At 37.4% G+C, this 288358-nt stretch overlaps 1 protein-coding gene across 9 annotated transcripts; it reads right to left on the reverse strand.

Annotated features, from left to right (window-relative positions):
• Positions 1 to 94327: 94327 nt before the first annotated feature.
• STXBP6 (syntaxin binding protein 6) lies at positions 94328 to 204874 on the reverse strand. 9 transcript variants are annotated; one of them, XM_054068703.1, is made up of 6 exons: positions 204231 to 204368; positions 165218 to 165403; positions 119695 to 119825; positions 117802 to 117967; positions 102011 to 102168; positions 94328 to 97102 (listed from the first exon to the last, which is right to left on the reverse strand). In XM_054068703.1, exons 2-6 carry the CDS (start codon positions 165369 to 165371, stop codon positions 97079 to 97081), a joined length of 633 nt encoding a protein of 210 aa, XP_053924678.1. In that variant the 5' UTR covers positions 165372 to 165403; positions 204231 to 204368; the 3' UTR covers positions 94328 to 97078. The 9 variants fall into 9 exon arrangements, with proteins under 9 accessions (XP_053924678.1, XP_053924680.1, XP_053924676.1 ...); XM_054068705.1 differs by lacking the exon at positions 204231 to 204368 and adding an exon at positions 183030 to 183157; XM_054068701.1 differs by lacking the exon at positions 204231 to 204368 and adding an exon at positions 177055 to 177334.
• Positions 204875 to 288358: the final 83484 nt, after the last annotated feature.

Consider the following 288358-nt stretch of genomic DNA (forward strand, 5'->3'; position numbering starts at 1 on the left):
AAGGTCACTAAAAAATACTATGCAGGAATGCTCCAAAGCACCAGCTGCCAGGACTGTCAAGTCTTGCTAATGAACTCTGGAATCTGTAGAATATAATACTGATGCTAATTGAAACCTGAATAGCTGGAAAGCTTAATATGTGGCAGCTGTTTATTTATTCCTATGATAATATCAACTATGCAGTATAGGACAAAGCCTGTCTACCTATAGGAGTAGTTAATCCATCGCTGATGCTATTCATACAAACATCTAGCAGGTTTGAAGTCCTCGTTTGGAGATATACTTTGCAGATAATGGATCTCTTTCTGCTTTTCTAATAAATTCTGAACAGTGGTTTAGCTTCAAAGAAAGCATAGGAAGTGCCCTGAGTCCAAGAAAAGCTTACAGTTTGCTAGTTAGGGCTTCTTCTGGGGGTTGGTATGGGTCTGAATAATCTCAAGACCAAATTAATCTCTTACACAACCTAAGCGTGTGCTTCAGTGGATGAGAGGGGGGTCTTCCTATGAAAAAAAAATGCTTGCTGCTGATGTATTTTATAAGGAGCTTAACATCAGTTGTGTCTTAGGTATGTGAAAGGAAGCTGGCAGAATTAAGTTCCCCCTGAAGACGAGGGAGAAATGTATAAATTCTGGACTTTTAGGGGATCTAGTGTTGAGATAAGTAATAAGCTTCCTGTCTGTATAAAAACTGCGGATTTTTAGTGCAGAAGTTGAATTCAGAGCACAGGCTGAATTGAACATTGGAAAATACGTTGTCTATGAGACATATCAGCACCTCAAAAAACTGTGTGGCAGTCGAACTGCAGGCTTGGAGAAAAACAGTTTCAAGCTTCAGAGCTAAATTTCTCTTAAGTGGTTATTATGCGCCCACAGTCGTTTCTACAAATGTGTAGGAGAACAACTCGGAACTCAGCCTAGCTCTGGATCCAGACATGGTATTGTAGTTGGAGGTAAATTAGAGTCAGTTTTGTGACTAAGTCAGTTGCTGTAAGTAACTTCATGTTTCTGAAAGCTAACTGCATGTTTTTGGGAGAGTGGTCTTCTCTAAAGTGATAACACAGGGCATCGGTATGCAGGAAGGCCAACGCTTGTACTTAACCAAGGCCATCCTCAAGCGGGCAGAAAAGGGTCTGCACTGTGAGGAGTGGCAAACAGGACAGGTGACCCTAAACTGAGCAATAGAATATTCCATCCGATATGTGTCATACTTGGTATAAACTTGAGAGATCATGAGTGTCTTTACCCTCTTCTGCAATGGCTCATGTCCAGCAAGGATCTTGTCTGTCTGGTTGTTCCTGATCCCAGATCTCTGTGTTCCTGAATCCAGCTCCTGAGTCCAGCTCCCTCCTAGCTGTGGACCCAATCCCTCATGTCCTGCAGTATTTGTGATGACAAGTTGTGTTCTTCCTTTAATTGAGGTTTTTTTCACTTTATTTCAGAAATTAGTTAAATAGGAGTCGCAACTTATGAACAGCATTTGTGAGATCTACAGAAAAGCACTCTGAGTTTTAGAAATATGGGTCTATCTGTACCACTCAAATGGTACAGATCCTAGTGTCACTTTATTATTGCAAATTAAACACTTCTCATGTCAGACGGACTTCCCTCTGCTACTTGTCTCTGCTTGGACTGTACCTACACAGCAAATAAATCCATTTAGTAACAAGTTAGCATTCTCCAGATTTATGCTGTGTTGGAATATTCTCCATGGTGTCTGTTCATGAATATTTTGCAATTTAGCCTTCTAAGTAAAACTCTGGGTTTTGAATTGCAATTAAATTCAGCTAGAAAGCAATTACAATATACAAAATACTGCTTGGTGAGTGTCCTGGCTGCATTTATGGCCTTAAGGTTTAATCTCACATTGTGAACACTGTAAGATTTGTTCGCCAACCAAATCTTGAAGTTGAGAGAAGAGTTGTTTTATATATATATGAGATACGCAGTACATGCTTCCTCTGTGTCAGGGCAAAACTTTGTTAATGTGTGAATAATAAGCTTATTAAAGTTTTTATAGACTCTGATAGTAGTTATCATGAGCAGTTATATCTTAGTGACATATGCCTGATCCTGAGCAAAATAAAAATTAGCAAGAAATAGTTCAAGTTTCAAGGAACTTGAGATTTAAATAGGGCAGCTCAGAATGCACTGGGTGATCCAGGTGTGACTAGTGTACGATCTTGTAGCCTTCCATATTCACAACTGTATTTTCAAGCAAACATGAAGAAAGTTACCATTCTTTAATACAAATGAGACGATGAAAACTATTTTCCCCTGAACGATATTGAAGCTTTTAGTATCTCTTTTATACTACCCGCAAAGCTTTACATTTTTACAACACGTGGCTACAAAGAATACAATGAAAGTCAGTTTTAGTTCATTTAACTTTTTAAAATTAGCTCAAAGACTCCAGTGACCATCTGAACTTTTAATGTTTAATTTACTTTATTTGCTAAGGAACCATCTTCCTTTCAGCCAACAAAAATCCTAAGGTAGACATTAGAACTGATTTCACTTCTAATGTTCAGCCACTATTATTGTGTATTCTCTCAAAAGCATGTAATTCATGGCAAGCAGGTGGTAACGTTGTTAAGAGAGTTGCTCTGAAGTCTCGCTTTCTGGTCTAATAAGAATGCTGCAGAAGTTGGAAATCTGTATGGCTGAGGAATCTGGAATATATAGGTTAAAAATAGCTGATGCATCAAATGGGCCACATTTCGTGTTGGACTTTAATGCTTATGAGACCGAATCTGTAAGTGACTGTTGAAGCGTATACTCCTACAAAATTAAGCATTTGGAATCTTGGCCTCAATCATCTCCATCCTTATTGCAGAGGTGGAACATATGCAGAAACTACTAACCAGTGAACCAGGAATGATCACAAGTTGCTTTATTCTTTTAAAAATGATTAAGTAATTACAAACTTTAATTCAAAATACCTTTAGGTGTGTAATGAAGTGTCAGGTACTATATGCACTACAGGCATTATATAAAGTGCAGGTCTCAAAACCGTTTGAAAGTAAGTGGTAGCCCACAATAATTATAAACATGGACTTAAGAAAACAATCATGCTCATAGAAGAGTAATTTTAGCATGAATAATTTCTTCATGATGCTATACAGCCTTGGCTATCTTTACTGCTTTCAATGATTTGATAGAACACATATATGGTATAAATGTAGTGCTCATATGCTGATTTTGCTTCTTTTTCTATTTAAAAATTAAAAAAAAATCATCAAGCCATTTAGAGATAATATGACCTGTAAATACAGTGATATTTATTCCCACTTCAGAGGTTTAAAAATTTGATATAAAATAGGACATGCTTAAAAAAATAATAAAATATTTTTCGTTCTTAATAATGCTCATTATATGTGCATGAATAATAACAAAAAACTTAAGAACGGTAGAGCAACCGTTATTTCATTTTTCTTGAGGTGAAATAAATATGGTTGAAGTAAGTGAAGGAAAATAAAGATGAGATATCAAGTCTGTTTAGCTGTACATCTCCATTTGGCTGATCCTGTGTTCTGACAATAGCTTAAAAAGATCATTAAAATACAGCCTTACCTTACAGTAAATGCTTAATTTAGGTGGATTTTAAGCTAAAAGGACTTAAAAGCCCTTCATTGAATATGAATATGATAACTCATGCTCAAAATCAAGTGTTTAATCAGGATGAATTAGTAAGTATTTATGAGGGCAGCAGTTACAAGTACATCACCCTATGTGCCAGCTGTGACTAAAATTTCTGTATTTGCTGTAGTGCGTTCCGTAAAACCAAATTGGTTTAGGAATATAGTCTCAATTAAACCTACACAAAAGGAAAATTACTTGTTCTTTCAGATGTTAAGATCCTTAAAAACTATTTGGCCATGTCTGAACAGGAAGAAATTTTGTTAAACTGCTTAAGCAAAATCCTAAATTACTCCCATGTGACCTCCTTTTCTCTCTATTTTAAATAAATTTACCGACTCATTAGATAGCACAGTGGCAGTCCTCTCCTGCTTCTTGCAGAGATAAAGCACTACAAACATGAGATGATTATATTGTCATTAGGATTCCTTCTGCCTTAATAAGCTTACGAGGAACCTGAATTACAATAGAAGAAGAGTTGCAATAGAATACCCTGCTCTGTACCTTGAGTCTAGTTTGGGATCCCTTCCAACTCAGATGATGCAATTTAAAAGACTGTCTTTTGTCATTAAAGCTAATTAGACAAGGTTTTATTTAGGCAAATATGACACTGTTACTAATGAATGAAGTTCACAATATCTGCCATGCAACTGCTGCTAAGAATATCTTATTCAGTCAGTATTTATACTCTCCTTAAGTTGTACTTCTATACAGTGCTATGCATGAGTATATTTTCCAAAAAGTAAGCATTTATAGTGATTGCAGTTATTAGGGAGAAAAAAAGAGTACTCAGAATGCTGATGTGCTTTGCAATGGCTGTAGAAAATAACAACGCAGTTACTCACGTGTAGAGCTCTGCCATCATATTTTGCTTAAGCATTTATTTCAAGAAGGGCATGTGAGCAATAATGAATTTCCACAGTTCCTTCCTGGTGAAAGAAAGTTCAGAACTGATATTCATCCAGCTTGCATGGATGAACAGGGCAGCTTTTTTATGGATAAACAGATGTTCTGTCTTATGTGGGCTTTTAAGTTTGATCATTCTAGGGAAACGGACAAGAAATATTAACTTGTCAGACAAGCAGTTTTCCACCACAGGCAAAAAATACTCATACCAACCCCTGAATCTCTTATTTTCACTCAAACAGAAGAGTTTCAGGAGCTCTAATGCCATTTAGATTATTTTTAAAACAGCTTACCTGAAAAAAACGTGGTGGGTGTGTCACTTCTTGTTTACATTTTTAAATGTGCCAAATCCCATAACTGGACGTCTGAGCTGAAGAGAAAATTCTAAGTTCTTTAACACACCAGAAGATGTATGCTTTCTTTTACAAAATTGTGGCAGAGAGAAAATGACATGCATATGTTTAACAATATGCCACTTGAATATCTGGACAATTAAATACTTAAATAACATTTGATTAGGTTACAAATAGAAGTAAAAATGTTGCCATTTTAACAAATAATGAATTACTAATGCTTTCTTAATGATTTAAAGGTCATGTCACAGTCATTACAGGGCAAATATTTGCTTTGTAAGGCTTTACATATACAATAAGTTAATGAAATATACCTCAAAATTATAGATGGATGGATTGAGGGAGAGGAGAAAGAGGGTAATATTTTGAAAAGGATTGGCCAAATGTGATCTCCTGTATCAATTGTTCCTCTCCTAAACAGAAATGTATTTGATGTTTAGATTTTGTTTTATATTACGAGTTAAATTTCCAAAGTATTCTGCTTGGCTTAAGACCTCATGTTTCATTTTTAGGTACAATTAACTGAGGAGAATATATATTATTCAATTTAAATGAGATTTTAACTTCCAGATAATTTCCCAAATGTATATTACATTTAAAAAAATGCATAAAGTCATTTGGAAGTGTTACCCATAGGGGCAATAATTTGAAAATATCACCCTAAATTGTATTTTCACAACTTTAGCACCTCAATGACAGAACTTATCTATCAGCTGTTTTCATTCTCAGTAGCTTTATATGAAAAACACAGAGGATGAAAATTATTATTACTGTCTTTTATAGGGTAACATATTGTTCTGGTTTGAGGTAAAGAAGAAAATATAAACGCCTCAACTTAGACTGACCATACTGCTTCGACAATAGACACTGCAAAGCAAAAAGCAAGGACAGCTGTCACGGCAGCTAAGAAAACATGCACTGTATCTACTCGTGCTACACAATCTATAGTCGTCACAAGCACTGTGGCCATGCAGACAACTAACATGAATACTCCCGCAGCAGTACCTCCCATCACGTGTACAGTGGCTACGCAGCCGGCAACTATGGACACTCCCTCATTGTCTACCCACTCAATCTGTACCGGTGGTACTCATTGCAGGTATACAGATAGCTGCTCAACCCATATTCATGCTAGTGGCCACAAGCACTGTAGCTACGCCGACAACCAACATGCAATGAGACCCCCAACGTGGGCCGGATCCAGCTTTGGCAAGCACATTGGCAGCTGCTGTGGAAGTTTCAACTCAATTTGATCCAGTTGTGACAAGCACTGTGCCAGTCACCATGGACACCTTTTGTCAATCTGTGTCAGTTGCAAGCACCTAGAGAGCCACCGTGGATGTTTTTACTCGTCTAGTGCCAGATGCTCCAGTTACAAATGGAAGCTACAAAACAAGAGCAGCATCTCATGATGCTAAACCAGCATCACCACAAGCTGAAGACGCAGAGATAACCATCCAATTGCTATCCATGAGTGAGATAAGAATACATGAAAATATTTCAGCCATCATGACAATGAGCCAGTTCTTACCTGGTTTCTGGGATAATGCAGAAATAGTTTTGAATTAGAGGGAAAATAAACCAAACATTTGGGATCTCTGGCTATAGAAGTTTGCATTGATAGAGAAATGGGAAACGGGGATGGAGCCATCAGCTTCTGGAGGCTTCTGGAAAGGTATAACTTCAAAGATGATAGACAAGTCCATCTTATCAAGTGGACCAACACAGAGAAAGATATCAATTACATGAGAGTACTAGCTCTGTGGGATATAATTTCTAGGGATCTGAAATATCTGTGAACACCTGTAGATTCAGATAAGGTGCAATGTCCCCGATCTATGCTGTGAAAGCTTGTGAAGAAGGCACCACCAATGTTAGCCCACTCATTGGCAGTATTGACCATGCTTGGACAGATGGTACTGGTGGCTGACTTTATTAACCACCTGTAGGATTTCAGACACAGTCTTTACTCCTCAGTACAGGCCTGTGGCTCAGCTGTGGAGAAACTGTCCAAAAGATTCAAAAGATCTGAATGCTCATCCAACCAATTGCTTGACACACCATCCCAGATGGACGACAGATCCTACTCCTCACCTTCATATGCCTGCATCTCTGCTATTAAGAAAAAATGTCTTCCTACAAAATCTGCCCAAGAGACACACCCTGTGGTTTTTCCTACGTGATCACGGGGAGGACATGGGTAAGTGGGACAGAAAACCTACCACCATATTAGAGTTGCAAGCTCATGCATTAAAAGGAAAAACACATGGAAGTTTTTAGGAAAAGTATTGCTCCAGTTTCCAAGGGGCAGCTTTTTAAAAGGGTAGGTGGGATTAAAATCCCTATCTACAAAGCGTGGGTAAGCAGAATGTGTTTAAACCTGCTGTGAGCCACACAAGCCCACACATTAAAAATGGATCCTATACCCAGAATTAGAGAGGCCTTACCTGCATCCAGGTGGAGGAGAGGTACAACCAAGTTTATTGGACTGTGTGGGTTCGATGGCCTGGCGTGAGAGAACCACAAAATTATAAAGACCTTGTAGATACCAGTGCACAATGCACCCTATTTACATCAAATCATAAAGAGACAGAATTCATCACTATTTCCAGAGTGATGCAGGGATCTCAAGAACGGACACTAGATGAGTCCAAAGTGGGTCTAACTTGGAATAATTGGGAAAACCCCTCATTGCGACTGCCCCTGATGTTCTGCATATCCTTGGTATAAACTGTCTTGAAAGACCGTACTTTGAAGATCCACAAGGGTATAAGTGGACCTTCGGCACAGTGGCTGTAGAAACTGAGGACATTAAACACCTGTCTACTGTGCCTGGTCTTCAGAGTTAACTTCATTATGTGATGTCCATTAACCACCCTGAAGTTGATATCTCTAACCTTCAACCTGTGGGGATGAATGGCAATGAATTTTCATACCATCATTGTGCTCTAAGAGACTGAAATAATGGATAGAGACACACAACCATGAACTTAATGAACTTTTATGTAGAAAACCAGATCATAAATTAGTGATATATATGTATACATATATTTGAAGATAAAAGTAGTAATGACCGAAGCATGAAGTAATGGCATGGAATAAGGGGTGAAATGTTTTGTTTTGAGGCAAAGCAGAAACAATTATCTAACTTTTCAAGCAAGCTTCTTCTAAGTAATTTCAATTTCTGAAAGTTACCAACACGGTTTTTCAGAGTTTGCTTCTAAAAGCGATAAAGCCTGATGTTTATCACCAAGATAATGGGCCGTTGGTATGCAGAGGCCGCCATTTATACTTATTCCTGTGGAAATAAAGACCATCCTAAAGTTAGTGGAATGCCATAAGTCAAAGGTAAAAAAAAGTTTGCACCTGCAGGGAGGACTGAACAGGCGAGGTGACCTAAAACTGACCAATGAAATATTCTATGCCATATGTCACACTCAGTATAAAGCTGAGGGATCACGAGGGTCTAGCTTTCTTCTTTGATCACTGATGTCCAGCACGGACCTTATTTGTCTGTCTTCTCACAATCCAATCCACGTATTCCTGAATCCATCTCCTGTCTGCCACTGAGTGCAGCCTGGGACTTTCCCCCATGCAGCATCAGTGATGAAATATAGTCATGGAGGGAGTTCAGTTTGGTTTTGTATGTTAGTATACGTTTCCTTATTAACAACACTATCAGTTATTAACTTTTAACTTATTATTTTAACTTTTATTATTATTATTATTTTAACTTTTTAACTTATTATTAACTGTAAAATTCTTATCACCAGTTTGAACAGCAGCAGAATTTTAAATGAGCGCAGCAAATGACTGAATAGGTCTTGCTAACTCATGTTAAAGCCATTAATGGTTAGAATAATAAGGAATGCAACAGTATAGTCATTAGAACCAAAGGGTCCAAACTCCTCAAATTTTAAGTTTATCTGGACAATAGTGAACAGGGAAACATCAAAGATGGAATTAGGCTGGTTGTCACATCAGGCAGAAAGTTGCTAAGCCCATTTTAAAAGTGAAAAAAGCCCCAATCTCTTTTATTACTTAGATTTACTATCCCTTCATTTAATGAATATAGATATTGATGCATTTGGCCTGAATTGGGTGAGTTACAGTTATTAGTTTTGTTGTAGGAGGCAAAAAAGTCTGTCAGCATCATTGGGCATGAAATTTTGATGCAAGATTGGGAATCATTCAGTGTTTTGTCGCTTGACCTTGCTTGCTGCCTGTTTGCATGTCTGAAACCCTGCATTGATCTTAGGGGGTTTATTTTGGCTGCAGTGAGCTTACTGGGCTCCTCATTGAGCTGTTAGGCAAGACAGCTGCATGACATTTGGTTGAATTTGTTGACACTAAAATTCCCCGAGTTTAGTTCTGATGGAGGACAGATCATGTAATGCCTCAGTGGAGGATTTACGCCATTCTCAGTATAGAGGCTTCAGACCATGCCAGAGTGTGCTAGAGCTAAATTGATGAGAAGTCAGAGAGCTTTAGTAGTCCTCATGTTAGTGTAAATCTGAATTTTACCTTGTGACTTAACCCATTTTTACATGCCCTATGAGCAACTGGAAAAAAAGCTTAAGATTTAAGTTTTTATTTCATTATTCGAAACAGAGATTGTAGTAAATTGCACATATGAAAAACAAGTGTTTATCATGTCTGTGTACCCAAAAGGCATTGAACAATCCTTGCATTTATTTTTGCATTGCTAGCAGTTCTAGAAGCAATAAATAAATTAGAGCAGTACTTACTAGACATGAATATAATATTTCTGTGAGCATTTTTTTATATTTATAAAAGAGTAAAGAAAGCTTATGGTTTATGATTTTTTTCATTATTAGAGATTCATAACAATCATACTCTTCTTTCAATTCAAGGATGAATTCTTCAATCTCTGTTAATTTTTGTTGGAAATACATATTTCTTTTAAGGTATGTTGTTAGTTTTTGGTATGCTACTTATATATCAGTTGCATGAAAACATAGAAATGCATTCCAGGTTAAAACCTTCCTACTGTAGAGTGTTGTTCTTCTTTTAACCTCATCTGTATGTGTTTTTACCAAAATTCTAGTGTTTCATATGTAATCTGAGAGTTCCTCTATTTATTATAAATGTTTAAAAAAAGAATGATATTTGCTCTGAACTCTAATACTATGAGATCTGGCCTATACACTCACTGACATATTAATGAACAAGTAATAATTTTATATGATTTCTGAGGAACTTCTGGATCCCATGGAAAAATCTGATAGAATGCCAATGGGTTTTCAAAAACAGGTGAGTGCAACAAACAAGCAGGTTAGAGAAGGGAATAAAGGTGATAAATTTGTAACAAAAGTTATAGAATTGTGAATTGCTGGTCAAGTAAGAGCATTAACAGTAGATATCTGCCTTTCTAGGCTCTGCTGTCTAGTTTGCAATTTTCTGAATATCTTATAGCAAAAGATAATTTGAGGAAGAGCTAAGATGTATAAAAGATAATAGTGTTAGAGAATGGATTTAAAACACACATGCTAGCCTGTGGGCACTTGCTAAGAATGAGAACATCGGTTCATTATTTCACAACCTGTAACAGTTACTTTTTAAAAATATATTGTGTCAAGGGTTTATTTTGTTTTCCACTGCATTATTTCATCAGCTTCTTGCTGGTCCATACTAAAAAAAAATAAATGTGTGTTGTGTGTCCCAGATCCGCCAATCCTCAGGGTGACTGTGCTCTTGGAGCCATGTTTGTGTAGAGAAGAGATCCTTGAAAACCGCCCACCTTCTGTCCGTAGTCTGACAGCCACCTTAATGCAATCAGCCAAGAAGGAGAGCTGCAGGGTCTGCCCCAGTGTTGGCTAAGGCTAGTGGCTTGGAGGCCGACATGCGCCCTTATCTCGGGTGGCCGAGTGAAAGAGAGAAGACTGAAAATACAAAGAAATAGGGTGGAAAAAAAATAAACACCCTCCACGCCCCCTGAAAAGAAAAAAAAAAAGCAAAAAAGGAAAGCAATGATGAAAATTAGTTAAAATAAAGAAAAAGGAAAGACCCAAAGGGAAGAAGCTGCCTGGGAAAATAGGTTTTAGTTTAATTCTGAACGGCTTAGATGTCAAGAGCCTGGAGAAAACACGGTGCAGAAGCCCAATTCCACAATCAGAATTAATTTCAAACTGCAAGTGCTCCTAAATGTTTTCCTGAGGAATCACAGAGTCTGAATTACATCTGCACCAGGCTCCTATGTGTGGTATATTGGATGATTGCCCTTGAAAATCCTGCCTAGTTTGTTAGCTGACTGGGAGATTCTGAGGTTATATATAGACCATCACTGCAACTTTCTAACACAGGATCTGAAAGGAATGAGAAGAATGACGCAGTGCTCAGTGTCCCGTATTTCTTCTGTTAATTTACCCATATATCTTTTTAATCCAGGTAGATAAATCCACTAGGCAACTCAGAGTTACTCATAACTACTAATCTCGTGAAGAAATAGTCTTTGTTGTGAATCTGTCACCTCCTCCTTTCATTTATTTTTCCTTGATTCTTCTAGGGTCTTCTGCTTATCAAAATGGAATCCACTGAACTTGTGGAAATAAATGGCATAATATACATTCTGTGAACCACACCTGCCTTTGCAGTATACAAAATATAAGGAGAAGAACATACGTTATGATAGGGCAGCAGCTGAAGGAGAAACAGGACTGAATGATTTGAGTTGAAACAAAAGAGTTCCCACTAGCACTACTGTGGTAATTTGACAGCTACGATCTGAAAACAAATAACATTTCATGACTTGGATGATGCTCAAAATTGATAAGCGTCATAAAACGCTATTGTTGTCTTTGATCCTAAGATATTACAGAAGCCAGATACCTACTAACACTCTCTGCAGAACATGTTTTCTGTAGTAGTCTCTCACACAGACACTTAAATTAGAAACAGTTTAAGACTGAGAAATGTATTTTGTTCATGAGCAAAGACGAGCTTGCTTGTCACTACCCAGACAGTTGTGTGACACAATGTAGTGGTGGGGAAAAGTGAATTATATTTGTGATCTGAAAGGTGCAGAGAATTTTGGAACTGTGATTTCATTAGGTGTGTGGTTGAAAAGGTTTGTTTTAAAATGTGCTTTACCCATTGTCTTGTCATAGCCTTCCTGTGATCTCCAGGTTTCAAATTATCTCTGTAATTCACTGGGCTTAAATCACACACTTTGACATGAATTACACTGTTCACTGAACTGGAGTAACTTCATAAATAATCCCCATCCCCTGAGGAGTCCAGTCTATTCATCACTCCCTTCGATATTCTCTCCTATGCAAATTAGCACACATGAGGTAAAAAAAGGAGCTGTGACCAACGAACAATGTTACCTCTTTGTAAAAGGTGAAAACAGTTCCATTTCTTATAATATGGACTGGAGAAGCCGAGCTGAATTATACATTACAGACATCTTACCCATTCTGCAGTGTCTGTGTTGAAGGCTGTTATCTTCAGTCCTTTGGGTACAGCAAGGAACTAGAGACATGGAAGCTTAGAAGAAAGAAGAGAAAAGAATTAAACCTTCTTTTGGCTAGAAGCAAATTTTAGTTTATTATTCAGCTTAGCTTTACTGTGTTCCACTTTCAAGGTTTCATTAACTGTTCCACTTAAAAAGCAAGCGATGACATGAAAAAAAAGATTCCTTTAAAGTAGTATTTCATCAGGGGGCAGGTAAGGTCTCCTGACTTTTGACTAATATTAAAGAAGCTGAATTTGCAAAAATAGTTTGGCCAACTTTTGCTTAGCTTTTCTTCTATTTTTGCTCATGAAACAAACTTAGTTCACTACAGTTTATTGCCATTTATGTTGACAAATGCTGGTTATGTCTAAACCAGGAATATATTTATTTTGGACTTATATTTCAACATTAGGAACATACTCCAGATCACTCTCTGTAAGAGCCTACATGTACATTTTTCCCCATACATAGAGAGTTTAGAGACAATAACTTTCTTCCCTGGACACTTAAGGTAGATGTCTTAGCTTTCCCTCCACTTTCCAAAGCACATTCATGATGTGTCATTGACAAGCAGCGCTATCTCCCCATGTTGCATTCTCTAATATGACTTTACCAAGACTTTTAGCAGTCTGCAAGTTCGGCTGATGTACAGCAAACATCGACTTGATGTTGAAATGCCATCTGTGTGTTGGACTCCACTGTGACTCCACACACTTTAACAGGATAAACAGAAAGTAGGAGTTTTCTCTTGTAAGAACTCAAGAAAAGTTTTACAAAGTACCATAGAAGGCTTTTATGTCCATTCATAACACCATTTTTTTTCACTTCCAGAACACAAAATTTCAGAGGACAGCTGTGTCAGGTGAAAAGCATGTACTTTGTTCTTGTGGTGAGAAAAGTCACATATGTGAATATGGTTATTGTAGAATCATGGACTGGTTTGAATTGGAAGGGGTGTTAAAGATCATCTAATTCCAACACCCCTGCCATGGGCAGGGACACCTCCCACTAGATCAGGCTGCCCAAGATAGTGGTTATGACTGACTTTTCTTCAGTGTGCTGTAATTGAAAAGGAAACATTCGGCAAGTAATCTAGACTTCTGGGGTTTTTCTTGGTGTGGACTAGAAAAAGTTTTCATGGTTGTGTAACTTGCTTCTGATCCTTTCACGTCTGTATTTCTCCATGTTCAAAGAATAACTTTTCAAATGAGGAAATTGCTTCCCGCTCAGTACTACTTTTTTGTCCAGTGAATAGTAATAAAATTTCTGGATCTTTCTTCTAAAAACCAAAAAAAGAAAATAAGAAAATCTCTTCTGCACTCATCATCCAATAAATGACATCTTTCCTGCAAACGCAGTCCATCCTTTAGTAAGTAGTTTATGTGTGGGCACTTTTGGAAGAATATCTCAGAATTTAAAATCTGGAGTGTTTCATCAAGCCAGGATTCTTCCACCAATACAGGGTTCTTCATAACCATAGGGAACAAGTTGTATACAGTCTCTGATGTAAATATTAGATATTTTAACTTGTAACTATGCATATAATAGAACAACATCAGTAAAAGCCTAAGCATACTTAACATTTACAACTGAACAGGTTGTATGAGGATAACTTTTGCCACTTCACACTCCAGTGAAATAATATCTTGATAAAATGGTTCACTGGAAACAGATGCTAGCTGTTGGGAAGAAATGCCTGTAGCAAGTTTAAGCGACTTCAAGTCTGTCTTATCTAAGCGTATGCCTGACAGCAGAAGTAGAAAGACCCTCATAGTCTTTCTGTTACTTAGAACAGCACAGGTAACATACGTTTTCTGATTAAATTTTGGTGTGGTAGAAGCTGCTGTGAGCTAAGAACCTGCTATATATTGCAGGCAAGGGAGGGGGCATTTGAGGAAAAAAATCTAGTCAAGTATGGCAAATCTTTTGTCTCCGAAATATATTGTCTCTGTAGGGTATGTCTAAGCAATGAATTGTAGAAAAAAAAAATATTGGCATTTTCATTTCTTAAGACCTATGTTCACATCTTGAATTTTTGTCACAAGGTAAAAGGGTTAAGACAAAAAAAGTGAACTTGGCAACATAGTCTGTGCCTTGCACAGGGAAATACAGGATGAAAATCAGATCTCAGTTACCCTGGAGAATCTAATAATGCTTCTGCCTGACTAAAAACAATATCCTAATTCAACACCCCTGACTGCTCCCTGTCCTTTTTACGGAAAATATATACTTAAGAAAAACAATGGAAAATATATACTTAAGAAAAACAAATGCTTTCTAAAGGAAGAACAGAAAACCACCTCACTAGTGGAAAACAAAGTCTGTCTCCCTTTCATATGCATCCTAACAATTCATGAAAGTTAGAGGAGATTAGTTAAAAAAAAATCATGAACAAATCTGAAACAGTGTCAATCTTTCATCAAGTAGTTATTTCATGTTTCTTACCACTTGTTCAACCTCTTCACTGACGTTCATTTTGTAAAGGAGCTGTAAATAAAATGTGCCCAGCTCAATTGTAGGCTGACTCTTTGGAACATCTTCGAAACACCAGCTATTGTATTTCTTCAAAGGATTAATACCTTTTGAACATGCTAAGCAAGAGATTATTATACAGTAATATATATCTTGCCAGAGTTCTTGAACATAACTCTAGTCTAAGAAGTCATCCTGAAGAACAGATCACTTCTCAGGAGGCCAAACCTTTTACTCAGATACCTCTCACAAGAACCTCACTGAGGAGTGTACCTTTTTAAATGCAGTTGCGGGGAAAGGTTAGGGTATTTTGAACTGACCTAAACCAGTCCAAATGAGGCTGAATAACTAATTTTTAGATAAAACAAGCATCACACCATTAATTTGCCCTCTGTAGGAGTCTAGCAAAACTATGTCTGAGATTGTGTACACAACCTTGGGCATTATCAGGAATATTCCACAATATCCTACAATACACTTAAGGGCAAACTTCCTTTCTTGCAAATTTTATCACCTATTAAATACACCCAGAGTGCACACATCTAGGGAAACTCCTGACCTTTTGAAATTAAATTATCCTCTTCCCAATGTTCCAGATTTAAAATGGTTTTACAAATTGGGATAAGCTCAATTTATCCTAGTTTTTCAGATTAAATATTAAAATCCTTCCTTTTCTGAGTCACCTTTCTGAAGCTTTCCTGCCTCATTGTCCTTGAAAGCATTATTAACATTTGTTTATCTTTTGACGCGAGTAAACATTGAAGAATGACTTCTTCAAAAAGTATGTATTTCTTTTATATTTTTTTAGTGCTATATATTGCATTGATACAACTATGAGTGGATTATTATGGAAAATGTTCTTATCCAGAGATAGCTTTTAGCTATCTTCTGCTTTAAATGGATTTCAATTCACAAATTTACACAAAAGATACTGCTTCTTCTCATTCAAAATAGCATTTCATTTTCAAATAATGTTTAATTTGACGTTATTTTGACTACACTACTTTTTCACTGACATAAAAAAAGAACACAGGACTGCTCTCTACATCCTGTTAGCAAACTATTTTTCCAAGCAGATATCTTGCTATTTCAGGATACTAAATACTAGAATAATAAAACAGTTCGTAAAATCTCAGGACAAAAGTGGAACAACTACACAGGAGCCAATATAGAGAGCTATAGGTGTTGCATACATGTATAGATGCAGCCATCCTTTTCTCTCATTTTTTAAGCTCAGATTTTTTTATAAAAAGAGAAATACTGAGAGTTGCCTAAGAGAACTAACCATCATTCAAAAATCTTAATATAAATAATTCAGACAGTCTAAAAAATTGAAAGTTCATTACAGTAAAAGTTATCTCCTAAACCAAGCATGAACAGAAAAATTTGGGATTCAAATAGAGAGAGTTCGGTTTGTCTGGCTGAGGTTTCTTTTCTTTCTTTGGTTATTTTTTGGTTTTGTTGTTGTATTTTGTTGGTTTTCTTGAGGTTTATTTCTTTGTATGATTTTTTGGTTTTATGTAAAATTCCACATGGATCTTATTGCACCACTGGCAAACATTTTTCTTTCGTAAAGTATGTAGCGCTGATATTTCTTAAAACTTGCTGTATGTTTAATTACTCCAGAAGTGAGGAGCTATTAAAGAAAATCCTCAGTCTGGGTAATATTTTCCCAAAGAAGAGTTGAAAAGAAGTAACATGGAAAAAATCTTATCATTCACGCCTTCTTATACAGAAGGCTTAATTTCCTTCTCTCAGATATATTTTACCTCTGAGGTCAGGTGACAGACCCATAACAGATATGGTACATATATCCTACACGTATTTATGAAAGGAATCTTCTCTTCTTCCTGATATTTGTTTTTCTGTATTTGCTGATGATATAGTATATCATACTTTTTCTTGAATACTCATCAACATATATTAGATAACCTCCTGAACCATAAAAGTATTTCACACTTAATTCCAATTTTTTACATGATCCAAAAGCTCATTTAATGACCTAGAAGTCAAGTCCTTGAAATCACTTTCATCATACCATCACACCATCATAGCTGTCTTTAACTACACTATGTGATATAGAAAAGCTTTTGGAAAAGCTTTGTAATGTGGCATAGATGACAGGCATGCACAGCATTTCAGTAAAATCAAGGTTAAATATTTCTATAAATTAATTATTATATTCAAGCTAACAGCAAGTCGTTTGTTTTCAGTTATGCATAATTCAAAGATTTTGTATGTTTGCAAGCTCAGAAGGTCAAACAAAGAGAGACCCATGTTATTTAAAAAGCTTACTTAAACTGGAAAGAAAAAGGTTAAAAAAAAGTTGACTTCCTAAATTAAACTGTGCTCATGTGTTTTTTTTCTTCTCCACCTCAGAAGATCCTCACTGTTCAGTTGAAACCAAGAGATTTTATATCTTTCACAAAGTAATGTAAGAATAAGTAACAGATAATTGTGGTTGTATATATTTTTTTAACCTGGCTGTATTTATTGTTCTTACTTCTAGACAGCCACTAGTCCTTGAGTCTTTTATTATTATTTATTTAAAAATGAGTACTCTGATGACTTACAAGCATGTATTGAAACATTATCCGTAGTTCAAATTGCAATACAGCTTTTTGTTCTCTGTACTTTATAGTTCTTAAATATTTCTCCTTCCCAGGCTCTCAATATTTTTTTTTCATTTTTAAAAGCCTTCTGTTTATTGCTTCCACTAATCTTTAGATCTCTGCTTAACCTCATTGCCTACTATTGCCCTTTTCTACATTTAGATTTAACCAGCATGTCAGTTGCAGTCTCTCCAGAAGATTTCTTACGCATTTTCCCTTTTTTTTTAATTAAAAAAAGTCCTGAAAGAAAATCAATGTTTTTTGTGGTACTCGTGAAGTATCACAGCTTTCCTCAAGTTTTATGTCCTGAAAAATCCATATTCTTCTTGTTTCTATTGAAAATGTCAATAGAAGTGGAGAATAGATGGGAAATAAAGATTTCTTTGTTTTGGAAAGATGCCCCCCTCCTTAAAAAGAACCTCGCAAAAGTCTTTGCTCACACCTGCTATATCCCTATCGCCTCTGATACAGTTTGGAGAGAAAGGCAGGTCACAAATGGCAAATATGCCAAAGTCTGACACACAAAGACTGAAGTGACTGCAAGTATTCTGAGAAGAGTTCATGATGGTGTAACGGATTCATCTGAGAGAGCAGAAGAAAATAGAAATGAATCCTTAAGTTCTAGACTAGGATTAATTATGCCACTGTTCTGAGTGTTGGTTATTGCTGGAGTTACATTTTTTGATAGTTCTAAAGTGTCACACTCCAGGCAATCTTTAATGTCTTCAGTAAACTCATTTTCTTTGTTGTTATTACCTACGCTTAGGTACAGGTTTTCATCTTTGGCATCAAATAGAAGCAAGCAGAAAGCCATTGTGGGGTTTTTGTTAAATATTTAAACTTGAGTTCACAACAAATATTGAAATCAACATTTGAATGTCTCTTATTTGAATGTTGTTTGTACTAACAGTAATTTGTGTGGGAAATTTTTCTGATGGACCCAAGCCTTTCTGAATTTGTCTTGACATTTTTTTTGAGGTATCGCCGCTATATCATCTAGTGGTGGCTCAACTTTATACACCTTTAATTCTGTAAAACTGAACTTGAAATCCTAGAGTTGTAAACTCTTACTGTCCTGCTTTGATCATATCTGTCACTTGGATCATGCCATATAATCTCAAAATCGTGACTTCTTTTCTTTAGCCATCTCTTTTACCTTGTTAGCCGGCATGACAAACCTACACACTTACAGAACTGTAAATAATTTACTCATTTTTTGTAGCTCAAATATTTCTTATTAATGACAAAAGAGCAATATTTTATAAGCGCAATTACTGTAAGAAGGAATGTGGTTCTCAGCTCTCTCTGTCTATAGAAACATCTCAGACAGACAAATCAGGGAAGCTCAACAGAAAAAAAAAAAAGTGGAGATTTAAATTGGGAACAGGAGGGCATGGGCCAGTTCACTGAGAGCCAGAGCTAGTCCTCTTCCATCATCCAAAATGCAGAAAGAGTATTATGAGCAGATGGTGCTATATCTACATTTGAGTGATAAAATACAGTGTTGCATAACCCATCTTTATTCTTATGCTTTAAACAACCATTTCCACTATCCTTGTGAATCATCCCACCTGAGAGTCTCTTGAGACCCTGTATTTCATCAGTGATTTCCCGGATTGTGTCCCTCAGCCTGCCTCATTTTTTTTTAATTTGCTCAGTACATTTACTTGAGTTCTTTCATTAGACGGTCAAAGGAAAAATCCTTCAGAGGGATTAGTAATAAGTCTTAAGGTTGTGTCAAGCAAGCTTATGGTAAAAGGATTTCTTAAACATACCATGCATTAGTGAAAGCGAGTGGCTAAAAGGGTGTGAACTTTCTACCTGGTCCATGCTTCTCCACTTCCTCCAAATCCTCAGCCAATAAGCAGAGTTGTTTATTTGGCATTTAAAATGTAGGCAGATGAAGTTTTCAGAAGCTCAAATGCTTCATGATAGGTTCTAACACATTGCAGGGTACAAAAATATTAGGAGGAAGAATTTCCCCTCCCCTCCTTCTCTGCCATGGTGTATACTGGTAAAAATGTGAGAGTTGCAGCTAAGGAAGACCGGTGTTATTCTGATACACTCACTTTTGAGCACTTATCTCATTGAAGTACCATAGTCCTGCAGGTTCCGTTATGGCAGTCTTTGTTGATATCACCTGCACACTTGCTTATGTCTAATCCATTGAAGCTAAGTTTATATGCCATGTTAATAATCACACGTTCATCTACAAATCCATAACAATTGCAACTGACTTCCTTGATTTTTTAAAACATTGAATAATTATGAAACACTGTTTTCAATTAAACAATAAAAATTCAAAATTAAGATTCCATTTCTGGTGTGTAATTGGTCATCAAGAACCAACTACTCCACTCTTTGGCTTAAGAGTGCTCACATTTTTAGCACAAAATGCATACAGTGATAAATAACACCATATTCATGGATAATTTCTATATGTGAGCAGGCAGTACCAGGCAGGGTGCCCATACCTGAAGTTTGAAAGGGATGAACGTGTCTTTACAACTGCCAGTCACTCTGATTGAAAGAAGGGACCGACTGAAAGCCAGCAGGGTTGTGATCACTAACAATTTGAATAAACAAACTGATGATTCTCTCTTTCCTTGTCTCTCTTCTTACACTGCTAAGAAGAAACCATGAACATTTTCCAGCTGTGGTACAGTGATAATTTGCTATTTTAAGTCACAATGTCTGTTTGCCTTGCTTCATGCATCCAAGATGAGTTTATGGACAATGAGGAACTAAGAAGTTTTAGAACATCTCACATCCTTAATCAGAAAAATACAAGCAAGTAATAGAGGAGAAAATAGATTTTATTTCTTACACTGTAATGTTGTATTTTGCTTTATTTAAATAACTGTAACTCAATGATCCATCAAACATTTTACCATTAGAAAGATATTATGATTTGGTCAATAATGAAAGTAGAGGCATATCTTCACCAGGTAAGACTGCATTTCAGTTCTGCTTATCACTGTGTTAGCAGGACCTTGAGTTTTCAAGTCCTCCTTAAAATATCTAAAGCAGAACTTCAAAGGAGACCTGGAGCAACAGTCAGCAAGAACTGTGTGAAACTTGTAAGAAACAGAAGTAATTTCTACACATCCCTGAAAAATGATGAAGTTGTGAATAAAGCTTGCCACAAAGATGGGAAGAAGGTGAAAGAGGGAGAAGAAGGGAGCTGAAATTTTGAAACAGAAATCAGGGAGAGAAAAGACTGTAACAAAAGAGTCAGCAAACCTAAGCCAGTCCAGCCAGACCTATTCTGTTTGGAATTAATAACTCAGAATTCTTAAAGGGAAATCAAGAAAAAGAGAAAGATACAACCTCTTGGTTTGTGTATCTGCTGGGGTTGTGGTGGACTAACGTAAATTTCATAGCTCAGATCCTATCACCTTGACTATTAAAGATACTTCTTGGCTGATCATTCTAGATTTGAGAAGGTCCCTGTTAAGTCTTGCAGCTTTCTACAATGTGACAATTATTTCCTATGAAAACGTTTTGTTTCATACATTTCATTACTTGGTGTAGGCAGAAACCTAGATAAAGAGAAGATGTATAGGTAAAACCTGCAGTCCTGGAAAGGGCCCTTACTCAGCTCTGTAATGGGACTGCAACAATCCTAGTATTATTTTTACAGTTGCTAAAAGAATTACTTTGAATGACTGTAGACGAACTATAGCAACAACTGCAGCAGAAACTTTGGCAGTTTACCCTGTTTATTCACAGGTTTGAATTGCATTTAACCAAAATTAACTTTAGTTGTCTGTGAAGGATTTCTTGCTTTCAGAAGAGGAGTTGTGTTGCAGTGAGACAGAATTCAGGAAAAGATGATTGATGTTAGTTGTGTTCATGCTCATGATAGTATAGTAGATTCTAGTAGGGATTCCAGACTAAACCCCCAAATAAATTCAAATTTGGGTCTAGAGCCAGTTTAAAGTCACAGCCTCAGATGCGCCTAGTGATAACAGCTGAACAATAGAGGATGCCGAGTATAGTAAACATTTTTCTCCCTTGTGAGACTATTAATAAAAATTTGAATGTGGCCTTCTGGTCAAATGATCTCCAGTACATATTTAGACAATTGAGAAATGTATTACTGAGAGGTTAAAGGATTTTATGAGGACTGTGAATAGTGAGCATTTTCTATAGGTCCTCAATGTACAGGGTGATGGGGATTTCTCCCTATATAGGAACAGTATCTTTCATTCAAAAAGTAAACGCTGATGCTGTAGTATATCAGATGAAAATATTTCTAGAATGCTGCAGTTCTGGTGAAAAGCCAGGAGTTTCATGGCTTTTTGCTTTGAGTGCAGAAATGCTTCCACAGTTCTGTTATCCTGCAAGAGACTTCTCTTAGAAAAAATAACTGAAAATCTCACTTACAAAACAGACTATCACAGCTGCAGTTGTTTTTTAAAAACATGTCAGTGATGAACAACTTGATCTAATTCAGAAAGAGTCAAAGACTACAGAAACATTTGGCTGCTACTGATTTAAAATAACTCCACCGTAAAATGTCACGTACATTTTAGTCTTCTAGGAATATATTTCTTATTGTTGACTTCATTGCACTGAAAATCAGCTTGAATTTTATCAGTATTTTAATAGATGACATATTCCCTAAGTTACTCTATTTGTTTTTAACTATGCAGTTGTAAATCTTACATATACATATTATATAGAGGTAATGGCTATTACAACTGTTTTGCTGTCTTTGCTTCATAGACTATCACTATGCAGAACTAAGCTACATTGACTCCTATAATACAAAGTAGGTAAAAAGCAGCTAGGAAGTGACTGAGTATCTATCCCTGTATATATCTAATTGTTTACTTACTAGTTTTCCACCACTGTCTCTCTTACACATGGTAAAATGTTGAAGACTATTTATTTGAATCTGTACGATGCTGATCGCTATTTCTGCATGAAATTTCCGTAAGAAACTCATAGTCCCTACACCTGGTGCTACAGTTCTGAGCATTATGATAATAAGAACTGAGTTTAGAGAGAAGGGTGTAGCTGAAGGCAGAAATTATCAGAAATATGGTTCTTTGCGAGTGAGTAAATGGCAAACTGCACAAAGTCTTGCGTTGAGAACTGGGTTATTCAGAGTAACTAAAGAAAAAATAATGGAGTCATCAAAAGCTGGAAAATCAAGTAAAGCAAAGTTGATAAAAACTGCTCCACATATATTCTAGTTTACCCCTAGCAGACCTTTAAAACCCCTTCATGCCTAAAGAGCAGGAACATATAAATCCATGCCAAATAGACAATCCCAGGTGTCAGCACTGATGATCTTCTCTAGTTACTTCAAGGCATCTTAGTTACAGTAACAGAGGCAACAGGAGAGGTCCAAAACGTCTCTGAGTACTGTCATGTCACAACTTCCCCATGAATTTCAGATCTCTCATTACGGTAATGTCATTACTGTGACCTGCTCACAAGCTTGAATGAAATTTTTCTAACAATGCACAGCACTGCAGACAGGATCACGCTATTGAAGCCCATATCAGCATTTTCCACAAAGGTAGATATGAAGAGAAATTTTAGAAGATTGTACCTGAGAAAGGTAGATTTGAAGGCAAACAGAAATCTAAGAGATTGCCTAAAGAAAATGAAAGCTTGCTAACTATTTGCTTTATAATACAAAATTAACTTCATGAGCTAAGGTAAAAAAGATCAGCAACAGAGGCAGCTAAAGGTTCAGCCTATTTCATCATTCACTGCATTCATACTTAAGTGTGTGTACCAGCACTGTGGTTTGTATGCTGGGTTTTGTCATGCATATAGATAACCTCTGGAACTAATATGAGGTTATCCATGTTTTTTCACTTGTTATTGAAGGGCATGAATTCTTCCATAGGACAAAGCTGGTACATTTACCTAGACTCCTACGTAAATAGTCCCAGAATCCTAATTTGATGTACTCCAGTGGAAAGTGATTAGGGTCAGAGGACTTAAGCTGTATTCTAACACATATTAGATTTAAATAATCCTGTCTCATCTCTTCTGGCTCCTATCCAGTTTATTTTAACATGTTTTGCTGAGTGAGTTGGTTAGTAAGGTTTAACCAAGTTTTAACAACATCTAGAGACATTTTACCAGCAAGTTGACAAAACCCACTAATCCAGGCTCTGAAGTGCATCAGTGCTCAATTTCCAATTTCATTGCATTTCATTTCAATTCAAATTGAATTTGCCAGAGGAAAATGAGAGTAGATATCTTTCAAACTATACGTATACCTGGGCCATTATTGCTCCATGTAGAAGCCAGAGATATGCCTTGCCTTTCCTGTGCACCAGCTGCCACTGGCAGCTAGTACCAAGCGAGAATTTTGCAGAAAGCTTACTAAAAAAAAACCAAAAAACCCACCACATGAGCACTGCAGTCCATGCTTTTCTTTGAATATTTAACAGCAAGCTGACATGATGTGTCAGAGCTCCATGTCTAGTCCTTGCAGCCTCTAGAGCAAATATAAAGGGAAGATTTTACTTCTCTTTATCCCCCTCTCCTTCTTGTATCCATACATTGTCCAGCTAGTTGAAAATAATGCATAAATCTAATCTGAGGGAAATGTCTCTAGGTGTTAATTAGATTAGAAGAAAATAAACTAGAAGAATGTATAAACAAACAGACCACATGGACATAATCTCTGCTAAATTATCTACTTAATTAAATAAACATCAGGCAGGCATGAAACTACTATCACTATACATTCAAATTGGACCTCTGGAAATATTTGATTCTATTTTTCCCTTGTATTTTTCACAGTTCCTCATTCTAGTGACGGTAGTTATTCATAAATTTTTTTTTCCCATTTTAGCTTATCCTAGGCTGTTTTACTGTAATGAGCCTGCAAAACACTGAAAAACCTTGCTCTGAACTTAAAGAAATGAAACAGAATCTTGGGCAGCATTTGATAGGGTTGGTCTTTGACAAAGGAGATGGCCTCTGGGTTGGAAGTATATTCTCATCAGCTCTAGGTACTATAAACAGCTTTACTAAATGTCGTTCCAGAGTTCACAGGGAACACCTGCACCCATTCATTTCTTAATATCGTACTACAGAGAAATAATAGTTTTGGAAAGATGAAACGTTCTTTATTCCAGTAGAAAAAGGAATGAATATATACACAATATGACTATATTTTGTATCAGCAGAGGAGCTCCAGACCAGATAACAGCTTGAAGAAGTGATTGAGCACAGACTGGTGAAAGGCAAACTGGACTGGAATAATGCATTTTCGAGGAGCAGAGCTGGCTGCAAAGGTCTTTCGGCATAACTCAGCATTATAAAAAGAGACCAGAAGAAGGCATGTTTTGTTTGCTTAAATACTTACAGACATCTCTACTAGTCATGGAATTAGGTAGAAAACTAGCGCAACTCATGCTCTGTTACTATAAACATTGAAAACTTAAAAAACATGCTGTTCTTCACCCAGACATGCTGAATAACTCTTTATTTGTTCCACACAGCATGCAATAAATCAAGTTTAAAGATACTCGGATCCATGCACATGTTAACCCAAATGACTAGAATTCCAGCCACTTCTTAAGCTAGTAATTTGTCAGAAACATCTAACTTCCCCACTGTTTTCAGTACATCAGCTATTATCTTGACAGATCTGGGTAAGATATACAAGGCTGTTTTCTGGTAATACTAACAAGGCCACTTATATAGGGGGAAAAGGGTGATAACTTTTATTCAGAAGGCAAACCACTGAGTACTGACTTCTTAAGCAATGAGTCAATCCTTTAGACTGGGATATAATATCAAACTGCACTCTGGGACAACAGGGAATTCATGAGGTTATGTTTCTTTGCATCTGTAAATAAACAGATATTTAAAAATATGTTTAAGGTTTGTAAAGTATGATTCAGCAAAGAAAAAGAGCAGCGCAGTGAGATAAAAAGATGATTTATCCCATGGCCAGTGTGCTTCAAATTGACCAAGGAAAGTAATCTAATCAGACTTTATTAAACTGATTCTGCAGTACATCCCCAATGCCTGGAAGCATTGTCTGAGCTGGTCTGCAGTCTAATCCTACTTTAGGAAGCTTGCCAACTATTTAGCCTTTTCAAAGTAGAAACACAGCCACATACAATTTAATTATTGCAGACTTTTTTAATTAGAAAAAAATTGAACTTTTGATGATGACTGACTTTGGAGAGGAGCTGCATTAATGATAGCAGTATTTAAATAATTCTGAACAAGCACATCCATTTTATTCAGAACCGGCTATAGCAGATATTGTAGGCTCATAAACCAGCCTAAAGAGCTGCTGCCAGGTTATATAATCTTTGAGCAGTCATCCAAGGCAGCCCTGAAAGCAAACACAGAGGGGAGAACTGCTAAGGGCTTGGTTTTGCTTCAGACATTTCTCCCATTGCACGACAATCACTGCCTCATACGCTGGCAGTATTGACAGTGGTGGCTTCAGACCCATACTGAAAAGGATATTCCATTTGTATGACAGAGATTTCCCCACAGATTGCCAAAAAAACCACTAAAAAGATGAGGGCAGACTGTTGCCAGTCCTTGATTGCACATGCAGATTCTTTGTTTTCCTTGTAAAGTAGTAGTAAACTCTCACGTCTCATAGCAAAAAAAAAAACACATGGAGAAACCTGTTGTTTTTACAGGGCTGAGGCAGTGCAATGAAAAGAGTTTATCATGTTGAATAAAACCATGAAACCACTACATTTTGTGTGCATGAGTCTGTTACGGGAGGTACTGCATTTCCTCAGTGTACTGATGTTGCTTGGATAGAGCTAATTCTCTTCACAGCAGCTAGTATGGTACTATGTTTTGGATTTGTGACCAAAACACTGCTAATAGTACACCAATATTTTACCAATTGCTGAGCAGTCCTTCCACAGAATCAAGGCTTTCTCTGCTTCTCACGCCACCCCACCAGTGAGCAGACTGAGGGTGCACAAGATGGTGGGAGGGAACAGCTGAACCCGGCTTGCTGATCACAACCTTCAAGAAATTGCTCTCTCTTTTATATTTTCCCTGCAGTAATGCTATTGTGCAATATTACAAATCCCACTTTATTAATAATTTCTATAATCTACCAACAAACATTATTCCTCCAATTGCCTCTCTTAATTGTGTTTTCTCTCACTTTGTACTCTGCAAGACCATCTGCTCCCTCATTTTGTCTTTCCAGCTTGATGAATGCTTCTGCAGAAAGTCTTGGATCTACCTAGGTTTCTTCCTGTCTCTCCTGGTGAAGCGATACTACTTGTGTGCTTCCACTGATGTATGCTCATGGGAATTGCTGACTGTCTTTTATCCTTCTACATCCATCTTCTGTTTGTTCATGGCCTTCTGCCCTTCAAAATACAAGCTGGTCATTCTTTTAGAACTGCTGAAGTCTATTAGGACTCAAATACTGGATTCTCATTGCTTTCCTTTCTTGTCTCAGGCAGTCAGGTAAGACGTGTATTTATAAATATGCAAGTCTTGAGTTTTCAGGGAGTATACGATGTGGAGTTCTATAGAAGGAAGGAGAAGAACAAGCCTCTATTGTCAAATGAATAATGAGATGCTACCAGCTCTTCTTCATGTTGGCTGTGATTTTACCATGGGGTTTCTGACAAGGCTATGCAGCAGCACACAAAGACAGTATATAAATACAGAAATTGACTATATGCAATATAACTGGAGGGATTTGATTCAGCAGTAAAACATGTATTCATTGTTTTCTTGTGCCACATTGACATATTGAGTACCAGAAAATTTTTACCTGATGAGAGGTGAAAAGCAAAGAAAGACACAAAGTAGGATTATCTCTATAGCACCGCTGTCTGCAAGTCAGGTACCTTGAACAATAATAAAGTCTTTCTAAAAATATTTACCTTTCTTGGCTTTTCCTTCCCAATTACACTTCTCACTCTTTCTCTGTGATTTCTCTTCATACCCGTCAGAGAGAATTTCCAGAATATTTGTTTTCCTTTTGTGATAGTGCCTTAAATGCTGGCATTCCCCTTAGGTTGGCCTTCCCAAGACAAATATTGTTCTCTCCATTTCTTGTCATATATACCCAAATCATCCACTTTTCAAGTAGAATAACCATTCCACTTCCCATGGTGTCTTATTCAACTAGCTTGTTGTTGTCCACTGCTCGCCTATCTTTTCATGTTGGAGGCTCCTTCTATAGTCTCATTTTCTTTACAAAGATACTTTTTTATCTGAATGGTTCTTTCTATTGCTCTAGGAATAAAAAAAATCTTACTCTCTCCTAGTACTAGTGAAAAACCTGTCTTTAGTCACAGCAGTATAGCCTGAGGACAAATGAGATTGGGGTACTCTCCCTCAGATGAATCTTGTGAGCCATATGAAAAGAGTATGTGCCTGTGTTCAGAGATGTGATGAGAATGGAAATCCTCCATTGAATCAGTTGGCCTTAATAATTACCATCTATCCTAGTCCTAGAGCTTGCAATGCTTGCAGTGTTCCCAGAACAGTGCAACACTACAGTTCCTCTCAGTCCTCTTGCTGAGGCATGAAACGGGTTGGAAACTACTTTTGCTGGAGTTCAGGCAGTTGCAATGTTCTAGAATAGTCATAGGCAGAAACTAATAGAGGACAGAAACATCAATGCATACTTCCCAGTAAACTTGTGCTTGAAGAAATGCTTGTTTTGGCCTCTAAAACCCTTCTTTGGATCTAATTCTATTAAAAATAATCTGGCCAATAGGCTTCCATCATGCTCAATAATGCCTATCATTTCGTTCATACCTATTGTGTTTTGGAAAGCTTTGTGGAACAGTTTCACTCCATGTGTCTGCAAAACATTTGGATTAGAATAACCTGATCTTGTATAAAGTGTCACTACAGGAGAAAGGAAAATAAGAATTTAAAGGTCCCCAAATTTATAGTAATCATTGACTATATCATATACCTTTAACAAGCAAAGCATTAAAAGATAAATTAAAACATTCTCGGTCATCATTGGAGATTAGCTGTCAGGTTTTGTCTGCTCTCTGACCTTTCAAGCCGTGCAACCCCCATATTTTTAACCTGTTCCTTTAAAATTCCTAGGTTCTGTGTGTGCAATGCTAATCCAACTGCTTTATTTATTCATTTTACTTGTATCGTGGCCCGAGGAATAATGTCTAAAGGAAAAGAGAGAACCTGGACTGCTATAACAATGTCTTGCCTTCTTTTCATAGCATAAGAGATAGGGGCATGATGGCAACAGTCCAGCCTTTTAACGCTGAAGCCGTAGAGTAGTGGAGACCACATCACGACTGCCCGAGTGTAATCTTCTGCAAGATGCGGCTAGTACCGATCTGTGATATTTACAGCATTGTGCACTGTGTTCAGTGACAGATCTGCTAACAACAGCAAATCTATTCCTGGCCTTAGAGAGTGGAATTCTGCCTGCTTGCTCTTTCTTCTCCCTGCCTTGTCTTCCTTTTGTCATGTATGTTACATTTACACTTTTGATGTTAGGTAGAGCCCACATAAAAATGAATTTTGATTCTGAGTGCTTTCATATTTCTGAGTACGGGGTGGATTTGAGTTCCCAGATTAGAAGTAACCCTTCCGATTTTAGTATTGGGTTGTGTCCAGAACCATATGGGACCTAATTTCTAGCTATACTCACATGCAGCCAAGAACTCACAGCCAGTATGAAGAAACCTGGGACAAGCTGACGGAAATCATTTTACAGGCAGAATAATAATACAAGATTATATCAAAGAAGACACAAAACTGGAACTTTGATCACTTTGTTCTTACAAGTATTTGTAAGACTGCAGAAAAACTGAACACTAATTCTGCTCTTTTCTATAGCAAGCGATTTAATTTGCTAAAAATTAAGTGTACTTTTAAAGTAGTCATTCATAGTCCCTCTGATGAAAAGAAACTGGAGGACAATTAATTCAGCAAGTCTTAAATCACTAATCTTTTAAAATGGAATGAATGACTCACTGGAGGTTCCTTTCGCTCTCTGTGAACTGCAGACAATTACATTAGCCTAGGCATATGACCTTTATTTGTCCCAATGTTTTTACACAACTCAGTGTTTTCAGCCTTTGTGCAAGTTTTATATGCAAAAAGCATGAAGCAGGGTACTGTTATGTTTAACCCCAGCTGGCAACTAAGCACCACACAGCTTCTTACCCACTCGCACACCCCCCCCCCCCCCGCCCCCGGGAAGGGCAAGAGAATCAGAAGAGTTAAAGTGAGAAAATGCATGGATTGAAATGAAGACAGTTTAATAAGTAGAGCTAAAGCCACACGTGCAAACAAGTCAAAACAAAGAATTAGTTCTCTACTTCCCATCATCCAGCAGGTATTCAGCCGTTTCCAGGAAAGCAGAGGTCCATCATGTGTAATGATTACTTGGCGAAACAAAAGCCATAACTTTAACATCCTCTCCTTCCTTCTTCTTCCCCTGGCTTTATATGCTGAGAATGACCCCATACAGTATGGACTGTCTGTTTGGTGAATTGGAGTCAGGTGTGTTGTGTTCCCTCCCAACTTCTTGCATACCCACAGCTTACTCACTGGTGGAGTGGTGTGAGAGGCAGAAAGAGCCTTGACTATACTGAAGAACTTGCTCAGCAGTAACTAAAATATCTCTGTGTTATCAACACTGTTTTCAGCACAAATTCATGGCATAGCCCCATACTAGCTGCTGTGAAGAAAATTATCTTTATCCCAGCCAAATCAGCACAGGTACAGTTATAAACCCCACTTTACAACAATCCCAGGTGCCATTTTTTTGGATTGTTTTTCTCTATCTGGAAAAGTTAAAGCAAAGATGAAGTTTAATTTTTTTTTCACCATTGCATTAAAATATAGAGAAAAAAGTGTGCAAAATCTGTGAATAAATGGGGATCAGTTGAACGACACAAATCCATAATGAAAATTACTTAAGCGCTGTTTATATAAAGAACAAAATATCCTCTTTTAAAAGAATTTAAGTCTTGGGATGCATGTAAATGAAAACTATTGCTTTCTTTGTACAAATGGAAGAGAGAAATTTGAACTAATATGAAGAGATAAAAATAGAACTCATTCTTCATAGTCCTATAGTTGGACTTCTATCACATTAACATACTTCTCTTCAAATCACTAAATTGACACTAATCATCCCCAGAGCAGCACTGCCTTTACTGCATATGTAGACTTTACTTAACGTACACCTGAGCCTCTCAATCAAGACGAAAGATTAATTCAATACACTACTTCGAATGTTGGGAAGAGGGCACATAATTTTGAAGGACCTTCATCAAAACACCAGCATAAAAAAGGTCCCTAAAATGTGTGAAGAAATGTCTCTGAGGAATAGCCATGAGGATATTGAAAGCCTATGGCTTAAAGTCAGAGACCGAGGCAACAAAAGGAACCTAGTATTTGGTGTCTACTCCAGGCCACCTGATCAAGAAGAGGCGATTGATGAAGCCTTCTTACTCCAGCTTCAGGAGGCACCCTGCTCACAGGCAGTCATCTTGCTGGGGGACTTCTGCTCTCATTCTGCTGGGCATCACCCAGACATCTAAGTCCACATAGTGAGTTACAGGCAGTCCATGAGACTCCTGGAATGCATTGAAGACAAGGTTTTAAGTCAGGTAACAGACACCCCTACCTACCTGGTGATCATCAACCTGAGAGAACTTATCGGGGACGTCAAGGTTGGAGGTTGCCTCAGATGTAGTGATTATGCAGTGGTTAGAGTTTGTGGTCCTGAGGGATATGGGTCAAGCAAAGAGTAAAGTCAGGACTTGAATATCAGGAAAGAAAAAATCCAGCTCTTCAATGGGTTAGTCAATAGGACCCCTTAGGAAACTGTCCTGAGGGACAAGGGAGTAGAACAGATCTGGCAAATCTTTAAGGATGTTTTTCACAGAGCACAAGAGCTCTCCATCCCCAGGTGCAAGAAGTCTGGCAAGAAAGGCAAGACACTAGAATGGGCGAGTTATGGTCTGTGGCTCAAGCTAAAGGGCAAGAAGGAAATGCACAAGCAGTGGAAGCAGAGTCATGTATCCTGGACAGAGTACAGGGATGCTGCCTGGTTGTCTAGGGATAGGTTCTGTGCCTGGAAAGATCATAGAACAGATCCTCCTGGAAGCTATGCTAAGGTACATGGAAGACAGGGAGGTGATTCAAATCAGCCAGTGCGTCTTCAGCAAGGGCAAGTCCTGCCTAGTGGCCTTCCATGAGGGTGTGACTACATCAGTGGATAATGGAAGACCCACAGATATCAACTATCTGGACTACTCTGAGGCCTTTAATATAGTGACCCACCACATCCTTCACTATAAATTGGAGAGAGCAGGTCCTGTTGGAGCAGGTCCAGAGGAGGGGCACTGAAGTGATCTAAGCCTGGAACGGAACACTTACCCTATGAAGAGAGGTTGGCAGAGTTGGGATTGTTCAGCTTGGAGAAGAGTAGACTCCAAGGAGACCTTCCTGTGACCTTTCAATACTTAAAGGAGGCTTACAAGAAAGAAGAGGGAAAAGTTTTTAGCAGGGCCTGTAGCAATAGGACAAGGAATAGTGATTTTAAACTAAAAAAGGAGAAGTTAGGCTAGATATTAGCAAGATTTTTATTTTCACTGTAGGTGGTGAAGCACTGGAACAGGTTGCCCAGAGAGGTGGTAGATGGCCCAGCCCTGGAAATATTCAAGGTCAGGTTGGACAGGGCTCTGAGCAGCCTGAGCTAGTTGAAGATGTCCCTGCTCAATGCAAGGTAGACTAGATGACTTTCATGGTCACTTCTAATCCAAACTATTCTATGACTCTATGATTCTGCACCTGTAGGAGCAATCAAGAGGACTTCAGTATGTCTGAAAAAAATGAAGTGCATAACCAGTAATTTGCATAGCAGTCAGCTTGTAGCTAAGAGGAGCTTCAGTTACCACATTCCCTGCTTCCATAGGGCATGAGGGTACTACACATTTGTGGCAGAGTAATGGGACCACTCTCTCCCTCTACATCGCATGAGTGTCTGAGCCCATCACCCTCTCCCAGGAGTGTATGTAGCTGGGAAAAACTGAGTCTAGATATTTCAGTCCTTGGAGGCATCATGGGGTGGGAAATTGGTATACCTTTCTTTAGAGGACTGGGAAACTGTTTTTAATTTGTGACATTTAAATCCTAGGATGTGCAGTTGATGAATTGTCATCACAATTGATTATTGACTTGCTAGTCAATATTTGTGTTCACTCTGTGGTGTAGAAATAAGAAGCAAATGTGTACTTGTCAAAATCCTAAAAAGGTCAATAAAATCCATTTAATATTAAACATTTATATAGGTGTTTATGCAGTTGGGCCCAGGGTAAGATGCAGTTTGATTTTGAGTTTCTATTGAACGTATGAAAACCCCAAATCCTCTGGTCTAACATGACAGGTTAGAAATCGTTGCTTCCTTGTTCAGTTTCACTGACCACAGACTGAATTTTAACTTTTTCAAGTGTTATGCTTTGTCTTTTAGTTTATGGTGTCTTAATTTCTGTTTCACATCATTGTGCTTCATTGTCTGGCTACACTGAGAACAGTCCAACTCACCATGTCAGTCTTCAGACAACTGTTATCCTCCATCTAAGAAATGTGCCCCAAAAGGTAGACATCCCTCCTCCTTGATGCACATTTCTCTCAGGATGATATGATTCTTGAATGTTCTGCTCTCCAAAATGTTTGTACCATACATCTCTATAAAGCATTGAACGTAGCAGGCTTGACATGGTGCTCTTCTATAAATTACTAAGTAACAGTGCATTAAATGAAACCCTTTTAAATAACCAGTGAGTGAAGTTTTCCAGGAGCAAATAACTGCACCTTAATGGAGTTCTGATAGTTTTGAAGATACTGGATGCAGAAGTTAAGCTGTATACTTTTAAGAGCAAGTCTGAATCTTGACTAATTGGAGAATCTTTACAAATCAGGGAAAACACCGTGAAAATTGTGTGTTATGTTTCAAGTGTCCATTAGATTTTATCATTATTAAGGAGTATTTATCAGTCATGAACTGCAAACAATGAAGTAGATTCTACTCTGGAGTCCATTTGCCACTTCATATTTGTGTTTCAAAACAGCTGAAATAGATTCCATCTAGACAGAAATTTCTGCCTTGCATATTTTGTATGTGTGCATGCATTGGATATCATCCTTCTTCCTCGTATCAGCAGCTGTTATCATACTTTTTTACAAGCTGTCAGAATAAATATTTTTTTTTAAAGTGATTTAAATACCAGTGATTTAAATATCAGTATCTGAAGATGTTATTTCTTCTCATATCTGGTAAATATGTATCAATTTAGATTTTATTAAGTTATTTCAAAATTTCTATTAGAAATAATTCTGGCAAGGTGAAATAATGAGGCACAAACCCTATGAAAATTATAATTTTCTTATGCAAAAAATTAGTAGGCTTTTGACCAAAAAAGTGCACATGCTGGGTATATGTATACAATGGAGGTACAGAATTGCATGTTTTGTCAACTTTATGACATACCAGAAGGTGTTTGTAATCCAAATCGGTAACATACCCTCTTCTCTGAGTAGTCATGTCAGGTAAGATAATGCACCATTATGTATTTCAGCGCACTGAAATTCCAATGCCACTGTTTGACTTCGTTTACATGGCAAGGTGACTGACTACTTCCACAGCTCTTGTCCCCAGCCATCCATACTGTGGAAAAGGTTGAACTACACTGAAGCTCTTTTCCTCCCTGAACATTCAAATTTAACCTTAAAGGAAAGGAGGATGCGTGAGGACATGGTGAGCATTCGGGTACCATTTTGTTATGAAGCCATTTATCACATACCTGAGATAAAAGCAGTGATTTGGCTGTGAATATACTGAAGAAGACAGCTTATCTTAAGAATGAATTCAGGTCAGACTTTTCTAAACACTCGTAAGTCACTATCAGGCAACTCAGTAGTGTGTGATGGACCTGTCTTCCTGCGTAGACTTGACTGAGAAATGAATGATCCCTTAGATAACAAGAATTTACCTACAGGCTCCATAGGATTCCTATATTTAGCCATAAGCAACAGCAGTAAAAGAACATACTGTATTTCTCTTCCGCTCCAGTTAATGTTAGGTGTTATAAAAATTAACAGATACAAACTGTTACGTTCCTTGCACCAAAATCTTTGTGGAGTGTGACATCACCACCTGCCTTGTAACTGAGGAGACCTTTTTCCCTCCATGTACTTTGTTTCTAAATAAAGTAACAAAAATTTTGCCCCCTCCTTTTTGTCTCTGTTTTCTATTGCTGTGATATTAATAAGGAGTGACATGTTTAAAGCCTTTATTTATACGGGTGAAGAATATTTTTGCAATATTTACAGTGTAGTGCTCTGAGATGAGGACTTTCTATGATGGTTTTCTGGTGTAAGGCAGGAGAAGATTTTCCTCACAAAAAATCATTAGCCAAACCAGTAGATCATTAGAGTTAATTAAGAGAAATTATTTATCTTTGTGAGCTTTTCAGGCACTACAATTCACGCAACAGCCCTCTAGTTAAAGTGCTATGATGAAATCTGCCTGCTCTATGCACTATTTACTTCGTCCAGCCCACGGGATTAGGTTCAGGCTCAAAGTGGGAATAAGAGGGATGGAGATGTTTTCAGTCTGATAGCAACAGCTGTTAAGGCGTAATAAAGAGTTCAGTGCTGCCGATCCACCTTCTTCATCTTGCCCTTCCTCGGGATTCTCTTCAATCCGAAGGTCAGTAAATTCCTTAAGTATTCAGCAAAGATTTCCTGAGGCCTCCCACACGCATTAAGGGCTGCTGCTTGTCACTGGGGGTGGCACGAGGCCATCACGAGTTTCATACCCTTCCTCCACAGTTCTGTGTCTGCTTCCTCTCTATTTAATTTATCCGTAAGACAGGTTACTTTTTAGCACCTCCCTCACTAGCTTTGATGCCAAGTGATTTCCAGCAGCAGTTTCACGGTGTTTCTTTCCTCCAATCTCATCAAGTGAGAAGACGCATAGCGAGTTTGGTGCAAGAAAAGGAACAGTCAAGTCCAGTTACTGGAAAGCAAATCCAGTAACTACCCACAAGTCTGATGAATCTGCTTAGATTTTTGGTTTTCTATGCCAGAAAAAAAAACAACAAAAAAACCCCACAAATATGTTTTGGAGTGAAAAGGGGAGATAAAAATATACCCCTTTCTAAAACTGTTTTAATCTAATAAAATCGTATGGTTTGGGCTGTATACTCATTAATAAACAAATGTCATTGTCCAAAAGAATGGTGAAAGTAAAACAGGCCCCACACATAGGACATCTTCTACTTTGTAGTTTTCAGAGGCATTCCTCAAGGCCACAACTGCACCTTGAATAACCACCGGTTTGATTTAAAAATGAAGGTACATAATCTTCATCTTATTAGTAATCCTAATCTTTTAGATCACATGGAAGAGAAATCAATCATTTTCCACTGCAGAATGGAAAACAACATTACAAATACTGATGCAAGTGGCTTTTGTTCCCGTATTTAATTTTCTTGTATTCTTTTCAGCTTTCTAATACGTTTTTTGTAAAACTGAACTTGTGCTCATTTTTCCAAATAAGCTTGTTAAGAAGATATATCATTAATGGCACAATAGCTTCATGCATTTATCTCTGGGACCTATACTTAGTAATGACCAGAAAGTTCTTTACTAGATCCAGTTTGGAAAATTCATGAGTGTTCTAGTATGTCATATTACACAAAAGTTTACATACTTACTTTTAAGATTAGACATAACATTACGTATGGCTTGTTGCTGACCAGAAACACTTGTGAGTTGCTTACTTGTTATCCTGGATTATTGTTTTTCCTTAAAAACACCTAAGACTGTCAGTGCTATTCAAAAACGTATGGTCTAACAAAGAGGCTAAAGGCCATGGAACAATGGATATCTTTTGCAAAACTGCTGAAAAACTCATTGTGAAAAGTATGTAACGTGCTAATCTGCTTTTCACATTTCCTAGTCTAATTCTGTAGGACAAGTGAGAGTGTCCTACTGCACGATCTCATTCCTGAATTCATTCTTAAGATATCAAATTTTATTTTCTGAAATAATTTTCTTTTGTGAGTTGAAAGTGCAGCATCCATATGAAGTGGGATGTGCTTTCCTACAAGTTTTTTCTTCCCTAGCTGGTGTACTGAAATTACACAGAAAAAATTGACATTAGAGCATATGCAATTATTGGTGTTTTTGTTGTTGTTGTTGCTTGTCTTGAAGAACACTTTTCCTGCCTAATAAACACCTGAATTATAATGTTTATGAGTACACAAGGTATATTTTTTTTTCACATTACACAGAAGAATCACTTGGCAGGTGTTATCTGTTAGATTGGCTTGGAAGAAGTGAGTGACAAGTGATTCCATATATCCTTGTGCTGCAATTGCCACTTTTGTTCAAAATACTCTGTGCAAATATTTCATGGCATATAAAGGACAATGCAACTCTGTTCCTGACAAAAATATTCAGATTTTCACAGAATCACAGTATTGATTTATCAGGGTATTTTTTAGAGTGGAAATCAGACATATAGTTATGACCAAGCAGTCTTGAGCTGATTTTTTCCATCCATTCATTTACTTCAACTATTGTGTATTTTTCTACAGTATCTTATTGACACAGAAGAAAAGGAAATAAATTTTTGAACCTCTTCACTCAAAATAATGGAAAGAATCACGCTTCTTTCCACAAGCTAAATTCATGAAGCTGGCTGTATGACACCTTTTCCAAGATATGAAACACATTTTTTCCAAATTCCCTATAACTAGCACCATCTATCAGTGTTCTAGAAGTCTGTTTCTTCTAGTGTTTTGTAAGCTCTTTTCTTTTGAGGCTATATTATTACAATTCTATTTTAGATATACCCTATAAAGTTTAGAGACAGTTTAAAGACTGTTTCAGCTATATGTAAAAATAATTTCATGAAGAAACACATGTAGAAAAAACTTAATGAACAAACAACTGTTTAGAAGTATCATTCCTATAACACCTGCTCAAGACGTCTAGGCATTGTTTGCAATTGAATTTTTAATAAGTGCTTATGTAAGGAAATTTGATTACTTACAATGATATTGCTCTTCCACTTAGCTGTCTTTTCCTTTTTCCTTTCCTTTCCTTTCCTTTCCTTTCCTTTCCTTTCCTTTCCTTTCCTTTCCTTTCCTTTCCTTTCCTTTCCTTTCCTTTCCTTTCCTTTCCTTTCCTTTCCTTTCCTTTCCTTTCCTTTCCTTTCCTTTCCTTTCCTTTCCTTTCCTTTCCTTTCCTTTCCTTTCCTTTCCTTTCCTTTCCTTTCCTTTCCTTTTCCCTCCCCTTTCCTTCTTTGACTTTCCCTCCATCGTCTTTCCTTTCCCTTCATTGTCCTTCCTTTTCCTTCATTGTCTTTCCTTTCCCTCCATCGTCTTTCCTTTCCCTTCATTGTCTTTCTTTCCTTGATATTAAATGAATCAGTGGTAAATATCAGATATTTAGCTTAGAGAAACACGAACAGCAAGAAGTAATGGTGAAAGAAAATGTTATTTATGCTTTATGCGTAATGTTGCCAAGTCATTTGCTAGTTGCCAATTTAATAAACTCTTTTTATTTCACTTCTGCTAAAAATGTCTCAAAAGCCCATGGTGAAGGCATAATTTAACAAAATTCAATATCCTGTAATAAAAGATGTTTAGAAGTTCTCAACACTGTCCCAGAAAAGCCAAAAGGTCATGAACAATCTACAGTATTTCTGGGAAAAGACCGTGTTGTAATCCTTTGCCGGCCAGAATCAGCAGAGATTTAAAATCTTCTTCAGCAAATATTAACCACACAGCTGAAAAATGTCAGGGGAGAATCTCTGATGCTTTTCACTGACCTTAAGAACAGCTCAAACATTATTTTTCTCTACAAGCAACAAGTATACTAAAAATAAAGTGGCACACTGGAGATTAATTTTATTTGGGGATGGTAGAATCCTTTAGCGGCAGATTGAGTAATGGCAGAATAATGAGTAGAATGTGGTAAGACAGAGGGTAAAGGGTCAAGTCAGGACTCCGTCTTTATTCAAACCTCTTGACCTTACTGCAAAGCTGGAAAACAGTCCAGAATATGGTGCCTGAATTTCATGTACTGGTGCTATGTCAGGCCAAAAAGAATATGCACTTATACTTGTTTGAAAGTATAAAATAAAATAAAAATACTGTAATTCAGCCCTTTATGCATTTGATGACATTTCTGTTTATTCAACTTCAGTATTTTCCCATAAGTTCTTATGAAGAGATTTTTGAAGCAAAATGACAAAGTAAAAGCTGTTTAAACATTTACTGTGGACTATCATTGTTGAAATTTTTTGACAAATTGTAACTCAGAGTTGCAGTGTTTCTGTACGTAATTATCCTTTTCCATAAAGTAAAGACAACATCTATCATGTGAAATGTGATAATTACTACAATCCTGGGTTTTGACAGTTATGTCTCAATGAACTTCAAGACAGCTTTGCCTAAAACAACAGAATAATCAGAAGAGGAATAGTTGTTTCATTTGTTTAATCTCTCAGAACTAGTACTCAAATACCAAATATTTAGTTTTAAGCTAAATGCATGTATTGATATTTTAACACCACAGTCAATTCTTTATACACATGGATATATGTATTAACCTAGACAACTACCTTGTTCAGTTCAGATTGCCAACAATTCAAGTTGCAGATGCACAGACTCCAAGCTAGCAGTGCAGCCTGCTTTGGTCTGGTGAGATTGCTGACAAGAAACACAGTGCAAATGCAGTGATTTTCTTTCAAGATCTTTAGAAGTAGCCGCATTCTTATCACACAGATCTTGAGCTAATAGGTGTGACTGCACACAAGCTTTTTTTTGTGTAGAGGCAGCTGCACAGTGTGTGCACCACAGCACTTTAGGTTTTATTTAAATACTGCACATGAGAAGCAGCACAGAGGATGGCCACATCACTACTAGACTCTTGCTTCCTTGCTTTCCTGTCCTTCTGCAGCCAAGACAACAAACTTTCTTGGAACAGGGAATAATGCATCACTGAACATAGACGCTGAGCTGACGTTTTTGTATACCACACTATGGTAGCTGAGATCCGTTCTTAACTCTTGTTTCATTTTCCTCTTATTCTCTTCCTGCCAAATAACGCACTAACTGCAGAGCTGTCCTGATGTGATGGTGATGCTGCAGACTTGCTACTTTATTCAGGCTGGCAATATGTGGAAGATCCATTCCTTCTTCTTTTCCTCTCTAGTGCCACTAGCAAGCTGAACGTTCTGCCCTTTCCCAAAGGTACAGGCAGAAGATAAATCAGCATGGTGGAAACACGCAGCTGCCCTTCCAGAGATGCTCCCATCTTCTGCTAGATTTTCTTTGATGCTAGTCAGCAGTTTAGCAGCGTTGTCTGCTAAATTCTATCCTTGCTAAATCCAATTTCATCCCATTTTCCGTGCCTGCAGTCTTTCTTTCAAAAATCTGCCCACAACAAAAGTTTTGTACATGATGGAGGCTAAGCCTAAACTGCGCTATGCTCAGCAGCATTTGTCAGTCACTCCTCTCATCCCCTTCCAACCTTGATATTTTTATTATTTTCCTATTTTTTTTAAAAAAATTATGTTATTTTGTGGTAATATTCAGAATGTCAGTACAGACACTTTGTATTTTCAGGTTTCCACATCATACCTGGCCCTGTGGCTGGTATTCACTAATCTGCAAATGCTCTAGTTCCAAAACACATGCCGGATCTTAGGCTCTGGGCTACTGAAGCCTAAACCTGGCATGAACATGACGTATATAGCTACCAGAGGCAGCAGGTTCTGAATATTCAGTAACACTAGAGCAGTATGTTGCACGGGCTCTGTGCTGCGAACATTATTTATAGTTCACTTGTGAGTCAATTGTTTGCAGCATTTGCTGGAGGTGAGTAGGGTTTTCAACCTTTAAAAATAGATGCTAACAATAGGCATGAACATTATCTTACATGCATATATACGTGAGTGCCTGCTACAGAGCTACACTAGCCATCCAAACAGAAGCAAACAACTGCATCAGCACAATTCTGATGAGCTGATTAGGCCTGTGGCAAACGTAGGGCTGTATCAAAGAATGACAGAATGGTTGGAGTTGGAAGGGACCTCTGGAGAGCTAGTCCAACCGCCTTGCTAAAGCAACTTCACCTAGAGCAAGTTGCACAGGAACACTTGGAGGCAGGTTTTGAATATTCCAGAGAAGGAAAATCCACAACCTCACTGGGCAGCCAGTTCCAGTGCTTTGTCACTCTCACAGTAAATAAGTTTTTCCTCATGTTAAGGTGGGTCTTCCTGTGCCCCAGTTTGTGCCTGTTTCCTCTTGCTCTGTCACTGGCCACCATCAAAAAGAGTTTGGCCCCATCCTTCTGGCACTGACGTTGTACATGAATCTTCTTTTCAAAGTTATGCCTTTTTATCACAAAGCAATGAATGCAGATTTTCCAGGCTGTGGTGGACTGGTTTGTGTTTACTTACCTTTATGCACCACTCTCAAGCCATCCAGCCACCTACTGACAACAGCACCCAAGTCAGGTATATCACAGGGATTAAAATACGGTGGAAGAGGAAAGTACATCTTTGTCCATACAGCATTCTGCACCTGCTTTTGAGAAGCCCTGCCATAAGGTGGAAGCAAGACTTTTTTCCTCCTTGTTTCACCTAGGCTTCTGAAATATTTGCAGTAAATACTTTTCATATATAAAGTAATTTCTGTTTGCCACACAGTTTTTTTTGCAGCAAAGGTAAAAATGACAGTACGACAATTTTACCAAAGGTAGTGGAAAAAATATAAAGTTGACAAAGTGATAGGGAAAGAGATTAAAATTTGATTCATAAAGAATAATGCACAAATATATACATGTGTATGTATGTGTATGTGTATGTGTATGTGTATATGTATATGTATATGTATATGTAATATCTGACAATAGAATTGGGTTTAATATTCTTTTAAGCACCTAATTTGAATTTCTTGAAATATTTCCATGCTTTGTACAGATATTCATCTTCAAGGCCTCAGAACAGTTACCAGGGTTTCATTCCCAGCAAGGCCTGCCAGGCGTGAAGGAATTGGAGCACTTTGCCACTTTGTTCTTGTTTTTCAGCTCTGGACAGGTAATGAAAAAAAATTTTTTCATAGTTTGATTTACCAAAAAGCTTAAAAAATATTTTTTAATTGTGTATGAATATTACATCACAAAAAGGCTGTTGCGAGGAAATCCTAAGAGGTTCTAAATGAGGCTTGACCTCTAGGAATACTTGCTAGCTACCTAACTCATCCCAACGTCCTTATCTGTTTCTGTGGGATTGTGCCTGGAGTTATATTAGAATCGGTTTTGTGACTCTAACTCAATCTTGCCTAAGTAACTTCAATTTCTGAAAGATAACTGCATGTTTTTCCGACAGTTTCTAGAAGTGATAACACAGGGCATTGATATGCAGAAAGGCCAATGCTTATACTTATTCCTATAACAACCAAGGCCATACTTGTGCTGGTGGAAAAGGGCCTCACCTGCAAGTAGGGACGGACAAGTGATCCTATACCTACTAACAGAGTATTCCACCCCATATACATCATACTCAGTATAAAATTGAGAGATCACAAGGGTCTCGACCCTCTTCTGCAGTGGCCAACACCCAGTGAAGACCTCATCTGTCTGGTTGCTTCTGACCCTGGATCCATGCATTCCTGAATCCACTTTCTGAACCCAGCTCCCTTCTAGCCCCTGACTCCTTCCCTTGTGTCTGCTCTGCACTGTTTGTGGTAATTTATAGCCATCAAGGTGTGAAGTAGTGTGTGCAATCATGTATATTTGTATATGTTTTATTACATTCTAATTATTTTTATTTTTATTATTATTATTTTTATTTCATGAAAACTGTAGTTTTAATTTCCAACCTGCAACTCTTTTTCCTTTCATTACCCTTTCCCCTTTCCCTGTGACTGGGGGTAAGTAAACTGGGAGCTCAACTTCACAGTTTTAGCTGCCAAAATTAGACAGGTCAGAGCTAAACCATGACAGGGAATTTGCATGTTAGTGAGACATTTTTAAGGCTTATTTCTTCATGAGGACACATTTTTGAATGAAGACAGAAATGTCTAAAATGGGTCTTTTGTCACACTAAGTTATCATCACAAAAGCACTTAAGGGAGAACAGATTCTAAATAACGCAGTCTAGGTTTGAGCTAAAATCATCATACTCCTAATCGAAATCTTCAAAATGAGACTAATTAGACATGAATGGGATCATCCTTCCTTTTAGCAGAACCAAAATCTGACCAAGATTTTTGAAAAAAAACCCCAATAACAGCTGTAGTTTCACCTAACTGGATATTAGGTGGATTAAATGACTGAAAATAATCTGGATTGGGGGGTCTGTGGGGTTGGGAGGGATTTTAATTTTTGCCTTCTAATTGTTGCTACAGAAACTGAAATTTGTTTCAGCAACCATTCTCTCCTCGAGTCCTCTTACTTCAGGAGAGCACTGGAATGCTCTGTCAGTACAGATAACACCTTCACATGTATGCTGCTCACTGACCTCAAACTACATGAATAAAAGGCCAAAAGAAATTGTGGTGGAATAAGATGCAGTGTTTTAGTAAGGAATATGTGTTTTATATTTTTTTGGCATTGTGCCACTGTTCAGAATTAAGAGATGGATTATTGTGGATTTGTTTTCTTTCAGGAATTAGGGCTGGCCCTGGCTTAGCTTCAGTACTGCAGAGGTATTAACTGCAATGCATTTCTGTCTTACAGCTTCATCCCATTTAGCCATTGTGACTTTGGAGTGACTTCCAAAGCAATCCAATCAGAATGAGTTGGCAGATTAATGTTAACTTTCATGTCAGGACTGAAGGCAATGCAAAATGAAAATGCTAAAAGAAGAGTCACTGCACCAGCCACACTGTAGCTAAAAATAAAGCTGAACTGTCTCATGTGAGCTAATGAGCCTCTGTTTAATCTACAAATGGGTAAAGTATCAGTAAACTGCCTTTCTGTATATTAATCACACTTAAAATTTAAATAAAATTAATGCTATAGCCTCTGGCCAGTACACTAGATCATATCCAAGGGCTGCCCTTTATTTATGTAAAATTTTGCATTACCACAAAAGTTTCCACCTTCCTTAGCCTTGACAGCCATGGAGTTTGTGATAAATGTTATACTGCCGTTCCTCAGTAACAGTACTGGAAAGATTAGAAGATTCAGTGTCACCTTTTGTTTGGGATATGATTCAAATTATGCTTTCTTCCTTGCTACAAATCAGTATGGAGCACACTGATACATTGAAGGGATATAAGGCCAAAGGAGAAGTTTGGATCAGTATAAATTACACACAACACCACCCCCTGCCCCCATGCCCATGCAATTAAAGTATTTATTCTTATCCAAACATCAAAGTTCAATGATCAATGAAGCTCTTCAGCAGGACCATGTCACAACTAAGAGTCTGTATTGTTATGTGTGACTTCAATCTCTGCCTAAAAACACACTTTTTTTTCTCATATGCATGGTACTAGGTATGGATACTTCTTGTGCTCATGACATTTGAATGGTGTATATGATTAAAGCTACTTTGGGATTTCAATGCAGTGATGTAACAACATGTGATGCTCCTTCTGGTTGAACATCTTCTACTGATAGTCATGTATCAGTGGCCTAAAAGGTATATGGCAAACAGCAAGACACATGTCTTTCAACTATAGCCTGTGGTTTTGGAGAGCCCTTTCTTCAGCAGAATTTGTTAATGTTAGAAAAAAAAAAGTATTTAATTCTCAGTGATATAGTTGTACTCACAAAATACATTCTATCTACATTAGCTTAACCGGGACGTTCTTAACATCAACATGATTTACGAACATTACCATACTGATCAACATTATCCTAATTTTTAACTTCTTAGATCTATAAGCAAAGTTAGTGAGTTCATGGCCATAATGAAATAAAATTAATTTTATTGTTCTTCTTTCAATCTTAAAGATATTTTTTTTCACCAGGACATTTTTTCTGTTTTAATGTTGCCCATTTTCCTGTATGTAAGAACACAATTAAAAAAATAATTCTTTCTGACTTTTTCTGCATGATTTTAATAACCCCTTGCTTTAATATGTAAATACACTGCTCTCAATACTGTATTTGCGCCAAGATTCAAATATCTTCTGTTATTCACAATAGAATGGATATATAATTTTGTATGCACACTCACTTTACTTCTTAGAAGTTGGGAAGTGCATGACAGAAAAAAAACTAACAATAAAAATAGCAGACAAAGGGACTTTGGAGAAATTATTGCTCTAATAATTTCTCACACTCACGTAAGATGACACAGAGAGTTTATTAAAAATATATGGATACATTAAATAGTCAGTAAATAATTTAATTTTAACATTTCTCTAGGATCTAATAGCCGAGTTATAAGAACAACAACCTTATAATGAGGACACTTGAAAACAGAAAGAGACATCCCCATACTTACCATATGCAATTATTCTAATGAAAACATTACGGGCTAATAATATTGTCAACAAAATGTCATCTGCAAACTTACTGACATTTTCTAGAAGGTCAAAACCTGAAAAAAATTAAATAGTGATGGAACTAAGACCAGCTACATTTTAAGAAAAAAAAGTCACTACATGCAGTTTGTTAAATATAAACTGTCAAACACGTTTGTCTCACTTCCACTCTCGGCATCTTTGATTATTCCTTTTTTTGCAGAGTAAACTATTTACTCTGGAGGTGGATGCTCTTAGCCGTGGATTCACATGAGATGTGAAGGTAGCGGATAGGTCCTCCTGCAGCAGTTCAGCTGATGCCAGCAGAACTCAGACAGGCACAGTGATGCAGTTCTTATATAACACTCCAGAGTTAAAAGCTGGGCTCCTTCCCACTTCCAGCAGCATGCAGCTTGCATTTCTCCTTCTGCAGTGTCATAGACTACTAGATATCAGTCTTGACACTGCTAAAAGTCTGAATAATTGCCACTTACTACTGAGGAACCTCAAACCTACTTAATGTTTAGGAAATATTAACTAGACAAAGCAATCTTTAGATAATATTAACTAGCGATTCTATCTTTGGAAGATTTCTCTGGCATTTTTTTAAGTTACTTTTTATTTTTCTCTCAATTTCGCAAGCTATGTACAGTGGTGAAATTCATATGCAAATTGTCTTCTTCAAATGCTTCATAGCGTATTTTCACAACTCGGATACCAGAATTATTGCCATCATATGCCACTGAAGTTTTACTTGAAAAATGGAAATTTCTTGTCAGAAGATTTTCCTTTCCTCAACTTCAATAGAGAATAATGTACAGGACATTCCCTAAAAGCTTAATATAATTTTTTAATGAGGAGCAGCAAATTTCCTACGGTAACTCACAGTATATTAGTTCCTCGAACATTATGTGTTGTCCCATCAAATAAAAGCACCTTCTGCTTAAAATGATGTTTTTGCTTGACAGATCAGTTTATGTTGTATGGAAATGGCTTGTAGCAGTTTGCTGAAGTTATATAAGGAAAATAGAGAAAATAAAAGTATCATTTAACTAGTGGTAATACTGTATGTCATAGATTTTTCCTGTTACTATAGCTCTCAAGGAAAATTAAAGAGTTTGACTAGATTAACTCCCACAGGCTAACAAAACCTGTTGTCTTCTGACTAGGGCAAAGCAGAGTAATGCGTGGTTTCATTCTGAAGACCTCTGAGATAGCTCCAGACTTGCTGGTATGGTCCTTCAGCACAAAGCATGGCTATAGCTATTACGGAGCTATTAGCTAATATTTGAAAACAACACAGCTGTCCTACTATAGTTTGCATCCAGCCTAATAAGCTGGACTTACAAACCAGCCTGATTAACTCAGCCACATTACTTACCAATCTCTCCCACAACACACTATGAAATATTTAAGTAATTTTGTCTTCTTTAGGATGAAATAAACAAGAAAATGATCTGTCAAACACTATCTGAAACCAAAACTTATGATTTTTTTTCCGCATTAGAGTTAAGAATATTCTCATAAAATCTTTCAATTATTATTTCATAGGTATTGCCTATCTCACTGGGAATGGCAAAGCAATATGATAGCACTAGGTCGGTTTATGTTTATCAAAAGGTTGGTAGACTTACTTTTTAAAAAAGAATCAGAATGCAGTCTAATTTTTTGACTGAAACTAAGCATATACATGCTGAAAAATAATACGTTTAATAAATTACAGATTGATTGAAACATTAAAAGAACAATTAAACATGTCTAAGAGGACATCTTAGAATTTAAATAAAATAAGATATTAGTGTACTTTAAATATTGGAAACTACTAAATCCAAAAGTTCTTATAAAATAATGTTTTCTCCTCCTCTCTCTTCCTTCCCCCATTGTTCAACAAAATTAGCTTGCAATAATTACACTTGAAAATACATTCATCATTTACTGTTATAGGCCAATTTGGCTTTCAGTTGTTCATGCTCCACTTCAAGTTCACCCAACTTAAGTGTACAACTTGACAAGCTGCAACAGGAATTATTATTTTTCTAAACTGTGTATGGAAATAAAACATGTATTTTTTCTCTGAAATTAATTTTAAAATAGAAAATCTGAAGATACTCATAACACCTCTAAGGTTAGTGAACGGAGTTGTCTCAATATCTTTCTTTTTGATTTTCAGATTCTATTGAATATAAAATCCTTCTGTGAAGTAATCTTTATAGATCATTAACAGGTGGAAATCTCAGTTAAAGCTAATCTTTGATTTGATATTTTTATAGAGGCTATATAGTGGAGTCCACTTTAACTGGATGCCAATTGTCCAGACAATCCTGACAAAAGCTGATTTTCCAGGATAAAGCAATTTTCTGTGTGGCATGTTAAGCCCAGTGGGATATTTTTTTAATTCATTATTTATGGTCACCCCTAACAAACTCCTTTCATCCTCTAACAGTTTTCTCCATACTCTTTGACTATAATTTTTTTAAGTGCTGCAGGTGTGCGTGGGGTGTTGAAAGCAAATGAAAGTACTTATCTGAAGGACCTCACAGCTGAGGCCATCGGCTTGCAAATGGCTCTACACCTGCCCAGTTTGCCTTTATAACAATTCCCAAAGAACTCTCATCCTGAACTACATCTGATTCTGTACCATTTAAAGCAGCAAGAATTTGGTATTGAATTCAAACTGCAGAGGAACAAACCTCAGCTGTTTCGGGGACTGGATTTATTGCAGTGAGACAGCGATATAAAACTGAGAGTAGGCACTACTGAACTGAGAGTTCAGTCGTGGGACGTAAAGCAGCAAGAACTTAAATTTCCAAGTGAGATTAGCTTTAGTGATGCTGGTATTGGAAGTTCTGTAGTGAACTTGTCAATCCAGATTTAGGAATTCCTTGCACATGTGAAGCATCAGGGTCATAAGACCCATATCGGACACCAGGAGAGAGAAAAGTCACCCAAGACAGTCTGTAAGAAAGATAACTGAAGAAAAAGCAAAAGCTCCTGAACAGTAGTTTTGCTAAGGTAGCCAGAAGGAAATGACTTTCTGCAGTATGGTGGAATTTGGATTTAAATTATTAAACCTAGCTTCTAATGGCCTAACAGGCAGACATGGTATTTCTCTTCTATATCACATCCCAGTGAAAAGATGCTTACTCCCCTTTTGTGCCTGATTTGGAAAAGGAATTTTAAAGCATATCCCTTCTTCCCAAAAAACGACTGAAGTGAGTTATTCAGAGATAGCCTAACACCCCTTTCTCTGGCAATAGGAAGTCAGAAATCTGATGTCTATGAGATTAGTGCCAAGAGACAAGCCAAGCAGCAGAATGCCTAATTTGAGAATCTGCCATGCTCACATTCGCAGCTGCTCAGCATCTTCAGGATATGCACAGGATATCATTATCCAGCATCAGAAATTTGGGAACCTAGAAGAATTTATTGGTGGAGTATTTCAGTGCTGAGATAATTTCAGTGCCTTTCAGGTTAAGTAGCAGCTAAGCCGGGCTTTCTGAGGGTCTCACAGCTGGGTTTAGAGAACTGAAGTAGCAGTCTAAATTTAGAGAGCTAAAGTGCTATCTAAATTCCTTTGCGAAGCCATGTTGGAGAGGTAGGGAGCTAATCTTGTATTGGGGGAGGAGAGCTATTTCCAAAGGCCTGGACCTAAAGGAAGCATGTGCCAGTGTGACAATGAGATTTCAGTACTTGCTTATGTTTCTAGATTGCTTGGGATTATGCTAAGCAATCTCCGTGAAACTATTAAGTGTCTTGTACAGAAGTACAGGGTATTTCTTGTATAGAAATACAAAGAAGTATTCACCACCAGTTCAATGTCTCTGCTTAGTTCCTCCAAATCTCCTCCATACTTAACGAGGTGCTCAGAACTAAGGTATTTGAACTTAGATACCTTAAGTAGGTGTTGTCTTTGTAGCCTAAAATAGATCACAAATGGGAGATCTGGTTACGGTCAGTTTAGTTTCTGAGTTTCTATGCATCAGTTTCTGCTTACCAGTGTCTCCTCCTTTTCCTTGAAAGGCATGTGGTAAACTAATATGTAATCTGCTACCTATATAGAATATATATAGAACCTATAGAATATGTGTAGAACTTATACATAGAATCTCTCTTTCTGGGCTGCCTCTAATGTATTGCCCATACAAGCATCAAGACAAGAGTTATCTTTAACTCCATACTTATTTGCTAAAATCTGCTTCACAATTATTCTACAAAGTGAACAAGAATGATAAATAATTTTATCCAAAACTATCCCATTTTTTTTCTGTGACTAAAATGCTTTCCTTTAGAGAACCTGTGTATTAAATTTTAATCCTGATAGAACATTCATAAATAAAATTCTGTTAGTTATTAATTTTACAAATTAATTCTAGTAAATATATTCCCCAAACTTAGCTACAATGTAACCTATTAAAAATGTATTAGATAGACAGTAATATATTACTTATAAAGTGTAATATACTTGTGATCAAGATAAGTAGAATACAATAGCTAGTATTTTTGGCCATATATAAACTGATTTGTAGAAACTCATATTATTTATATTATTGCATCTTGCTAGGAACTTGATAATTCATGGTACTATTTCACTGATTTTTATATTAATATTTCTTTTGATATAGCACTGCATTTTCTGCCAACTCTTCGAACATTTTGTTTTGCAAGAGGAGTGATTTTTCTTCTTGTGAAAGGAAATCATAATTCTTTACACCATAGGCATGGATAGCTAGTAGATGACTGTGTTTATATATGTATGATATGTAAAACTCACCTCAAAGGCCCATTCAAACAAGAAGAAACACCTGTGGATTGTCTGCGTACGGACAGAATCACTCGGGAGAGAGAGGTGGAGGCTGATGTACATCTTCCTGGTTTCTATATTTTGTTCCCAGATATAGTAGAAATATGATTGCTTTTTAAGAACGTCTTATGTGTGCTGATATTTACGATACACAGTTGAAAAGCAGCTTTGCAGGAAAGGACCTGGGAGTCCTGGTAGACATCAAGCTGAGCGCGAGCCAGTAGGGACCCCTTGCAGTAAAGAACACAAATGGTATCCTGGGCTACATTATGAGGGGTGTTGCCAACAAGTAGAGGAGGTGATCCCTATTCCGCACTGATGAGGCCACCTCTGGAGTGTTGTGTCCAGGGCTGGGCCCTCGGTACAAGAAGGAGATAGACATTCTGGAGAAATTCCAGTGAAAGGCCACCTGGATGACTAATGGACTGTAGCACCTCTCCGATGAGGAAAGCCTGAGACAGCTGGGACTGTTCGGTTGGAGAACAGAAGGCTCAGGGGGATCTTATCAGTGTATATAAATAACTAAAAGGAGAGTATAAACAAGAAGGAGCCAGACTTTTTTCAGTGGTGCCCAGTGATGGTACAGTAGGCACAAACTGAAACACAGGACCCTGCGACTGAACATCAGAAAACACTGAGCATTGGCACAGGTTTCCCAAAGAAGTTGTGGAGTCTCCAATCTTGGATACATTCAAAAAACATCTGGACATGGACCTTAGCAACTAGCTCTAGATGGCCCTGCTTGAGACACTCTGTAATTTTGTCATTCTGTGATCTTTATGAACTCACAATACATGTGAAAACTTATCTTTCATGAAGTACAATGTATGTTGCATTTGGGTTAATCATAGTACATAGCTCTTATATGTACTTGGTTTAATACACTGAGTTTCTTTATTATAGGATTCTGTATGAACATCTCAAATAGACTACACAGGAACATTTTTATTCAAATTAAAAAGAAATGTGCTTTTAGTGCTTTATCAAGAATTTTAAAAATTTTAAGAATTTTAAAAATTCTTGATAAATTCTATTTTTGTTACAGTTACACTATAATTTAGCCTTCCAAAAACATTTTGACCTTCATATACTTGATATAATCATAACCTACCTGTTTTATTTTGAGATGCACAGCAGAGGTGTTGCTAAATCTGACAACAAAGAATAGTCATTAGTGAGAACTGTGATAATCTTTGAGATTGGAACATTCATCCTTTAGATCTAGTCCAAACCTATTTACAAAATGACTCATAGATTAGAATGAGGATTTGGTTGTTTGGGTTTTTTCAATTTTTCTGTATAAATGGCATTACACTGTACTTCATGATGTAAATATTAGCAATGTATTGTTATTGTATGTATTGTTGGATCAGTACTTCAGGATGAAATGTTAAGAATAGCTGAATCAGTTTGTAATATTGTCTTGAAAATGCATGTCATTTCTACCGTTACTATCCAAATGAAGAATAATTCTTAACAGTGTGATGATTTGTTTGTTGTGAATGGTAAATGTTGAGTGTTCTCTCCCTCTTTTTCTCTTTTCATTTTTCTATATGTCTAAGAAATATGTGTGCTGCAATCCCTTGTAGAAAAATTATAGACACGTCAGAAACAGTATTTCTCCCCTTCACACGTTGTTGCAGTGTCTAATGGTACTGTAGTGGTAATTTACTCAACAGTAGTTCATTACTAGCAGTTAACAATGGCTTCTGGCAATTAACTAATTACCTTGCCTTTGACTGCAGTGAAAGGAAATGGCCATCAAAGGCATCGCTCAATTAACCAAAAGCAATAGACACATGCTTAGTATTAATTATAGAAGGAACTCCCTCCAAAATGTACTCTTCTTACACATTTTTTCACATGAGCTGTGCAGTCTGAAATGACAAAATACATAAAGTCAGAGGAATTAACATACTTCCCTCTTGTCCCCCCGTCCCCCCCAAGAACATTCCTTGTGTAAAATGCAAGTCCTTTGCTCAGCTAAGGTTCATGGTATTCTCAGAGCTCAAATTAATGCAGCCATGATCAACCCTGGCCGGGATGGCCACTAGTGTCCTGTGAGCTGGATGTAGCTCAGGGGATGATTCTTCTTGGCCAGCTGCCTTTTCCTCAGAAGAGCTGTCACGGCTTCCTCCACGTGGGCGTAGAGATGGATGGGGCCATATGCCACCTACAGAGAGCCCAGCAACACCTCCATATGGCCCATGCTGAAAAGATAAGACAAAGCTGGTATCTCTCCTCAGTAAAAAGAATGCACTCTATCTCCTAGTCACAATCCCTTTAGGCTTCAGCTACTCTAATCAGTCTAAGATCTGGAACAAAAAAGCATCAACCCACCAATGTATAAAGAGTTGCTGGGTAAAAGTTCTTCAGTGAAAGATGGCAGGTCGTGAAATAATTCCTGAAGTAAAAGAGATTAATTTTATTAAAAACACTGCTAACATAATCTTAATTTTTCATTTTCTTCAGGGGAAATACTTCTTACAACTCAGTTATCTAAGAGGAACCATGAGTAATACAAACTTAATGACAGTCCTTACCTTTTCCCCCACGTTCTTAATGCTTCTTCGTTCTTTCTGTTGTACCTTGAGGACCTGAGCTGACTTCATATTTGGTCATATGACCAAAATGCCACTGCAAGATGGGATGCTTTTTTTTTTTTTTTTTCTATTTAATTTTCCTAGAGATAATAATAATTGATTCATTTGTAAATGACTCGCAGCTCTCCAAAAACACCCAAACATTATCTCTGGCTTTTCTTTCTTCCCTGTTGATGTGATATTAAACTTAAGGAATGGAAAAAGCAACGCTTCTTTCTTCACTGATCCTTCCTATCCTCAGCTGTGTTTTCTGGCTAGGAAAAAAAACAGGGTTTAGGAACCTGGTGATATGATAACTGCTAATATTTCTCTTCACTTTAGGAACAATAAAAATATAAATATATTAGAAATTCAGAATTTGGGGACCATACACTGTAAGAACAATTGCAAAGTGTCTGAGGGAAAAAAGGCAAGATACATTTTCTTCCTCAGAAAATAACATTTGTGACATTTGTAAAACATTTTATATATATATATATATAAACTCAGTTACACCACTTAACTTCCTTACCACTCATGTAAACAAACCAGCCCAAGAGTCCCCTATCTGTAGTTTCTAAATTCTTCACGATTCATCTTGCTTTCTCTGATCTCTATTAGCCCTACACAAGCCAAATTCACTTCAACTTTGGCAGTGGATAAGGCTCTTTGGAGATCTTGTTGAAATACAAGCAAGACGAAAAATACATGAAGATGGAGATATCTTACATTTTACTAATTTCATCGAAGCCTTAAAGATGTGTCTATGTCTAATTCTCTGATGTCACTTTGATTTTATATAAAGCCTTCAATTAATTTTGATGAGTGATCAAGTCTTAAAGATTTGTAGAAAAATCTCCTTCACAGAACTGCGTATTCTAATGTGCTTAAACCTGTAGTCAACGTTCATGCTGTTGAGTTACTCAATTTTCTTCAATAAATTTCATTTATTAACTGTAAGTATGTGCAGCTGAGATTGTAAAAACATATCATATGAACCTAAATAATTTTTCCACCACCTCTGTAAGGACTGGCAAATACCGTACACTACAAAGATAACCATACATCTTGTTCAATATCCCTGTTCTCTCGTTGCCTTATTTGCATGCTTTGATTTAACACAAAACTATAGTCAATACCCCTACATAGCAACTGATATATTAGAAGCTATTTGCCTACTAGCAGTGGAACTATGAACCTGTCATTGTCCGAATAAATAACAGGAAGTTATGCATGTTTTTATAACCAATCTTCATGAATTGCTGACCTACTAAACACGTTAATGTTGATACAAAGGGCGACTATAAATAACACAGTAAAGAATCAGATAATAATAAAAATGATTCTGTACAATATTTCTGAATCAACAAATCCCGTGTGTGAAAGACCACTCCTGCTCTTTAGTTTAACCCTAGATGATTAAAAGCAGATGGAAATGAATGCCCATATGCCTTGACACCCTGCAGGCTCACCATCCTATGGCTTTTGTTTTCTTTATTCTTTGACAACATCTATCATTTCTTGAAACCATGGAGAATTAAAACAAGTTTAAGTGACCAAAAAGCATCTAGATTCCATGACTTTGTCATTAAATACTATGACCAATGAGTGACAGTTTGGAAAATATTCTGTTCTTTTGCTAGAGTGCCCAAGACTTCTGCAGGCAATGTAAAATGTTAATACGTTACCCAAAGGAACAGACAATTGCCCAGATGATTAGCTACGCAATAATAAAAATCTGCTTTTAAGAATCAGATTACATTTGTGCATAAAACAGAAAACACATGTTTTTAGCAAAATTTACCATCTAGGTGTTGTTGCCCTGTGCTATTTTGAAGACATTTTAAAAAATATCCTTTCATATGTTTAGTTGTTTCAAATGTTTAAGTAAACGTATTGTGATAATGAAATAATGATAAAATAAAGAAGTATACAGTGCTGTGCAGGGTCTATGATGTTACATGAATGAAGACTTCTCAGGACAAATTCAAACATTCTCTTGCAAAATCATCAAACTACATATATAGTTAATAAACTTAGAAATTTTTACTGAAAATTTCTTTATATAGGAACACCAGAAGCTCAAAATAAGTAATTGAGTATGAAAACATTTTAAAATAATTTAGCTAAATGAATATAGTTATAGCGTTAGCTGAAAGCAGAGTGAAGATGTATACCATTTGGATAAAATAAACCCCACTCTGAGAATCTAAACAGCTGTTTATTGGCCAAATTGAACTCTTGTATGATCGGCAACAACAAAGAGAAAAATTCTCTGTCTATAGCCTTCTCTGTAGTGCTGCGTTGTCAGGAAAGACATTTTGTCTGTGCTCTTGCCACGCTCTGAATGGAAGATCACATTCCAGCTTAGTGTAAAGACAGATGCAATAGCACAACACGCCTAAAGTAATATGCCACTTACACAGCAGATGGAGCCCAGTATCTCTGACTAGTTTGGGAAAATGACAGCAAAAAAAAGTATTTTAGCATGAAAGGAGAACAACACAGCACAACAGCAACCATTTTTAGTCTTCCTACTGTATTCTCGGCAAGCTTACTTCTTACTGAATAAAAAAGCCCACTGCAATAATAGTTTCTCTTTGTCCCACTGCAGCGCAGCAGACATATGTTACTTAAAAATGTTCAGTAATATCACTTCAAACATCCTTAGAAAGGAAACACCGGTGATTAATGTTTTAGGAATAGCTTTTTCCTTTCTAAGGCAAATAATTCATACGCTCTTTCATCTGCTGACTGCTATTCTTTTTACCTTTCTTGGAGGTTTTCATGAAACGTGACTGAGATTTTCAAAAGCATTATGTTGGTGGCCTACCTTCCTTTCTGCTGCAGTCATGGGTAAAAGTGCCCTTAATGTTCAGTAGGAGCAAAGAACTGTAACTTCTGCTTATAGTTTCTTCTTATCATAGGCTTCTGTCTTTCTAGTAACATCATAAATGTTTTAATGTTTCTAAAAAACCCCTTTTTTAATAGTCTTTCCACAAATACTAAAAAAAAGGAAAAAAAAATGGAAAAAAGGTTTGTATATCAATATTTTACTGCTATTTCCAAGTCCAGAAACTATAACCTCAGACATAACAGAATGAACTATTAATTTTAAATATTAAAAAAAGATCTGCAACATTAATTACGATAACACCTTCTTTTTGAGTTTCTATGAAACTGGATTGGTAAGGTTGTTAGAATGAACAGAGAAAATGTCTGTGCCATTTTGTAGGATACTTCAGGATGCTAACATCCAGGCTGGACAGAAAATGGCTGATTTCCACTATAAACAAAAAAAAAAAGCATTAGCGTCACATAATAGCTCCAGGGCTGGTTTCAGCTGCATTATGTCACATAGAGATGAATGTGAGAATTGCAAAGTGATATGGGGTGAAAAGCACAGTATGTTTCCTAAACTAGAAACAGATAAAACCAATTGATGAATCCTGATAACGCTTTTGAAAGCATCTGGAAAAGTAACATATCTCCTTAAAAGCCTTCATAAATCTGTAACACCTTGGCAGAAGATTATGTATGTCCTTAGCATAAAAGATTTTTGTGTGCATTAAAAATTACTGGTCAAGACATACATTTTTCAGTCTATATCTGTAGCATCCTTGGTGCTTGCCTCTGTGTGTAGACAAAAGCATCCATTGACACTCAGTGCTCGCGATGTTTGTCAGTTCCATGGCTCTGGCTTGAGGCTCTCAGAGAGTCATGAGACAATCTGAGGGAGTAGCCAGAGGTTTGAAGTTAACAAAAAGTGACTGAGTTTATATCTAGGACTGTGTTAAATAAAGTTAGGTCAGCTGGTTTAAATAACCACACTATTTATAGAGTATGCTGTTTATGAAGTACTTTTCACAGAAAAACTTAGGCCAGTGCCTCTTTGTGTCCCACAATTTGTCCCTTAACCCAAAGAGAAGTTTGCGAGAGGTCATTCAGAGTTGTTATTACTGGAATAATTTTTGAGCAAATTGTACCAGTGAGCATTAGATTGTGAAAAAGGCAGGGCTTTCATTCTAGCAATATAGTATTACATTACAATAGCTTTTGCAAGAAAATATCATATTCTTTTATAATCAAGCTACTAGCAAAGATCTGTCTTCTTAGAGGCAGATAATACCAACTCTACGGTAGACTGGGATATTATCTGTGACAGAGGACTTTGAATGATAGGTGCTCTATACTGAACGGAAGGCAGGAAAAGACAGAACAGAGGTGGTGATGAAAGCATAGATGGGTTCCAGGTACAAGTATCTAAGAACCAATTCTGTGTGTTTTCTGCTTGGGCTTCTTTGGATGAATCTCAAGAAAGTATTTAGTGTGAATATTTTTTTATGCGGTATTGCAGTATAAATATTTCACATGCAAAAATCCATACCAAGATCCTCCTCAAGAAATATCAGCTGTAAGTACACATTTCTGTAGCAGGTGATCCTGACAGAAGCCTCCCAGTCTTCATGCAACTACAACAAAGACCATTACAAAGGCAGGAGAAAACCTCGGTGCAAGTTTTCAGGCAAGCACAACAGGCTCCTGTACCACGTGGCCAGTCATGTGATAAATGGGGAACTCAAGGACAACACTTTTGTGCCATTTATAGTTCTATGAATTCATAGGATGGGTGTTCATCTTGAGCTAGTTTATCAGTAGGACCTCTTAGTTTTACCACACAATTAACACAAAGGACGTATCCTACATAGGATCCTTTTGATATTTTTAAATTTGCTTAATTTTTTTTCTTTTTACTTTCCCTTTTGCTTGAGATCATTTTTACGTCGATCATTCATACACTCATTACATTAATAAATCAGTGTAGAAAGGAGAAATCCTTCTACATTGTCTAAATCTTTCTTGAAATATTCTATTTTTAACTTCTCTGTACCGAAATGTTTCTGTATTTTTTCTGTACTAAAGTACATTCCAGTGTCTAAAGTTTCCTCTACTTTATGGTCTTCTGCTTCTTGTTTTTTTCTAAAATGGAACAGTGTAAATCATATAGACATAATTTCTGACATAATCAGAATTCTAAATGAGCATAATCTATTTAGCATTTTGCTATGGCACAATATAAGACTCAATTTGTTAGTGTCTGATACTAAAAAAAAAAAAAACATGGCCTAGATAAACCTGTAAGTTAATGGAAAGAAAAAAAATGAGGGGAGAAAAAAAAATTGAGCCTTGTAGTTTAATGCAAAAAAATATGTCTTGGTCCTTTAGGTAGACTAGTCTAAGAACAGTAATTCCTTATGAGGTATGACTGAGATAAGAGAATGCTTAATGCTTAATACTAAAATATCGGAGAAATAAAACTCACATCAGATTAAACTGTCTTTGAGATTTCTTCCCATGAACTTCACATTAAAATGCTAAACATCATATACGACAATTTATTCTCTTGTATATGATTGTAGTTGGTTAATTTGCCATGTGTAAATTAAACAAAGACCTACTATATTCTGGTCTCACCATTGCATTCACTTTCTAGTTCTCTGTATTGGTGCTGGGAGCTAATTTTTTCCCTGCATGGCGCCAGTGCTTCATGCTGACTCCCTGAGGTGCAGCACTGGAGGCAGAGAAAAGGCATAGAGCCCAACGCAGTGTGGGTTTATTCGTGTGGTCTAACTAGTCTCAGTGTTTTTTCTAACACAAGGACTGCAGCTACCCTTGTTGAAGTATGTGTAAAGGAAGGCAAAATACTCAATGAACTGTAAAATTCACTGCATTTTGAGCTACAAATTATGCATAAAATTCTAATTCTTCAATACAGCCGAAGTGTGTCGTAGGTGAAGCATTTACTGGGGCAGTATGTATAACTAAATTTTTTGTTCCTGAATAATTTGCGTTTGTTTTTCTTTTTCAGCAATGTGATGAAGGCCATATGTGAGTATGTTACTGCTTGCAGATTACTTGTAAGATACTACTTTGAATGAGAGCTATTCATAACTCACTCTTTATGACACCTACTGACTCCCTTTCACACCTCCAGCTGAATCCCCAAATTCATCAGTGCTTCTCAGCCTAGTTGTGTGAAGACTTACAGTGAAGATATTTTCAGGGAAGTATGGTAGTGTAAGCATATGCAACTCTCTTTAATCCTGCCATTGTTTTTGTGATTAAAAATGAGATTTTATTTATTTATCTGCTTACTACTAACATGATTCATAAAAAATGCTTACCAACCCTTGAATGCGGTACATATGATGCACTAATCATATTTTTTATTTTTCCTCATTAGTTATTCAACAATAGCAGCTGGTGGCACTACGAAGAATTAGAGTTCCATAAGACTACATACTCTGACTGTCAGTGGCTGTCCAAATACCTTATCTTCAAAACAGGTAATGGATTAGTGCAACTAATTTAACAGAAGCTATATTCAGGATAGTACTCTGAAGTTGTACGTACACGGAGAATTTCTAGTGAAAAATGAGAGGTGAATGAATGAAAATCCTTGCAGAAATTCTTAATGTTTCTGCTGAACAGAAGTACATGCACTGAAAAATGAAACAGCATACAAGTCTTTAAGCAGATGCTATAGTATCTTACCCACAATTCCTCAATAATGACCTGTAAATGACTGTTAAATTTGATGACATAACTGGTAAAGTAAAAAGGATGGGAAATGATAAAAGTCATAGCATCTCATTCATGAAGGAAAGCCATTTACAAGCAGTAGTATTCTATTATAGATTCTAATTGCTTGTCTATTGCTTTTGAAATGTTACTTGTTCTGTACTCATTGATTAAACAGTATAAAGAACAACCCCAACAAAATCCATTAACTCTCTTATACAGAAGGAAAACTATTTTATGGTTATCAATTTTCAATGAAATTATTCTGCATTGAGAGTGCAACAAGGGATGAGTAATGAGACTCTCATTTGTAATGAGAAATCTATATTTGATCAAGTGTTTCTAGATAACATTATGCAAAATGCTATTATAAAATACATAATACTGTAACCAGAATATGGAGCATGTTTCAGCGAATAGAGCACAATGATCAAAGAGAACAATAAAACAAAATGACAGGAATTGTCAAAATGGAAAAAAAAATCAAGTATTTTTGACAGCTTTCCTAAAGAAATAGATGTAACAAGGTCAACCTGAATTTAAATTTACGGTATTTAAACCATGAAGTTGTGAGCAGTTAAGCAGCTGATAGTCTGGAACCCTATTAAAGTATGTATGTATTATCTTATGTCAGAAATTGTATACTACAGCTGCCTAAGAGGAAGGCTTCATAAGAAATACAAACATCTAGAACCTTGGAATGCTGAAATATCACCTTTTACAATGATACACAAAAATATCAGAAAACAAGACTAGAAGGAATATTTTTCATAAAATCTTATATCTAGATTAGACTGATAGGGTAGAGAAATGAAAAGCTAAGGCTGAGATACTGAACAACAGGCCGAAGAGAAACATTCCTTACTGTGGATCTACTTCTGCATCAACTGCTAAATTGGTACCAGATCCCCTATGAAAATGAGCAATTTGTCTTGGTCAAAGACTATGGTGCTTGTGAGACTATCAGAATACTGGGGCTTGCAACATCAAGTGTATAATACGTTACACCTTTCCATAGCTTTCTAAAAGCAGTTAGTCTAAAATAATCAGTAGGACACCCATTATATCATAAATATTTAAGGTAGGTAAAAGGTAGTGGGTATCTCCCACGGACTATAGATCAAGCTAGACAAGAGCCTACTGCATCCTCTGAAAGGTGGATGCAGTTAATTTCCCCCGAGATAGCTTATCCTCCACATGGAAATGGAAATGGCAATGGGAATGGGTCACGAGAATTGCTAAATCCTTATTTATGGCCACCTTATGGCAAACCTGAACACACCAGAGGACCTGAGACAGCAACAAAACCACCCAATGGCACATCAGAATTAGAAAGAGTAACTCTTGAGATGGATAAAAAGTAGCCCAGAAGATAAAGCAATATCAGCTGTGACTGGATGCAATAAATTAACAACATCCATTAATACCTTCTGTGCACTTTTAGAGATTACCCAGCAAGATTTCAGTATAAAGAATTCTGCTTAAAATTTACAAACTTTGCTAAAAAAAAATAATATCCAATTTGTCATTCTGAAAGGCTAATTACTTCTTTGATGAAACAATGGGAAGTCAAGTATTGGGAAAATTTCTTGGTGAGAAGAGAAGGTTTTGCTTTCTATAATCATTTGCTACCAATGCATAACAAATAGCATGAAGATGAAGTTCTGCATGGGGTGGGTCTCACCTAGAACCTGTTGAGTGTCCTCTACAGGTTAGAGGAAATGCTTTGGGAATGATTCTGGGAAGATAGAGGTATGTTTTGATCCCATATATGTTGTTAGTATATCCAAATAGAGCAATGGAATCAAGATGCATCTCTTAATTTTAAGCATTAGATATATTAACACTTCATGGAAACATGGAAAAAGGTGCTGGGAACAATCAGATCAGCCAGTCTCTGCTTCTACCGTAGAACAAATTAACCATGAGCAATTTACCTTTTTGACTGTCAGGCCCTTTTAAAATGCGATCTTCTCAATATACTAAGAGAAAAATCCGTAAGTCTCTCAAGTCACCTGGAAATGCTAGCTTATATCTGCTGTAGTTGCCAGGCAACCATCACAATCTTCCAGTTACTAAAAATTATCTGACTGGAGCTGACCTTACTTTTATGCTATGGTTAACCCTGCAGCCTTCCCCAAAATAACAAAATTCTGTCAATCTGCCAGAAACAAAATTCTGTCATTATACTGAAATTTTGCAGCCCATTAGTCCATAATATGAACTACTGCCTTTAGCTGTCCCAAAGGGAAGAGCTGCTAAAGCAAGTGATTTATTTGTGTTAGAAATGAGCCTTTTGTATTTCCACGCATGTGCATTATGTATTTCTTTTTTTTTTTTTAACAAATGTTTTTATCTATTTTGTGCATGTAAACTTGGGGACTATTCTGCACTGCAGTCTTAGTCCAAATCCAAATTAGACTGGAGAAAAATGCAACCTGTTTTTAGGAATGCAGAATGTGACCTTTGTGGCCTTCCACAAAAAGACGCATATCAGTAATTACCATGTGTCAGTGTCAATACACAGATCAATATCAGCGCAGAATGATAGTCGAGCAATTCCACATCGATTAGATCAGATTTCCTTTTAATTTATTTAGCATTTATTGTTTTTATAGGAAACTGTTTTACAAAAACAGACAGATATCATCCCTGCTTTGCAAACAGGAGAAATAAAAAAATCAATGTTAAGTGTTCCAAATGACAAAGTACTCAGCCTAAATTCCACTCTTGCTTCATATTCCTAATTGAATGACATCTGAAATTCTCAGAGGGATCATCCAGAAAGAAACCGAGTATTGACCAGGGAGCTACTGGGTTGATCTTTAGCTCAGCCAACTTTACCTGGCTTAAATGGAAGTGTCCAGTTCAAGCCACATTCTCTCTACAGACAATGGCAAGAGGTCCCAAGGAAGGTTCATCCCATTTGAATGGTGTATTTGTGTGTGTAACGAGAATAGTTAGATGCAATCCAGATGAGTAACTCAAAACAGACACCTAACTTTTAGACATCTGAGGTTAAATGAGATTAATTACCCAGTTATAGGTAGTCAATGGAAACTACTGTGCAGATGAACTTTAAGCTCATTATTGCTATTATGTGCATCAAAGAACTTTGTCTCAGTTTATCTAGTTCTGTGATTTATCCACTGAGCACTTCCCTTTCTGCAGATTCTTCTAATGTGTTGGAAATTTTTTTTTCCAAGCACTTTAAAAAAGATAATTATCAATTTAAGTGACTCTCTTTCCAGCTAGATCTGTGTTCTGCAAGCTCAGCCTCTTAGGCTGGAAAGCATACGAGTATGTTGTAACAATACGACTCATTCTGAACCTACTTAAAAAATAATTAGCTCAGAGGTTGCCAAGTAAAAGTATAATATAACTGTGCTAAGTATAAAAAGGTTGTAAGGACCTACAACAGAGCACAGTGATTCAGGATCCCCCTTGGCAAAATTCAAGTTTATCTTCCATATCACTCAAAGAGAAACAAGTCTTAAAGGAGATGTAAGCATAATTTTCTTCTATTTTACAGCCTGTTTGGGCTTAATACAAGTAATATTTTACATTGAATGTAATGTAACCTTCCATTTCTTTTTCCAAGATGTTGCTGTTCACACTACTGCCAGTGAAATCAATAACAAAATTAATTCAGTGATGTATAAGCCTAACTTTATTTGCTCACTCACTGCTAAAATGAATGTGAAATGGCATCTTGAAAGAGATTTGTATATGCTTCATAAAAAATTCTTGTTTCATATGTCCTTTTTTTATAGCAAATAGAAGCACTTCCTGTTGAAGTTTTCAGGGAATCAAGGTTAATATAATAGTCTTAGAGACTGTACAGATAAAATGCTGATTGATGTCGTACCTTGGTAAGAAGATATCTAATACTTCAGCTGTATTATTCCTAAACCTTAAGCTGAGGCCACACCGGGCAATGGTGTAGTGCATAACAAGGAGTTTCACTAATGCTTTCAGCCAGCGCAGTTGCCCAAAAAGAGACATTGACTGCTCTTCATAACTGTTTTCATCCTTATGCTGTTTTATTCCTTAATATCAGAATGATTATTTGTGGTCCTGCATATCAAATGTACGGAGCGACTACTGGAACAGACTACAATAACCATTCAACTATATATGTCCTGTGCTGAATTAGTTTTAATCCAGGTCAGTTCTCCCACCCCAATTTTAGAGTCATAATCTTATAAATGTAGTATAGGGCATAAGGGTAGGAGATGGAGATGAGATGGAGAAGCACAGAAAAGGAATAAACAGCAGGGTCCACTCCCCTGTTTGCCTGGGCTGATTTATGCAGATTTAATGTTTGTGAAAAGATCATCTCAGGCAACTGAGCAGTGGAACTGTGAAATGGTTAATATGGGCATGTTTAGTGCTCTTGATTAATTTTACTTCAAGCTAAGTATCTAATAATACTAGATATCTAATAATAAAAGGTTTACAATAATATAGTGAAAGCAGTACGCACAGTCAATGAATAAGCAACCTTATGAATATGTTTAAGATTAGCAGGTTTGTAGGATTTTATAACATCAAATCACATTAGCATTTTGTTTAAAGGGCACCTGTTGTTTTTAATTGCTTTCAATGAAGATGTCAGCAGAGCAAGCAATGATGTATCTAGTGAGACTGCTCTCAAAGATGAATGTATCTGGAAGTAGGACAACAGCAGAATGTAAGCAGATATGCTAGAGGATATAATGTCAGTGGCTGGAAGCTATTTGGATAGCAAATGCTGCAAGTTTTATGAATGGCTGTCATGAGCCAATTGTATAAAATAAACCTTGCATAAGCCACAGTGAAGCTTGGGAACAGACTTGCAAAATACTTTGGGCTGCCTACTTTAGGATCAAATGGCAGATCTGGGTCTGGGTGGGATTGATCGTGGTAGAGTAGTACAGAATCTTCCCGAATTAATTTCTAACCTTAGAAGACCTTATCTTTCAGAGAAAAAAATAAAGACGTTTATTACTACAATTATGCAGAAGCCATTTTGACATAGTTATTCCCATTTCTGAATGTTATTCCCATTTTGAAATACGCAAAAAAACCCAGTGTGAAATTTCAAGCCTCTGGAATTTTCACATGTTTTTAGGCTAGTCTGAGAGCTCGCTGTGATCAAATTGTCCCCTAACTTTCTTGGAGTTCATGTGAACAGATATTTCCTAGAATCTTTTCCTACTATTGATGTTTTTTAGCTCTTTTTTTAATAGTTATGGTAAACGCCAGCTGTAGGCATCAGGGAAGTGGACATGGCAGATATCTGGTGTCAGCAAAATCCCTCAATGATAGACACTTTTGGTGTTAATTTACCTCTGCAGGAAGAAACAGAAAACAAATTAGTCAAATACTGAAAATTTTCCAAGAGTCCAAATCTTCATTTTCCATCTAAAAGTTCTGTCCTAAACACAACAAAAATCTGCCCAGTAGCATCAAGTGGATTCTGTGGTATAGTATATCTATTAAAAGCACAAGATAAGTTTTTAGAAGTTGATTTATTCTTTAAATATTAAAGTCACAATTTCTTATGAGTTTGCAGTAATAATTACATCTAAATCCCAAGATGTCCCAGAGAAAAATGCACAAAGATTGAAAACTCTTTAACCATCTTTTAAATTGCATTTTTTTTCCCTCTGCCATGTTCTTTTCAATAAGTTTAAAGCATACCAGGGCTTTGAACTACTTGATTAGTTGAATCTTATTTTATTTCTGTTTTTCTTTATGTCTAACGTTATTTGGTCAGGTGTGGTTTCATCATTAAGTCCTTAACATCAACAGACCAAATAGATCTGACATTACTTAATGAATAAATGCATACTTGAGGACTTCCCCGTCTTAATTTTATGCAGCTAAAATTGTGGGTTTTATTCAACAGCTGATTCATATGCACTGTTAGTGCCCTCTGCAGTATTATAAAGTAGTTGTGATATACAGTGTGGTAATAAAAGTACAGAAGAACAGAGTGGCAGAACTCCGAATATTAAGAAGCCAAAGTGTGAGTAGCATATGCAATATGGTAATACACTACCCAGAAGTGTCTATTTCATTTCCATCAATTTAAAATCAATAGTGTGGTGCAGTATGATTGCGGTTTGATTTTGAATAAAGATCTTCACTCGTGCAAGCTGCAGCGTGGACATCAGCAGTCAAAATAACTGTAAATTAGAAGATCAGTGCTGCATTACGATGGTGGTATGACATTACTAGGAATTTGTGCACATGACTAAAGTGATTCAGCACCTGGTAATGGCCCACCAAGGCCATTCAAACTATAAACGTTCTTGAGTTTGTGACAGTGCTACTCTTACCCCGTGTTTAGTGCAGTTTGTCATCATCTCAGCTATTGATTTAATCTACTTCACTGTCTTTATCCTGCTTAACCACAGTGAAAACAAACCTGCTTACTCCCACATATCTTTCTCCCATTCCTAATAAAGTTTTCTGAATGCATGTGATAAATATTTGTGCCACGGTTTGTTTTTCACCAAAATCCTAAAACTGCTACTCACACCTTTAGAATATCTGTAGTAGAGAAGCACTTAATGAAAGACCTCATAAATTCTAGACTTATTCCCAAGATACCAGCGTAAGAGCAGCATATCTGCTCTTGTATGAATTCACACAGCTCGGCTGCTGAGCTACTTATATCTGGTGTCAGATTTTGCTTCCTAGATATTCCTGTGTCATCTCCTCTCCAGCAACTTGTCCCAACCAAGGCTTAGAGTGGGAGGATGCATAAAACTATGACATACATACAACTAGCTTAGAGTTTGCAGGTTTTTATGTTTTAAAGCTTTCTCCAAGGACCTATGGCAAATGTTTTGCACATGCTTCTCATTGTTAATAACTCAGGAGAAATTTCTGACACAGAAACATTTTGTTTGGATAATAACATTACAACAGAAAATAAATGTTCAGATTAGAGAAGACTGTGCTGTATTTAACAGCCTGATCCAGTGGGAATTGTCCGTGCCCATGGCAGGGACGTTGGAACTAGATGATCTTTAATGTCCCTTCCAACCCAAACTATTCTGTGATTCTATGATTCTACGATTCTATGATTCTATGATTCAATAACGTGCTAATGGAGGTCGGGGGGGAGCTTATAAAAAGAACTTGCAAGGAACTACACCAGATGCCTCTTACTCCCATGCTCTCTCTTGACCATCACTTTGATTGGAAAAGCCTGAACTATGCAGCCTGGAAAAAGCCACTGCTGTCATGGCCATGTGTTCCTGAGAACCACTGCTGCCATTGATGTGGTGATTTCTTTCCTTCCCCTTCTCTCTCTTCTCTTCTCTTCTCTTCTCTTCTCTTCTCTTCTCTTCTCTTCTCTTCTCTTCTCTTCTCTTCTCTTCTCTTCTCTTCTCTTCTCTTCTCTGTCTGCCTCCCATTCCCTTACGGTGCGCATGTTGGATTGGATCTGAGTGACCCGGGTTGCATTTGTGGATCACATTGTGATCCAGACAAGTTGAGATTTGTTCCTCTAAATTTGGGAAGTGGCACCCCCATGTCCCGGCTGTGCACCTGAGTATTTTAGCCCATTTATGTTTGTCAGAGCCAGAATAAATATTGCTTTTGATTTTTGCCCTGGGAGTGTCCTTGTTGACCTTCGGATCGCCGCATGGATAAACGAAGCCACCCTCCCAGTCAGGCCTGGACGCAAGCTCATGGGTCCGGGGTGTGACAGAAGACGACAGACAGAAATATACATTCCTGACTTTCTAAATTTTCTGTTGAAGCTCAGCAAGACACAATAAATCAAGGGTTTTGAAGGGGCCAAAGGCTGCTTAGGCATTTTTAACCCCTGGGATAAAACAGCCCCCAAAAGAAAGCAACATTTCTAGAACAGATCAGGCTAATCAAAACAATGCATTTGTCCTAGAAAGTGCTCGCATATTATTGCCAGTACAATGAAAATTAGTGAAATATATTTACATTCTCTGCTCAAAAATGGAAAAAAAACCCAACAGATACGACTGGAAGTAAATGTAGAAGAGAAAGTTGGATTTTTTATTTTGGGGTAGGTTTTGTTTGCACAGACCTTTTTCGACACATCACGCATGGCTGAATGTTGATGACCCTACTCAGGCTTAAAATTTTAACCCTCAATCAGAAGTCACCTCCCATGGGACAGTCTCCTGAAGCTACCAGCCAGTGTGTAATAAGAATAGCTTGTAGCAAACCCAAGTTTTTGGAACATTTCAGTAAACTGTGAGTTTGAAGTAGACCTTCATTTTCTGGATTTATAGCTTTTGAATTTAACAGCTATTTTTATCATTGTTATAACCTCTGGCCAAGTGAAAATCTGTTCAGCTTAATTTTCTGTTTAGGTTTGACTTTCTAAAAAGGCAGTGATTTGCAAAGCAACTGCATTTCAAGAGACCACAAATAGAAAGCCCTTAGAAAACAGGAAACATTATGTGTTTTAGCCAAGAGAGCTACCTCAGGCCTTGGTCATAGGATGCTCCTCTTGGACTTTGGCCTAATACCGAGATACTAGTGAATATATTAATCTACACTATATTCTAAGGCTAGCAAGAAAATAAACTAATATAAACTAAATAAACTAAAATCACCCTAACATCACTTTAAGGAAGTTTGAATCCTAAAAAATATTTTTAGTTTGTCAAAATTAAAACATGCCTGCTCCAGGTGATATGTCCCACACACTACTCATGAGGCTTGATTTACACCTCCTGTTTTCTGTGTCTAAATTTTAGTCACTGGCACACAAACATATAACCAGTATCTGTTTTGATGCACAGCTGCATCTGAAACTGTAATGAGGAAAGGTCTGGCCAAAATACAAGCTTTTGCCTAGAAATTTTTCTGTTTATATGAAGTTATAGCTCTGATGAAGCTGAGGGGATCTCAATGGATCATTTTGCCCAATTTTGTTGAACATAAGTCAGCAGTGTACTATTGTGGTGACAAAGCTATCTGAAGTGTGTGCTCTTACACAATGCAGAGAAGGAAGAACAGTACAATTCGAGATAGTAAAAGGAAATGGCAGGATGGAAAGATGGGAATGAACATCTGAAAATATCCCTGATATTTCACGAAGCAGTATTATGTCTTGTTTGTATTATTTGCTTCTTTGTTTTGCTCCAAAATTTTGTTTTCTGAGTCATATAACAATACATGTGGCACCATCTAGTGGCCTATAAAAATTTACCCGGATAATCACATTGGTTCCAGGGACATATAAGGAGTTACTTAGGTATAGAATTCCCGATTAGTGAAACTTTGATTTTTTAGTATAAACTGGCACGAAGGTATTATCACTGATTAAAAGTCAGAACAATGTGTAAGAAACTTCTAAATAAGACTATGATGTAAGAATTGATTATGATTTCAAATTCTGATACTCTAGTCTCTGGATAAAGGCAAGACAGATGCAGTATTCTTCTTTGAAGTAAAATCTCAAGTCCAAATAAGTGGCAAAACCAAAGGAGAAGGCTACTCCTCAGGTTCTCATTTGATGCTGAATTCTTTGATTTCTGCTGCAGTGTACCTTGACTGATTGTCTAACACAGTTTATTAGAGATGATGTCTTATGTGCTATTGGTTTCAGGTTATAGCTCTTCCCTTACTTCTCCTCAGATGATCCACCTTTGGAAACTAGATTAATGATTTAGAGTGGGAAGACAGAGTTTTTCTTAAAAACACAAAGTCGTATTTTCAGGTCTTCCCCAAGCTGAGCTAATTTGCAGATTTGTAGATCTGCTCTCAGTCATTGGTCATTTGCATACATCTAAAAATTATGCAGTTTTAGTGCTCCGTTTCCTATGCCAGCCTTTCCTCAGCCTTACGTCTCTTCTCAGGTGGGAAATTCCGATCTATTCAATAACCCTGTGGTTTACCATCTTTGTGTGAATACTTATAACACGAGCAAGATTACAATTTTTTGTACAAAACGCTGCTCTTTGTTAGGATTGGTAGGATTATTTTTCTGTATAATACAGGACAAGATGCACAAAAGTAAGAAATTTATACTGTAGGTGATGTTACAAGAAAATCTTCAAGCTATATCATGAAGATCTACAACAGATAATTGTCATTGCAAATCTTGCCTTTTTAACTGTTTTCATGAATGAAAATAACTTTCTGCTCTAAGTTTCGTTAAACCTGTGGGCCTTCTCAAAATCTTTAGAAAGCAAAAGTGGCATTCCTCACTTATTTTATCACTCTTCTGGTCCATTTTTAGAATTTAAGAGAAGGTGTGCAAAATAATGAGGTTATATCTAATCCTAAACAATTAGCAAGTCCCCCCATACCTTCAAATCAATGACAAGTCTAGAAACAGATTTTTTTATAAACTGTGTAGTGATAATATAACTCCCAGAAACTCTACTGGAGTGATAAAAAGCAACCTGTATAAAAAAGAATCATAGAATCACCAGGTTGGAAAGGACCCAGTGGATCATCGAGTTCAACCATTCCCAACGCTCCCTTAAACCATGTCCCTAAGCACTTCAATCAACCTGTTCCTTAAACACCTCCAGGGAAGCTGACTCGACCACCTCCCTGGGCATCCTGTTCCTGCACCTGACAACCCTTTCAGTGAAGTAATATTTCCTAATATTTAGGCTAAACCTCCTCTGGAACATCTGGAGCCACTTCCTCTTGTCCTATTTCTGGTTAACTGGGAGGAAAGACCAACACCCACCTCACTACAACCTCCTTTGAGGTAGTTGCAGAGACTGGTAAGGTCATCCCTCTGACTCCTTTTCTCCAGACTAAACAATCCCAGTTCCTTCAGCCACTCCTCATAGGACTTGTTCGCCAGACCTCCCACCAGTTTCTTTGCCTTCCTCTGGATACAGTTCAGCGGCTCAATGTCCTTCTGGTACTGAGGAGCCCAAAACTGAACACAATGTTCAAGGTACAACCTCACCAGCACTAAGTACAGGGAAACTGGTTGGATGTTCACATCCAGAGTGCAGTGATCAACAGCTCGATGTCCAGAAGGAGGTCTGTGGCAAATGATGTCCCTCAGGGGTGTGTACTGGGACCAGTACTGTTTAATATATTTATCAATAACACAGACCATGGGATTGAGGACACCCTCAGAGCATTGAGTACACCCTCAGGGATTGAGTACACCCTCAGGAGTTGAATCACCACTCCTGGAAGTATTTAAAGATGTGTAGATGTGGCAATCAGGGTCATGGTTTAGTGGTGAGCTTGGCTGCATTAGATTTACAGTTGGACTTCATGATCTTGAAGGTTTTTTCCAACCTAAACAATTCTGTGATTCTGTGAACCTTGTTGAACTGAGTACTCGACAAAAAGCTTTTTATTCCTTTAAGTAAGAGCTATTGCTGTTCCACAAATTCAGTATATCTATAACACCTTTCTCTTGTTTGTGTCTCAGGACCATCAAATATAAAAAAAATAGCAGAAAACAAACTACAGTAGGCATCTTTTTCTAGCTCAGAAACTGACATAAGCAAACTGGAATTTCAGGGACCAAAGTATGGAAGAAGCAGACCTATCTAAGCAAAGTCCATATAATCATTTGTATGTATTGCTGCATTTCATTACTATGAGATCTCCTGACTATATACTTGCTAGAAAATATATTCATAATTAACACAGAAACCTGTTGAAGTGATAAGTTGTACATTATCCTTCCATTAGCAGACACTACCATGAATCAGTTTATGCTTTCTTCAGCTCTAGAATTGTGTTCCCATAAAAGCATTCTATCATAAAAAAGAAATTGAGGATTATCAGCCATTCCATATCAAAACAGATGATTTAAGTGGAATATGGACTCCTTGTAAGTCGATTTAAGTGGAATATGGACTCCTTATAAGTCACTGAATAAACAGTAATTTAGATGGCATTGCTGTCCAAATTAAAAGAAGATAAAGCAGCTTACTTTTTTAGTGCTTAGGTGTTAAAAAGTCAGAAAAATACAGTGTAATTTCCTGTTTTGAGCTTCCCTGGAAAGTCAGTTTGCCTTATTTCTTCATTCTGTATTACTGATGGATACAATTTGAATGCAATTGTAACTTTGATTTGATAAAGGCATGGTTCAATTTTGGTCAGAGTAATTTAAGTAACAGAGGGTAAATCAGTGTATTCGTAGATTTTAGAACTGATTATTAACTTGCAAGCAAAGCCATAGAATCATACAGATCTGAGTTTTCTAATAAAATTTCAGTGAGAGTATCCAATCATTAAATGTTAAAATGTTTTCCGAACTGATAAATCTGTAAGCTAATAAAATGGCTTCTAAACCTTTGTGTGTTTTTTTCAGAGAACATATTATGATGATCATTCTTTGTCATAAGAAGGTTCATTGCACTTAAAATTTTCTAGGGAAGATTTATGTTGCATTCACATTGGCAAAGTTCTCTCAGCTACACATTTCTTTATCTTACAAATAGGAAACTTTCTATTTCTTTAAACTGTGCGTACACTACATTTGCTCATGCAGCATGAAATGAAATGCAAAGGTATCTCATGTTTCACCATGGTTCGTGGTATAAGTTGAGCTGTTTTACTCCGTAATACTAAATAAAAATATGATCATAGTGGGTTGTACATCTTTTATATCCAGGAATTCATCATGCATATTAGCTCTCTGATCTTCACTGCTGCTTCTTTTTGTATATCTGGACCAAACAACAGATCATGAAGTTAGTTTCACGATGTGTAAATACTCAATGTAATTTGGCAGCTAGACTAGGTTTTAATGAGTACTACTTTTTTGGACTCTAGCACAACCAAGATGCGCACCTACCACAAAATTACTGATATTAAGAATAAATAGCTTAGAAATGATGCAGTAAATAAGCTGTGTAATTGGAAACACCGTATATTCTTCAGGAAGAAAATGTGATTTTAACAATCACTTCAATCTTATTGAATAGATTTCACTTCACGGGCCAGACAATATTTTGCAGAACAAATGTAGTAGTAGATCAGTGACAGTAGAACATGCTGCCAAAACTACTTAGAAAAGATTCAGGACAACGCTAAATTCTGCTGTGTGCTATGGCTCTGATTCTCAAGAACAGTCAGTATGATTATACACACAATACAAGTTTAAACAGTTTTTGCAGAACTGGGCCAAATGCAATCCATAAAATAAGGATAATATTTGCATAATAATATAATTTACTAAAAATAGCTATGATAGTGCCATCTTTGCCTTCACTATTTTAGAGTATAATGGTATAATTGAGCTGCTAATTCAAGTAAATAATATAGGTTTTGAGGTTTTTTTCTTTTATGAGGATACCAGAGCATCTTTTATTATTTGATTTTGTTCAGTATTTCATCCCCAGTGATTTCCAGCTTTATTGGAGATATATCAACTTACAAGTCAGAATTTGACACTGTCTTCAGAGATTTATTTTATTACTCCTGGGCTTACAATCTGTATTTTGTCTCACATTGGCTTTCCCCCAAGCACAGCTTGAAATAGATTAAAATTAAATAGCATTACTTGTGACAAATCCCCTGCTAAACATGCAAATGAGCAATACAGTGGAGATGTCTGAATTTATTTCTAATAAAAAAATTATGGATAAAGTGGCTTCTGAAAATTACAGTCACTGATTTAAAACTTTTGAATAGAATTATATTACTTAATTTACCATCCGTTGCGTTTGCTGAATGCTGATGACATGGCATTGGGATACACCACGGGCCAGGGGGTGGTGCGTGAACTTTCAGTGTTCATTTTGTTAAGACACTGGTAAAGTTCAGCTCATAAAATTTTAGGCACCTAACAAAGATCTTTAAATTAGAAAGCTGTTGTCTCTAGGATTTTTTTAAAGACGGTAGAAAACAAGACTTCTGCTGTGAATATCTTCTGATGGACTAGGAGCCTTTTTGCTACTGTTGCACTGTGGGCCAAGCAGGATTTTATTCCCTTCACTATGCAAAAAAGGGAGATGGCTGGAGCGTAAGTCATAGCTTTCAGGTTCCCTTTCCACAGAGTCCCTACATTGCCCAGTCACATACTTCAACCTGAGCCAGCCAATCCTCTGTATGGTTTCACATAACCTCAGTTATTACATATTCTTTCCATCCCTTTTGGTCTGGGGAATGTTTTACAAGTTGTTATACTCCTGTCGGTATCGGATCTACATTTTGGCAGACTGCAAATGGGTTTCTTGCTCTTAGATGATAAGAAAATTGCTGATGCACAAGAGGGCAGTATTTGACAGGAAAATCTAGCATTGGATTTAAAAAGTATATTGCTGCTGTTCTGGCCTAAAAGTGTTTTGGGGCTGATATATCAGCTCAGTTATTTTAAATCTACTCATTGAGCCAATTTAATAAGCCTAGGGAATGGAGCAAATGAAACATGTTTTCTTCCATCTTTCCAGCTTTTACATCTTTATTGAATATACAGGTTTTGTATATTCTATTTCATACTAATGCATATGGGGAATTCTGCCAAAAGTGACAATATTGCAATATTATTGAAAGATGCAGAAAAAAAATTGGCTCAGCGGCGAGCACTGGCTCTGATACTTCAAGGTCACCTTTCATTAGCAGCTGACAAACTTCCAAAAGCTTGTTTTTTGCCATCCTCAGGATCCTGCAACTGAGTTTTTCCTACTGTGCAGTTACAGGAAAAATAACGACTGGCACAGGTTGCTCAGGGAAGTTCCAGATATGCCATCCCTGGAGGTGTTCAAGGCCAGGTCGGAGCCTTTGGCAGCCTGATCTAGTGGGAATTGTCCCTGTCCATGGCAGGGGGGTTGGAACTAGATGATCTTTATGGTCCCTTCCAACCCAAACCATTCTATGATTTTATGACTCTATGATTCCATGATTCTGTGATTTGTAATGAATATTCAGATAGGGCATTTTAACTTACTTGATCATGAAATAAATTTTCATTGTGTCTTGGATCCAATACGACAAGTTAATTTATGCCTTACTGCATGTTTCATCCTGCTAAGGCACCAAAACATGCAATTATGAGTGTGTAGTCTACTCACTGTTCCATTTTACATATTGTGAACACCTCTGTGGTATGGTAATAACATACTTAATATGTCTACTTTTATAGTACAAAAGAGCTAAGAGTCAAAGGGAATGTATTTGTGCTGTAGGTCTGGATAGCAATATTTGAACACTGTCATAGTTCATTATTTTAAAGCCCGTTGTAAACTCTTTTGACACAGCATAAAATAGCAAAGTACATCAATGTTCCTCATTGTGTCTGGAAGCCTATTCTACTGAGGTCAGTGCCTGCCATATTAAGGGGCAACATACGGGTACGTTAAAACAGCAGTGAGAGAAAAAGTGTACAGTATTTTCCCCAAATGTCTGGCTCACACCAATATTATTCAACTTGCATCTGACTTAAAAATAAATGAATACGTGTACAAAGTGAACAAGCAGCTAGTGATTAATATTAGAAAAGCTTTAAAGGAATCAGTATTACAGAATTGTAGAGCATTTACACACCAAGGGAAAAAAAAGATAAGATGTAGCTTATGAAATAACACTAAAGTACTTCTAAAGCAACTTTTCCCTATACTTGTCCCTTCATTGAATGTGGAATCCTGAGAGAAATAATTCTCCTGCCACTGTGCAAGTCATACATTGTTTTTAACTCATCAGTTCAAACTTTCCCTTAGCAAGAGAATATTGTCCCCAGAGTTTCTGTAGAGAGAAGGGCAAGATTGAGGGAGAAGAAAAAGCAAAGTCCAAATGCATTCTGCTGTGTCAGCCATTTGTATTTATAATAGCACTTCCAAAAACAGGCTGGAGGCAACTTTGTTAATGGTATCGTGTGGAAGACTAATTTGATAATGTGTCTGAAAACATATTTAAAACCTGTTATTCAGCAAGAACAATCAGTCATTGGCATTACCATCTCCCTTTCCATGCAATACTTTGCAGAGTATAAATCCTCCATATTGGTAAAGTTATTTTGCTAGATGTAGTCACTCAAATGAATATTGTTAATTTGATATTATAGCAACTTGCAAAACAGAAAGAATAAAATATCCGGCAAATATATACACTTAGAGTGGCAATGACTTGCATTCATAGGTAGCATTAGGCTGAAAAGCTGTTGTCTTAAACATCCTATTTCATTCCTAGGGGCTGCGAAATTGCAACCTGGGCTGAGAAAATATTTAAGTTATATGAATGGAATCAGTCTCTGAATGCTTTGAAATACAACTCAACTGCCAGTAGAAATACAAGTCATTACCTTCATTAGGGTCGCGCAGGTTCACCTCAACAAGCCTTTGCTTTCCACCTCACTGCCCCCGTCTCCAACAAAGATGTTAATTTCCATGATAGCCAGCAGTCCATGAAAACTGTGAGGTCCATGCATTTTTCAGTGAGGTTTCCACAGGGAAATGGCAATGTCTCTGCCTCTGCACATCATTCTTCAAAGCTGTTTGGATACGGGAGATTGTGAGAAATTTTTTTTCTTTCTCAAAAAGAGGAGTTTAACATAAGCCAACATATAGTGAAGTGTGGAAATTGAGTGAAGGATTAAATTCTGCTATCTTTAAGGTGCTATAATTTTCTCATGTTTCCCTGTGATATTTCAAAGTCCTGGCCCATGCCTCATTTTCTTTTTCTTTGGTATGTTGTGACTATACTTATTTAATGCTGGGTTACAGAGAGCTGGTTGATCCCTGTAGTTTCTCTCACAACTTTGTCATCTTTGGTATTTACTCAGCTCACATCTCACTTTAAGTGAGAATGAAAAATCTAGCGTGAGACTAACTACAGTCAACTGTGACAATGAAATTAAAAATCAGGACAAGTTATACTGAAGTTCACCATGTTATTTTTTATGCTATCTATTCTTCAAATTGTTCTGGCTTTTGTCGTCTGTGTATCTGGATAAAAATGCCTATTGTAGTCAATATATAAAGTGCGGTGTATTAGCACTCATTTTCATAAACATACGTTACTGTCTTTTGCAAAGATCGTGAAGTTACCAAGAAGGATTTTACAATGAGTCAAAAATGAAAAATTCTTATGTCAGTATATGATGAATTCCATCCAGCCCCTAGAGTATCTTCTCTTATCCAGATTGCCCTGCATAGGTGAGTGCAATAATTGCTTTTCTGGCTTTTTTCTACTAATGATGTGAGTGGCATAGAATATGCATAGGATGAAAAGCATTTTGGTGGTGTCCACAAAGTGTCCACCTAAAACTCAGTCCTTTAGTTAGAAGGGTCCAATAAACTATCTTGGTGATTATTGCTGTCCATACAACACTCTCCTGAGTCCAGTGAAATTCCCCAGTGTGAAAACCAGAGGGTGTTTGTCAGGAGAGCTGCTCAAACACTAGAATGGGACTGTAGAAAAAGGTACACCTTTGTTCATCCTCATATGATCAGGTGCAACTACAGTGTCCAGTATATGAGCACAGAAAAATACTTTGGCACTGGAACATATCACAAAGCAGGATAATTTGCTATTAAAAAAGCCCAAACAATAGAAAATCAGGTAACTAAAAGTAGATGAAATGAATGGATATTGCATATGCTCTGTGATTTCAGCTAGAAATGCATTGACTGAAGAAAGTCTGTGTCTAAGGAGGAAGACTATAATGCACATATGCTTGTTTTACCTTCTATATTTTTTTATCTTTGGCTTTATATTTTAAAAGACGCAATAATGTGCTTTCAGAAGAAAAAAAATAAATTAAAGCTTCTGAATATTCTATTGTAGAACAAAATAAAACACTGGCAGAGGATAGCTCATGAATTTCAAAAAGAGCTGATGAATTTGCAAATGTGCCTGCTTAGCACAGATAGCAAAAACACCTCTCAGACATCATGCTCTATAATGCACTTCAACACGGTTACTTAAGAGCTAGTAAATTAACTGCAGTCCTTGTCCAGAATGTTTGATCCAAAGGGAACAGTTGCAATTGTGCCAGGCTCGGTTCACAAAAAAAAAAGGCATGGAGAAAATGAATGCAAGTGTATACAGGCTCTAAAAGGATTCCCTCAGCTTTCTAGAACAGCAGCCTTTGCAGAGGAAATAATCCAGAGGCTGAAAACAAATTTAAGAAAATAGGAAGCATCTGTCGTCCGTACCAGCTGGGCTGCTGTGTGCTGACACAAGAAAATTTTCAATTTGAACAGCTATTAGCAGGTTGACAAAGTAGACTTTATTTCAGAATCTTCAGGCCTTATGACTGTATTTTATAATGAAAAGCAAAGTTAGAATTTGACTCTTTCTTCATACAGAAAAAGATTAATAGCCCTATTCAACGCGCCTTATTCTTTACTCATTAGATTTGGATTAAATATTAAAATACAGAGCAGTAGTTCAAGAGTTTCTGAACTACAGCTCCAAAGCAGAACAGAAAAATCTCAGCTGTTTCTCCCTCCAACTCCAGTGAGAGGAAAATTCTGCCTTTCCTGTTATAATGTAGGACTTTTAAGGTCACTACTTTTTTATTTCTGAGCTCTGGTTCATTTAAAAAAACACGTCTTTCTTTTTAAAACAGATTATCCAGACTGCAAACCAATGTTTTCAGAATATTGAGAGCAAAACAATATACTTACATATAAAACAGTGACATGTACATGTAAATAAAAACAAAACAAATCAAATTACTCTAAATACTCTTTTATTTACATTTGGCCACTGTCAGAACTTCTGGAGATACTTATAAAAGCAAAATAAACACAATACATACTATTTTTAATACTTTTTGTCCCAGACATACCTTAGTTGTTCTGCTAACTAACAGAACAATAAAATATAGATGTTATCCTGTAAAGGAATGCTTTGTAGGTCCTTCAAGCTGATCCACATGAAATTCATGGGAGTTGTATATGTATAACAGGTGTTTTTCAGAATCCAACTGTGCATCACGTCCGAAAGGAATGTGTCAGATGAAACAGGAATAGAGTTCCACTCACATTAGATGAAATAGGGACAGAATCCCACTCCCTAAAGAAACATTTTCCTGCCTGTGCTCTATTGCTGTCGTCTCTCTTGCTCCAGTCAATATATCTAAAAGGGCAAAAAGATTAAAAGCAAGTTCCACAGAATTGTTGTCTGTGCAATACTATCATACCTGGAATTAAGCCAAGGATGTGTGAAGGAAAAAAAAAAGCTGGTGACATGACCGCAAAATACTAAATGATAAAGTAAAAAAGTCAGTTTCAAGTTGATAGTACATAAAGAGATTTGTCCTTCCTAACTCTCAAATGCCCGATCTTGCAAATTTAAATGCACATATACGGACCTGCACAAATAATATGCATTTTATCAACATATTTATATCAAACTTGCATATCCATAGAAGTATCTGAAACTTAAAAATACAGACCCAAAGCTTTCAACGTAATTACCTGTTTTTTACTGGCATAAGCATCTTTTATATACTTTAAGATAGGTGATTAAGAATATCACATCCAATTATAATTGCAAAAATGATTTGATCAGAGAGAATGTGGCTGTGGATTAAGATCAAGCCTGTTGAAGATGACAATCTTAGTATTACAAAAAGCACAGTGGGACCCCAAATGAATGAAAGTGGTCAGAATCTAGCTTGAACATCCTACTAAATGTTGCACATCTCATCTAGGACTATGGTGAAGTAATGGAATGAGAAAGTCCTAAAAAAATGAGAGAGCAAGAAAAAGAAATTGTCATATTTTTTATGCTTAACATTTGAACTATATCTTAAGGGACATATTCTTTCGTTTCTGTCAGAACTTTCTTCTTGGTCTGTAACACATAAATTGCAATTTTTTATAGATACAACTGTAGAGCTTTCTTCTGCACATTCAGCCAGCCAGCTAGGAGAATGAGGTGCAGTCAGTCAAGACATCTCAAGACAAATTGTTCCTTCACATATGTTAGTACAAATACAATCACTGAAGATGATATGGAAGTGATTTTAATGAACATAGTTGATTATAAAGTTCAGTAAATACAAAGGTGATTTACGTCTTCAGATTTGAATTACTACCCTCTCCTTAAATCCAGAGTCTGCTTTCTGAAAAATGCAGGTTTCCATTGACAAGTAAAAATCCAGAATCCATGAACTCAGTAAGCATTATTTGACAAAATTCACCCACCATCAGCTACAGAGCTGTATCAAGTAGAAAAGTAACCTCTTCAGCATATGTCCAAAAATAGGTGTTAAGTGTTATCCTGTTAAATTTGAACACCATTGGTAGCAAGGATGGGGTTTTTTTAACTCCTTTTTCTCTTTCATATTATAAGAGAAAGAGGAAAAATAGATTTCAACAAATGTACCCACTGTTCAAATCACTCGCAAAACATTAGGAGTTATTTTAATGGACAGGATTTAAAACAGACCTTTACCAAGCACGATCTATTAAAAACTGCAAAATATAATGAAGTAATTCTTATGTTAAAATATAGATAAGTAAAATGGAGACAACTAAAGCATAGAGTTCAAATATTTAAACTTCAGAATAATTGTTTAATGCAATATTTTATCAAGCAATTAATCTTCTTTCACTCAAAGTGAATAAAAAAAATCATACTCATTTCTGAACACTAGTTTGCGTAAAATAAAGCTACGAGTAATTGGATGACTGTTTTGAATTTAATCTTTTAATGTTCATTGACAAGTCTATTCCTATTCACAGAGGTTAAAGACATGGTGTATTTGATCCCTGCTTAGAACTACACCTTTCATTGCAGGGTGAATTTGTTTTAAACATAAATACTACTGGAAGTATGTATTGGATCATCAACTTGATACTAAACCTTGTAGGAAAGAAATGCATAAGATGTAGATTGATGGCTGTAGGACTGAATTAAAATAATGAACAAACAAAAACTCAGTAAATTTTTATATATTATTTAAGAGGTCTGAACCTTATTAAAAGAAACAAACAAATAAATAAATAAATAGTCCTAGTATTTATTAGAATGCAAACAACTAAGTTTTAATTACCATTTCATACACATCATAGAAACTGTGGTATAAACAGTCACATGCCTGCAAAATTTGCAGTTTCTGCTGTATATATACTTATAAAAGTGACTAGGACTGCTCTAAGGGTATCACATGTTCATTCTTTGGCTAAGGAGGCGATACACGATAATCAATAGCAATAGAATATTTTTCAATCTTTCCTGTACCTCAGCTCTCGAATGTCTGTCAATGTTATCAAGATCTTTACCTTACTTAAGCTAGTTGAGATACTATGGTCTCATATTGACATGATAAAACATGGATGGAAGTGGAGCGACACCTATATTAGATGCTGAGGCGCAACACCTAGATTAGGTGCTTTACCGTCGCTTCCTTCTGAAAAAGTTGGCATAAGGAATATCCATGGATCAAAATGGGTAGCTCACTACTTTCATCCCACTAGGAGACATCAGACACTGATTTGCACAAATAACAAGTGAAACATCTAATTCAAAGCAGAGTCCTAGAGCCATGGAATATATTCCACTGCACATAAAATTGTTTAGTATAAATGCATAAGACTTACTCTTATTTCTGCCTTTCTTGGTGTTTTGAGATATAACCCAAAATAATATTTTATCAAAACCTTCTACAGGTAGTGTAGAAAAAAACAGTCTTAACAATTCCTTTCTGGAAACTTTTACATTTGAAGTTTTCACATTTGTACTTACCATTAAGTGTGAACAAAATAAGAAAGGAAACCAGAGAAAAAATAACATAATAATTCTGCCATTAATAGAGATATTAATGGCAGAAAGAGATATTAATGGAATTTTTTGTTCCTGTGTAGCTATGCAATGTTATTGGTCTTGTACTTTTGCAAAGTATCTATTCAGTTACCCTCACAAAGATGTAACAAGTCAGTTTTGATTAAAGGCAACTGTGAACTTCAGACCCTGCTTACAATGTTCAGTGACATAGTCCAGGATTATTCAGAAGTGTGGACAAGCCAGTCAATTTTGTATTCCCCTGCCTTTGATCTTCATACTTTTCATTCCTCCCCATTTCCAAGGAGCCATAGCATTTCTCTGCACAGAGAAAGATATCTATTTCAGAGTAACCTCAATAGATTTTTCTACTGTGTCATGTACTGAAGTCATGCTTTAAAGCAGTCCTCAAGGAAAGGTCATTCACAATCTAATTTAATTTGTGATGTAATGAGTACATTTGGGGAGACGGTACAAGGATAATGATGATGTGAAATCCAGTTTGACTGAGTATGTTTAAGTGAACAGCTAATAGAAAAGAGATCAGAAGTCACCGAATCATTAATGATATGGATGAAAAAGATATTGAGGTTGCCTGCTCCAAGAGGAGATGAATAATACCTCCATCATTTCTGTTCTTCAGAACTCTCAGTGTTGCCCACTCAACCATACTTATACCATTAAGAAATATTTTCTATTGTCTATCTTGCCTCTGCTTTCCTGCAATTATAAAACCATTGCTTCTTAAACTATTATGAAACACTTTAATCCTCTTTAATCCTTTGTTCTTCATGTTATCTTTTTATATATGTGAAAGTTGTAATCGCATACTCTTTGTTTTTCATTTCTATACCAAATGACTTGGATGTGCTCAGAATTCCCTCACTGTTTACACTTTGCAGATAATTTTTTTTGCCCTTCTGTTCCAGGTTACCCTCCACTCATGTTAAACCTCTCTCTGTGGAAGAGTAAACAGTAATGTAAGCCAAATTGAAATTCGTTATTTGTCCACAACAGCAGCAGTAAAAAGCTTTTGGAGTTGTGTGGACAATATTTCGTCTGGAAAGGAAAAACAAACAAACAAAAAATCATAGGAACTTTACAGTTTGTTTTGTAGTGAAATGATAAAGACGAGAGTGCCGAGGAGAGAAGGATGTCAAAACTATATTAAGCAAAAAGAGATGAGAACAAGGATAAGGTAGAAGCATACTCTGATGCTGATTGTTTGAAAGTTGTATGTATTTGAGTGTGAGAAACTGTCCCAGAAAAGCTGAATTATGGCCACAGGGAGGAAGTTGGTCAAATAAGAGATCTGAAAAAGGAAAAAGCAAAACAGGTAAAAAATTAGCCAACAGAATCAATGTGAGGGAAGATGATATCTCTCTGAAAAAAATTGTTCCTTTGCACAGAAGAAGCATATTTTTGTTCAAATAAGTGAATGCCCCAAATGGTTTTTATTTTGGACTTCTGTCATGATGAGTCTTTAGCTACAGTGCCTCCCAGACATGTTTTTTTCTGCTAGTCAAATACCTGAGGCAATTTTTTTAAAACACAAAGCTCAGTTTTAGTTCACTTAAAAAAAGCAAACAAACCCAACAACTCCACAACAATAACCTTCATGGAAAGCTCAAGAAAAAATATTTAATTTAGATAGGGTGGCTGTTTGGATGAGTGTTAGAAAGATGTTATTTTGAATATTTTATACACTTCTGATATCTTGAGCAAAATTCCCTGTTCAGTGTTCTAGGACTTTCCATGTGTCTACCATCAATAATGCAAAAGATGAACAACTTGACTAGCTAACCATGTTCTTTTGGCTTACCAGATAACCTACATGAATATGAAGGCTTCTTGGATCAAGACAACAGTTATCAGAACAATATTCCTGCCTCCTCTGTACGTTCAACCAGCTGCTGCTCTTCTTACTGCTGACATAGAATAATAATCCCCAACAGTACAATACCAAAGGGTAAGTGGATTCTAATCATAGAACAAACCACAAAGTTTTCCTGCTGTTTCACCTTGCTTTAACAGGTGAGAGCAGAAAGTCTGTCATCTGATAAATACTATAAAAGGAGTAAGGGATACAAAAAATAATGGAAGTCATAAGGGTATGATTGTCTACACTCTTAACATAGTGCTGGTGTTTCTTCAATCACAGTATGATGACAATTCCAAGGGATAAATATCCCTACAAGTAGCCCATGAGGCATTTTTCCAGTTGCAACTTGGCTACTTTTACTGAGTTGTGTTTTCTGCAGCATACAAGAAATTATATTTATTCCTAAAAGGCCAGCGAAACAACGTGAAGATTTATACATACAGGATTTTAATTCCGGTACACATATTTCTTGGAATCAGAGCTGAAATTCAAAGATCTCCAAACATCAGACGTGTATCAGCTAAAGTAGCAAACACTTCAAGATATCAAAGAAGTAAGGAGACACTTTTTCTTCCTTGTTATGAACAAGGAAGCGGTGTCCAGTCTTAAATTCTCATATCATTACTTGTACTTTTGTTCCAGTTTTATTTTTCCACCTTTAACAATATCCTCCAAGACTCACTTTTGAGCCTGTCTGATGTAGATACCCATCTGAGGATATCTACATCACTCTTGTAGACACCAATGCCAAAGCTATCCAATATTTACTAATCACAACTAGTAATAGGACCAATATGGCCATCAGCGTTTCTTACCTGGCATCAGGAAGAGTTCTCTAATGAATTATTCCAGCTTTAAAATTATGCCAGATGTCCTCAAAGAGGAGAAGAACCAGAATACACTAAATATAACTTTATCCTCTGCAGGACATCTTTCTTTCTATTGTGACTACCGTAGTGATCTAGTGTAGAAAATATTACCTGATTTTTCTTACAATTCTGTATGGACAGCACATGGTAGGAAAAGAAATCAGACAACCTCTTTCTTCCCTTAAAGCAAGTTGTGCAAACATAGCTGAGAATGAGACCTAAGCTGAATTAAGTTTCACTCTAGAGTCAGAGTGTTCTGCTGGATGTTAAACACTGCTCCCTTGCAAACGACCCGGTGAAATGTTATGGTAAGTGCTACTATTTGCATCATAATGCCATTTATTCTGTAGTCAACAATACTGAAAGCAACAATAATTAGCATTGATGTAAACCAACAGCATCTAATATTGCCACTTAAATGAATTCAAGCAACCAGCATGCTTAGGTTGATATAGGACAGGGAGAGCCAGCATAACCCGAGGACACACTAAGCCAATATCCAGGCCTTGCTTGCCAATGTCCTGTCTCAGCAACCACAGAATCAGTATCTGAACCTTCTTTTTTCTATTGTTTGCTATGTTGGAAGTTAAACACTATTACCATGCTTCTCTCTTCACCAAAAAGAAAAAAAACCCAAACCTCTGAACCTCTCTGAACTTCCAATGTCAAAATAGCAATTATGAGCACATCAGTCCTAACATATGGAAATCTTTAGCGGTCTAGGATACATATGGTAAGCAGGAAAATAACTCAAGGATTTGTGGTTAAATTATTTTCTTTGCCCTTCTTTATGGATCTTGCATTTTTTCAACAATAGCAATTCTAGCAAAACATGCAATAGATGGAGAGAAACGGTGCCAATCCTATCATGTCCTAGTTTTGACCAAGGCAGAGATTTTTGTCATTTTTTTTTAATTCTTCTTTTTTAGTTTTCCTTTCTCATATCTCCACGTCAGTGGGACGCTACATTCACATGTTATTCTCCAAGATACAAACCCAGATAATAACATGTCACCATATCTGGGAGAGTCCTCCTCTTTTTCTCTTTTCCCCCATACAGGAGCCTCAGGTTTCCAACCATTTTCATTCTCTGCTACCTTATGATGCATATAACGCAGCATTGATACCGTCATGCTTTCTAAAGGACAGTACAAACAATTTTCTTCCAGATTTTCTTCCTCAGTTCAACATAAAAATAGAAGACAATTCCAAGATTTTTTCAGGATGCTGGTAACTAATCCACTCCCCATCACTTATTTTTGCTCTTTCTCAATGTGCAGGACTTCATGGCATGTAAGGATTGTTTGACAATGGTCAACGTGAGTATCTCTATGTACATCCTCACTTTCTTTTGTGAGATATTAGGATATCATTGAGATCAATAAATACTGCACTTGCTTTGATTGTTTTTTTCTGTTACATTATTCAGCTTCAGCTCCTCATTTATGTCACTTGGAATATGTCATTAATATTATATTTAATTGGCATTTTTTATCCTGTTTCACTTCCAAAACATTCTTATTATCAGTATTCTTTAATCCAGTGTTAATTTGAGATTTTTCATACCGAACATTCCTCCTAGAGACAATGCCAGCTCTATTTTCCTCTTTACCTCTTTGTGTGAGTCAAATGCCTTGCTTGCCATAAGTGTAATACTGTCAAATCAAGTTCATTACAGCTTTCCTGATCCTTTTCATTGTATTCCTGCGTTATTTCTATCAAGTGCATTTTTCAAAGGAAGTTACAAGTTGTTTTTTTCTATTTTATTTTTTTTTTTCTTGTGGTCAGGCATAATTAACACCCCTCTTTGCAACTTTGCTTACCATGTATCCAAAGAAACTTACATAAATACCATGTCTCTCTCTCTTTAAACCTAGAGAGCATATCACTGCAATTACTTCTGTAATTAAAGAACGCACTTTACACAGCAGCATGGACCGGCTTCTTAGTTGAAGGTCAGAGCTATCAGCTCCTCAAAGTGCATTCTGCACCTCCTGATCAATCTGTCAGAACTCCCGTATGCGCCCTTCAGTGCTGAACAGCAGCAGGATTTAACAGAAAGCAGGTAATCAATAGTAGTTATGTACTGTCACAAGCTGAGAAGACACCTTATTCGTGAAGAACGTTTAGGGAAAAATAGTTCATTATCTCCTATACAGCCAGCTACCTCAGTTTAAGGAGCAATTAACACAACATTGCAGATCAGAAATATTTCTGAAAGAGGAAATGAAATTGTTGTGGAGAAACTGCTCTATTTTCCTACCTTATTTATTAACTAGTAATGCATTAACTGCATTCTAGTATTTCATATATTGTACTTAGAGTAAGGCAATATATTGAAAAACATTTAATAATTTTAGAGCCTTTTTTGATTAAACTTTGTATCACTTTAACAGGCAAACAAAAATTACTTAATGGATGAGCACATTAATAGCAGAGCCCACAGCTTGAGAATTAGAATTAGAAAGTCCCCAGTTCCTTGTGTTTCTTGACAAGAGAGCATCCCTTCATGTTTTGCAAGAAATCACTGTATCAGAGAAAAAGAAAAAAACAGTCCTAGTATAATTTGCAAAATATTATCAGAAGAATGGCAGAGAACAATTGCTGTCATATGGAGAACACGGCAGAACATAAGCTAAAACAGAACTAATAATAGAAAGGATTTTATCTGAAGCAGAATAACCATGAAACAAGAGGTGATAGCTACAACAGTAAAGTTAACTGGCAGAGTCATTAATATTGGAACCCTCTTAAACTTTCCTTCTTTTTTTTTCTACTCTTGACTTTCCTCACAGTTTGCACATTAATTATGAGACTCGAGAGAGAAACTTCTTTTTCAGAAATGTTTAGTGGATAATATAATGGTAACACTGTTCTGGTGATTTTTCAAAGGCCAAGACAATTAACACTGTATAGCATAGTGTAGCTGTTTATCAGTTTTAATTGCTTCAAGTGACAACTGTAATGCTTTAAGAACTGTATGTGTAAATTCACGTATATACTGTCATAGGAAAAAATTAAAAGGATACTATAGCGATACTACTTTTGCTTTTTGATTTAGATGATTGATGAGGACATTTCTCTCTTTCAGAGCAAATAGTCATGCTTGAATTCATGACCAAAAAGTGCTATGAAGAAAAATGCCATGAATTGCTTTTTCCTTTTCTGTAAATTCATTATAATTATGATATTACTAAAAACATATTTCAAGGACTGTACTATCATGATCTCTACTCTGCAGCTGCAGATATAATTGGTACTGTGCAGGAACAACAATCACTTGACAAAGAACTATGCTTTTCTTCGAGTCACTATTTCTCAGCCTAATTGTCAACTACTTAATTATTGATATTTAGAACAAAAAGTGACTTCTAGAAGTCTCTTTCCCCTGAAGAACTGAAAAAAAAATCACCATGGCTGAAAAACTATAAAAAGGAAAAAATGCACCCATTCAGTCTGACCTCATCACTTGGTTCTAAGTAAGGAAATCTACATTTTCTAACACCGGCTGTGGTGGAACGTACTTTACATCTTGCTTCAGGAAATAGCAGAATCTGATCTAATGATTCAGCTCATGATAGTCAAGGATTTATTATCAAGTAGACAAATATCTTACTGTTTCAGAAATAAATTCCTAATAAAATCTTTTATTTGTTTGACAGTTAACTAGGTCAGGTGAACTCGTCTTTCATCTTACCGAGATGCAAATAAAAACCTAAGATAAACAATACAAAACGTCTCACTTCTCAGAAAACAGAGGATTTTTAGGTGAAAAATGAGTCACATTGCAGACTTACATTACAAATTAGAAATATGATATATTGGGGGTATGTTGCATGTGCACAAGTAATAGAATACCTTCATATTCATTTTGTGCATCTGTGAATTGTTTTCCTTTCCATACAAAGCCATGAACAAGTACTAGCTGGCTGTGAGACTTGTACAAGTTCACAGATCAATTCCAAACTTCAGGGACAGTGCTTCAGAGAAAAATATTTATATAAAAACCAGTTGCTATTTTCACAGAAACAGTGAATACACAGCCAAGGACATGGGCATAAAATCTTGTCTAGAACAGAAAAAAAAAACCTAAACTAAATCTGAAAAGAGAGAATCCCTCATGGCAGTGTCATTGCAGGACTGTTTTGTTTACAAATCAATAAAGATGTAATTTATTGTAAATTGAAACTGACTCCGGTGACTGCAGAGATTAATGATAGTGACAAATTGACCCAGTGCACGCATTGCCTTGCCTAACTCCATTGTGACCCAAAGTTACCTTGACCAACAAACTGAACTTTTAATTCCCTTGATTTTAAGTTGACATTGGAATTCTAGCTTTAACGATTATTAAAAGTGAGAAAGTACATTTCTCAGATACTCCAGAAAGCCTGGAAGGTCCTTTTTTCTTCTTGTATCAAATACACTGTGGTAAACCTAAACCAGTTAAGACCTATTCTTTTATTCCTTCTTGCATTCCTTGCCTACAGCTGGTAAGCCGCTCTGTGGTGCCCACACAAGTAATATATTTCTCAGGTCCTACTTCTTGTAATTCAAACTCTGAGACATGAAGAATATGAATTTTTCAGCCTTTTTAAAGAAGCTCTAAATGACTCTATTTATCATGTTGGGCAGGAAAGTCTTAATCAATTAAGACTGAACATAAATGTTCTATGCCACACATTCCACCCTCTCTTTCCCCCACTAATTGCAAAAGGGTTTCAAAGTGTGTGGCTCGCTTCCGTCCTACAGGGACAGGTTTTGTTATTTCAGAGAAAAACAAAGGGAAAGCAAAAGAGGAGAAAGGCAGGTTGTTATCTAACACAAGGCATATATCCAAGCTATTGTAGCACTCTGAGAACTGAAATCTCAGATTCAGAGGTGGCCAAGGATGTCCTTGACCATAAAAGTCAGTTTTAACAGCCTGCTAAGAACACCTACAACAGTAATGATTTCATTTTTATTTTCCCTTTAGTTTTTGTAAATAGGCCAATTAACTCAGTAAGTGCCTTTAGGCAGAAGAAATGGTTTCTGCACACCTTATTCTTATTTTTCAGTTCAGCAGACCTGCACAAAATATTGTTCATGTCAGTCTTCAAAACATTTCTGAGAGCGTCTCAAAAAAATCCACAAAAATACCGGGCTTACTTGGAAAAATGAAGGTTGCTGCAACAAAACCAGCTTATTGTTCATTTTAATTACATTTGTGGTACTAATGTTTAGAAAGAATATACACAACAACTCAGGAAATCTGTTATCTGCACTTACAGAGAACAAAACCACTGTATTGAGAAGGGAGACCAAGAATTACAATGCAAACTACTCCAATTGCAGTAACTAAAATGATAAGAATTGTTACTGCTATGTGACTTCTGCCACACCGTGTCAAGCAAGCTTAACTGACTAGTGAAGCAATAAAAACTGGCCACATAGATTCTTTTGGACTTCCTATTTGTGAAATAAACCATGCTTGCCTAACACACAAAAGCTGGGTATCTCCAAAAGTGGTTTAAGCAAATTTCGTTTATTGGCCAAGCCTGAACCCAGGTAACTGTCAGAATGTAATTTAAGGAACTCATTGAACCCTGGTATGTGAATTGCTTCTGATGATGTGCCTATAACATTTTCCTAGGGATCAGCTACAGCTGCCAGGATGAAAACTATTAGTCTTTTGTCTTCTTACTCGAAGATGTTCTCCTGTTTCATTTGAATATATGATTACATTTTATAAGGAGTGGTTATTCGCTGAGTATGTTTGGCAAATATGTATTTTTATAGACTAGTGTGATTTTGCTAATGTGCTCCATCGACTCTACATCTGTCTAAGGAGTCTATGATTATACAAACAGGCTTACATCTTGGCTTACACAAAACAATCCTTACCTATCACCACCTCCTAGGAAGCCTCTGTTCTGTGTTCTCCAGGGATTAATGCCAGAACTTCTTTCTCTTCAAAAGAGAGAATTTGGAGAGATTTCTAGATTCCCCTGACAGAAATAACTTGCAGTCTGATTTGGTGAATCACACTGCCTGTCTGGCAAAATGCTACCCTGTTGCTTCTCAGTCCTTGGAATGTCGAAAGTATCATATACTTGAATACAATTTGTGGCCATTAATCCCACTGTATATGTTTCAGATAGAAACTATGCTGTAAAATAACAAAATTGAGAAAAAGGCTTTGTGTCATTTGAGTAGTGACATTGCTACAAATCTCAAAACTGAAAAAATCCAGATTTGAAGACAGCAGATACTTTCTGGAAGCTTTCACTTAACTCCACCACAGGCCGAGGAATCTTAGCAGAGCTGGTGGAATAAAAAATTACCAACTCTGCAAAGAGATTTTTGTATGGAAGTGTTGGCCAAAGAACAGCTTCTTGCATTTTTTGACCAGCTAGAATGGAAGTTAGGACATCTGTTTACCTTTCATTCGGACTAAACTAAGCCCTCTGACATACATCAGCATTTGACTAGGAACGGAAAAGTTGCCTGCGGCTTAGGGCATGGAATTTGAAAACAGTTGAGTTAAAGCTGTTATGTTAAAAATGTCTGCCTTTATTTCTATTTGTAAATTCTCTGTGTGATCCTATGAAATTTAAGGCTGCCTTGCCTTTTTCTTATATGACAACCACAGATCACATCGTTTTCACAGACTATCACTTCTCCCCTGAAATGCTGAGTTCTGGTGCCTTTTGAGGGCCAAGATGATCCACTGCATCCTCGTTTCTTTACTGTGACCTTCTGGTCTTTCTGTGCTTCCTGTGATCGCTGCACAACTTGAGCAGGAGCTGCAGTTAGGCTGCCTGAAATACCGTTTGCAGTATGCATTTCCAGAGCAAATACTTGCACTCTTGAGATGGTATTTCTCACACTTTAGAAGGGTTTCTTCTGTTCCTTGAATTACTTCTTCCATGCTTTTAAGAGGAAGATTTTGTGTGTTTCAGAAGGGCAGTCTAATGAAAGCTGACACTGACAAGGCGCTCTCTGTGGCTCTGACACAGAGATGCTTTTGTTCCTTACACGAAACCAGAGAATGTCAGAGAGCAGTTTGAGCACAAGGCAACAGACATTTTTCCTTATAGTTGCTGAAGCCTGTGACAAAAGGCATACACACACAGCATTCCCCCACGTACTTTAATCTGTGTTCTTCCAGTGCATTAATACAAATGGATTCAGCCTGAAAGCTGAGAGCTTCTTGCACTGCTTGTAAAATCCAAGCAGAGAAACAATGAGATTTTATTGCCACCTTTGCCCAGTTTTCCTCTGGCGCTTCCCTCTCTCCACAAACACTGTAACAACACACATTGGACTTTGTAGGCGCGTACTGCACACCATAAAAGATGAGATACTGCTAGAGCAGGAAGGAAAAAAAGAAGTCTTGGTCAGAAGCCTACTTTTATTTCTGGTGCTTTTAACAAAACAAGAAAGTAAAAAAGTTTCCATTATAATCCTGACATTTTCTACTAGGAATAAAGAGATCTGGGTTTTGTATTCTCAGATCTCTGTTCTATTACTGCTCATTCATTTACTCAATATTACTTATTTCCATGCCTTAGTTTATACCTGTATGAAAGAAATCTGATATTTCTCTTCGAATTCCTGTCACAGAAGGGTGAAAAATACTACATTCATGATAAATACCTTGATTATTACAGCTTCGGCACGGACTTTGGAGCAAAATCTTTAGCAACATTGCAGAAGAAACACATAGGTAGTGATCTAGAACTATCAATTCCTAACTATTAAATTTGTACTAAACCCTTTCAGTCATGCTGAAACACCTTCACTACAATTTTGACCTTGTGAAGTATCCTTATTTTACATGCAATGAATGTCTACATCTTCATCTACAAACATTAACACACTGCAGTTAATTGATAATACAACAGGAGCTTTTCAAACCCCAAAGGCCGAGGGCTAAGGATTGTACTTCATGTTGGCCTTTAAAATGCTGAGATTTTTAAGCTGTGGAGCACCTCTTGGGATGAGGGTCTTGTAAGTGAGTAATGATAGAAAAACACAGTACTGAATAAGGAAAGACTGGACATAAGGGGTAACTAGGAATGACAGTTAGGATAGTGAGGGAAGCCATAAATAGCCTTACACATTTACTGTGCCAGACAAAGACAGAGAATGGATTCTATCAAACATACCCAGTCAATGAATGTGAGCACATAACCTTTTCCTTCCCACCCGCTTCTCCTTTTTCAGTGCCACTGCAGAGATTGCCTTATAGAATAGAAACTTCAGAAGAAAAGGATTGTAATGTAACACCTACTAAGTTGAGGTAATCAGCAGTAGTCAACAGTTAACGATGCTTTCCTTATGAACAGATGCTAATGGTTACGAAACCTTGCCTGGTAGATAAATAGTACCTTTCTCAGCAATCTGTCTTACAAATGATCCTCTGTGTACAGCCATTACTTCAGCCAGACACTGGCAGCTCTGCAATTGTTCATGGCCAGGTGAAGAATAGTACCTGTCACGCAGTTTGAGCGCTCCACCTTTCAACTGACCTGTTCTCAAGCTTGTTTGAAATACTTAACAATTGCATATGAGGAAGCAACATAAAAGAACAGGTAAGATAAAAACCTAGGGTACTCACGTTTCTCTATACATAGGTTTATCCCACCACCCCATCGCTGCCCAAGGAGCGTCCTGAAGACTTTGCTAGAGCTTGCAGCCGAAACCACTAACAGCAAGCCCCCTCCGCCCCCCACTGCTGCCCTCTTTCCTGGGATCTGCATCATCGCAGGGCTTGCTTAGCACTTCATCACTGTTTCTGACTTGCTCACATGGTGACCCAAGAGACTCCAATCCTTCCCCCATACTCCCCACTTTCACCTCAGAATTTAGCTGCGTTGATTTTGCAGCACCAGCAGTGCTCACACTTCTTTATCTTTTAAGAGCAACACTGGGATGCTTCAGACTGAGCCAAACTCTCTTAAAAGCCTCCAACAAACAAGTGTAGCAATCTATTTAAAAGGCTAAATGCCTTTTATCGGGGTGTCAATCAAAACTACAACATGAAGGATCTCACAACTATCACAAATATTTCCAGATGCTGTATTAATAAAACTAGGAGATGTTTTGGAAAGAAGTCTCATTAACTTCTTAGTATTTCTTACAAGTAAATGCACTTTTTGTAGAAATCTTTATTTTCAGACCATGCTAATCCAAAGAAAGTTTTATTGTAGCTCTTCTTTCCGAAATAGGGAAAAAAATCCCCAACTCACTGCTTTGGCTACACACCAGCCTGTCGATTAATACGTTGAATGATTCCTTTTGGATAGAATACGAAACACTACCCAAGCCTTTTATTTTATTTCTATCACATTTCCTTTCTGTTCTATCCAGAAGAGAACACTTAAGACAGAAGAAAACTCTCTGTCCTCTCATCTTTAGAGGCAACAGAAATTCAACAAAGTAAGGCTTGAACTTAGGATCATAGAATAGTTTGGGTTGGAAGGGACCTTAAAGATCATCTAGTTCCAATCATCCTGCCATGGGCAGGGACATCCCACTGGATCAGGCTGCTCAAGGCCCCATCCAACCTGGCCCTGAACACCTCCAGGGATGGAGCAGCCACAGCTTCCCTGGGCAACCTGTGCAGTGCCTCACCACTCTCATCGTGAAGAAATTCCTCCTTATGACTAGTCTACATCTGCCCCTCTCCAGTTTAGACTCTTTGTCCCTAGTCCTTTCACTACAAGCCTCTGTAAAATGTCCCTCTCCAGCTTTCTTGTAGGCCAACCTCAGGCACCGGAAAGTCGCTATAAGATCTCCTCTGAGCCTTCTCTTCTCCAGAAGATATATATATGATAAGATAATATCATATATTATATAGAGCAGCAGACTAGGCTGATGATTGATGAAAATTATAAGATCAAGAAAAAATGCCAAAATGGTGAAATTGATCTAAAAAAAAGCTCAGAAAAACCCCAAACATTTTATTTTTCTATTTTCAAAGGATAAGTGGGCAATAATGATGGAGAAGAATTGCCAAATTGTAAAGTGTAAATCATAATAAAATGCTCTTCTGATCAAGGTTGCTTAGATTCACTATGTGTTCTATTACAAAAGTTTCATATAGACTGGACATTTATGGAAATCAACATCAGATGGAGGACATGCATTCTAGCAAAATTTACCTATAACAGAAGTAATTTAACCAGTTGCCATTTGACAACAGTACTTTTTTGAGATTAGGATCTTAGGGATCATGTTTAACCCTGAAAAAAAAGAAGTTCATATTTGATATGATTCTTCCTCAAGCAGCCCTGATTTGAATATATGGTTTTGCTTCTCTGTGTGTAGAATTCTACAGTTTTATTCCCACAGGGCAATTAAAATTGCCTTTGCTTTAATAAAAACTATCAATAAAACTAGATGGCCGAAAGAAACAATAACAATTTGGAAATAAGTATGTCATAACAAATTAAAAGCAGATTAACAGTTTTCTTAACCTGCTCAGCCTTTAGGTAGGACGCTAACTTAAATCTGTATTAACTGCTGTCTGGAATCCACTTGGACATGAAATCCTTCAACCTAGATCTCATTGTTACTTTTTTAATTACAGTATTCTTTCTAGAAAGTTTTCAGTATTACAGTGGAAACTAATTTTTATTCAGTTTTGCTAGAGTGAAATAAATAAATACCATTTGCAAATAGTTTATATTTTGAATATAATATACTCAAATAATCCAAGGACAGTGTTTTTCATCACAGTTGAAGTATTTAATGACAAAATCAGATCTTCCAGTTATGTCTCAAGAGAGACAAGGTCCCACTTCCCCGAGTGGCACAAAGTTTTGACATACTTGAGAACTTTCAAGAAACTGGGTTACAATAGATACCAGCAAGTATTACGATTTTGGCATAGCAAAACCTACCTACCTTGAAGATTATTTTTTAGAGAGCACATTTTTGTTAATATTTCACAGAATGCACAACTTTCGGTAGACATAAAATTAGCCTTTTAAGACTTTTAAGAATTTGCAGTACAGTCGTCAAGTCTAACAAGACATTATTTTTATTCTTTGCAGAACTTTAAAAAGATAAAGAAACTATTGATGTTGTTACAATTTACAAATACATTCTTTCATATGAAACATTAACCTGAATTACAGTATATGTACATGGCTATCTAACGACACTAGGTTGTATACACTACAAGCTAAGTTCCAGAAGGAACTGCAATACTATAAGATTTACCTTTGGATAGACATTTATACACCTGATTTTTTTTTCTAAGAACTACCAAATCTTGTAGTTGAATGAACAGCAAGAAGAAAGTAAACACAGACGAACTGCTTTTCCTTCATTCAATAACACTACGTTACTAAGAATTCACACAGTAAATGGCTTTTGATGGTCGGATGAAAGTCCTGAGTTACGATACATAACACGATACACTTTAACTAGAGGATATTAAGAAAAACAATGCTGAAAAACTGTCAGTGGGACAGTGGTTTAGAACAGTTCAGCTCACAAAAGGTCTGGAATTTAGCAGTGCCACTGTGACCTTGTCCTGTCCAGCTGATAATCATGTAAACACCTGAAAACCTATGCCATTTTATCTGAATTTAGACAACTAATTCTTTCCAGATTTATCTGATTGGGGTTTTAGACATTTCTTATAAATTATTGACAAGCTTAGAAGACCAGCTAGATGGCAGCAGTTCAAAACATATTCCTTCTTTCTCTCAAGAGAAAGACTAGTGAGGTAAGTAGCAGAATGTAATTAAAAAAGAAAGAGGAAAAGATGATGATAGAAGATAGTTATGTGGTCAAAAATTAACTCCCTAACTGATTTCTAATGTAGTTATTTTTAAAAAATAGCCTAACATTTTGTCTCTAGCAGAAGTTTAATTTCCAATGAGGGACTGCTTTCCTGGTTAATTTGGAGAAATATCCATAGTCATTACAATAACACTCAGAAAGCTACTGACATTTCCCATTTCCAGGGCAAGCATTAATTGTACATAGCTCAGCAGAGTGTTCAGAACTCACGTCATTAATGAGCCTGTTCTAACAGATGTGGCCAAATTCCTTTTCAGTTGACAGTGCTGCATGTAGTAACTGTTAGAGCTGATGCTAAATAGATCTAAATGATTGTATGGTGTTACACAGCTGACAAATTTACCCCTTCTATCAATTCCCAGTGTGAAATTAAATAAAAAGCTTCATATAAAACAGTTTAAATTACAGGAAAAAAACTCAGATGTAAAGTTTGAATGCAATCAGTTAACTAGTCAGTGTCCCTAGTTCAAATGAGAATGTTTTCCTAAAGCCAAGCATCTTTTTACAAAATGGGCATTTCCAAGAGATTTTCAGTTACTTCAGCTTGCAGTAACTAAAATATTCTAAATTACTACAGAAGCTTTTATCTGTCTTATGAGTGCTTCTCTGAGGCTTTTAGAGTGTACAGTGTCATTAACAATGCAAAAACCTTATTCTACATTCAAAATGAAAACTACAGTACATTCATATAATGCCAGGTTTCTGGCTCTCTGATAACATGAGGACAAAAAATGAAAAGCAGGCAACTTCAGAAGATGAAGGCTGAAACTTCTGCTAGGATTTCTGGTTTTGGCTTAACAGTTTCAAAAAAAAAAGTGCATAATCATTTTTTCTTTTTTTTTTCTTCGTTCTAGAAGCATATTAGAACATCTTCAAAAATGTTAAGAAAACAGCTGTGAAGTAAAAAGAGTACCCTACTTATTTTTGCAAGAGACTACAGTGCATGTATTGCATATAGTGAATACAGAATGAAGCAGGGAGTCACTCTTCCAGTGATAGTGTATATTGAAAACTGAGAACCAAACTAGAAATTATAATTATATTGTACCAAGACATGCTTTTTAAAAGTCTCTATTTCAAAAATCAGACTACTAGCTAACAGAAAAGTAATTCTAATAAGAAAAAATTCTGAAGTGTTCCCAAAAATTCTTACTGTAGAATTTATGAAAAACAGAAGACTTGAAAAATACTGAATTGTCATTTTCCCAGGCCTTCGCATTCTCATTTGCTTTAGCCTTCAGCCACAGAATCACAGGTAAAAAGGAAATGAAATGTTATTTTATACCAGACTGCTAAATTCTAGATTGTGTTTTGAGGCACAGCTATACGTGTATAGGTGTAAAAATTACTTTTCTCCTCAATTTTGAAACCTCAAGCATACATTCTGTAGGTTTCATTACACTAGTCAAATAATCAAACCAGAAGGAAAAATAGGAATATTCAAAATGTATCACTGGTAACCGATTACCCTATGAAATTCAGATATGCACTTCTGAGTACTGGTGATGGCACAAAACTACATTGAATAGCCAAAAGAAGTTTTTCGGTTTCTCAGTACAAAACAGCCTATTTTCCACTGTAGTTACAACCCCAGGTGTTTAATTCCAACATTCACTTTCTGCTGATGTTACATAAAATGAAGAAAAGTATACCCTTTCTTGGGAAGAATATTACTATTTCAATCCTGACCAGGCTGCCATTTGGTCCAGTTCCCCTGTTTGATTTCAATCCTGTAACAACTGAAATGCAGGTAGAAAGTACTGCAGGACTGTGCAGCAATATTACAAAAGAGGGACAAAAGTAAGTCAAAAAGGTAGAAATGCAACACTTTTTCCTGCGCAGAAACTGAAAGAATGCCCCTCCACTGGAAGAAAAAAGACACAGCGGTCTGGATCTCCTGTAAAAGTTGCTGAATGTAGCCTTTTCAGTTTCTCTTGGGAAGATTTCAGCTTTTGGCAGTATCTCAGCATTTGTGCTTCATGGCAAGCTGAAAAGGAAAGAAAAAAATTAATTAAAGACAGATTATAAGTAACAATAGCTATATCAAGCTTATGTGGCTGGCCTGGATCTGGAGAGTTAGTAAACCAAATTCTCCAGAAGATGCCAGAAATCCCTAACTCCTTCGCACACAGATAGACAGCCATTCCCTTTACTGTGACAAATAGGCAAAGTCTCCCTTTGCTATGCTGAGGAAGCAGGATTTATCTGCTTTCATAGCTGTGTTTCCCAATGTTCCACTGTTCTGCTACCTGTGAGGAATGCTACAGCAATACACTAGAAACAAAGACATGCTTAAAAGAACGGTCATTTAGACCTAATGATTTGGATTGTTAAATGCAATCAGAAATTCAAGACAAATAATTTAAAATACCTGTTCAACAGCTCTGCCACTATATAATGATGAAAAATCAAGACCCAATTTCCTTTCTACCTCTGTGATTACTGATTATTTCCATTTCAAACAGCTCTGAAATGTCTTTAAACAGGGATAAGAGGGTGAAAAAAATGCTACAGTGACTTATACCCTGTACAAAGAGTCTATACAAACAGACTTTGCAAACCAAGCAGAGAACTTAGTTTTGGGCTCAGTATAATAATTTTGTATGTGTAAATAATAACACGCTATAACATGCTAAGAAAGCTGAGATGAGTGAACCCTCTAAGAAGTTGTCTAGAAACCAGAACTGTTTGGGGCACTTGAAATTTCCTCACTTGCTACCAATGAAATGTTGATCAATGAATGACTCCATTTTAATTGACATAAGCCTTTGATACTCAAGCTGATGCTCACAAATATGTCATTTTAAAAATTATTTGTGGAGATATACTGGGAAGGCATTTCAGCATGAAAGAGCTCCATCCAACACTTTCCTCTCTCCCCTCAGGCAACTCCAACAACAAGATTTTATTATACAAAATCCATTTCTCTGAGCTCCTGTACAATCAAAAACAAAGGGAAGGAATTCTTTACTGGAAAATGAGGAAGCTAAAAAAGGTATCATAAAGAAGATTGATAGATACGTTGAGCTATGTTGCAGCCTTTACACAAGTACATATAGGTATACGCTTTCCTTCAATAAACCCTGACAGCCGAACCAGAAGCACTCTGAGAGTGCTACTATTTCTGATGCAAACTGGTTTGTTTGTTTTAACAAGTGACTACGGTGTTTTGCAAAGATGCTAGAAAGAATATTTCTGTGCCACACATCTTCTACTGTCTTCATTATGTGTTTCACATCTTAAAATAACCCGATGCATAGCTGAAGTAGAATTATAGAATCATTTAGTTTGCGAAAGACCCTTAAGGTCAGAGAATCCAACTGTTAACTGACTACTGCCAAGTCACCATTAAACCCTGTGTCTAAGCACCACATCTATCCACCTTTTAAATACCTTGAGGGATGGTGACTCAACCACTTCCCCTGGGCACCCTGTTCCAGTGCTTGACAACCCCTTTGGTGAACAAATTTTCCTTAATGTCCAACCTAAACCTCCCTTGGCACAAATTGAGGCCATTGCCCTGTGACTTGTTACTCGGGAGAAGAACAACACCACCCACCTTGCTTACAACCACCTTTCAGGTAGTTGTATATAGTGATAAGGTCTCCCCTTAACGTCCTAGTTAACAATCCTAGTTCTCTTACCTGCTCTTCATAAGTCTCGGTCTCTAGACCCTTCATCAGCTTGTTTGCCCCCTTTTTGGACACACTACAGCATCTCAATGTCCTTCTTACTCTGAGAAGCCCAAAACTGAACACAGTACTCAAAGTGTGGCCCCATTAGCGCCAAGTACAGGGGGACAATCACTTCCCTCCTCCCGGTGGTCATATCATATTCTGATACAGGCCAGGATGCTGTTGGTCTTCTTGGCCACCTTGACACACTGCTAGCTCATATTCAGTTGGCTGTCAACCAGCACCCCCAGCTCCTTTTCCGCTGGGCAGCTTTCCAGCCACTCCTCCCCAAGCCTACAGTGCTGCAGGGGGTTGTTGTGACCACAGTGCAGGGCCTAACACTTAACCTTGTTAAATTTCTTACAGTTGGCCTTGGTCCATCGATCCATCCTGTCCAGTTCTGTCTGTACAGCCTTCCTTCCTTCAAGCAGATCAACACTTTGACACAGCTTGGTGTTGTCTGCAAAATTACCGAGGGAGCACTTGATATCCTCATCCAGATCATTGATAAGGATATTAAACAGAGCTGGCCCTAATACTAACCCTTGGGGAACACCACTTGTGACTGGTGCCAACTGGATCTAACTCCATTCACCACAACTTTTCAGGCCCAGCAATCCAGCCATTTTTTTTACCTATTGAAGACCACATCCATCCAAGCCATGTGCAGCCAACTGCTCCAGGAGAATACTGTGAGAAAGGGGCCAAAGGCTTCACTATAGTCTAAATAAACAACGTCCATGGCCTTTCCCTTGTCCACTAAGTGTGTCACCTGGGCACATAAGGACATTGGGTGAGTGAGACAGGACCTGCCTTTCCTAAATCCATACTGACTGGGCCTGATTGCCTGGTTGTCCTGTACAGGCTGTGTGATGGCATACAAGATGATCCACTCCATAACCTTCCCCAGCATTGACATCAGACTGACAGGCTTGTAGTTTCCTGGATCCTCCTTCTGTCCCTTCTTGTAGATGGACTTCACATTTGCTGACATCCAGTCAACTGGAACTTCCCCTGTGAGCCAGGATTGATAATAAATGATGAGAAGTGGCTTGGTGAGCACTTCTGCCAGCTCTCTCAGTACCCTCAGGTGGTTCCTACCCATCCCCATCAACTTGTGTATGTCTAAGTGGCATAGCAGGTTGCTAACCATTGCCCTTCGGATTATGGGGGCTTCATTCTGCTCGCTGTTCCTATCTGCTGGCTCAATACCAGTTACAACATCCCATGTAGAGGTGTACCCCTTCCTTACACCACTGACTGACTTGGTGGGGGGGCATAGGGGCATAAAAAGCACCTCCCTAAGGGCTTGAGTGCAAGCATCTGCCACCAAAGGATCTTTGTCATGACCATACCATCATCGTCACAGCCATTGTCACAGGATCCTACGGTGGTGATATCTTTATTTCTTTCTCTTTTTCTCTCCCTTTCTGATCCTTCCTATAAATGTTCACATAGAACTCAAGCTGCCTGCCACTATGCTTTGCCAGTTTAAGTTTCTTGCTGCCTCTAAGCTCTCATCTAATCATTTGGTGTTGTCTCACCTTAATTTAGCCTGAGGGGATTAATTTTTCTTACTTGGGTTCTAACAACCGGTAATCTGTAGAACTGGACTGGCAGGAAGGTTTCATAAATCTCAGCCCAGCTCACAGTCCAAATGGAATTTATCCTTTGTTCTATTCTGCATCACTTATATATTTCCTGCAGAATCCTTTCTTACTTACTGCCACACAGGCATGTAAATTCAAATGCCTTTGTACAAAATCCCGATTGAGAATTTTCCCATATTTTGTATTTGGTTATTAAAATAAATACTTGCATTGTGGATGTTTTTGGCTTCTTCACCATTCCTGCTATGTTTCCCTTGAATTTTTGCTTTGAATTATTACATCAGGATTTTTTAAACATATACTTCTAAATATGGCACAGCACAGGCTACCAAAGACAGCATTTTTATTGCAATGCTGCATCATTTAATACTTAGATTTTTTAATTAAGATTTTCCTAATGGAACCTGTTGAAAAGATCTGTTTCTGATCGAAGCACGTCCTCCTCTGTGAAACTGCTTTTCTGCATACGTGGAAGATGAAAGGGCAACACATACTTATGAAACCTATTCAAAACTCAACCAAGACTCATAGTGGCCCAACTATCAGAGGCATTTTTCATTTTTGAACCTCCTACACCAAGCAGCACTGTATGCTTTACTCTAAAGCAGCAAACCTTTTGCCCCACTATCCAAGAAGATTCTGTTTAGGGATGGTTTGGTACGTTGGCATCGATATCATCACTGAGAGGTGGTGGTGTTAAATGGAAGAGTCCAAGAGCAATCTCATACCGTACCCAGGCCACTAATCTGAACAATGCTAATCTAAATGTGCCACAAACAGGATTATTCCAGTAAATATTAAAATAAATTGGTTTGTGACATTTTAAAGAATATGTAAGACAGAGGTTTGTATGGAACTGCATGGTATCAATCCAGGATTTCTAGTGTTAAAGCAGCAGCTATGCTTTTTTTTGGCACAAGCATGATAAAGTCTAGTGTGTGTGCTAAGCAGCAAAACTATTACATCAAACTTTTACCTTTTTTTTTTTTTTTCAGAAAGCGCCATACCTGCTGGGAATGTATTACACAGCCACCAAACCTAATGCTGTGGATGCCAGAATATCTGCCACAGACACGGAAGCTCAGCACCATCAGGCACATGCAGAAGCAACAGGCATAGTACTATCAATGCCTTCCACTAAGAATAGTAAATGTCCATATGTTCTTGAGAAGGAACAATTCCTCAAAACCCCTCAAAAATAACATTTCCAGACATAAAAAGATACGTCTTCAGAAACAATCACACACCTATGACTGCATATCAAAGGGGATTAACCACAATTTCGCAATAGTGCTGCACAAAGGTGAAGTAGTAGGAAGATGGATTTAAATATGCTTCTGGAAGTGAAAATAGGTAGTTTCAGTTCAAGCGGAAACGCAGCAAACCTGAGATCTATGCACAGAAGAAGTTATAAACCAGAAATCTGCCAAGTGAGGAACAGAACAAAGAAAAAAAAGCCAGCTGTTTGTAAACAGTGACTGACTACAATTCTTTCTAGAATGTCTTCCTCTCAAAGTAAAGGAATGTGTGACATTAACTTACTGAGTGAGAAATTGTAGCTGACTCAGCATTAGCTCCTGGGGTAGCAACTTTAACCCACCAAAATCTTACCTTGTGCGCAGTTTCTGCAAACTGCTGTGCACTGTTTTTCAGCTCCTCTGTCTTTTCTTCTGCTCGACCTAGCCTTTCACCACGCTCATTCAAAGCCTGACTTGCCTTCTGTACGGCACTTGTCACACTGTCTGCTGCAGAATGGAGTATGCTGTTTCCTGCAATATTAAAAGAAACTATTAGAACACTCATATAAATCTATGCTTTGTATTAAACACAGCTATTTGCATTTATAGTGTTTTAGAGCTGATGCGTTATCTGCTAGTTTACCATCTAGTTGCATTTTGGACAATGGGATAAGTTATTGTTTTCTCACTCAAACCTATTATTAGCAACTTACAAACAAGTATCACATGGCAACACAATACCTAATATTGCTCATATATCATTTCAGGAAGCTATTCTGTGAAGTCAATAAACATGTTCACAAGTGCACATAGCTTCTTCACAATGCTCCTATTAATATAGATTAACTTTCTTTGTTTCCCTAGAGACTAAGTAACTGACACTGCAGAACACATCTGCATGAATTCATCTTTTTTTTTTCCATGTTATTATTATTAGAACAACATTATAACAATATTTCATTTACAAGTGCACCTAAACACTAATACTACAGTTATGTTACGCTGGTCTGATCTATCTACCTTTGACCCTTCTCCATCAGCCAAATTTATGTGACAACATACTTTATTTAAACCTTAGTAGTTAAAGTTCCAGTAAAGCTCAATATCATCTAAGCCCCTAGCTTTATAGTCCAAATCAAGTTATCATTTTCTGCTTCTCTTGCAGTACACAATGTAGAAGTTTCTTTGAGTTTTCAACAGAACTGCATTTCTCCTCGACACCTACTCCTTTTTAATGCTCAGTCTTTCATTATGGTTTCCCAACAAAGGGGCTTATCCTCTGTCTGGAATGAGCTGCTGATGGATGTTTAAAATATGAACCACAGCATAAACTGAAAACTCTTCAGAGAAAGTTAGAGATTATCAGTGTCAACTGCTGCGTATTAAGATATATGTAGAATAAAAAGTGTTTTGTCCTACCCTTAAACTTTTTCAGCAAAAATTCAGCTTTTCACAATACAGTACATTTCCCACAAGCTTTAAAATTTAATCTGCCTTACAAAGAATTAGTTTTCCAGGGATGTGTTGTCTAGATATATACAAAGGCACCGCTAGAGGCAGAAAACTAATACAGATAGAGCATTAACCACTAGGCACACTGTCAGTTTTCTAAATGGTCCCAAACACTGTAGTCACACAGAGCCTTTTTTCACAGCATTAAAACAAAATATGTAAGACTTCAATGAATTGTGCTGGTCAAGGTACAAAATCAGTTCAACACATGAAGATGAACTGAGCACTAGAGCAAATCTGCTGTTGTAACAAAGTCTGCTGCTCCTATGGACATACAAAGATAGGTGAAAATAAACACAAATTTATTCCTTTTATCATTAATCTGAAGGGCTATTTCATGATTAGTTTCACAGCGAAAAGGAAGACCAAAAGACCCATTCAAACTTATTTTACAGACAATAGTACTTTCCTTAGAACAGCAAACAAATAACGAAAAGTGAAACTGAGGTTTGCTCCCGGTAGTTAGTGAAACAACAGCACCAGCTGCATGTGCAAGTACTCTTGAGATAAAAAAGTTGCCTTAAAAATTTATTAAACTAAAACACAACTGTGGAGGTGGGAAGGGACCCAAGAACCTACACACAATGACTCATATATGATGCGTCAATATGGGAAATATCAAGCAAGGAAGACTCTGGCTTCCTGCATACCAGTATTGTTAATTTTTTCACATCAGTAATTAAAAATAATGGATGCATAGGATCTGGAACTGATACAGGTTTGGTTTTTTTCTGTTGTCGCATGGAATAAAGAATTGGTATTTAGAAAATGAAAACAACCTCCCTAAGCCTCTTTTAAGTCCCCTACAGCACCAGCAGCTCCACTGCAAAACTCTCCCAGTTCAAGGATGAGCACTGGGATCAGCCCCACAGAAAAACCAAATGGTTTCTTGAACATAGCAGAATCCTACAACATCACTTTGGACTCTTAAGACTTAGAACAAGTCAGAGAAAATCTCAATCCTGAGTTACAGTTAGTAGTGTCTGCCAACAGTAACATGTCTTATACCCATGTTATTAATTTTACATTCACTTTAATCAATCTAGCAACAGGTAAGGACTGTATCAAAACTAGCTGTTTGATCTCCTTCAGACAACCATGCTTTTAACCTGTTAATTTAAACCTTACATTTAAGGTGTGTATTCCCTCCTCTCCCTGAAAGCAATTTTCTTCGGCAAATAATAAATTAAGGAGAGCACTGTTATAAAAGACAAAACACTAGTCTAAATAAATCTTAGTCTGATCTGGTTTGTAGGTTCCTTACGTTCCAAGAAAATCCCTGAAGATGTTTTGTGAAATATCTAATCAAATTCTATTCAAAATAAGAATTTCTTTCTGTAAGGAATATTCAGAAAAAGAAAATAGATTTCATATAAGATAAAAAGACAGTCGCTAAACAGAGTTGTATTTAATATGAAAAAAAATTACTCTGAATGAAAGTCTGTGGTGGGCTGATCCTGATTGGAAGTAAAGTGCTGACTCAGCTGCTTGCTAACTCCCACTCAGTGCAGTGAGGAAAGGGCAAAACTGAGAAAACTCAAAGCTAAAAACAGTATAATAAGTGATGGGGAGAAAAACAAACACCACAACAAAACCCCAAGTGATGCAAACCCCATCACTCACTACCAGCAGCACAATGCCCAACCATGGGAAAGCCTCGAGGAGTGGCTACCATGGGAAAACACCCTCCCCCTTCACCAGTTCTTATTGCTGATCATGCTTTTACAAGACACGGAGTATCTTCTTGGTCAGTTTGGATCAGCTTTTCTGATTATGTCCCCTCCCAGCCTACTTGGTAGGGGTAGGCAGAATGAGAACCTGATAAGGTCTTCACACTGTGTAAGCACTCGTCACGTAGAACGCTGCTATGTTATCAACACATTTTTGGTCACAAATCTAAAATACCACACTATACTGGCTGCTATGAAGAAAATGAATTCCATCCCAGCCAAAATAAAGTCTATTCACCTTTTCCCCATCAAGACCATCAACAGGGTTTACAGATCTCCAGATCTGTCTTAACTTTTAATATTCAAAAATAAGGCAAATTAATGAAAAGGAATCATAAAAATATCAGTTATTGCAACTAAATTTTATAGTTTATTTTCAAAATGGCTAGAGTAGCCTGAGAAACAGTTTCTTATTTATCTGCTACTTAGACTGACAGTCTACAACTGCGTATTTCAAATTTACTTCTTCCAGATTAGAAATCTAAACAGTTTAGAAACCTGGGTTAGGAGGAAGTTTTCATGTACGTGTTCATTTGGAGACCAGAAGAAAGATGCCAGACACCCAGAAACTAGCTTTTTCTTCTAAGACAAAGAAGAACAGGGACTGTCATTCTATTCAAATGCAGACACTGGATATATATAATTAAGTTAGGTGGAATGACTGGTAAAATTAGGGGGTGGAAAAAATAGAATTAGAATGAGCTATTTTATCCAATAGCATTGCCAGCAGACTTTTTAAACAGTTATATACACTGAATTGAAATGAAGGAGAGAGAACAACACAGAGGAAATACTGTGCAGCAATAAAATAATTAATAGTATTTCTTTATTGTAGACATAGTTTTGCTGGACACAAAATTAACTACGTGTTAACACATGAAGAAGCAAAGTTAGCTGTTCTATTCCTTTATTCTTCTAACCAGCCTCCCGAATCTGGAAGTTCTACTGACCTGGAAAGGATTATGTTTTATTATCATGTGGAATAAAGGAATGACCTCCCGACATCCCAGCTGGTGAATAACTTATTTTAACTCTCCTTCCCCCCAACTCCCAGAATTTTTTGAGACTTGTAGTTTAACTGGTGTCATTTGACTCACCTTCACATAGATTTAGCATAGACTTTGCCAACACTTAAATACTATTTTCCAATTCATTTTCTGGAAGCCTTGAACCTGAGAAGGTCAGCGAATTTTAAAGAAATTTTGAACTGCAAGAACAGAGGTCAGAGGAAAACAATCCTGATTTTTTTCCCACCACAGTAGCATATTCCGAGTTCAGTGTTTTCAAGTACCAGATTTATAAGAAGGCAAAAACCAAACAATAATCTAACCTTCACCGCAACAACGCCTGCACAAAACACAAACAAATTAAAAGCAACAAAACCCCACAGTCCATATACAGTAGATACTACAGATTAAAATGGAGCTATCAAATTGGGATGGCTTTGAACAGTCAGAAAGAAAAATGAAACATAAGTATATAAGTCTATCCAAACAAGGTGGTCTATGTATTTTTAGGTCAATATGGGAACTGTGAAAAATGAAGATGCTAAAATACTTCATAAGATAAATGACCTATGCTATCAAAGTAGAAAGAGAGCCATTGCTGCGAAAGCACACGGTGGGATATATATACTGAACTATTCCTATCTGTCAACACAAGACGTACAGAAGACTGAAAATGTCAACACTAATAAGTTCCTGCTAGTTACGAAGGACTACACTGAACTAAATTTAGAATGATTTTTGTAATGGAACAAAGTACAAGATAATTTATACCTCCTATTTATTTCATTCAGATGTATAGTAACATCATTGCCTTATGACTTTGAATATTTTACAAAAAATATGGCATATAGGCTTTTTACTCAGAAGATTAAGAACTGCTTCTTGAAACAGATCAAGTCCTGAAAGTGGAAAGAATAAAAATTCACAGTAACAACAAAAGGATACTCTGAAAAAAAAATAAATTCATTAAGCACCAGATGCTTCTAAGCAACACATTTCAAATGAGCTAGAGGCTGTGCTGTTTACAAACAAGATGAGGCCAAATGGTTGGAGCACTGTCATTTTAAGAAAAACTGCTATTTAATGCTTCAGTAGAGTTTTCTTGTCTCAAGCAACCTGACAATTTCTGCAAAATTCATCCTCTAGGATTTAAGAAGCTCACAAATACTATGAAACATATTTGGATTCATACAAAAATATGTCCCATAGAAGTATATTCAGCAGTTTATTTTCAGTTGCTACCATCAATGCATCATCTTCCAGACTGGGAAAAATGGCTGCATTAAATGAAGTAATAGTGACCTAGAGAAGAAACATAAGAAATACTAGTTGCCCAAGGAGAAAAAGAGGATTTTGGTCTTTAAAACAGCTGGGCATTCAGGTTTTATTTCATTTTTCCTTTTAAAGGTTTCATTTGGCTATCATCCAAGGCTGCTTTTTTTTTTTTTTTTAAAAGAATTGGAGAAATAATTTTGTTTTCCATTTCTAGTAGTTCTGAAGTCATTATGAACGTGGACAATCAACTTTCCATGTCAGAGTACAGCTACATAAAATCAAATTTCATTAAGGATGAAGAAACTCTGGCTGGTCTTGCACGGTTACACACAAAGGTGACCAGAAGACAGCTTTCACTAATCAATTAATGCACAGCAGCATCAAAATAGAACTAGCATCCAACTCATTTTAAGCAAATACTGATGAATTCCAAAATGCTACAAGCACTTATACAAAACCAAACACATGGTTAATCTATACACAAATATATCTATATATGTATAAATACAGTAGGTACGTGTAAATTAGACTCGTAGCTTCAAAATTTATTATAAACATTGAAGTAATGAAGCTATGTGAGGTGAAACAGTAAAAGATATCTCATTAAAACAAATCAGGGTCAAACTGGCAGTGAATAGCTTTGCCACTAGTATCACAAATTACATTCAAGATAAATTCCACCCCTGGGGTAGGAAGTATCTTAAGTAGTCCTTGACGTAGGCTTACAGGACTAACAAATTGAATACTTATGGTGTGCTAAGACCAATCAATCAGTAAAAAAAAACCCACTAACTTTGCTTCAGCTTACTTATCAGCATTTAGGGAAGCATAGTAAATACCTGCTACCCCTGGTGAGCATTTAAAAGATGTTGCAAACTTCCTATCAATGTCTTCATTAGTTTAAGAGTCTAGATAGTTGCATTTCTGAAATACAGTAACTTTCTTTATAGGAGGATGTGATCTCTAGTGTTCACTGTAATGTGACATGGGACCCACACAAGGTTTTCACTGTCATAGGTAGCAGTGTGACACTGTGCTTTTCCCTGGAATCAGATCTATGGCATGACTGACGTGCAGAAACTTACTTCTGTATCAAGTTTATTTTTACAGGCTGCTTACTTTCTTCCACAAAAGCACTTTTTTTAAGCAGAACTCTAACACACCGAAACAGACAGTTTAGTAACTTGCAAGACACAATAACCAATACATTCAATTTAAATGCAATTTCCTATGGAAATACTTACCAAGGCACAGACACACAGTGAAACAAAATATACATGACGGTATGACTCAGAGGGGCCGGAATGCACTATAGATACACTAGCAGTTCAGAAGAACCGCATTAGAAACCAATCGTATTTTATTTGTCGAGGAAGGAAGTAAATAGAACTGCCATAGTGGATCAGACTAGTGGTCTGTCCAGCTGTATTCATTACCACGTTCTCAGAGGGATGTAATGCTGCAACAGGCAAACTGGAGTCACTACACAAAGAAGTCATTCCCTAAGCCTCACGAATTACTAGTTTCCTTGATGATAAGAAGAACAAGAAAATGACAGATTACTTCCAGGCTTTGCTTATTAATAAAATTATGATTATATTCACGTCATTAGACAGCCAATCTTTCATATGTTTTTACACAGGCAGCACATTAAAGCAAGGATTTTCATAAGCTAAGTGCTTTTTAAATTTCTTTCTACCTCTGATCTTTTTGTCTCGATCGTATATTAGTGCTAATAAATGATCCATTAAAAAAAGGATAAGACATTATCTATAATCTTTCAAGCCAATTACATTCATATGCTTTGGTTTATTCCAGGGCTCAACATCACCATAGAGTTTAGACATCTCTGCCTCCAAAATATATTACTAAAATTTAAAGTTTAGTCCAAATTACAGAAATTAGAAATTAATAATTAAAGATTGGAGAACATATAGCATAAAGATTAAGAACCTAATTTACAGGTCACAAATGTCTTTCAGGAAAACTTTTCTTCTTTATTTCAAATGTACTTCTGCTGTTGATGTTTCTATAACGGATACTGGCAGTGATTTCAGGACAGGACATCATTACATATTGCGGACTGGATATAAATTAAGGAAATATCTAATTCATATTACCACAATATTTATTCTCTTCCAAACCACAAAATTAATTTCAACTTGAAGACTTTAAATTCTCATTTAATACATTTATAAAAATCTATACTAACCTAAGTCAGTAATATTTTAAATAGTAACTAATATCTATATTTAATGAAAATCTAACCAACCAGGAGCATTCAGAATCAGTAATTACTACAAAATCACAGAACTCCATTCTGCTTCTGTAAACACCAAAATCTGATAATTTGACACAATTTTTTTCCCATTTCTATGACAAAGACTAATATACTGCACCTTGAAAAGAACACTTCTCTTAGAACTTCATTCTTCAGAAAGACAAGAAAATATGTTGCTTAATTCTTTCTATATTATCTCATCTCAGAGTTAATACATATCAAAAAGGAACCAAACTTTATAATGATAAACGTCTCTTCTCATTTTATGTACCCCTACAGATTTTACAAGAACATAATGCACTTTTTTTGCCGAAGTTTCCATTTTAGAATGTTAATTTATATACAATATTTCTACTGAACAAGTAGTCAACTATTCTTATCCATTCTGATCTCAACGCATGGCTATTATGGTTAAGAGAAATAAAACCTGTCCAGTTAAATAAAAAAACAGTAAAGCGTAATTAATCTTGACATGAATATGTAGGACATAAAAGCAACACCTGAAATGGGTTTTGGCAGTGAAAAAACTATTTCTAATATTTCAGTCCCTAGAATGACAATGTAATTTGTTTTCTCTAAAGCAGATAACTGAGTATTTGGTATACTTTGCAAGAAATATCTTAATCAAATGCAGAAAAAAATTGTTGTTTCTGTATGGAAAGATGGCTAAGATTCATCTGATTGATAATTTCAAAACAGCAAAACACTGCCAAAATAGTAGATACCTCATCCTTTTCATTTTTTCTTTTCTTGGTCAAATTCATTTGTATCAGAATTAATTTACAAGTGAAAGCCTGTAGAAATTTTCAATGGCTATCAGGTAAGAATTGAAACCATAACTATCAGGTATTTGAAAGGATGGAGGAGAGCAAATGCCTTTCTTCCCATCCTAATTCCTAATGGCAAGTTTTCGTTCATCTCTTAGTCATTAATCTTGCACAGTATGGTAAACACCACTATATGCTTACCAGGTCTCAAATGTGGTAAGCTAGGAAGAGTCAACAATGTATGAAAAAAGAAGTACTCATTACCATTCTCACACTGGCAATATATTCTTTAAGGAGAAAAGAATGACCCATTAACAACTCCTGCCAGTTGTCCTAGAGAAAAGGTTACAGAGGCAAAGATGTCATTACTATGGGCTTCTAAGAATATTTTAATCAGCACCATGACTATTAAAAACAAAGCACACAGGTAGGACAAAGCTTAAAACAAACAAACAAAAAAAATCACAAGTCTGGCTACTTTCAAAGGATTCTGCATTTCTAATACATATCTAAAGATGGCAGAAACTGTTCTTATGGACCGTGAATAAACCTTTGAAGTGCTTCAAATGCTGTATCACAGGGCTCCTTCCAGAAATTAGTCAAATTCATCCTTAGTGTCAGCCTAATGTGATGTCAAGAATTAAGTTGTTCTAACACAACCTGTAGATAACACTATTTCTGCACATCATTCAACCCCAAAATTGTTTTTTTACATTACTGAAGTAAAAGCATTACAATCTGATTAACAGATGAACGGCCGCTGAAAAACATAACACTATACAAAGATATGCAAAATTGGACATATTCCAGTATCAGAACCCGTATGTTCTAAAGATATAAAAGTGGAAAATATTTCCTACCCCATCAATAAAACCTCTATCCCCAAACGCCTGCCTTTCCTTTCCTCTTCAAAATAACATCCAAAATGTACATAAGCTATTGAGAAAACTTTTCTAAATTCTAAATAAAAGACATAAAATATTATCATAGAATCATTAAGGTTGGAAAAGACCTCTAAAATCATCAAATCCAACCATCAGGCTAACACCACCATGCCTACTAAACTATGTCCCAAATTGCAACATCTACATGTTTTCTGAAAGTGTACAGGGATGGTCCCACTACCACTTTCTTGGGCAGACTGTTCCAATGCTCGATCACTCTTTCTGTAAGGAAATTTTTTGTAATATCCAATCTAAACCTCCCTTGGCACAACTTGACACCATCTCGTCTCATCCAACTGATATTCACCTGGGAGAAGAGACCAATGCCCACCTTGCTAAAGCCTCCTTCCATGTACTTATAAAGGGCGATAAGGTCTCCCCTCAGCCTCCTCTTCTCCAGACTAAACAATACCAGATCCCTCAGCTGCTCCTCCTAAGACTTGTGCTCCAGATCCTTCACCAGTTTCCTTTTTGTACTGAGGGGCCCAAAGCTGAACATGGAACTGAAGGTGTGGCCGCACCAATTCTGAGTACAGGGGGATGATCACTTTCCTACATCTGCTGACCACACCATTTCTAATACCAGCCAGGACGCTGTTGGCTTTTTTGGCCACCTGGACACACGGCTGGCTTACGTTTGGCTGCCTATCAATCAGCACCCCTGTTTTGTGGAATCAAACCCTATAACCCAAAATGAGTTATAAAGCAGGTATGTTTATTACACCGCTGGGTGCGAGGGAGATAGCTCTGCCCAAACTCGCACACCCTATGGCTAAACAAGTGGCTACTTATAGTGTACAGATAGAGGTATACGTAATCATCTAATACATATTTATTATCTACCCCCGTTCTGTATTATATGTAGTTCTGGAAGGTTCGCTTCAGTCTTTGTGCTTGCATAGTGCCTCATGGTGGTCGTGGGCTGGGGTCTTAGGGATGAAGTAAGAAGTCTTCTTCAGGACGAAAAAAGCTTTTTCCTTGAACTGTGTACAGACACAGTCTCTTCTGGTTGTTTTCCAGCTTTCTGCATTCCAGTGCCCACTTATCAGTCTAGCTAGCTCCTCCATTATCAATTCCAAAGATACTCAAAGTGAGTAGCGCCAAATCCTAGTGAACACTTTCAACCCCCTCCCTGTCTGTTTTCGCTCATCACCCCCAGCTCCTTTTACGCAGGCCAGCCTTCCACTCATTCTTCCCCATGTCCATAGCACTACAAGGGGTTGTTGTGACTGAACTGCAGAACCCAGCACTCAACCTTGTTAAACTTCATACAATTTTCCTAGGCTCTTCAATCCAGCCTGGCCAGATCCCTCTGCAGAGCCTTCCTGCCCTTGAGCAGATAGTCATTTCCACCCCCTTTGGCATCATCTGCAAACTTAATGAGGGAGCACTTGATCCCCTCCTCAAGATCACCGATAAAGATATTAAACGGAAGTGGCCTCAATACTGAGCCCTGGGGAACACCACTTGTGACCAGCCACCAACTCGATTTAGCATCATTCAACACAATGCCCTGTGCTCAACCACCCAGCCAGTTTTGGTTTTGTTTCTTTTTTTACCCAGTGAAGAGTACACCTATCTAGACCATGAGTTGCCAGCCTCCCTAGGAGAACACTGTGGGAAAACATGTCCAAGGCTTTACTAAAGGCTAGTTAGATAACACCCATATCCTTTCCCTCATACACTAGGTGGGTCACCTCGTCATACAAAGAAATCGAGTTTGTCAAGTAGGACCTGGCTTTCATGAACCCATACTGTCTGGGCTCAATCCACTCGTTGTCCTGCACATGCCTGGTGAGCACACTCAAGACGAACTGCTCCATAATCTTGCTTGGTATTGAGGTCAGGCTGACAGGCCTGTAGTTCCCTGGATCCTCCTTCCAGCCCTTTTGTAGATGGGAGTCACATTCGCAAATCTCCGGTCATCTGGGACCCACCCTGTTAATCAGGACTGCTGATAAATGATGGAGAGTAGCTTGGCAAGGTCCTCTGACAGCTCCTTCAGTACCCTCGGGTGGATGTCATCCAGTCCCATAGACTTCTGAGGTGGCGCAGCAGGTCATTAATTCCCTCCTCCTGGTTTATGGAGTTTTTTTCTGCTCTTCGTCCCTGTCTTCCAGCTCAGGGGGCTAAATACCCTGAAGACAACTGGTCTGAACAAACTTTAAATATTTAGTACAAAGTGGAAGGAATCTTGTTACAGTCTTCCTAAATTTGAATTTGTTCTCAGCATTAGCACCCAAACCTTCAATCAGTTCTCATTAACACTGTAATAATTGATGTCATTCATGAAGTTACAAAAAAACAGACTAGCCTATTTAACTCTAGAGACTATAAATTTACAGGATACTCACATAAAAATAATGCAAAAAAATGGTTCTGGAGGAGAAGAATCACAGGCAGGGTCCTGTCCTGCAGGAGGAAGTGTGTGTGGAGGAGGAAGTAAAGGAGAAAGGCAGTGAAGGGGTATGCAGTTCCACAAGGACACAGATATTTACTTATGGCTAAGCTCCTAAGCACTTCCTGCAGAAACAGGAGCCACATGAATTTCACTTTCTTCATGCTTATCCTTTAGGAAGTTATACGGCTTAATAAGATAAGCAAGCTTGTAAACAAGCCCTTCAAGTTCTTTCATCTTCAGCTCCACTTGGGAGGAGGCATTCTTTGCTGGTGGTTCTTTTTTTTGTTTTTGAAAATATGCATTAGCTACAAGATACACAACACAGGCAAGATATATATATCCATATCATTACATACGTAAGCATGTGGCTGTATGCATATATGCATTCTAATAATTTTCTTTAAATGTACTTGTAGGGTATTATAGGTTGAACTGACTAAGTACCCCAAAAGAGTATTACCTTTCACATCTTGTAGAAAGTTCAAAAGAATATAATTTAAAACATAAATGCTACTTGGTAGAGAGTATGAAGACACATGCTTGACCTGGTTTGCGCTAAAGCAGAACCAATCTTTTAACTTTTCAGCTACACCTTCTCTAAGTAACTTCATTTTCTGAAGTTTTTGGGCAGTGTCTGCCTCTAGAAGTGATAACATCTGATGTTTATCACGAAGGTATTGCTAGGCAGACGCTACTGTTTATACTTATTCCTATGGAAATCAAGACCACCCTTGAGCTGGTGAAATGCCTTAAGTCACAAAAAGAGTAGCACCTGCAGGGGGGACTGGACAGGACAGGTGACCCCAAACTGACCGGTGAGGTATTCCATATAAGTCACACTGAGTTTAAAGCTTAGGAATCATAAGAGTCGAGTCCTCTTCAGTGATGGCTGATGTCCAGTGAAGACCGTGTCTATCTGTATGCTCTAGATTCCAACTCATGCATTCCTGAATCCAGTCCCTGAGTCCAGACCATGCCTATTGCTGAATCTAGCCTAGGACCTTCCCCGCACCTGCCCTGCAGCACTGGGGCAATGTATAGTCATTGTGGGAGTTCAATTCAGCTATTTGTGTATTTGTATGTATTTTATTATTTTGTTATTAAAATTATTATTATTTGCCTTTTAAATACTATTGTTTCATTAAAGCAGTTTTAGTTTCGAACCCACAAATCTCTCTCTCTCATTCCCCTTTCCTTGTTGGGGAGGAACTGGGACTACAACTGCCCAGTTTACCTGCTAACCAGGCTGTGGTTGGGGAGAGGAATCTAAACCAGGACAATGCTTCATCCAGAATCTGACTGCACTAAGGTTGAAAGTTGGAAATTCTGAACCGAATTTAATTAATCTCAAGCTAAATTCTCAGCTGCATGTTCTTTGGTTTGCCTGGCTACATTTGGAGCTCACTTTTTCCAGTCATGATGAACATGAGATCAACAACACATTGCACTTCATTTTCCATAAAAAACTCTGATACTGCAGGTTTAAGACTAAATAGTTTTTGATAAACAGCTGGCTAATTCTTGGTCCTCAAATGAGGACTGGTAGAGCTACAGGTTATTTCCCCGTATCTAAGCCTGCCCACTATCAACTCACAGAACAGCTCTGAAAGTCAACAAACGATGCTGCTTCCATTTGCCCCAAAGTAACAGACTAATTAACAGCGACTGAACTGTCCTCATGGTATTACATATTGCCAAGGAGACCTGCCTTTAATTGGGAGATATTTCAAAGCTGGTCTAACAGTTATTTACTTTTAATCAGTGAAGGAAGCATGGATCTACTAGATAGATACATTTAAATAGAAAGTAATGCAAAAGCTTTCGAACATGACAGAAAGATTAGTGAAATATTTTCCCATGTATACTAGAATATTAGGAAAAAAGTTAGATGACCTAGTAGGGGAAAAAAAAATTCCACAACTCAAAGAAATTTAGTTTGAGAAGCTGATTTAATCTATTTTTTTAATCATTATCTATTAATCTATTTTTTTAATCATTATCTATATTTTCAAGAAATACCAGCGTGGGTGCTAGAATAATGCTTTTGGAACCGAGTAAGGATTTATCTGTACGCGCAAATACACCAATAAAGCTTGTAATTATAGCATAGATACAGTATTTCTGTAGAAAACTTTGCATTGCCTTAAGAATACCAATCTGAATATTGAAAGGGACAGCAGAAGTTTAAACAGACTGTTGCGCCTTACATATTACAAGACCATTTCCAATAATACAACAGCGTTGCCCTTTATAACTACTGACATCAGGAATTTACCAATGAGGACTTTAAAAAGAAAAATTTAGTAGACTTTCCATTGCTCAGTGAGGTTGACACACAGAAAGTCAGTGGAATTTAGAATCAACTATTACTAAGTTTATAGTTGTTATAGTTTCTGCCAAAATTAAACTTATCCACGTTATTCTAATTTGAGCTGTAATCCAGTTTGAGAAAAAAGTTGACAGTGTGAAGAACAGCAGAAGCACAAGCAAGGAATATGGCAACAATCACCACCTGGTATCAGAGGATGGCTGAATAAACCTATTTTAGTTATGAAGTTCTAACAGAGACAGTGTGCATGGGACATGGTAGGGTCTAGTGTGTGTTAAAAGTAGTACAAGTCAAGCAGAAGTTTATAAACCTCAGCAGCAATGTGGGTTTTTTCTCCTGTGATAACACTTGATTAGGATAAAGGTTAATATTTGTGTCAATTGAATCAGGAACTCAATATTGAACAGGTCAAGTTTATAAGAATAAAATGCTTTCAAAGGTTGAAATGTCTTGTGGTTTATTAACACTGACTTATTAGTATGAAGGACCGAAGTGAGCATCATTAGCAAACAGATGACAAACAAAGGCTTGATATGAGATCTCTACCACATGAAATGGAAAAATTGTAGAGGATATCTTCTCCCATCAGTGCAGAAATTGCTCCACCTCCCTTCTTCCCACCATGCCAAAAAAGAAAACAAAAGTAATCCTATTAATGTGGAAGGGGAGAATACGAGAGAGAGAGAGTTTACAAGAAATTTTGTTTCTCTTTTCTTAGTTTGAGAAGATGGTAATAGAAAAGGATGACTTGACAGAACAGTTCTGTTATGACTACGAAGTTGATGGTAACCTCAGTGTCAGTAACTAACAAGTAAGCTCCAAACGGGAGATGATTTCCCTCTTCCTTCCTTTGGTGTTTTAGAGAAAAGGGGTGCAAGACAAAATAAGAGCCAGCAAAAAAAAACCCATTTAAAGGTGGCTGCACAAAATACAGTACTGATATAAGCATATAGGAACACATTCTAGATTTATGAGACAGGAGAATTACCAGAAAGAACTGAATAAAGTTCTCCTGATTTATAACAGAGGTCTGTTAAGGGGAAGAAACAACAACTAAACAAAACCCCAAATCAGCTTGGCACTTCTCTTCTACATTATAGAAACTCACTGAGAAAGAGAAAAAACATTTTCTTTTATTCCAGCTATGAAGATCACAGGAGATGTAAGAGTTTTTAAAAGAGTGTTCTGGTCTAGATCAGACAAAAAGGAGACTATTTGCAAACAGTCTAAGGGAGCAATTAAACCAGTTTATATTCCTCAACAATACTTTGTGAAATATATAAAAATCCTCCTCAGAAAATATTTTTTGCTAATTGGAAAGTGGATGGTAAATACCAATTTCACATTTTGACCAGATATTTTTTATCTAATCTGGCATTTTTTTAGTCTAATCCTGGAAATTCACCTTAAGATATGTGAATTACAAAAGGTAATAAAACTTTAAACTAACTGATTTCTGTCAAGACCAAAATAAATTCCAAGAAAACCTCACTGGAAGTTTAGTAATAACCACTTTTTCTACAGATTTGTGAGGAAATGGTAAGGATGAACAGGCTTTTAGAAGGAAATATAAATTATATGTTAGGCCACCCAGAAGTGTTTCAGGATTAACAAAAGTAGAGACATAAATGGAAATCAAGGCTGCTAAAAGGAGGGAAGATGATAACTTCTCACAAGGTGGGGAGGGGATGTTGCCTCCAGAATTGAAGACTAAGGAAGCAAAGACAGAGGAAGGGTATGAAGTGGTGCTTGATGGAGAAACACTGAAACCTTGAAGTTTAGTACTGTGAAGTTAGCATATTCAGACCCATGACTTCAAAATGTAATTAGGCTGCAAGCTCATTTGAACACAGAATAACTCATGTGGAAATCGTTTCACATCCAACTGCATGAAGTACTCCAGCTTCAATTGACTTACCTCCCATAATTTTAGATTGGCAGTTGATAAATTCTGGCTTCTTGTCTGTAAGGTACCGTTGACAAGTGTGATGTAGAACCTGAACAAATGTGCTTTTTTCTGAAGCTGTGCTTGCTACCCATTGGTCAAAAGCATTTTCAAATAGTAAATCAAATTCTGGGGAGTCCTAGAAGAAAAAAAAAAAGAACACACTATTATTATTCCAGTACACAGAGGATACAGAGCTCTTATTTTTTAAAAGGTATTATGTGGAAAAAGCAGAAAGGTCATGCAACTCAAGACTAATGTGGGATTATTTTACCTTTGTATATTTTTCTATGCAAAAAACACTGGGCAGGAAGTTTTTTTTTCTTTTTAATGAGCTATGACAAAATACAGCTATAATAAAAATACCTGAAAACAAAAATACTTTAGGCAAAAAAAAAAAAAAAAAAGTTGAAATCTCTTAAGAAATCGTTGTCTACAAATATATAGTTACTTGCGTCTTCTATACTGCATAAGGATTTGTGCCTCTCAGCACAAAATCTACTTTCACGTTGTATTACAGAAGATGTGGCTCTGCTCTCGACGCCCAACGAAGCAGGAAAACAAACAGGAAGGTGTAGCTATCGTATTTCATGTATCATCTATGATCATGAAGTGTTGCATAGGTCTCAGGATGAACAAAAGAGCATTCCCAGAACAAATCAAAGCCCAGCATCAACTGCCAAAATAAATGGATATGCAAGAGGTATAATAAATGCTTGTTTGAATTGATGACACTAGGAATACACAGGAAGAAAGTTTGGAGGGAGCATGCCTAAGCTTAAGAACTTGGTGGGACTTTCAGTTGAAGAGTATCACAAATACCTGTTATTTACACAGCTGCAGAGAAGATGCTAGGAAAGGGATTAAAACTCATATCCCTCATTTATTCATAATTGCTCTCATTTTCTTGTCCCTTTACCCAGAGGAAATATAATTCCATCCCCTGTATTTCATAGGGCAGGGGGCATAGAGCTGCTTTTTTGTACAAAAGACTGCACTGGATAGTAACAAAATTTAGTGCAGCATTGTTAAGATGCTTGGGTGGCTCATCCAAGCAGAGCTTGGAACAAACCAAAGGGGTTAGTCACAAACATATTTTACTGTACAATGAACACAGTAAGTCACTTTGTGATTGCATAGTATGAACCACATTCATAGCTTCTATTTCTGCTGGTTTACTGTTGAAGATCCATATTCATAAGCATATTACATATTTGTATGAGTTTATCTTGAGACAGCTCAAGGCAGGCTGTATATTCCATGCTAAAAGAATAATTACAGGTCTGTTTAGTGGAGGGTTTGTTTGTTTTATTTTATTTTTTCAGGGTTTTTTTTCTGTTAAAAATCAGTGTTCACGTGCCACTGGCAACTACACCACACTAGTACCCCTTGTAGAAAAAGATAAGAAATGCAGAAGGATCTAAGGAGAGAATTTTCCTAAAAAAAAATTGCAAGGTTCACAATATTTCACAAACTTGAACCTTCATAACCTCTCTTGTCCTTGCTTCTACTTTCTGCTCTATCTTACAACACAGCTGCATGCCAAAATGGACCCCAAGAGACTTATAGCTGAAGACAAGGCAAATGAGGCTCTTATTTTTCTCTTTACAAAGAACAGAGAGTAGGAAGACAAGCAGGGAAAGACAGCAAGGAAAAAACCCATATGACTACGAGCTTCATAATCCTCTGTCTTTCCCATTAAACTCTATTTCACGTCTTCCATTGAGTTACTTCTTGTTTGACAATTTGCACTTAAACTTGTATCTGATCTTTCCAGGTGCATTTTGAATAGTGAAAGAAATCCCAATTCACAAATTGGTTATAAAAAAAGCTAATTTTTCTTTTTCTAGAACTGTTTAAACTCACCCGATTAGGGTCTATGCCATTGACCTGGCGAAGCTGCTCAAGCATCCACTGTGTTCTCCTGACAAAAGACGTAGAACCTTCAAATTGCTTCACCTTTGTAATACAGGCTTGAGATGGTTTCTTGTTCGTTACTGAACAAATAAAAGAAAAATATATAACTGCAATGGGCTTTAATTTTTCAGGAACATGACATTTAGTCCACTGTATCGATAGCTGGTCTGTTTGTGTATTTTCTATAGTGTTCCACAAAGTAAAACACATTCATAACGTCTTGAAAAGAACATTTTTCATAGTCATAATGATGGTATGATGCCAAACAAACATTATACAACTCAAAACTGGATGTATTTTAGCCATTATCAGCTTAAGGTGCACACACTCTGTAAAAAAAAAGAACTAAAATGAAGGTCTTTCCATCTGCATTTTTACAGTCCCCTTACTGTTCTTTTTTCATAGAATCATCGAATCACAGACTCATTAGGCTGGAAAAGACCTCTAAGATCATCAAGTCTGTCAGCCCAATATCACCATACCTACTAAACCACGTCCCAAAGTGTCACATCTACACATTTTCTGAAGGCATCTGGGGTTTGTGACTCCACTGGGCAGCCTGGTCCAATCCTTCACCACTCTTTCAGTAAAGAAATTTTTCCTGAACTCCAATCTAAACTTCCTCTGACGCAACTTGAGCCCATTTCCTCCTGTCTTATCACTAGTCAGTTGGGAGAAGAGACTGGCAATCCCCTTGCGATAGCTTCCTTTCAGGTAGTTGTACAGACCAACAAGCTCTCCCCTCAGCCTCCTCTTCTCCAGACTAAGCAATCCCAGTTTGCTCAGCCACCCCTCAAAGGACTTGTGCTCGAAAATCTTCACCAGCTTCATTGCCCTTCTTTGGACATGCTCTAGCACCTCGATATCCTTCTTGTACTCAGGGGCCCAAAACTGAACACATTATTCATGAGTGCGGTCTCATCAGTGCCAAGTACAGTAGCACAATCACTGCCCTATTTCTGCCGACCACACTATTTCTGACACAAGCCAGAACGCTATTTGCCTTCTAAGTCAGTCAGGAAAGACTGCTCTGCTTTTGAAAAAAATGCAAGATAAACCACTCCAATTAGCGTATCCTTAACTCAGCACCAGATTTTGAAGAAGTACCTAAATGTTAAAACTAATTTGTCATCAGCAGGAAAAATAGCTTTCTGTATCACACTTTTTCCCTAAACAGAGAAATCATCTTTTCATAAGTATAACTTTTAACCTCCATGAAAGTTTTGTAAGCAGTATTAGGCACTTTCTGCAGTCATGCATTTTATTTACATGTTATTTATCTGTTGCTGTATGTCAAGTCACTTCCAAACATGTTTCCACCTCCTGCAAAGAAGTAATTTGAAGAATCATTGTACCGCACAATCTACTGAAGGTAGTTTCTCATTTCTTTTGTCCTTAATCTTCCTTAATCTCTTTATATACATAGAGTCCTTCTAAATGTATTACTGGAAAAGTCGCTTTTCTCTGCTTTTAGATGCTGGCAGTTGAAGAAGGCTTTCAAAATAATCAAGACTTGAATAGTAAGATTGCTTATTTTTGTGTACCCCCTTTCCCCATATAATCAGAAATACTAACAGGCTTCTCACTCTGAAGGTATATGCTGCATATACTTCTGCACTAATGGCACAGTTATATAGTAAGTAAATATTGATGTACTGTCTCATCATTCCATAAAGTTAAAAAGTTAATACTATTTCTTGGGGTGAAATGCATTTGGAACATAGATTAGTAAATTCACATTAATACGAAAAGTTCTTTTTAATATCTCAGATTTATAAATCTTCAGTTCAGTGTGTCTCAGTGCATGTGAACTTAAGCTTATGAACATAAAGTTCATTTACATGGACATTCTAGTAGGTTAAAACCACACCAAACCAAACCAGATAATGACATTCCACATTATAGATAATTGTTTTTAAGTAACTTTGGTATAGAAAGTATGGTTTGACTCTATTGACCAGACTATCAATAAGAATGTAATGAACAGACTGCCAGAAATATCTTCATCAGCAGTTAAAGCACTGAGAACCAAATTGGTGCAGTATGTGATTCAGAATCGCGTCTCAAACGGTACAGAACACAGAAAAATCAATGTAGTATCAGAAAGGTAGCATCAAAATTAGATTGAAACTACTACTCAAATGTAAAGAAGAATTAAGAATTAAATTTAGTATTAAAGATTCTATGATTGCTCAATGGCCTATGAACCCAAGCCCATCAGTCTCAATAATGCAGAGGTGACAGGTATCATATCTATTTTTACACAGTACATAAAGGTTCTATTTTTCCTGCAAATTTACACACTATTGCATGTGAAAGAAATTCAGAAGTTACATGAGCAGACCACAAATTTACATTCCTGCCTTCCCCAAATTCACTCTTTCTAATATTTACTCATCATTTTTGTGAACTCCAGTGATCTCTTTGGCATTCCACTGGAAGAGGTTCCACATATTTTCTACAAAGCAGTACTAACAAAACGCTATGTAACAGTGGCTCAAGTATTATGGTCTGTGGAGTACTCCCTTTCCATGCCAAACAGGTAATAATCTACTGCTGAGCGAGCCATGTATTAAAAAGAAAAAAACCATGCGTACTATACATAAACCTCATCTAGAATTAACGCTAGTAGCATTGCAAAACAGAGCATTCAAAACTAGGAAGCTATTTTTTTTTACTCTTCGTAACTTCATAGATAATCAATTACGAGAAGCATAGCCTTAAACCTTACTACAGCAAGATTAGTGCTCTTAAGATTTCTGTGTGACATACATTCTAGTATGCTCTTGGAAACAGGGGTCATTACATATTTAAAGTTGAAAAAGCAAAATTTTACAGATACGATACTGTCTAATCTTAAAAGCTCAACATCTCAATAAATTGTTTGGCTGATTTGACATATCCAAACCCTAATTCTCAAAACTTCTCTGTATAGGACTTTTAAAATCCATTGAAGAGGTGCTTTCTCTTCAGCTGGTGCTTAGCATTCTGCATTTTGGCTAAAGATCACATTAAGTGCCTAAACTTTGGCAACTTTTAAAAATGCCTGTTAGTGATCAGCTACAAAAACATCTTGATTACATGACTATTTCTGTATCATCCACCACACGGCAACTCCGGGAGAGGCCAGCTCTTCTACAGAAGAGCTTATAATGCTCTTAGATACATCAGTTGTCCTAGGTAGACATTCAGTCTCTAGTTAGCCAGTGTGAACCTCTTGGAAAGAATGGCAGTTCCCCCTTTAGGTCTCACCCTCATAAATATTGAGCAGAGGCAAACAGATCTAGTTGCATTTCACCATTTGTGTCTTGGTATTTGAGAAAAAAGATTGCATTTCTAGAATATTCAAAAAAACCCTGCTACCCACAAACCCATCAAACATGCTTTAAAACCTTCATTTAGTCCATGACAGTTTGACGGTAGTATGGCAGTCATTATAACTCTGTGAAACCCTTTGGCAGCTGGGAAAATCATCCTCACTAGCTGCTCATTATGTTGCTTTGCAAACTACAGCACTTCCATACAAGCCACTGAGTGGGTGTTACCTTGCAAACACATAAAAAGTCTGTTCTTAAACCTGAAAAAAAATCTGGAGCAATTACATGCTCCTAGCCACATTCCCTCTCTGACAAGTCATTCAGATATGTTTGCTAAAATCTTACGCAATCATCTGTGGACAAAACACATTTATTTGGAACCCATCGATATATGGGAGATCCATGTGGTATTTCTGCGTATCATCAGACGCAAATAGGCAAGCTTTTAATTTATTCTTGTACTTCTCAGGAACATATAGATACTAGTAAATTAAGAAAGAATGTGTGAGAAGTCAGCTACTGCAGTTGATAACGGCAGGCACTGTGAGGTTTTTTTGTTTTAGTGGGTTTTTTTGGGGTTTTTTTTTGTGTTTTTTTTCTTTTAGTAAACACTATATTAACATACAACCAAAAGTCTGGAATCAGAAACAGCAATACTTCTTCCGGGATTGAAGACATCATTAACCATTTTGCACTGTAAATAAAAACCAGTAACCGTATTACATTTCAAAGAGGTTGTTAAAGTCTGAAAGCCATGCCTCTAAAGTGAAATACTCTGTTTCAAAAGCAGGTAAAAGAATACAAGTCGGAAAGATTCAAATCAGAATATGCTTTAGAGAATTTTGTGATGGTCAGGAAAGTTACTGTTCTCACCGTTTGTAACACGCAGAAACAAATGTATTTGAATTCCACACCTCAGCCAGAATCCAGTACCACACACGTCTAGAATTGTAAGCAGCAAATCAATACATCTCGTCACACAGAAAGCTAAGGGAGACTAAAGTCACAGTTCAGCTTCATCTCATCTACAGTCCAGAATACATTTTCTTTATTGTTTCAGTCTCCTAAAGTACTTTACTTGAATGGAAAAGATAAAGCAACGAAAAATAGTTCATTCCTTAAATACCTATCCCAAATGTCTGCCCTTGAGAAACAGTCTGAAAGCTCTCAGCCACCATACTCCAAACTGTTATTTATTTTATCAGCTGCTCCAGGCAGCTTTCTCATCGCTGATGGCGAGTCCAGTCTGGGACGTTCCCCACGCTTGCTCTGCAAATTATCAGGGGAGTCTGAATTGGTTTTGCATACCTGTATATATTTTATTATTTTCTTAAAAATATTATCTTCCTTATATGATTATCAATGCATTAAAATTGTTCTAGCGTTAGTTTCTAACCTGCAAGTCTCCCTCTCTTTCATTGATCTTTGCCCTTTCCTGGGGGAGAGGAGGCTGGATTGGGACTAAAACTTGCTGGAGGTGTGTGTGGGGTGTGGGGGTGTGTGTGAAACAAATCTCTAGAATGCACTCAAGACAGTCTAAAGCCTTTTAAAAAAAAGATATCTTTGATGAAGAAAAAGCTGAACACAATCCCACTGCCAGTGTGATATGACTTCATTGTCACTGTAGCTGGAATTTAGTTATTCCTACTTTCTTGAAGAAATAATACCCTAAAGTGAAACTTCTTTTCACAGCGTGACTAAGTCTAAAACATCCAGGAGTTTCCTAAATAGCTTGTTATTCATTAAGAATAAAAAAAGCAAATTTAATAGCAGCAGAACATTTTACCTAACAGCATTATTTAATACTGAATGTAGATTTTGTTAGTAAACACATAACATTACGTACCAGCATTTGTGGTAAAAACGTGTTTTCTTTCAAGGCAGTTCTTAAGGAAAAAAGTAGGTTATGAACAGACTGTGACTTCGCTGTACTTTCCAGTACTCCAGAGCTACATATTGAAAAGCTGTCTTCTCCCTCTAGACTTCTGTTTGTGCAATTACATCTAATTCTCATTCTGCAAGTCCCTTCATCTCCAGCCACCAATAAAACAACTATTTCTTACATTTGCAAAAAGCTCATTGTCTAAAATTCTGAAAGTCAGGTATACAATCCCAGCGAGCTATAGCTACTGGTTAGGCTGATGGATCTGCAGTTCACAACTGTTGGAAAAAAATAGTGACTTTTTTTTTCTTTGTCCAATTTCTACTCAATTCTTCAACATGTTTAAGTTTTTGTATTCAAAGGATAAAGCATGAGTAACTTGTGGAGATGTCTCTCACGTTCAAGGAAACCCAAGGCAGATTTCTTTCTTGCAGATGTCATTAAGTACAAAGGCTCAAAGACAAGACATCATCAAGGACTGACCTTTCTTTGATATTCTCACATAATTCCGAAGCAATAGTCAAGTAAAGAAGACTTATCTCTATTCTTCTAAAATGAGGAGCTCTTCCTTCTGTCCCCAAAACCACCTGACAATTATTTTCCCCCACATTGCAAAATCTTACTCTTTCTGGGAGTTTTATTCCCAGAGTGAGAAAGTGTGGTCTAGGCAGGGGAAAGGACACTAAATTACTCACCCCTCAACCTGTATGATAACAGAAGCTTGTAGTACTCCTGTTCTGCAATGCTCCAAGTTAGTTCAGCTTTACTACTGTTGAGGCTACGTGGTCCTATAAGCAAAGCATGGTCGTAGCAAGCAACTTCCAGAATTTCCCAAAGCAACTTTCCAACAAACAGAGAAATGAAGCTGAAGATTAAGTAAGATGGAGCTAATAGGTACATTCTGATTTATTTAGGTATTAAAGAATAAGGACCAGATACATGACGCTGTCTTAGTATACCATGCGGATGTCAGGAACGGTATTTCCAGTCTGCTTAACACGATGGTTCTGAGTTTTGTTGTCTGTCAACTCCACCTTTCAGTTTGAACACCAAAACTTGTATTATTTACTATTTTCTCAGAGCAGTTTCAACTAAGCACTGATATAATGTGGAGTCTAAATTAATTCCAGAACTTGGAGCCTTCCTACTGTGGCTGTTCAACTGCTACCTCCTGCAACCTTCACACCTGCCATGCTGCTTAGACCTCAGCTATCTATAATACACAGAGATACTCTGAGAAAATAGTGTTAGTAGGAACCCAGACTTATTTTATTAACCTCAGGTTTAATTTTAGGTACAAAAAAAAAAGATATGTTTGCAGTAGAAGACAGCTAGCCTCACTGAAAATAAACAAAACCAGATAAAGTTGGGGCAGGTTTAAATTCCTGCTTGCTCGTCAAGGCTAGCCAGCTATCTTGCAAAATGTCTGATAAATTGAGGCTTGAATTCTCAGAACTGAATCTCCCATTTTGTCCCATATTTCCCTTTTGATCATGCTCTTTCTCACCATCTGGGATAAAACCAGGGAGAAGCTGCACAGTTTCCACCTTCTTCACTTGCCAAATAGGACACGGGGATCTCAGTGACCCCAAATACACAGCCATTTAACCAAAAATTACCAGCACACTGTTTTAGCGTCAAATTGGAAAACACAAAGAAAAGTGAAGCTTTCATACACAGAGGCAAACTATTTGTGAGTCTAAACACATACTGTTTTCCCCAGGGACTTTCCCGATAGTTCAAATAACAAGCGATTACCATCATCTGTCTGCTCAAATAAGCATCTACTGCACCACTGTAACAAGTTCTCAGCCTCGTTCTCATAGCTTTCTAGATAAAGATGTATGAAATATGTATCTCAATGTTTATGCATATTTTGTTTCAGTAATATTTATTTGCTATATACAAGTTATCTTTATGTGCTGAATAGTAAAACCAAAATTAAATACTAAAAAAATTAGTTACCCTGGAAATTCAGACTAAAGTACTTGGTATTTTCCCAAGATGAGAAACTAGACAAAATAATTTTCTGGTGCCTTCAAATTAAAAAAAAAAAAATTGCTTTGAGTCACAATGAAGAAGTATTTTTAAGACACTATAAAGCCTGAAGTAAGAGCAGGATGTTTTCCAGCTGATGCTTATAGGTAGAGTGCTTTGCTTTTCAGTTTTGCACATACTTTTCTACCATATTTACTTTTCACAGAATCCTGTAATTACATGCCCTTAAAAATAGTTTTTATGCCTATTCAAACCCTTTAAGCCCCCATCATACCACATACATTGCAGTTCTTATAGTTCCCTGACAGACTCATTGTTGATTTCTATCAAATTTCTAAAGCTAGAAAGATAGAAGTATTGCACTTATAAATTAATACCTTGCTTAAATTATTCTTCGTACTACAGTAATATCCTTAAGGAATTGCTAACCAAAGAAAATGCTTTTCATATTGGCACAGTTATACAGACAGATGCAGTTAACAGTGGAAAGAACTTCATTTTATAGCCAGAGAGAGAGCTTCTGCTTAACTGCATATATTTGGAAAGGAATGTTATTAAACACATACTCACTTCCAGAATGCTGACTGAATTTCCAGGTTTTGCTGGAATTCCCTTTTACTATTCCATATTGCAAAGCAGCCAACTTTCAAACTTTTCCCACTCCCTTTTTTTCCTGCATACGGAGAGTCCGCTCCGTTTGAAGACTACTGAGATAATTTTCTAGTGAAACTAGCAAATTAAGTTGCATACACATTTTTAGTCATAATCTAGTTGAGAGGACAGGATGGTGATCCGAAATACCTACTAAGGCACTGCAGAGGGAGATAACAGCTATTCCAGTCAGGCCCCAGGGAAGAGGGATTACTTCTTCACAACCCACAGACCAAAGTCTTCATCAGAGCTCACCCAGAGCCTCTCACCCAGAGCCTCTCACCCAGAGCCTCTCACCCAGAGCCTCTCACCCAGAGCCTCTCACCCAGAGCAGAGCTCCTGCTGAGCCTGCCCCAGAGCATTTGACTTTAGTATTCCACCTTGTCCTGGGGTGGCAGAGCTTTACCTCCTAACTGGAAGGTATTTGGTGACTGAGAAGTTCAGTCCACCATAGCATGGGCTCTTCTGTATTAGTCTGGATGATCTCCAGCTTCAAGGTTACGAGCTCCATTTTCCTTAAAAGGCAGGCAGCATCCTACACAGACTTTACTGAACAGGATACTTTAAACATTTACGTCCACTTCAGAAAAATCACACTTCAATCTTGTTTTGAAATCAAAGCCAAAGATACACACCACAGTGAATATCTGTGTGGGTGGCTTGAGATATTCCTCTTATAACATTCTGGACACTTCAACACCCACAACTATGGAGAACTAGTTTAAAGCAATACCACAAAAGTACTTCTACCCTTATGTGGAATTTGGCATAATTCCCATACAAGTTAACAGATGTGCATCCGTATGCAGAGACAGAGTACACTAGGAATTACCTCACCAGCCTGAAAACAATGTTTGAACTTCACAACAAGTATCCTGAGAGGCAGGAAGAAGCTCTGGAAAATCAAAGTTCCAATTTGTTACTCAGTAACTCACACAAAAATAAAATATTAAGAAATAGTTTTCCATTTATAAGTTTGCTTAGATAACCTGACAGGCTTCAGGTTCTGGAACAAACTGGTCAATTTCTTTTAAGATTCTACAGTGTAAGAGGATACTGTTGTGAGGGTAAAGTGTTCACTGGAGCTTTTAACAAAGTGACTCGTAAAACTGCGCTCCTTTCTTGATTTTGTACTGAATCAATGATCTAATATCTACTAGATGAGACGGCTGCCAAAGAAAATACTTGGCAGACAGCAGACACAAGATAGGACTCTATTACACCTGCTCAATACAAAATCGTTTGCTTTTGATACATAGTGGCATAGTGGCCTAAGTCAGAATAGCAGTGGGCAAATTATTCCATATACCTATGACACACTTTCAAATGGACAGAATTCTATGAAAACCTTCACACGTGGCGTCTTAACATCCAAGCATCAATATAAGCAACTAAAAAAGGCTGGTAGACTTCGACATCTTCAGATTAATAAGAAATTAAATAAAAAAAAAACAAACAAACCCCTCACATCTAAAACAAGCAAATCCCAATCTACATCTACATCTACACCTACATCTACACCTACATCTACACCTACATCTACACCTACATCTACACCTACATCTACACCTACATCTACACCTACATCTACACCTACATCTACACCTACATCTACACCTACAACTACACCTACAACTACACCTACAACCACACCTACAACCACACCTACAACCACACCTACAACTACACCTACAACTACACCTACAACTACACCTACATCTACATCTACATCTACATCAGCAAAACCCCAGAGCACATCTGTGGGAAGTACAGGAGGTGACCAAAGTCAAGGTCAAGCAGGAAGAAAAACAGGCAAGTGGGCCAACAGCTGCAATCCCAAGTTATCATCATACATTATTTCAACCCAAGCCAGTTATTCAAATCCTGTCCAGTCAACAACAAAAATCAGTATCTCAACCTGTACTTAGAGGAGTACTATGAAGTACTCCACCCACAGCATATAGCCCACAACACAGAAGCCAGACAGCCTTTCTTACATCTTATTGCTTAAAGTACAATAATACAACGAAGGGATGTTTTCTTCCCTGTCAATTATTTTCTGCAGACAGTTGAAATGAAACACAGGAAGCAACATATAAATTTCAGGTGGCACTTCACATGTGATGTAAAAACAGAGGAGAAAAAAAAAAATCACTGAAGTATGTATAATTTGTGAACTTGACTTAAGTTCATAAAAATAAAGCCACCAGTGCTACTATCACTACATCTGGGACAATGCTTATGTTATGTGTGTCTCACACTAAAGCAAAGAGTATTATACATACCAGCAGGTTCCATGTCTATACTACCTATCGGGTACTAGTTCAGAGAGAAATATCTTAATTTCAAATATACATATACAAATGAACAGACTTTTGAAATGCAATCTCACCTCCCAATTTTTTAACTGCCTTAAAAAGTATGACTGCAACAAATTAACTTTAGACGCTAATCTTCACAAATTTACATACTAAGCACTATGAAGGCAGCTTAGAGTTAAGACCAAAAACCTCCACAGGACACAATACTGCGTAGTGTTTTATGGACAACTGAGTAGACGACATCCTTGTCGTACTTTCAATGCCCACTGTGCTTCTAGAAATCAGTTATCGGCCCATATACAACTGAGGGTTTTCCATAGCATTCTTGCAGACCGAGTTCAGTGGTTAAGCCCTCCTTTTCAATGGCATCAACCAACAGGTATTCTTGATGTAACCCACAAAATAAAGAGAAACTGTTTTAAACTTCCAAAAATATTCCCTACAGCTTCAATTATCTGAAGAGACTCAGTATGCTCTCTTGCCAAGATACTGACTACTATTTTCTTGTGTTTTTCAGGGTCAGAAGTCACGTCCATTTATTTTCATGCCAATTTGGTATGCAAAGTACTGTGAGACCGTGATATGGAAGGTAATAGGTGATTAATATTTAAAATGTTGAAATCTTAAACGTGAATATTGATGTGAAAAGAAAGTGAAACTGACTACCTAACAAGGCTAACTTAAAAAGCACTAAAAAAATTCATTTTACAAAAATACAACACCTTGCTGAACTAGGACCCAACACTTAGGTTGTGCATTTACCATCCATCCTTTTCCACTACACTTTATCCTCCTGCTCCATTTAAAATTCTACAATGGAGGCATTTCTCAAACTGCTTTTTTTTTTTTTTTCCCCCCTTTCAGCTATTGACTTATTGCAGTTACCCATTAAACTCGTTTCACTTTGTAAACAAGACACAGGTAATTAAACTGTCTAGAAACTGCAGTGTATCTGTACTTTGGTACTTTCAATATAACAAGGTGTACTTACAGACTGACATCGAAAGGTTCTCTCACAATAAACCAAGAGGAGAAAACAAACAGCGGCAGGCAACACCAGAAGAATGAGAGTGACAAATTCTGAACAATTGGTTACAACTCTAGAAAATATGGAAAAAGAAACATGGCAGCCCATTTAAAGCAATAAATCATTATATTTTGGTTCCCTTTCTCTTTAGATAGCAACAATGGGGAGGGGGGTGGGGAGCGTGTGTGTTACTATAAGTATTATCAAAGTCCTCTGCAAACGCCACTGTAAAATGTGGCTCTTTTAACTGAAATATCTTTACTAAATTAAAACTACTCTCATCTGCCACTGCACATCCTTGCAATGGTAGGACTGAAAATCTGACTTAAATGACAGTTTTCTCATATTTACTATTATTTGGGACAACTCTCTAAAGTACTATTTGTCTCTGCTTACGGAAGATGAGTCTACCATTTCCAATCATGGAGCTTTCCTAGGCTTTAAATAAGAAAAAAACCCAGAAACTGGAAAAAACTCATTGCAGAAAGTAAAACAACACATTTAACAGGAGAAGAGGACGGAAAGCATGCACACTGTTAGCAAATAATTGTAACAGCTTTTATTTCTCCAACTTAATCACTCGCCTTAAATGAGGTCCTAACAATCAAGGAATGACATACACTTCCTTAAAACAGTAATTTTAAAAGATGCTCTACCAAAGAAAGGTCCATCACAGAGCATTTTGTGGTGGGACAGAATTGTGCACAGGTAGATCTCACTTTGCTATACATTAAGGGGACAGCTGAATGACTTCCCTAACAGCTTCCACACCCCAAAACACAGACTATATGACTAGCACAAGGTTAAGACCACCTTCATAAACTGGAGTTTATCTTGGTCATATCTTCAAAGCTTTATATAAAAGGCACAAAATGACACAAAGTAGTGGTTTATATTTATGTACTTAAACAATCGAATACTTTGAAAATATATTGTTTAAAGGTACATTCTCGAATGCTTAACTGAGCAAAAGCTGAATATCTAAAACCATACATACGAGACATTACAGTAAAATTAATTACATAGAAATATCCAGCACATGAACAAAAAAGCCAAATGCTACTGTGGTTGATGCATGGCTTTCTGCAGCCTTCCTCCATGAACGCTCAACATGCCAGTTGCAATATATTTTTTTAAAATGTTCATATTTGTGCTTCCCCACAAATAGTTACAGGAAACCTCTAAGAAATTGTTTGCAGTTCTCTTCATCAAGGATTTTATTGACTGCAAAGATTTTCAGCACGTTTATCAAATCTACACCTCATCGTTATAAATCTAATTTAATCTAGTAGATTTAAACCATGCTATTTAATATGGTGTAGTATAATGAATAGCAGGTTATCAAACTGGTGTTCAGTCAATCTGCTGTTTCCTAAAGGGCTCACGGAAATAGGTCATTTCCAGGCAGAAAAACACAATTAAAAATATATTCAAGGATAAAGGCTACCTTATTATTTACCATGCAATATTTGGCTACATCTAACTGAACTATCGTCCTTATAAAGTCTGCATGTGCGCTGGCATATAAAGGTAAGACTAAAAAAAATGCATGGCATCCACTTTTTTTTTTTCCTCACCAGCTTTTTTCAGCTTGCATTTTTTTTTCCTTTTTTTGCGTGTGCATCTTACAATGCACAGCTCTTTATATTCAAGGATTAATTACTGTTATTTCATAGGCATACTTCTTACAAGGGTATACTCTAGGGAGTCCTTACAGGCTACACATTTTCTGTCTAGTAACATGGAAGACCCTGCTCTTCTCTTTATTAATAACTCAGTTAAATGAAATTTTGCTTCAGAATTAATTTCTTAGCTGTGAAGCTAGGAAAACCTAACCTCTTCTTTAGCTTGGCTTATAATCAAAGTATTTTTTTGGTTAACAGCCATTCACTAAAGCCTTCAAAGCACTGTGATCCTACCAAAATGGACACAGAGCAGAGAAGGAAAACTAACAGACTCGAAGACCATGAAATAATTTTTGACACATTAGATGATAGTTTAGGAGGCTAGACCTAAAGTCATAGCTGAAATGTGAAGTGAAGCCAAAAGAGAAAAGACATTCCAGTTTGGAAATATTTCAAAGTTATGTTTTGGGTCCCAGGTCAATACTGAAGTATGTTTTAAAGAATCCCTACATATTGCAGCAATTTTGTTCATCATCTGTAACTGCCAATAATAGAAGCTACTACAAGACCTACATTTTAATTTTCCTCTACCAAGAGGCCAATTATCATCAAGTACAATGGCACCAAACAAGCAAAAACCCCAAAATAATACAGTTCATTAAAGCATATGCATCCCCCAAAGCAAAATTCTAATTGATACTGTAAATAAGTTAATTATAACCCAAAGTACTGACTAAAGAATTAAATGAGAACTTTCAGAAAAGTTATTTTTTATACTACGCATTATTGGTCACCATTCAATTTAAGATAAATAGGAGGCATTTAGTAGTACAGCACTCAAATGCTATAACATGCATATCTTTCAACTTTCAAAGACAATTGATACTGTCTAGTAGATTTTACTGATATATCCTTTTTTTCCTAAAAAAATTAAAAATGATGGGGCTTCTCTCCCTCCTCCACTAAGATGCAACTGCAAGTTCTTTTCCTCCTTCACCACGCAAGAAATTTAGCCACTATTTTCAACACTTCCAATATATAGAATAAAATACAAGACTTTAGGTTTTTCAGAGGTTGAACGATGGCATCAAGAAATAATTAGAGACGTGTACACTCCAAGAGCTGAAAAAGAACACCTCCACACCCACATTTTATGAACTTAGTTGGCCTTTTGAAGGGTTATTAATCATCCCCCTACACAGGGCCAACTGAACTCATGACTCAGGTCCCCTCATTTAAGCTCTACAGCCAAAGAATGCATACTAACACCTACTTTGCACAATCTTTTTTCCCCCCTTTTTCCTTCTCGTTCCAATTCCTTTATGTCACGGTTTCATGACAGACTGGGATTGTCATACTTCGTCTAAACATGTTGGAGTCTTTCCACTGCCACCCGTTCATTTACAGAATTCAGAGTCACAGAATTGGAACAGAGCTCTAAAGGACATCTAGTCAAACCCCTGCTCAAAGCAGGGCAAACACTAACATTCAGTGAAGTTGCTTAGTGGCAAAACATAGTAAAGCTAAGTGCATAACTTCATTTTCCCATAGTGATTTTAATTTTTTCCCCCTTTAACCTGACTGGGATTTCCTCTATTGTGCCTTGCTACCTTTGTCTCTAGTTTTCTACTCTACACATCTAAGAATTTAGTTCTGCCTTCTCTGCAACCATGCAACATTTAGAGAACGCAAGGCTGCAGTTAGATCCCGCCAGCCTTGTCTTCTTTTTTGATCTTTTCTAAACAAAACCAGTTTCCTCAGTCTTTCCTCCTGTCATATCTACAGCTTCCTAAACACCTTGGTTGACTTGAGCTAGACTCTACAGTTTAACAGTACACTAGGAAGCTGAATACAGGTTTCCAGTTGCAGTCTTATATGTCCAGCAGAAGAGATCTGCAGGCTACGCTCCTGCTAAAGGAACTTAACATGCAGTATATGTCTTCACTCCTGCAAGGGTAGTCCACTGACCCCTGTCCAGCTTGTCTTTCCCATGAGGCTGCTCCCAATTCAAATAGTTGCCCCCTAGCCTGAGCAGTGGATTGTTCCAGCCTAGGTGCTGAGCTTTGCTTTTCTCTTGGCTAAACTTCTTGAAGTTCCTGTCATCTCATTTTCCTATCCAGAGGCATCTTATTGAAAGCCCCATCTTCGTCTCTACTTATCGACTACTACCCTCCAATCTGGTATCAGCTGCAATCCCGAGGGAAGCACTGCACATCCTGTTGTCCTGGTCATAGACAAGGACATGAATTAGGATCAGCCTCTGCACCACGTCACTGACAGCCGGCCGGCTAGACTCCAAACCACTGAGCAAACGCAGAATCACACCTTTAAGCTCTGTGGTCCTCCCAGATCTTCCCCTCACCTTGCAGTCCACCTCTTCAATCCAAATTACCCCATCTGCCTGCAAGGATGGAAAGGCAGAGCACTGAAAATTGTGCTACACGTCTACATGACTAGATTCCCATATGATAACTGAGTGATAGGATTTATAAATTCAATTACAAGTATCAATACACTGATTTACTGTCATAAAGCAACACAGTGAGCTTCACATCTTTCGAAGTCAGTTTTATGTAATACATAATTTTTACCCACACCAATACTCTATTTCAGATTTAGTTAACTATTGAAGGCACAGGGCTTAACACTTAAAATCAGACAAATTATAGTTTAAATGTACCGGTGTGTTTCTCAAGGGCTTGAAACTACATTGAAATTTATTATTTAAGATACAAATAGAATAGCCTTGAACTTGATCTACAGTAGTGGCAGTAATAGCTCCATAGCTTTCTCAGTTTCCTTAAGCCTTTACCCTATGTGAAATGAAATTCTTGCAAAGCTTGCTGAAAGTCTTAAACATATTAAACTCTTGTAATAGTAGCTAGAGATGAATAATTAGCCATATTCTCCTCAAAACACAATAGTTTGTCTTTTTAAAATAGAAGTATAATATAAAATTATTCTATAAAAATTATAATAAAAATGCAGTTGCATTTGTTAAATTATTAATAATCACAGACAAACTAAAAAAAGTGGGACTGTGTTCTCAGTGCTGCATTTGTGAAGTGAAGCAGTATCACTGCACACATTCAGCTTTGGCAACTCAGAAAGTAAATTCCGGGTATTTTTACCACAGTCTATGCTTCTTTGTTGTATATCTCTATACTTGAGACATAACGCTCAACTGTTCAAATTTTCTCCCCCATTTTTTTAGATTCTAGCAGTCTAAAAACAGCCTTTCCGAAAGACAGCACCATAAAGTAACTTGTCACTACTTCCTTCACCTCCTATTAGTAATACCGTATATTTTCATCGCAGATTAGGAAAAACTTCTGGTAAATCAAAATACAGATATTAAGTTTACGTGACAAAAACGTTACTGCACAACATAGTCTGAAATTTCATTTTCCATGTGAAATCAAAATAATACGAGTACTTAAATCGTAAAATCCATAATTTAGAGGTATTGACTTACTAGTTTTAAACATTAAGAAAGAAATAGCTACATTTTTAACATAATATTCAGAAATTGTATTATGACAGCTGACCAAGAAAACAAGGGTCAAATCTTCCTAAAGAAAATAATCTTCCTGAAAAGAAGCAGGTTTTGTCACTAAACTCAAGCTTCAACAGCTTTGTCCAGTGATTTAAAGTGATTTACATTACCAAAACAACCGCTCAAAAGTATTCATTTTTCTGAAGAAATTCCACAAAACCAATATGGGAGTCTTAACTAAGATTTCCTTAAAGAATTAAAATACTATGCAATTATAAGCTTTTATTATGTTAATAACCATCTATTAAACACAAAAGTGACTTACTAAAAGACACCCTATTTGACTGAGAACTTTATCACTTACTGAAGACAAAGTACATGGAAGTCTGTCTTCATGGACTGTGGCATACTATGCAGTCTGTCCAGTTGGTCAATGGGCTGTCAAGAGGGCATAAGTCCCAGTCTACCTTCAATTTAAACATATAACCTTTAAGTCCGTTCATCAGCTGATGCAAATCAATACAAATCCTTTAATGATGATCCATACTAAGGACTTAAGATCAGATGTTTTACAGATTTGTAACCAAGAGGTCAACAACAAAGTTCTGCCAAAGTAAGAAGAGAAGCAACTTCAGTATCACCAGCAGTTCCAGATGGTAGTTTCATATGTTTATTATGAGTCCTGGAAAATACTGTAATAGGACACTTAGTAAACAATTTTAAGCATTACAAGCAGAGAACATCGGTAAGAATCTATTTCTAGAGTTTTTTAATGGCTAAATGCCACTTAAAGAGTTGAAACAGGACTTATTTCAGAAAATAGCTACTTCATACAAAAGATAGAGAACGGTTGTTTCTAATAAACACATTTTAGATTGTTCCTCTTCATACCTCAACCTTCTCTATTTAGATGGTCTGTTTTGTTTTTTTTTCCCCCACTTTCAGCCAGGATATACACTTTTGAAGTTCTGTCAAGAATTAGCCAAAATGTATCTTATATCTTCTTGAAACATATCATCTTCTATACTCTCAGCATAAGAACCTTTTAAGTTCTTTCTGAATATGGAGAATTTAAAATTTATTTACTTACACACAGCCCCTCCCCCCCATTTAAAGAATTTTTTAGGACTGCTTAGCCTCAATCAACAGCTTCTTTTCTCTGTCCAACTTCATTAAGACCACTCTCATCTAGCTACCCCCCCTTTGTATTAACTAATATTCTTATAAAATATCTTCCTCTCAAGCAGAGACAATTTTACAGACTCAAAAATGATTTTTTTCTAGCTTGGAAGCCAACTATTCTGCTGAATCTTTTCTGGACAAGACATTATTTGTACCACAGCAATGAATCAATACAGCTCCACTCAAAAAGTTCAAATTTAGAAGCAAACTCAGAAACACTAAACCAAATAAATGAAACAAAAGGTTTATAAAGACTGTGCTATCACAAATTTTAAAAAGAAGCACACTCAACATTTCAACAAAATATAATCTTATCTGACAGGGAAAATGAAAGGGAAATTAAAAAAACTGAGAAAACATTAAATGACCATCATCTGACAAACAAAATAAATAGGTCATCATTACAACAAGGTTAAAATTCAATTCACAAGAGTAATATTATTTTATTAATTTATGCTTTTTATTATAACATATTGTATGGTTCTACATTTTATATTATATAATTCAATTAAAAATATTAGATAGTTACAAAGCAATTAAGATACCCATGTATGCATTCAGTAGTACTGTACTATAGGTGTACGTCCATCTTGTTGAAGATAAAAGTAAACCTAGAAGTAATACATAATAACATAACAAGAATGAACAAAGTTTTTGCAGGGAAAATTTGAAATGAGAAAATAAAAATAGTAATTTTTAATCTAGAAAAACAGCACTAAATGCTGGGAAGGGTGAAAGCAGGGGATGAGTATAATGTAAGTCCTAACTCCAAGTATGGAATGAAGATAATGAATAAGGAATAACTATTCACTTCTTCCTCACAAATTCTCACAGTAACTACAAGGCTTTAAGTTAATCAAAAAAGAATATGCACGCGATTCAAAATTAAACCATATAACTATTGTCATAAAATATAGAAAAACTGTATGAGTTTAAACATGAAGAGACAAGCTTGCAAAAAAGAATCCTCGGAAAAAAAATAAGTATAAAGATCCAGTATCAGGTTCAGTAAAGCTAAGATTCAAGGAGGAGCTAGAAAATGTATGAGTGAGTACACTGATATTGTGCTAGCCTTTCATTGTCTTTGCTCTTCAAGTACTTTCTATCAGCCAGTATCAAAGAAAATGGGGCTAGATGGATCCTTCTGAGTATTGCTGTTACAGACTAACCAGTCACAAACTAACTCTTCCTTACAGGCAAGCACGAAGCTATTCAATTAAAACCCAAATAAATAAAATCCCAAACTATCGAATTCTATGTTTTTTGGCAAGTTACCAAACGTTTAGCTGACAACGAGGTGAAAGAAAAAAAATATTGAGAGAATTATTTCTCAGCTGCCTTCTCTGAAATCCTTAAAAGGATTTGAAATGGCTAAAAGCAAGGTGCTGAGCAGTGAAAAGAACACTGTAAAAGTCTAAAGCATACTGGTATAAGCAAGTGAAAGTCTCTCTCATTTTGAATCAAAGGTTATTTACTTTACTGGGCTCCGCTATGCACAGTTGCAGGAAGTGGGGCATGGAAATTCAGGACTGCAGCCCATACATCACTGTTTCTCAATGCTTAACTGAACTGCACGTTTCTATTATGTCCCACTACTGTACACAGAGTTCAGCCTTGTAACACTTCCCTTTGCTATCAGAGACCAACGACAATGGCATAACAACCTTCTTATGTCAAGATAAAAGCAAAACACGACAAGAAGCTTTCGCACAATCTGTGTTCCCTTAATGGCTCTCTTCCGCAACTGAGGGAACTGGGATTGTTTAGTCTGGAGAAAAGGATGCTGAGGGGAGACCTTACAGCTCTCTACAACTACCTGAAAGGAGTAGCGAGGTGGGTGTTGGTCTTTTCTCCCAGGTAACGAGTCAGAGGATGACAGGAGATGGCCTCAAGTTGTGCCAGGGGAGGTTTAGATTGGATACTAGGAAAAATTTCTTCACTGAAAGGTTTGTCAAGCATTGGAACAGGCTTCCCCAGGGAAGTGGATGAATTGCCATCCCTGGAGACAGTAAAAACTCATATGGATGTGGTACTTGGGGACATGGTTTAGTGGGGAACTTGGCATTGGTAGGCTAATGGTTGGACTCTGTGATCTTACAGGTCTTCTCCAACCTAAATGATTCTATGATTTCACGGCCAGCTGTTCCCAGCCATCAAGAGATAACTATCTCAGAGACTCCAGATCTTAAGCTGATGCTTCAGAGAAAAACAGTTAAAACCCACTGTCCTATACACATGGCCTAAAGCTAATATTTTTTTTTGTCAGCTGTATAAATTGAGGAACACTTCAACCATACAGTGTCAAACTGCACCCTGCTTCGGTAATAAACAGCTGCTTTGATTTGCTCAGCCTGGAAAAACTGACTACACTGTATTAAGAGCTATTTCATTGTGGTTTACAATTCACAGTTGGTTCTCTGATGCTAAGAAATACTTTTGTACAAAATGTTCTAACCAATCAACCAAGTAAATGTTTTGTTTCCTTCAGATAAGCACATAATTTGAGGAGATAGGGATAATTCAAAGCAAGTTAAACACAGTATATCTATAACCGGTTTCTGCCTCTGCCCACTACCATCCACGAAGGCGGTGCTGTGCTCTTCCTTACATTTTCCTTCTAGAAAAGCCAGAAACAGTAGTTATAAAGGACTTTTTCATTTCAAAGGAATTCTATTTTACATGATAGAACCTTGTTGAATAGATAAATTTAAATTTCAGAAGAGAACTGAAATGTAAAAAGTGTTTGAAATGTAAAATGCAAAAAACTGGGTACTTAAAGTTCTCTAAATATTTAAGTTCAGTTTTCCTTTTCATATTAAAAAAACCCACACAGGGCTTGCTTCACACCATAAAGATTCACTTTCACAACTTTGAAGAATTTACAATAACAGCAAATTACCAATAGCCACTGTAATTCCTGCAGGCCTGATCCTGTCTCCCACAGAAACTAAGTTATAAAATAAGTTGGATATTTCCGAGTCCCAAGCCTTTGTGAAAAATGAAATAGAAAAAAAGTAGTAATAAAACCATTTACATTATTTAAGATACTCCAGAGTGAAATTTAAGAGGAAATACAACCACAGAAATCTCCTAGAAACACAAGTTTAAAAAATTTACCAGGATTCCTGAATTTAATTACATAAATCCACATTAATAGTAGCAGTTAGGCACAGCACCTTAAAGAAGACAAAAAAAAGGGAGTGTGTACACTCCACCCTACAAACTAGTTCTCGCGATGAGAAACATTTCGTTGTTTCACAGGTGTCCATTTCCATTATCTTTTCCATCTAGTACTTACTCCTCTTTATTGACCTGTTGCAAACACTACTACTTCAGTTTATGTTCACTCAGAAGAGCATTCTGCTGCTAGTTAAGATCCTTTATTGAAACTAAAGTCACTTTGCTTCACCCCTGAAATAATTAAATAAGAGATCAAGAAACAAGACCCCTTGCTTTAAGGGGTTCATTTCCTCCCTTCCATCTTTTCATATGACCAGTTGAGAAATCAAAACATTTAATATTAAAATTATGCATTAAAAACCACTGCAGCGTTTCCGACTTCTGCCCTGCCTAATACTTTTCCTGTCATCGGCTTTTCAAGAAGCAGCAACTTTTCTTTCAGAATTCAGTCTCTGTTGATGAAACGTTAAATAGGACATTAGAATATCTGGAAATCACTGGGATATGGTAATCGGTCCCTATAATCTGGCCAGCCTAACTACTGTAACAGTTGCTTATAACATTCACTGGCAAAATCTCTCACAGCACTGATGAGACAGAACCAGTGAACCCTCCCATTCTTCTCCCAAGCCAGAGAACAGTGAAATACTTCGCTCTTACCTGAACCAGAATCTCAAACCCACAAGATTACCTATGAATCTAAAAGAGTTTTTTGCCAGGTTTTTGCCAGAGGGCTACATACAAGCAGTAAGTTGCTGAATCAGTTGCTTAAATAGTTCTTAATTGAACATATCTGCATCCCAGTTCCAAGCTTCCACAGACCTACTGTATCGCAGCTGTGAAAAATATGCTATTCGAAACCAAAAGAAACTTCTTGAAACATTATACTGCATAGGAAGAAGTATTCAAGCACTTAATACTCTGGCAATGCTAAAAGTGGAGGGATGTGTCCCTATTAACATGTCAGGACAGAAACTGATGGCAATGAGGCCATCAATAGGCTCTTCAGAAGTCAATTTAGCCTTGTCAGAGATTTACTGAATGTGGTATAATTGCAAGAAGAACTTGCAACACAAGAACTTTAATGTGATCCAGAATAGCTATAGAAACTACAACATCAGGGAGAGAAAGTGATTTGGATTGAAAGGATGCAAGGAGTAAAATTACAGGGGAAATGGGTAGAGCAGCCCTATCCCATTCAAAGGGCTTTATCTTGCTGTCTCACCATCCCCTACTCAAACTCGACATCATGAAGCGTAACATCAAGCACAATACTGGTGAACAGACTAGTTAAAAAAGCTTCCTAATAGTTTACAAATGCTTAAAGATTACTAGTCAATACCACAGGAATAGTAAGGCATCTTGGTTTCAATTACGTTCTAAAGGGATGTCTGATTCAGTTGTTTTTTTTATGTGCTGAATTAGGTCAAATCATTTCCAGAACAACAGGTACTGAATATGAACAGCAAGGTTGTAAGAAAATAACTAGGGTCAGATTATTTTAAAGCAAACAATTACATGACATCAATTTCTCTTAAGGAGATCTGAAATGCATCATCAGCCAAGTGATGTCGCACAGCTACATCGCCCACACATCGTGCATTTAAAGGGTGATCTGAAAAAGGGGAGGAAAATTTTCCACCCTTCTGTGTTTGTCAAATAATCTATACATAAGATTTATTACTTTCATTTTAAACAGGCCTTGCAGAAAGGTCAACTGTGCAGCAATAAAAGACCTTCAAGCTACATAGCTTTCTTTCCTACTCATGGACTACACACACATTAGCATCATACTTGCATAAATCCCCAGGAAAAGGGATGCTATTTGATGCAATATTTCTGCTAAAGAAAGGAGCATTACAACATGGCAGGAAAAATAATGCCATATGCTCTCCCCAACTCACCTGACGTTGCCACACAAACAACACTTTTCCTGAGAAAGATGAGGATTACAGTTACTACAGTTACTCTTGCAATAAATATAATATTATTCCAATAAATAGGAAAAGGAAGATTTGAGACCATCTACAATGTCGATATTTACCAAGTCTTCAATCAGTGACAAAAAAACAAATAGTCTGAGGCAATAAATCATACATTTCACATAAATCTGGTAGGGATAAATGCCTATAAGACAGATATCTTTACAATGGCATACAAACAGCCATCTTTGAGAGGCTTGGAAGACCAAACTGGAACACTTATCTGGGTTGTGAGCTGCCATTCAGTGGCTGAGAACACTGAGCAGCTTACTAACATCTCCATTATGTAATGGGTTGTTGTGCTCCTTAGCTTCTCCTCAGCCCATATCTTAGTATACATGACTCAGAGAAGGCTATGCAAACTACACTCTAGTCTTTGCATAAAAAGCACACTTCAACTAAGCATTAAAGTAACAGCAACAGCTATTGCTTAGGAAAACCCTTGCAATTCCCTTGTGAATTTCACTTTGTTCCCATTCTGATTATTTACACGCAATATTATTTACACACTTTTAACAAATGCACAACTTGTTTATGAAGAACTCACTTGATCTCACAATAAAGCTTTGCACAAATACATGGAATCAGTTTGCACCATCAAGATTTGTACCTGCACCAAACAAGAGCCACACGGCAAAGACAGCACAGACTATGGCTTGAAGCTTGGTAGCCCTACAACTTAAATCAGGTACTCCTGCCAGCTACCTCCTGCCACTGCCTTGGTTTTCACTATGTCCCACACTGTGGGTTTCACAGTCACAAAAAGAACCAGACTGCAAAGCCAGCAAGCTGAAAAAGAATACAGGAAAAGAAAAATATTTTTCAGTTGAATCATTTCCTGACCTGGGTCAGTATACAACTGCACAAACTGCAGTGCCATCTGAGAAGGAGAGAATGGCAGCTCCCTAAACTGCCACCCAAAATGTTAAGAGTGAAGACCTTCTGCTGATGGACTTGCTTTGCAGACTCCTTTCAGACCTGTGGCTTTTGGTTTTTTTTTGTTGTTGGTTTTTTTTTTTTTTTTTTTTTTTACTGTTATTTTACTGTGTGCATTGTTTTGGTGTTTTTTAGAAGGGGGAGACAGCAATAGTGGTGGTCTAATTCCTTGTATTCTACAACCTGGAGTGTGTCAATCCCCCTTTACAATGCATAAGAGCTGACTAAATACCAATTGAACCCTAGTTTGCTGGGCAGTATTTTGTGACCTATGCTACAGGGGAAAGGAGACTAGATAGATTAAATACTGGTTTCTTCTACATTTTCTAAATTCTGGTTCCAGCTATGGCCTTCCTGTTGATTTAATGTTTTTTCAAACTATTTCAATAAAGTGAAGTAAAAACAACCAAAATGCTGCAGCTTAAGAAAGAAGCCATGAAATTGTCAAAATTTAAACCACAGTCATGTATTTAACAGGAAAGAAACAGATCCTACTGACTAGTTTAAAACTGTTTCTTGATCCGTGTTTCCAATTATACTTTTCACGCTAAAATATATTACTTGAAATATATCTTACAGCATTTAATTAAATATTTCACCCAATAACTTTATCTGAAGTTACGACAGCTTAATATATGACATTAAAGAGGGACTATTTCTTTCATCAAATAGTGAAGTTTGGAGCTATCGCCAAGCACATTTCCTAAAAGAATTCAACTTCTTTACTTTTATAAATGCGATTGCTAAATAACCGTTACTGCCTTAGTACCCTATCTACTTTCAATTCACCCACCAATATAACAGCAATGTGTTATTACTAGAATAAGTATTATATGATTTTTGTTCAAGTGTGACATCTAATCTTATCTTTTACTGCTAGACCATCTAGAAACTACTCTCCTTTACAAAATTACAAATAATATAGCAGTAAAGTACAGCTTCCCATGGCTGCACTGCAGTTAGGACCAACTAGAACATTAAAAAGATAATTAAAGCCTTATAACCATCACAGCACTAGGCACTGCTGGATATATTACTAAACTCACCCAAATCATTACAGCTAAAAAAAGTGTAAATAGTTACCAACGCCGTGGCAAGTTCTCTAGGTCATTGCTAGGGATATTCCTGTTCAGATAAGAATAGGGAAATATGGCTTTATAAGCCCCTTAAGATACTGTGTTTCACATATGCAGAAAGAGGATCCACTAGATGTATTTGATTACAAATCAAAGCAAGAAAAAAAGAAAGCATCTTAATTTGGTTTTCCAGATTAAAACACAATGATCCAACCCCATTCATACTTGGCCCCCAAATTCTAAAACACAACATGCAAGTACAATAAGCCTTTAAGAAATTCTATGTAAGAATCTGTCACCTATCGCAGATCAATTATTTTAACATTATCTAACCAGGCTATTGATTTCAACAGTTTGTTTATAGAACAAGTCAATTTCCACAATGCTGAAAATAAAACAAACTTAAGAAAAAGACCTGCCTTATGTTCAGATTTTCTCAGATACATCCTCCTCTCTTTCCATCTGGAAGCCTTCCCTAAACATAAGCTGAAGACTTTGAATACCTGCATGAGGTTTCCCACACAATTTGTTACTCAGTTGAGACTAGGAGGCTGAACAACATATCAGGATCCCATAGTACAGTGTGTGCACCAATTGTGCACTTGCAGTTTGCCTAACACACTTCAGGACTTAAAAAGTGTGTGCTTTCATACATACTGTTCTGGAAATCCCATGTAGAAACCCAGGAATAGTGCTTAAGATTGCCTGGATTCCTCATCAAAACCACAGAAATCTCACTCAAACATTCCTTCACTGAGAAAGATAAAAAAGCTATTAGAGTTGCATATACTTCTCTCAATGGAGCAAATAAACAGGATTCAAAAGCCTGGAGCTTGGGACGACATCAGCTAGTTCAAGTACCTGGAGCAGGAACAAACTGATACTTGGCTGAGTTACTTTTCCCTCCCTGCTTTGAGCCGTTGGATGAACCATCTAAACATCTACTTAAAGTTCCTGGAATTCCTTAGCCTTCTATGTATGCAGCGCAGATCAATTTTTATTCTGAAAGATACTCAGGAAGGGTCAAAGAATCATGGAATAGTTTGGGTTGGAAAGGACCTTAAAGATCATCCAGTTCCAACCCCCCTGCCATGGGCAGGGACACCTCCCACTGGATCAGGCTGCCCAAGGCCCCATCCAACCTGGCCTTGAACACCTCCAGGGATGGGGCAGCCACAGCTTCCCTGCGCAACCTGTGCCAGTGCCTCACCACCCGCATAGTGAAGAAATTCCTCCTTATGTCTAGTCTAAATCTGCCCCTCCCCAGTTTACACCCACTACCCTTAGTCCTATCATCACACGCCTTTGTAAAAAGTCCCTCCCCAGCTTTCTTGTAGGCCACCTTCAGGTACTGGAAGGTCACTTATAAGGTCTCCTCAGAGCTTTCTCTTCTCCAGGTTGAACAAACCAAACTTTCTCAGCCCGTCCTCGTATGGGAGGTGCTCCAGCCCTCTGATCATCCTTGTAGCACTCTTCTGGACCCTTTCCAACAACTCCATATCCTTCTTATCCTGTGGACTCCAGAACTGGACACAATAGTCCAGATAAGGTCTCATCGTATCTTGACAGACTAGAAAATGCATAGTATTACAAGTAGGGTTTTGCAGGGGAGTGGCTCTTCTATTTAGAAAATCTTCCATGAACAAATAATAAATCCTAATGCACAGTATTACAGATATTTACATATTAATGGTTGATTTTTAAATCAGGATTTCATACCATGCCTACCACCACTGTCCTCAGATTAATATTGCTCAATACAGTATACTATCAGTTAGCTTTAACTGGAATCCTAGCCTTTTACTAATTCATTCCACAATCCTACGAAGATCAGTCTTAAGCCTAATTTTAGAAATTATACAGCAAATTCATACTGGATTCTTAGTATGTTAATGTTGTGCAGTATGCTTTGTTCAGTTTTAACACCACCACACAAATTGCAGTTGTATAACTACAGAATGCAGCAAGTTCTCCTGCCATTGTTACTTAACCAATTTGTATTTGTCCGTCTATAAAGAATACTTAACAAAAAGGATTTAATGACACAAGAAACAGCTACATCTTGAAGGCTAACTTAAATGAATAAGATGTCAAAGTCTCCTAGAACAATGATTACAAATGTCCTATCTAAAAAATATCCCACCTACGTATGTGATTATCCACATTAACACTTCTGTGGAACACTAACAACCAAGCTCAAACACAATCCAACAGCAGGTCAGGCACAAAAGACACCTAATCAACTGTGTAATAACTTTAATGGCATGCTGAACTGTCTGCAGACATTGTATATCAGATATAATATAAAACTTCATTGAACTGGATATGGTAGTATCCACCTAATTTTACAGGTGAGCTGTACTATCAGCAGGATACACTGGCTGCAGATAGAACTATAGCTCTACTGATCTCCTCTCTTCTCTGGGATACACTTCCTGACAACTCATCAACCTCCTTGGACAGCGCATCTCAAGCAACTAATAGACTGAGCCTTGAAGAAAACTGTATTGGTAACATCATTAAATTGTTTAGAAGTTATCAAGTGTGCATCAAGCACTTACTGGCATAACGCAAAAGACAAAGGGAAAAACAACAAAGTCCTTTTAGAACATCATCTGCATTTCAGAGCAACAAAACAACCCCAAAGGTGTACTCAGGAAAAAGGATAAGAGACACTATATCACTCAGCATTTGCTTTCAAAGTACACCCAGTTTTTTTAGAGATGTCTGTAAGAATAACCTTTTATTGCTCAAATATTACAACCCCTTCCAGTTTCTAGATCACATCAACACAGGGTTTACGTGTATTGACATACATTGGTTTAGTAAATCAATCTCCTCTTACCTGCCTCAGTCTCCTTGTCCAATTCATAGAATAATAGAATCATTTGAGTTGCTCAAAGCCCCATCCAACCTGGTCTTGAACACTTAAGGGATGGGACTTCCACAACCTCTCCAGGCACCCTGTTCCAGTGCCTCACCACCCTCAAAGTAAAAAATGTCTTCCTCATATCTCATCTAAATCTACCCTCTTTCCACTTAAAACCACTAACCCCTGTCCTATCACTACAGTCCCTGTTAAAAAGCCTCTCCTCAGCTTTTCTATAGGCCCCCTTTAAGAACTGGAAGGCTATAAGGTCTTCCTAGAGCCTTCTCTTCTCTAGGCTAAACAAGCCCAACTCTCTCAGCCTGTCCTCGTGTGGGAGGTGCTCAGCCCCCTTGATCATCTTCAAGGCCCTCCTCTGGACTTGTTCCAACAGGTATCTTTCCTGTGTTGAGAGTTCCAGACTCTGGGTTTCTGGGCGGCAAGCACACATCGCTTGCTGACGCTGAGCTTCTCATCCGCCAGCACTCCCAGCACTCCTAAATTCATCTCTTCAGGGCTACTCTCAATCCATTCTCCACCCAGCCTGTATTAGTGCTTAGGATTGCCCCAATCCATGAACAGGACCTTGCACTTGGCTTTGTTGAACTCCATGGGGTTTGCACAGGATTACCTCTCAAGCCTGTCCAGGTGCCTCTGGATGGCACCCCTTCCCTCCAGCAAGTCAACTGTACCATGCAGCTGGAGATACTTTGTGTTTCTCTTCAAGTGTTCTCCTACTGATGTGTTCCTCCTTTAGGCTCTGGGCATCTATTGCTAGCACTGACATCAAACTGGTAGGAGTGGGATGGATTGAGGTTCCCCTCCCCCAGCAACTTTAGTTCAAAGCCCTCTTTATAAGCTTGGCAAGCCTTGGAGAAAGAGTGGTCTTCCCCTTCTCTGACAGATGTTTACCAGGTTTCTCAAAGCGAGTCCCACTGTCTAAGCAGCTGAACCCCTGGTCAAGGCTTGACTTGCCAGGCTTGACTGACTCTCTCAAACCCCATCCCTTTGACCAGGATGACTGATGAAAAAAACTACGCGGACTCCAGAATCCCTTTTCACTGCTCCCAGGGCTCTGTAATCCCTCTTGATACCCCTCAGACTGCTCCTGGCTGTATCATTGGTGCCAACATGGAACCACAGCAGTGTATAGTAGTCAGTGGGTTATACAAGGCTTTGCAACCTCTTGGTGACATCCCTGCTAGGCAGCACACGTCTCTGGAGAGTGAATCAGGTCAGCAAATGAGTAACTCTGTACCTCTCAGAAGAGAGTGTCCTACTGCTATCACCCAATAGCCTTTTCTTTGTTGTGGTTGTTATCCAGGGAGCGGACTGGGTTGCCTTACTTGGCTCCAAATGTTTCTGTGGATGTGACGGGTGTTTCATCTTCCATCTGCAGAGCGTTGAACCAGTTCTGCAAAGGCACCTCAGGCTTCAGGGGAAGCCTCTTCCTCCCGCTGGTCTTTGCCCTTGCAAGCTTCCATCCTCCTTCATCATTCTGCATGTGTCAGTGGGGGACTTTTTGACTGTCTGAGTGGGGATTCATTCTGGCCAGCACCAAAGGGAATGAAAGCTAATCCATTACTTTTATTGTTTGTCCTTTTCATACGGTATTATAGCAATATTGAAAATCCCGCAGACGCTCATAATATTTGAAATATACAGGAACAGCATCTAGACACTTTGCTTCATCGCATTTTGGACATTCCACAGCCACCATAATTCCCAGTGAATTATCTTCTCTGTGGCACATTTTAATTTACACCTGCCAGTCCCTTAATCCAGACTCAACTTCAATAAAGTAACTATGACTAGCACTAGCTAAAATACCAAATCTATGAAAATGTACCCCAGAGGTGCTAAGCCTCACTCTCCTGTGGATGGTGATACTGCACTTAAAGATCTGTCCCCACAGTGGATGTGAACAGCTGAACAGCTGCACCCTTCTCATGATGGAGTCCGCACACCATACTGTGCACAGCTTGCACAGTACAGCATCACTTGTCCCCTGAGACTCCCTGTTGTCTGTACCTCAAAGACCCTCCTTGCATTTGCTTTAAAAGAAAAAAGAAACAAAGCATTAGCCAACGTTTTGGGTAATAAGGAAATAGCATTCCTTGTGGAAAGGTAATATTGCAAACAGTAGGTTCTTCTAAGGTATCTTTTAGTACTCACTATCTGTGAGATAAAACTGATTTCTGCAAGTTGTAGCCACAGTGCCAAAGAATAAAGCTGAAAAGTTAAGACAAGAATTCTTAGTTTTATATTAGGAATATTAAAATTGGGCTGTCTACTCCTTTTCCTTGCAGTACTACCCCTTATGCAAGATTACTTGTATAGTTACTTAGCAACTTGGTGATAACTGCCTTTGTTTCAAGAATATTGATAACTAGATTCTGAAACTACTGGTTTGGTAAAAATAACATCTTCCAATAAACGACATGTCAGAATTTCCTAGAATAGGAATGACTTGACTATGTACATTCTGAGTCAGACTGCTTTGACAGATAAAAGCACATAGTCAGGACACAGCTTGACAAAGTTGCATGTGCATATATTATATTAAGTTTCAAGAATTTACTGAATATCAGTTCCATCCAGTTCTTGAGACATTTCTATTATGCTCAAAATGAAATAAAATCCACCCTTTAAAGAACACTCATATCTTAAGAAAAATAATTTTAAAATCAGCCCTCAAATTGATGCATTCCTGTTACGATTTAAGAGAAATTGTCTTCTTAGGCAGGATCTCAAGGCCCAAAGAATCTGTATTTCTCTTATTTTGAATACTTACTGTCACGCTAACATGTTACACTATCAGAGATAAAGCATTTTATGTGAAAGAAAAAATTATGTCACAATATTACTCATTTTTTATCCACGTTCTCTTGCAAGAAATGCCGTGAGACAACACACAGAGGAACTAGATCTAAAGCCCATTTCAACAGATAAGAGGATTCATATGTTGGGAGATCAATTTGTATTCCTCTCTCCTGTGTCGTTCACTGAAGCTTCAACACACGGAAAATGTAGTATACTATCTTTTTATACAGGTACATGATAATATTTGCGGGGAATACTGAATAGAAAGAGGAGAAGAACTGTAAATTCTCTTTCTGTTGAAATTAATGTGGAAAAGAGAATGAAGGATGAACAATCATCAAGCCAAAAAGTTCTCCCAGAATGAAGGAGCAATATGCTTTAACAGGTGAAAAGGAAGCCAAATTACAACTAGCTAAAGCAGAGGTTTACAGCTGAATCCTGAACACTTAAGGGAATGCAATAGTCCATCCCCTGAAATATGTCCTAATGCCACTCATTCGCAGGCAAAAATATGGTGCTACAAGGCTGCTCTAACACTTACTGTTTCTTTGCTATTCTGTGCGCTTCTTAATTTTCCAAAGGGTTTTAAAACCAGGCTCTGTGGCCAAAAAAATCTCAAATCTTTTTTCAGGAACAACTTCTCTGCCTTTCTGCTGTGTGACCCATTGTACAGAGCTGACCAGCAAGTGCTTTAATCAAATATACAAATCAGCCTTTTGATTTCCCAATAGACACTCATTAACAGAAACAGCAAATATCCTATTTGGTTGAAAGCAAAGAGAAGGAGAAATAGGAATTCTGCACTCCAAATGATTCCTCCCGAGCAGGGAATGAAGCCAAGTGATAGGATATCAATTTTTTACAGAAATGGCATAGCAGAAGCTTGTGCTTACAGCTGTAGCAGGATTCTAGAAACAAAGGGAAAGAGAAAAAACAAAGCAAAGCAAAATATGGTCAAACAGAGCAGATGATTTACTGAAAATTAAAAGAGGTTGATTGCAAGATGGGAAAGTCAGAGAGAAGACTGTTTAAAGAGAGCAAGAAGGTAAAAGGGGAACAGACAATCACACCAGGTTAAGACAGAATCAGCAACATTACTGGTCTGAGCTACGAATGAAAAAGGTTGGCATAAGCAATGGTTGACAGAGGAAGAAAAATGTTTTATTTGGTATTTTTGAAAAAAAAAAAAGGTAGATTCTTGTGTAGAACTGGACAGCTGGAAATTGAGTTAAGCACAAGTACTGGCAAGATGACAATAGCTTGTTACTACTATATATTCATATTCAGGAAGGAAGTGCGCAAAATTAAAATGAGAATTAACTTTAAGTGAAGGAAATATGTTTCGCGACAGAAATTCCTCCAAGAAGGTGTTGCGCTCTAAGAGAACCACAGAGACAATTAACTGACAGAAAACAGTTGAGATAGAAAAAGGCATTATAAATGGCTGCAGAAAGAATCCAATTAACTAACTATGCATAAAGAAAAAGGAGTATTTTAAAAGTAGAAGTAATAAATAGAAAACTTGCTCAAGTTTTCCACAAGTAAAACTAAAAGAAGCTATTCACAATAGGCTGGTTGGTTTGAAAATGGAAGCTACTTACACAAAAAAAGGCCTTTCAAGGTATTTTAGATACACAAAAATGGGAACGACATAATGAAACCAAGTTGATTCCCCTAAATCATGTAGGTTTATTAAAAAAAAAAAAAACGAGAAAAGAGCAAACAGAAACGATGAATGTTTGAAAGTAAACAGAGGTAAGAACAGTCTTTATGAAATCCATTAAGAAAGCAACTACGACTGTACTGCAACAGTTTGAAACCACAAGTGATGGGTGATAGGCTTAGAATAGGAAAAGTAGAGCTGTAGAAAATCACAAACACAAATAACTCCTATGAGATTTTCTCCACTTCATTAAATTTTTAGTCCAAAGTGATACAAAACAATAGCATACCTCTGATTACTCAAGTCTTTGAGACTGTCCTATCTATCAAAACGAATGGTTAATACCATTCTTGACAGTAATTGTGTTTAGACTGCTCCTCTGAATAATTCTAGCAGATTGCCTGAATGACACCACTGTCTCACTATACAGTATTTTTTTTAATACACTCTTTAATGAATAAAGGTTGGACCACATGATCTTTCCAGGTCCCTTCTAATCTGCGCTATTCAACCATTCTATGATTATTGTAACATAAGGACTGAAATATGACTAAAGTCATATTTTAATAGGGAGTTGGAGCCTTTAATGAAATCTTTGTTATTTCTCACCACGTGGATCACAAAATCCCATTACTACTGGAAGTTAACGAGAAAGTACTTCACTCCTCACAGTATCTTAGTATGGATTGAAAGACCCATCTTGCACAACAGCAACATCATGCTGCAATACATCATTACACTAAAGAGAATTCTGTAGTTCTAACAGCTTGTATAGTCACAGACATTAACTCTTTCCACGCTGCTCTTCCCCTCTGGACCCTTCCAGTCAGAAAAAAATTAAGCTATTTGACATAGCACAAAAATGTTTTAGTTTTTTAGCTAGAAAATAAACAAACCTCAGCTTTGGTTAAAAGTGATATTTATTGCTTTACACAATGTGCTAGGAACATAGATCAATACTGCAAGAAGTTGACACACCCAAAGGCAGGCTTGCTGACTTTTTTTTAGGGGTGGGGATGGGTAAAGGGCAGCAGGGGACAGGACACAAGAGGAAAACTTTTTAAAATTCTAAATTTACTAAAAAAAAAAGGAAAAAAGAAAAAAAATTATTTGGGAGTCCAACTGAATAAATCATCAATACTTCATGGCATTATCATTCAACACACAGAGAAGCCTGTCAGTTTAGAACCTTTCAAATGCCATAGTACAAGACATCCCTTCTTCCAGTATCCTTCAAAGTCTTTTCCAATTTTATATTCTCCATACTTCAGGTCAATTACCATTCTGCTGCTCAACTATCTTCCATTACAAAATGAACACCAGGTAAGCAACCAGCACTCATTCAGGGAGACAGTACAGCTGAAGGACAGCTTATGTGTATTTGTATGCTAAATGTATGTGATCTAAACTTAAGAAAGCTATTCTCAAAAGAAATCGTGGTATGTGAATACAAAACTAAAACAGACCACAAATTACTTCAAAGCTTTTACTGAAGTTCTCTACCTAGCTATTATTGCTTTCCTTCGACATAAATTTAACAAATTTCAGAGTCTTATCAGATAGTGTTTTGGACAACTTTAGATATTCCCAGACACTTGAAAAAGCAAGATTTCCTTAGGAACCTATCATTAATGCAGGTGAACAAACATTATGACTGGAAGTTGAAATCTTTTGTTTATCTGAGCTTTCAATTTTCACCTCACGCAGGAAAAGACAGAGAATATTCTTTTAACAGTTCTGTTCTCTTCCAAGTCATTGATACCATCACAGAAAACTGCTCTTGTCATTACTACTGTGTTCCACAAAGAATAACAAGAGGCAGAGATTTAAGAAAACTAACACAGCAGGAGCTGATATCATATTATCCATGAAAAGCATTTACTAGTTATTTCATCCAGCAAGAAGTTTACGTTGCAGCTTCCCTTCCATCCGAGTCTGTCCTCTGAAGACTTGTCTGAGGAGACAATACAGAAGGACAATTAGATGCTGAAAGCTATTTTCCAATAGCCATCCAGATTTACGGGATAAAATTGCTACGAAGCTCCAGCCTGATGTGTATGTCTCACAATATCATAAAGCTATCTCAGACCCACCCTCTAAAAATTTCACCTTAATGAAAGTTTCTTCAAAACACTCGTGTCAGAGAGTTTAAGCTGCGGTAGGACTTTAACACCATCATTCCCTCAGGCTACTGAAAGTTACTGTGTGCTGCTGAGCTCTAACGAACACAGCAAAAGACCAGCTGACAGGGTGTGCCACACTTTCTCTATGAAGTTGTTCCAGCTAAACAGTTACTGGAGATTGTTTTAACTTGGACAAATGGATAGGCTCCTCCCTGATACAAGGCCAACAAAACTTTGCATAGTTTATATTCTCTCAGCCTCCCCACCCTTCATATGTTATTTTTTCCCTTCTTGTTAGGATATGCATAATCAGACTACAAAACCCAACTTATGTAAAAATCTTACTGCAAGTAGGCTGGAGGAAAAACACTGCCTGCTGTAAATACAGAACAATTGTTTGTGACAACATACACATGCATGCATGAGACCATGAGCTTGTTTTCATTGCTACAGCTAGAAATGTTCCTATGTTATACCAGTGAGGAAGAACTGGACACAATTAGTTCAAAATTAACCCCTTACTGTAATTCATAGGTGGCATTAGTATCTGAGCTCCTGTGGCAGCAGTTTGGATAAAACGGGGGATGCAGGCAAATCACAGCAGAAGGTCAGGCATCAGTTCTGATCTGTTCTTTTTAACTTGCCTTAAAAAGATTACTTGTAGATTAAAATCCAAACAGAACATTTTCAGAGATCAGAGCTGCATTATTCATCTTTTTCATTGTCGAGGCAACAAGAAAACCTACATTATGTTAGAGAAGTTTGATGTAATATTCTAATCAGCTTAGCAATTCCTTTCTTAAGTACTTATGTGCTGTTCTGCACTGAAAATTATTTAATTGTACAGTCTTCAGAGATCAGAAGTATGATGAAACCTTACAGGATCAGACACCTACAGCTTAGAGTACTACAAAAGGATAAGGTTTTAGTCTGACAGTCTGTAATACACCAACCACTGGACTAGCAGAAAGAGAATTTGCAGTTTTCTTTATGAGTTGATAAACCCACTAAAAGCAGGGCTACTCAGCAATTGACAGACATTTATTTCTTAAGTGCAACCGCAAGGGAACAATCCAGGTGCTTTCTGCCCAGTATGACTGAAGTTCAACGATCCATAATGCAGTGAGCCAGTGTATTATAAACACCATGCACCATGAAAACTAAGAAAACTGTCCAAAATGAATCCTACCTCAAAGCAAAACACAACGGTTTAATTGTTACGGTACAATGAAAACGGTTTCCGCCAAAGCCAGCAAACAGAGATCACTCAGGCCCAAGTCTTACATGCATGAACTTGAAGGAACATATACTGTGTAGCACATCTTCACTTCTAGCTCTGCACTTTTATCATATATAAGATAGTATCAAGCCTTGCCAAGAGCCTCACTTGGACAAAGAACAAGCAAACTACTTCCAAAGACAGCACAATATTCATTTTAACCTGGCATTAAACGTGATGCAAGATCTGCCACATTCTGGGCAAAATACTCAGTGAAATATGCTGCACTCACTTAGAAGGAAGCTAGTACTGCCAGCTCTCGAGGAATACAAACCTACCCAGCACAAGTAATTCCCACAAATGGATAAAGTACTACAGAGCCACCAATCTCTTCTGAACATGCAGGAAGGAAAAGAAACATGCAACCAAACTACTTTGTGTAAGCCATGGTAATTTTTTGATGCCTCCATGGAAAAAGCTGCAAATTCAAACTAAGAATGACCTCATTAAGCTCCCTTTATGATGAATGGGGCAACATACAGCTTCCAGTGTACAACTTCCAACATAATGCTTTACAACCAATTTGTTTTATGCATAAAAACTTATTGCATCAATATAGGCTTCATATGTATGAATATTAAACCTATCCCTTTTGATTACTGCAAAATTACGTCTGATTAAATAAACAGATCTGATACCTCACTTTGCTCATGTTTTTCTTTTCTTATTTTTCGAAGATAATCTCAATTGAGGTTTTAGAAATCTTTCCAAGGAATCCACGTGTGCATGAAGCGGAGGGAAAAACAGTTCCAAAAGTTCAATTCTGAATAAAACCGAAGGCAGCATTAGTAACAGAAGTTCCCTGGATGGATACATGATTTTACAAAACTGAAAGTGATACGCAACAGTTAACTCTTCAGCTTTATATCAACCTGCCAATTCTGTTCTGGAAAAAAAAACCACAAACCAACAACCAAACCCTAAGAAAAAAAGAGCTAAACAGCAAACACAGCTGCACACCTTCAGCTTGCAATACAGAAAATTTCCTGCATGCAAATTAGATCAAACAGTACGTTGGGGGGATGCACAAGAGCACATATACCACTCCTTCCCCACTTTAAGAAGAAAAACCCCACAGCCACTAATCTTAGATTAAGATGCTTTCAAATATGCAATCCTGGAGCTTTGCTACAGCAAGAGTCCCTCATACACAAAATTGTTGTGAAAAAGTACTGGTTACATTAAGTTGAACAACTCAGAGCCAGGAGGGATTGGAGTATCAACGTATATTGACAGTATTATCCTGAATATGATCAATAAATGTACCCGCCAAAGACGCTCATCATTTCCTCTCTTCTATTTTAAATAAATACAAAAAGATCAATAATGAAGAACAGATAGCTAATCTGGCTCCCATCAAAAAGCCACTGTTTTTTCACTTAAATGATCTGATCACTGGTGAAGCTTTTCAAAGACTCCTACATTACTTCAAATTTTTAAGTTCCTTTTATAAAATGGAATTTGGCACTTGCTATCATTAAGAACAAGTTATATTTAGACTTTTAAAACTCCTTTTGAGAACCATCGAGTTAAAAGATCAGATATGCCTGAACGAAGACAAAGTATGTTCTGATTAAAAAAGGAAACGAGGCTTGGTGAAGAACTGTATTCTGTACCATAATCACTTAACTATAAGTAGATGAAGGCAAATACATTTTGACAGTTTAATATGAGCACTGCACCCAAAACATCAACAGCGTCGCAAATTCACTGAGCTGTGATGCAACAGGGAAACTTGTCTTGTGACAAGCATTACCCTTGTCAGTGCTGCCAGTTTTCCAAGCCACTACACAAGATAAGCCTGAGCACAGCCGTATTATTACAATCAACCTGTGTTACTGGGAACAACTGCTTCCACAGCTTCCACAAGCCCCGAAGCTAAGCAGACGAGATTAGATAGAAACTTCATACACATGTATACATTTAAAATATGTTTATTTAGACACACACAGTACACACTACATGAATGTAACTATGTTAAGCAACAATTCTGGAAACATCAGTGCTCTCCTTTACCCAATTTCGTGGTCAATCCAGAGCGTTGAATATAGGTCATAAAGCACACAGCAAGGGGAGGTAGACATTCATTTGCCCTACAGGTACATGAATGATTAAACTTTCATCTTAAAGAAGCGTTTATCAAGATATAAGACAGTAACGGCTACAAACTTTGCCCTTGGAAGAAGGAAGAGAAGTTTGCTTGCTTTTTTCCCTGTTCTGGCTTATGAAAAAAAAAATCTGTATTTTCGCCATGAAACACAGTACAAAACTTATATGATTGTTGTCATTTAAAAAAAAACCTAAACCAAATACACCAAAAACCCTAGCTAACACTTGAAGCCAGAGAAACACATACACACAGCGTTGGACACTCTCAGTAGGGAAGACTAGGTCTGAAATATCTCTTGGACTTTATTTACTTTTTATTTCTCTTAGAATAGAAGACATCAAGGTTGTAACAGGCCTCAGATTCACTCCAGAAAAATGTTAATGATAATATTATACCTCTGCATAAATAAACCTAAATTTCATTATTGTCAAAATAACTTAATAACATTTAAATAGCTTAGAAAGTTTAAATATGATGATTTTATTTTTTTTTAGCTAGCTATTTTGAAAGAAGGAAAAGCAGAGTAAATGTCAGATAATTCCTCCAAACTCCTGTGATGGTTAATCAAAGTTAAAAGAAACCCTAGTAAAGACAAGGTAAGCGTACTGAAGACAGCTGTTTGCTTAAATCCTATTACTTTTAGAAAGCTTTTTAACACCACTCAGACTGACTTCTGAAGCAATGTTAATAAGAGAAAAAGAGGTATCCATCCATGAAAGGTCATAATAATTCTTGCATATTTGACGATTAGAACATTTTTTTCCAATGCAGAATTTACATTATGCAGAAACTGCCTTTATAGTAATCCTTGGGGTAGGAAGTATAGGTGGGTTCTTTGCACAGCATTTAATGAAATTTTTGAATTTGGTATCATCATTAGAAATAACTTTGCTAAGCAATAAATATAAGCATCAGCCTAAAACACATTCATTGGTAAAAAAAAAATAGAGCAACTTGCCATGTGTACAATCCTAAGAAGGCATTATCTCATTCGGAAGTAGAAACAATAAGCATTGTAATGATCAAATATTTTTTTTCTAAATTAATGGAGCAAAGTGTAAAAGAAAGTGGAATAAGCCTATTCTACCCTCCAAATATTGTAAGCTTCACGGCAAAACCATACCTATCGAAAAGGACACAGTTCTTGACGCTTTTTAACGCTTGCCACAGCCTCCTGACTCACTTCAAGGAATTCTCACACACTCCCTTAAATTCTACTGAAGGGCTTAGGTATTGCAGCTTGTTTCTGGAAAGCTTCTCCAGTAAATGAACTATTTCCCCAGATGAGGCAAACATTTTTTAGACTGAACCACAGCTAGAAGAACTAAAATTAAGTATTTGAATGTCTTCTACAAACTCCAATTACAAACTAATTGGTAATTACTATAAGTAATATACAGACAGTGTACTGTACATACCCAGAAAATTGTTTCCCAGATAGTCTAATCCGAAAATGCTAACAAAAAAATGGAAATGTGGAAACAAGATACAGCATATATGGAATGGTATATAAAAGCTGACAACATTTGTGTATATTTAGTTATTTTCTAGTGGTAAAACAATTACTGTATGAAGACTGAATAAAAAGGATTTTATATTATTACATTTTCACGGGTATATAGCTATTAAAATGTATCTAGCAGCAGAATGGGGAAAATAATAATCAGTAGCTTATTTATCACAAAATAGCAGTATTATTGATTCTTCCCCTCCTGTCTCTGTGATGCGGAAAAATTAACACATTTGCACCTGTTCCGCTGCATAAACACTGGTAAAAAGCATCAGTGAGCTGCTACAATCAGTTCACTATATACACGTATGAACATCAGTGGAGGCACTAGGAAGGCAGCTACAGGCATCAGTCCACAGAACTCCAGGAATAAAGATGATGAAGTTGCCATTAAACTAATGTGTGGAAACCACAGAATGTTAGATCAGTTTAACTCTACCCACGCTACCAAACTGTATCACTTTGTCAAAATGAATGCAAAATTTGCACAAAATCTGTGTAGGGTAGATTTCTGAGTAACTAGAAGCAAAAATAGCCACTGACTCTGCAAAAAAGAGAAGGTTTTAGACGGATGAGTAGCCAGCTGAAGACAGTCTTCAGTGCAACTGTGCTTTGACATTAAAAAAAAGCCAATAAAGAAGGAACAGTACATTTATTTTCTACATTTTCTGCATTGCAGATTCCCATCCATCGAATTCTGGAAGAGTTTTGCCATTGGCCATCAGAAAGTTATCGGGTATCTTCAGATAAAACACAAGTGTTAGGCAGAGAAGTGGTGATGGCAGACACACATTTTAAATTGATGGTTAGTACTCAAGGAACTCACTAGACACATAGGAATATTTAACATCCCTCTTCTCTGAGGGAAAGAATATAAGCCTTTACATTAAAGCCACCAGTGTAGCCCTTACACTGAGTACAGGTACCAGAAATATTTCCCCTTATTGAACCTACCAGACTAGACTATCCCAGATCTCCTGCCTTCTATGCTAGTCTGGTTCTGTGCAGCTAAGTTGTCTTCACACAGCTGTCCAGGCCAGAGCTTGCAGAAGACTGGACCACCATCCGGTTTCCATGTTCTTCTGAGCTGACTGAATCTCTCATGTCAAAAATCATGTTCTATTTTGCATAAATAATTAAACATTCAGCTGAGAGTCTGACATCTAAGTAGAGTATTCACTTAAGAGTCTAACCCATGTCTGACTATAAATACTGAAGTATCATTCTCACTTCCTAATATAACAATCAAACAGACGGGAAATGTTGTCCCCTACAATATGCAGTAATACCTCAGAACACCCTGTGAGGAGGTGATTACAGCATTCTCCTGAAAAATCAATGGAAAATAAAGTTTAGTTTGGTTTCTTGTGTCCTGAGAAGGAACTGTGAGATCCTCTGCACTATAAACTACCGAAAATGGGATGTTTACTTCAACAAGACAAAATAGAAAATAAATTAGGAGATTGTCACAAATCAAAACTCAAATGGAAGATGAGAAAGGGAAAACTGAATTATTTTGATATGAAGCTTCTTCTCACCACTTTCCAATTTTCAGTTCAGCTACCATGCTGAAAACTCAATTGCATTTAGTCTGCCCTTGAACTCCGCATGAAATGATGGCCAGTTTCTGGCAGTCATGTCAAATGACCTTCAAAGGAGCAAGAGTTACAGGTCACTCCCAGGTAACAGTCTAATCCATGAGCAGCCGTTATGGGAGGAACAACAAATCCATATTTGGAGAAACAACTATACAGTACCATTGGCTCTAGTGGCAAAAAACAGAATGCAAAGCTTATGTTAGAAATGGTTAGATATCCGTTGAAGTAAGTGTGCCATAAAAGCACAAACAAGGATTTCACAGATCTACTTATGCTAATAAGGCTAGCCTCTGCCCCTCTGTGTGCTTCGAAACAAAACCTTCTGGGCTAACTGCAAATAGCTTTCTAAGCTATTTACTGCCTGTCTTTTGAAAAGGTCTGTGACATGGTAAATAAAGTTAAATCTTAAAGAAGGGAGAAAAAAACAACACACTCTCCCCCTGCTTGTGCATCTTATTTTTGTACGTTATTTCTTGTGATTCCTTTGCAATTACTTTTGGCTCTTCTAGAACTATTCTTGATAAGATTATACTTTCGCATAGAAGTCATCCAAAAAAAAACCTGGAAATGATGATATGTTAATAACACTATTGAAGTTGTAACCACAAGGGGAAGAAGTTCCACTCCTAGTTTTAAATAACTTCAGCTTTACTGTCATATACCAAGCTTTTCAGCAGAAGGGCCAGAAAGAGCAATGCAGCTAAGCCAAGAGTGTTATGACACATAGGAATTCAGGTTCAAAAGGAACCATCTGGTTTATTCAGTTCACTGCAACTGGAATAGATTAAGCCCTGAAAGGTCAGTGCCACATCCATATGTACAAACCGGAACACTTCAAATGCACTATAACAAACTAAAAACCTTTTTAAATATTAGAACTTACTTTAAAAACATAACGATAGGGTGTCAAAGGAAATAACACACAGGAATGTGTAGAAGCAAATGGAGAAGATCAATGTTCTATATTTCTCAAGTGACCTTTGAAGTATTTTATACTAAATTCAGATCTCTAAATAAGGCTAAGAACTATTTTAAAAAATTGTGTTTCAATTATATAAGACAATGATGACAAATTAAAACTTAGATCTGATACACTAACTGTCACTAGGTCTGCTAGTGTGGAGGAGGTGATAAATATCCACTTTCAGCTCTGAATTTCTTGTCTTTTCTCTGTGTTAAATCCTCTAACATTAAAAAAATAATTAAAAAAAATTCTCATTTTTCTTCTTCTCTGTTCTGCCTACAGCCAACCCATCTCTGCGTTTCCCATCTGTCCACTCTTTTCTTGCTATTCTTCAATTAAATAACTCTCAAAGGACCCCTCTGGCTCTACTTGCCAGTCTACCTTGGTAAGCCTCACCACTACAGCAGGCTAGAAGGTCACAGGTAACACGGCTGCTCAGTCTCCTATGGTCCTGCAAGCAGTCTTGCTACAGCCTTCTTACCTTAAATTGTCTCCAGTTTCAGATGACAAACTTTAGGTATACCTTTTTGGAGCATTAATGAGTATGTTCTTGTAACTATTTCACTATTTAGTTATTTCACTCTGAAATAAAAAAATCCAGTACGTTCTTCAAACACAAATGTTAAGTAAGAATCTCCCTTACTCTCCCATCTTGCTCTGTTCGGTATTTGATTCTTTTAATGCTTCATTATTCCAACACTCTGAGGCCTAAGGGCATTCTCCCAAGTGAGCATTTCTATCCACGCTTACAAAAATGCAGGTAGGCAACAAGTACAATCCAATGTATTTTCAATTTAACACAAAGGAAAAAAATTTCACTGATTACAGCAATTCATGCAATTTGTCAGTTACAAACAGAGCAGTAAATAAAAGTATCTATCAGAATGGCTGATGTTTAATTTCTTGTACCCCATCCTGAATGAAACTACAACAGAATATCTTATATCCCCAAATATCTATAAGTCCCTTAACACGTGAGTTTCTGTGTGTATTTTCTTTGAAAATTTCAGTTCTAAACAGTACATTCTGAAGTTCCTTTTAGCAAAGGGCAAACTGAAGTCCAAGGAAACTAAGAACACATCGATATTCGAGTCACTACATTTACTGAAACCAGAGCAAACTTGGTAAAATGGGATGAGTGAAAGGCCAATAAAGGTGTTTCCAAGATAGATGTTGCAACACAGTGTTAAAGTATCTGTGGCTTGAAATTGAAACTAGAATCCACAGGTAGTCACAGTCATGTCTCATTCATTATACCGAATCACAGAAAAATTGAAGGTCACGAAGTATATTCTGTTATTCCAAGATATAGTTCATCTTAGACCATTTGAGAACACAACTAAAATGCCATCCCCACATTAACTAACCCTTACTAGAAGAATTTTTTTTCTTTATTTGTAATATAACTTCTTGCTGCAACTAAAATCATTATTACTCCATAGCCATCAGGAACAGCAGAACCCATCATTTATCCTGTTCACAGTTTCTGTTAACAACTGTGGCAGAAACAGTGGTTCCCTACCCTTTAGGTTTGTGTCATTGATTATTCCTGACTAAATGACTAATTGCATTTGAACCACTTGATGTACTTGAACTGCATCATCATTCTGATCAGACTGTTTGGAACTCCAGTATTGCCCTGAAACATAAACACTGCGAGGCAGTTCTCCCCCTAGTCTTTTTGTTGTCTATTGAAATTACCAATCATATTGTATGTTCCGTAACATAAACTATAAATGTATATAAAATGACTGGTCTCCCTTCTCTGCAAAACTTCACTAACACTGAGCCACACATAAGGTCTCTCCCAAAACAATTGTGCAGCTTTTTGATGCCCACCATACAGTAATTTTATTTAGATCCTGAATGCTTCTCCTTGTCATAAGTGAGAAACTTTGTAGAAGCCAGGACATCTGCTGTTTCATCCTTACTCATAATGCAGAAAGACATTAGATGCATCTAAGATCATTCAATCTCTTAAAATGCATGTTGGCTGGGCGTAGGGGAGGGCTACGTTTCCCATAATGGCCATTAAAAAAAAAAGATAAGTCTACTGAACAGTTGGCCTACAGAAAATTACAAGCACAGACCACGCCTCTAACCTTTCCTCATGAACACGTGTATCAAACACCTGGATATTCCAAAACTGACTGTACAGCTTTAGAATGGGATTATTCTTTAAAGAAAGATGACTTAAAAAAATTGGACTGACACTTCAAAAATTTGTCTGCCAAAGGAAGAAGCTTTGCTTCAGAAGGTTAGTAATTTCAACACTTCTCTAAAAGATGGGAGAGCTAGATTGTTTCCTCTGCAACCTGAAAAGATTGAAACCTGCAATCCATACATCCAAAAAGACTACCCCAACCAAAAGTCTTGAGAACAGCCTCAGGAAATCAGTTCTTAAATCCTTCCTTGAGGCTCTGCATATGTGGAGAATACCAAGCAGAATACTCAGCTGAAAATGAGTTCTGTCTCACTATCCTCAGTATATGTGTACATATACTCTGCAGCTTATATTTTAACATAAGGATTAGTACATATGCATACAAACAACATTTTTTTCAATAACATGGAATAAACATACATTGTGTCCACGCATGTGAGGTCTTATACCAGTATTTGTTATCAGGGTTTACTTCCTATGTTTTGAAAGGTTTCAGTGGAAAAAAAATTCAGTCATAGAATTAGAGAATGGTTTAGGTTGGAAGGGACCTTAAAGATTATCCAGTTCTAACCCCCTGCCATGGGCAGGGACATCTTCCAATAGATCAGGCCGCTCAAGTCCCCATCCAACCTGGCCTTGGACACCTCTAAGGATACACTACTCTGGGCAACCTGTTCCAGCGCTTCACCCTCACAGTAAAAATTTCTTCCTCATTTCTAATCAAAATCTACTCTATTTTAGCTTAAAACCATTACCCCTCATCCTATGAATACAGTGCTTGAAAAACAGCCCCTTCACAGAATTTCCTGAAACACTATCTTTAATTTAGTTCAAAAATAATTGCTGCCTTCTGAGATTTACAGTGCACTTCTTGCTCTTCCATGTGGGTGGCAGAAATGCGTAGTCCAAGGGTAATCAAAAGAGACTTTCAGGGCCTTGGAGTGGTCGGAAAGGGAATCGAACACAGGACGTTTTTGCCTCTATCCTTCCAGCTGCAGGTAGCAACATTGGAAGAAACGTATTGACACAGTCATGGTTCTGTGGCTGATGTCACCATCACAGTTTGGATTTTTTTGATAATGGGATGGCCTACGTGGCATCAGGCTTGCTGTCAGAAGACATTGAGTGGGTCCAGAGGAGGGTTACAAAATGATCAGAGGGACCAAACACTTCTTCTATAGGAAAGGCTGAGAGAGTTGGGGTTGTTCAGCCTGGAGGGGAGAAGGCTCTGTGTAGTTAAAAGTACTCAGAGTACTTAAAGTCAGGGGCTTATAAGAAAGATGGGTTGAGACTTCTTAGTAGGGCATGTTGCAACAGGACAAAGGGTAATTGTTTTAAACTAAAAGAGGGTAGATTTAGACTAGATAAAACACAGAAAATATTTATAACATACAGTTCATCCCTCCAGAAACCATCTTAATAAGCAAAGACTGTTACCAAATATTCTGTTTATATTTTATGGCTACGTTGTGAAAAAATACCCAATTTTTAAAAACTATGAAACCACCTGCTCAATTTATTATATGGTATAAATATGGATAGCCTTGAGTGTGTGGTTTCTCATGATACAAGCTCCATACTTCTCTGGTTACATCAAAAGTTTGAGTCCCAAAACTCCTTATGGCTAGAGACAACATCTAATCAGTTAACCAAAGGTAAACCAAAACACATAACTGGATGTAAAAATCATTAAACTTACCTGATAGACAGATGTATGTTAAATATTCACCCTGACCCCCAGTAGCTAGGAAAGGAATCTTTTTTTTTGTTCTTCTTTTCACTTGGACAGCTCCCAGCATCCTCTCATCATGTGGGGCAAAAATTTGTTTGCTGATTGCAGATTTGGCATTCATTATAGATCACAGATACAGTACACTGCTGCTCTCTAAAAATAAATAAATAAATAAATAAAAACATGTATTAGAAACTCCTAAGTTACGTGAAAGTACCATTAGCAGCTCTAACCTTCCAACAAAGATTGTAATGATCCAAATAATTTAAAAGACAATTTCATGCACTCAGAGGCATAATTTTCAAAGTATCTAAGAGTTTTCACTTAAGCTGTTCTCCATGCTCCTTAATTTTCCTTAAACTAGCTTAGCTTATTTTGGGCAGAAACTGTCCACACTAGCACTTCAGTATGATGCAAAAACTTCTCAGAGGGATGCTCCGCAACTCTATGCTGCTTACATTAATTGCCTTTCTGGTGACTGGAGGGATGGCTCATCTGTCCCACACAGACAAGGAAATCACTGCAGGAGTTTAGGGAAGGAACACTGTGGTTGAGTTCATCAGCATCCACTCCAAGGTTGGTTGTGCTGCCAGACAAGTCATCTTCACAGAAGATACAGAAAGCTTCAGACTCAGTGAGACTGTTCCCTCAGGAGCACTGCTCTTGGTGACAGTGCTTGATCAAGCAGCTCCTGCACATCTTGCAGCTTTAGCACCTCATCCCCTCAACTCCTCTGTAATTACCAACTGGGCAACTGCAAAGAAAGCGTCAGAGAAACCACTGGGATTCATGCAGATGAAGCCACACCACCTCTTTTCTGCTAAGTAAATTTGACCCAGGTCAGTGTGTTTCATAAGACAACAGCACAGTGAACTTAGAAGAAACATTTGGAGACAAAAATCATAAATGTAGAGAACATAGTGGGAGAAGGAGGGAAGCTGCTGATTTAGGTGTGTCCAGCAAAAGAAAGTTCCATCTGATCACACCTTACAGAGGAGCCTAAAGGAGAGAGAACTCATTTACAGAGGGGCTATTAACAGACTCTTTATCTAGACAGAACCACTCCAATTAGTTCTGCACTCAAACCTGTTAATAAGTATATAGATCCCACTGATAGAGACTACTAAATGCCCCTTTTAATTGTTCAAACACAATGATTCACCACTATACATACATTAAACTTCACATCTCCATATTATTACGACTTTCAAGCCCGCAGACCTTTTTTGGCATCCTTAGCTCCTCAGTTCTCAACTACTGAAGCTAGAAATTCTGACTGGAGGACCATTGCACACTTGCCACAATGCAACTAACAGAAAACAGATAAATTCAAGTCAAATTAATTATAAAAACAAGAGTCGTACATCCATATGCATACTCTCAAAGTAATTGTCTTAACACTTTCAGTCTCAACATTTCATTGGCCCTTGTCTATAATATTCCTTTATCTTAAAAAAATACAAGAAAGCTATATTCATAGAGGTATGAGAGAGCACAAATTAGCCCAAATCAAATTCACCCATTTATTTTAGGACAGAAAGAGAATCCTTTGCCAAACTAATCTGTAATAATGTATCTCAGTTAACCAGTACCGAGTTCTGACAAGTTTTAACATGAAGTTATTTTATATGCACCTTTACAAAAATCAATTCCATCTAAAAAATGGCCCCATCAAAGCAAAAATCCAGACCAATTTCAAACGAAGAATGAATGCGTAGCTCCTGAAAAAAACTCATTTCATAACTCCTGCCATCTAAGTCACCTATCCTTCAACAACAAGTATATCAACATGAAAAAAGAATCAAGAATAAAATTACTTGCTAGTTACTCGAAAAAGATTGTTTTCACATTCATGTTCATTATACCACAATTTTCTCCTCTTCTGTGTTATGAAAACATTTACAGTATATCTTATACCACCATGTGAGTGGCTGGCGGTTTATGACTAGATGTTTTGGATTTTAGTTTGGTTTTAGTTGTTTTTTTTTTTCCAAGGCCACTGTCAATGACTATGAGTTACATCACACAGACCTCCTTCTGACTGAGATAAAAACTGATAATCTTTGCAAAAACACCTTCATTCTCAGACCTTCATGCGCTTAAAGAATTTTCAATCCATAGCTTATTGGGAAAACATACAAATGCTGTCAAGTAAAAAAAAAAAAACAACATTCAACTTGCAGCCAACTAAAAAAAGTGTTTTTCAGCTTGTACCAACCTGATGTTGTTAATTCTGCAACTGAGTTATTAAACAGATGTTGTGAGACACGTTTCTCAGCTTCACATGCTGCAAAATCAAGTGTGCTATAACCAGTGATGCCAGAGCTTCCTGGATTAGGAAAGGATATGTTTTGCCTACCTATAATTGGCTGTACCAAAAAATATTATTGGTTTATAGCTTTAAAACTTTCATATAGTACTTCAAGATTTACTTTAAGGATATTACAAGCAATAGGTCTCGCTGTATATAGTTGCATTTGATAAGACTCTGCTGAACAGGAGGCAAGCCAAACAAGAGACCCTATCCAAACCCTATTTCCTCGATTTCCCAAATAATTTTGCTTCCTATGTGCACTGCAAGTTATAGGATGAAACTAGAATGACCGTCATATAGACAATAACCCAAAATGCATCAATCTCCTAATGCAATATCCCAAAACAGTTTCAATCCTTTTCAATAGAGACACATAAGACATGACAGAGAACAATAAAATATCATAGTTTATTGCTGCATGCTGTTATTTGCTTTGGGATTAAGACGGTTGTAGAGACATGCACCAGAAGTTGTGCACAGAAAGATACTGTAAACACCAAATGCTGTAACTGGAACCTCCAAATAAGGTATGTGCCCACTGCCTAGGAGGTTGTGATCATTCTGTTCCAAATACTCGGTTCACAACAGCTTCAGATGCCAGAATCAACCAATTAATCTAACAGTGTTACTTGATATGATGGCTAAATGTGATGTGGAAACTGACACTGGCACAAACAATAAAAGCCTATTTATTTAAAAAAGAGAACAACTAACTGTGTCTGTGTGCAAACAGACTTCCTAACTCTACCGACAGCTCAATCTTGGAGGCAATTGTTTTTCATAAGTCAAAATAATCAGCAGCTGGGTTTAAACAAGCTACATTCTTCGTCTTTACTGATCGATCTATGGGAGTCGATAATCCTTGTAGGTCCCTTTTCAAATTGAGATATTCTATGATTCTAAGAAAAGCAAAGATTTCATTAAATCTTAAGTAAAACATTCAAGCACTCTTTCTCAAAAGCAGGCATAATGTAATCTTTTTATTAGTCTTACTAAAAAATGTGGCAGACTTGCTCAAGAAAAATGAATAAGTCTCATTTTTTCCCATTCTCCAACAAAAAAACCCACCTGTTTTAATCTTAAAAAAAAAAGATGCTGGTGGTACAAGCAAAACCTAATGTAATAAATGCATATTTCCTTACACAGTAATGTTTGTTCTTGGCACAGATTCCAGCCAAATTCAAACCACCAGCAGTTTCCATTCACAGCCCACATGAATTCACATATTTTGGAATGCAAACAGTTTCCCCCATACTTAAATATAAAATGGCTTAAAAGTTGAAACATTTATTTCAGGAAGATCTCTGAGCACTCTGAGACAGTGCCTTACTGTTTACATTTATCCCTCTGTGGCAAGAGTGAGTTAAAAATTTCAGTAAATGTAAGAATCGTTAAAGAGAGCCTTCATTTCCTTCCTCGCACGTTTTCATTGTTCCATGTACTGAATTATGCTCAAATTATTATAATGATGCTTTTGGCTGAACAAAAAAAATTCCATTTTCCTCCTACAGTTCTTCACTCCAGCTATCAGTGTTGTGGAAGAGGATGTCAACATTTACACTGTCCCTCCAGTGCTCAACAGACACACCCAGGAGGGAAAGATTCCTGTGCAGATTTGAACTACTGCCTGTAATACGCTGCCAATTTGCATCTCCTCAGATCTTTCTCTGCTGCAATTCTTCTCTACGATGCTTTCTAGCACTAAAACCTTCTCTAGGAAGAGCTGACCATTCCTATATATATGTGTGTGAGGGGACAGGAATTCAAGGTAATTTCTAAAAAAGACATTAAATGAAAACAAGATAATGCCTTCATAGATTCCACACATTCAGTTACAAAAAATCTGAACTGTTTTCTGGTCAGACAGAATATCAGACTGTTCCTGGGCAGAGAGCCAGCAAGCGGCTGAGTTATCTTTACATCCAGATGTTTTGCAGGACCACATAAGTAAGTGGAACACGAGAGATGGAAAAATACAAATCACCTTAACCTTGTTTTTAGCCAAGATGTGGTTTGGTTAGTGGGATTTAATGGTGTCCCAGAACTATTTAGTGACCCCTTAAAGCACTCTGGTTTGAATGATCTATGAATCTCTAAAGATTCCAAGAACAGGCAAAAGGAATGGGAACCATACTCTGTGGCCTAAGAACATGTGAAGGTTTCAGTCAAGAAAAAAAAAAAAAAAAGGAAGGGCAAAACGCACAGTTAAAGTCAGACAGAAGCAGTGTCTAAATATTGATATTTGACTTTTTTTTTTTCCATCTGAGGCAAGCAGCCTGAGGCCTTGAGCAATTCCTACAACCTGTCATCCCAAATGAAGGTGACGCGAGTTCTGTGCAAGTTGTACAGACCTATGGATCTAAAAGAGATCACATGCATCAAAAGCTCTGAATGGAATATGTATTTATAAAGAAAAGATAAAAAAGAGGTGCAGAACAAAAAAAAAGGTATTTTTGAGTTTACATCATCCAATGCCTCAATCTGGCAGATCATACACAATCCTTTTAAGAAATGAACAAAGTTCACCTAGAAGTTTTGTTTATTTCCCTCCATCCACCCTCAAACCCCCCAAACACCTACTTACAGTGACAGATTATCAGGAACAGCACAGAAATCCCACAAGTGGGTAAACAGAACTAGTGCCACTTTTGTGTAGAAGACAGAGCAGCCGTTGCACTCTGCTCTAGAAAGGCACACAGAGGATCCTGGTAACCAATATCCTTAATTCCTCAAGCCAGATAGTACCCAAAGCAAAAGATGCAACACCACTTGCATCTTCTGAGACTCTGTGCCCTCAAACCTACCCCATAAGGTAGGGAAGATTAAGTAGGTGGTGGTACAAGCAGGCACCAAAGAGGCATACTGATGGATGTGTTACTGTCTACTCCGGGTCAAACCATTTTTTCTTGTTTTGACAAGAAAATATCAATTCCAGACCTAGCAGCTAATGTTCTAGTAAACAGTATGGTGGGTCTCAGCTAAACTTTGCTCACAAGAGGATGTTAACTCTGAAACAAACCCACAGTATCCCAAGCTGGAAAAATCCAACTCTAAGGAGACTTATATTACTTCTGTACTGAAATTCTGTGTGTAAACGGCTGCAGACAGTTAGCAGAATGTTTTAAACAAGCATGGAAAGGCATCTCGGTACTGGGAGGTACAGCCCTATCAGGGCCTCTCTGAGTGAAGAGCAACAGCGGGGCGGGACACATAGAGGATCTCATTAGAAGAGTCCCCAAATTTGGAAGTTATTACTGTTAGAGAACATATGAATTTGAAAGCAACAATGGACAATGCCACATTAAGTAGCACCACACAAACAGCAAAACTGTTTACCGAAAGGCAACTGAAAATTGAAACAGGAATATTTTGACCCTCAGAGATTCACAGAGAAACTCAGGAACTGCCAGATGTTAAAGCAAAGCCCCAGAGAGATCACATGTGCATTTGTGAAAAGTTGTGTTTATTACTTCAGGATACTGGGAGACTCATAGCAGTAAAAGCTACTACTACTGCATAGCAACACTGAGCATCATAGTTTTAAGAGGTCAGCTTAATTCTCACAATCTTTTAGATATTTTTAGATGTTAAGATCAGCTATTACATCTATCCTTGGAGTTCTGTTTGCAGGCTGAACTATCACAGTTTTTGTCATTCCTCACAGATTTCTTGTTCCCGGACACCTCATCCCTCTAGACCCTTTCCCATTGGCCTATACCTTCTCTGAAATGTAGTCCTCAAATATAGACTCACAGCCTCATTTATGGCACCAGCATCAACTGGAAGAACTACTTGGTTGATCACTAGAACAGGCTCACCAGGGAAGTGGTTTTGGATTTCAAGGAGTGTATGGATGACACTTTTTGTCACAATTTAGTCTTAGGCAGTCGTGCAATGAACAGAGTTGAGCTCAATGATCCTTATAGGTCCCCTCCAACTCAAGATATTCTATGAACCCACGATGCTTTATAGACTCAGTGCTCACTCCTCCTTATACAGCTACTGGATCTTTTCCAACTGGTCTTTCGCTGACAAGAGCTTTAGTTCAACCACTCTTTGACATCTGAGTAAATAATTATTCCAAATAGACAGGGGATTTTTGTACTTACTACTTTCAGGCTCTCTCTACAATATTGTAAAATTATTTTTGAATTCTAATGCTGTCTTTCAACACTTGCAGGTCTCTAGATCAATACCCACCAAAAGTCAGGATGTACATTCTGTATGTCATCACTTCAGTCAGTTAAAATTGTTAGAGACGTAACACAGTCTCCCTTCACTCCTCCAAGTAGAACCAGGAAGATATCAGGTCCCTTGAACACACCTCCACAAACACTTCTGTGTTCCTGCATCTTAAGCTACTTCCATGTAAACAACTTCCTTAGTTCACTCATGACTAATGTCACATGAGACAGAATCAAAGGCACCACTGACGTTGAGATATATCTGCCAGTTCCAACTTATTCATATGGCCTAATACTTTATCACAGAAAAAAATCAACTAGTTTGAAATTTTTGAGTTTACTCTCTGTTTATTCCACTCTTTGTCCAATATTTTGGCAAAGAAAAATAATTTTAAAAAATCTAAGAAATCTTGGTGAGAAGGAACAGTCCATACAGGGAAAAGAGACCTGGACTGAAGGATTGCAGTTTGGAGCATGCACAGTTTCTTTGTTTGTGTTGTATCACATTTAATTTATGCCCATCTCATGTATCTGTACTGGTAGAAATGATTGATTCCTCTGTGCACTTTTCCTCCTTATGACGGTACACTTACTTATATGCTAGTGCAGTGAAACAGAGAAGAGAATTAGTCCAAATTTAATCAGTTTAAAGGGAAGAAAAACAGTGATTAGTTTTGTTTTTACTCAGATCAGCTCCCTGACTCAGTTCAATACACAGCTGTGTGTCAGCACATGGGAAGGAAGAGCAAGGGTAAGATTAGGGTTCCCTTAGGCATCAACAATGTTGGTTTACAAGGATTGTGAAACTATGATTTAAAGACAACCTGAAATGTCAGGAGCTTTCATCAAATATTACATTGGCTGACTGACGACATGGCACAGAGCCAACCTAGATACAATTTTTCAATATCAAAACTTGTAACAAAGAACCAAACTGGATAAAAAGTGGTAAAACCAGAGGAATTCATATGGGGCTCTCCTTGATAAGAGCAAACGTGTCTCAAGATCAAAGCAAATTTCTTCATACACTGACTCCATTATTTTTTATATAAACAGAGTCATAGCAAAAAGACAGTTGGAAATTAGACTCTTGTTAGCACGCAGCGCGATTTCTGTGCTAAATCAGAAGCTGCTACATACAGGAATATACAAAAATATTATGCAATGCTGTTACTGCAGTAAATCCTACATAACTAGAACACACTGTCACGGCAGTTACTCTGCCAAGACATCTCACAGAAACCTGAATTTGCATTATTAGAATGAACAATTACAGATGCTCAATAAAGACAAACCCTGCAAGTACTAAGTACTGATCACTGAAAAAACAGATGATACACGGATTCATAATTCAGTGCACAAGTTGCCAGAGAGATAGGATACTACTACAATACTAGTTGAAGGTGTTTTAAAGGAAAAAAAAAAACACAAAGCAAAACCAAAATAACCAAAACCTCACTGTTACAGCTAAAAGCTTGCATGCAGTACTCTTGCCAATGGCTTAACCCAACCAGTCTACTTCAGTAACCTCTTAAATCATGTTTTGCAAATCCTCACAGTTCCATTTCCATTCCTCCTCGAGTAACTGACATTGGCACAAACTGCAAATTCCTGCACATTGCAGTCACCTATTAAATGGAACAGGGAACAAACTTGAGCCTCTCAGGCTGAAGATTTTCTGTTTTATCCACCCAAGATGAATCAACTTTCTCTGCTATAAGTTTTTTTGCAGTCACTCCAAATGCGTGAGCAAAATCACCTACTAGCAAAACGCGTAATTCTTTTAAGAATGGAATATAAGACGTTCTGGGGATACTGGAATCTCTGTAAGGGCAGGGACATCTCTGTAAAGTGTTATACCAACATTTTGATTGAGGGAAAATAAGAACTGTGTAAAAGTAGTAAATCACCTGCTGGCAATGTGCTGGTATTTTCTAGCAGTTAACTACAGAAAGTTTTCTTTCTAGCAAATAACGCAAGCTGAAGGCATTTCTGACATGCTCCATACTTCCTCCCAGGAATCCTCCATCAGTAAGTAGCACCCATTTCGAAATGGGTGACCCCAATAAAGCTTTCAAAACTTCAAAGAGTCCTGCAAACTGAAGGAATTACGAAAAACTGCTCTGCTCCAGTGTTTTGCTCAAGGGATGTTACCTCAGGAATTATTAAAAATGCCATCCATAGCTTTTATTCCCTGTGTTTGCTTGCCTAGCTCTGCACTCCTGAACAGAAGTTGGGGGGGAAAAAAAAAACCTAAACCAACAAACAAAAAGAAACTTCCATTAAACATTGAGGTGGTACGGAGAAATCATTTTTGACAAGCGATAGCCAGTTGAGAATGAGATTAAAAACAAAAAGAAGACACCACTTCCTTCAAGAACCAAGAAGTGCCTTCTTGAGGATGTGAAAACTTTCATCCTTAAAAAAAGCTTTCATGAATCTGGACACACCAATACGTTTTAGATTAAGATCTTTTACAGATCAGTATTGTATTAATCAATCTACAAGATACCTGTAAAATACACAGTAACATTTTACAGTTCTACACTAAATTCAGAGATAAACAGTATAACAGCACAGTGAGGGATGAAAGAGGGGAAACCAGACAGCCAAACCAAACAAACACATCCTTCTCTAGTACTTTCCATTATGTCTTTTTACCTTTTCCCAGGAGAGAGAGATAGTGGAATACCCTTCTCAATGTTTTCACTTAAAATAACTAGATATGTTTTCCAGGCCTAACTGAGATAACACAACATAGTGGCTTGAGAAGGTGGACCAAACAGTGCCACCTAAGCTCGTGTAAGAAACATTCTATGCAAGGAAAGGGGACAGGATAGGATGATACAACATGAAAACTCTGCAACACTCATTTCATAAATTTAGGAGCGATTTTATGCTTCTTGCACACAGAACTTACATTTATAACCCTCAGGTATGTAACCATTTTATGAGTCAAAGTGGGAGAACTGTTTAAGAAAAACCAAACCACACAATATACATCTTCCATTAGACTGATCCCAGAAAATACCATCTCAATCACTGCATCAGATATCTTTCCAATCTTAATCCACTTGCAGCTTTGCTGTGAATAATTTTCTCTAAACAGTGGGCCCTGAAATATCATCTCTCAATATAACTCCACAGGCTATACGAAGACAATTATAGCAACAAAAATACATAGAATTTATAAATATATATTTTCAAACAGACTAAGAATTTCAATCTTTTCCCTATCAAATTCAGAAGTAATTGATGTCCACAACAACAAATCCTCTGCAATGATTTTGTGCCAAAATCAACTTAATATGTCCCACATCTAGTACTGAGTTGTAAACACTGATATTACTGACAAGAAGACATCTCCAACCTTCAAACTGTTTAATGCCAGAAATCATCTAAAAAAAAATATGAAAAGCCTGATTTTCTACATATGGGGACTGAGTGCTTTTGCGCTTTATGGAGAGCTTCCTTACATATTTTCCAGCTTTGTTCCACTCCCTTGTCTCAGAGGACCATGTCCCAGGGGGTCCTAACTGAGTAATTCCTTGAAGAGCTGGAAGTCTGCCTTCCTGAAATTTAGTGTCCTGACTATACTCCTCACCTGTACCATATCCCGCTGGACCCTGAACTCCACCAGTGCATGATCACTGCCACTGATCCTAATGTCAATGATGAGTTTGTTTGTATTGGTCCATTGGACCATAAGGTACAGTATTGCTTTTCCTTGGATAGGGCTTTCTATCAGCTGGACTAAGACATTATTCTCAACGCACTCCAGGAGTCTCCTGGATTGCCTACGCTTGCCGTGCTACTTTTCCAGCATATGTCAAGGTGGTTGAAGTCCCCGAGTAGGATGAGAGCTTGTGAGCGCGAAGCCTCCTGTAGCTGGAGGAAGAAGGCTTCATCAGTTGTCTCTCCTTGATCGGGTGGCTTATAGTAAACACCAATCACAAGATTCCTGTTGGTTCTTCCGTCTTTTAAATTTTACCCACAAGCTGTTTGTGGCTACTCTTCAACAACAGCTCTTCACATTCTATCCCTTTCCTGAGATACAGGGCAATGCCTCCACCCCTCCTTCACAGTCTGTCTCTCCTGAACAGCCTGTAGCCATCGATAGCCACATTCCAGTCATGGGACTTGTCCCACCACGTTGCTGTGATGGCAACAAGATCATAGCTTTCAAGCAGCATGGTTGAAAGCTTCCAGCTCCTCCTGCTTGTTATCCAAGCTTCATGCATTAGTGGGCTGCTGGTTGCGTCACCTTCGCAGTGGACCTTTTATTACCTATAAGGTGTTTTGGAGAAGTCTTCTCCCTAACACCTGACTCCTGACAACCGTCCTACTACTATGACTCTCCTATCGGTCCTTGCCCCGGTCATAGCAATGGTGCGTTCACATCGGTTCAGTCTCTGACCCTGCTCTGATATGAGTGCATCTTCCTCCGCGTTTTCCTCTGGTCCGTCCTCCACATTGAGAGCCTCAAATCTGTGGACCAACACCTGAGGTGGTGTGGGCAAGGAGGGGGTTGATTTTCTGCCCGTTATTAAACTACCTTGCCTTTCAAGTAGTCCAACAATCATCATACCTAGTTGAAAGCAGCTGGGTCCAGTCAGTAATTAACAGCTTATTACAGCCTACAACCAGATAATTTTACAAGTATATCTTATGTTAGACCAAGTAATTTCTTTACTATAGGCTTTTCCTTTCATATATTCTGCAGATGTAAAACAACAATATAAAACAAAAAAATCATAAAGGTATTGATAACTTTGCTTTATCTTCAGCTTTCACTTTACTTTTTATTTCACACAGTCAGTACGTAAATAAACCTGGCTTCAGAACCCGATACTTGCCCATTCACTAGACTAAATCACTACAATGGTTTACTTTCAACATGTTCATTTCACAGTAACTAACAAGATTTGGCAAAGAAGCTTGAGAACTTATACAGGTGGCTTAAATTCACAATACATATTTACAACTTCTGCCACCTAAGAATATCCTTGCATATTTAAGGTAACTTACATATAGTTACAGAAGAATTTATAGAAAAACAGCATAATCAAAAACTTTGAGAAAATTATATTAAGGCTCATTTCTGTGCCTGGTTGATCCACATTGAAAACAGCACTTTGGCAACATGAAGTGCATAATAAAGAAAAAGCTTACTGCACCTGCCTTAACAGACTTGAAATCTAGATAGTAACCAGCAGTTACCCTATACGCAGTCACAATGAAGAAAAGATATAGGTGAAACAAACATATGTTTGTCAAAACAGTACGAGTACAGTCAAGAAACTTACAGAAGAGAATAATCCTAGCTTCCTCCGGTGAAGAAGAGAAGAGAGATATAGGGAACATTCATTGAAGTACCATTAACAAATCAAGAAAGTACAACAACTCCAAGTGTGAGAAGTCCTGGATTAGGTAGCTCTTGGTAGGTGGCAAAGTTATGAAGCATTTTGCCATTAAAAAGACAAATTCTCCACATTCCAGATGAAAAGGTAAAACTTGTTTCTTCAGCCCATGTCACATCACTACCTCCTAGCAGGACAGCAGAGAGAACCCACAATCTACCAGAAGAAGAAAAAAACTGAGGATGAGCTATATATATTAAAAAAAAAAGAAAGGCAGGGGGGAGTATGATTGTAAAGCCCCACTTCTCAAAGTGCTATGATGACATCAGAAGAGGAATAAATAAATTTTACTGGGATTATATATGTCCTCATTTTGTTCAGCCTCCAGATTTCTCCCCTCATGCATTGAGGGAGTAGTTTCATCACAGAAGGCAGCTCGGTCAAGCATGATTTAGCATCTTGGCACTTCCTACTCACCTTCTTGTCCTCATACGCCCGAAAATAGCTCCTACTGACAAAACACATGAGCCTGCTATAAGTCCTAACATGAAAAACTGGGGTGGATATAGGGTGGGTATTCTGTCTTTTACATCACTTGCCATGTTGCCTTCACACCATTTCTCAGCTGTGATCCTCTGCACCCCCTACCAGCACCTCACTAGTGACTTAGGTTCTTTAGAAGGTAACGTTTGCCTGCTCACCTTGTTGGGTAGAAAGACTCAGTCCAAGTAATGAAAACAGATGGTATAAATACCAGTTAAGAAAGCTAGATCTTTAAAACTTATTCAGTGGAGATGAAGATGTTGCAGCCCTGCAGATTTGGTCAAGGATATGCACGGAGCAAGCATAATATGCTTTGGTCTGTGCTTCTTAATTGCATTTTAAAATGAGATGGCTTTCTATAAAACTCTTGGGGAACTCTACTCCTGTCAGAGACAGACACAGTATGTTGCAATTCTGGCATTTATCATCAGAGCTTACTCTGTGAACAAGTGGTGACACAGCTAATGCTGGTGACAGTTCAGAGAGTAAGTCTGTGTACAGTTATTACACAATTTTGTTTCAAAAACAGTGATTTGTTATCCAGGCAACAGTAGATGCAAAGTGGAGAACTTCACTGAGAGTTACCCATGCTTAGTGGCTTCTTGCTGAAAAAGGAAGCTCACTGTTTCAAGGCTATGACTTCAAATGGATTCTATCCCAAAATATGTCCTCTGGGCAGGGAGAAGTTTCCCCACTTCCTTGTGTTCGTTCCATCCAAGTACAAAAATATGAAAGTAATGTTTTTCTTCTCTTTCTATCTGACCCTCTGGCTGAGATAATATGAAAAGGTACAACACTCCCATCCAAGTACAATCACACACACTCGGATCCAAGAAAAGAGGGCTCCTCCTAAGAACGTGAGCAAAACACAACAGTTGCTAAAGACTCCAGCCCAGCCAGGAAGAAGAGATACTTCATTCACCTCCGGCAACGGATACGAAATGGGGCTGTGGAAGAAGGCAGCACCATGTCTGATTAGGTTTCATATGGAGAAAAGGCACTTCCTGTCCATCACTGAAATGAACTTATAAGGTACCAAACATTGAATTTCAGAACCTAAGAATTTTTTTTCTTTTTTAAACCTGCAGTCTCTAAATAAAACCAAGACATTGCTTCAGGAGCTGATTTGCCTGATTCTGTTGCTGCAGAAATGTGGATGCTCCACTCAGCAGCACTGCAGGGGCTCCACAAAGGTCATGTTATGGAGAATGGTTAGGATGAGGTGAAATCCAGGCTTGGGCTTTATCAACTTGAGCTATAGCTATGCCGGGGGCTGTCTAGGCAACGGGATGAGGCTGAAAGACATGGGAAGTCGCTCAGTGATAATACTTTCGTGCTCTAACAGCCTTGGCAAGTACGCAAGTAATTTGTTCATGCTTTAAAGAGTCTTATGATAAGCCTCATCTCTCAATTTCTGTGCAGCTGTCTCCAAGACATATTAATGTAAATAAATGAAACTTTGAAAATTAAAACTCCCACAGAAAATCAGATCCTGAAGAGGAAATGAGACCATGGGTGGGCCTATGATTAATAGCTGGAGTACAGGTTCCCATTGCTTAATGAGATTGCCAAATAATGAATCTGAATGTGGGAATATATGCAAAAGACCCAGATACAGGGCACACTGACCACTGTGGTAACAAAAGATCTCAGGAGCCACATGCGATCCAGGAGCTAAGTATAAAATAAATTACCTTCTTTTAAGTGACTGGATCAGTTTCCATATAAATCAAATGCAGAAATTTAATAAAGTATCTAAAAGGAAAGTGCAAGTGCAAGGTAATTATGCCAACCCAAAAGTATACAGCGCCAAATCCGGAAAATACAGCTATACAATATCCTCACTAGACAGCAGTTCAAAACTTACTACATCTTCAAAACTTATAAGGAATGGACTGAGGTACTGAAAGAATCACCTCAATTTCTTCTTTTAAATGAAACATAACTCAACTAGATTAATAAACTAACGTTTCACAAATAAAACCTCAGAAGAAAGCAAATGCTGAAGAGAACAGCTTCATATGCAAAAATAATTATCTGTATATTAGTGCCATAATACTCCTTTTCAAGTTGTTTGTGCTGAGAATCTGATTTTCTTTGAAACATTTTTGTACTTTTTCCCCCCCAATTATGGAATTCATCCACATATAAATTTACGTCAAAACTGAACTGACAACAACATGCTGTTTTTCACCACTCTTGCCATATTCTTCATTCCTTCTCACTGCATTCAGCTCCTTACTTTTACTGGTACAGAATTTTTTGTCCAAGTCCCTTCAATCTGTTTAACGTGGAAGAAAAGGAAACTGCTCTCCTGGAAGAGAGTTTCTAGTATTATAAGGGCTCAAAAGTAGAGGACCATGTGCAAGTGTAGAAAGGAAGTAATTTTTACTGAGTTCATAATATAAATTTTATTTTTGGAAAGCACAGTGAAAATCCTTCAGTCTTCTGGTGATTTCATTGTGCTGAGACCAGCACAGTTCCCGAGCCCATGACTCATTCTGATCCCAGCAAAAAATTGCTGGGGAGACAGATGTTTTGTTTATGATGAATTAATTCCTTCAGCGTGTCTTGCTCAAAAAAAAAAATATAGAAAAAAATAAAATAATCTGGCTTCAGTTTGTATACCGAAGATACAGCGCGATAGTCACGCTCCTGCCTTTCCCCTTTCTAAACAATTAGGTGTTAAGACTTAAATTGCAGTGGATGCTGCCAACACTTGAACAATTTATTTAGGAAGAAGAAAACACTGTCTTGCCAATAAGGATATAATTTCTCAGTTATGATCTGTAAACATGTATAACTTCTAAATATTCAGGTTTCTGCCTTTAAAGTTTACTTCCATAGCAGCAAAACCTGATATTATTTGTTTCTTGTGGCATAAAATTAAACTAAGGCCAAGTATAGGAGTAATTTTCAGCACTGTTCAGTTTGACATCAAACCTCAAAACAGTAGATTGTTTTCATTTAGAAAAACTTGTTAGTAAATTATTTTCTTAAATAGTTTTTCTCTTTACACACTGTGATAACATCAACAGAGTTATGCTAACTTAAGAGAAGTAACCTCTACATATTTGCTGTGTCCTTCTAAATAAAATACTTGTGTCTACCGCTAAAATGCAGAGAATGCCATTATCGACATGGTCAACAGAGATAAATGTATTTATGATACACACGTTGTGCATCCTCCCCCACCTTCTGTCATCAATGTATCCTCCTTTGCACATGGCTCATTGTTTTCTAACACAATACTTCCTCCTTCCTATCCGGTTTCTTTTACAACACTATTTTCAGGTGTATCTAATTTGTATCCCAGTGAAGAAAACTAGGCACTTCAAAACATTAATGGAAGTTAAGTGAAATCCATGGGATGGAAAATCATCTCTAAACACACCATCAGAAAAAACTCACGTCAAATTATTTTATTTATCCTCAAATATACTAAATTTCACTAGCATTTCAGGGGATGGCTGGTCTTTATTTAATGCCCTAGATACTTGTTCGGTACTGCAGAAGAAAGATCTTTCTCACAGCTGTCATACAGAATGCAAGAAGAGACATGCATCCATGTAGCTGAAATGTTAACAATCCAGAAAAACCACCCTATGGCAATTAACCAACAAAGGTATGCCTTTACTCATCTGAGGAAACAGTTGTAACTTGAGCTGGTGATTTAAGAGTTCAGTACCACTGTATGATGCATGTAACCAGTTCCTTAGTAAACTGTAGGCTTATTTGATATGAAAAATGCAACCCCAAAACACGCTATAACCACCACCTGACTGCCATCCTTGATTTTCTACTTTAGCAGTAAATAATCAACAAGTGACTGTTAAACTGGGTTCTATTAATGGCACTGTCAGCTGTCTGACAGAGCTACAAAACTACCAAACATAATAGCTAGAGGTCAGTTATAACTTATCAAGTTCAATACACCAGCACGTCCATCAGCTGATTACTGCCTGATAGCCAGAGAGCTGCTGGGTTTAGAGAAATGACTTTGGCATGTTCCCACTGCGTTCTTCCCACTAAATCTGAAATTATTCCAGTCTCAGAGCTATGAAAAGCAATACTAGAATTATGCCACTTGATGTCTGCTTTCTACATTAAATAAAGTAAATAAGCAAACAAATTTCTCCCAAATGGAATAGGCAGTTGTGGTACACCAGAAAAAAACACTCTCACAGAACAATTTGCTTTACATAGCACCCATAATGAGATAAATACATTGCACTACTAACTTCATTTATGTACAACTAAGGGCAAAAAACAAGTCATCTTACTACTACCTTAAAACAGTGCAGAAAAACTCTCAAGACATTTTGTTGTTGCTGTAAACTATATGATCTTTGGCACATCAATCACATGAACAAAGTTCTACACATGGTAATTCTTATTTAGCATAAAGGAGAAAGAAAAGACATTGACAACCAAGTAATTCTCTTTTCTCAGCCAAGGTTTAAAATGTAGACTACAATATGGCAAGAAGATATAAGCAAACAAGCGATGGCAAGCTGTTATTTCCATAAAATTAAACCTGACCAAAAAAAGAAGATTGTACATTGAAAGTATCAGCAGAGATACATAAGGAGAAATATTAAAATTATACAGTATTTTTTATTGCTATAGATAGTAAATTTAAAATAAGCATTTCAAAAACATAGCTAAATTTTTAAAAAGCTATAGTTTACGTTGTCAAAAAAAGATTGCTAGTATGTTAATGATCTTTGTGTTAGAAGATATCCTCAGTGCAGTTTTCTACACACCTGACTGCCACCGGGGCTTCTGCAGCCTCTTAATTTTTTCACTTAAACCCACTCCTATTTAAATAGGCATTTCAAACAGTTCTGTCAGTTATTTTAACTTTACATCTACAATTTCGTACAGGTTTTGTCAGGACCCTAACAGGCTATACTGGCCCTGCCCAGCTTCCTGGGAATCACTCCTCCCTGCCCACAGCCCAGGACTCCACATCAGCCCTGCTCTGCGCGGCTACCGCTCCCCTCAATGGGCCTGATCCTGTCCCCCATCTCTGGACCTACCCTCAGCTTACTCTCATCCCAAAGGAGGTGCCCAATGCCTCAAGGAGAAGCCGCCACCACTCCTGGTGCCCAGCCCACAGGGAGCTGCCACCCCCCTGGGCACCTGGGCAAGTTTAACCAAGGTGAGAAATAAAACAGCAGTTTAAAGCCATCAGCAACTATTTGCCCAAGGATGATGTACATCAACAACAGCTTGAGTGAAGTACGAAGCAGCAAGCGAGATCCAAAGCCCGTACTGACTCCAGCTTTTTGCTACCACAGGTATTCCAAGTGTCATTGCAACAGGGAAGAAAAAAAAAAAAAAGAATCAAGTAAAAAAAATTGATTTTTACTTACTTTCAGAAGGTTTTAAGTAACCGATTGCAGAGCATAAGAGAGACTATTTGTGAAAGCTACCAGTGAAGGACAGCCAACCTACGGGAGCAGAGAAGCAAACAGAAGCGCCTAACCATTGCTTGCACACAGTCGTACATCCAATTTAGCAGCAGCAGTTAGCCTAAGCTATTTTCCTTTTTCAAAGAAAAGGCAATTATGCAAGTGACTGTCCAGCACAGCAGCTCAGCAGCAGGAAGGAGAACAGCATGTATCTGAAAGCTATACCACTGAACCAAAAACTTTGTGCTTATTTGTGGTTAGCGAGGGCAGCAAGGACTTCAGAACTGCAAATGGAGGTCTTCACAGGGAGGGCTGCAAAACTTCTGCCGAATGACAGCAGCAGTCTGATTCGAGCTTGACCTAGAAAGGCTACACCGTCTCTCTCAGTCACCATCCCTCCTGTAGGTAAGCCTCACGCTGAGGTGAAGTGACTAATGATGTTCTTTGAAACGCTCACCAACATCGCAAGAACATACTTAGTCTTTCTGACTAACTCCGAGCTAAGATTTAGTGGGAAAGAAAAATGACGTGAGCAATTCTAGTCTAATAAAAGCACATTGAAAAACTGGTTTGGTGACACTGCCAAGAAATTCACATTAGATAGCAGCCAAAGGACCCATGAATGCTTGCCAGGTCTTCCACTGTATGTCAAGAGCATGAAATGGATAACTGCTTTACCAATCATGCAACAATTAGAGGCCAACACATCATACCAGTGTCACTAAAACTGACGTGCATAATTGAAGTAACTGCTCAGACTGCAACTCATCCTTCTCAATATGTATCAACATCCTGAGGGTATAATCCTGTGTAAGTGAAGACAAAATGAAGCAGGCCAGAAAGGAGAATTATGCACAAAATAGTATTGCTGCATGGCACAGTACGGTTCCCTCTCAATACAGCTCAGCAATGGGCAGTCTTCTGAGCATCAGGGAGATTCTGGCCCGTAAACTTGAAGAAATTAATAAAGAAATACAAATCTTAACACTTGAATTCCACCTCTCAAAATGCTAGCAATATTTAAAATAAGAGACTGCAACTTCTCCCCGAACAGTTATGAGAAATTTTGAGGTCGTATTTGGTAACAACCTTTTGTGAATTTCAAAGATCTCATTATTTCCCACAGGTTTTCTGCACTTTCGGTCAGTGGATATATAAAGGAAGAGCATAAATGCCCACTGAATACAAGTACTGTTATATTCCTTTGTTGATAAAATAAACTGATTCTTTTCGTGAAGAGGCAAGATTTTGAGATTTGAAAAAGAAAACAGCAACAAAGGATAAATAGAGTAGCACTACTGCCAGGCAAACTACCAGTTAAGAATTACTGGCAGTAGGAAAACACCAAAAAAACCAAAAATCAATTTATTTCTGGGGACAGGGCTACAGAGGGGGTAAGATTTTGTTCTGAACAAAATTCAATTCGTATTAAAACTCAGAAAATGGGTTTGGAAAGCATTTCAAAAGGCCCAGTCCTGTCTGGGGACAGCTCCAGCATATGTTTACAAATGTTATTTCTCCAAGCTGTTTTTAATGCCAACCCATAGTAAACTCCTTCCAGGGGTATTTCTTTCTCCCAGAAGATGAAACCAGGAAATGGCATTCGTAAACCTATCTAAACCAAAGAGAATCCATCATTTCATGCATACTAGACAAAAAAAAAAAAAAAAAAAAAAAAAAAAAAAAAAAGAAACAAGCTATTCCTTGGCTTGTTTTAATATCCTTTTATCTTACTTACTACTAATGTAATTTATATCACTCGAGCCTAGTTGCTTCTATATAACAGTTCAAACTCAAACACCACCGAGTTGTCTGCCTATGTGAAGTGAATAGGTATCTGAAAAAAAGCAGTAATAAAACTAAGATTCTGGCATTTTAAAACCAGAAACTATTGTCCATATGTTAATATAAAATTAGTTCAAATGCCATTAAAAGAAATACAGACCTCCGTCTTCTAAACCTACACTTAAAACACAAAAAAATTAAGTGCTTTCTATTAGAATTTGGTAATTGTCATCTAGCACTCGATGGATCAAAATGCCAGACATCTGGCCTTCCCAAAGACAACCATTTATTTGTGCTCGTTAAAGAACATACACCTCTTACGTTTGACAGACACACATCCTGTTTGCATCACACTTAATTACATCACTCCACAAAGCATTACTCTATTGCATCAGCATTCTGTATTATACATTGGGTTAATGCCCATACTTGTGACACATAACGTAATTGCAGTCACTTATGCATAGGATAAAGGTATGCAACAGACTCATAGGTCACACGTACCCATGCTAGAATAGCTCAGCATTTTCACATCAAGCAATAGATGGTTTGCTATGTGATAAATGGTGATGCTGACAAGTGTTATAAGACGGACTCCTTTATTAATGCGATCTAAAAGGGGACTAATGCAATCTACAAGGATTCAAACAAAATTCTTCAATGTCTATTTGAAAGTGGCTTTGAAAAGTGTTGTTTATACTGAAGCTGTCATTTTAACTTAACTAAAAATCCACAATAGTGTCATCAAAGCATCCAAAAAAGGGAGACGAAAGACATACTTAAAGCACATTCATAAAGAGAGGTTAGGTGAAGCATTAAATGAATCCAGTCACTCTCCAGTGACAACTGAAATCAAATGAAAACATAAGTTTCTAACTCATATTATTTTTTTCTTATGCTTATTAAATTCTTCAAACAGAAATTAGGTGCATTTTATCTGTTACAAAGGTTCTGCCCTGTAGCAAGTTCCAGACAGAAACAGCCATTGGTTTTACTTCTTTTCCAAAATTAGACTTAAATTGAACAGACTTTCTGGGATGATGACACATGCTTACTAAGCACTGCCAAGAGAAACAGCCAAGTAATAATAATTCCATGTAACTTTCCTTCAGTAATTCACAAGAAACTGAAAACGTGAATTAGTTGCCATGAAGAACAGCAAAGGAAATTAACTGAAAAACATCCTTAAGCTGCATGAAAATGCAAGGTGTCAGTCACCACCTTCTATAGCACAATCTCACAAAACAAAAAGATCATCTATGAGCAGAGACCACAACTCTTCCTTTAAGCCAAAAAATCATAATATCTTTTGAATTGCACTGACAAACAGTAACATTTTAGGCCATCGAGCTGCTTAATAACACAAACAAAGTGCTCCAATATGAAAAAAAAAAACCCAAACAAACAGGAAAGGTCAATCTTAATGCAGTTCTCATTTTTCTTCTTAGACAGCATTTCCACATATAACGACAGAGGATTTATAAGGTTTGTCTTTAGTATATCCATGGTATTAAAACAAGTGGAAAAAAAAAAAAAAAGAAAAATAGAAAACCTGTATGCAAAGATGAGACTTTGAAGCTGTTCTCACTGGGTCGTAGTGACAATATCTGTAGGAGGAGACTCCTTTTCTCCTCCTGCTCTATTTGGAAATGGCCTTTCTTTGATTACCTTCATAAATTTGTTTTGCCAAACTGGAAATATCTAGGAACATTGCTGTGGCCACTAATAGAAAATAGTGGGCAAATGGACGTTCTTTAGTTATTCTGAAACTCGGATATGGAATATAATGCAGAAAAGAGGATCCCTTCAGTTTCCAGAAGACAATGCAAAGTACCGGCACTACCAAATTCAGTCTAAAATCTAGAATAGCTCATAGAAATAATCAGCATTAAGTAAACAGCCCCAGCATTATGCAAGCTTCAGTATGACATCAATACTTTTCTTTGAAAACATAAACAACTGTAAGCTCAAATCACTAAACAGCATTAATGCCTTCTGACTTGTAGATTAAAAAAAGACGCTTGCAATGAAACATTTGGTTCCTTTAAAAGACCGCATTTTTAGAGACCCACTTCCTGGCAGTCTCACTGTTGCACACATTAGCAGATATCAGAAATCTTCTTCTGTGAGCAGAACCAGAACCACCACCTCAGAAAGAAAAAAAAAGAAATAAAAAAAAATAAAATCGCACAACTAACTTATCAATATAGTCATAATCCTTTGCAAGTTACTGCAATATTTCTTTGTATTATGCAGTTTAAGAAAAAAGTCTGCCTTCATGCTAAATCAGCACCAACATCCTTTATCTTTTAACATTATTATAATAATCCAGACACAAAGGAAGTAACTGTCATTTTTACCACAGTACTACAGTCTGTTCAACAACTTTCTATTCCCACTCAGTCGAGCTGTAACTCCTGTCCTGTGCCTATCGTTTGGACATACTTTTGAGGAATGGCCTGAGCAATTCAAATCCCCGAATTTTGTTTCGCAAGTTAAATAAACAGAAAATAAGAGATAATGATCTTAGCTGAAATAGGAAATTATATCATGTACCGAATTCCCCACTTTATGGATCTTTACTAAGGTAACATTATTAGGTGGGAGGGAGCAGCTCTACGCAGATGGCGTAGAAGAAGGAGAATTATGGCAAGGGTTTGGATCTGAATGCCATAAACCTGGAATATTATGTACTCCAATCCACACGAGTCTACTTTATTGACTTCTTGGGTGTGCACCCCAAAGAAGTGACCAACTGCCACTTCTTCCATAACTTTAGTTAAAAAAAAAATGCCTAAACTAAGGGGATCGTCAAGCCCATTTCTTCCAACTCAAATATATTAGTAGACGGCATTTTTTAATACTTCAAAAACAAGAACCATAAATCCGTTTTGTTTGAAGAAAAATGTTTTGATGGGAGAGCAATCTAGGACAGTTTTACAGTTGTATAAAAACACCCTGGCTGCTATTACTTAACAACAACCTTTCATACTGCAATTATCTGACTTATCCTTATTTAAGGAGAGGGGGCAAGGAGGAACCTACAGCACTGCAAATGCATATGGCTGAAGCTGGAGGTATAACTTCAAAATATGAATGGAAGGTGTGATATAGGTGAAAGGAAGAACAAAGGTCCCATGTGAAACAAACACCCACAACCTCTTCAAGTTACCTGAGTTTCATAAACAAACTTATGTAGTTCTACCTCTGTAGGGGCTTGTAAATCGACACCGCACAGCTTGCTTGAAATCAACAGGCCATTCTGGCTACTACTGCTGTCCTCAGTTATGATGAAAGATCAATTTCATCCTCCTTTCAAGCCCGTGTAATTTGTTTTTCATTTTTATATCTGTCAACAAGCAAAACAGATAAAAGCACACTTCAGTCTTGGTCCCTACCTCTATCGTTAGTCTACCGGCAGATTACAGGATTTTTTTCATACAACGCTTTCAAACCCAGTCAGCATGGACTCTGAAGCGCTCACAGGAAGATTGGCCAATTCTCTCCTCCTTTGCACTGCAAAGATGCTGCTAGCTGGTTCTGAAACACAGACAGAAAGAACTAGGCCCCTCAAACACCGTCAGGTTTTCTCTGCCTTCTTAGGATCTTATTTCCCAGTAGTCAAGATGCCAGCTCATATAACTGTGTTCACGCTGAGGAGACGTGTTTTCAGTGTACCAGCATATCTGGTGCTTTATAGGTTTACTGTGACACCCATGAATTTGCCTAAAATAAAGGATAAATGTTTGCTGAGTATTCAAATGTATGTATTATTCCTTCTACCTTCTGCAAACATGTTAACTGCTTGAAGGCATTTGCTACTCAGTAAACCCAAGGTACAGACACCTGAGGAAGGCACATATGGAAACTACTCACCTTGTAATTGCCACAAGTTCCTGCTCCACTACTATAAAAGCAGGTAGCCTTGTTAAATAAACTTTGCAAATCAGATTCAAGATCAAACCCAAATGTTTACTGTTCTTTAGCTGTCTTGGCTGATACACAATAGAATCATTTACTGCTCTGACCTCTTTTTCACTACTGCAATAAGAACAATTCACATCTAGTATTGCCTTGTACACAGCTCTAGAGCTGTCTTCACCAGAAACACAACCCTCTCCTCTGTTCATTTCTGAAAGGAAAGAAAAATGGCTTAACTCACATTTCTTTTGAGCCCTGTTATGATACCGTGGGAAGGGCAGAGAGCTGTGAGAATGTACAATGAAATCAAAGGGAAGTAATTTTAAAGCAATTTTCATCAACTATAAATTTGTCTCAGTACTGTTAAAATCTTACTCAGATTACTGTCAATATTCCTCTGTGATCAGTACTCTTCGATGCAATATGCATGACATTCTACACTTTATGTTAAACATCAAGGTTTTGTATGTTTTTGCTGGTAGCTTAAGACATTTTTCTTTCTTTAAAGTCTTCTCCTTTTAATATCAGACATCCACACTAACTGTGCTGTAACCTGAGTAAGCACTCTGCTGCAACTACAGTTTTTTCAATCACCCTTACCCAAGTGAAATTTAGTGAAGGGAGGGAACAGGAGATAAAAGAAAAACAATCCAAATACATGACAGCAGAATAAGAAATCGTAAAATTAAGAAGGAGGAGAAAAGAAAAGGAAAAGAAGGGAAGTCTTATTTTCACATGAAGACAAGCCTGCAACAGGGTCAGGGCAGACTAACAAGAAAGGAGAAATTTCTTCCTCCAAGAGGAAGAAAACCCATAACTGTCATACATTCAACAGGGTGCCAGGATCCTATTCTATACATAAGTATCTTTAAAGTTAATTATGCCCTGTGCTCACTATGTTCAACAACTGGATAAATCCCTGAGAGAGATCTTCAGAACAGGTACTTAAAGCTTCACCGGTAATTCTTCATATTTAACAGCTCTTCCAGTAGCTCTTGCAGAATGCAGGAATGATTCAGCCACGTACTTTATCATAGACCTTATCATTAATATAACATGTTAAACACAGTACAGACAAAAGCAAAGAAACACAACCAAACAAAATATCAGCCATACTCCACAAAGATAATTAGGCAGACCCATTCCAAGTCACACACATCCCTTTGCAAATAACATTTTCATCCCTACTCTGACTAAAGTAAAGACTACCTAGTTTACAGAATTCTTCCATTTGATCAATACCTCAGGTCAAAGCAGGATCCCCATTCCTCACTGCAGTTGCACAACCAATTCCCAAGCCACAGCAAAAAAAAAAAAAACCAAACAAAACTACAAACTCAAATGTCTGAATTCAAGCCTTGGCAGATATGAGAAAGATTAAAAGGTGTTTTTTTAAATGGCGTTTATGTGCAGTGCAGATGTACAGTAGGCATCCGAGGAGTGATGCTGAGCCAAAATATAAACTAACAGACTATATGCAGCGTAACAGATACAGTGAGGCCACCAATGAACCACAACACACGATAGGCAAAGAAGTTCCAATAAAAGGAGACCCATTAAACATTATCCTTAACAGGGTCTGATGACAGAATGAGTACATGCACATATATACACAGGCTTTCTTCTGGTCATTCTGCTCTATGGTAGCTGAACCTAGCTACCATTCAGATGTTTTCATTAAGATTTACTAGCACAGAATGCTTTAAAAAGTAGGATACTATCAGTGTTGCAGTACTTAAAATTCCTGCTTATATGTCAGAAAGATTTCAAAGAAGAAAAACAGGAGTTGACTGAACTTTCAAAATTAATCTCCCAAAATGCTCGGGGCGGGAGGGGGTGATACAGGGAGACGGAAAGCTTAGAATTATTTTTTTTAGGTCAAAAAACCCAAACCTCTGACACATTACTCCCTTACTTCATTTGCCTGAAGAAAGGAACAAAGTGCTTCATTTGCAAAGTATACATGTCTTAAAGGCTAAAGAAACTATTACTATTGGAGAACCTTGTGTTTCTCCAGGAAAATTTCATACACGAAGAATCACAAGAACATACAGGCAACTCTGGAAAACTCAGCATCTATAATGCAAGAGCCACGAGTGTAGGCACACAGTATGATACAACTATCATTCTCAACTTCTTAAAAGGCTTTGATTTCATTTTACAAGGATACCAATCTGGCAAAAGATACATCATTGTGACAGCTGCTTTTAAATCCACACCAGGGAGATATTTTGAGATTGAGGAGTTAAGTGCGTTCTGTGCTTTTAGCTACTATGCCTAGTGATGTTTTATTCTTTCTTCAAAGAGCAATCTTTTGTATGGCCATCTGCACAGCAAAAGAAAAAAGCAAGAGATGTTTTTTTTTCAAATTAGGATGGTATCAGAAAAATGTGAGTATAGCCCTAATAGAGACACGCATACTTTCAATTCTTTGCAAATATTTTTTTTTCAGTTGCTTGCTCAGCTTGACAATTCTACCATAATTTATATATTTGAGAGACTACTTGCTTAACAAAGGAAAGAACAATTTCATAGGAAACTCAAAGAGAACTGAAAGATTTCCACCTGGAATTAAGCGAGGATCTAGTAGTGTTAACAAACCTGCCAAAAACCTTCAAAGAAATATTTTTTGCCTCAGCCATTCCTTCAGTTCAAAGACAAAAAAGAAAGGTATTCTGTCAACAGAGCAAAGCAAACAATAAATCACCTACCACAATTTATATTATCCATCCAAAACATAATAGAGCTCAGAACGCTTCCATTCTGTGTAACAAAATGAAGCTATGCAAACAGACCATTGTTTTTATTCAGCTTCATACTCTCTATAAGAGCAGATACCTAAAGTTAAGCTAATTCATATTTGATTTAAGTTCTACTTTTCAAAGAATATTAAACATGAAACAAAAATACTTGCACATTATGGGTATGTAAAGATACAGGTTCACTAAACGTCTAATTAATTTACAAATATTGTATAGTAAAATCATTTGTAAAGGGTTAACTTTAAAGAAGCACAATAGAAAATTCAGACATATGGTAGAGATATTAATAGTATTTAGACTGCGTAGACTTTTAAGAACAAGGAAAAATACCAATCAGAAGAGAAGGCAGCCCTTCAATGTCCTGTACCTTGTTATACAGGTAATCCTACGCTGAAATCAACTGCTCCTTTCAATGAAAGGCTAAAAGAAACCCAAAAGATGTATGCTGTTACAATTTCCAGCTTTACTACATAGAGAATACTCAACACAACATTAAAATACATACATTAGACTTGCCAGCAACCTACTCTGAAACAAATAACCATCTCCCACCCTAACTTTGTCTTTCTTAATTTTAGCGAACATTCATTCCTATTTCCTCCTTTTAGCACTGGCACTGCTTTGGCTTCTTTTGCTCCCCTATGGCATAAGGAGCAACCTTTTAGTTACCTATCTAACAAAATTCCAGGGTCCTCCCTCCATTTTGCATTCCCAAATTCAACCTGTCAACAGAGGAAATCAATCTCTAGTCAATTTTTTTTGTCCAAAGATGCGTAAGTTAATATTTAAGGTAAGGTATGACAGGGAAATACAGACCTACTGAGTCCCTTAAGAAATCCCAGGGGACCACTAAGTGATGTTTGAAAGACGGCAGCCAGGTGATTAAAGGTACATACAAAGGATGACAAGATGAGAAATGATGAAAGAATTGACAAAATTATAAAGGTAGAAAATATAAAGAGCAAGATTAGACAAGAGTAACACACAGCTGAGACAAGGTCAGGGGAATAATCCTTATCTGAGGAGGACAGTCAAACCAGTGCACCTGGTTCATTAATCAAACACCTCCAACAGCTTCCACACCTCAATGTTAAGAAGGCTACTCATTGCACCTCTCGTGTTTCGGTGGTACTGAAGCCTTACTTCCTTCTGTCTCAGATGTGTTGATAGGGGGGCTGCTGCACTTTCCAAAAGTCCTATAATATCTATTTCCCATTTTCAGAAGAGTTTATTCAGAAAACTCTTATTACAATACACTATACCATAGTTCAGGTTCTACTTTTCTGATCTCTACTATTCCCCATTCCTCACCTCATGGTAGCTCACTGAACAAAATAAAAAGGGTATTTCTCTTACTGCCAGCAAAATTATACATTTACCGTCCTTTCAGAAGAACAAGGTTCCCTTTCAAAGCCATAATAGACATAAATTGTCATCTCTATCTCCTACCACCCTTTTGGAAGCAGGAGGGAGGATGTTGAAATAATAAAGCAAAAACGAATACAAGCACTCATGTCACAGCTGTGCATGTCTTGAAGTTCAGACAAGCCGATGCTGTTAGTACATTAAATAAAGCCACGTAGTGGAGGCAACATATAGAAAACTAACTCTGGATTTACTGCTTAGTCACCAGCAGGAAGTGAGTAAATGCACCTGTGTAACTCTGGCTACCAAACCAGGTCCCTACGAAACACCCAGACACTACACCGTCACATGGGCAGCTTTATTGCTCCACCTGTGAAAGTCCATTCCCTTCTTGTTGAGAGACAGGGTATGTGCACAAACTATGACAGACTACAGAGCAAGACACAACGGATGCACAAAGAAAGAGGCAGAAAACCTAACAGTCCATATACATCATCACTTATTTTACTCTGGAAACATAAGTAACTGATCTATTATAAACTGGAAAGGAAAAGTTTGTCTTACCAACGGGACAAGATTCTCCCTGGCATACATCGACAAATTCAAATACCAAGAGTCCTCAAATGCACACTGAGTTGATTTCAAGTCTTTTACTGAATTGCTTAAAAAAATAAAAATAAAGTCTGATACACTATCTATAAAAATGGAAACAAATATGCATTATTATCACAGTTTCACCACTGAAGTATAAGGTGACCTTAAACAGCTCACTCTAGGTCATTTCCTTCAGCAGCAAATGAGGGTTCACCACACCCAGCTCATGGATCTAAAGGAGAGTTCAGCATCTTGTGAGCGGTTGTGGGACCTCAACTGCCAGGTCAGCGCTACAGGTGTTGCAGATCTGCATTCCTCAGCCTGATCACTTCTCTGAGAGGGGGCTGTAAATTAGATTCACCCAGCACTCAAAGTCATACCTGAGTCATCAGCAAACACAACCCACTCCTGTGCTTGTCACAGTTACTACATGGAATGCAAAAAACAAATCCCAAACCATACAGAGTTAGCTTTTGAATGAATAACAAAACTACTCTGATACACAAAAGACAGTCAATGTTTAAAGTTGCTCCAAGATTTCAGATAAATAACTTGAAGACATCAGCTGTTACTGTTTTAAACAAGCACCTAATCACAAACTATTTCAGCATCTTGACTACACACTGCTTCACAAGCTTCCACAGGGGACAAACATCAAATAAACAAACATCCAGAAAACTGAGTGAGCTCCCTAATAAACCAGTGGTGGAGAAGAAGCAGCAAAGTTGCAAACATGTTCTTATCATCCCCCAAGAGCAATGCAGAAGCAACTGTTACTGCACTCTAAGGACAAGAGGATCAAGCCTCATCTCAGCCCAGTCCTGCACACTCTCATGCGTAAGTAGTCATTTCTGTATGAAGAACCAATTAGAAGATTTACACACATGTAACTAGAAGCAGGATTGGACCCACAGACATCTGGAACCATGACAAAGGAGTCTACAAAGCACATCATAAGCACTCATTCTCCCACTCCAAATAATTACTTTTTCACAGGAATAACCACCACAAAAAAGCAGGCTTATTTTACATGACACAACTAAGTCCAAAACGTATGTGTATGCACACATACTATACAGACACACACACACACTCTTCCTTCTTTTATAGAGAAAAATAAAGAGAATCAAAACATTCCTTAGCTGACAGAGGCTATCCTTGAGGTTTCCTTTTTAGAAGGTTAAGATGCCTGATGTTTAAAGAAAAAAAAATTGAAAGCCGCCAGAGTCTAGAATACTTTAACTGCACGCTTCTTGAACACTGTTTAGCAACTGAACAGAACCTGAAACTAGGCTTCTTTTATGCAATTCTTCTGAGAATCTCAAGGTGCCCTACACAGAGTTCGCATCTACTAGATTCTTTAATCAAGGTACAGGCATTTTGGTTTCTTCCTCCTTTAAGGGCTGGCATATTAATCTTCTGTCAAACAAAGACTATGAGTTAAAATGTCATACTGGGAACACAGGTTTTACTTTTATTTTAAGATGTTAAATGCCATATTTGAGATTCCATCAGAGCATTAAAAATAAGTTACAGGTCCCAACTTCATCCTCAGAAACTTCACAGATCAATGAATTCTTTTATCTTCACAAAGTTTGCTCAAGTGACACCTCCACGCAACAGATCCCCTGGGCTGGGGACAATAACATTCATAGCTCAGTATTACCTTAGTAAGTTGGGGCATTCAGGGATGCTGGTGTGCCAAGATGTGTAAAGGGGATGTAACACAACAGACCTAGCTGGCACCATCTAAAGTGGTACAGTCACAAAACTGTACTGCTTTCTTGCCAAATCACATAAAAGCTATTTCTGTTCATGCTTTCTAATACTGCTTACTGAACTAATGCCATTACTATTTTGTGAAACACTGCAATGCTCAAGTCCATGCCCTTGGGGCTTTGCACTCCTTCCACTGCTCAGACAGGAAATATGGACACCTCAGGTCAGGGAAAAATCACGCGCCTGAAGTAGACAACATCAACTCAAAGCCTGACATAATAGACCCTAGTTTTAAGCACAGACGGAAACACAAATGCAATTTGTTTCTAACTGCAGGTTAATTAACAGCTTGGCAAGATACAACTGGCCACCATAAGAAAATCCTTAATCTTAGATCTGGGTATTTCAAAAACGTATTACATTCTGTAACTACAGTCTCAGCATCTCAGAAATGTATGCCACCTATTCCTATAGGTTAAATATTAAAGGAACGTCTGAAACCTACCTAAATACATAGGACATAGAAAAATGAAGCAACTCCATGTAACAAAGCATGCCTAGCTGCTCTGTTCAAGTCTCTGTGAAATCAAGTACAGCCTTTTCTTTAATTTCTATAGGAGTTAATTTAAGTCAGAATCTTCAAAAAACATACTTCAATCACGAATTACTGTCTGCAAATTTCAAGCCCTGGTAAACTGAAAGTGATTTGACTACTCTACCTTAAAGCAACCTCAGTCTGCTAATGTAACGTAGTCAAACTAGCCTGTCATACAGAAAAAGTATCAAAAACATGTAAATATTCAGTCCTGGTTGCATTCTTCACATACAGATCATACTGTATTACCAGCAATGTGTGAAATATCCAACATTACATATGGTGGTGAGTCACCTTTGCTTCTCTCCGACAGTCACTTCTGAACAGCTGCAAATGCATAGATGCTACAGTAAAACTGGTGTTTTCAAAATTCAAACGAACTGACACATGATTTCAGTTCTCTTAAGCTGGAGTTTTATTAAAACCAGTCAAGAATAATCTTTCCCTTAAACAACCTAGTTAAAGTGTGTTCATACTGTAATTGAATGTCAGTACTGATCAAGACAAAAATAAATAGTTTGGGCACAATTTTAATTTTTCAGATCTAGTAACTAAGAACTCTGTTCCCTCTGCCTAGAAACAGAATCATCCTTGCAAGTCCCAATTTCAGATGGCTCAGAAAAGATGTAAGTTTTCTAGGCCTGAAATATTCCTAACAAGAAATCCATTGCACCTGTGAATTCCTCCCTGACCTCTCTCAGATGTCTTCTTACAAAACAATGGGAAAAGAACAAAACAAAACCTCCCAAGTTAGATATTTTCTCTTACCTAGTCAACATCTGAATTTGCAAGCAACAATTTCCTTTCTACAGCTTCCAAAACAAACAAATAAAAAGCTAATCATAACATAGTTTTTCTTCTAAAGAGACAGGTATGATAGATGTGCACAAAAGGGATCTCCATAGCTCCCATCCTGCCTCAGCTGTTCTGCAATGCTGTGACTTCGGTTTTTCTATTTTTAAGTCAGACTGCTTCCTTCATGCAATCACTTCTGTATAGATAAAGATTTTAAAATGACAAAAGTTGTGAATTCTGAATTTCAACACCCACCTCTAAACTTGTCTTTAAGAGACTAAGGGCAGCTGAATGCAAGTTCTTTTGTTGGTCTTTCCCAGTAAAATGGGTATAGTGACACGTGACACTTCTTTTGTCTCTCTGCAATCTCATAATTTGTATTGACCAAAGGAAAGGGGCAAAGGCCACAGATACAGAGTCCAGCAGCAGTAGCTCTACATCAACAAGGAACTGATGGGCACCAGGAAGCCAGTAAGTCAGCCCTTAGCATTGCCAGGCACAACTGGTAAACATCTCTGAGCATCCATCCCTTCTCCAGTGCACGCTGCCTGAACACAACGTCCTACAGAACAGCAAAGTGTATGCTGTTTGAGGGTAAAGCTGTTTATTAACCTACAGTGAACAAATTCCCACTCCACAAAGCTAATCGAAGTGTTTATATAAAAGTCACAAAGGTGCTAGCAGATTAGTCACTAATCTCTGGGCATATGGGAACACTGGGACACTTTTTATTACAGCGTCAGGCACTTGCTGTACAAACTCAGGAAAACAAATTAAATAATAGGAGCTCACTCTAAAAGAGTAATACTACTCTGTCAATAATTGATCATATTCTTTCTTTCAATATATGAGTAATGATGATGAGCCAAGCATTGTGTGTCTTTAAATGGAGAGAGAAAGTTGATATGCTCAGATAATGGCCCACAAAAGCAAACAATTCAAGAGGAAGCTTGTGAAATTCTATGGACTTGTGCTGATTGCCAAGAGGGAGTTTCCAAGTGTGGACTGCATATGGCCAAGTGTTTGTTCTTCCCCTCCTCCAAAATATACTAGCAAGTGGAAAGGTAGAAATGGAATTAAAGCACTTACCAATTTTGCACTTCTGAAAAAAAAAACCTCTAAGTAAACTTAAGGAATTACAGTTTCGGTTTTGAGAGCAAGTAACTGAAAGATGTAAGACAGTGTTTTCTAAAACAGCCTGCATGCATAGCACAGAACTACCTGTGAAAAGGAGACCCAAAACCAAAACACAAACAACAAACTTGTTGGCCAGCACAGCTACCAAGAAGAAATTATAAGTATTTATAACACTTTTTGCAGATTAATTGCAGGGCAAGCAAACCCTATAAAAGTTACATTTCCAACTTTACCTTGTGGTTTCCATGCAAAAGGAATTGTTTCCACAGCAGCATAATACGTGATTTAAACAGGTTTATTTTGGCTCAGTTTAACTAGAGAAGTAGCTTAACTTCTTGTGCTGAAATCTAATTCAAAACAAATACATTACTGACATAGGTTTAACTGAACTGGTTTATGCAGAGACAAGATAAAGTGAGCCTATACAGAAACCTGTTTTGCAAAGTCTCTCCATCCAAAGTGTTTTATATAGATAATTTAAGGGGGAGGGTAGCCTATTATTAGTAGATCTGGCTGTAATTGCACCATATGAGTTCTAGGCTACTTAGAAACTTCAGATATAAAAATCACATGCAATCTCTAAGAAAAGATAATGAAAGGGAAGTATCTGAAGTTTATCACACAAGATAGTCCAGGCAAGGGGTGGGGGAGAGACTCTGGGAGCTGGCACTGCTCTCATCTCTACAGCAAGAAATGCATCTGCTTCCTGAAAAGCCATCATTCATTTCTGCAATAGCAATTTACCGGGAGGAGGGGAGGGGGAAAAAAAAGTAGTGAGAATCAGAGAATCATAGAATCACAAGGTTGGAAAGGACTTCCAGGATCACCGAGTCCAACCATTCCTAACAATCTCTAAACCATGCCCCTCAGCACCTCATCCACCCGTCCCTTAAACACCTCCAGGGAAGGTGACTCGACCACCTCCCTGGGCAGCCTGTTCCAGTGCCCAGTGACCCTTTCCGTGAAATTTTTTTTCCTGATGTCCAGCCTGAACCTCCCCCGGCACAGCTTGAGGCCATTCCCCCTTGTCCTGTCCCCTGTCACTTGGGAGAAGAGCCCAGCTCCCTCCTCTCCACAACCTCCTTTCAGGTAGTTGTAGAGAGTAATAAGGTCTCCCCTCAGCCTCTTCTTCTCCAGGCTAAACAACCCCAGCTCTCTCAGCCGCTCCTCGTAACACTTGTTCTCCAGCCCCTTCACCAGCTTTGTTGCTTTTCTCTGGACACGCTCCAGAGCCTCAACATCCTTCTTGTGGTGAGGGGCCCAGAACTGAACACAGTACTCAAGGTGCAGTCTCACCAGTACCGAGTACAGAGGGAAAATCACCTCCCTGGACCTGCTGGTCACACCGTGTCTGATACAAGCCAAGATGCCATTGGCCTTCTTGGCCACCTGGGCACACTGCTGGCTCACGTTCAGTCGGCTGTCAACCAACACCCCCAGGTCCTTCTCCTCCAGGGAGCTTTCTCGCCACTCTTCCCCCAGTCTGTAGCACTGCACAGGGTTGTTATGCCCCAAGTGCGGGACCCGGCATTTGGCCTTATTAAACCTCATCCCATTGGTCTCAGCCCATCAATCCAGCCTGTTCAGATCCCTTTGCAGAGCCTCCCTACCCTCCAGCAGATCCGCACTTCCACCCAGCTTAGTGCCATCTGCAAACTTGCTAAGGGTGCACTCAATGCCTTCATCCAGGTCATTGATAAAGACACTGAACAGGGCTGGACCCAGTACCAAGCCCTGAGGAACCCCACTTGTAACTGGCCTCCAGCTGGAGTTAATGCCATTGACCACCACTCTCTGGGCCCGGCCATCCAACCAGTTTTCAACCCAGGAGAGTGTGCACCTGTCCAGGCCAGAGGCTGACAGTTTCTGAAGCAGAACGTTGTGAGAAACTGTGTCAAAGACTTTACTGAAGTCCAAGAAGACTACATCCACAGCCTTTCCCTCATCCAGTAGTCGAGTCAGTTTGTCATAGAAGGCGATCAGGTTAGATTACCCAGTTCTCTTGCATGTGCTTCATGATAGCACTCAAGATTACCTGTTCCATGACTTTCCCCGGCACTGAGGTCAGACTGACAGGCCTGTAGTTCCCCGGATCCTCCCTGCAGCCCTTCTTGTAGATAGGCACAACATCAGCCATCCTCCAGTCCAGTGGAACTTCCCCAGTCAGCCAGGACTGCTGGAAGATGATGGAAAGGGGTTTGGAAAGGACATCCACCAGCTCCTTCAATAATCTTGTCTTCCACACACTCCAGGAACCTCCTAGACTGCTTCCTTTCTGCTGTACTGTACTTCCATCAGATATCCGAAAGATTGAAGTCTCCCACGAGGACAAGAGGTAGCGATCTAGAGACTATCCCCAGCTGTTTATAGAAGAGCTCATCAGCTGCTTCTTCTTGGCTGGGTGGTCCCATCACAATATCTGCCTTCTTGTGGGCTCCTCTGATTTTAACCCACAGGCACTCAGTCCCTTCCTCACTGTAATTGAGCTCAAGGGTATCAAAACACCCTCTAACATAGAGCGCTACCCCACCTCCTCTCCTGCCCTTCCTGAAGAGTGTATACCCCCCCATGGCTACACTCCAGTTATACGAGTCATCCCACCATGCTTCCATGATGGCAAGGACATCTCAGTCACCTTGCCCTACAACAGCTTCCAGCTCCTCCTTCTTATTACCCATGCTGCATGCATTGGTGTAAATGCACTTCAGCTGGGCTGGCAAACCTTCAGCCCTCATAAAGGGAATAGAGTTCATTCCCAATTGACTGGTCCTTGGGATAACTAACTCCACTAGTGCCAGTTTCGTTCTTAATGTCCCCAGGTGTGATCGCCCCCACTTGCTCTGTGGTGGTGTACTGGCGGTCCTCTCTGGCACACCATATCTCAGTCACTGGAGTCCCATTCCAGGCTCACTCCCAACTAGCCCGGTCTCATCCCCCTCCCCTTCACATCTGGTTTAAAGATCTATTTAAGAGCCTAGCTAGATTTTCAGTAAGGACTTTAGTCCCCCTAGAAGACAAGCGTGTCCCATCCCTAGTTCGAAACCCTGGGGGTGCATGGGTCACCAAGTCACCAAAGAACCCAAAGCCTCTCTCCTCACACCAGGCTCAGAGCCAGGCATTAATCAACTCTCTCTTTGACCTCCTGCTCCTCATTCCTTAGCATTGGAATGGAATTAAACACTACTTGTGCCCCAGAGCCCTCCATTGCTCTCCCTGGAGTCCTGAAGTCTCTCTTGATGGCTTTCAGCTTTCTGCAGTGTAAGTCATCATTGCCTATTTGAAATACTACCAGAGGGTAATAATCTGTCTCTTTCACCAAGGAAGGAAATTTTCTAGTTACATCCTTCACTAATGCCCTCAATGAGGTCATGAATTAGGACCTGAGCCTAGCTGAGGTCAAAGCACCTCTCTGGGGACCCCCTAGGGGTTACTTGAGGTCATCCAATTGGGTCCTGGGGTCACCTGGGGTCAAAGCACCTCTTTGGGGACCCCCTAGGGGTTACTTGAGGTCATCAAATTAGGCCCTGGGGTTACATGAGGTCATCCAATTAGGTCCTGGGGTCACTTGAGGTCAAAGTACCTCTTAATAAAAAAAAAAAAAAAGAAGAAACGTCCTTTCCCCCACCCTGCTAAAACCAGAGTTCCTCTCCCTTCACAATCTAACTGCTCTAAGATACCGTTTGGGCAGAAAAAAAGAGAAGAATCCCATCTCTTGTCAACACATTTCTTGTTGTTTATTGTTGCTACTATTTTGCTCTCCCTCCAAATTTAAGGAATTTATCTCGGACACAGAAAAATATAGGTGTATTTGTGTCCTATTACACATTCATGTAACAAGAAAACACTATACAAGAAGAAACTAGAAACAATCAGGTGATTCTTATTAACGCTGATGAGATCCTACATTTACCCTACTATAGTGTGTCCTGACTCAGAACAAGATACAGTCAAACCAAAAGCCTAAATTCAAACACACTTCCATATGTAACACTGCCTGCTGCAGCCATATGCAAAAGCGTATTTATAAATTCACTGGCATATCCAGCTACAATACAAATTAATGAGAAGCTTTTTAGTTCATCCATTTTTCAAATCCCTGTCATCACTAGAGACTGCCAATCAAAGACTAAGCAAATTAAGTGTTCTCTTGAAGGGCTTGCTCTGTTTCTGTAAACACAATAGCTGTATCATTCCTGTTTGGTTAAAAACAGAAGGAATCAATTTGTCTTACCATCACGTTATCCAAACACAGGCTTCCAAAACTGTGATTAAAATACTTTTGTACAACCTTGGCAACGTTAACTTACTAGTTGTACACTGGGAAGGAATACTAAGTTACAAAGGAAGAAAAGATAGAGCAAGAACAAATGCACTATTATTCAGATAGCGACCTCCCCCCAAACCAGACCAACAGCTACTATTTTCCAGAGTCAGCATTTCATGGAACTTTATCCATAATAAAACAAAAGTAATGTTATTCCATACATTTTTCAAAACTGCATCTTTTTTTTAAAAAAGGTATTTTTAAATTCTCTAAAATGTGTGCTTTATTCCACTAACAACAGTACAAACTCAAAAAGCCCCTACTGATAAATTCATCTTACTGAATAAGTAAACTTCCAGTATAAACAGCCTAATGTAGCATAATGGAAAAATATTCAACTAGGAGAGGAAACACAACCCCTACATACTGAGAATTATATGAATTGCTTATTTTTATACTATCCTCACCGTCTACAAATCCCACATGCACACAAAAAGAGGTGATCTGCAGTTACACCTGGAAGAAAAAACATAAACACAAAATATTTCTTTTTGGCCCTTTCAGAGTAAAGGTTATCGTGTTACTGTTACAATTTGCTACTTCTAGCTGTCCAGATCCAGACTATGCCTAGAGGGAGACTCAGAAACATGAAGATAAATGACATGGAGTTGCAAAATGAACATGTGTGAATTACAGCAACCTCAGTTCCTATGGCAAATGCTCTGACTCGGGGGTAAAACATCCTTTACTTCCCATAGCACAATTCTTCACAGACCTTTTTCCACATGGAAGTTTCTTCACCAGGGAAGCTATCACAAAATGGTGACTGGGCTAACTCCCCAAATGGTGTTTTCACTCCACTCTAAAAAATTTCATGGTATTTTTTATTTTTATTGATTTTTCTTAGTGCATCTTTAAAAGTGGTATCTAACTTCTAAGGCATATTCTTAAAGGAAATCAAGAGTATGCACAAGGAAAATTAGTGTGGCATGACTACTCTCTAACTGCATTACCCCAGGCAGAATAGCTCTAAAACGTTGTGCGGAAAGAGACCTTTTTTAAAGTAATTTATCAAACAGACTACTATCAACCCCACAGGGGATCATTCTTCCTAAGGGCGAGAAATCATATTATATTACCCAGAGGGTTTGGGTAAAAAACAAAAACCAACTTGCCATCATGATTATTCACACTCATAAACTTCTGCAAGTTTTTCTTTTGTGTCTGTTACTTCAAAAAACCATCACATTTGGAGTTTTTAAGGCTGCATTAAAACAGGAAACTACACTTTTGAAAAAATTCAAGAGTCAAAGTGTGGTTGGAAACTACAGACATGGAAAAATCTGAATGCATCACCTTCCCTGCCCTCTGCTTATTCCTCTCTTGTAAGAGAGAGCAGGTCAGAGATCTTCTCTGCAGTTAGATGCTGCAGCTTTGACTAGACATTATAATCAAAAGATAATCAAAAGTTAATCAAGATACCATATTGTCATCTTCCAGTATCTCAGGACTGAAAAAGGTCCTGTCCGCCTCAGTGAAGTTAAGCACAAAGAGATGCCTGATCATCACACGAGCAACAACTCTTAAAGAGAGGTGTCATGGGTTTCTGGAGTCCGTTCAAGCAATGCAAAGCGGTAACATTAGTTCTGACTCACAAAAGGAAAACAGCCAAGCCGAAGGCATCCTAAAAGACAGCTTATATTTAGAAGAAGATAGAGGGATTTGCAAAGTGATGTCATTCCCAGAACATAAACTCCTCTGCTTGACAGAGGGCAAAATAAGATGGGGAAAAAAAAAAAAAAAAAAGAAGAATAACACAGTTCTGTAAATAACGGTAAATATTTCCTTGAACTTCAGCAGCATCGACGCAACATGAGAGGATAAAGAAAGACAAGTTTTACTTCTCCATCAGCAAAGCCAATTCAAATAAAAGGCAGGGAAGGCAGCGGTGCCCGTTTCAGCCGACTGCCAAGGTTATTCCTAAAGCATCGTGCTGGAAAGGAGACTCTGGATCCGCTTAGGTCTGCCGGCCGGTTTTGCGCTGCTCTTCACCCCCCGGCGGGAGCCACGGGAGAACGAGCACTGCAAAGCGGAGCAAAGCCCCGCGCCCAGAGGGCGGCTGCGGGGACGACACCGCCACGGCCACACGCTCCCTTCGCCTCGTCCCCCCCGCCGGCTTCGGCACCCGAGGGCACCCCCAGAAGCCCCGCCGCCCCCGCACCTACCTCGCCGGGCTCCCGTCCGCAGCGGCGCGGGCGATGCGCGCAGCCCCTGCCCGGCGGGCGCCGCCAGCGCCGAGCCGTGGGAGCGGCCCCACGTGCGCCCGGTGCGCCAATCGCCGCCGCCCGGGGCCGCCGTCCCGGGGCGGGCAGGAAGCCGCTTTGGGAGGCAGGAGGAAACCAGCGCCTTCGGATGGGAGTTTGGAATCGCTGACGGAACGTAGGAACCCCGAGCGCTGCCGATGGCCGCGTAGCCGGCGGCCGCACGGCGGGGGCTGGGTCCCGCCCTGCCCGTGCCTGGGTTAGGAAGAAGAGTTGGGAGGGGAAAAACCTCCCAAATGAACGCGCGAAGCATCCTTCTAGCTCCCTCGTGAGTTTTGCGGCGCTAAATGTTCTGGGGAAGACCAGAAAGGCGTTCACGCCTTGTCAGAAAGCCCGCAGGGTGGGAGTCAGGGCGCCGAATCCTGGGCTGCATCCCAAGCAGGTCGAGGGAGGGGATTCTGCCCCTCTGTCCCTCTCTTGTGAGACCTCATCTGCAATAGTGTCCGGTTCTGGAATCCTCCGGGTTATATAAATATATAAACTGGATAGGGTATAAGCTGGAGAGAGGCAGATTTAGGCTAGATATAAGGAGGAATTTCTTCACTGTGCGGGTGGTGAGGCACTGGCACAGTTGCCCAGGGAAGCGCTGGATGCCCCATCCCTGGAGGTGTTCAGGGCCAGGTTGGATGGGCCTCGAGCAGCCTGATCCCGTGGGATGTCCCTGCCCATGGCAGGAGGGTTGGAACAATATGATCTTTAAGGTCCCTTCCAACCCAAACTATTCTATGATTCTATGAAATGGCCCGAGGATAAATCATCAGCACTGAGGAATGACTGGAAGCTCCCCTAGGGAACTTCCTGAAAGGCAGTGGGTTCTGCTAAAGCACCAGACTTCAAATAAATAATAACCAAGGGCTGTTTATCCACACTCAGAGGTTAAGGCTGGAAACAAACTCTGCTACTGTACTTTTTGCTTTGGATATTAGTGAGATGCTCGGTGTCTGCGCCACATTGCTGGAGTTGTTGGTTTTTGTCAGTGGCAACACTGGGAATGTAATGTTTGAAAACAATAAGCTGGTTACAACAAAAATAAACATTCCTAACAGCAAAATATTTTTGTACTTTACTTTACAATGCTTAATTTATAACACTGCATTTTTTTATGGAGTTGTCAACATGAATTGCATTTTGTACAGTTTCCTTTAGTTCATGAAAATGAAAATGTAAGTTGATTATTTTCTCGGTGTGCATGTATTTTGATCCCATCATTTAATATAATGGTTGTTAATGTTACACAGTGGTTTGCTACCACCTCAGTTTTTCAGACCATTACACTCAGTTGTGTTGCTGCGCCTTTAGATGTCTCTTAAAAATGCTCTGAAATCCGTTCAGTGACTCACATTAATTTCAATATATTTTGCATGGGTGCTGTGGAAAAAGACCAATCTACTTTTGTTGTAGGCAACAGCCTCCCACAAGTGCCTTACTGCCTCCCATCTTATATATAAAGAAATTCAGCCCCCAGTGGCCTTCTGTTTTCAGAGAATCACTGTATCACAGGATCATTTATGTTAGAAAAGAGCTTTAAGATAATCCAGTCCACCTCTAAACCTAACACTGCCAAATCCACCCAACACTGCCAAGTCCACCACTAAACCATATCCCTGTATAATATAATAATAAAAATAAATTTTAAAAAAACAGATCTTTTTTTTCTGTGTGAGTCTGGTTGACAGTGGAGTTCATTGTCTCCAGCATCCATGGCCAGATGCACAGCCATGAAAAGAAAATGGGAGGCAAGGCCAAGCTATGAAAGGCATAACTGGAAAGTGTTAAATTGTCATGTAGTAGAAAGGGAAGTCAGAATCTGAGCACTGAGACCTTCAGAGTTTATCACTAACTTTTTTTAGAAAGATAAACTTGGGGATGTCCAGATATGTGATCCATTTTTATCTACTATCTAAATATCGTGTCTTTTAAAATGTCATTTTTAAACTACTCTGCAGCCATGCAGACTAGTAACACTGACGTTGAGATGGTAATTTATTATAATTGCCTCATTCCAGAAACCAGGAAGAAAAAAGCTTAGTGTGTGTCTGGGAACACTAAAAATGCACTCGTCAGCCCTTCAACCTTTTATCTGGTTTTTTTTTTTTTTTTAGTTCTAGTGTATTTTGGTGAGATTTCATTGTTTGTTTGTTCTTTCTTATTCCCCCACCCCACTCCCCATATGTTCTCTGCAGGCAATATATTTCAGATTAGAATAGAACTGTGTCACAGTTTAGCCCCAGCCCAGCTAAATTCGGCAGCTGAAACTATGCACTTTGAAGCTCCAAAATCCCTTCCCCATCCATCCCCAGGGAGAGGGGAAAGGAAAATGAGAGGAAAAAGACTTGTGGGTTGGAAACTAAAACTACAGCTTTAATGAAATGATGATGATGATAATAATAATAAGGAAAATAATTACAAAGTAATAAAATATATGATATTGTGCCCCCACCCCTCAATGACTCTGTGTCACCACAAATACTGTAGAGCAGACGCGAGGGAATGGGTCTACGGCTGAGGGAGCTGAGGTCAGGAACGGATTCAGGAATGCACAGATTGAAGATCAGGAGCAACCAGACTGACAAGGTCCTCATTGTATATTGGCCATCGCAGAAGAGAGCTAGACTGGATCTCTCCAGTTTATATGAAGTATGATGTATATGGGATGGAATACTGTCTTGGTCAGTTTAGGATTACCTGACATATTCACCCCTCCTTGAAGGTGTGGCCCTTTTCCGCCAGAAAAAGGATGGGCTTCGTTGCTATAGGAATAAATATAAGCATTGGCCCTTTTGCATACCAGTGCCCTGTGTTATCGCTTTTGGAGAAGAACACAGCCTTAAAACCATGCTGTTAGCTTTCAGAGAATTAAGTTACCTAGATCAACTGAGTTGGTCACAGAAACCGACTCTAATTTAGCTCAAACCACAAAAACTTGAAATCCAATTTTTATCTTTGCAGCTACTCAGAACTCTGAAACGTGTCTCATTTTTGCTTCCATTTTGGTTTGAATTGATAGTATTTAATTTTGGTAAGTTCGTTGTTGTTACTAGAAAAGCTGAATTATGTTGATGGTTTATATTTAAGCCTATAGCCTGTCGTTTACATTGACTTGTACTGTTCTTGTAAATGTCGTCTTCACTGTCCATGGGCTTTGTCAGGCGGAGCGGCGTGCTTGTTCTCAGCCATTGTTCTCTTCCTATGACTGGATACATTTATTAGTTAGACGGATTTAGCACACCAAAACTGTCCAGCAGACATCAGTCTTTATGCCTAATAGGTCTAGGCAAGCAAGTGGATTTACACATTATAAGTAGCCCCAAACAACACAAAAAAGGTCGTTTAGTCAACCATGTAAAATTATTTGAGTGCCTAAAGGTTCTGACAAGTAATATCTGGTGGATCTAAATGAATAACTTGAGAGATTAATGCCCACAGCAGTATACCAGGCTCATTCACAAAGCTTACCATCTTCATAGTAGAACAGTTTGTCTCTCCTACTTCAATTCATAGTCTGTTATCTCAGTACAAACCCGCCTCACCCTTAACCTAAACATTCCTTGCAGCAGCCTCTGGCTAGAAGGCAGAGCTTCAACCCCAGGAAGTGATACTGTCTTAAACCACTGTAACTAATTCTGCCAAAGCACATCTCTATGCCATAGAATTTGCAGGGTTGAGATACGAGAAACAAACTCTGAGCTTGCCTATATGTCCTGTAATCCTGTGGAATCAGGAGGGAGATGCAGTTTCTGAAAGGTTCACTTTCAATTTTACCAGAACAGAGGTGAAATAGGGATATAGCTGGTTATCTGGGTCTAAGATGGATCGGAGTATTCAAACGCAGAACTTGAACTTTGCTCTGTGAGCACATAAGACTATGGAAATGGCTTGTGTGCAAGATACGTAAAATCACATTTCAACCCATAAACTATTTCCAAGAAATATGATCTCAGAATTAAGGCTAAAGAGATGTCATGCAGGCCTGGAGAGAAGGAAATCTGACTGTTGTAGTTATGCAGTCAAACCACTGGAGTGCCTAGGATTATCACTGATAAATAGCTTGATAAAGGACTAATGAGCAGGATTAGCTGTGGTGCATGATAACAATAACTATGCAGGGGACCTGAAGTATTATATGGAAGTAATGTACAAACAAAATATTTAAAGACATGTAGCATAAGCTGAATGCACAGGGCTGCTAATGACAGGCAGTGTTGTTGATGCTTAGTGCATAGCTAAAGTCATCAACCAATTTAAATACTTGACAGATGCAAGACAGAGATAATAACTGGTAAGAAAGTGCATCATACAACGTATTAATGAACTATATGGTGAGAGGGCTGGATTTTTCAGGCAGCAGTACTATGAGAACCAGAATTGTGCTCTGCTGTCATCTGCATACAGTGCTCCTCTTGCTAATTATCCTAGCTAGCCCACAGAGCAGAAAACCCCACATGGCAAACCCAAGTCTGTGATTAAAAGTGATGGAATGAGTCAGGGGACTTGGTGGATGATAGGGGCAGCTTCTAGAGCAGCCAGTGTTCACATTTCCTAGTGGAAGGCAGCCAGTCTTGCAGAGTCAAAAGGTGAGGTCTGTGGAGAGCTGACAGTAGGAGCTGTAGACCCATGTGACGCATGGGTAAAAGTACAAACTAATCAGCTGTGATGAACAGTGCACACTGAAAAACTACAGTGTACAGCATATCTCCAATGTGTCACCTGAAGGACTGTAACTGTTTTTCTTTTCGCTTCAGAAGCAGTAATGCTTTTTCTAATGATAAAAGAATCATAGAATCGTAGAACGGTTTGGGTTAGAAGGGACCTTAAGCATCATCTGGTGAGTTCTAACACCCCCTACCATCAGCAGAGACATCTCCCATTAGACCAGGCTGCTCAAGGCCCCATCCAGCCTGGCCTTGAACACTTCCAAGGATGGGGCATCCACAACTTTCCTGGGCAACCTGTCCCGGTGTCTTACCACGCTCTAATCTAAATCACCACTCTGTCTAATCTAAATCTTCTCCCTTCCAATTTAAAGCCATTTCCCCTCATCCTATCACTACATGCCCTTGTAAAAAGTCCCTCCACAGCTTTCTTGTAGGCCCCCTTCAAGTACTGGAAGGCTGTTATAAGGTCTCCTTGGAACCTTCTCCAGGCTGAACAATCCCAACTCTCTCATCCTGTCCTCATATGGAAGGTGATCCTGCACTCTGATCATTTTTGTGGCCCTCCTCTGGACGCGCTCAAACAGTTCCATATCCTTCTTATGTTGGGGATTCCAGAACTGAATACAACACTCCAGGTGGGGCCTCACAAGAGAGGAGTTGACCCTCAAACTTCTGGCCATGCTTTTGATGCAGCCCAGGATGCGGTTGGCCTTCTGGACTGCAAGCACACGTTGCTGGCTCATGTCAGCTCCTCGTCAATCGGCACTGCCCAGTCCTTTTCCGCAGGGCTGCTTTCAATCGCATTGTCCCCCATCCTGTACTGAAACTGTGGGCTGCCCTGCCCCATGTGTTAGGACATTGCACTTAGCCTTGTTGAACCTCATGAGGTTTACACAGACCCACTTCTCCAGTTTGCCTGGGTCCCTCTGGATGACATCCCATCCTTCTGCTGTGACAACTGCACCACTCAGCTTGGTGCCATCTGCAAACTTGCCAAGGGTGCACTCGATCTCGTGGTCTATATCATTGGTGAAAATATTGAACAGCATGTAAGAAACTAAATGGACAGAATTGTATCTCTAGTTTTTAAAAGTACAAATGAATTTTTAACATCAAATTATACTTCCCATCACCCTTGCTGAGTCATATTTTCTTCTAGAAGCACTCAGCATTAGGAAATCTTGCAATACCAAAAGAAATTTGGTACAATCCAGTCTACAAAATTAATACTATTTACTAATGTTTTCAGGAAAAGCAGTATGCATCTATGCTCTGCAAAATAGATGTCTATGTTAATGGATATAGACTTCTTGGTAATAATAAGGTCATTTAACAAATTGCTCCCACCCCTTTGTTACCCACGGAGAGAGCATTCAGGAGTTCTAAATTTCTCCCAGCAACAAAAAATATTGGTGGTTAGCGAAGGAGACGTGATTTGTTTCTACTCTTTTGGACTCTTCCTTTCCCACATAATAAAAAGCCCTTTGAATACCGTTCTTTTATGATGCTGAAAGAAGAACCAAAGGGATTGAGGCCAGGAAGTTACTGAAACTGAACAAAAACCACTTTATACCAAACAGCCTGGATACAGGGTGTTCCACAGCAGGATCTATAGGGCGTATAAGCAAAGCAAGTATTTCATTGAGGGACTCTCATCTGAAAGAACCATAAAACAAGAGCAGGAAATTTCAGTCCTTCAAAATATCAATAAAAGCCCAGTATGTGGAGGATGCTGTTCTACAAGATTGTTTTATGTTTCTTTAAGACAGACAAAATGAAGCACCCCAAAATGTCAAATAATATTTCATCATCATTTTTCTGTTCACTGTTTCTTCACTGATATCTTCTGATATTTATTCATTCCTAATTTACATTAAAAGTAAAATCTGCAAACTCAGACCTCCTCTAAGCCTCACCTCCAATCGAAAATTAAACTGTTCAATTAAATATGAGTATTATCCAAAAGAAATAGCACTTAATAAAAATCTAATTAAGATGACACCATGATATCTGTGTGTAAGTATATATATATACACACACATATATTTATGTGTGTGGAAAATCCAAATCCCGAATTACTGGGATACTTTAGAACTGTCCAGCTTCCTAAAAAGAGGATACTGGAGCTTGTTCTCAAGAACGTGCATGGATCCCTTTAAAAGTAGCCATAAAAGAATGAAATGGAGGATTATCTTCTATGACCAGTAATATCTCAGAAAGCTTTCAGACACACAGCAAGGCAGTGGGGAGCACAAGTGAGCCTCAGGAGTCTTGGAAATTTGGACATTTTCCTAAATTTTCTGAAAATATGCACTTTCCTGAAAATGTGCACTTTTCTGAAAACACATACTGTGGGTTAGGCAGCAGTGGCAGCTTTTAAGGGGTTTGATTAGTACGTACTTATAGGACTTGGAAGACCCTAGCATTTTATTATATCTGGTTGGCTTAGTCACTAATTACAGGTTTCTCTTGAACAGCAGATAATATCTGTGCATAATGTTTATGATTACCAAGGGAGTGATGTCACATGCTGCCTGGCCTAAAAAAGTGTATGACTTGGGCATAGAAATTCTAGTGTGATGCGTAATATGGTACGGGGAATGCAACATAAAATTATATATCATTTGCACTGCATGCCTTTCTGTTTATTATCCCTAACTGGTTAGTATCATAGCCATGTGGAGACTAGTGTGAAAGATTATGGGGCGGAGTATGAAATTCAAGGACTTTGGAAAGGTTAAAAATATAGTTTCATTAAAGTTAATGCAAAAATTTTTATGACTGAGGATTTTTTTTTCGCTTTGGAGTCAAGAGTACTTAGAAAGTTTATAGCAGTTATTTGAAAAATGCCTTTCATGATAAGTTTCATAAAAAGCAGACAGCACTAGATAATTTACTATGATGCATGTACAAAGCACTTTTGTAATGTTTGAGTTGCTCTGTAGTATTCCTTCCTGAGTTGTGTCCCAGATTAGCTAATACAAATATGTTCCTTCCTTAGAAACAAGTTTCTTTTTCACTTCAACTTGCAGCTGTGTATGAAAAAAAAAGAAAAATCTGATTGTTCTGGGAAAATTTTGTTCTTTCAGAAAGCCATTCAGTTTGTTTATCATTACTACAGTGATTATAGACCCTAATTTTGTTTAAAGTGTAAACCATTATGTGGTTTTATATTTGAAATATAAAATGTACATGAAATGTATTTTCCTCCAATTAAATGTTGTATGTGAAACAGCTTGACAAAAATGAGGAGGGTGAGGTTTAAAGGCCATATAGGTAAATCACTGAAGATACGCTGTGTGTTGGAGAAAGACTTCTGAAGGAGGCATACAAGAAAGCTGAGGAGGGACTTTTTATAAAGGTATGTAGCGATAGGACTAGGAGGAATGGCTATAAATTGGGAAGGGGCAGATTTAGACTAGATATAAGAAGGAAATTCTTCATGATGGGGCACAGGTTGCCCAGAGAACTTGTGGCTGCCTCATCCCTGGAGGTGTTCAAGGCCAGGTTGGATGGAGCCTCGGGCAGCCTGATCTAGTGAGAGGTGTCCCTGCCCATGGCAGGGGTATTGGAACTAGATGATCTTTAAGGTCCCTTCCAACTCAAACAATTCTATGATTCTATGATTCTAAACCAATAAAAAAACTGTACAGATTTTGGCAATTAACAAGTATTATACTCTATGAAGTATATTCTAACTTTTCAAGTGAAGAAGTAAGGCCCGGATAGAGCGAAAGTTGCATCTTCAAAAGCAATCTCAAACTTCTTGGTGCTTCAGGTTTGAAGGATCATTTAAAATGCCTAAGTAATATATGTGAGAGAGAAATGCAGTATTAGAAGTAATTTTTAGAAGTGTGACCATGATTGCACAGCAGCTGGTAGGTTTGGAACAGAAGAGGCTTTGGTCAACAATTTTGTGGTTGTTTTTTTTTAAGAGGGGCTGCTTTTCCTAACAGGTCTTACCAATGTAACTAATTCTTTTGCCACAACTACAGTATTGCATGTAGATACAACTGGAAAGAAAGTCTTGGTGATGAAAGTGATAATATGCAGAGAGAGGATGCTCAGAGGGGTAGTGGAATAGCCACCATTGTGAAGGCCAAATCGATCTTTGAATTTAGCCCCGATTTGAGGTTGGGCAAAATGCCCTCTAAAGGTCCCAACCGAAGTACATTTTTTTGTGATTCTATGACTGAGTTATATGAAGAACTGGGAGGAGTCTCTGTCTGAGACCAGTACAGAAATTCAAAACCTGCCTGGTTTTATCCTGATGTGGCACTGGGGAGGTGGATGAGGCGATAGACCAGGACTGTGTGAAGCTCTGCAAAGGTTTCCTCTCTGCTTGTGGTGGCCAGTTCCCTGGCAGGACAGAGAATGTTCCTTGTAACCTGCCATATGAAATTCTTCAAGGAACCGCTATTCTGTGTTTTCTAACCAATTTTTTTCTTGGTAAATCTTCAAAGAGGGAATAAGGAGTAAGAAAAATTGCAAGGAGGTATTCTATTGTTAAAAAAGTGAAACATCTGCTTAAAAAACCCTCATCACAGGCAAGACATTTTGACTTAGCAACATTACTGCTTATATTTTCTTTTTTTTTTTTTTCCCAAGAATCATCAAATAAACCCATAAAAATCAGAAAGCCCATATCTGCATAACAGTTGATTCAGCACTGGTCAAAAACTGGAAGAACATAAATCTTAGAGAAGCTTCAAGATCTTGTCAAGCTTTATTCTCTGGAACTCAGATTTGTTGTCGTAATGATTAAGTTTACCTTTGTTTCTGCAATGAGTCTTTACAAGACACAAGAATGCAGTTATGAAAACCTGCCTCAGAAATAACTGTTCACAGTTGTTCCTTGAATTGTTTTGATAGTATTTTTTTTTCTAACGTGAATCTGTAGCAACATTAAAATAGATGTCCCATGGGTTTTTTTTAATTTATTTTTCTGCCTTTTGTGAAGACATATCAAATAGAAAATAGTTTCAAAGTTCATTATATCATAGACTTAATGTGTGAAATATAATAATCCAACTTAGATTTGAGTCTGCTTCTGGTAAAATCAGCCACAGGCTCTGTTAAGGAGTTAACAGTGAAGGAGGTTCACTGTTTGCAGATGCTTGAGGTTGTACTGAAATTATATTAAACACAATTTGTGTTGACAGATTGCTTGGATAGAAATGTATGCGTGTGGGAGAACGTGATTTTTTAGAATAGTAGGGATTATTAGATAGGATGCCAGTTGCAACCCGAAAGCTGTAAGACACGTTTTCCACGTGAATGACAATAAATTAAATCTTGCCTTCAGGGGCAGAAAGAATCAAATCAATTGTCTTAAGAAAGAAATTAATAGGTTATTTAATGAACATAATTTTTATTTTTTTATATATATATATATATCTGTGTCTATGTGCTACCTACGCATATAGGTAGATATGTGTGTTCCTGTGGAGATATTGTTTAACCACCTCAGTGAAATAATCACAATCCTCAAAGACTCAGTGCAAGAGCCCTAAGAATTTCTGTAGTAGAGGCGGAACAGTCTTGTGCAGTAAGGCCTAAGTAATACAAAGCTGTGTACTTACTCATGGCATGGGCTCTCTGTTAACTGCCAAGACTGTCAGGAGCAATAGGGCTCACATTCCTTATTTCAAAGAGAAGAGCTTAGTTCAGTCAGCTCCAGCACTGGAAATATCTCAAACTTCCAAAAGGTCTCACTTGTACAGGAACAAGCATGCATACTTAATAACTTTTGACTTTCATTTTGTATTAAGAAAATCAGTTTTCAACCCACATGTAGCCTAGTACTCAGCCCCTCCAATCTTTTAAAAAATCAACTAGGTGAAATGGCTTTGTGTATCCTGACAATGAAATAAATGCCCAGTGGACAATTTTTCACTTATCATTAGCTGATTAATGGCATCATTCCCTGAGGGAGCTACTCAAACCATGTTTGTCAAAATAAGCTATTATGCATATATGCATATATCTGCATATATCATATCTATCTGCATATATGCAGATAGGAATGGTTGGACTTGATGATCTAAGGGGTCTTTTCCAAGCTGGTGATTCTATGATTCTATTCTATGATAGATACACACATACGTATACACATGTATATATGCACAGTACTGATTAGACTCCAGTTTGTTTATTTCTTTCAAAACCGGAGTCTAATCAATACTGTGCTTTTTACCTGAAATCACGTGCCAAATAATACAGTTGATGGCACCATCAGGTTTCTTATGCATTTACCATAGAGTGTTTAAAGTATTTGATCATATGTAACGTAAAGGTGCTTTAAAAATTAATAGTCTTGAGGATTTGAAAGAGAATGAGTGACTTTTCCTTCATATTAGAAAATTAATTTCACTACATACCTATGTATGGCCTCTGATTTTAACTTCCCAGGAGGGATTATAAACTTCCCAGTACCTGAAGTCTGATAATCTGAATGCTCAGAGAAATTAAAGTGCAGTTTATTCTGAAAAGCTTTCATTCTCTGCATAATAGTAAAAATAGTCATAGAATCATGGAATCATAGAATGATTCCATTTTGGGAATGAATTTTGGGTTGAAGGGACCTTTAAAAGTCAGCTGCTCCAACCGCCCTGCAGTGAGAAGGGCCATCTTTAACTACACCAGGTTGCTCAGAGCCTCCTCCAATCTGGTCTTGAATGTTTTCAGGAGCAGGATGTCTATCAATGCCCTGGACAACCAGCTCCGGTCATTCACCACCCTCACTGTAAAAGATTTCTTCATTATATCTAATATAACTTAATATGAAACCCAACCAATTTCTTTAATAAATTCAATTGTCAAAGTACTTTCAGTACTGTTTTTAGAAACATTGCCTGTGTTGTATTTAAACTAATAAATACATAAGATATTACTGTAGCCTTTTGTTGTTACCTATTGAAGAGAAATAATGATGAATACGATTAAAAAAATCCATAATTTGTTTCCAAAACAACAGTCACCCTCCCAAACATCAAACCCAATTTGAAGTTAACAGTGCATTCTGTTATCTGTTCTTCGAGTCTTATCCTGTAGTACAAGATAAATGAGAAAAGAAAATTTGTGTAGAAAATGGAAGTATGTGAGAAGAAGATATACTATATAGAATTCATTTCTATTCAATTCCTAGGCCATTTAACTGTCATCTGGCATTTTTTCATCATGTGTTTGTTTCGCTACCATGCTATTTTTACCTGCATATCTGTGGCAAACAGCTAGGATAAATTTTCTACTTTATAAGTGACTTAGGTTCAAAATAAGCAGTATTAAAATCAGCATCCATTGACACCATCCGGTCTAAGTGAAAAAAGTTTTGGATATTGAACTCTCTTGCCTTTGTGTCTGAAGGTAATTTTTTTCTTTTTAAGAAAAAAAATAGAAAACATTCCTGTTATGCAACTTCTGTCTCCTGAGACTTTATTCCCTGTAAGGGGAAGTAGAAGAAAGTAGTCAGGCTGAAAATCACTGAAATAAAAAGGAGGCAAAAAAGAGAAACATCATGAAATGATACGCTCTTGTTAATATCCAAACGCTAGTTTAAAAAGTTAGTGTTCTGTGAGTGAGAATATTACTGCAGCTATCTTGTGTTTTTCCATTGCGTGATCAATGTTAACAATAAATATTCTGCAGGGTGTGTTGGCCCTCCTCTAAAATGTGCACTTTCCTGTGTTCTTGTAGCTGGAAAATTTCAATGAGGTTACTTCTCTTTTAATCGTGCAATCTTCCCAAAATTTTTGAGTCTATTTTCTTTTTAATAAAGCAAATGTTTTCATTGTCTACCATTGAAAAATATTTCTAAGACTGGAAAAACGTGTTTTTGTTCAGCTGAAGTTTTCCATACATCTGCAGGATTAAAAAACCCCAACAAAATAACACTCCTCTACTACTTCCAGGCTGTAGACCAATTTTAAAAGATGCTTTGTCTTTTCATCTGTTATATTTTAAATGAACATCTTTAATATTCTTCTGTGATATGTGGTATGATATACAGAGAGCCACACAGTGTCCTTTAAGAGGTTAAAGATGTTTAAATGAAGGAAACTGAAAATTTCATGGATTTCTGTATATTTTTCAGAACACGTTTGATTTCAGCCTACTCAGTGATCTGTGATCTTGTTCCCAGGTGTTAATAAAGAGAACTCTGAGTCAGGAAATTATAGATAGAATGAGTGTTTAACATAACAAAAAGGTAAGTTAAACTAGAGAACAGCTTTCAGGAGAGAAAGAGTTCCGTTCCTACGGAAGGCCACACAACCATATTCAGTTGAAGGGGATCCCTATGCCCACAGATCACTAAGTAGTGCAGATTTAAGTAGGACCAGGTATGAATAAAGACCACACATACTATGGCATTTCCATCTACATGCGCTGTGAGCGTGTGGGCTGCTATTCCAGATTGCCTGGTGTTTTCCTCTGCTTATCTGCATGGCACGTTGAGGAGGGGTTTGGCAACTGCTCCCTAGACTCTCCTGCTTCTGAGCTCAGCCCTGCAAAAAATGCCCAGATAAAACCCCACATCGCTATCACTACACTCTTACCTTTCAGCCCAGTCATTTGGAGTGATCTTTAGAATCCTTTCTAGTCTGCAATCTGACAGCAACCTGAAACTGGGAGTGGAGCTGTGTGGTCACTGAAGAGAGAGTGCTTTTTCCTGCTCTTCAAAACCTGACCGTGGTAGGCAGGGAGCAGAGCTGGCAGTGCAACCAGTGCATCTGAGTGCCAGATGACTGTCTCAAATATCCAGACACCTACAGCAGATAGTGTCTGGGTCCAGAGGAAAATACTGATTGAGTGCTCTCGAGTGGCCACTGGTGAAGGGACAGCTTCCCGATGAAAGAGTCAATGCTCATCATGAAAATCTGTGCCGAATTCACCCTTTAGCTGCTGAAGCAGACAGTCAGTAAGCCTACTGTTGACTATCATCTGACAAAATAATTCAGGAGGTGGCATTCACCAGTTCAACAACTCTTGCCCATCATCTCTTTGAGGGGCAGATACAGGAGGGATCACCGTTCATATTTTTTCCCCCAGCAGAATCTGGGTTATGTACATAATGCTGCCTATAGTATTTGTTCTTAATTCTTAATGAGTCAGCACCCAGAAAAGAAGGAATGACTCAAAAACTAAGTTACTCAGACAATAACTGGCCTAATCCCAACATTCTGATGTTCGTTATAGTTCTCTCAAGTCTCTTGAACAGCCACTCATCCTGACAGCCTGAAGCAAAGCAACATTAAAATCACTCGATATTTATTGGCCTTTCTGTGTTCAGGGTATTAGTTGAGAGAAGTCACTAAATTTTTCTATGGCCCTATAAGCAAACAAAACATTTTACTTAATGTTTATTCAGGTTTCAGTGATGAGTAAGGAGGTTTTAGGTACATAAGGACTGGTTAAAAGAAAACCAAAGATGTTCCAAAAGCTCTGGAACTCTAATTAGATTTTGTAAAACTCACAACTGATCAAGACAATTGTTAGAAATTGAAACTAAGCCAAACAAAGAGTGTTTATTGAAATTACATATTACCCATTAAGAATAAGTATGTTCTCTTAAGTTAACATTATTGAGGTCCTTTACTGATATTTGTAGCAGTGCTTTTGGGTAATCACTAGAATAAATAAATTTAAAAAAACACTATTGATTTTATGCAATTTTTATTTACAGGACTTTGCAGACAGGATATAGTGACAAAAGACAATATGTATATTTCCTTAAAAATATACTGTTACTTTGTAGTGTGCACAAAGTATTTAAAAAAATCAAGAGAGTGATGTCTGTGAATTTTTTATATATTTTCAGGTGAAAGTGCTGCAAGTAAACACATAAAAGAATAGCACTGAAAATTACTCCCAAAATTATATTTTTAGAGTGTTGTTGCAGGTGGAAAAATACTTAAAATACAAACAAAGCAGTCACATTTTAAGCAGCTGGGAACTGGTGTTTTGTGTTATGACAAGTTAGCTATGAAGAAAAATTATGTAGAGAGAATGAGTGTTATTCTATAATGTGATTTTTATTCTAACAAGGATCATGAAATCATGTTTCAAATTATGCTTCTGCTAACTAACATGCCACATTGCCAGCATTCGATTCTCATCTGAGGAATCATTAATTCTATTAGAACCCAGTTTTCCTGAATGGGTTGAGAAAATCTGTGTTAACATTATTCTGTGTATAAAAGCTCCTTCTCAAATTGTTAAAAGTATGATTTGGTTACTGTGTATACAAGAGTGCTGAAACCTTTGTTTTGCTTTGCTTTAGAAATGTAGAAAACTGCAAATAAAATGTAATTGTTTTAAAAACATGCTATGTTTACCACTTTCATGAGCAAATGAAGGATGGGACAGGAACCCAGATTCCCAGTTTTTAGTGGTATACAAATCTAACAAAAGAATATTTCACATGATTTTCAAATACAGAACAAAAAGCTAAACTTCCATACCCAGATATAGGAATAGCATTTTAAATCAGATTTTTTCTTTTTAAATGTCTTTCTAAGCTGTTATGTCTGACTCTGACACAAAAGAAATGTCACTGTGTGGTCATACTTTTAAAACATTTCTTGCATTGCTTTAGATGATGGTAGTGGACTATAGGAATGTATTTTTATTTCCAGTGAGAAAATTCAAATGCTTGCTTTTTAGGTAGCTGAACTCCACACTTCAGATTCTGGTTTGTGAAGGAGACAGCATGGTTATACTAGTTTTTCCTTTAGAGAAGAAGGAAAGGCTAAGATATATAAAGAAGGGAAAGAGAAAAGGAAAGACCTGCTTTTTCTTTTCTTGGTCTAAGACAACGTGCTAATCTGTTGTGTCTGTCCTAGCAAGAGAGAGCATGGAGCTGCACATGAGCTCTTTGCTGACACTCTTGCCATCTCGTAAACTAGCATGAGTGTCTGAAATCAGTGCTCATGGATGTCTGAAATCAGCTGCAACAGAGGTGCCTTGTATGCTTCTGTTCCTTTGGCAGACTAAGGCTTCAAGTGTATGTCTTGCTAACTGAATTTTTTAATCATTATACATTTTTCTAGACTTCCAGACTACCCAGGGTTGCTTCTGCATGTTAAATCCCTTTCCATATGGCAGGAATTCCATTGTGAGCCAATAGCGTGGAGAAGCCACGAGAAAAATTGCTTTCAACCTCCCCCAACACATTGTGCTACTTTTTGGAGAAAAAAGAAGGCAAATTCCTCCTTGCAGAACATGCTGCCAAATTTGGGGGTGTGTCTTGGTCATTCTGGAAGAGGGAAAGAGAGAGAAGAGATTTGGAGAAAAATGTGAGAAAGCATGTGGTATTGACAAGGAGACAGAGGAAGAAAACCAAGCTCTCTAGAGCATGTTCTGGCACCAGCATATACAATATCTTCATTGAAAGTTTGAGTCCTTGGATTGCATTTTGCATCTGAAGTCTCTGCCTAGAGCAGTTTGCTACTGCATGCAGTTCAGGTTTTGGTAAAACCTGGAGAGAAAGTAAGATGCTGACCAAGGCATCTGTGGGGACTGCCTATGAATTTTTTGTATGCCATGTATTGCCACATAGGTGTATGATGCAGGCATTCATAGCTGGCTTAAAAAAAAAGCCTGTGCATGTCAATGAATCACTAGATCCTTGAAACATGAGGTTTGCCTCCTAAAGGAGAGGGTTAGTTTTCATCCTGCAGCTGTGTGGCTCTTTCAGGTAGCTGGGACGGAAATGGAAAGAGAGGGGGAGTCGTGAGGCTTTGGGGATACTCTGCAGAAAGCAGGTATTGTTGTCAGATGGATACTACTAACATCAGGGAAAGAGACTAATAAGCACTTCTGAGCCTCTGATAGTACGGTAGAGTAAGATACAGCTATTGAAGAAGACAGCAAAATTACCACTAATTTGACTAAAACAAATTTTGTCCTAATGCTCCCGACTATTTCACATGGAAATAAGCTAAGCAGTCTCTTCACCACTCTGCCAAAACGAGTGTTTATAAAATGGCAAGGGTGGAGAGCCTGCTCACAGCGGTTATCTCTCCTTCAGCAACAAGAACTACAGCTCCTCACATTCACTCTGCTATGATGCTATAATTATCCCTCAGCACTTGATGACTAATTTGAAGCCAAGCATTCTTAGAGGCTGCCCAGATAATATTTTAAATATATTTTTAGACTACTTCTTTTTTTTTTAAACAAAATTAATGAAACTTTGGTAGTTTTTTCTACCTACCTCCAATGCACACTCTGGGTACAATGCAGAAGCATTTAATTTCAGCTTAAGTTTATGAAAAATGCTTTATCCTGACTGCATGGACTGCAATTTTAATAATCAGTAGAAGAACTTTGCCTGTCAGTTGTATACTAATCTGAAGAATTCAGAAGCATGTTGATAATAAATCTTTGCCTAGAGCCTCTGTGAAAATAAATAGTATGGCAGTTTCCCCAAGAAACTTAAAGAGACAAAATGGGAAGAGGAATTAGAATTCTTTGAGTCAACGAGTAAACAATCCTTTTCCTTTTACAGACAAGGAGGTGTGAAATACCAGCTTAAATGGTATTCTGCTTTGTAAATCCAACTAGAGTAAGAATAACTGCTTGTAACAAAAAAACCAGAAGAATTTATCATGTGCAACACAGCATAGTAGGTCATAAATATCCTTTCACAGTTTCTAAAAGCATCAGTGAAATACTTCTCTGTGGCAGAGGCAGGACCTTTATTTTCTCAGCATATACATTTTTATCCCTAGAGGATATCTTGGAGCTTGATATTCCTCTATGAATACAAAGGAGTCATATCTCTTTCTGAATGCAGGCTGCAGGCGTGCAGCCTTTAGCAACATACAGCACACTGCCAATAAAATCGTGAATCTTATATTCCTTAAAAGCACTTGCTCATCTGTGACCCAGAAGCAGGCTTTCTGTGGTCAGAAGGAATTTTTATCTGGATTTTGAGGCCCTGCCAAGAGTCCATTTCAGACTACAGACATAGCTTTTTACACATAAGTTTTTCTGGGCGTTTTGACATCGCTTGATGGATTCACAGCTTCTGAGGCCATTCTTTTAGGGAAAAGTACAGTCATGTTGATTCAGTTTCTAGTATAAAGGCTTGAGGGTAAAGTACTATAAGTGAAAAATCAATGCAAATCTTTTTCATATATTAAAAGATAATAGGAGAAGATAAATTTTGGAAGATGTTTCCACTGATAGCTACTAAGTGTAAAATCTTGCTTTTAAACCTCCAGCTTAACTGATCTGCCTGACTCCAAAATTGGAAGTATCATATAAATGCCCTAGTTCTTGTATTCTCTCCTTGTGCCTTTGTTATAAGCCATTGCAGGATTAGATAGACCTTTGCCCTGACCCTATGTAACATTCCTTATATTTCGGTGTTGATATTCCAAACATAGCAGTGTTTCGTTCCTGCATGAGAAGTCAAATGGTGTAATACAAAAAGCGAAACTAGATTTTCTTTCTCAATAATTTGAAATTATTCTGTAAAGGCATATATTATCATGCAGGATTATTTTTTTTTGTATCAAGATAATCATATTCTATTTCATTTAAAGCAAATTAATTTCTTTTTGTATGACACTTCTTATAAAGCGTCTGTATCGTAAGTGATGTAAAAGAATTTCTGTGAGTTACTTGTACTGTGAATTATCAGATGCCATAAAGTACTGAAGAGCTCAACACAGTGACATAGAGCTATTTATTTTACCTAGCATTTGTTTTACCTGTGTATGCGCTGGAGGAGTTTACAAGCTACCTAAAGTCTTTAACGTGAAACACCATAATCTGGAAGCATATTTATTTGTCCGTATACACACACTACATATGTATGCTGTATATAATATTTTCATATAGCGTATATATATATGCGCCTGTATAAATAGGCAAATTCAGAATGGGAACACAACAGACTGTCTAGAAAAATAAATTAAGCTTTAAATTAAACTAAATCCAGACATATTAATTTTAAAGGAAATACAACATGGTAAGGGGTTTTATTTCAGTTGTTCACAAATAGGACTGAAAGGAACGATGTGTAATCTAGTTTGTCTTCTGACAATGACAGAGAGCTAGGCAGCAAAATTTTAGTTCAGAGCTCCACAACTGCTCCACAAACCTGCTCTACAGCCATAGCTAGCATAGCTAGCTAGCTTGAATTTGCAGACTGCTCAGATATATCCATAGAGGTATTTACAAATTGTTAAAGGAAATTTGGGTTTCAGTCTCACATATTTTATTATCACATGCAGATTTTTTTCCCCTGTGCTCTTTCCTTACCTTTTGCTTTTCAAATATATTTGGAAAATGTGGAAGCTGAGTGGCTTTAGTATAAACTTTTGCATTTTCAGCTTGGCTTCCTTTCCTCTGCAAATATACAAACTGGAATTTATGATTTATACAAACTAACCGCTGTGTTTAAGTCCAGATCATTTCAGGATAAGCAGCATAGTCAGTTGTGAAGCAAGCAAGCAACAGGCAAGCAAGCAGATGAGTCTTGACCTGAAGTTAGAGGGCTACTTAGACGTCTGAGCAGTGTAGTCTAATACCTGTATCTGGAAAATCACAGCTTCATGCTTATAAGCTCAAAAAGGAACCCAGCATACTAAAATTTATGTGAAATCTTAACAATTTAAGTGAAAGAAAGTAAAAAGTGTATTCTATATGGCCTTTGTACTGTTATTTGATGCCTGAAAACACCTTAGATGGTTGCATTTTAAAAACAAGGAATTAAGCTGTATCTGTATAATTCATATTTCTGTAGCAGAGAAACATTTAATAGACAAAAGATACGGGGAAATGAGGTTCAAATGAAACACCTGATAGTTCAAGTCTTTATGCAAAGTAATCTGTTAATGGACAAGGATCTCAACTGGTATTCATCTGATATATTTCCAATTGCAGATTATCTGGGACTTAGTTACAAGTATTTCTGAATGCTTAACCTCTCAAATGCTGTTATACTTGGGAAAGGTACAATATACAGCCCTGGTTTGTCCAATACTCATTTTCTCAAGACTTCCTAGACAGATTTTTGTCATTTCACAAGTAAGAAGAATTTTCTTCCCACTCATTTGTCTTCCCCACCTGTCAGAATTACAAATTCCATCTGGAATCTGAAAAAAGCAAGCTGTTCATTCCCTCCACTCCCCTTTCTAATGAGGGCTTTGCAGACAGAGCTAAGCTGACGGTTTGGGTGATGTAGATGGAAAACTGCAGTCCAGCTCATTCTTCCATAACTGTATTGATACTTTAACATAGAAGTAAAATAAAAGTCTTTAGTATTAAAGTAGGTATATGGGACACAGCACACAAAGATATACATTCAGAGTAATAGGATGTCACTCTTTAATAATGGTGCTTTTTCTGACCATAACCTCTGCAGGTTGGTTTATTAATAGATCTCATCAGATTCTCAAGATGCCTAGGGGGGATGAACCAGCATGTATTTCTTTATCTGCATCGAGAAGAAAATGTCTCTGTGCAGCTTCAACCACAGTATAAGACTGCTTTAGAAGACTAGAATCTCTTTCTTCCAGGAAAATTATACCCTTCTTCATTTGTCCATGTAGCATCGTTGGAAATTTTATCTGATTATTTTCACTCTACAGTGAGTAGAAATTCATTATTTAACTATGAAAAAAAAACTGATCTGACTTATGAAATCACAAAATAAACAGGAAAGAGAAAATGGCTGTCATCCTAAATGACAAGCTCATAGCAGCTAGGCTCGTGGGAAACTGCCAAACATCAGTTACTTCCCACATACATGACTGCAGTTCTAACATTAAAAGACAGATATTGAAATTATGTAAATATAACCAACTTTCTGAGATACAACAAGTATTAACAGTTTCACTTTCATTCATTTAAAAGCATATTGGAAAAAATAAATCCAATCTGCACTGACATCTGTTATTTTACAGTTTTTCAGTTAATGTATTACAGCTAGAAAGGGCATTTTCCTTTCTGAAAACTACTGAAAGCTGTAAATATTCCTTTATTTATTAGAGAAAGCAATAGCCAATTAGTTTACAGACGTAATTTCACTCATAATGAAATCCTATCATCTATGTTTCTGTAATATGAATAGAGGTGATTGTACATACTATAAACACAGAGAGGCAGGTAAGAGACATGATTGAAATTGTAATGAAGTATTACTTGACTCATAGCAGTAAGTAATTTTCAAAGCATTAACCTACATCTTATTTTTCTATTTCCTTGGCATACGCATTAATGGTTGGGGAAGGAATTCATACAACTTCATTACATGACAGCTATGCCCTGTCCCTGTACACCACTCTGGCATTTAAACTCCCCAGGGGGAACAGTGTCACCTTCTAGGCCACCGTGTTCACTCTCAACACTTGTCTCTGTCACATTAAGTATTTTCTTAAAAATATATATATAAAAGTGAATGTTGTTCTTTTGCCATGATTCCTAGATTTTGTTGTAAAATGGAAGCTTTTTCATCTTCAGCTTGCTAAACATAAAAATTCCTATTAAAAATTATTTATATAGGAAAAAAAGGCTTTTCCACCTTAGGAAAATGGGCCAAAACCCTCTGTAGGTGTAAGATCAAAAAAATTAATTCTCAACACATTTTTTTTTCCCAGTATTGGAAAATTTTTTCATTATCTATTGTTATTTATTTCTCTCTTTCTTCTGAGAAAAACATATATATGTCTATGTAAACAAGCTTGCATGCTATTTCTTTATTTTTTTGAATTTATAATCCTCACAAAATACTGCCTGTAGACTTTCATTTTTAAGTCTATTTTCTCAGTGTACAGAAGAGGAGAGTCCTGGAACAGAAATTTTGGAAGCTTTGACTAGTGTCTAAAACCACTCCTTTGTATTTTTAATTTTATCAATAATATCCAATATACGCATCACAAGCATGCGAACTAGCAAAACCCCTAAGCAAGTAGCATTTTATCCTCTAGTATTGTATCAGCTCCCTGTACCATTGGATATACACACCCTTCAGTCACACGTACCTCAAGATTATCTTCCATAAGCAGGAATTAATACATTATTAACTAACTTCTAATAATCATTAAGCAGTAATTCAGTAATTAATCAGTTGTAAATGTATCTCTGAGTATTTCTTAGTGTATATCCTACTACACAGAAAAAATAATTCATAAAAAGGACAATTTAAGATATTACTTGCCATTGGTTTCAGTGTAAGTGCCATTCCTCTCTTAGATCGCATGGCAATTAACACTTGAGGAAGGCAACAATAGGTTTGAAGATATTTCCTTTCATTTTATTGAATGCCTAAAAAAACAGCCCCCTGGAGGGCTTAATCTTGATTTGTGTAGAAAACAAAATATACTACTGTTCCATACAACTTAAGGGCTTAATTCATCAGTTGCACAGCTTTGTCAAAGTATCTTTTTCAGCTCAAATCTTATTAGGATAGGTGATAGTAAATGATAAAAAGAAGAAACAACTATCTGCAAAATAGCATGTTAGATATTTATTATAAATGAATGCTATTTATTTAATAATTCGGATTCTCTTATCTGAGGAAATAGCTTTACCTCAGAAATATTTAAACAAAAATCTGATTTTTCTACAGAAATTAATAACATTAATTTATAAATATTTATACTTTCATGCCAAGATCTATTATAAATTTAAATGTAGTCTATGGAATATTACAGATAGATTTATAACTAATCTTCCTTCTCTATATACACAGAAATCCCCATCTTCAAGTACAATATAAAGCTCATTCAAAAAAATGTATTTTAAAATATTTTTCCTATACATCCATATTTTTTTTTCTAATTTAAAAAGTCAAGACTTATTATCTCTAGTTGCAGCTCATCTACCAGTGTAGGAACAAACCAAATTTAACTGTGTTTAGCAAAATCCTTGGACAATTTCATTCAGCAAATCTTGAAAATATGCAAGATTTTTCCATTCTGACTCCCCTTTTTTTTAATCAGAAAAATCTTCATCACTTCAGAGAATGCTATAATTTTACTTAATTTTGCCTAACCAGGTACCCATTGCTTATAATAAGCATTTATAAGCCCTGGAAGAACTAAAATATGCATGAATCAAACATAATTTTGTGAAGCTATCACTATTCCTTTCTATTAAAATGTGATTAATGATAAATTATCAGGGCTTTAATTTTCCTCAATATGATAATTTCTTTGATAGATTGGACATTTTGTTTGCAAGTCCTAGATACTTGTTTCTGCTTAGTTTTTTTTTTTCTCATTGCAAGGACGAATTGTCTGTATCCTATTTTGAAAATTACTCCTGCTCTGCTTTAGGACATCTATGTCTCAGCACTTTTATTCTCTATTTATCTAAGCTTTAAACAATCCTACAGAAAACGTTATCGTGAAAGAAGAGGAGGAAAAGACAGGCTATTTCTCCCAAGACAGGAACAGTGTATTTGGCAGGTACACACAAAGTGCAAATTGGCCTTATGACATATTCTTATAGCTTCTGTGAGTGCAAGAAGTTAGGCAAAAAAATTAACATAAGCCAGTAGAAAGCAAATACTAGTTTCCATTTGTTACATATGTTAAAGATATTTCATTATAGCTCATTACTCACAAAATTTGCTTCTGAACTGATTTATACAAGGTAAATAAGTATCATGACCAATAGGATGACTGGGTTCATTAGCTGAACAGGCTGGGCAACCTGTATATAGATGAAAAGGTTAAAAGATCTTAAATCTTAAAGTATCATTGAATAGATGAAAACGGTGCAATTTGGGCTAAAGTGCAAGAGAAACACGTAACATGGTAGAAAAAATGGTTTAATAATAAGATAGAAATAAGTTTATTGTAGCTTACCCTTTCTGATCCTTACTAGATGTTTGTCTGGTTTAGTTGCTTAGATAATCCAGCTCCAAATAAATCCTGCTAATAAAAAGTCAACCTGTCAATTATTTTTGGAAATATTTGAACCAGCAGAGTAAGCTCATACCAGAATCTGAATCTTACTTTTCTCAGATGGGAATTTCTTGGCAGCCATCTCAGCAGTTACGGGTCACTGCTTCTGTCTAAAGAAGTCCTGCTCACACTTTACCTGTGTGCTCCCTGCCTTCAAGGCTCAGGTGTGTCAGAAAGTTGTTCATGTGTCAAAGTAGTGAATGGAATGCAGGATCTGAGCTGACAGAAAATGATTCCTCCCTCTCTCTTCCTCCTTTCCATTTTTTACCTGCTCAGCTCTCTGACCCAGTTCACTGTATAAACACAGACGTACATTTGTACTACTATAAGGGATAGGAGGAATGAGGATAAGAACATATTCTTAATGGGGACCAGGAATGATTTTTCCAGTGTCTGTGCCAGTTTATACTCACTGAAAGTGCTTGTTGAACAACCTAGGTGACTCATAAATTTTACCTAAAATTTAATTATTGCTTTGGCTTTGTGCTTAAATACATTTTCAGGGATATTTTGCTCAAAAGACTTACAAATTATAAAAATCACCAAACTGATTAAATATTCTCGATATGTGGTAGCTAAAGATACAACATATGTTGTTCTAATATATGACTGACTTTGGAGAAAAATATATGACCTATTATTTGCCCTATTTTGCAATAGCAACAAATTTCTCACTGCTTCTGGAGCTTTTATTCTCTTTGAAAATATCTTTCTTTTCTGTCTGACGTTACCTGCTGAATCTCCTCAGAGAATGACTGTTCTGGAGATACATCTCTTGCTCATATTTTCAAGCATTCAACATTGATTTCTGCTCTATCAGCACCATTATTTTACTGAAAGTCTTGAATGGCTACTGAAGTTTCAGAAGAGCTCTTTTGTGTGTAACACATATCTTAACTCAGGCAAAGTCATAACTCCTCCCCCAAACAAACACGCTCTCCCACTCAAAAAGTGAAATGACAGTTGTACCGTGGAAGCTTGCATTTAGTATTGCCTATCCCAAAGTTTTCTAGAGCTACTTAATTGGCTTACAAATCCGTTTGGGTTCCAGATGGGGTTCTATCTTTGTTCATTGTTTTATTTAGTTTTTATGGGGTCACAGTCTGAAGTTTTTCACTGAAGTAATGAGAATGAAATACACAACAAATTCTAGAAAAATTGGAGAGGTGGGCAATCGCCAACCACATGAAATTTAACAAGGGTAAGTGTCGGGTTTTGCATCTTGGACACAGCGACCCTGGATACACATGCAGACTGGAGAGCAAGAGGCTGCTGGGCAGCCCTGTGGAAAGGGATCTGGGAGTTCTGGTTGGCAGCAAGTCGAACGTGAGCCAACAGTGTGCCCTGGCAGCCAAGAGGGCCAACCATTTGCTGGAGTGTATCAAGCATAACATTGCTAACTGGTAGAGGAACATGATTGTCCTGCTGTACTTGGCACTAATATGGCTTCACCTCAAATATTGTGTGCAGTTTTGAGTGCTGCAGTATAAAAAGGATATAAAGCTACTGAAGAGTGTCCAGAGGAGGGCCACAAAGTTGGTGAAGGGTCTAGAGGGGAAGTTATACGAGGAGCAGATGAAGTCACTTCGTCTGTTCAGCCTCGAGAAGTGGAGACTGAGGAAAGATCTCATAGCAGTTTACTGCTTCCCTCAGATTGGAAGAAGGAGAAACTGATCTCTCTAGTGATCAATGGTAGGACCTGAGGTAATGGCAGGAAGATGTGCCAGGGGATGTTTAGGATGGATTTCACGTAAAGGTTCTTCACTCAGAGGGTGGTGGAGCACTGGAATAGGCTCCACAGGGAATTAGTCATGGTGCCACACCTAACAGTATTCAAACAGGAATTTGGACAATGCCCTCAGATACATGATGTAAATTTTGCATTCGTCCTCTGCACAGACAGGAGTAAGACACGATAATACTTGCGGGCTCCTTCCAATTCAGGTCATTCTGTGGTTCTGTGAACAAGAATCATACTTTTTGTGCCATAAAACCTGAGGTTAAGTTAACATAGATGATAAGTACTAGAGAGTTAAAAAAACAAAAGCCTGCTAGAAAACGTAGATGTCTAGGGAAATAAAAACCCTGTAATTTTACTAGCATATTGATATTATTATATCTGGGAAAACACTACAAAATTTCTGGTGACAAGCACAGTGAATCTGGGATAATCTATCTGGTCTGTAGTTTAATAGTTCTGCTTTCTCAGTAACTATTTACAGTGCTGCAAACAGCGGCAAATTCCTGCACTACAGTTACGTACTTGAAATTCACAGTTCAGTTTAATTTATGGAATTCCTTAAAGTTTGATCAAGTCTGAAAAATACAATCCTGGAATGGTGAAAGAGAAAAGTGTTCCTAAAATGAAGGTGACATAATAGAGAAGAAATTACCAGAAGATATGAAATAAACACAAGAGAAGTTATTAGCATTACAGAAGAAGTATTCTGTCTTTGAACTGTGTTTGTTTACATTTTCCACAGCTCATACTCAGAACGAAGGAGTAAAATTGAACATAGGAAAGAGAGGAGGAAAGATGTTGTTTCAATACTTGTCTTTGTTTCTCACTACCTGAATTTATTTTAGTGGGCAACACATCAAATTAATTTTCCTCAAGTGGGTCATTGGTTAGTGTTGTCCCTGTCTTTACCTCCAATCCCAGTCTTTCTAACCTTATTTTCTCCCTCTGTCCTATTGAACAGGGTGAGCGAGTGAGGAGCTAAGTGGGAAATTGGCCCTTAGACAAGATTAATCCACCACAGTAAACCCTGTATGTAAACATACAGTTTTCAACTTTTCTCTTTTGGGATAACCATCTGACTCATCACAATTCCATTTAAAACTTCTGAACAAAAGTATCAGAGCATTAGAAATAAAACTCCAGGTTCTTCCATGGCTTCATTACCATTTTTCCTAGAGTACTTATTAGCATAATAAACATGTTAGTTAATAAACTGCAATTAGAGCTAGAAATAAAGTTTCAAAGATTGATATAGTGAATATTTTCACTGTACACTTCCTTAGATAATTTTTCTTGTAGAGACAATGGAAGTCTAGTTTTCTGTATTGAGACAATGCTGATTGTATGTTATGGTGAGAATTCACATGTGATATTATTGTAAATACTTCTAATGTATTTCTTCTGCTACACAAATAAATGTTTTATGTTAGAGAAATATGTTCAGTTCTCTGCAGAAACTGCTTGAAGAGGAAGCTGACTGAAAGAAGGTTTATTTTCTGTTTTAGTTTCTGAGCACAGAAAATTCTTGAGAGATAATTTTTCTGTAGGCATTGAAATATTGAAGCTGATTTCAGGTATCAGAGGAAAATGATTGTTTATTTTTTGCTTGATCACATAGGTTGGAAGTGTGTTTTGCACACTTATACTGCTTATAAAAGCATTTTGTTATATGTAGATATTTATGACTATGAAAGAAGAACTAACTTTTTCTCAGAATGAGAAGGGAAGAAGAGAAACAATATTTACATTTCTAGAGTAAATGAACTTATCTAATAATGAAAGTAGTTGGATTTGTGTTTGGTTTTTACTTGGCATAAGAAAGCATGTTGTGTAAGATAGCGTGGTAAACAGACTCTATGCCCTGTGGATGGCAAAGAGCTTCTTTTTGCGTGAGAGAGTGGTTGACAAGATGGTGTGACTGGCAACAAACAACCACATCTGATAAAACAGGTAGATTGGGTGATGGTCTAACAGCTGAGTGACACCTGGGCTGAGTCAGAGGCCTCATTTTCTGGTGTTGCTTCAGATAAGAGTAGAAACATCCCCCAAAGCACTTATTGAGCTCATTGTGGAGTTCCCACTCTGAGGACACAAGTGGCCTTGCCAAGGGCCAATCAATATTTACTAACTGACTCACTCCCACCTCGCCAAGAGGTCCAAGAAGGTGTTCACAAGGTATACAATTAATACCTGAAAACCCTTTCTTTGCTGGAGGAGAAAAAATTACCTCCTTACTTGATGGATTAGTAGATGGGCCTGGACCTCTCTTCCTCCATCCAGAAGAAAATTTCTTTTTTGTAAGATTTGCACCCCTCTGACTCTGTCAGATGTTCTTCCTGGCAGAATAATTACTAACTTGAGTTTTTATTGTTACTTGTTATGTATATATGTTAGTTGTTAACCCGTTATAAGAGTTAAAGTGCTAACAGAGCAAGTGAATTTATGAAAGCAATCCCAAATTTGTTTTAATCTGTCACTTGAATTAAATCACTTACTGCCTCCAGCACTGCAAAATTGTCTCTCAGACAAGCATTGCCGATTAGGGCTGTGAGCCATACCTATTAACCCTGTGTATACCAGTTTCTAAGGAAACTCTTACAAGTAACCGGATTCTGACTTGTGGCAAAAACACATATTAGCACACACACATAATCCTTTAGTCATAAACTGTTGACCAAGTCTGGGACTAGAAATGGATTCAGATGCACCTGGGCTCCTCTCTGACGGGATGCTTAGAAAGCAAGGGGGTCCGTTTTGAACCTTGTAGCTTGACAGAAGGAAATCCCTCAGCCATCTGTCAGAACCTCACCTATTTAACACGACAGCTGGCACTGAGTATATCTGTTGTATGACACTGACCGAGTCACCTTGCCTCTCTGTGCTCCACTGCATAGTGGGATGAAGCGTCTCGACATTTATTTCTAAAGAGACCTATATGTATTAGTTGCTGTCATTAAAAAATGACCCTTACCTTGTATGTGAAAATTGAACTGTATATTAATGACACTCAGATCTGCAAGAAGGCCATAATGATATTAAACATCTTTCTTGTTCTTGAACAGGATTCTTGTTTGTTTGCATTATATAAACAACACAAGGGACACACCTACTAAAAGAAATACATCAAGGAAAGCTTTTCTTCAGCATGTTGGGAAATGTACCGCATGATCAATTCTCTTTATCCCAGCCTCACGACTAGGGATGAGATACGTGGATATGTAGTTGTTTAGAGCAATTGTCTAGCCATGAATCAGTGAACTAACTTATGAGTAAAAGATCAAAGAAAAGCACAGATGCAGTCCTTTAGAAATTTGCAACAGCAACTCCAGGCACCAAGTTACTGTATACTTGTGTTACAGTGGAGACTTACAGCTCTGGGGAGCTCTGGAGACAGTTCCATTCAGACTATCACCTTTACAGCTACTGCTTCACACTGAAGCTGAATATGGGGGGAATTAGTAGTTACTGATGGGACAGAAGTGATAGAAGTTGTTGGTCACATTTGACACACAGAATTACAGCTAAAGTATAATCGCAAGATATTATACTTGTGAAGAAATTGCTACGTGAAAATCTGGTGACACAGCTGGCCAGCAGCAGATCTAAGTAATAGAAAGAATTAGGATGAAAAAGGTTTCATCAAAGTTCTGAAGAGTTCTTTGGGTCACCCTAAAATATTTATCCCGCTGTTTAGATCATCCTTATTTAAATTAATACTACTGATTCTTAAACCTCATGAAAATAAGAAACTGAAATCAAAATTGTGTACAAACTGTGCAAGTACACAAGCATCCTTGTCTGCGGCCCACCTGCAGCACTAAGTTTTAATTTCTATAATAGTGCTGCATTCTTCTCTCTTAAAAGTAGATGTAGATGCTAATGCCAAATCGAATTGTTCCCTGATGTGAGTCATAATTGTAGTTTTGGTAACTCATTATGAAACAGCACAAGAAAGAGTAATTTTTTTAAAAAAAAAAAATATATATATATATGTATGTATATATTTCCCTCTCCACCTAGGTAGCTCTCGAAAAGAAATAATTTAATCTATGCCAATCAGCACTTACTTTTCTTGGAAGCAGAGACATGCAATTATCCAATAAAAAATGTTTTTAATATTTACCAACATACTGAAAGCGATGCACAGAAAAGTCATTATGAAATACACTTTCAAATGCTGGTTGAAGCAAAAGATTAATGTTCTAAACCTCTAATATTAACATCTTCTGCAATCAAGTCAAGAAAATCCATTTGCGGTCAATAGTCTCATTGATCACCATTAAAATTTGGGGAACGCTGAATGTGTTTAAAATGAGATGCACATTGAAGTTATTGATACTGTTTTTCAGATGGAAATTAGGAAGTCTGTATAATTGTGTTCCTGGGCAATGCCCAAAAATCTCTACTTAAAGAAATGTTGAAGGAATGGAAAGAAAATCTGTTGTCCAAATTGCTACTGATGATTACTGCTGCTGAACATGGCAGTTTTGCTAACGCTGCTGCTTCTCAATGCAAGATTCTCAGAAAGAGATCAAGCCTATATTTTTCTGACAAAGAATAAAGTCACATTCTGTGCATCCAATTGATTGCTTTTCCAAAATCTAATATTCAAAGATGCCTTTCAAATCCCTGAGGAACTCCACTGCAAAGAAATCTGCAACTTTAACCATATATCCAGTTCCTTAAATTAGACTCTTTTCCCACTCACTTCTCTAATTCCCTTTACCCACAGAAGTCCTTTCTTCCAATATAAGTGAAACGAACCTATTTATTTCCCAAGCATTAAGCTGATTTGCTCAGACAAGGTTCCGGTCCTGAAGAATGTATTACTGAAGACTTGACAAGTGTAGGTCACATTGAGAACAGTAGATTTCTGAGATGGGGACTGTCATAGTGGCAGGTTTATATACATTGCCAGCAAAACAGGACTGTGACTCGTCTCTAGGGCTTCTAAGGAATAACAAAACAAAAAGCCAGTGCTCAGAAGGTATCTAAAATGAGAATTAAAGGTTTAACTGTTTAAATATCCAGGTCCTCATCATGCTTGTTATTGTTCATAGATGTTGAGAATAAGTTTTTCACTACAAATACTTCAGAGTGAAAAAGAAAAATTGCCTCTATTTACCTCAAAACTGAGGAAAGGCTCACAGCAAAGTAAAAAACTTACAGCTATTTTATCCAGCTTGTCCTTACATTTTACTGAACAGAACATTGGTGGGTTTTTTTCTTCCAACAGTAAATCTAAAACTAAAAAAAGTAATGCTGTTAATTACTTGAAATTAAGTCTAGCGATCAGCAAGAAGCCTAAGGAGGTCAAAGCTTTAAGTACAGAATTTTACTGAGGAATAATGGTACATCTAGGAAACTTAATTGGATTTTTAAGCATTTGCAGTATGCAAAGTTGATTTTAAGGACAAATGTTTCTTAAATAGCAACAGGATGTGAAACTACAAATCTTTCTACTGCAAATTTATTTGCAGCAGGCATAAATAGTTCTCTTACCCTTAGAACTGAAAATAATTTGCAGAATATACTTTCTGGAGTATGGAAGTAAGAATATAGGATTTGCAGGGTATGGACAGTCTGGAAGCAAAGATCCATCAGATTTCGAGTCAACTTTGGCTTACATACCAGTGAGTGAAACTTTTGAAAGCAGAAAAGAGGCAAGTTTTCTGCTGATGCATGTTCAGGGAAAGATAGTTCACATATAACATAAGTTTGAACAAACATGATGTATCTACCAGCTTGAAAAAAACACTCAGACAGCTGATAAGTATTTCCTATTTTTGTTCTTTTGATCTTCCCTTCGTGTTTTACTTCTTCCCTTAGTGTTATCTTCCCAAGCGTTTTACTCACATGAATGCAAAGTGTCTTCTCAGAAACCATAAGATTTTTGTCTGGTACAAACATTAATCATGGAGAAGAAACAAGCAGTGAGTCCACATATGTGAAGGATTATAGTGGAACAGATATTTAACAACATTTGCAGCATTAGTGCTTTCATAATCTCTGATTCTCTGTGTAATCCTGTCATGCTTGATAATTTGCTGCCATTTTACAATAAATAAATAAATAAATATCATGGGCAATTGGAATGTCAGATGTAGTAAATTTGCAGTTTACAGGCACACTGGATGCCTGCCCGAGGCCTGCTAAAATTCAGTGGGATTTGTTTATGAAATATTTAAGGACATATACTCTCTGAGTCTCATTTAAAAGTAGTAATGAAATGGAATTGATGATCTACAGAACCATGAATTTACACCTCATATCTTAGAAGTATTTTCATATATTTCTGTATTTAGGATGAGGAAGCCAGAAATAACCCTACAACACTTGTGCAAGAATATTTAAGTGCTATGGAGGATCACGTATGCATTTCAATTTCAGTTTAAGGATTTCAGGATTGTAAGATATTTTCTGCTAAGTGGAACAGAAAAAAAATATTGCATGTTGCTGACATTTTCTGAGACACTCCTTTGCATGGAATGTGATATAAATTGTATTCTGGACTGTTATCTGGGTTTTTCAGAAGTTTTCACACCACTGCTTTGCTTTAGTCCCTTTTGTTGCAAAATAATTCAAACTCAATCAGTCGTACAAGTTCACAACAAAGAAAGTTTTGTCAAACCTCAAAGGTTTACCAGAATGGACTCTTGTGTTGTCTTAAAAAACCCTAGGAACATAAGGATTAAAATCTCCACTATCTTGGTGAGATATTTTTCCATGCTTAATGAGAATAGATAATCCTTTGGCTAAAAGAAGATAGGTGAGAACATTGATTGTGGGCAAGTATTTTGAGTGAGATTTAGATATGTAAACTAAGGACTCCTGGGTTACCGGCAAACTTGTCTACAGCTGGGAGGCTGCAGAACACAAGTCTGCGTTTCTAGACAGGGAGATGGAGTTTTCAAGAGGTATATTGCATGTATTAGATTAATTTTAAAATGGAAGTTGTAAAAGATATTAGATTTATTTGCTTTTTGGAGAATGAACTTGATTGTCATTCTGTATTTCTATCAACAATAGCAACAGGTTTTTCTTCAAAGGGCATTCTCTATTATTTGAATGCTTCTTAGGAACAAACAAAAAAAAATCAAATAATCATGGTGAGTTGTTGCCATCGACCAAGTAAATATTAAAAAAAGAAGATAAAGGCATTCATATTCTGGAAAATTTTTGCTTTTCTTGTCTGAAGAAATCATTATGAAATCTTCTTTTACCCTTTCTTCTTCCTGTGTAATTCTGGTAAATGGTTTGCTTAGAACTATGTGACTTATACTATTGGGACTATTTGCCAAGAAAAAAATGTTCTTTGAAAAACCCAGTGGTGTAGTCTAATAGAAATAAAACATGGGAAGCAGTTATGCTGAAGGAATGTTAATGTTGTCATGCTGACAAAGCTATCTAACAACAGCCTCTTTAAACAAATAACGCTGTCAGATATTAAAAGTTTGACAATTAACTAGCTGAGACTGAGGATCTCTGTATCAGTATAATGCATACTGTAGTTTACATGTGAAAAATCAGGATAGACTGATTAGATTTCTGTGCCACTTCATTGCATATAATTTTTTGTTCATTTGGAAGAACTAATTCTTTCAGAAGCAATTAAATACTTCCAAATATAGGGAGACAGTGCCCATTCAGAGTCAATATGTGATTAAGTCTCATCATCACATGAGAGCCTAGTGTTACTTCAAGACATGTATTTCCAGCATTACGGGATGAAGTCGAATGACTCGAAAAAAGGAAACATCTATATTTAAAAAGCATAGAAAGGAGAACCCTGGGAGCCACCAACCTGTCAGCCTCACCTGGAAAGATCATGGAACAAGCTATGCTAAGGTACATGGAGGACACAAAGATGATCTGAGACCACCAGCATGGCTTCACAAGTAGCAAGTCCTGCCTGACCAACCTAGTGGCCTTCTGTCATGGAGTGACTATATCAGTGGATAAGGGATCTGCTACAGGTGTCATCTATCTGGATTCTGTAAGGCTTTTGACATGGTCTCCCACCACATCCTTGGGGTTGTTCAGCCTGGAGAAGAGAAGGCTCTGAAGGAGACCTTATAGTGACCTTCCAGTACCTGAAGGGGCTACAAGAAAGCTGAGGAGGGACTTTTTACAAAGCCTTGTAGTGATAGGATGAGGGGCAATGGGTAGAAACTGGAGAGGGGCAGATTTCGAATTTCTTCACTGTGAGAGTGGTGAGACACTGGAACAGGTTGCCCAAGAAAGTTCTGGATGTCCCTGTAAAGCCCAACTTTGCTTCTTTCTTAGCCCTAAACATTTTATCTGAAGGCATGCCATCCTGGTTGTCTTTTCCTTTCCATCTTTCTTTCTCTATCTGGCACATCTCAATCCTGAACTCCTCTTGTCTTTCAATCGTGCAAGTTGAGAGGCCTGGGCGTGAGTTGACAGTTCGTGGATCTAGGAAATACCCCATGTCTTTTGATTGGGCAAGTTGATAACTTGTGGATCAAGGACATGACTACCCCTTCCTCCTCTCTCTTCCTCCTTCTTATTCTCCTCATCCTCTCCCCTTCTTATGCAGGTCACCACCACAGACAGCTTAGACTTGAGTTTTGGATTTGAGTTCTGTGACAAGTGTTTAAGTCATGGGATGGAATGTAAAGCCCGACTTTGCTTCTTTCTTTGCCTTAAACATTTTGTCTGAAGGCTGGCCATTTGTGTGTTTGTTTTGTGGCACCAGCAATGAATAGTGGAGGTGGTGCAGTGGCAAAGCTCCCCAAGGATGGAGCCTGAGATATTACCTGAGGGCCCCATCTGTGGCACCAGGTTCAACGGAGGGCAGGTGCAAGAGTCAGCATTGCTCTCCCTCACCTGGCTGAGCATAAGCTCCCGGGCTGGCTGCTACACGGGGAGGTGATGCCGTGCCAGGGGCTGCCTGTGCCCCCTTCCTCCACCCACCGGACTGCCCAGGCTGGTCCCTGTCAAAAGACACCTGGCAAGACCACCTCGACATGTGCTGATGGGGGTCGAATGGGCCTTTTAGCTCTTGTTCTCCCCTCTCGCTCTCAGTCCCATGCTCTCTCTTGACCATCACTTAGATCAGACCAGCCTGGACCAACGTGGCCTGGAGGAAGCTGCTGCTGCAACCGTGTGTTCCCTAGGAACTACCACTGCCCATTGCTGTGGTGATTTCTTTCCTTTCCCCTTCTCTCTTTCACTCTGTATCTCTCCTGTTACCTCATGTTGTTTGTCTCTGATTGGATCTGAGTGACCCTGGCTGTGTTCAGGGATCAGATTGTGATCTAAACAGGTCAGAGTTTGTTCCTGTAAATTTGGGAAATCGCACCCCCATGTGTTGGCTGTGCACCCCAGTATTTTGGTCTCTTTATGTTTGCCGGAGCCAGAATAAATATTGGGTTTTTTATTTTTGCCATGGGAGTGACCTTGTCGGACTCTGGATCACTTCATGGATAAATGAAATCGCCTTCCCCCGGTCAGGCCTGGACGCGAGTGTGTGGCTCGTGGGTCCGGGGTGTGACATTTTTGGCGCAGTGAGCAGGGTTTATTTGTTTGCAGCAGCAACAGGATGAAAGGACATTTTTGGCCTCTGGATTACCACACAGATAAATGTACCCTCTTCCCCCCAGTCAGGCCTGGATGTGAGCGTGTGGCTTGTTTGTCTGTGCACGCCAGCTCCCTCCGTGGAAGTGTTCAAGGACAGGTTGGATGGGGCCTTGGGCAGCCTGATCTAGTGGGAGGTGTCCCTGCCCATCTCGGGGGGGTTGGAATTAGATGATCTTTAAGGGCCCTTCCAACCCAAACTATTCTACTATTCTATGATTCACTCTTAATTGAAGACAAATGGATTTGATGGGTGGACTGTTTGGTGGATGAGAAATATCCTGAATGGTCATATCCAGAGGGTAGTGCTCATTGGCTCAGTGTCCAGATAGAGACTGTTGACAAGTGGTGCCCCTCAAGGGTCTGTACTGGAACTTGTATTGTCAATGATATAGACAGTGGGATCAAGCGCGCTCTCAGCAAATTTACAGACAATACCAAGGTGAGTGGTGCAGTTGATACACCTGATGGATGGAAAGCCATCCAGAGAGATCTGGACAAGCTTATGCAGTGGGCCCACATGAACCCTATGAGGTTTAACAAGGCCAAGTTCAAGGTCGTACACCTGGGCTGGGGCAACTCCCAGTATCAATACAGGCTGAGGGATGAAGGGATTCAGACAAGAGCTGACAGTGTATGCTTACAGCCTAGAAAGCCAACCATATCCTGAGCTGCATCAAAAGAATTGTGGTCAGCAGGTCAAGGGAGGTGATTTTACCCCTTCACTCAACTCTGGTAAGACCCCACTTGGAGTACTGTGTCTGGCAGTGGAGTCCCCAGCATAGGAAAGACATGGATCTGTTGGTGTGGGTCCAGAGGAGGGCCATGAAGATGATCAGGGAGATGGAACACATCTAAGAGAGCTGTGGTTGTTTAGCCGTGAGAAGAGAAGGCTCTGGGGAAACCTTATTGTGGCCTTTCAGTACTTAAGGGTGACTTATAAGAAAGATAGGGACAGATATTTTGGTAGAGCCTGTTGCAATAGAACAAGAGGTAACAATTTTAAACTGAAAGAAAGAAGATTTAGACTAGACATAAGGAAGAATTTTTTTATACATTGAATGGTGAACCAGTGGAGCAGGATGCTTATAGCGTTTGTAGATGTCCCATTCCCAGTTAAAGTTGGACAGGGCTCTGAGCAACCTGATTGAGTGGAAAATGTCCCTGCATGCTGCAGAGGTGTTGGAATAGATGATCTTTAAAGGTCCCTTCCAACTCAACTATTCTATGACTGTTCTATGATAATGTGATTTTACTTCCCCAGCAAGTACCTAGTTATGATACAACTTGATGTTGTTTGAAGTCTCCCAAAGCATCGGGAAACAAAGTAGTAGAAAATCATAAAACAGCTTAGGAGTGCATACTTTTGCAGTAGCCCACAGCTCAGATTACAATTAGTTTTCATTGAACTGCTTCACAGAATTAATTATTAGCACATCAGCAGCAATACTGTTACTCAGTATGAAAATAGTTTCTTAAAGCCAATGGCTATTTTGTGTTGCTGGAAAAAATAGAGACTACAGGATGAAAATGTGCAGAAGTAGTACAAGCATGCATAAAAATCTTTCTCAAATGTTCTGCCTCGACTTTATTTTTTCCACAACTCACTCTTCTGTCAGCACATTAATTTTCAGTCTCTTTGTTGTCACCTGTTTCACATGAAGTTCCCTACCGAGTTAAGCAGATAGAATAATTTCAAACTCATTAATACAATGCTGTTTACCTTTCAATGCATGATCTTTGATTTCTTCATATCTGACAGGAGTAGTTACTGAAAATACAGCTGTCAAGAAAGTATGCTATGTAGCTGTGCCAGCCCAGCTCTCAGAATGAGTGACATATGCTCATAGAAGAAAGTTCTGGGCTACAGTTACATTTTTTTCCACTTGAATATCTGCAAATCACTTTAAAAGTGTCTGTAAGCTTTTACTCTGTTCAATTATCTTTACTCCAAGGTCCAGAATATTAAAATGTGGGGTATCACTCAGAACAGATATCAGTACTGTCAGTTGGAAAAAGAACAGAGCTTGAAACTGGTTAAAACAGGACGGGTAAGCTGATGTAAAACAGAGTTGATGCCAATACTTTTTCTCCCGAGAAACTAACAGCATAGGCCATGAGAGGAGAATATAATCTGACATTACAAAATTTAGTCTTGTGGACTGTAACTCTCCTGAGATATTATAAAGGACACAGAGACTTATGGAAAGCTGACACTCTTGCCCTTAAAGAAAAAAGACACTTCTTCCCTCAAAGGAAAAGACCCCAGCTGCTTAGTATCAGAGAGATCAAACTGCCTACAGAACAGAAGATTTGAGCATGTGGGACCCAGACTTGCTAAAAGGCTCAATGGAAAACCTTAACTTTGGTGAGAAAACACACTCTTCTAGAAAATCCAATGAAATTATCCAAAGGAGAGAAAAGACAATATGATGCATATTAATTCCATTCTGCTGTAAAGACAGGAATATTATTCCTGGTAGTTTTGGAGTGAGAATCAAGACGGGAATGTCAATGATTAAGTACACCTCAAGAAAGCCTATAATATTGCTGACATTGCCAGCTTTGCATAAATGCTCGGCACAGTTTTGTTGACTAGGAAGATTAATTTGGACTCCTGACTGCACTTGTGTGCCCAAAGGTTTTCATGGAAGTTGTTTCCTGAAGGCACTTCTGCAGATACACCAATTCGAGAACTTTCCACATGGAGAAAAAGGGCAGCTGCAGTGAAACATCTCCTTGCATGCTAATAGAGCATAGAGCTTGCTCTATAAATTCTCCCTGCCAAGAAGCACACATGTGCATGCCCGCAGCCCTGTGGACCACATTTCATGAGGAACTGATGTTGAATTCCACTGTGGTGGTAATTATTTTTCTTTTTCCTGCTACTTCTTTTTCTCTCTCTCTGCCTTATTCTCTCCCTTTATTCTGCCACACCTTTTTTTTTTTTTTTCCTTTTCCGTGTCACTTTCAGGTGAATTCAGTCATATCCAAATTCTTTTTGTAAACTGTGAGAAACCTTGACCCTGTTCAAGGTACAGATTGGACTATGTCGGCTGTGTTCAAAGTCACTCACATGTGAGTCTGAGTCCTTGTTGTGGTAAAGTGCAGACTGAGTTCTGTTTAGCAACTTTGGCTGTGTTCAAGGTAAATATTGAGTTTTAATATACCCTGGGATTGATTTTGTTGTCACTCTGGATTACCATGCAAATATACAAAACCCTCACCCCCTGCCTCCTGCTGAGCAGGTAGGTGCCGGCCGGGCTGTAACAATTAATATTAAGAATGTTCAGCTATTTCTGTTATCCTTAGGGTTAATTAGTTGTCACCAATGGTATTTTTGTTGCTTACTTACTTAATGCATAGCCTGGAGAGCATGGAGAAAGGGTAACAATATAGCAATTGCTATAAGTAATATATATATATAAGCATAGTATAAGTAACAGCTCCCAAGAAAAATTCTTCTGCCTTTCTCCATCATTTTACAGCTCAAACATCCAAAGCCAGAAGTGGTTCCTTTATATTTAGGAGTCCTTAAAATTATTTTTTCTTCCATCGATGCAACCCTTGGATTTTTTGAGTTTTGTAAAATTATAGCATCTACAGCTGCTTGTGACAACTTCATTACGTGTTTTCTGAAGAACCACTTCCTTTAATTTGTTCGGAGTGTAACCCCACAGTTTCCCTCAGAACCCACTAGTGCACCCTTTTTTTGTACACCTCGTATACCTTAGTAAGTTGGCAGTGAGCAATACACTGATAAAGTAATGGGAATTGGGAATTCTCTCTGGTTACATATGAAACCAAAAGTAACCCAGAAAGTCAAAGTAAGTGACTCCCAGGCTATTAGTTGGTGTCTGTGAAAACAAATCAGTCACTACATCTTGAACAAAAAGTTCTGCTTCAGACCTACTTAAATGGACTTGAAATTCACTTTGATAATTAATGAAGTGAAACCTCTGAAAAATCTTATCAGTGAAGACAGAGGTTATATCGGCAGAGAGACCAACAAGAAGGGTCTAAACGAGACCATGGGGCCGTCTTTTGATGCTGCAGACCAGCACAGCACTAGCAGAATGCACTAGTCCCTGCTCCCCCTTCCTGCTTCAGGAAACCTAATGGAAATGAAAAATTCATATAGAGCTCCAGGAATTTATGAAGGAGGTAAAAGATCAAGGAACCCATTTCTTTAGGGAAGCAAAGAGTGAGCTGTGAGAAAACAATATAAGAAGACAAATTCCTTACGAACCATTTTGGCCATTTTTATCTACAATACATGTATATATAGCCTGGAAACTGGTGGCAGTATTTGTTTTAAGGGGTTGAGACAGTATCTTTTCTAGACTTCTTATATCAGTCATCTGTGATAAATGTGATAAACTCACTAATTTAGAAATTCCATCTTTTTAATCTCTTAACTTGTTTTATGCTCCTGTGAATTTCTTTCTTTACCCGTTGTTTCTGTGCTATATACGATTCATTAACCTTTTTTCATTCGTTCCTTTTAATTTTCTCTTCTTCATACTTACAAAGACATACTTTTCCTTGCCCTTTTCAGCATTCATATTTGACTTATACTTGTTTCTTCAGTACCTTTTGTTCTCTTTACCTCCCTTTTTCCCTAGCTAGTTGCTGTTATCAATTACATCTGTCTCTAATAATTAACATATATATATATATAGTATTTTATAATAGTGAAAATACTCATTTTTCTCACCTAGGAGAATAGAAAAACTCAATCTACCCACAGAAATAACAGGAGTCAGAACTGCAAGCATTGGAGATTTATGCCACCAGTCCAGTCATTACTGATCTTTTTCCCATGTCTACAGACATGTCCCTCTTTGTAGTTGGAGATACCACTAGCTTTTGAGAACAAAAGTGACTGAGATGCAGAAAGCTATCTAAGCACTGAGAGGAGGCTTGTCCTGAGTCCTATCATTAGAAACTGAATCACCCAGTATAATTATTGCCCTGGATTTGTGTCATATTTTGAAGAAACCAGCAACATAGCTACCTGATATGGGTGAAGAAACTGAAGACCTGTGAAAAATTTCTAAATTTTGAAAAAATATCATGGTGATTTGCCTGTTAGACCCACAGTCAGTTTCCATGACCAGAGCATTGCATGGGTAAAGAATACTCACTGGGCACTTAAAAGAAAAAAAAAAGAAAAATATTATCTTGAGAATCTGTGGTTCTAATTCCCAAAGAAACACTGTGCTGATCTAAAGCAATTCTTGCATCAAAGTAAGTTTTTTAAATGCTTTAATAGATAGTGAAAGGAGTTTGACACTTTTTTCACAGCACTCTCTAGTGCAATGGGGAAAATATTCAGGCAAATACAATCCGTTTTATTAAAATCAAAGATGAAATGTATTACTCAAACGCAGCTATAAACATATAAGTGACTCTGAGCATCTCTGGCCTAGGAGGATGCTGGAAAACAGTCTTAACACAGTTTAAGTACAGTGTTTTCAGAAGAAGTCTTGGAGTTCAGACTTTTATCCTAATCTCTTTTTGTATTCAGCAGATAAAAATGTGAATTTTCAGGAGCTGCTTTAGGATAACATGGGTGACGCCTTTGATGGGGAGTAGGAAGCTAAGAGGTGGAAGTTTACACTGTAAGTAGCTACATTTGGTCAAATGAGTCTCACACAAAATATCTGCCCCACTGGGAAGCAGTGGTCCTTCCCTTGTGTTTGTCATCAGATCAGCTTATTTGTCATTTTATAGTCAGTAATTAACTATTATCAGTGCAACACTTCACTGTCAAAATAGATAAATCTGAATATTTTCATATTGGCAGCAAAAATTATCGTGTCACTATTCCCAAATATTTAGTGACTATGTTGAACTACGCAGAAGACTTTGTTCCTTTGAACTCCCAAGGCAATTCCTTAGAGTACAAGAACTTAAACATAATTTCTACAGCAGACGTAATTGAAATTATTAGGGCAGCAGGCTGTCTGAGGGCTTTGGTCATAAGGACAGTTTTTCGGATTTTAAAGGGTCTATAATACACAAAACACAAGGGTATTTATATTTAAAAAGAATAAGTCTTTTCCTCCAGTCAATGCTTAAATTAATAATAATTTTCACGTTCACAGTTGCAAAATAGTTCCTCAGATGTAACATTTGGAAACAGTCCTTGAAGTATACCTTTGGGGAAGCCTAGCTGAGTTTCTATTCATATGTAGGTAGCTAATGTCATAAGTGACATTGAAGCTTTTAGACTATTTTGAAATTGTAAAGGATAGTAATAAACCATTGGCTTTCATTAGGAAGTTCTGATCTAGAATGTCTCTTTTTAATTTAGATTAGATCGACTAACTTAAATTTCAACAAACATGTCTATTGATAGCAATCGTGGTTAACGTATCATTGAACAGGATACCAGACAATTTCATCTTCTCCTAACAGTTCTGATTCAACCACGCATGTAAGCATGAGGAAATAAATATGGCTTATCTGCATTTGGGCTCATGTCTGAATGTAATGGTGAGACAACAAAACTGTCTTTATGTGCTCCACAGCACACAAGACTCAAACCTCAAACATTTAGAAATTCTGTAACAGCTTTACAAACCACATATGTGGCCTCAGCATACATTGACTGGTCTGTAGGATTACAGTGGGATAAACTGGCACCGATTGTACTTATAAGTGGGTTGAGGGCTAATAAGGTAGGTTAAAGGGGAAAAATCTATAGCCGTAGCTTCAAGGAAAATGCTACCTACACTGCAGGACATAATTTCTTTCTACTTCCCTATGTAAACTCCAAGACTTTCATTTATCCCTTCATAGTTCCACATGAAGACTACATTATTTGGCTGAAGTAGAGTTCCCATTTCATGGAGATGTTGTAAAAGTGAATAAAATAGAAAATCAGCTTTTGCTTGAAAAAAATAGTTAGGCATTTAGGACTCTATCACAACAGGTGTCACAAATCACTGTGTCTATCTAATCTAGTTTCTGCCAATTCTATCCAATACCCGCACCTTCTCACTACATAACAGGTTCAAGCGTACATCAAACCCTTAAATAACAGTGATTAAATGAAGAATCACTCTGGCATGCTATGGGTACATATTAATTCGGATAAATTCAGCAGTAAATTAAGCTGATTGTTGGAAATATATTTTGATTTCTGATTATTTCTAATGTTAATATCATCCTGGGTTTCTTAAATTATGTATTACTTTACTGTTATAGTGGCCTAACTGAGCTAATTTTATTATTACAGGTGGCTTTTATTAACATCAGATAGTATATACTATAAGTGGGTAATGAAGCCGTTCAAAGAGGATTTCTAGTTTTCTACCCCTTGTTCCAGAAGTGTCCTACCTTTTCTTTTTTTGCTTCCCATTGAAAGGAATATTTTTTTTTCTTACTACTACTTCAGCTGTACTGGTGTCTATTAATCTGTAATCTCACGACAGCAAAAATGTGAAAAAATCCCTGTTTATCATTAGAGAAAATATTTTATACGTTTAGATTTTCTGGCATCATTTTTTCTTCTTGAAATCTGACAGGAAAAAATTTTGACTGAAACTTATCTCCCACTCTTGCCTCTGGTGTTAAGTTTCAGAAATCCAAACAAGAACGCTAATGTTCTTGCGCCAAAAAGCTAACAAAGAGTGCAGCCAGAATCCAGCATTTGTCATCTCTTATTTTTAAAAAAGTTTACTGCTGGAAGATAAAACATACAATGAAGATGACGTAAAGTTGTAGAAAACATAAAGAAGAAAAGAGAAAAAGTGAAGCAGAAGATTATGTCTGAAACATGTTATTCAACTTTATTTGATGACCTTATTTATATGACCTGTAAAGTGATCTGCATTATGTAAAGCTGCTGTATAGTTTAACAGATGATAATTCCACGGATTTCTGCAGTGAGTTTAAGTGTGGTTTCTTACCAAAAGGAAATATAAATAATGAGACCAAAGTTAATGACTGTTTATCAGATGACACCATTAATATGTCACATAAGTAATAGGTCTATAAAAATTTAAACTGGCCTATAATGATTTAGACTAGCTCAGATTCATGAGAAGAACTGATTAAGCCCCAGCCAAGTATTATTTTCATCACCCATGTCATTGTGCTAGCACATCAGGTTTATATCTGCATGGTGAAAACCTGGGAACTTTTATGTTTGAAAAATAACCTTATAAAAAAAGACAAAACATAGAAATTTTGTTTACCATGAGGTATTACAAATTGTTCCAGAAAAACAGAGGAAATCTGGATTGATTAAACCAGCTTTCCAGCAAAAAAAAAAAAAATGCCACGTGTCAGCAACCACACAGCAGAAATATTCTGTCATAGGATATGACTGCAACACAACTCTTCACTTCTGTTCTTACACTGTGAACTCTCTCCGTATAATCACCTCTTTTGTGAGTTGTAAAGCACTCCTTTGATTAATTTAATAATTTCTCAATTTTCCTTCTTTACAAAGAAATTTTCTCTGTCCTTATGGGTTTAGAAAAAATAAGCTTAATAAACAACATTGAATCCTAAAAGCAAGACTTAAAAATGTAAGACTATTCAAAAACTCCTTGAAAAGTGATTTAATATTTCTAGACATTTAGAGCTGGCAATACTGCAGCTGCTCATACGCGGGTGAACAGCTAGGTCAGGGCTGTTTTACGGACTGGCTACTATGACAGCTTTATACCACCTGAAGAGGTCTTTTTCTGCCAACTGCTCACTGACAGCACGACTTAACAGGAAAAAAGGACTAAACTCCTATTCCTCATTTGAGCCAGTTTAACAAAAAAACTGCCATAACACCTTCACTGAATGCAAAACTCCTCTCAGTGGCATTCTGCTTGATAAAAAGATATGGGTGTTTTTTTAATAGAAAGACTACTAAGGAAATACAATGATATTTGCAACATAATAAGCTTTATTTGTCTTTGAGCTGTGTGAAGAAAATAATAGTTAATCAGTTATTTTGAAACTTGAGCCTCATAAACTCTAAAGAAGAAATGACTATGCTGACGGTAATTCCAATAACCGGGCTTAAAGACTTCATACAAGTTACTGATTAATGTAACCAAAATGAAACTTGTGACAATTCTCACTGTTTAATTGTATTACTGTGTATACACAACAGTTATGAAGAGTTTGATTGCCATTTCATAGCAAAATGTATGATCAGTCTTTATCCTTATGTTTTATCTTTATCTTTTATTTAATTTAGTATTAAGTCATTCTTTTAAACTGTAAATGGTGATATCTGTTTTAAAGGTGAGTCAATAAGATTTTCAAACTCTGGGTATATGGTGCTCAAACAGACTAGAAGCAAAGTAGTATCTTAGAGACGTTTTTCCTGAAGCCGTTGAAGAGGGAAGATTTTATAGTTTATAGATACCATTTTGCTTTTCAAGTGATTGGAAACTTACAAAATTATAAAAAGAAGTTGACATCTTTCTTATTAAAGGTTCATGAATAAAAGATTGCTGAATGACTGAGGTATATTAAGTGCATTATAGAAAATTGCAGTGGATTTTAGAGCATTCATAAGTATAAAAGTAGAAGGTTTTACAAATATTAAAAGCTATGACCAATTGTGTACTAAGAGTTCCAGATATGTTATATAAACTGGGCTTATTCAGTAGTATTTTCAGTGTGTTCAGGATAAGTTGCAGTTTGCTAGATTAGTGTATATCTCAACCTTCTTAGGTAGGGAGATGTTGATACGTGTATAGAATATTTTCTTTAGGTTAGTAGGTGGTCCTTTAACTGTACAGTGTAGATATATTACAAGGAATTAGTCTAGACTATGCATCAGGTTTCAGCTTGATTTAAGCCTTAGCAATACTCTCATAAAGTCTTAGATGCCCCCCTGGCTATGCTACTTTTACTACCAGCTGAAACCAAAGTATGGTTAAATAAGCTTCTGTTGCAGACTAAAAGTAAGTACGTGGATATAATTCTACTTCAGTTAGAAATGCAGATTGAGACACTGTAATTATGGTTACTATATGACGTAGATTTCTAATAATGATAATTTCAGGGGAGTGTTTTTGTTTCATTAATATTAATAAACTGTGACTTGCTCTTGCAGAGGACATTGTGTATCAAACAGTTGCTTTTGGTACCATTATATTCTGCTGCAACGCTTTACAAGTAAAATCAAACGTCCCATCTGCCCTCTCTCTTGGTGTGATTTCCAGCATCTATATGTAAATAGATATTAACTAGAGTTAATCTCAGCAATGATATTTAAATAAAGCTATGCCTTTTAGACTTGTTTTGCTGCTGTGACTTGTGGCACTCCTTATTGACAACACAAACTCTACATTCTGTACTGGTGTAAAAGAACAGTGGCTTTTGTCTATACTTAATTTAAAAAATGAAGGGCAGACGGCATATAGAACAGAACAGCATAGTTTTTCAGAAGTATCATGTTGGGTACAAATTTGGAATCTATTTCACAACAAGAATGTTTCCCACAAACAAAAACTCTCAGTCCCAATTGTGTCAAACTACAAGTGTAATTGACATATAATATTTATTTTCTTTTATAGAGGACAAAATTGGTTAAGAATATTTATTTAACAACAGAGCACTCATCTCCTACAGTGCATAAAATTTCTACTTGCACAGTGAGAAAAATGATGCAGAGTTATTGGGGAAACTTCTGAGGATAATGGAACTGCAAATTCCAGAACTGAGCCTACCAAACTACAGAGGTTGGACCCTTCGCTTATACTACTGTCTCCATTTCACTACATTAATTTCTCTTTTACCAGACAACATGTATCCAACAGAAACTGTACTTTAAACAAGTTTCCTATTCCACTGTATTTTTTGTTGACTTTTTGTTTCACATCTTGAGCAGTACATCTATTACTTTCACTCTGCAATCTGTGGCCTTGCATGAGCATACAAACCTTCCAGCTATTTCCTTGGGCTTCATTTCATGTTCTAACCTGACAAAGCAGCAATTCATTCAGCATGTTTTCTACCTTTTTACTTCTCTCAACAACATTATTTACTTATGTTCCACATCTACCTATTATTTGTTTCTTGCTACATCCACTTATTTTAATTTTCTTGAAGCCAAGACAGAAACCACAGGAATACCTCTTCCTCCCCTTTTCCAGATCTGTTACTATCAGTTATATCAACCTCTATTCAAAGTATGAGCCCAGGTGTTAACTTTCCAGTTATTCCTGGTGACAATATCCATAAAGATGTGATACCTTTCCCTGTTTGTTTTCCAAATAACTTCTTAAGTCTTTCTTAGCGCCTCAACTTTTCATCTTATTCTTCACTCTAACTTTCCTATTTGTGCAATATTTTTTTCATTTCTTTTCTTCAGGGAAGTAGGGCTTCAAATGGAAATCATTCTTCTTCATGAGACATTTTATCAGCCTTCACCAAGTCATACTTCATGTGGTCAAGTAAGAGTCCAGTAACGTTTTAGGGAAAAACAGCAGATATTTTTTCAGGTTACAATTTTTAAGAGACTCATGGCTATACCTGCAACTGCTCCTGTGGCCACTGACCCCATGTTTCCTTTCATGAGCTTCAAATGAAAATAAATTATAATAAGTGCCTACTAGCATAGTTGGGCAGCTCTAATTATTTTATCCTTTGTTCTTCCTCTCAATAACAGTAACAGTGCCTGTGTAGTTATTAAAATTTTGAATGCAGTAGCAAGAAAACAGAGAGTTGACAAAATTAATTTTAAACTTGTCAGAATAGTGCAGAAGACAGTACCTCAGCTTCTTGACTCCATATGTTTTTCACCAGGGGTGAGTGAAAAATGTGGTGTGTGGCTCTCAGCACATCTCGCTAAGAAAAGCCTGACAAAAAAAATGGCATAATAAAACACCCAATTTAATAGAAAAGAATGAAAAGACAAATGAAGATAGCAAATAACTCTTATGCCCTTTCATCGTCTAGGCATCCTGCATTGTGCAGCATCAGACAGACTTCACATCATTTTTCCACAGCACTTTGTGCAGTTCCCATCTATCGCGATGTTTCTCTTCCCTCCTATATTGTAGTCCCTTTTATATTGTGTAATATATTTTCTTCTGACAGGCTGGAATGCTGTCTCTGCTGGAGCACTCACCAGAGCCCAGCACAGGCTGGCACAGACTGTTCCAGCAGGGTCTCCTACAACAGCTGCTCATGCTAACAAGCTTCTCAAGCCTTAAGGACAGGGAATAATAGAGCAGGCATGGTTTGCTCAAGATCACAAACTCCTTGAATCAATGTGTTCCACAAGGCTCCATTTAAGAAACTTTCATTTTATAGGTCATTTTGTAAGAAATAAGTTTTCACAACTTTTTTTTTTCCTTTATTCTATGATGATATCAATGTGCAAATCATCTTGTGCAAATTTAACACTGTAGCAGTGGGTATTCAATAGCCCCTTTTTCAGTCTCAGGGCAATTAGCTGAGCTAATATTGAATAAAACCATTAAAGACATTGCTTGCTTATATTAGAAATTAAATTGTGTGGGAAGATGATTAATAGTTTCTGTCTATACTTTGACCTTAACTATATATTTCTTGCCTGCATATCACTCCTATCTGTCCTTGGGTACTTGACTTTCAACGTATTTTTGCAAACAGTGAAATCTCCAGCCACTACTGAACCCTTATTTAGTCATGAGTTGTTACAATCAATTATTCCTAATAAAATCAACTCGTTTATACATATACAAGTCTCTACTAACTGTTAAGGGGGACTTAAGGGGAGTTTCTGATTTAAACTCAGCAAGCTAGAGAAGATCAGCTGTCTTTGTGAGGTTGCTAATAAGAGCCCAGGTGCAGTGGTGTTGAGCAAGCTGGACAATATTAATTGTCCTTGCATAATTTTGCAATGTTTGCTGCCACCCAGCAAGCTGGATGGAATTTTTCTGTTCTTGCAAGATTGTCGGAGAAAAAAAGCGGTGTAGAGCCAGCTGGGTAATGTTAATTGTCCTTGTGTGATTGCTCAGTGTTTACTGTACACTGGCAAGCTGAGTGGTTTATTTCTGTGTCTGTAAGATTGTTGGAGAAAGAGTTAAGCAGATTGTTAAACTATCCCTCTGAAGTTACTCATATTTTCAGATTTAAATCCTGACAAATTTGTATGCTTGCTTATATTAGAAAATTCTTCTGTTGGGCTAACTTTGGTATATCCACTTGTTTTTCCATTTCTCTGTTGTCTTAGTGGTGTTGATAAGTGGTTAGTACACTGGAATAAATAAGAGGTACATGAGATTTGTATATCTTTCCATGAATTTTAATGGCTCAAGCAGTATTCAGAGCAAAGACAGGAGAAAAACCTTTGGGAGAAGAGCTCATTAACTTCCTTTCTTGCTTCTAGAAATTGCTTTAAGGAAGTTTTATACACAGATACACATAAGGAAAACAGGACTCCTCAATGGAATAGAGTATTCTGAGTTACTTAACTATTCAGCATTCCTGTCTGCAAACTTGTTTTCTCTCTGCTAAGTTATGTGGTAAAAGCTGTTTTCACACCCCCAAAGGAGCCCAGAGAGACAATGTCAGCCAGGGAGCCCAAGTAATACTTCACCTTGGCTCCTCCCAGAGCCACCATAGGAGCCACTAGCCATCCAAAGCCCATCTCCATAAGGCCAGAGGAGCATATTTACGTTGAAACTCAGGGAATATATCCATATTATAGTTTAATATGACAGAAGACAGACTATTAAAGAGCAGACTTTGATCAAAGGTTCTCAGTAATGTGAAGAAATTAGTTTTGCAGGGTCTAATCCTCAACAAGTATTTTAAGAGCCCAAGAGACAAGGCCCGAAGAGATTCTTGATGTCGGCATAAGGCTGACACAAGTTTGCTTAGAAAATAAATAAAATCATTGAATGCAAAAAGTATATTGGCTTACTTCATCAAATATCTTACAGTGCAATGGATATATCTGTTCATTTGATGTACATGCCATGAAAATTCCATCTTGGTATACATTTTTCAGCTTCTGAGAATTGGAACTATATTAATCTGCACATAGGATGCGAAGAATATCTAAGCAAGGTTTTTCAGAAGAGGACAGAAAGAGTGTAAATTAAAAAAGAATTGGTAAGTAACAGTATCCTGAAGAGAATAATTATGACATGAGAAGGGAGAGTTAATATTATTCTAATAATATGATGAAAATAGAAAAAGAACACTACTAATGGTATTTTAGCCAAAGGCCTCCTAAGGAGCAATATTTAGTTGTTTAACTCTACCAGTAGCTGTACATTAGAATATGCAGTCCAAATATACCTGTAAAAAAGACTATATTCTTCATAACATATCAATGTGATTGTTGTATTCAGGCTCAGAACAAATGAGTACTACAGCCCTGAGTACTACAGGATCAACCGTTATCACTTTATTACCTTGTTTATTATGGACTTGATTCAAAGTATGTCAGCATTTGCCCCAGTTTCAGTTGCCATCAAAACAATTCTTAAATCACATGATGGTTCTAATGGATCCTGGTGACGAACAAAAAACCACAGTCACCAAAGCACTAGCAAACATGAAAGCAGTTGTTGCTGGAAATGTGTCTTTAGGCATCTGTCTCTTGAGAACCAAAACTTTCTCTGTAAGAATGGGAGCCACCCAGATTTTTATTCTGCTTGGTGAAGATGCATCCAGTAGAAGAGTGTGGAAATGCTGTGGTCTTAGTGCTATGTAGATTCTATAAGACATAACCCTTTATTCTGGATGTGCTGACAAATAAGTGCCTATATTAAGAAGAAAGTGTATATATCTGTGCTGTATCTTAGAGACTTCACTAAGTTCCCAAGGTCAGGATCATGTGCCAGATAGATGATAAGCCTGTAAGCATGGTTCCAGGCATGGCTAGAGATTAATTTTCAGCGCAAATAAGACTGCATGTACATAAAGGACTAATACTCTAAAAGGCATCATGTAGGTGGGGTTCAAAATATATTCTTCATATAACTTTCTGCCAATCTGTGTAGGTACACTTTGCAGTGCCTAATTTTTCCGTCCTGGACAAAAGAAATAACATTAGCATAATTTGTTCTCAGCAGTTCATGTTGACTTAGTCATAACAACAAAGCGGTCCAATTGAATTCTTTTTTCACGTCCAATTGAATTCTTTTTTCACAAACTCATATGATGCATTTTAGCACTGCAGTGACCACTATATTTAATATTTTTTGAATTTGATACAATTTATTTTTGGAATTGGTAATATCTGTAGAACAGTGAGAGTAATTAATCACTGGCACAGTCATCTTCTTCATTACTTGGTGGCTTTAATTAAGACTAGTTTTCCTCCTAGAAGTAATGAAGTAAATTTTCAACATGCTTGCAGCACTTAGGCTCCTAATGTCCACGTTTGAAACTCTTGTGCACTCTAGTGGAGGGAATATCAAATATTTTGACAGCACCGCAGACAGCCTGATTGACTGGTGCCAATCAGAAAAAAGTGCCTGGCTACTTCAAGTGATTACTTCTACTGTCAGCTCAATAGTGAAACAGTCTAACACTGAAGTTAAGCTTAATATCCAGCTATGTTCTTGACTCCTGGACTGTACTTCTATGGTTTCACATCTTATATCATGAAATTAGTCTTGAAATTATGAATATTAACTGACATTCTCTGAAGACATTAAACAGTTGACTTTGGAACTACTGCTCGGTTTCAATACTGAATGAGGTATGATGTGATTGAGACCAGCCCTGCAGAGAAGGACTTCGGGGTGCTGGTTGATGAGAAGCTCAACATGAGGCAGCAATGCACACTCGCAGCCCAGAAGGCCAACAATATCCTGAGCTGCATCAAAAGAAACAGGCTGAGGGAAGTGATTCTGCCCCTCTACTCCGCTCTTGTAAGAAATCACCTGGAGTATTGGGTCCATTTCCGGAATCCTCAATATAAGAAGGATATGGAATTGTTGGAATGGGTCTAGCGGAGGGCCACAAAAGTGATCAGAGGGCTGGAGCACTTCTGCTATGAGGACAGGCTGAGAGAGTTGGGATTGTTCAACCTGGAGAAGAGGAGGTTCCAGAAAGAACTTATAACAGCCTTCCAGTACCTTAAGGGGGTGTACAAGAATGCTGGAGAGTGACTTTTTACAAAGGCATGTAGTGATAGGACTAGGGGAAATGGCTATAAAGTGCGGAGGGGATCATTTCGACCAGAAAATTCTTCACAATGAGGGTGGTGGGACACCGGAACAGGTTGCCCAGGGAAGTTGTGGCTGTCCCCTCCCTGGACGTGTCCAAGGCCAGATTGGATGGGTCCTTAGGCAGCCTGATCTAGTAGGAGGTGTCCCTGCCTATGGCAGAAGGGTTGGAACTGGATGATCTTTTGGTCCCTTCCAACTCAAACCAATCTATGATTCTATGTTTCTATGCCTTATCTCTATCAGAGGCTGGGAATCTTGTTTACTACCTAAAGTTTTGAGTTTAGCTGATAAAAGGACCTGTTACAAGTGAGCACATTTCAATTCTCTCAGCTGCCAGAGCCAAAGTCTGTAACCTTTGCCAATGAACACTTAGAAACCCCCTTTCTGTGAATCATACGAAGAAGTTTCAGGCATGTTTCAATCATTGCTTCGGGACAGATACGGTGACATTTCTTCAGTCTTTACATTTGGACAGCAGAAATCATTTCTCACTAAACGATGTTTTGACTAAGATTTGATAGTAATCTATTCCCACTAGTTTTCACATATAATGACAGAATGATTGAGGTTTAAAGGGACACCTGGAGATCTTGTAGTTAACCAAATTGTCTCAACCAGTGTAAGCTATAGCAGATTGCTCAGGACCATAGCCAGTTGAGGTTTGAACATCTCGAGACTTCACAGCTTCTCTGAGACCCATTTGTCAGTGTTTGACCACTCTGACAGTATTTTTCACTGTGTTTAAATGGAATTTCTTGTGTTTCAGTTTGTGCCCATTGCCTTTTGGTCTTTCACCGTGTACCGCTGGTGTTTTCAATCAATAAATCATTTGTGTGGTCAAAAATAGTTCAAGGCACTAGTTTCACACAGCCTGCATCTCTATTAATTTTGGACTACTTTCACAGAAGATTGACCCTTAAGTAAAAAGCCTCTATGAATTATTTATTTCTGTACTTTCACAGTAAGTTGAGATGGAATATTTGCCTGTTGTAAATAATGGAAAAATGCACCTAGGTGAAGAACTCATATAATTTTGTAGGGCCTGAAAACTGCATTAGAAGTTTCTGTTGTATAACTTGTGTGATCTAACTGCACAAAAATAATCTTATTTTGAAAGGAAACTCTTACACTCTTTAGACTTCTGAAATGTGGCTCTCTCTTTCTTATATTCTGTCATATGCAAAATCACAGTTATCATCCAAGAAAGGAACTTCTGATTCTAAACTATATAGATAATTTGAAGTCTGTCATTGCAGCTTCCAAGGACTTGTTTTGATTTTCAGCTGAAACTTGTATTACCTTTTGTCTGTTTGTTTAAGTAGAGGTAGTAGGCTCACTTTAAAATTATTTGGAACTTTTTTACTACCTCATAAGCATCTGAATCCTAAAGTGTTCAGGGTCAAACCATTTCTTCTTCCTCAGGAATATTTTTAATAGCTTTTACAGACAGTGTTTATCGGGAATTCTACATTTTGTACATTTTGAAAGATAATTTCCAATCAAATCCTGTTACTAAGTAAACTGTCATTACCTAACAGTTTTGTCCTGTTTCATAAATCCCTTGTTTTTTAAAAATGTAAATAAACCCCCACCAAAATGCTTTGAAAGCAAATTCTTACCAGCAGATGGTTTTAAAGTTCACATTATTTAATTAAAGATACCTGAAGTTTCTATATTTGATTTGGAATAAAGATAAGGGCATTCTGAAATAACATTCCATTAAATTGGGTTTATTTTTCAAATATTTGAGTCTACTTTGTATTGAAATGTTTGAATTTTACACTTGTATTTTTCTGTAATCAATATATGCATTTTTTATCTGTTTTTCTCAAGCCTGCGCATAATCATCATGTTGATGAACTCAGTTTGCCTGTGACTACCAAGAAATTATTTATGTTGAACTTCCTGAGAGGCAAAGCATGGTTATTGGTCTTGTTTGCAGACAACAGTACCTGTTATCAAATTCTAGTGTTGAATATAACTGCTCATTTGAAAGGGTAAGATGTAATCAGATTATGTTCTGAAAAGGGAGACGGATGGAAACATCTCAGGTACTCATAGTGTAAATACTGATCACCATAAACAGTGCCATGTTTTAGGTTTAGCTTTAACAGTGAAGTCTGTGAGTTCTAAGGAACAAAATAGGATAGAGAAATAATAGTGCCAGGTCTGGAAACAAGAAGCTGAATATGCTAAGGAGTGAATGTCCTTCCCTCTTTCTTCCTCTGAAAGGTCCAAGGAGACACAACATCCCATGGGTACAGAGGAAAGAACTGTTGAAGGGATAGTGTTCAAAGGAAGATGAACATAAAGGATTCCAGAGCCAAAGTCCTCTGTAGCTGTACTGAGTTCCTGTATCTATGTGCATTTTGGTGCACCTCTTGTTGAAGACCGTGAGAGCCTGTAAGACACATGAAATAAATCTACCACGAGATGCACGGCTGTTTGACCTCCTACAAGCACTGTTGCAGCAGTTTTTGCACAAAGGCAATGGTGTAAGATATTAAATGAACACAACACCCCCCGCCTTGCTCACTTTCCTGCACTCACCTCATTGTCTCTCCTCCTCACAGCTTGCTGTGTGTGCCTTCCAACAGTGGACCTCAGTTGGCTTTCACTGCAACCAGTGATATGTCGCTGTTGGCAAGGCTCTAAAATTACCACCACAGGGAATGATATCTTTAAGGAATATAACTGTATATTTATAGTATTTCATTTCCTTCCCTCATAAGTTTAGTTCAGACTGATAACCATTCAGGTCAAGGAAGGTGAAAACTTGGCTCCTGAATATTAATTTAAAGGAACTTATTCCATTCTTCTTCATCCGATTTTAACTTCTTATCTATAATGATACCCCATCCTGGGTAAGAAAAGCTATTAGTAATAACACAACTTAAAAAATGGGAAGGAGAGGAAAAATAACAAAATCAAGCAGAAATCCCATCAATAACAAATGATCTGCTTGTTATGTTTTATCTGTTTGGATTTGATTTAGAAAGGAAAGAAAAGATAGAAACTAATAATCCTTTAATCTAAGCATTCTGAGGATCACTAAGAGTGAGACTTTTTCGGTTCTTTGCCTCACTGGCAAATATAAGCATGTATTTAAGAGGCACTATTTTATATGGATTCTGTAGTAAATTATACTGATGTAGACCGGAGTAATATCAGTATTGCACCATTTCATTACTCTTACAACTGAGACTAGAATGAGGACTCTTTATGTAGACCCACAGTAGCCTAGTTTAACTCCATGAATATTGCAACCAGTATTTTTTTATATATATATATACACAAGGTTACAACGTTCATAAGATTTTTCTTTAATTTTATGAATTTTGACATTACCACTGAAGTACAGTGTAGCTTGAGTTGCTTTCTTTTACTGAAAAACTGTTGTGTAATAACCAAATTCTCCTTGAAAACTGATTTGTATCACAGTAAAATAATCACTCAAATTATTGTCTTTAACTGCTGTGAAACTGACCTGCTGTTTTCTGGAAAGGAATTTCCAGAGGTCATTAAGCAAATAATTGTTTCCAGTGTGTTGTGTAACTCTCAAGGCAAGAAAAAAATACGAATAGGAAGGGCAAAACCATATCTGCAAGAAATGGTTAAAATAAAAATCTAAATTTATCTGAAACATCTTTTGAATTCGTGTGCATGAAGGACAGATAATATTTTCCAATTTTTCCATTTTCCCAGGAAAATTCAAGTTTTTAATCCTACCTAATGAAAAATCTTTTAAGGTTGAAATTTTGGGGTTTTTTTAAATTTTGTTTCTGTTAAGGCTCATGAAGTTGGCCCCTCAGTCTTTGAGAATGTTATACAGCATAAGATAGAAATTAGAACAAGTCCCAATTCAGCTCTAATGTGACGTACTTACTTAAAATCACAATAAACACTAATCAATCAATGTGATATATTTTTCATCTATGTCCCTTGCCTTGTCCATCTTCCAGATCTGTATATTTGTTTTTAACTCTATCTGAGAGTTTCTGGGCAATCTGTGGTAGTCTTGTTGCATATCAGTTCTCTACTGAAGATATTTTTTCAGCAAGAAAATATCTCAGCAGGAAAATCTACATTCCTGTTCTTCTTCAGTCTCCTTTATACGATTCAACTAGTATAAAAGAACAGCAACATAATAGAAAATTAGCTCTTAAGTCTTTTGATGTACCTAAATAGATATGTAAGGGAGCAGATATAGGTAAAATAAAAATTGGTGCACTTTGGATATGGTTCAAAACAGACCCTTGATATTAAATGAAGGCTGCTGCACTTCTCAATTAAAAAAAAAATTAAAAATTAAAATTGCTGCTCTTACTGTTCCTATGAACTCTGATTTTGGCTGAGATCAGAACATGAAATTTTAACGGTGTCCTAAACCATATTGCCAACTTGATCAAAAGCCAAAATTTACTACAGCATCTGTAAAAATTCTTTTTGCGGTATTATGACACCTATTTTTAAATTTCAGTGTGTCAATTTGCTTTATTCAGGCTTTATGTCACGCAGAAAAAAATGGTGCATTTTTACATATGTATTGTGTAATTCTTTCTTGCTCTTGGTCCTTTAAGAAGCCGTATAGCATGCTTGCACACTAAGGAGAAGCTCTGAAGTGCTTGGAGGTATCAGCAGTTGCTTGGAAGACTGTACAGGTACTCACATACCTCCCTACATGCAAATGCCAGTACTTTGTGAGTCAATCAAGCACAACACCACAATAAAACTAATTTTACACTCCCACAAGTCTTAGAGTATCCGTTCAGGCAACTGAGGTGGTCAGGGTTGTGCACAAGCTCTGTGTTAAAATATGTTTCGGCAGAAAGTCAGAGAGTAAAAATGCATTGTTTTGGCTATTGATGTCTTCCTTAAATCATTGCTGTTGTTTGTCTCGGAGATCGTATAGGGCAGTGCCATTAAACACAGGAAGTAAATCTGAGTGTACACATCCCAGAACAGTCTAAATATGCCTTTTGAGATGAGGGCCTTCACACCCCTCTTAGATAATGGGGCCCGGGACTGCACACAGTATTCAAGGTGAGGCAGCATCAACAGTATCAGCAGGATAATCCCCTCTTTTGACTGCATTTCATGCCCACACAGGACACAGATTTTCCTCTTGACTGCCAAGGCACTGCTGACTCAAATCTTGCCTGTATTTACTGCTTTCCCACTGTAACAAACGGCAAAGATGAACCCTTCTTCTCATGTGATGAACCCATCTCAGGCGATGCAAAATCCCAATGCTACGTGCAACTTTGTTCAAATGTATCAACAGGATAAAACCTAAATTGGGGAACACCTAGATGTTTAAAAAAGTTGTTTAAAGCAGATGAGTGGGAAAAAAATGCTACAGAATTATGTATTCTCTGACTATTGAATAACCCACAGCTGAGCTCAGGCTGGTTGGACCAGAGGTGTGGACAGAACATGCCAGTATTTCCCAACGCTGACTGTACATAGTGTTTCCCAGCCCTTGCCCAAGCGTCAGCTTCGTTTTAAAGATAAAGATTTTAAAAACGCATGATTTTCTCTCAAGATACTGTACATTATTCAGGTTAAAAACAGAAAAAATGTTTTATTTTATTTGTATATACCACGGATAATCTACTTAGCAATGTTCATCTAGAAAACATGTGCATTATAAACAACTTCCATGTAATGCAACAATTTCTTATTTCAGAAGTGGTATTGAAAGACAACACAGCAGCCCTAACCACTAGAATATTATATGCAAAACAAAACAGATGTGCATCCTGTTATTGACTGTGTGAGCTGGATAACATACAGTGACAAAGGTTCAAAAAAAGTAGATTCTTTTTTTTTTTTCCACACCATGTGACTACAGAACCAAAAGATACAGATAACTGAAATGTGTGCAGTGATTTTAAGCAAAGTGCCTCTCCAGCTGCTTGTTTGGACTAAAGAGTAAGTGGGAGATGGAAAAGCTACAGTGAGAATAGGGCAGGAGTAGGCAGTTTCCATAGCGGTGTACAGGGGAGAAAGACCATAGTATGAAAGAGAAATAGGTGGAGTAACAGTTTAAGGTTTCCATTTTCAACTTGACAGAAAAATAGCACTGCCATTTTTTTATTTCTCAAACTGCAGGTGGGGGTCCATCCCTCCTCCCCCTCAAACTACAGGTAAAATGAAGTGTGTGCAGTGATTTTAGGAAAAGCCATCTCAGCTGCTTGTTTGTCCTGCTAACCTGAGACATCCTGCTGCATTTAAAATTATTGTGATGTTTCTGCATCTAAGAACTCAATATTCAATTGTCCTAGAAGCTTTAGAGCACTGACACTATAAAATAGTGCATCTATTGCATCAGAGTACCAAGTGTGCTGCTTACAGTTTAAAAATCTATTGGAAAATGCTGAATTTTGTCAAGATACATATTTCAAGGTATGAAATTTAATGTGTTCCTGCCACAGGGAAAGGAAACTTATTCAAAAGCATGAAACGCTGCAGAGTGTTTTGGTATAACTGAAGATTCCTGGGCTACTTTCTGAGTTTTTTGGGGTATTGCAGCACGAGGTGGAAAAAATATGTAAAGTTGTTTTTCTCGGTGCAGCTGTAGTCTTCTGCAGTACGTAGAATCATGGAAGCCAGAAGTAAAGCTTCACAATTTATCCCAATTCATCTTCCATATACTTGGCATCGCTCCCACAGTTGCCTTTGACTAGTATGATAAAGTCTTTTCTGCAAAAGTAAGTCTTTGGGTATAAAAAACCCCATTCAGGCTTCTGGTTATTAGTTCATCCTTTACTATATACTTTCTGTTTTGATATGTAATCTGAAGCAGGGACTGGCTATTTTTGGAAAAGGAGTATTAGACTACTGCTGTTCTCTTTTCGAAACTTAAAAATTGAAACTGTTAATCATATTACTTAAACTAACCAGAACACTGCTCCAAAATACTTATGTGAACATGGTTGATGTATTTCCTCTTGCAAGTAAGATCCACATGTTTGGATTGATTCATGTTCTTGTGAAATGGACTGCTGCCCTTCAAACTTAATTAAATATTTCTGTCTAACTTTTCAAAGATTTGATGATTTTTCAGTAGCTGATTTCCATGAACAAGATTCCACATTTGATTCAACCTCTTGAAGATTTGTTATTGCTAGCTGATCTGGTTTTCATCTTAAACCTTAATCAATGCATCTCATCAGCTGGAGAAATTAGAAAAAAAAAGATCCAAGACAAATCAAGGAACTCAAAATTGCAGTATCCAATTGAGTTTATAATTTCTGACAATGTAAAGTTCCCCTGAGAGATTTCAGCTCAGAATATTGCGCTATGACACAAAAGGTATCATCTTTTCCATCTATCCAACTATTATTGAAACGACATAGAAATAATTTGAGTTCTGGTGATTGACTCTTCTGCAATCAACGACGTGAGTGATGTACTGTATGAATGAGCTATAAATGCATAGAGTCATCAAGTAATCACTGATTGAAATTGGAAGATGGAAAAGCAATCCAATTAGCTTCAGATAAGTTAAATATTAAAGTTTGGATTAATGGATTCTTTAGCCAATTGAGAAAGTGTAGCAGCATTCTTAGGCAGTGCCTTAAGAGGTTTCTGTGTCAGAACTTATAAATAGAGCGATGATTACAAAAATGAGAAAAAAATTGTCATGGAGAAAACCTATGTGAACCTTCACTGTTTGCCAGGCTGCCACTAATGCTTCAAAACAGAAAATTGTTAAATCTGTTACACTGGAAGAATGTCTTCTAGGAACACAAGAGTGAAATATGCAACTCCATCCTGGAAGAACTACTATACCTGCTGGTATAACATTTCAGTCAGAGTGTGCCTCAGGAAATGGATGTAAGATAATTGTTCATCCAATCCCAAATTCCCATTGCAAGGATTACAGTGGGCACAGATGCACTTCATGCCTTACTACAGCCATAAGTGTGTGGCATTAACTTTTGGCCAAAAATTAGTCTGGAAGATGGAGAAGGTTCTCAGCAGGAGGTGGTCAGCGGTGCAAAGAAGTAGTGCAGCATTAGGAATAGAAATGCTCCAGTATTTCTCTTCTTAAGCATTCAAGAGTCATGACTAAGGCTGTGTAGAAATCATGGGAAGGCATAAAATAATAAGATACAAACAAGCAAACTGTTTGATGAAGTGGATGTAATTTTAATTAGCCCCCTGCCTGGAAATCTTTCAGGTCACTGAGGTCATGAGTTCTAGCTTGTCTTGCCAGCTGCGGAAGCTAGAAACATTTCATTTTTAAAATGAAAACTAATGTGTTCATAGAGGCAGCAACCGCCTTGAGGGGTTCAACTTTAAGTAATACATAAGTACTACAATAATTTGCAGGGAATACTACGTTCTTTTTCTTACTTTAGTATTTCCTTTGTTCAATACCGAATTTAAAAGTATTCTTTTTTTATCTTTTATTTCTTTCCTCACAGCTGGTATTGGCAAAGAATGTTCTTGCATAATTTAAAAAGAAGTGTCAATTGCCTTTAAATGAGCTTTCTGAATAACTTTGGTCATCTTCAGCCTGTCTCTATCCTCCACAAGCAGTTTCCTTCAGGTATCTCCCTCCTGGATGTGAAAGGAGAAGCACTTATTTCTGTCTCTTTAAACAGTGCATTATTGTATTTCAGAAAGTACAAGGATCTGCTGAAGTATATGTTACTGGAAATGCTTCTCTTATGTTAGTTTAAAATGTATAATACAGCAAAAAAAATGAGTAGTTTTTTCTCTACATGCAGATGAAAAGATGTCTGGAAGCTGCTGAAAAGATACTTGCTTTCCTGTTTTTTTTTTATAATTTCATTGCACTGTTTTGCTAGTTTCAGGTGTTCACATGCTCTAATGAAAAATTGAAGTATGTACCAAATCACTGTGTTTCTGTGGTGTATAAATTTTCATAACTTCTCAGTGACGTCCTTCCTTCCTTCCTTCTTTTCAGGCAATTAGAGTATTTAGGATTAATATTTTGATGCAAGTGTATGCTAGATGGAAATGATGCACACATGATTCTTACACCGTAAGAGTTTATCTATAGTAGCCAAAGTTTAACTAAGGCCTAAGCATTTGAGGTGCTATGACTGTTGATTTCCTTGGAGTGAATGTCATCTTTTCAGTGGTAAAATCTTTAATAATAATTATGACAGTGTGGATTATGACACCAGTAAATTACATTGTGAGAAGCAAGCTGAAATTCCTTGGAGCAAAGAACATTCAGGGAAAAGCCCAATAATATAGTTTTGGATGTGCAGATAATGAAAGAATCTTCCGTAGTAAAGCACAGTGCTTCTGAGCACAGTGCTGCTATATCCTTAGGTTTGTGAAAAATGCTGATAGCATAGTTTTTTAAGAGTTCATGTAACATAATTTTAATATATTGATATTACAAATCACTTGGTTCCTCCAGTGTCACTTATAGAAGTATTTATCGGATCTGGAGTCTGTTAAAGCTGTAAACTGCATAGCAGACTTTATTTGTACAACAGACTGCTTCATATTAAAAACATTCTGAAAGACCCAGCAATAAAGCAGCGATGTTTAGTGCACGGAAATTATTATTTGAGTAGCTGACACTAGAGAGGTTTTGAAATTGTACACACAAAGGATTTACAACATGCAGACAAACCAGTCAAAACCTATTTCCTTTTAATGCTCAGGCTTTTTAAATATTAAAAAAAAAAAAGTTTAAAATATAACTTTATGCTAAAGATGAAAGTGTTGGAGAATTCTTAGGGAAAAATGACGTTCAAGGCCGAAGTCAGTCTTTACACAAGTACTGGAAGAAAATGACTCACGACTATATAGCATGTTGTTTGATATCTACCCCTGCAAAGAAAGCTTGCACAATGGGATTTTTTATTTCCTTGGAATGAATGTCATCTTTTCAGTGGTAAAATCCTTAATAATAATTATGACAGTGTGGATTATGACACCAGTAAATTACATTGTGAGAAGCAAGAGGGTGAACTTGGAGTTTTCCTACTATTTGTTTTATGTTAGCTTTTTACACGTTGTTAGCACAGTTTATAATGATAAATACATTGTGCAGTAAGGAAACAATCGTATGAAAGTACAGCTCATGCGAGTTAACAGAGAATGAGCAGCTCCTTTGTAACCTGTAATGTAAATATTTAACAAGGCGAGTCAATGTAGCTGGTACCGTACCAGGGCTGTTCGGTAGTTTTGTAACTTAAAACTATGGGTGTAATCAGAAAGACTGAAAATATTGCTTTAAAGTAGTTATTCTTTTCTAAAACTTTGTATTATTTCCAAGGCCTCAGCTTCTGCTGATCATGTTGCAGTGTCACTCCATTCTGCTTTGTCCTCTTCAGCCTGCCCTGAACTCCAGACTTTCTTTCCCATCCTTGTAAACGCTTCAGCTTTTTTCTAAGTAAGAGTCATCAGAAATTTCCTTTTACTCCCTTGCATTCTACTTTAGAATCTGCATCTTGAACGCCGTAGCTCTAAGCGTCATATATTTTATGTGTCATATCATTAAGAAAAAGTTAATAAAAGTTTCAGGCTTCTGATAATGTATCGCTCAGGACCTAATAAGGAGCATTAGCCCCCTCTTGTGGAAAAATGGCTTTGTTTCTCCAACCTTTTAGTACAATGAATGTTACTGAAACCATATAAAACTTTATATCAAACAACATGGATATCAGAGGAATACTTATACAAAAAGATGAAAAATATTCAGATGTAGTACAGTTTGATAGGACTTTCTGCCAGCAACCACTATATGTATTCAACTAACACTAACTTACTGCTTGAATATTTGCTAATGTGTGTGACCAAGAATGAATTTCAATCATGTTCTTTTCAGTCTTTCCCTCAAAAAGATCCTAAAGTGAAGCTTAAGGTATTTATGTCAGTAATGCCAAAGAAAATGTCTTTAAATAACAGTAACTGCATTGCATTAAAATATAATACCATTTACCAGTAATACCATTTACTGGAAAAATATTTAATCTAAGATTCAGAGGAGCTAAACCAAATATATACTGGAGTTTGACTGGCCCAAATCAGCAAAGCAGAAAAAAAAGTTACATCATTTTCCCTCATGTATAATACATTTTTATAAATTGTACTTGATCTGCCATTGTATCACCCATACTTTGTGCGTTTCAATTTCTTTTTGCAAGTCTCCATGGTCAGCTTTGTGTGTAGCATATTGGTGTAATTTTTCCATTCACCACTAAACTTGAAGCAGGGTGAAAAAGAATCCTGATATTGTATCACCAGGAAATATTGACAGATTTTGGAGAAAAAACACAACAAATATGTCTTTGGCTTGTAACAGTTTGCTGCCTAGAATCAGTGTCTTGCATAAATGAAAAGAGCATATTAAGCTTTACATTTGGTGTATGTCCCACACCAAAATTTTAAAACACTGATTGTTTGCTCTGTTCTTTAATGACATAATAGATTTTAATATTTTAATATAATTATGGTAGGAACACACTATAATTTCAAATGGCTGCATTTTCAAATTAGGTGACACCAACTGAAAACAAACATTCAGAGGAAAGAAATCAAAACAAAAACCCACAACCAACCCACCCTCAAAAACAGGAAAAGAAGAAGAATTCAGGTGTTTAACAAAGCCTTTAGTCATCCCACTTAAGAACCCACTGTGATTATCACAATGATCCTAGACTACTAATCTCCTATGTGTTCTTTTTGGTTGCACATTATTTTTTGCATCTGGTTGACAGATGCTTCCCATTTTTCAGCTAAAATTATATCTCTGGAGAAGACTGAAATGTCGGCTGTTTTAAATTTAATTCTTTTTCTATAGAAAACTGTATTGACTAGAAAGCCCAAACTGTCCAAGTTTTAACATATTTCCAAAGTGTTCCTGTAGGCCCATAGTGGTCTTATGACTACATTATTCTTGGTGTCCCATCCTTTTCTTTACTGTCAAGGACTCCTAGGATTCACAATCTACTTCACAGCAGATGTGGAGACACTGAACAACAGCGTGTGACACCAAAGGTTCTTACTGTCAAGAACTAGAGAAATATGATACTGATATACATTATTTTCTAGTAAAAATGCTTTTTGACTCAATATTTATCAGCCAATGTCTATACTTTTCATTGACACCTGAGATGAAAACCACTTCTATCACTCTCATTGAATTCCTCCACATAAAAAAAAAGTTTTAAAACATTTGCCATGAAGAGAGTTGAAAATGATTCCAACCAGCCAAACTCATTCCTTTTGTCACATCTGCAACGGTGGTACTGTTTCACTATTCATCCAAGAGGAACTAAGTGAAAACAAAAGCCCCAGAACATCTTAATTGTTAGTTTTCAAAAACTATTAAATTTCTTGCTTCATTTCTGTTCTTTTTTTCATGTCACTGTTTTTTACAAATCAAATTCATATAGAATCATAGAATCATAGAATCATAGAATCATAGAATAGTTTGGGTTGGACGAGACCTTAAAGATCATCTAGTTCCAACCCCCCTGCCATGGGCAGGGACATTCCACTAGATCAGGGACATCCCACTAGATCTGTACCTGTAGACACAATTTTAGCCCTTTTCAGATTTTCTAAGTTTTCAGCAATATTACAACATCTTTAGTTAAGCATGCAGTAATAAATCCAAATTCTGTATTTGCTGTACAGGGAATTTGCCCTCGTTTTTTTCCAGTAATGAAGATGTGGCCTTCTGTAGTATGTTACATCCGTATGTCTTAAAAATGGCACAGAGAAAGTAAATAGAAGAAGTTATTACCAAACTCTTGTTTTACAAGATGAAGGGGTCATCCTACTGAACAAAACACATGGAATTTTCACATGCCAGTAGTAGTTTATACTACTACTAGTAGTGGATGAACTCAAAATTATTGCTGAGTTAAAAAATAGACTTATTTCTTTATTTTGAGATGGAATCATTACTCAATGAGTGTCTATGGAACAAAGAGATCCAAATTCCACCTCTGGGTTAGGGAATATCCACAGTGCTGTTTGTGAGAAGCTGGGAGGCTATATCAGAGAAAAGGAAAATTATGCATTCCTTGTTTCCTATATGTTTTTTTTCCCCTAAGTGTGTTACTGGAGACTACTGAAAAAAAGATGCAGGACAAGAAGAAACTTCGGTTTGACCTTGTTCTTGTCCTCATATTTTATCGCCGTGTGCTGTTAAATAATCACCTTAGTGAAAAGTGTGTCTGAAAGAGCAGAGCTCATTTATTTTATCTCACTACAGAGGTGCTGACAGAATGGCTGTTTCTTCCTCATAAATTAGATACAGATGTCAAGGGATCATAGTAGACTTTGAGAGAGAGAAAATACTGGCAGCAGATTGACTGTGTCTCAGGAAGTTACTATAAAGGACCTAGATTGCCATGCATACAAAAGCACACTGTTGCTATCCAATACTGCTGATGTAGTGCATGTCACTGGGCATCAAAGTAAAACGATTAGCTCATGTTTTTAATCTCCTTGAAATACCAGTTATTGAAATACTTAGTTTTTTAGCAATTAACCTTTGGGCATTTCTGATGCTGATTTTGTAAGGATAGTCATGTAAAACTAAGGATTTATGGGAATATTCAGTCTTGTATGCATTGTAATATGTCTATAAATGCTAGGTGTTGGAATTTTATGAATTTTTGTATTAATTTAGCTTAAAAGCATGGTCTGATGTAGCCTAAATTTAATCAAGACAAAAGAGAAAGAATTTTCATACATAACAGTCTGCGCACTTCTCACTTGAGGAACTATTTGCTTTCCAGCTTTGAAAAAATCTCTTTTGCGCACATATCTACCTACAGAATTAAGAAATGACTCAACATTTTATTTCAGTCATCTCCAGATACTGTAGAGTTTCTACAAACAGACTTCTTTTCTTCAGTTATGCTGTAGATAAAATTACTAACAGAACATCTAAAGCTTCAAAATCTAGATAGCAAGTGTCTATGTGCTTGCTGGATATTTTGACTGAGAAAAGTTTGAGCCACCGAAAAACAATGATCTTTTACTAAATTTTGCTTTTAGTATGATTTGTGAACACTCAGAAAGTTGCTCTGGTCAGAAAGTTACTTGGAACAAGAGTCTACTTGCACTTCTGTCGGTGCTGCACTCCCTTAGTCATACCCTCCCAGGGTTTCTGGAAAGACCTGGCTCACAAGAAGCACACTCAGGATAAGCAGAATGGGTTTTCTTCTCTTAGTTCATAAGCTTTTCCATCCCTCACGTACTCTTCTGTTCTCTGTGTTACTCTGCAAAGCCTTGTAAGGCTAAGGTTACTCTTGCAGGGCTTTGGGAACTCATGACTACTTTGACATTCTGATGTTGTTCAACATTTTCCTTGTTATTATTTCAGCTCAGTAGCAGTATTGAACAGTTGCCACAGTCCTGCCGTATCCTCTAAAGTGTTAACATCTGTACACTACCCTAGCATACCTTGAATGTGTGAAACCTAGCCCTATCCAATCAGCTCTGTCAGTTCATTGAAATGATCCTGTTGTCTTTTAATAAACATACACACATGCAAGTCTTATTTACTAAAAAAAATTCAAATTTCTTTCAATATTGTTTCTATTCCATCTTAGAGCCACTTAACTTCACTCTACTGATTCCTGTTCTAAATCATTTATGTAATCTAAAGAAGAAAAATCGAATACTTTGCATCATATTTCTCTGGCAATTCTTTGCTTACATTGCTGTACATGCCACAACATCTCAGTACTTACCTACTTTTAAACTACACTCCACATGAAACAAATATGTTTTGGAATTGACACTGGGGATCAACTGTACTTGTGACGTTGGAAGAGTTTGTGCATGCTATAGAAGTAAGGCAAACTGTAAGAAACTGTAATTAATAAAATTATTCTGCAAAAATATCAGATTTCCATTTCATTTCACCATATCAATAAGTAGATCTCTATTTACAATAACAGTCATATACTTAAAGGACAGAAACTTTTACTTTATATTGTATTAATGCATGATTGCTTGGCTATAGTTAAAACTGTAAGTTGACCTGATTTTTACCAACTAAGATTTTTTATGAGTTATGTTCTATCAGCTGACTATTTCAGTTCAATTGCAATGTTTCTGGTAAGTGCTGTGGGCTCACTGTACTCACTATTTTTGAAGCAAAGCTATTTGAATTTAAAACAAGCTCTTTTCTCAGTAGGTGGTGAAAGTTTTGGAACTTTTCAAGAAAAATGAAGTGTCTCCATTGGGAAACTAAAAATATGCATTTCCAAGCACTAAGAATACAGTTTATCTTGCATTAAGGCAGGCAGTTACAAAAAAAACCAACAGAGCTCAAAATGTCTTAAATAACAGACTTATCTTTTAGACTATTTTCTTTTCATACTGCCAATTATTCAGCAATTTATGTATTTGTTTTTTCAAATGAGTGTACTTCCCTTTCATTTATTCACCCATCTTAGTTACCTACATAGGACCAGAACTTTTCATCCAATTTCAGGATTTGGAGGCTGAATAAAAATTAATATTTTCAGTATTCTAATTTATTGAAGATCTTTTTAGCATAGTTGTTCATAGGTCATATGAAGAAAATAACAGAGAAGATGAGGAATGCAGCTACCTTAAAGCTTAGTAGCACAGAAAGTATGATCACTGCAGGTAAAAGTCTTGGGATCAATCTCTTTCATTGGAAAATCCAATGGAGGGAGGCGAATATGGAAAAAAGCCAAGATTTGTTCTTAATTTTTTTGGCAAGCTGAAATTTGTTCTCTATGAAATAAGGTTTCTTCCACAGGATGAGAGAGATAAAAAGGCATGTACCCTTTCTGATTCTGCAAGGGGAGAGAGGTACCCTGCTATTTCTTTTCTGGAGAGACTCCTCCTGAGAGATATTGATGTTTGATGACTGCACAAACCCCTCCTACATCCCAGCTCCATAACCAGGTATCTTTATGCACATATACACATGCACACATGAACCCACTGCCAGTGAGACTTGTAGCTTGCCAGTCTGGAATGCATGCCTCTTATTCTTTATTTCTTCTCTTCACTTATCCTCTTTTTCTTCTCAAAGAGACTGTGGAATTTGTCTTGACAAGGTTCTGCTCAAATGGGACTCATACCAAAGTTAATCCTGCTTTCAACAAAAAGTAGGACTTGATGATCTTCAGAGATCCCTTCCAATCTAAATTATTCTATGATTCTTATGTGCAAAATGCATTTTCTCTTGTATGAAATGATCACCTCACTATATGATTTCTACACGATATAGAATCATCTGCAAGCCTTCTCCTGCATCGTCCTTTGTGGGAACAGATGTTCATCACTGAACAGGAGCACAAGCAGCAACAGTTGTCTTACAGAAAAGGAAATTCAGTAAGTGTATTTGGTGCAAGAGATCAGATTCAACCACTGCTCGTTGTCTGTTCAAATTAAGAGCCTTGAAGTGATGCAGAAAAGACAGGGAACTCATCTTTAGACCATTTAGCTTCTACGTATTGTCTCAGTTCATCTTTGTATCTTATTTTTCCCTGTTCTTGGGGCACTTTGTTCATTGTGACAATAATTTTAATTCAGTTGGCAATAAAATTTTCTTCACCATGAGAGTGGTGAGGCACTGGAAGAGGTTTCCCAGGGAAGCTGTGGCTTCTCCATCCCTGGAGGTGTTCAAGGCCAGGTTGGATGGGGCCTTGGGCAGCCTCGTCTAGTGGGATGTTGGAATTAAGGGGGGTTGGAACTAGATAATAACCCAAACTATTCTATGATTCTATGAATCTGTGTGATTGCCTTAAATAGTAGGGGAATAGGCTCAACATTCAGGCTTAGGCTTACAATGAGCATTTTGCAATTAACTTTAATGCAAATGGAGTTAATCTGTAACGAAGATTTTTGCTTCTCGATTATAAACCGTTATTGAAAGTCTCACAGTGGTTTTCCTTCTCTCAGGATCTGCTGCTGATGCAATGCAGCTCTGATCCATGCCGCCATCTAGTGCCTTCAGGGGAAAGCAGGGGGGCTGCCCAGCTTGTGTTTTCCAGAGATGCTGAAAGAATTGGAATTCTTGCTCTTTACTACTATGAGAGCTTTCTTATTGCCTCTGTTTTAACCTCGCAATTAACCTTATGGACAAAACCCAGTCAAGAATGAATATAAGAGTGCACAAGAAGGGTTTGGGGGCTGAGGAACGGAGAGAGGGGGAGAAAAAACCAAGCAATAAGCGAGGCTGAAGGCAGTAAACAGAGAAAAAAAAATACACTGATTACAGTTGCAGCTAACTTGCTGCTCAAAGAATCAGAGGGAGTGCAGTGGAGTGGCCATCTGAACCGGAATAAATAAAGTAAGGTATGTAACTGGAGAGTATTGTGACCTTGAGGGAACAACGATGGCATTTAGAGGGGAAAGATGAGGGAGACGGGTTTATGATTCAGCTGGGAGCATAATACTGGCTAAGTAACAGGAATAATTCTTATTTGCCAATTAGCACTTTAATAAATAAATGCGAATTCTTTGATAGAACTAAACTTATCTAAAGACATTAAAAAATGCTCAATCAATCAACCTCATGTCTGCAAAATGACTGGATTTTGCAAAACAGTGAAAGATAACAGCCATGGGATAAAATGAAGCACATGACAAACCATGAAAACAAATATATGGTGCATAGTAGTAGTCTCCCAAAGCATACTGCATATTAATCTAAACTTAGAATAACTCATTATGCTTAATTACAACATATATAAGTTAAATGTTTTAAATTCTGAGGACAAAATACATGTGTATAATTACATTACCCCCGCACCAAAAAAATATTCAAAAGAAAAACATTCAAAAGAAAATGGCTATGCGTTTTCATATAAATTCTCATTTGAAATATAATTTTAAAGGACTTCTTTCTTAAAATTAAGAGTGTGATAAAGCAATCTTTCAACACGCACAGACCTATGGAATCCCTCTTGGCAGGGTGCTGTTAATTAAAATTAGTGCTTAAATGTTAGCAGTATTTTTTATGATCTGTCTCTACTTACAGAAATGAAGAACGATATTAGTTTTTAATTATTTTTTCTTGAGTTGCAAAATTAAAACTGCACTTTTATTTTAGGAATTTAAATCTATAAATATACTTCTAATTACGTCTTTTACTGAAATGAAAATAATATGCAGAAAAAGCAATGTGTAGCACCCTACATGGTTTCAGAATATTCAGGAATTTGTTATATCCTTCCACAGACAGGCAACAGACAGGCACATGCACACCATAAGCAAAGACTTGTCAAAAGTGAAAAATAAAGTTCTCAAGCAATATAGAGGAAGCTTATATTGGAAAAGCAAATATTTTTCTCAGAATGTAATTACACCATGCCAAAAATATATCATTGTCAATCATTCTATTAGATAGGACTTTAAAATACCAGTTTGAAGTTATAAATGTAGAGCATATCCCCTCAAATAAGCAGAAGATTATACTTCAATGTTGCCTTACTGATATAAAATATTTGATTCTACCAATCTTAAATTTGTTTCAAATGGACAAAAATGTACCTACTGAACTATAAAGATTATATAAAGTTTAGCAATATTCACAGAGAAATAAAAGAAATAAAGACATTTTTTCCTTAGAAGTTTTAAGAACTACCATGTTGATGTTTGAGAAACTTCTTCTATCTTTACATGTCTTGGGAATATACCAACAACAAACTGTATATTTGATATAATTTTCTTACTTATGCCATTTTTCAGGCGATGTCATATATTGTCTGTCTGCTTTTTGTGTTGGAGAAATGGGTCACAATTGTTTCAAGCTTTCTGATATAAAGGTGATTGTTGTTTTATCCTACTGTGAGATATCAATAGGAGCTACAAAACCTCCAAAACTATGAACTATCTTATATTGTGAAATGTCATGTGTCAGAATGGTGAGAGACAGAGGGGGAACAGCCAGCAGGTCTATAGAATAGCAAAAAAGAGTTGATGACGCCTTTGCCTATGGAAAGCTGTTAGCATGCACGGACTCGATTGTCCCTTTCCATCCTCTGAGGCCATGTCTGTATTAACAGCCTTCGTACAACTAACCAGACATGACTAGTGTCTGGAAAAAACAGGCTGCAAAGAAAAAATGTATATTCATGTCCCCATTTTGTGTGAGAGGCATTGTTTACAGAGACAGTTATGGTTTTAGAGAACACCTGCTTTTTTGATGTGTCACTTTTCTTCCCTTTGCCTCTTTCTGTCATTGCTGCACAGAAGTTAACCTTTCTTGGTTGAGAGCTAACCAGAATTATCAGGGAATAATCATGATTAACATGTTTGAGAACCACCTGAATGCCCAGTCATGTCTAGCTGACACAAATTTAATTCGTTATGGAAGCAACTCTTATTACTTTTTGAATCTATCTTACCAGTAAACAACGATACAAACAAAGCCTCTTAACCACTGCCCCAGCATTAGCAAAGTTAGTTTTCCAGTAGGCGTTGGCACTCATCTCTTCTTAAAAGTCAGTATAGCAATCAAATTCCCATGACTGTGCTCCTACGACTGCCGGCATTCAAAATCATAAGCTGAACCATAAATATCTTTAGCTTTTCATATTGAACAATATTTTCAGAGAAGCCTTGATGATGAATTTGTAATTAGCAACAAGTTTTCACAGACATAATGAAAAGGTCATATGAATAATTAGCTCATAATCTGTGTTAGAACAACCAAAAGGTAAACACAGTGTCACAATGATGAGAAGTTAGCTAGGCAGCATGCATTTTAGATGGGAATGTGGTTTCAATAGCACAGAGAGTAAAGAAAAAGAAGGAGCATAAAACCAAAGATGATTCTGTAGTTTTAAAAATTCACTGCTATTACTCAACGGTAATGAGTAAAGGTCCCAGAATCTGCCTGGAGCTGGAATTCTATACAGCTTTATTTTTTAAAAATTAAATGTTTCTCTGCCTATCTGTTCATATTAATTGCAATTCTAGGGACTGCCGAAGGCACTATACAAAACAGAGTGAATAAAGCTTGAACACTCATCTCCCTCAGAGACTCATTCTCTCTAGACCCAATACTAAAGTCATCGCCATGGCATTTGGAATTTGGCCGTGGTTTTGAAAATGGTTTTGCACTCATTTTGAGGATTTGTTCAGCCCAGGCAGAGTGCAGACAGTGTCCCAGTTCCTGATTCAAGGGAGTTCACTGAAACTTCTCCCTTTTCGTGGGAGGTAGTGCTTTTCACTGTCCTAGAGTTATATATTATTGCTTGTAAGAGTGTAAAGTAGTCCAGGTTGGATGATACTACCTCTCTTGCCTCTCAAGTTAATGCCCAAGACGTTGTCGCCCTAATTTTGTTGACACTGAGAAACTGTGTTTCTCTTTCTATCATGTCTCACCTTTTCTAAAAGCATCATCAGCGTAACATTGTGCAGTCCCATTGGACTTAATGGTGCCCCCGAAACTGTCGAGGTAATGCTGAACAGATCAGGTTTATATAGCTCTCGAAGCTGTAGAGGTAATGCCGAACAGATCAGATTCATATATACCACTTATAAAATAATATAGATTTTTGTTTTTCCTGGCAGATCATAGATGAAGCTGCTGGTATCCCTATACTTGGCCATTATTTCAGGTGCTCCAGAGAACAGTTATTCACTGGTGAAGACACAGAATAGACAATTCTATGTGGTTTTCCATGTTGTCTTCTTTCTTGATTTACTTATTATCCATCTGAAAAGAAAGTGAAAAACTCAAGCTTATTTGCTTTACTCTTACCAGAGAGTACCTTCTGAATGCTTTGGACTGGGTCAACTTGGAAAATCACTGAAAAGGAAGTAATTTTATTCTACAGAACAATTTATTTGCATGCACTTTCATTTCCTTCTTCTTTTTCCCTCCCTATGCCCCAAATCATTTTACTCGCAAGAATATATTGAAACAGCAAGTTTTATACGCGTATTGCAAAAAGCTTACAGACTTTCAATCCACACTTCTATTCTTGCATAGGCACTGCAGAGTCAAACGTATTTCTTCTGCTGTGTCTTGCTGTACAGCTGGTCTGGGGCCTGTTTGGGATTCTCTTGGCACCACTTGAATTTCAGCAGTTGTGCTCTCCCACATAGGGAGCAGAGAGATCTTTAACCAAGGAATTTAAATGTATAATTCTTCCAACTAATTGCTTGTGAACGAGTTACAGATCAAGAATAATTCACAAACCCTACTCCACAGATAATGATAAATTCTAGAAAATTGCCGTCAAATCACGAATAATTCCTGAATGGAAAAAGAACTGAAACAAATTAGTGAGCAAATTTGTTTTGATTACTTTCTTCTCCTTCTAACACATCTGAAATCTGTTATTGAATGTTATTGTGCAACATTGAGATGCATCTATGGTAAGGACTGCATCCAGTGTTTGATATCTTTAGCAATAGTTGTAGTTAACATCCATATCCTACACTGCTGAAGGATTTAACATAGTGCAGAAAACTGTGGTCCTTGGCATAGTGAAGATAAATGCTGCTTCTTAAAGTTACCGACACTGGCAAGGAAACAAGATAATCATCAAGCCTATACCACAGAAAGTTCAGGATTTAGCCTACTGACAGCACTCACTGTAGCAAAGTACCCTGCAGCAGCTTCAGTTTGTTAGTCAGGCTGAAAATACATAACATAACTTCAGCATTGTTTCTAAATAAAATGACTTTTGATGAAATTAGCAGAAGGCTTACAGACCAATTTCAAACCACCACACTAAGCTGAAGTAAGTCTCCCTTTCTTTCAAAAAGTTCCCAATGGACAGAAAACCCCTAGAATTCCACGGTCATCTCACAGACTTTTGCATAATAAGACATTTTTCACACAAGATTTCTTCTCTTCAGATACAATTAAAAAAGAGGCTTATGCTTCAAAGAGCAGGAAAGCTGATTTAAGCTTTAGAGTAAATACCAAAATATCTTATCTTTCCATATTTGTCATATTATAATCCTTGCAAGAGTGGCCTCCATAATAGTAGGAAGAAAATTCTTAAGGCTGGCTCGACCGACTAACGATGGCATTATACATAAATGCTGGTTAGGGGACAAATATGGGGGTTTTAAGCTTTAGAAATTATAAATGCTTATTTATATTAAAATGTACGTGAATTTCCAGTGGGACTGTTTCATCACACTTAAAAATCCTTCTTCTGAGGACTAATTTATTGTCTAGCACATATGAAGAAGAAATTCCTGGGTATTGCTGGGGGAAGGACAGAGGATTTCTGTGTAAAAAATTAGTTTTTTAGTGTTTTTATATTCCTTTCTATTTTTATGGTAAAACCTGTTCTTCGTGTATGCATAACCCCAAACAGGCTGATCGTCCTTCCAAATGTTGTCTTGCAAAGAAATAGCCAGTGAAATTTCTCTGATTGCAGTACTAGGGAGATATTTTATAGTGGTTCTATATTTTGGCTATAGGTGTGACAGCTTATATGCTGTGGATAAATGGTAGCCTTTTTTTCTTCCTATTACCTCAGTTTGTCCGGTTTCCATATTAAAATACTAAATCTTTAAAATAAAAAAATCTTTAAAATACATCTATATTTCCCTAAGATAATCTATATTTTTTTAAAAAAGTAACATTTGAAAGTAATTTAGTTTAGGAAATTCCTCCCTAGAAAAAGCACACTGTTAAAATATCAGTTATCACAAACTCACACGAACTCCACGTGATTCTGATGGTAATTTCCATAACAGAACACTCTTCGCAAGAGTCACTGATTCATAAAGATCTGCTGCTTTTACAGCATAACTAAATATTTTCCGAATAGGAATCTCTACCTTAACATCTACCCTCTAAATCCTAGAATTATCCTGCCTTGAAGCTGACCTGTAGAGTCAGCTGAAAGTCCTGGGAAATGCATGATGCCTGTTAAAAAGCAAGATGTGTACCCCCTGTTCCCAGCATCATCTGTATTTGCCTTTGCCTTTTTCTGCGAGTAAAGAGGGTACAGTCAATTTAGCCACTAAAGAACCGAGTTGGTGATGGAAATGAACTTATGTAAAAGTAAATTTTATGTTACCGTATTTATGGATTTAGTTGTATTTAGGAAAAAAAAAAATTAGTGCAACAATTTAGATAAAGTTTCATCCTGGTCATAGCAGATGTAATTTGCCATGGATTTTGAGGCAGCTGAATTAAGTATTCTTAAATCAGCAATAGCTTCTTCTTCTTCTTCTTCTTCTTCTTCTTCTTCTTCTTCTTCTTCTCATCATCATCATCATTATCATTATTATCATCATTATTATTATTATCATTATTTCTAAAATGAAAATTCAATTATTGTACGGATACAATAGGTATTAAATACATCTTGTACATAAATTTTGATGTGGTAGTATACACTTTACAGAGTGGCAACAGAAACTACAGAAAAAGAACACAGAGAGGATGGTAGAGCTGTCCCTTTCCTCTGCACATTGCTACTCATTCATCAATAATTTATCTATTAATACTAATATTTTTCTAGAAATTTGTATTTTTTTTCTCCGTCTTTTTTTTTTAGCTTGCTATCTGTAGTTATATAAGAAATAATTTTCCTATGATGTTTTCTTTTCCTAAGTAACATCTTGCTAATATGCCACAGAGAGGTGCTCTAAACCCACAGTAACCACTGACAGCTACTCTGCTGGGAACAGACAGGAATGCTGTAAACTTGCTGCAAGGTACCAGGTTCTGATTTCAGTACTTTGTTTCTTCAAAAAATATTTCTCATGGCAATCATTGCAATAAAATTTGTGTCCAGCAGTCAGAACTTAAAATAATGAGATTCATAGTTGTCACCAGATTAACAAGTCAGGTGAGATTTATTCTATAGAACAGATTCAGGCAGAATACTATCCATCATCTCATTTTTCATTAATAATCTATTCAGTTGAACAGACATCTTTTTCCCTGAAGTAATAACTTTGTAACAAGTGAATTGTTTGGCACTATTTTACAGAGGTTTCTGTCCTGACAGCTGTGGTGCATTTGTTTAAAATACAATTTTTGGGAATTATTCTGTTGACTGTAGCTGGTTTACTTGCACAAGTAAAGATGAACATACGTACAAGTCTTCACACAATCAGGGTTGAAGACAAATTTCCTTTGAGATCTAATTCCTAAATGTTCCTTTAATCCAGCTGAAATTAGTTTTGTAATCTCAGATTAGTTTTAACAATTTTTCTGATTGTTGGATAAATCAAGTTTGGCTGAGGCACAGAACTCTGAACACTCCGTTATTCCTTGTCTGCATTACTTCATGCTAAACTGGATGAGAATGTAACTTGATTGCACTCTCTGCAAGAAGTATATAGCTTTGACCTATTCAATCAAGAGAAGGTTCACCTTCCGTAATAGCATCATCTAGGGGGTCTTCATGAAGGCCTACAATTATATGGAGGCCACTGGAGGTGAAAAATCTGACATTCTGATTCTTTTCAATACTGTACCTCTATACACTGCTGAAGAAGGATTTTTTTTCCATTTTGAGTTTGAGAAAGTCTGGATCTGAATCAAGATCAAAGTTTATCGTTCAAGCTTATTTGGAAACACTAGCTGAACAGCCCTGGTTTTAGTAAATTTATTTCTGAATATAACTCATAAAATTATGCACAAAATACAGTATATATCACCTTCTGATTTGCATTCGTTTAGTCTTATACAGGCTAAACTATATTTCTTTATTGTATTGAAAACAGTTCTCCCTAAAAACCTCCTTACTTACGAGGTGATATGTTTCATTCTTAAGACATCTGAATTTGAGTGTCAAAATTTACCCCTAGATTTGTTTTCCATTGTGAAAATATTTTTGTGCTTCAAATTTCAATTTGAAAGATTTCTGAGGTGATTTGCGTTTTGATTCCATATTATTTATAGTGTAACGAATCAATTCTGCATTTTGAAAGTGGACTGTCTGCAGTAATCAATATTTATAAATGTTTAAAAACTAAAGAAAGAAAGAACTTCCAAAATGGTGTTCCTGCCAATATGATCTATATTTAAAAAATGACTTTTCAAGCAGGTTTCATTTTTATTCAGGCAGGCTCTACTCATCTATAACTGAAATATTACTTGTGCTTGTCAAGGTCTGCATGGTTCTATAATAATTTTTAGAGCTATACAGCATCGAAACACACAGTTTGCTTTGGTAATTCAATTTGAATTCTTTAGTCTGAAATATACAAACTTACTGTACAGTTTTCGGCTATACCCAATATAGGAGAAGCACAATTGTTTGAAGGGAAAAACAGTAAGATTAGAGATATTGACACAAATTTTTTAATTGAAGTAAAGGAAGATAAACATTAACATTAGATATATAATAGTTTTCAGACTCTCTATATGCCTCAAATATACGGATGATCAAGCTGTGCTAGTGTTTTTGCCTTCTTACCCTCGTCAGTTCTCTTTTTAAGTGCTTATTAAGTATTTTCTTCCATTATCTTTTATTTCTAGATGCTTACTAACTGGAGGTTCTTTAAAAGCTTCGGTGAATACGCTCTGCCTACAGAAAGCTTAGGCTGCTATCAGGAATACTGCATTGCCCAAAGTTGCGTTAAGCAGAGCCTCATCAGCATTCAGCACCACTGCCATGGCGTAATGCCTAGAAGAAGTGAGAAAAATACCTACTGAAACATAAGAAGAGAAGATGAAAAGAGGCCGGTGAGAAGAAAGAAAAGCTCCTTATGTCTGCTCTGAAGCTTCTTTTTCTAATGGATCCCCTCCCAAGCACTGTTGTGAGTGGCAGGTGATGTGTTCTGCAAATAGATCAGCAATGTCACTTCTAAAATTGCACCTTTTTGGCATCAAGTGTTAAAGCCAGCCAGCTGGTGTCCGGGCTTACCCAAGGCTGTATTACAGAAAAAGAGTATATGTTAGATCATCTAGCAGCAATTACAGTAAAACACCTCTGGCTTGAGCTAGAATCACTGTTACTGTTTCTTCCTGCAGTGAATTCTGTCACTATCATATTTGCTTCCTTTTTCACTCCCAGGTGTCAGACGTATTTGGCTTGAATTATTTTGCTGGGCTGAGGTTTTCCACAACTTTTCCAGAAAGTGGAGTGATTTTTAACTCTCCAACAGTTCTCAAATACAAAGATCTCGATGAAAAATTGCAAGGATATATATCAGATTATATTTTGAAAGGATATTTGATCAGATTATATTTTAGTATATTAAATAAATACACTAAATAAATGAGATATTCATAGTTATAACTACTCTAGTCACAGATGTGATATTTTCTTCTTTCCTTTTTTCCTTTCACCAAAATAAACACTGCAGCAAGTCGTAAATGCGATGAACCCCCCCCGCTATCTATGATGGAGGGAAAAGAAATTGATTTATGATATTGTACTGTGCAAAGGTTAGGTGCAGTAATAAAATCTTGCTAGTTTTAGAAGTCTCTAGAAAGAAAGAATTCAGGGAAGAAAGGAAGAATAAAAAGAAAGGAAGAATAAAAAGAGAGAATAAAAAGAAAGGATAGAAATAGAAAGAAAACCAATATTTTCCCCTTCTTATATGTAAAAAGTATAAAGGAATTTGTATGTGCACAGACACTATAATAGAATTCTCAGTTGTTATTTTGACTTTGTATAACTCTTGTTCATCACATTAATTATCTAAGATATTTTTATACTCATGTTACTGCCAGTTATTGTTGCTACCTGTATAATTTTCTGTGTTGTATGCACTAATGTTGGGTCGTAGCTTGAGCTTTGTGCAGCTTTATAAACCATTTTTCACAGGCTTTCTGAAGAACTAAGAAACACTGTGAGGAAAAACTACTCCTCTTCTATGAAGTTATCATAGTTTAGCCCCACCCATCTAAATCTCAGCAGCTACAACCATGCAGTTAAGGCTCCAAAATCCCTTCCCTTGCAACTGCTCAGGGAAAAAGGAGAGGGAAATGAGAAGAAAAAGACTTGTGGGTGGGAAACTAAAACTACAGCTTTAATGAAATGGTGATGATGGTAATAATAACAATAATAATAAAGTAATAAAATATATACAAATATATGAGATAGCCCCGCACTCCTTGATGACTATATGTTACTACAAATGCTGCAGAGCAGACACGAGGGAATGGGTCCATCTCTAGGAGGGCGATGGACTCAGGAACTGGATTCAGGAACAAATTAATCAGGGATCAGGAAAATCAGACAGATGAGGTCCTCACTGGACATTGGCCATTGCAGAAAAGAGCAAGACCCTCGTGATCTCTCAATTTTATACCGAGAATGACGCATATGGGATGGAATACTCTGTTGATCAGTTTAGGGTCACCCGCCCTTTTTGCCCCTCCTAGCAGGTACAGCCCCTTTTCTGGCTGCTTGAGGGTGGCCTTGATTAAGTATAAGCATTGGCCTTTTTGCATGCCAATGCCCTGTGTTATCATTTTAGAGAAGAACACTGTCTCAAAAACATGCAGTTAGCTTTCAGAAAAATTAAGTTATTTGCAGCAACTTGGTCACAACACTGACTCTAATTTAGCTCAGACTACAACAGAAGTCTTCCCTGATGGCATCTTTAAAGGGCTTGAAGAGCTGGAGAACAGGGCTACTGTCTTAAGAGAAACGTGGAGCAATGGTTGAAACACAAATGGAGTTTTCAGAAGGTAACTAGATTCTGTGCAGAGGTTGGGTGGGGGGGTGAAGGTTTGCAGCTGCAGCAGAGAAAGACTGAGAAATCATAGGAAGGAAGAGGTTGATTAAGAAAAGTGGGGAAAATGGATAATGACAATATTCCTGTAAAACAGGGAAAGAAATGAGGAGTCATCCAGGCTTGTTCCTCTCTAGCCTCTCCCCTGTCCTTAGGGCTAAATCCCTGTCTTAATTTCATAACTATAATGATAGCTCTGTGCTCTTGATGGCAGAGTGGTGAAGACACATCTTCACCAAGGCCTGTAGTTGCTTAGAAGGCAGCGAATAACCCCGTTGATCCAGACAAGCTGCTTTTCATATCTGTGAAAAAAGCCTATTAGAAATTTCTGATTGCTCATTCTGTCAGTGGATGTAAAATGCTACAGGGATCTACACATCGCCTCCTCATTAGGGGAAGTGTGATTGCACACAGTCTTCCAAAAAATCCAAAGGAAGTACCTACAATATTCTGTGAGAATTAATTAAAAGATTTTTCTTTTTGTTCACAGACAGCTTTGAAGGATTGAGTCAGCTCTAGCAGCAGTGGTAAAGCCCTATTTCAAGGAAAAGATAAGTCTGAGAACAAGACTTACACTGGACCTTAGTGATCTTCATTTTGTGATTTTCTACTTTTATTTAAATAACAGATACAAATAGACATATTTTTTCTGCTTCCATTTCACCCTTATACTTTCACTATCAAAATGTAATTTTTAGTCTTGGCTCGGGCTCTAGCTACTTGCACTTTGAAGAATGAAAATGACCTTAGTCATCATACTGTCAAACTTTCAACTGAAAATATGTAGGAAACTTTTTCTTCCCCTTTCCCTTTCAGTAATGATCTTTCTTATCTGTATCAGAGCCAGGGAATCTCTTTATAAAAAAAATAACTGTCAATATTATAAAGATATTTCCTCCTGGCCTGTGTTTCTTTGATCCATCTCAATAGCCCTCTGTTCACAGAGCGTTAGAAGAGAAAAACATACTGCAGTGTTTGTAATTAAAGCCAAGTTTAAAACATATTTAGGCAAAAATCTGAGTCTGATACATGAGTAACTCTTTCATCAGGGATGATCTATCCTTTCTGATGAGGTTATTCTCTGATTGGGTGATACAAGATTATTCCCTTAATCAAACTCAATGCTGCTTTTTAACACTAACACATTAAGCAATTTATTTCTACTGAACCAAGAGCTGTTAGAGAAAATTATTAAATCTACATGCATCATTTGATAGAACAAAAATTAAATCTCAGCAGTAGAATACTTTCTTAGCAGCAGTATTTCTCAGTATGCTTCAGCATTTAGTGTCTTTAGGTGTTTGATGTCTCTCTGCCTATGTCTGTTTGGTTTTTTTTAACAAGCTACAACCATCCTATGACAATACCTTAAACTCATCCAGCTTTTCCTATGAATTTTAAAAAATATTTATTACTAAACATATTAACAGCAAGATGTGGCTTCCTTAACAACTGAAGATGACTGTCACAATCCAGTTCCAAGAGACCTGCTCGGTGGAGGTACATAGCTGGGGAGATATGTTTCTTTGGTATGTTTGCGCAGCAACCCAGAGTGAAGCAACCACTGCAGGGATTTACTCAAAATTCTGATATTTACTTTGAATGCAGTCAAAGTTACAGCTCTTTACTTTGAGCTCAGTCAAAGCAACAAAAATTTAAACAACAATCTTCTACTTTGAGCTCAGTCAGAGTAACAAGCAGTTTACAAGACAATCTCGGATACAAGGAAATTCACTGAAAAATACCGAAAAAATAAAGAGGTGTATTTAAAGAGAGAATAGTGACAGAGGGAGAAAAAGAAAGAGTAGCACAAAAAGAGGAATGTAACATAAAAATCATCACGCTTTCCTTAGGAAATGTGGTCCGTGGAGCAGAGGGTGTGCACATGTACTTCTTGGCACAGATTAATTATAAAGGAGCTCTGTCCCCTATTAGCATATGAGGGACGATTCTGCTGCACGCACACCATATCTCTGCATGGAAAGTTCTCAAATTGGAGCATGTGTAGAAGTTCCTTCGGGAAAGTTCTTGAACTAGGGCTGGGGGCTCCAAGGGTCATTGATGGTTCAAAGGACCATTGCCAGAATAATGGCTGCTTGAACCTTTTAGGTGTGCATATGCAGTCGTTCTTCTTCAGGATGCATGAATACCTTAATCACTGCGGCACGGACAGCTCGATGAACACCAGGAACCCAAATGCAGGGTGAGCAGGTGGGGGGAGCTGCACCTGCACCTCCCCTTCTCTCCTCTGCTGTTGCCAAACTGCATAAAGCCCAAAGCACACGTACAGCCTTGCACCGAGACATTGTTAAGACATATAGACAAATAAAGAAGCTGATCTTTACAGTGACCAACACATTTCCACTTTCACCAATGTGTGAATCTAACAAGACATTGATGCCACTTACCAAAATTCCCACTGTGTATTCAGAACAAGTTTACACTTCAACAAGTGAGCTAACTGAAGGGATGGGAAGGCCGACATGCTTTTGATAATGCCTTTACTGTTACTTGAGCCAGTACACTGGGAATGGGACTGCTGCCTCTATAGCAATTTTCAGAGTGTTTTATCAAGCCCAGACAGAGAAGCAGAGCAAATAATTCAATCTCATTTCAAATCATTGATATAGATATTAGAGCTGGGTACTACCACTTTTTGAAACCTCCAGGAGTGCAATTAACTTGGAGTATTCCATCCTGAATATATCATTAAGGAACATTGCTAGAGATGAGAAATTGGAGTTGAAGTCCAGTCCTCTATGATGAAGCCATATTACAGTGTCAAAGATGAGCCTAGAATACGACCTTCTTTATAGGACAATAAGGTATGACTTACGACATGACTTTTCTGTTCTGATTTTTTTTATGTTTATCGATACTGTACTTCAGTATCTTTCAAGAATGTTGAAACAATAGGACTAAAATCTGTCACTTGGAAAAAATTACATTCCTGCCTCTCACTGCTGAATGAGTTTGGTGTTTTCTCTACCATTTTACAATACCAAAGTGTCTCTGAAAACAGTAATTTTCATTTTTTTGTATGAATTAGTAACTTCATCCACTCAACTTGCAGTTCTAAGCATATTAAAAGGAAATCACATAGCTGTGTTCTGGCTGCTAGCACCTGGTACACCATTTCAGCATTAATTTTAATATATGGTCTCTTTGCACTTAGTCTGAAGTAGAAATGTGATATGAGTGAGTCAGCAGCACTTTCTTTACAAAGCAAAGCAGTGAGGGAATCCAGATTTGCAAAATATTCTAGCAATTTTAATAATTTCTAAAATAAAAGCTACGCTCTTTTCATATACAGCAAATCGATGGAGAAAGAAGAAAAGACAAAAACGAGAAATCTTTTAAGATTTTACGTTTTCCGCTCCTGCCCAGTCTTGCCTAAATATTGACCAGATAGTCTGTCTGAAATATTGGTACAGTTTGAGAACTTGCTCTTGGCTTTGAAGGTACAGGCACACTGCATTGCATATGTTATGCGTATGACTTCAAATACAGTAGAATATTAAAATAGACAAATAATAATGCAGACTCGTCTAATTGAGGAGTGGATTGAACTCTTACAGGAACTCAAGTATACTAATTTTTACTTAGAAGTTTAGATCACTACTGGAGATAAGATTAATTATCAGGTCAAAATAACAAATGGGTTAATATTAAAGAAAAAGTGATAAGACTATGACGTTACAAGATATCATAACATGTTAAAAGTATTGAACACTTAATTCTGCTCTACTTTTCATATGTCTTCTGCCGAGACAATCAGGGCCTACTGAACTGGACCACAGCCAGGAAACACCTGTATCGATGATGTGTTCAATAAATGCTTCTTTTAAAAAATATTGCTACATCTAGTGAAATTAAACCATGTGGCATCTATTGTTTCTCACCTAACACTGAAGCCTCTTTTTAATAAAATGAGCAGAAATCCAGAATCTTATCTATTGAGGATTTAAGTGAATCTGTTCTGAGGTAGAAGCAAGATAGGCAAAGTAATGAGGATGCTCCAAGCAATCTCCATTCCATTAGGAGAAGATAAGGTATCATTCCTTCATCCCAGTTTGTCACTTGCTTAAGTAAGGGTGTTTGATACTAAAGCATAATACACATCGCAGACGAATTATGTACCTAAACTTCATGAGAGGGACAGAAGTCCTGAGTGATAACGCATATGATGTAGAATTTAAAAACTCAAACCAAGAAAATTACGGAAGTAATTAAAAAATTGCTTTACATTGTAGAGAATTTTTTTTTTATCAAGGTACTCTATGTGTTTTTTAAGCTTTTATTCTGTTTTATGTGGGATTTTTTTCCCTCAAAAAAATCTTATGTGGTCTACGTAAGGCAGGTTATTTCTCAGTTTTACATATTCTTCCTAGTAATAAGCATATCGGGAAATTCCACAAATTTTGGGAGGGCCCAGAACTGATGTAAATCAAGGCAGAGTGTGTCCCTGCTGAATGCAGAGATCCAGAGGAGAAATTTTTGAATCAATACTGAACATATATATCTGTATATCTGTAGTGGGATGAAATTTTGGATGGGACCTTGGGCACCCTGATCTAGGGGGAGGTGTCTCTGCCCATGACAGTGGGGTTGGAGATAGACCATCTTAAAGGTTCTTTCAAACTCAAACTATTCTGATTCTATGCGCCATTTGAGGTTTCAGAAATGTCAATTAAATGCTGTAGAGTGTACAGGAACTAAACTTTTCCAACACTAAAGCCAGCAAATTTTCAATGACAGTGGTATGTGTCTCTGCACTTTATTACAGTAAAAAATATAACTTTAACTTGAAATGCCATTAAAGGGTCTCTCACCAAGTTGAGAATTGCCTAAACAAAGAGAACTTCCTTTCATATCCCTGGTTGCAATGGTGAATACTGTCCCCCAAATGCAAAGTGGTTGGCATAGGAACCACCCTGACTGGATTAAAGTCAACTGTTGGGAAAAAGACATCATAACTGCTCCACTGTCAGACTCAGACAGTGAAGGAATCAGAAATTTGACTCCTTTGTCATTTGTTAATGTACATTACCTAGTTTTTACTTTCTGGGTTGTTTATTTATTTTAATTCTCTCAAGAAAATTCTTATGGCAAAGATTATGGGAAGAACTTTGCAGAAGTTTTTTTCAGTTCATGCCGTTCTTCCAATAAAGTTATTATCAGTCTCAAGAATTTTGATTATATAAATCAGCAATCTGCGGCAAACAAATCTGGGAGTAGTATATTTATTTGTACTAAACAGAATACTGCAGCAAATTCCAGCCTTAGGGAGATTTCCTTATTTTTTGAAGGCTGGTGCTAAAGAGTCAATTTGTTTTGGATGGAA

The sequence above is a fragment of the Cuculus canorus genome, chromosome 5 (assembly GCF_017976375.1).
Source record: "Cuculus canorus isolate bCucCan1 chromosome 5, bCucCan1.pri, whole genome shotgun sequence".
Lineage (NCBI taxonomy): Eukaryota > Metazoa > Chordata > Aves > Cuculiformes > Cuculidae > Cuculus > Cuculus canorus.

Bases quoted from the DNA above. Each gene is read 5' to 3' on its own strand.
- STXBP6 (XM_054068703.1), bottom strand. From the start codon at position 165,371: ATGAATGCCAAATCTGCAATCAGCAAACAAATTTTTGCCCCACATGAT. The intron at 102,169-117,801 runs GTAAGTCAATTG...TTAATATTGCAG, and splicing joins CCAATCTAAAATTATGGGAG to GAAACAGCATACTCCATTCT. The intron at 97,103-102,010 runs GTAAGATTTTGG...TTTCCTTTTCAG, and splicing joins TTGCAGAAACTGCGCACAAG to CTTGCCATGAAGCACAAATG.